General features: G+C 41.5%; 1 protein-coding gene across 6 annotated transcripts; it reads right to left on the reverse strand.

Moving 5' to 3' along the window:
- Window positions 1–10,316: 10,316 nt before the first annotated feature.
- MAP4K4 (mitogen-activated protein kinase kinase kinase kinase 4) lies at window positions 10,317–204,864 on the reverse strand. 6 transcript variants are annotated; one of them, XM_060233802.1, is made up of 33 exons: window positions 204,028–204,864; window positions 203,427–203,492; window positions 112,256–112,312; window positions 85,434–85,559; window positions 83,656–83,766; window positions 79,953–80,043; window positions 76,116–76,246; window positions 72,172–72,226; window positions 71,397–71,475; window positions 68,241–68,416; window positions 59,576–59,648; window positions 57,965–58,175; window positions 50,337–50,498; window positions 48,266–48,352; window positions 47,399–47,602; window positions 41,213–41,374; window positions 37,844–38,074; window positions 36,958–37,064; window positions 35,440–35,591; window positions 34,303–34,400; window positions 33,357–33,365; window positions 32,223–32,398; window positions 31,460–31,580; window positions 30,226–30,417; window positions 26,561–26,678; window positions 26,185–26,355; window positions 25,383–25,526; window positions 19,857–19,991; window positions 18,375–18,475; window positions 16,968–17,117; window positions 16,594–16,753; window positions 13,808–13,947; window positions 10,317–13,448 (listed from the first exon to the last, which is right to left on the reverse strand). In XM_060233802.1, exons 1-33 carry the CDS (start codon window positions 204,082–204,084, stop codon window positions 13,365–13,367), a joined length of 4,137 nt encoding a protein of 1,378 aa, XP_060089785.1. In that variant the 5' UTR covers window positions 204,085–204,864; the 3' UTR covers window positions 10,317–13,364. The 6 variants fall into 6 exon arrangements, with proteins under 6 accessions (XP_060089785.1, XP_060089786.1, XP_060089788.1 ...); XM_060233803.1 differs by lacking the exon at window positions 48,266–48,352; XM_060233805.1 differs by lacking the exon at window positions 37,844–38,074.
- Window positions 204,865–288,358: the final 83,494 nt, after the last annotated feature.

Consider the following 288,358-nt stretch of genomic DNA (forward strand, 5'->3'; position numbering starts at 1 on the left):
AGCACCACAGCAATTTGATAACGTGGACAGTCTGGAACATGCTCGCCACACAAATCTAGCATTTCCACCACACTGCAGCCTCCCATTCCCTCTTATGATGATAGAAATTTCTACAGTTATATACTTAGTTTCCTCAATGGAACAGTATTCCTTTCTGGGTAAGTTTCCTCTCACATGAGCCTCCACATATGTTTAGGGTACTTGGTGAAGCACTTTCTAGATATGTCCTTATGATATTAGGTTGAAATATAAAACTAGGCCTTTTTCTGCTGTGGAGGGAAGACAAGAGATAAAAATATTCCTGCTATCCCGGCGACCTGGTATTTGATCATTTTTTTCTCAGTGCTGTAGTTACTGATGTTGAAATTTTGATTATCTTTTGAATATTATGTTTATGGTTATCCATTATCATTATATGAGCATGCTGAGTGATGAGAAATAGGATTAAAATTTAAATATGTATTATTTTTCAAGTGCTTGCCATGTAATTATATGCCCTGGTTAGGGTCTGTGTATGTTTCAAAATAACTTCATGAAAGTGAGAGCTCAACGCTTTCATGTATCCTTTTTATATCCTGTTTGCCTGGAACTCTCTCATAATCAAGCATACTGTTTAGATTGGTTGAAACAGATTACCTGGACCAATTTCTGGTCGGATCTAGGCCAAACGTGATACAGGAAGAGCCCTCATCATATAACTTTTGCAAAGGGTTGGGAGGAGGTGTGGTTATCACTGTGTTTTCTCCTGGACCTCTCATTAGCTTTCGATTTGACAGATCCTGGTATTCTTTGGATCATCTGTAATTTTTATTGAAGTGGTCCTGTTCCTACCTGCCACCTCTGTTCCAAAAAACAGTCTTACCTGCTTGCTGACCCACCACAGACAAATTAACCCAGTCTCAGCATAATGTTAAATCTATATGACGACTCTGAAAGGCAAGGTAAGATGGTATAGTCTGACCTTGTCAGAAGCTAAGCAGGGTTGGTACTTGAAAGAGAGACCACCAAGGAAGCCTCTATAGAGGAAGGCAATGGCAAGCCACCTCGGCTTCTCACTTGCCTTGAAAGCTGCTTGCTGAAATTGCCATAAGTCTGCTGCAACTTTTCAGAACTTTAAACACACACATGAAACCACTAGAAGATCACCTGAGGTTTGGTACCATATATATGCTGGTGACACCCTTTTCTATCTTTACTTTGAGCCCTGAATATACAGTGGAGACTCTGAATAGGTGTCTGGTCTTGGTTCAAAAACTTGTTGCATGAAGACATGCCAACTGAAGCTCAATCCAGACGGTACTAGTTGCCAAATCTATCATAGTGAGAATTCTGGTGATAAGTACTTAAACTTAAAAGAAATACAGTGTGGAGGCGCTCCTTGACCTGGAATTAGGAATGTGCACTTTTAACATTTGCTTTGTTTTTAAAATACTTCTGTAATCCTCCAATTGCATTGTACATTGGTTGTTTTATATTGTTTGATTGCACTGTTTTATATCCTGTAATCTGCTTTGAATCTCAGTGAGAAAGCCAGACTATAAAAGAAGGGGGGGGGGGATGAACACAGGAATTGCCAACAGGAACTCACAGCTACAACTGCTAGTCCTGACATTAAGCACAAGTAAAGCATAATGGTCCCAAGAGGAAGTAGTTCTGGTCCCAAGAGGAAGTAGTTCTGTACAAAGGAAAGACAGCGGAGATGGAAGGGAAGCAACAAGGGAAATGAAAAGACAAAGGTGACGGCTAGAACAGCAGTGGAGACTAAGGATGAATCCAGCACAGCACAGCACAGGCTAGAGCTCATTTTAAAGTCTACTCCATGGTGGAGATGGTGGCAAAGAAACAATATTTCTCTACCACCATTAAACCTGCACAGTGTAGACCCGTAGAATTTTTCTGAATGGTTGGGGCCTACTGGGTTCCTGTGTAGAGTAGGCACACTGCTCTGGTTTGCTAAGCTCATTTAGAAATGGTTTGCCATTGCTTGCATGCACATCACAACCCTGGTAGTCCTTGGAGATCTCCCATGCAAGTACTAACGAGGGCCAACCCTGCTTAGTTTTCGAGATCTGACAAGATCAGCCTTGCCTGGGCTATCCAGGTTAGGGCTAGTTTATACATACTTTTACAAATTGTTTTAATGTTTTGTTGTTCACTGCCTTGGTAACGCCTATTCAGGTAGAAAGACAGCACAGAAATATTTTGAATAAATAAAATGACATTATAAACATTGGAATCAATGTGCATCCAGGGGCAGCAGGAATGGGTGTGCTATCTCCTGCTCTGCCAACTACCCACAACGGCTTGCTGATGCGTACTGTTTGTGCATGTAAACTCCTTCACAGTGATTGGGAATCCTTTTTAAAAAAAGAAAGACGGACTTCATGCTTATGATCTTGCAATGATAGCTGGTAGGGTCACGCTTGCTCCTCAGTGCGTGCGCCAGTCTGTAGAGGATTCATGTTTCTCTGTAATACTTCCATCTCTCAGCTTGGAAGTTTCCCAACATGATCAAATACTATAAATAACAGTGATGCACAGCACTGACTACATTTTTCTAATAGTTTTCCATTAGCTCATGATTACTAAAGTTCCAGCTGTGTGTCCTTAAATATTAACCACTGTAGCACAGGGCCAAGAAGGAAGTAGTAGGATTTCTGAGGTGCAAATACAGAGCTGTAAACCACTTCAGGAATTCTGAGCGTGTTGGGAGTTCTGTGCAAGGAAACACTGGACTACACTCAGAACACTTAGTCCTTATAGCCTTCTGTTCACAGGCCTAGCACGCTATTGAGTTATTTACAAATATGCGAAATATTGTTTTTCCCTTACCAACTTTCTCTTCTCTAAGTTAAAACCATATCTAAACTTTAGGTCACATGTAGTCAAACAGATTTCTCGTCTCAAGAAATCCCATGATCTCTAAGCTAAGCTTATGGTTTGAGAACTTTTATTTCCTATATTTCACAGTATGGGGGTTAGAGAACCAGTTTGGTGTAGTGGTTCATGGACTCTAATATGGAGAACGAGGTCTGATTCCCCACTCCTCCATGTATAGCTGCTAGTGTGACCCTGAATCAGTCAGATGTTCTCTCAGAGCTCTCAAGAGCAGTTCTTGAAATAGCTCTCTCAGCCCCACCTACCTCACAGGGTGTCTGGTGTGGGAAGGGGAAGAGAAAGGAGATTATAAACCATTCTGAGACTCTGAGTGAAGGGTGGGGGATAAATCTAAACTCCTCCTCCTCGTGATGATTTCAGACCAGTAGGTAGAAGATGGAAGACAGCATGGTATAGTCCAAATTTCATCAGATCTTGGAAGCGAAGCAGGGTCAATACTCAGAAGTGAGCCCACCAACAAAGACTCTGCAGAGGAAGTCAACAGCAAACAACTTCTGTTTCTCACTTGCCTTGAAAGCCCTTGCTGAGGTTGCTATGAGATGGCTGTGATTAGACGGCACTTAACACACACAGGCAGATGACAGCAAATGAGATTATACTATCAACAAGTAGCCATAGAACAGCTGATTTCCAGATTACCAACAACAACAACAACAAAACCCCTTTACTTTAAATGCAAACAAAGCGAAAATATTTCAGTGCTTCTAGCCACCCACTAAGAATAAAAATAAGTTCAGAATCACCGAAAAAGCCTTGTACCAATGGGAAGGTTCTGCTATTAATAGCAAACAGCAACCACATATTGCAAAATATTTGGGTGTCAGGCAACATATTTCTCTTATTCCATCAACCTCCTTTCTTTGGCAAAAGAAAAAAAAATGCAACCATGCAGGCATCCTGCTTGGGCTGGGATTTAACCAGGGATGAAATAAACTTCATTTTAATTATTCTGACTTCCATTTTCACATCCAGTGTGGCTCTCAGTAACAAGGCCTTCAGACGGACAAATATTTGTGCATTTGTTTCATGTTTTCGTGATAATGACTCAATATACAAAAAAGGACACAATGCAGCACATTCCATACTAAAAGAACAATGCAGCACATTCCATACTAAAAGAACAGATGCCACAAAAGCTGTATTCTGAACTCTTTGCCACTTGCATCCATTCCAAATGCTCCTTTAAAATGCCAATTTTATTTCTTTTCTCCACAATGCTTGTACACAGATTATGTCAGCAAAAAAGTTGTTAACTTTTAGAGATCCTCTGTAATCGGATTACATTCTATTATGCATGCTTTGCATATTGACTTGTTCGTGATCCCTTGTTATGAACAGTAAATGGGCCAGATGTTAATGAGCCAGACAGAGAAGAGACTGGATTTATACCCTGCCCTTCACTGCCCAAAGGAGTCTCAGAGCGGCTTACAATCTCCTTTCCCTTCCCCTCCTCACAAGACACACTGTGAGTTAGGTGGAGCTGAGAGAGCTCTGACAGAAACTGCTCTTGAAAGGAACAGCTCTGTGAAAACTTGTGACTGACTCAAGGTCACACCAGCAGGTGGAGGAGTGGGGAATCAAACCCAGTTTTCCCAGATAAGAGTCCACACACTTAACCACTACACCAAACTGGCTATCAAACATGGCTTATATCCACAACATTTCAACCATGCTCAAGGTTCATCTGCAAGTTACATTAGAACTGCAGTATATACATAGTGATCACAGCTATCTCTTAAGGCGAACACAATGTTTGGATCTTATACGTCTTCCTGGAACAGAGAAAGACTTCCTCTGATGTAGTCTTTTTTTTGGGGGGGGGGGTATTTTTAAAGTGTGTGTGTGTGTGCACATGCGTGCCTAGAAATCATGGCAACTTCTGGTGACTAACCCCTATTGGGGGCCTGAAAGATATTCAAGGAGGTGGCTGATAAAGCCTGCCCCTGTCCTCCTGATATTCTAAGGAGGTCTCCCATCCAAGTACTTGCCAGAGTTGACTCTGCTTAACTTATAAGATCTGATGAGATCGGGCTTGCCTGGGCTATCCAGGTCAGAGTGATGGAGAAAAGTCTTTGTTTGAGAAAGGAACAGGTTCTATGTTGGAGGAAAACTTGGGAGGAAGAAGAGATCATAAAACCAAATGTTCTAAGATTCAAGATGGATGATGATGCTTCCATAGACTTGGCAGTTGAAGTAAACAGATGAAGAATTCTTATTATTTCTTGAGATCAGCCTTGAGATTTTTTAAAGCATGCTTTTGTTCAATTCAGGGGATTGTACAGAAGAAACTGTTCAAGCTTTCTCAGCCATTCTCCTTTCCAGTTAAGGTAAAGGTAGTCCCCTGTGCAAACACCAGTCATTTCCAACTCTGGGGTGATGTCGCATCATGATGTTTTCACAGCAGGCTTTTTAACAGGGTGGTTTGCCATTGCCTTCCTGTCATCTACACTTCCCCCCCATGGCAAGCTGGATACTCATTTTACCGACCTTGGAAGGATGGAAGGCTGAGTCAACCTTGAGCCAGCTACCTGAACGCAGCTTCTGCCGGGATCGAACTCAAGTCATGAACAGAGAGCTTGGGCTGCAGTACTGCAGCTTTACCACTCTGTGCCACAGGGCTGTTCCTTTCAAGTTATATTTGTATAAATTTTCACATCGGAACTTACTGTAAGTTTTCATAGGGAAAACACTATTTTCTCATCCAGGTCACGTACTCTTGATAGAGATGCAAGTGTTGAAAATTTCACTTTAGCAACTGTTTCAAAACTTTTAATGTTTTGTAATGGAACATGTCCAACAGTATACTGCTATTACTCAGATGATTAGGAAACAGCATTTTTACACAATCCAACAACAAATTTTCCACCACAAATACCATACCATTTCAGTGAAGGATTTTTGCGTACTATAAAAACTCAAGACAGACAAATTGTCCTATAGACCATTGTTTTGTATATTTTAAAAAGGGAGGGGAAAGCACGCAGAAGGTCCAGGTTCAATACCTGGCATCTCCAGATAAAAGGGATCAGGCAGTAGATGATGTGAAAGACTTCTGCTTGAGGCCATGGCGAGAAGCTGCTGTCTGATTGCACAACATTTACCTTGATGGACCAAGGGTCTGATTCATTATATGACAGCTTCATGAATTCAGGTGTATGTGTTCAACAAGACTGACAATTGGGAGCTGTATTCCAAATCATTTTTTTAAAAAAATCCATTGTGAAAACATACAAGGATAGGGGTTGTTCATAACAATTTCATAAGAGTGTGAAGGGGAAAAGTTCAGAATTCAATAGAAGGCAGAGAATTTAGTTTGGAAAAGTTTCTATCAACCCCCCCTTAAATTTTTAGGCCTTATGTCTAATAGGAAGTGTATAAGCTATGTCTGCTGAAATCCTGTAGATTGGAAAAGGGACTGAGTAAAACAGCCAATGGCCGGGGGGGGGGTGTGGCAGTGGCAAGATTTCAGTGTCTTTGACTCCTCTAGGACTAGAAAATCTACAGTGGTGACAAATAAATAGTTATACAAGATTATTCAATCTATATACTTCATCCAGATAGCAAAACCATTTCCCTCCCTGCAAAATCGATCTTTTTTGGTTGCAAACTGGGAACAGCTTTGTTTGTTTTAAATAAATCTGTATATCAATTGAGCTATTCAAAGTCCTAAAAGATGATGCGGTTAAAGTGATGTACACATTATGTCAACAAATCTGGAAAACGCAATAGTGGCCACGGGATTGGAAAAGATCAGTATATATTCCAATCCCAAAGAAGGGTAATGCCAAGGAATGTTCAAACTATTGCATCATTGCACTCATTTCACATGCCAGCAAGGTCATGTTAAATATCCTACAAGCTAGGCTTCAGCAGCATGTCGATCGAGAACTACCAGATGTTCAAGCTGCATTTCGGAGAGGTAGAGGAACTAGAGATCAAATTGCCAACATTCACTGGATTATGGAGAAAGCACGGGAGTATCAGAAAAAACATCTATTTATGTTTCATTGACTATGCTAAAGCCTTTGATTGTGTGGATCACAACAAACTGTGGCAAGTCCTTAAAGAGATGGGAGTACCAGACCACCTCACATGTCTCCTGAGAAACCTATACAAGCATCAAGAAGCAACTGTCAGAACGGGATATGGAACAACTGATTGGTTTAGAACAGGAAAAGGAGTTCGACGAAGATGTATATTGTCACCCTGCTTATTTAATTTATTTGCAGAGTACATCATGCGGAATGCTGGCCTGGATGAAGCACAAGCTGGAACTAAGATTGCTGGGGAAAACATCAACAACCTCAGATACGCAGATGACACCACTCTAATGGCAGAAAGTGAGGAGGACCTAAAGAACCTCATGTTGAGGGTGAAAGAGAGCACAAAAGTAGGCTTGAAACTCAACATCAAAAAAACTAAGATCATGGCATCCGACCCCATCACACCTTGGAAAATAGAAGGGGAAGATATGGAAGTAGTGACAGACTTCACATTTCTGGGGTCCAAGATCACTGCAGATGGCGACTGTAGCCATCAAATTAAAAGATGTTTGCTCCTTGGGAGGACAGCTATGGAGAACTTGGCAGTATAATAAAAAGTAGAGACATCAGTCCGCCAACAAAAGTCTGTATAGTCAAAGCGATGGTATTCCCTGTAGTAATGTATGGATGTGAGAGCTGGACCATAAGGAAGGCTGAGCGAAAAGCAATAGATGCTTTTGAGATGTGGTGCTGTAGAAGAATCTTGAGAGTCCCTTGGATGGCAAGAAGATCAAATCAGTCAGTCCTAAGGGAAATCAACCCAGACTGTTCCCTGGAAAGTCAGATGCTGAAGCTGAAGCTCAAATACTTTGGCCACCAAATGAGAAGGGAGCACTCACTGATGCTGGGAAAGACACAAGGCAAAAGAAGGAGATGGCAACAGATGAGACGGCTGGACAGCATTACTGTTATCTTGCACAGATATCTTACATTGCAGGCCTATAAGATTCTTGCAGGAAAACTGTGTATCTCAGTCTGAATCCCTGAGGTAGGGGAGCCCCAAGAATAACTATAGGAAAGAACCAGTCTGAATCACCACTGAGTCAACAACTTTTAAAAAGGTATTTCTCATACTTTTAAGGAGGCTATTTTTGGAGGCGTAATCCCAAACAAAAAATTTCTGTCATCCTGAAGTATAGTATTGTTCTAAGACACGAGGTTGCTTAGAAACCTTAGACCTGTGGTCAAAATGGGAATACGGCAAATGAGCAGAAATCTTCATAATTCCTTGTTTGTGTGTGTCTGCATGTCTGTACATGAGTCTTGAGTCATATCTGACCTAACATAAGGAAACTAAGTGCACCTTACAAAAATCTTGGCAGCTTTTGCACATGGTACAAAAAGAAGGGAGAAGTAATTCCAATGTGCAAAGGAAAAACTTCTGCAAAATGTGTTGATCCCAAAATATGCAGTACTCTTTGGAGCATATCCCTTTGCACATTACACAAAGTTTCTTCTGGGCATGATCCTGAACCACAAAAATTTTAAACATTTTTATGCCTCTCCTGTGTGAAACTAAATATATTTAAAAATTAATGTCAGTGAATAGACATAAATCCTAGTCCTAAAATGTGACTACAATTGAAATTGAATGCTGGAATAGGCTTAAACTATGAGAACTGAGACTTGTGGCTTGGGTCCTGCCTAGATTTCCACATGGAAGAATTATCGACATCCCCCTTCTGTGGCAGAGTAGGGATTTGAACTTATATTTACCAAATCCTAGCCCAACACTATCACTATGCTGGCAGAAAGTTTGCTATCCTTTATATGCCTTGAAGTACAGTTTTCAGATTTAAACAAAGTTATTGGGAATCCTTTTCCATTTTTGATACTCAACACTGCCTTCTTTTATTTTAATTGTAAATAAGATTTTTCCAGAGTTAGGAGTGCAGACATCTCTTGATTCTTCCATTTCCCCTCTCTTCTTATCTATTCAATGTAATTGATGGCACTACAATAGTTGTCTCTCTTAATAATTTGCAAGTATATTGTTCTGCCTCGCCAGGTAGGTCTAAATTTCTCCAAGGTAGTTCAACGTGTGTTCAACTCAGCTTCTAAGAAAGTTATTCTGTATTTCCTTTTCCACCTCAACCTTCTGTTTTGGTCCTTCCGCTTGTTCCCATCATCCTCTTGTGCTACTTCAAGCTTTTACTTACCTTGTAGTACGTTCATTATGTTACCCCATTTTTACTCATCTCTTCCTTTTTATCATTTGACCCTCCCCACTAACCATTTCAGCTTGTGTTTTCAATAGCTGTTCTTTGTCACTAGAGTTCCATTCCTTGACATCTGCCTCTCTCTGTCAAAAAGCTTCAAGAAGCTACTAAAACTGGTTTTTTTTTAAATTCTGGCTTTCATCCACATAACTGTCTCTCTTTCCATTTCTTTCCTCAGATCCTATATTTGGTAAGTATCTTTCTTTTTTAGACAAAAAAGAATACTTTGCACAATGCATAACTTATAGAATTCATTGCCACAAGTGACATCAACTAGCATAAATAGTTTGAATGGAGGATGGGACTATCAACATCCATTAATCATGAGCACTGACTGAATCAGAGGTGGCATTACTAATGAATCCAAGTTTCTGCAGAATAACAGCAGGGGAAGTCAATTGCTCAGCTTGATGGTTTCCCAGAAGAATCTGGTTTACAAATGTGAGAATGGACCAGGCCCTTTTTAGGTGCATTAGGACATGAAATTTTCAAAATCTCTGCAGTCTCTTTTAATGAATTTCTTTGTAATGGTAAGGAACTGATTAAAAACTGCATGTGCTCTATAACTATAGTACAGGGGTATCAAACATGCAGCCCGCAGACCGGATCCAGCCTACACAGGGCTCAAATCTGGTCCCAAAGCAACTTCCTTGTTTTACTTCCTTTAGCTTGCTTTCCCCATAGGTCTCTAGTGGCTCTTTGTTTCCTGCCTCTCTCTCACTCTCTCACACACAGGCACATAGAGAGAGCTCCGTGGCTGCCTCCTGTGGGAGACTACAAAGACAAGCCTCTCTCACACACACATACACACAACTTCTGCTTCTTTCTCTGGAGCTGCTCCTCCTCTTTTGGAGAGGAAGGAGATGGGGAGGTAAGAGAAAGAGACAGAGAGAGAAAACAAAGTTTTCATCACAGCTTCAAGACCAACAACATTTTATTCCAGGTATAAGCTTTTGTGTGCAAGAACACTCCTTGACAATATAGTGACAAAGAACAGCTATTGAAAATGCACACAAGCTGAAATGATTGGGAGGGGAGGGTCAAATGATAAAAAGGAAGATGTCAAGGAATGGCACACTTCTTCTCCATCCGAAGACCACACATTTCACTCCATTATAAGAAAAAAAAGTTAGCCAAAATATTTTCCACATACACATAGGTGTCATTTTTACTTTATTTAAGGAAAAATTGGGGTGGAGGAAACAGTAATTTTATAATACACAAAAGACAAATTAGACAGCTCTGCAAAAAAGGCTAAGTGTTTTGTTGCCACCAGTCTGCTTTGCAGCTCTACAATTAGTAATTTTACTGTAATTTTGTCATTTGCATTATTGTTTAAGCATCTTTATAGTTGGCAGAGTTTGGGGTTATAAAAAAAGTCACAAAAATGTGTACTGCTACTACTATGAAAACCTAACCCCACAAAATCACTTTGAAATAAATCATAAATATGTGATGCACATTAGTATAACAAAACAATTTTTGTAAACATTTTCTTCAACATAACATGTGCATACGATAAAAATAAAGTCACTGCATACAGTTAGAATTACCTTGACTTAGAATACAGAAAATTATTACTTAAAGCTTAAAACTAAAACTAGGAGTATTTTTTATGCTTACCAAAAGCAATGCTTGTAAAATTGGGTTTCAACATTTTTATATATGTAGTGGTTTCATAATACTGATTTTACTTGTAAAATTAGCCACCTTGGCACTTATGTAGGACTTGGGGTTGCAAGGCAACAACCCCACTGAAGGAATCGTCTTCCTGTCCCCTTTTGTTGTACAAAACTTCACCAGCATATTGAACTAGGAAATTTCTCCCTTTGAGAATATTCATACATTTATGAACAGTAGTCTTTTAAAAATATATATAACAAGGTGGCATGAGAGACAATGATGAAGATTAAATCAGTTTTAACCACACCATGCCATTGTAATGTTTGCCATGGGCATCTGGCAATCTGCTTCAGTAAACTATGTTATGGTGCCAATTTAAGACACTTTTATTTGTGTGCCTAAATTAGTCTTCTGAGTCCCATTCATTTACTGCTCATCAAAGCAGAGTTTTGGCTGCTTGCTAACAGGTACAAAAAGATCATTCCCCAATTCCTAACCCTCTTGGCCCTGACCTTCAGTGCTATCCAAAAATCAAAGAGTTTAAAAAGAGAGAGAGAGAAAGATAGACTTCAAAAAGTTTTCTGCCAATAATTATAAGGCATTTTTATGCATGTGTTTTATACTAGTTTCCTTAAAAAGCAAACTGTTCCTGCTCTCCCAAAGAAAGCCGTTTACAGGAAATACAAATGTGTTGGTCAGGAACAGCAGTGGTCTGACTGATGCCAAAAGACAGACCTGTTGAGCAGCAGGCTCACTCAACTGGTGCTGTTCAATGCAAAATCATAAGACTCTCACTGGAACTATCAAAGCATCTTGACTGAAGAATTATACAGAAATCCCTGTCGTGCCATGAAAAAGGTAACTACAGCAGAAGACAAAGCCCATGAAAACACTGGAATCCAGTTCACTGACTGATCAGTGAGCTTAAGGCAGTTGTCAACTAAAGTACCCTATCCAAAGAGAGTTAAAAAAAAACTTTTTAAAAAACAGAATGATTGGAATCATGACACTGCATCATTACATCACTGACAGATAAATTACACACTCAAGATTTCTCCAGTAATGAACACATGTAGTCTTTTAAACAAATTATTAGTCTTGAGACATTTATTACAAAGGCCAAAAAGTTACTCATAAAACAAAACTGATTTTTTTTTTCCTTTAAAAAGGCAGGGCAGAAAGAGGGGGGGAAAGAGTGCCAAGAGTTCATAGTTTACATTGAAACAAAAGTCTATGCTGTTGTCTTTTTAAAGGAGTAAGCGGTATTCACTACATTCTTAAAATAGTTTTAGTGCATTGCATTCTTATAAAAAGGAAAACATCACCTCCTCAAAAAGTTTCCTACAACATTTAACCAGTTATAGAACTAGACTAGTTATTGTTACTTGGTGTTACTAAAGTCCCGAATGTTAAAAGTAAAACCTGAAATTTTAGGCTAAATTCCTCACATTTCTATCCATGATGAAACTGATTTTAAAAGTGAAAAAGTGGACTACTGAAGTATTCACTCACTGCCACAAATATTTGTTTCAACCATCTCAAATGACTGTTGGTATCTCCCGCTGAAACCTGAGAGAAAATTAACAGTCAGATCTTCCATATGTTAGTTTTGGTACAATGATCAACTGCACATTAGTACTTTGTTTACCTGTTGTTTTTTTTAAAGAAAAGAAACAAACTATAATTCTAAACCACCTCTTTAATTATATGCATTAGAAACAATGAGGTAGGCACACAAAAAAATTAAAAATAAAAACCCATGTCTGTACTTTTCTTCCCGAAATGCTGCATAAGCAGACTGGTAGTGAAAGTTGTCACATATGTTATTTTAGGTTTAAACAAAAATTAAACCTTTAACTGAGACCAGCGCTAACACTGACATCACCAAGTTCTGGCCAAATGAAAAGTCAGTATAGAAAAATGAGCAATTATATTTATTTATTTTTTTAAAAACCTATCCTCATGTGGTATTTAGGCAAAACTTGGTATGCAGAAAAAAATGACTAAACTCTTGGCCTGGCCAACATAAAGAGAGGGGGGGAAATCACCCTACCTCCCCTAAAACCACTGTGCCTTTTCACATTTTATAAATATTTTTAAACCTGCACCTTCCTTTGTCCACATATTTGTCACATTACAAAAGAAAAGAGAGAAATGTCAATTAAATACATTGTTAATATTACTATATTAAATCTGCCCTCTGTGTCAGCAACACCAGCTTCTGCCTACATCACTTCCAGCCACCTTCTCATGCCTACCCTCCTTTCAAAAACATGTTTTTATCAGTCTCTTCCATTTTTCCTTAGGAATTCTGCAGCTGGGGAAGGAGGGAGGGGGGAGGAGACCTGATTCTTTCTCTAGTGGGATCCCAAATCTGATAGCACCTGATGGCAATATCTTTACAGCACCAGCCGTATATTACGGCCTCAGTTTTAAAACAAAAGAACCCAACACCAGTGATGCTTGAACATGCATTTGCATGTGGCACTGCATCATGGCAGGTCTGAACTCCAGTTGCAAATGATTCCAAGTTATGAAGACTCCGGATGTCAGCAATCCCTTGCCAAAAATACATTAACTTCTACCAGCTCAGAAGAGAAGTCCTCCCTAAGGTCATGAAATAAACTTGACTGCTTCCCCCAGACCGTACAGAGGCAAAGAAAACCTGTGAAACAAGATAAAGAGAGAGAAATATTGATTCACCAATGAAACCGTGGTAGATCATCAACATGAAAAGCAACTGGGATCTATCAGAACTCTGTCATTTGGGATCAATGTTCAAAGTCCATATGAAAAGGTACATCCCATTATCTTGGAGATAACCAACTCTTTTCTGCTCTTCTGTCAATAAACAGCATGGGGCAGCCCATGCATGCATCAGATACTTTTCTCCAGAAAAGCAGGGCTGCCGGATTGGGCAGAATTCATTTTGGGTGACAGTAGTGTTCACCATCTCCTGCTTTCTAGCAATAACTTACAGCCAGCTGAAATAAACATAAAGAGGGTCCAAAAAACATACTCTACCTTGTCATTACGTTCACACAGAAACTTGAGTCTTTGTGCCCTTTTGTGCATAAATACACCATCAAGATGTCCTGTTTCCACTGAACGTATCTCAATAGCTTTTTCTCCCCAGCCCATAATCTGATTTGATCGAATATATGCTTTGCAACCAAACAAACACATAGCTAGTATTAGTGATCGTCATAATAACGCAATCATTTTGTATATTCCATCTTTATATGCAGCTTGTTAGAAGACAGTATTTCACACAAAGCTATAACTACAGATTTTTTTAAAAAGTATTTTAGACCTTGATGATGCTGTTAGAAGACAATATTTCACACAAAGCTATAACAACAGATACAATAAAGTATTTTAGATCCTGATGGCACTGTAAGATGGATGAGAAACTGCTTTTAATAACCAGGCTGTTTGCCTGGCTCCCTTCACTGAATGTTAAAGCTCTGGAAACAATTCCAATTATCATGGTAAATACACCAGAGATAGCACAGAGAAAAGAAACCATTAATTACACTGAGACTATTTAAAACATCTATTTGGATGAGCGCAGCCAGCTTAAAATTTATTCACTGTATACAAAATTAAAAATAGACACACACCCCCTCCAAATCAGTCACACTCTTCATGTGCATTGAATATACACATTTTGCTATTCTGAAATATTACTATAATTGTTATGGCTGCAATTCTATATCCAATTTTTCACATTTTATAACAAAAATATAAAAATTTCGTCCATTTCAAAAATCCAATTGAATTCCCTAAACAGCATAAAAACACTGCAGCCAAAAGACATATGGAAAATTATGAAGGCTCTGAGGATTGCATGCCTATGATCAAAATAGCAGATACTTTCTAAAATACATCTGTACCAAAACATATAATTCCAATTAAAGTGATTGATTCCCATGCAAATAAGGACAGTAGCACAATGGAATCAGGTAAAAGAAAGAGGGAGGCTTCCACACACCATGGGAAACCTCCAGGCATGTAGGAAAATAAGACCTTCGTCCTTTACCTCCCATGAAGGCCAATATAGGGATGGGTATGTACCTCATCTCTGTGGTTCGGTTTGTGGCTGAACCACAAACCTACACAAACCAATATGTCAGTTCACAAACTGAACTAGTTCGTAGAGGTTCATGAGCCATTTAAAGTTTAAACTCCTGCTTTCAGCTCCCCATGAAAGCAGTACAAAGCAAAGCAGAGGTTTAAATGTCTCCAGTTCTGCTGCCTCCCCCTCAAAGCTGCAGGGAGCAGATTGGGAGGGTTTAAATTACTGGGAGCCATTTAAACCTAACAGCTGAATGACAAACCCTGCTGCTTAGCTATTAGGTTTAAAAGCCTCCCAGCCATTTAACCTTCTGGTTAACCCTTCAAAGTGGGAGAGGGGAAACCGAGCTATTTAATCCCCTGTGTGGCACTTCACCCCTTCCCCTCTGGTGGCTGGGGAGAGCTGAAGCCAGCAGACAAGACAGCATGAAGTGTCATCTGAAAGGCACTTCACCCCTCATGTCTGCTGGCCATGGTTTTCCCTAGCCAGCAGAAAGGAACGGGTGAAGTGCCCCCCCCCCACCGGGAGAAAATCTGCTTGGTGCTAAAAGTTAAAATGTTTTTAAGTATTACTGTAAGCCACTTTGAACAATGAGGAAAGGTGGAATCTAAATGTTTTAATAAATAAACCTATCCTTTCTTTCAGTGGCTGCTCTTCCTGGTTGTACTACAGGACTTCAGTACATTCTGGCATATTGCCAGACCTGGATTTTGTGGACATTCATGCAACTGGACAGTTAATTGGCCTGGTCTGTAGTTGCTGAAAGGCTGCTTGACTCTGTGTCATTGATATGAGGCTTAGTAGCTGGCTTTAACATCTCAAGCATAAATGCACAGCATGGAGCAGCTTCCTATTCTCCCTCTGTTGTTGCTACCACCATTTCCTACTCCTAATTTCTACCTCATAGTAAAGAAGCTTAAGCTATTACCCTCTCCTTGCATGTTTAGTTATTAGGACTGGTGCATGGCCACTCATAAACACACTTTCAAAATATACATCCAATTGTAAAGGGAGAATAACAGCTTAGTTAGCAATGGGTGAAAACTGGGGTTGAAGAGAGATGTATATTTGGTCCCCGTTACCTACCTCAACTGTTCTCCCCCTGCTTCATTCTAATGGCAAAGCCAGTGGAATTGGGAAAGAGAAATGGGATTTTACTTACTCCATTATGTTTTGTGGGTCATATAATCCCCTTGCTTCAAGTAATATAATTCTAGTTTAGGCACGATTTACTATATGGCCTTAATCAAAGATGACCTGAAGCATTTTTGTAGACGGATGGATTTTAACCTGCAGAGATGATGTTATTACCTCCCCCTTCCCACTGTAGCCAAAACAGTGGGAGGCAAGAAAGTTTAGCTTTACAGGAGCTAATGCTTCCATCCACAAATATAACTCAGTGGACTCAAGCTAAGCTATCCTCCTCTAACCTGGGCCACTAACAATATAGCAATATTTGGATATTGGAAATAAGAACCTTTGGGATTTTAAAGTTATGTTAACATATGAAAAGCATCTGAGGACTTGGAAAACACAATATATAAGCACATTAAGTGAAGTAATGACTACAGGATTCCGGAAACAAGCAATAAAATTGTTTTTCTAAGCTTGTTTTATACTACATGGAAGTGACCAGCTATTTCACCACTGCACTGACCAGCTTAAACCCATCTGTCTATTTATGCATCACTTTACTAATAAAGCAATTTGTGAACCTTATAGCTATACATACCCACTGATGTAGGCATCTCTCCCCATTGCAGAACCACATCTTTGGTGATCCTTCCATATGTATTAACATATACTCCTTCATCTTCATAACAAACTAGCAGCTCCATTCCATCAGTGTTTGGCAGAATAATGATTGCATGGGGTTGGATACTACTCTGGATCTGTGAACACATATACATATTCATGAAATATGAGGAGATGTCTGAACTCTCTTATTTATGTTACTGTACTTTTTGCAAATGCAGAGAACTTTTATAAAACTGTCTGATCCTTAAGAAAAAGAAAAGGTGAATAATTCAACAAGCGTAAACTGATTTAAGGACAAATCTCTTTCTAACACAGCACAGCCTACAGATTAGAACTTTAGATGCTTACATGTGTTGGGAGGTAAATATCATACACGGATCCTGAGTCTACATCCACTGCATGGAATCCAGCACAGGAGCCATAGATCACCTTCAGTCTCTGGCCTTCTTCTACAGTAAGATCCACTAATAATGGCTTATGTCCCAAGTCTCCAAATGACTGTAAACACCAACAAACAGCATGAAAATACTTAGCAGCCTGGATTGTCATCCTGAAATACACTTCTGTATTCTGGATCTTCCATCGGGGTAGTTTTTATGCTAGGAACTAAAAGGAGGCTTAAACTGCATCTTGGGTTCCATCGCTGGATGGCTTCCTTTATCGCCAACAGCATATAACAAGTCTGCAAACTTTCATTTAAAAAATGTGATTATTTCTCCTTGCTATTCAAGAAATCTAACATCAGACATAAATTTCCTATAAAATTTAATAGTCACCATAATCTAAAAAGGCTGCTTACACCAGTCCACCCAACACCAGTCACCCAAGAGACACAGTTGAACAAACTGGATAAATACACTGTCTGTCTAAAAGATCCATGTGTATTTGAAGTAGAGGTGATCCCACTCTACCACAGCAGCCCTCCAATTCTCCCTTCATGCTGCTGCTGGGGATCCCCCATCCTGCAAGAACAGCTTTACAGAGGAGGGGGCATTTCAGGACAGGATGACTTTTCTGCAAGGAAGTTTTAGATAGGATTCAACCCAATGAATTCCTATCACTGTTCAGGTGTTAAACTTACTTAGCAGTCAAGGAAAGTTGTACCATTGTTAACTGATGTTTGAAAAAGTTACTGGCCTGCAATGTCACAGTCAAAAAGTGGGGAACCTGGAGCCGTAGACCATAAGGCCTGGGGAACAGTTGGTTGCCTGTATGTTACCTATGGAGGCAAATGGCCGCCATGGACATTGGAAAAAAAAGATTGGGATTGTGAAAACATTGCAGAGCTAAATGTACACACCCATATGATGCTATCTCAGTCCAGATACAGCTTTCTTCCCCTTCCCAATCTTCCATTGTCCAAGAAAGGTAGCACTCTTTATTTGGCCTTTTCCAGGCATTAGCTTTCATGTTATAATTTCATCATAGTGGGGATTTAAATATACAAAGCCAACATTTTGATCAGAAACCAGGAGATAATAAAATTTCCCGAAGCTGGGTTTTTACACAGGTTGTCTGCTCATGCTGTCTAGTTCATTTTTAAAAAACTGAGCAAGAGGCAAAACACTACAGTCAAGCTGTTCTTCTCAAGCAGGGTAAATAGTAGCCTTGGGGATGGAAGGGGCTGAGGTAACAGAATCAAGAAAAACAGCAGGAAATCTATTTAGGGATCCTCCTACTGTCACTTCCATTTTGACCCTTAAATACATTTGTGGCCAGTATCTTTGTAAAGTCTTCTCTTACAGACGTCCTTACCTTAAATGCCATGAATTTATGGTATGGCTTTGGTGCCCAAGCATAGACTTCCACAGAACACTTCAAAGCAATTACCAAGAACTTGATTCTTTCGTATTTTACTAAAATTGTAAAAAGACAATGTACATGAGATGCAGAACAGACTGTGAGATGCCGAATAAATAACAATGCAAAAAAAAGATCTTTATTGAAACTGCTCTGAAACTACAAAAATTGAAGAGATAATCACTACAAAAACACTTTAAAAACACATAAGATTCAATAACAGAATTAAACATGCATCTATTCTAACAGATTATAAACTAGTATTCTCAGAAAAATGGACTTCACAGATAATTCCATCTTTCAATAAGAGATTTCATTTATTTCACACAAAGTCTATATTTTATTTAATCAAGTTTTAATTCACTGAGGCAGATATTTTCCACATTTCTATCAGTTCTTACCCAGCAACAGCTACCCAAAAGATTTCTAGATATCTGGAATTCATCTTTAACTTTATGGAAACTATACAGTGAAATAAATGATAAAAGCTAATATCTAGAGCACTGTTAAAAGCTAATATTTAGGGTTGACTAATTCAAAATATATTCATTAATCATATTAATTAAAAAGTTATTTTCAATATGAATTTATAAAATATGTAGATGCCGTTTTAGAACAAACATATTCCCTTTTTCTCAGTAACTCATAAAACAAACCTGTAGGGTACATCAATAACATTACCCTCATATTACAGACAAGACAGGGGGTCAGCAAGTATGCCTAAGGTAGCAGCCAAGATGCTTAATTTAAGAGACCTAACCGATTCCCAATATATGTATTTTAATGTTTTCTACAAATGGCTCTTGAAAATTTCATAATTTCACGAAAGCAGAGTCTTAGCACAAGATTACCTTTCCTATCATCAAATTCTAAAGCAAATCTCTTACATTACTACATTGACTTTTGAAATAGATGTTACTAAATTGTTTTAAAAATTGCTCTATCAGTCCAGTTGGGAATGATACTGAAAAATATACACCTATCTTTAAGTGACTATTTGGTAATGATAAGAAATAGATGAGAGGATGCAAAAGAAATAACGTGGTGAAAGGATTAAAAACAAATAAGTCAAAATTACAGTTTTAAGTTAAATCTAACATTAGTTTGAAGTTAGAGGAGATTTCTTTCCTTGAAAAGGAGCCAGCGTCAGACACAACAATGGACTGGACTTTCTGACGATGTTTATATGTCCTTCTACAGGACAGAGGCTTGTAGACATTTTATAAAAAAAACCCCTACTTATCAGAATTTAGTTCAGATAGTTCATCTGATCCAATTAATATATGATATGTTCAGAACTGTTGAAAAACAATCCACATAGCAGCAACATACTTTGTGCATGTAACTTTGCACTTTGAACTAGATCTAGGAGCGTGCCTGGAACACTATTTTTTCATCACATACTGTCTTTCACAGTTAGCATGATGCATTACTTACCAACTTTATAGTGCACACAGCCTTCCAAATCACCCACAGTTGTCCAACCTTGTTTCTTTTCTACTTCAGGGTCATTGTGAAGGATTTTGTTTCTTAACCAGGACAAGTAATAAACTCTCAATTTGTTTTTCTTGCCTAGAATTAAAGTTGGCCAATTATAAAAAAAACCTGAACACAATCAGGACAAAACTTTTATTTTGCAAATTAGTGATGGTCACTCATCCATCATTAGTGATAGATTTTATACTTGCATTAAGTTTTCATCAGTTTCCCCTGTCCTCAACAGCTTTCCTTTACCTGTGAAACGTCACTATAGATGATGCAGCTCTCCAGAAATGGAAGAAATGACTTGGTAGGAACAGCCTTCCTTCCTTCTTGTATAAGCAGCATGAGGACTTATGTTTGTGCAAGAAGAGGCAACTTTTGCTGAGACCTTGTTAAAAGATTCCCTCTGACACATGGCATTTTGTTTTGGAAGGTCTCTTGACCCTCAGAAGCTACTGGCAAAAGAGGAAGCTGATGAAAATTGCCTCTGTGATTCAGCCACAGAATATATTCCCTCCACTTTCAATACATATAGATTAGTCCTTGGTAAATTTAGCAGAACTGGTATGATTGTCACCTGGTTGTATGAAGATTCCAGCCTACAAGGAAAGTTCTAAAAATACTCAATAATCTGTGTAAAAATAGTATGTATGCTAGTCAGGGCCGGCCCTGGAAAGTCAGGGCCGGCCCTGGACTATCTAGTTCCCTAGGCAAAGCTAATCCCACCCCCCCCACCCCCAATTTTTCTCTTTTCAGGAGCATGGGCACAGCCTGGGCTGTCCAGATTAGGGCAGAGAGAAACAGGGGTGGTTTGCAATTTGAGTACCTCTGTGTAGTAGCGACCCTGGACTTCCTGACTCCATGCCACTCTTCCCTGCGCCCCTTCCAACCTCAACCTATTATCTATAGTCTTACGAGTGCAGTGTTAATACCTGTCTACGCTCAGTCCAGCAAGAGACAAGAGTCTCCGCTTCTGTCAGGCGCACAGGAAGCAGGGCTCAGAAGCAGCACTGCCCCCTTCCCTGCAAACTGAAAGAGGAAAAGGAGAGAGAGAGGGGGACATTTTTGCCACCTGCAGCTATTCACAAGGCCTCCAATTCACAACTGAAAACAGAAGCCCAGGAAATGAGTCAAGAGCTAGACGACTTCAAAGCATCCGCTGTCTTGAGGCTTCCCTTTACTGCTTTAGGGATAACATATCTCAGGCCATGTTTACAAACTCCCATTGACTTTGGCAGGGCTTGCTAGTACCTTGCAAATGTGCATAATATCGTGCCCTCAGTTGCAACATATTTCACAGACTTTCTTTCCTGCACTGATCTTTCCGGTCACACACACGCACATACAACCCTGCCTGGGGGAGGGGGAATCAAAGTTGTCTTTCCTACTCTCTTTCCCACTCGCATTTTCTCTCCTGCTTCTTTCCCAGTTCTCCTTTGCCCAAACTAGTTTACAGTTATCATTCTGATCTGAATGGATTTTACCAAATGGGAATGAGAGTAATAATTGAGGATGTTTTAGTTCCCCAGTACTCAGTGGCAGCAATCCTGCTTCTTTTGACCGCGTGCTGAGCCGAGTATTTCCCCTGTGTTGTGGCAGTCCGTCCTGTACCTTAAAACTACTGGCCCTTGCAAGCCGTAAACACCTCTGCGGCAAGCTCCTTGCAAATCTCCTCCAGAAATTGGTTGAGGTAGAGGGATAAGTGTTGAGCTCTGGGAAGGAAGGGAGGCTGTGAGAGCTAGCTATCTGTACAGAGCTGTGATTGCTTTCAGTGTGGGATGGGGGATGGGGGGAGGGAAAGAGACAGAATGGTCTGCTCTGCTGCAAAGGATCACTGCACCCAGAGTGAGGCCGATGGGGGAGAAACAGCAGCAGCGTTCCTGATTGAGCTGTGTGAGGCTTGTGGCCCCTGGTGAGCCTTCAGTCACTTGCTGTCTTTTGTGCGCCCCAAGCTGCTTGAAGCCGGAGCCAGCTGGCCACAGCAGAGCAAGGAACAAGCGACAGCACCAACCAGCAGGCAGGCTGCTGTGGCCCCTTTCCTCCAAGGTGAGCTCTCTCTGCCTCCACTGCTGGTCTGTGCTGCGGCGGCTGCTGCCTGATGCTGAGGCACTGCACAACTTGAGCCAGAGCCCCAGCCACACACACACCAAGCCACTTGGGGCCACCCAGGCACACAGCAGCACACCCAGGGCAAGAAGAGAAGCAAGCTGCAGCAGCCACACACAATCGGAGAGGGCAGGGAGAGAGCAAGTAGGGGAGGGCAGGAAGGCTAGAGCCGAAATGAAAGGAGAGGCCGCAGCTGAGGAGGGAAAAGCAGCAAATTGGAGAGGGCGGGAAGTGTTGCGGTTCAGGCAAGAGCTAGCTACGAGTCCCTACTCAAGATGGTGCTGACAGGAAGCCTCTGCACCATTTTGAGTAGGGACTTCTAGTTAGTGCTCAACAGCAAACTGTTTTTCCAACAAAAGAGTTACATGCGATGGGGGCGTCAAATTTGCCCCCCCTCCCAGGGCCTGTGCCCTAGGAAAATACCTAGTTTGCCTAGTGGAAGGGCCGGCCCTGATGCTAGTGTATGGAAGTTACTAATTTTGTAGTAATAGTAATATTGGTTAGAAAGCATGGGAATGCCAGAGTGTCTAGAATGCAACATTATCTGAGAAATATTAATCACTCTATCTTTTGCAACTCAGTGGCTAACTCTTCAAGAAATTACCATGAAGCTGAAAATGGTGCCAGGGTACAGTTGGAAGATACACAATCTAACAACCTTACTGAAACAAAGTAAATCTGGGTTTGGGTAGTATGTAGAGCTCCTAACAACCCTGCATTCCATGATGGAAGCATGGTCCAACGTAAATAAATAAAACAAGCTTCTAAAACAAGCACATTGTTCAGAATCCTAGCAGAAGTAAACTGGGTACTGTAACAACTACTCAAAATGATCTATGTGCTCCATGGCCATTCCTTGATACTATTATTGCTACTATTGTTTTCACATTCGTCACAGGGAAGATGATGTCAAATCAGCTGTGAATTCTATTTTTGAACCAACTCCTGTGGGTGGTTGTTTGTAGGCTTTTGCAACTTATGTAGTATTTCCTCAGTTGCAGTTGAGATAGTAAAACAGAACCTACTGAACTGGGCTTTTCTTCAAAATCCAAGAAAAATATCCTAACTTTTCTTTTTGTGATCAAAAAATGTAGGACGTAACCAAGATTACCTACACAGAGCATTATATGAACTTGCATTTTGATTTAGAAGTTGTGCATTTGGCCTCACTCAATGACTGCAACTGTCTTTTGTTTGTATTAAAAACACGTTCCTTGTGGCATTAAACAGGCTTACTTCTGAGTAGAACTGCTCTCCTAATAGGTCAAACCCATACAAATGGCAGGAACAAACCCTCACTGGAGGCACCAGTTTACAGAAATGGGCCTTCCATGAAATTCCTGCCCATACTTCAAGAACCACAGCAGTCCTGCCACTCCCACACATTAACACATGACAATTTTAACTGTATGACTCAAGGCCATGTCTTTTGTCACAGAAGCACTTATTCACCATACCTCAAAAGAAAAAATTTATTTACCAACTAGTGATAGTTTCCCACCATGTGATTCACTTTTCAAACACATGATATATCAAGGGAAGCCCCCTATCAGTGGTATTTTTAATAAGGAAAATGTTCCTCCTGTATGAAGGATACTAATTATGTCCCTGTGATCTTTATGCGTAAAAATAAATCACATGTTTTTGCCTGTACTAATATGGGTGTTCATTAGTATAGTTGTAATGCAATATTATACAGATACATTCAAACCAATATGCAATTGGTCAGGACTTTTTTAAAACTAGAAATTGGATTTTCCCTTTAAAAGAAATGAGACACAACATAGGGAAGAAACAATTCAAAAGTTTATTCAGCTAAAGCAGAGGTGGGGAACCTCTGTCCCAAGGGCCGTATGCGGCCCTTGAGGTCACTTGGTGTGGCCCTCGGGGATTGTTGGGCCAAACCGAGCTAAGTGGCAGCCTCCCTGGGGCTTGGCTGGCCAGCAAGGATCATGGGGCCCAGGCGCACTGTGCAACAGCCTCCCCAGGACCAGGCAGGAATCACAGGGCCCAGATGTACTGTGCAGTAGTCTTCCTGGGGCCTGGCTGGCCGGCCAGAATTGCTGCAGGGCCTGAAAAAAGTTACTGTCACAGTTCAGTTTGCACTTGATTATCCCAGATGGTGCGGCCTAATATGCTAATGAGTGTGTGACCTAATATACTAATATTAGGGGATGTAGTCTAATATGCTACTGAGTTCCTGCTGGGCTTTTTCTACAAAAAAGTCCTGGACCTATGTATTTGCCTAGGGTGGTGGGCCAGGTGTGTCTGTGTGCCAGATTAGGCTCTCCCCACAGGACTTCAAATAGAAAAACAATTATTTGCATTAATTTTGCTGGCCTGAATCATTCTCCCTTGGCGGCGCACTGTTTTTTGATAATTTTTTATGGCCCACAAATGATGTTATAAATATCCATATGGCCCTTGGCAGAAAAAAAGGTTCCCCACCCCTGAGCTAAAAAAATACCACCCTCTGGAATATTACTAAATGTTACATAACAAAAAAAAATACTAGACCTAAAGTTAAATACTTTTATGCTCAATTGAGTTCAGTGGAATAGTTAAACATATGCTTAAATCTTGCCTTTTGAAGTGACTTTAACATAAATTTGGCTGGATTATACATCATAGCAATTTCACTACTCCTGCTAACCTTCAACATTCTTCTAAATAAAATCATACATTAATTATTTTCTAGGTTAAATTGGCTGTTTAATATACAAATAATAATGCTTTATGTTCACAAAAGAAGGTATTACTTTTGGCATGCAAAGGTTAGCTTCCAAGGGAGCACTAAGAAATTAGAAGAACTACAAGGAGATTTGTTAAAAAGAAATGAAGCCTATCGAAATTATTGTGTCTCTGGATAAGCTATTTAAGGTATCCTTTACTAACAGCAACTAAAGAGGAAACAACACACACAGAGGAAACAACTGAACCGAACAAGAAGTCCAGGACTTCCACTGACGCAATGCACAAATAAAAAGATAAAAAGTTTTAACCACAGATTTTCACCATCTGACTTGCATAGCATTTTTTTAAATGTACAGATCTTTTGTTACAACAATGTCAGTGTCGTAACTTGAACTCTCACACACACACACACAACGTTCCTCATCATATGCTCACATGCTGGCCTATCTCCACATGCAGGGAAAGAACTGAAATCATAACCCGCAGGCTATTAATTCCAACATTTAAGAATCAAACACAGCATCTTTTTCCCATTACCTTATTTCAGTTTTTAAAGCACTGTTTTAATGGTACCATTTTGTATTTCTATATTGTGTTTAAAACATACCCCCAAAATGAGATGACTCAGAAGAATATATACATCAATATCTTTACTAGCCTCTGCCCCCTAAGTATATTTACCTGATATTGTCACCAAGACATTCAGACCTTCAAGTACATCCATTTGCTGGAACCGTCTTCGATTTATTAATGGATACACCTTCCCTTGGCCACTTCTGTCCAGCAGCATTAGGCCACTCTCTGTTCCCACTAACAAATTCACCCCTACAGTAAATAAAATCAAACCAGTATATAAATGTACTTGATTAGGCAGAAGAGTTCTTGACTTGCCATTTCTGGAGACAGCTCCAGTTCTCTGGCAAAGGCCTTTCAAAAACCTACATGCTGCTCCCAAAGAAAACCATCAATGTGAAATTTATTATGCAAATATATTATAGAAATATACCAGGATCATCATATTCTGAACATTCTGAACCTGGCCCCAGTGTGGATTGAAAACCTCAGATTATGGGTCCAGATACAGACAGAAGACATTTTTCTATAGACCTGGGGAGTCCCCAAGGTTGCAGAAAAATTCCCAAGCAAAGGATGAGAATCCCTCCAGTGAGTCTCCCACTAGGGAGGTTCCCGTTAGGGGTGTGCATTTTGTTTGGCCAAACTGAATACAACCCTGAAAAACAGCTGATTCGGCTCTATTTGGGCTGTATACAGCCATATCAGATTCTCTGATCTGATTCAGCTTCCAAATGTAGCCTTTCATCCAGAGTCCCCCCAAGTTTCGAAAAGATTGGACCCAGGTGCATAGTTTATATTCATTTGTATATATACACACGTTACATAATAACTTCTGTTATCCTGAAAGATTTTTCAAAATGTTAGGCATCATCTGTAACTCAAATATGGCAAGGAAGAACAAACATACCCCATAAGGCAGCACATAGGATCTCAGAATTGAATCTCTTTTTATATTTGCGAATCTCTGGGGTGTCACTCTGTGGTCGTGTATTAGTAGGGTTCACATTAACAACAGATCCTTTTCTGGTTGGATCTTGCCTTATTGCCTCTGCTCTCATTGCTTCACTAGAGAATCCTACTGTAAAGGAGGGGAGAGAACACAGTAAACTAAAATATTGACAAATACAGGATAGATTACAGAAAACTGCAAGACTTTCCCCCTCATTTTCATAAGAAACAAAAGGAAAGACTAAATAAACACCATAAACTTTTCTTGACCTTTTTAGCAGACGGTTTAAATTACTATTCTTCTTATTCAGCTAACCTACAGCCACACTACTTACCAACAGAAGTCACAGTTGTTCCACTAGATGGAGAAATCTGTAGTAATCTGGGGTCTATAAAAGGTGTAAAGGAGGAGGAAGATTTGTGTTTCTGCAGTGTGTTACTAGCGGACTGAGTCTGCAATGTAAATATCAGATTAATTAATCATCATCATGAGCAGCAATTATGATTAAAAGCCAACAAAAGTCAGTCAAGTTGTTATTTGTCAGCACCATTTTTAGAAGTCTTTGCATCCCTTTTTGTCAAATGCAGCTTTCACATAAGTAAACATGCACATCATCTTAAAATAAGCACAATTGCAACAAACTACTGTGAAAGCTTAGTTCAACATCTACTTTTTCTATTTAGAGGTTTACAACCGTTTTCATTAAAGCAGGCATAAGTAAGGATGTATCTATTCTGTTTTTGTAAATGAACACTTCCTGCTGCTTCTGGATATTCTCGCTCAGCCTACTGAGTTCAATGAACTTAGAAACATGTAAACTCTTCTTAGGATGGAACTGTAAATTTGTTGCACGGTTTTTGTTTCTGTTATTGTTAAGCATCTTTTCAACTAAACTGGAACAGTCAAATGGGAAATAGGATCACCACAGCAAGCCTTATTTGAGCAATTAGGGATCAGGCACAAGTCCTACAACTGATGCAAGTTTTAGGTCCGGTTAACGTTAGAACAACTGTGAATCTTGATCTTAAAAATAAATAAATAAATGAGTCTCTTGCCAGAAAGCTGCAGTAAGTTCTTCCATCATCATTTGTCATAGCAATATATTAAACCTGTATCAAATAGGGAGGACCATTAGGGGAAACAGGTGTAAATAGTGACATGAGGTGATATTAAAAAACTGATGCATCCAATGATTTATTTTTAAAAGCTAAACATGAAAAATATGTAAAGAAGAAAAACAAAACAATTATTAAAAGTGGAATGAAAAAACCTTGCCAGACTAAGCGAGTTAAGTGTCTGCACATCAAAGTGGAATGACACAGCTTAAAAATTCAGCATGAAGTTTAAGTTGCTATAGACAAAAGAATAAAAACAATTTGCATTCAATTTGCTTTAGGCATTTTTCAAGCATTTTAAATGCTTCCTCAGTTTCCCCCCTCCTAAAGAACTTCTTTGCCCTTCTCAAAAATAAAAACTACCCCTTCCTCATAAAACTTCTTAAAGCTGGACTTGATTCACATAGCTTGCATATTAAAAGTTTTTCTATCAACAAATACTATTATTTTATGCAGGAGTGGAATTCTAGCAGGAGCTCCTTTGCATATTAGGCCACACACGCCTGATGTAGCCAATCCTCCAAGAGCTCTTGGAAGATTGGCTACATCAGGGGTGTGTGGCCTAATATGCAAAGGAACTCCTGCTAGAATTCCACCCCTGATTTTATGTAGATCCTTCCTTTGTTCCCCCTCTAACTCCAAGTACGTAGGACTACACTGAGGAAGGGGGCAGGACAACTTCTCCTGCTTCTGTCAGTAGAGCTGTGCTTATGGAAGAATGATTTTGCCTTCTTCCTTTCCAACTTGCATGGTTATTGGTCCATCTATGCCCTCTGAGCACAATTTTCCTGGGATTGGAAAAAACTGCTGAAGGAGGGGTACAAGGGAAAAAACAATTTGTAACGTTGCAGCACATATGATATTTAGAATAAAGGAATAAACAGGAGGCCTGGCATTCTTTGAATGATTCACATTAATCTACAGCAATTCACTACCGTTTTTGAAAGTCTGCATGCCACATGCTTGCTATTTATGTACTCAATTCCATGCCTGCTATTTATGTAGTCCATATAGCTGTTTATGTAGTCCATTTCATTTTATACACAGTTTAAATGAGTCCACATGAAGGGATCTTTAACTCATTTGTTAAGGCAGTCAGATCGAACCTAAGTGTAAGTCAGACAGGCCATGCATAGCATAAATTATTTCTATAGAATATTTCTGTGTCACCTCTCCAGAGAACCTGCTCAAGGTGGCTCACAAAGCAAAAATATGAAGCAGCATAAAATCATTCTAAATTAACTATTTAAAAACCCTCTTTTAAAATGATCAAAATGGAAAAAGAACTGATTTTATTACTAATTAAATTAATATTAATTAGCACTGATTAATTAGTAACCTATTTCAATCTTCCTTTTCTAACGTGATCAATAATTGCCTTCATGAACGTGAAATACTTTGTAACTGTACTCAAACCACCACAAAGACAATGATGGAGAAAAAGCTACCACTCAGCATGAACCAAGTCCTGTGATGAAAAATATGGCACTACAATTTTGTTTCGCCTCCCCCACCCCCCACCCCACCCTGGCTAATGGAAGAAACTTCTATCAGTGGGACATTCCTTTCCTTGCTTTCCTCATCCCACTGCAACCCATTAATCTCCTTGAAATGCTTCTACTGGGACAGAGGCCCACAGGAATGGCATAAGGGATGAATCAGGGGTCTCCAGCTCTAAGGAGAGAATTATCGAGGGGGGATTCAAACTGCACCTACAATATGCTATCCTTTAAACCACATTTCTCTGTCTTCTCATGATGGAATTCAAGCATGAAGACAGACATAATATGAAAGCCAAGTTCACAGCAAATGCAAATTCAAGCTGTGGGGAGATTGCAGCTTCTTTTCAGGTTTTCAAGTGAAAGTCTATGCATAGCACCACGTTCAGCACCTGTGCAAGTGGGCAATCCATTTTTTCAAACTGCTTTTAAAGCATCTCATGAACATTCATACATTAATCCATACATGTTAAAGAAGTTTTACAGCGACACCATGCACCTGACCAAATAACTCTGTGCACTGCTGTCTTCTGCTCGAAAATTGAATAAGCAAATGTTTTAGGAACTTAACTCTGGAGAGCAATATGTATTTTTGTACTAAATGTGGCAAAGATCCAGAGTGACCTCATTATTCTAAGTCTTATGAACATTTTTATATGAGAGACAGTAAGAGATTCTGCAGAAGAAACAATGCCATGTTGAAACCAGTGCAACCTTTTTTATAGAATTGGAAACTGTTCCATATTAGGAATTAACTGATTAACTTATAGAAATTCACACAGCATTCTTTCAAGGCTGCTGAATAGCTTCCAAAACAGTAGTGATGTTATGAGAAAAAAACTTCACTGCCACCCAAAGCTTCAACCTAGTAATCAAAAAATCAAAGCTCTCTTAACAGATGTATTCCCTACACCCACTGAGAAATATCAAAAACAGTCTCTTGCTATAAGGCCATAAAAAGCTTTCTAGCAGTGCACCATTTCCCAAAGTGTTACATCCATTTGGTCAGTTTTATGCTAACCCAGAAGTACCATCGTTTTGAAAAAAACCTTATGACCCTATGACCTCTTATAACATATACTGTCCCCAAAATAGAGCTTAAACACATATTGGTATAGCAAGTTTATAAAAGCCATGCAATTAATGACTCACTGTAAAAGCAAGAATAATCAACCAGCAAGTCTTGGGGGTGGGTGGGGGTAGAACTGCTCTAGAGTTAAGGGGTTTGGTACATAAGAGCTGAAATGTGTTATTTTGGGGAGTGAGGGGTAGGTGACAGGAAGAAGAGCAGAAGGGACACTTGCTGAAGCTCCTCTGGAAAACTAGCTATTAGGCAATACTGCTACAAACCCTATGAAAGCAGCCAGCTGTGGTGCAAGACATACCTCATTAGTAGTTAGCTTGTCCTGGGGTGTCTGTGGGGACATGGTGGGTGTCGGCTGGCTGGAGGATGGGGAGGAGGAGGTGGAGGAAGTGGAGGAGGAATGGCTTTGCTGTAAGAGATCTGGCAAGAGGTGAATGCGACCGGCAAAGCCATTGCTCTCATGATGGCTGGCACGCTTTGTGTCAACTGTACTCTGCAGAAAAAACAGGCACACTTGTCTTGCTCAAGTGCTGCGTAAAAGTCTATGTCCCTAACAAGCTGGTCTACTTTTTAAATGTTTCAATCAATGCATTAATCATCCAAGCCTTGATGCCTGACTTAGAAAAAATACACAATGTTGGAAGAGAATTCAGCCACGTACTCTATTGTAAGAGTTCAGTTTACAATATTGGGTTCTCTTGTATGACACAACTCCTTTTATGCAGGCAGTTAAACTGTCATAAGCCACATCTACTCCATCAACTTGCAAGCTCCCTATGGCTCCTACCTTTTATGTTCCTATTTCTAGCTTTCAGACATGATCAGATAAAGGGCTTGAAATATCTGGTGAATGCCCTAATCGCAGCTATTTGAACAATAAGCACGATATTTTGATAAAACCTAGGTGCTCAATTAGGATGGTAATGTTCAGCTACAAAATTGGGATGTTATTAGTGAAGTTCATACCCTATGCATGAAGAGCTCAACTGGTGTAAGAAAAGGGAAACATTACCTTCTCAGTTTGTTGCACAATATTTCAACACTGAAAGGCTGGATGAACCAACAGGATTAATGCTAATGAAGTTTTACCCTCCTAAACTCCCTGGATAATAGACCTTTTTGGAAACTTATGTAAGCCTCTCTCTACCCATAAGAGTAAGGTATAACTGATTAAAATAAACTAGATATGTTTATCTTCCATTGGCTCAGAACTCCCAAAATTAGTTATTTTACCTCCAGTGATTATCACAGAACACATAGGAAATTATAACTCAAGATCGTAACAGAGCCATCTTCTAAGTGCCTGCTGTAACTATTTGTCCTTTAACCTTAGTTTAGAGTCAGATAAGATAAACCCTGCACAGCATTGTAATGTGAGCCCATCCAAACAGAGCAGGAAGAATGTGTGAAGACTGTTAACTTCTTTATATGCTCCAAAATGTCTACTCAATCACAAGAAGCTACCATCTGTGTCTATGCAGAAAAAGAGGAATAAATGAGGAAAGAGCACATTATGGACTGAAAAAATGTGTTACCTGCCGGACGATTAAAGTGCCCTCCTTGGAAGGAGTCATGGCAGGTTCACTCTCCACATCATCATGCACAATCATGGTCTTCACTGATTCAGTTTCTCCATTGCTGAGGTTTAGAGTGGATCTGTTAGGAGACAAGGTTTTTTTTAATGCACCTGTCTGCCATTTCTGTTTCCATTTTGATTCTTCAGTATCCACAAAAATATTAAAACGAAGGTCATTTCAGTCCATCATAATCAAATACAGAATATTTAAGAGAAGGTGAAATCATTGTACCCACCACCACCACCACCCTTTAGTTTTTTTCTAAATAGCCAGTCACATGAAAAATTGTTACAACCAACCATAAAAGTGTTGGGAATCAGGAACAGAATTGGTTGTATTTTCCATTCAGGCTAGTAGCTTCTTATGAGGCAAGGGTAAACCATATTGTTTTTTAAAAAATGATGACACTTTTTAGCTGCTTTGATGTGCACTTTTTAGCTGCTATGCACTCCAAATTCTACCCCTGAATTCTGAAATACTTTTAAAATACATCCTGTTTTAATCTCTTTTCTAAATATGCTAGATATATTCAGATGCTTTTCACATCCACAATTTTACCTCACCTTTAAAACTTTTCCAATTTGTTCAATATCAAGAGCTGTAGCTTTCAGAATACAATATGCCATGTGAGACCTATTCATACGCGAACAAAACTATAATTTTTCAGAAACCAAAATCTTTTTAACATATAATACAGCAGGGGGGGGGGAACTCAACTAACACTGCTCTGGCATCTTCTGGCCCAGAAGTAGATTCATCAACTCCTTCTTGCTCTATGTCATCATCATCTTCATCTGTTGTCCCTGATTCCTCACTGGATGAAGAATAATCTGTCACTTTATGGGGTGGTCGCACATCTTCCACTGCCCGTAATTCCTTTGCCAAAGCAGTTAAATCCTAGAAAAAAAAGAAGGAAAAGAAAGAGGGATTACTACAGAAACACCAGTGCAAATCTTTCCAAATAAACTGATTACCTGTTTAAAAATACCAGAGAAGGAGCACCAATAGACTACAACATGACTAGAAGATCTATAACTGACCTTGTGCAAGGGGATATACAATACCTCAAGAGGACCAGAGAGAAGACTGAAAAGCAGCTTGAATCAGCCATCTACAAGCATCATACGGAAGCTGCAAGGCCAATCTGAATGTCACTTTATCAGTAAATGCAGGAAGTACTGGCTGGGGTGCAGTAGCCCTGCTCAATACCAGTGAGCTTTAAGAACTCTCCAGAGGCAACCAACTGGGGCCCCTGTCTGAAATGATCTTTTCAGGGATGCATCACATGTTGCAAAAACATGTTTTCAGATGCACCACATGTTGCAAAAACAGCCTAGCCAGTTTCTTAGCAGTTGGCACATGGGTGCAGGAGATAAAATGCACCTGCTTTGTAAATGTGTTCACAATAACTAATATTACCATTTTCCCCTGCTTGGGGGGGGGGGCAGGTTCATAATGAAGTCCATGGTGATTATCACCCACAGCCTCGAGGTGTATCAAGCCAAGGGGTTTGAATCTGCCTTTTAGTAGCAATTGTGACTGTTAGAACTTCATTTCAGGTAACACAACTGAGGAAAACATGGGTGAAAATGGTGTTCTGGGAAGGAGAATCTTAAGAACATTTCTGGCATTTGCATATTATCTGGGCTGAGGAGGCCCAGTGAATTCAGCTGTTGGGGTTGTTCCTTTTTTGTTTTGTTTAAATTATATTTATATTATACAGGGTTTCTGCGTAACATGCCTCAAGTATCCAGGAGGGGAAAATGGGGTAGAAATAAATAACTGTCAGAGTAAAGCAATGTAAACGTGGCAATACTTTAAAAATCAGGGTAAATTGCAAAGTTTGGCTACTTACCACTTCGCCCTGCAGACCATCCACGTGAACACATTCATCAAGTCAACATCAGCCCAATAGAATGGAATGGAACATGGTCAGGAAAGAAATAATTTTAAGGTACAAAATTAATACAGTAAAAAAGAAAATAAACTTAAACTGTGAATCTGCAGTACAACATATAACAACACTAGGCGTCTTAAAAACTGAAGTGGAAGAATGAGAGAACAGACTAGAAGCTGCCACAGTATTACAAACAGAAACCGGGGTACTAAGAAACAATCAAACTTTTGTTTTTCCCCAGGCTTATAATAGAAACAGAAACATTTAAGGGGGGGGGGGGACTTATGGGGGGGAGCCATTAGAAATCAAGGGGCAGGGCTTTTTTTGAGCAGGAATGCCCAGGAATGCAGTTCCGGCTGGCTTGGTGCCAAGGGGTGTTGTTTAATATGCAAATTAGTTCCTTCTGGGCTTTTTCTACAAAAAAGACCTGTGCAAAACAATGGTGACACCAGGGGTGTGTGGCCTAATATGCAAATGAGTTCCTGCTAGGCTTTTTCTACCAAAAAAGCCCTGAAGAGGAGGATGAATCCAAAGGTTGCTTTCTGCTAACAGATGTCCACTGGCATCACTGAATTTTCCCATCTCCCCTTTCCCATTGAGGTCACCAAAATGCTGTTCATGGGGTACAGAAACAGTGAGAAAATAAAAAGTGGTTAAACTATCCCCCACCCCATTTCTACAATCTTTGGATTCAAAACATTACCTGAAGCCCACATACTCACATACTTCTACAATTTAAAAAGGTTTTATTGTAAACTTTAGTTTCCAACATTTCCAAATCTTTTTTTTTAAAAAACTTTATAAATATTTTTGCAAATTTTACTGCATAGCTATCATGTATCAATCTTTTACATAAAATATCATGACATAAATTCAGAGCTAACACTAAATAGGCTGGGCTTACCACAGGTTTGCTAGGTCTGAAGGCTTCCTTCTTCTCTTCGGACTTTTTAGTTGCATTTTCACTACGTTGTGATGGTGACCCTTCAGATTTTGATGATGCTACATAAGATCCACACAAAGTAAGGGAGAAAATGAAGCATAAGAAGTAAAATAAGGGGATTTTCAATCCATGCAAGGATATTGTGCCTACTGCAATGCCAGAGTTCTACTGCTAAACATGTACAATTTCACTCAAAATAAAATTAAAAGGAAGGGTTTGTGATTTCTTCTCCAGAATACAAAAAGTTCAAAGTGGGGCTATGGTTTCCAAGCTGAATAATAAGTTGAAGCTTGGATCCTAAGCAGCACAGGTAGAGTTGAGCTAGAAGAAGGTAACTTCCCTGTCTCTGGTCTCTAACTGCAGATTTCTCTGCCTTTCCAGAATTATGCTACCATGGGACTTGAAGAATCAGCAGGAGTGGCAAACTGTGAATCTTCAGCAGGAGTGGAAAACTGGAAAAAATATCTCTTCTCCTCTTCATGAAGAAAGGCTGTTCTATGAGCGAAACTATTGTTGCACCTTCACATATAAGATTATGTTATATCATCTTCCCCTATAATCTATTTGGTATGCTACATTTACAGTGAGGTTTTCTATCAAGGCTACAGAAAACAACCTGGATACTTGGCCACAGAAGTACATAGCTTCTTGCAGTTTAAGTTGAGTATTTTCCCATGAAAACATTTAAAAGACATAATCAGTCATTAATTAGATTTACTGTCATTAATAGTTTGATGACTGAAGGTCACATTCATTTTGAATAGCTGAAACAGTGCAAAAATGAGTGTCATTAAAGATGCCCAGCTCTCTTCTCTCTCCTGATCACAAAGGTCAACAGATGGTTTAGCAAGATTTCTGGATACTTTATAAGCAACAAATATGGTTTCAAACTTTTTTACATATTTGCTCTTACTCCAAATCAAGTCAAAACCTTTAATGGCATAAAATAATGACATAATGAAACAAAAACATAGACAGGGTCCAACATGGGTGAAACTAAGTAAAAAAAATTACACTGGCCCCCATCAATTTACAGATCTAAAGTTTACAAATCAAAATATTAGATTAATAATGCAGGAAAGAGACAAAAATTCTTACATCTCATCCGGAATCTTTCTCCAGATCCACTCTGAGACCCAGGATGTGACCCAGGCTGTGAGCCTGAATTGCTAGAACCAGAGGAGCTGCCACTTCCTGGTCTTGGGACCAGCTTCTCTACTCTCTCCCAGAGCAGACGAGGCTCTATATTGCTGTGAGGGTGGAAGGAGTTTTTAAAATATATGATTAATTTAATATTTTATATCTTAATTTAACCTTGATATTTTAATATAACTTAACCTTGGTATTTAACAGTAACAATGCTTTATTTTTTTTCCCAAAGGATGTTCCTAGCCTTATGTTGTGTATTAGTAATTCATACTTTTAGTAAATATCCAGAATTGAACAGTTGAAATAGAAGTATGTACAACTGGTTTTGAAATAATTTAAATTGAAGAAGTAATCCTACGCAGGTCTACTCTGAATTCTACTAAGGTCTTTTCAGTGGGGCTTACTCCCAGGAAAGTGCACTGTCAATGACCTAACTAAAGCCCTGTTCGTATACTACGGTGAACATGTACAACTGGCATGTACAGGTACATACTGGCTTGTAAGAAAGAGCCAATACATCTTCACTTTACAAATGAAAACAGGGTTCAGTACTTGAATAAATATGGGATTTAAATCACATCTTTAGCTGTACGTGCATTGACCATAACATTAGAATGTATCAATGTGTGCATTAAGAACAATCAAGTGTACATGGATCGTATGCACATTCACCATAACTTGTAAACAAGACTTAAGATTGGAATATCTGGAAGACTGTATTCGTACAATCTTCCAGGAATGCAAGTGTAATTGTGAGATGTATCTCAGACAGGGCAGGAAACAAAAAACATAGCATAAAAAACAAAAACAAGGTATCAGGAAATTTCATTAGCTATAATTCATTTTCTGAATGAAAGCTGTCTCTAACCACTGCCTTGTGAGATTCATTAAGAGTAAATGTTTCCAAGATTCATCATAAAATGTTTTCCAGAAGCTGCTTATACTATTGATAGTTTTTACCAACCATCTCTCCTGCACGCTTGAATTTAACTGCTTACTGAGGTGACAAGATAAATAAAGTGAACAAACATATTTGATAATCAATTCAATGCCTTCTTTCAATGCAAGTAACTTAACCATTCGAGCAATATATATAATTTAACAGGAAAAAATCAGTTAATATGGAAATTTGTTTTAAGTTACTTTAGACAAACTTATACAAAAATATGTGATATACCAAACTCATACTTCCTTCTGTTATTCTCTGTCATTAGCGTTCGTGAGTTTAAAAACATATTTAGTGTTTATGGATGTTGTTTAATATAAATCTGATCATGGAGGATGCATGCAAAAAATATTCCACATGAATGGCAATAAATTATCCTCTGGAATATTAGCAGTAAAACACTGTATAACTCTTTCCTGGAAGTTACCTAGGCTTAAGTGAATATATCCCAAATTTCATGTTCTACAGGAACAACTGGCTGAACAAGCTCCTTCCCCCAACCACTAAAAGAACTTTCAAACCTTGTAGAGTTTCTTTGACCTGCTTGGTTATTCTGCTGCCCACTGCCCTGCAGTGGAGAATCTCGGCGAGATAACACAGGTGATCTTGACGTTGTTCTCACAGGTACCTTACATGAAAAAAAAGAAAAGAAATACTTTAAGATAACATAGCAAAAATTAAACTTTGGTTGATACAGGATGAAGGTTTATTTATATTGCCGAAACAGTACTATTGAATAAAAATGTTAAAACTGCAGGCCAATAAGTTCAGTTGGACTGCATCTAAGATGTTGAAAAGACAAAGTTTAGTAGGTAGCTAGCACATGAACACATATACCCACTCACAGACTACCATGACAGTTTAAAAGAACACAGAACTTTGAAGCAAGGGAGGCACAAAGCAATTTGCTGTAATAGCATGAGAATTTAGAAAATTAAGCTCTAAGGAGCCAATAAATGCCTAGAAATGGATCAGTAGAAGGCAGAGACTGGGGAAAGCAAGATTACATCCAACAGAAGTAAATCAAGAAAAAAAATAAGTTTTGGTCTGTTGTATCTTAATACAGCTAATGATGCAAAGCTGTATCTGCCAATCAGGGGCAGAAAAATAACTACAATCCATGAACTTTTTTTTTTGGATAGTAAACATTTTATTGTGTGCAACAGTCACAACCCATAATTATTTTAGAATTGCAAATAAAGGCTGTAACTCTTGCAACACATTTCCATATGCAACATGATTTTTAAAAGGTCATGGGCAAATTCCTTGCCCAAAGTACTGTTTCCAATACCAATATCATTCTATGGGCATGCATTGACTAGATAAAAACCTAGCACATGCCTTTTGTTGTTCTTTTGTTTTTCTTTTGTTAAAAAAAACTAAAATTTCTGTCTTTCTACTTCTTACCCTTGGAGGCACCTCGTCACTGTCTGATCTAGCCCAAGCCTTTTGGGTGGGGTCAGGTACCTCAGACTTAGAGTCAGAACTCTGACTTAGCACTTCACTGCGTGAAGGTGGATATGGGTCCTGAGAGCGAAGATGGTGATGTGCAAATTTGGGAGAAGGGTCACTGAAGGAATGGGACCGCGAGACAGGGGAAACATTGTTCTTGAGAGATGCCAGATGGGACCACTGTACCTTACGAAAGAAACAAAACATAGAACATTCAATGCGTTCTGTACAACTGGCTCCCCCCATCCCAGTTAAACACAGAATAAAGGTAACAGAGGGGGTTTGGTGGTGGGAGAAGCACAATTTGGATATGATGCAAGGCAAGCTTGTGGTGAAATTAATGGGCTTAAAGCAAGGAAGGAATCCAGAGAACATAAAAGGAATGCAACTACAGAATATAGGCATTTGTGAGCATTCAAAACACACAATGATGCGGAACAAGAGCAACCCCCATCCTGCAGAGTTGCTTCGGTGTCCAGTCAAGGCCATGGCTTCAAGAACCCTCAATGGTACCCATGCCAGATGATAAATTGCAATGGAAGTATCAAACTCATAATACTGCTGAATACAATCAGTTCAAAACAATGCAATGATATCCTAGGATTATGCAGGAAATTGCTTTTAAGGCATTATGAGAGACAATTATAGGGAATACCTTAATTTTCCCTAGAGTCAGTATAGAAATGCATGCTGGCATATACACACACATATGCTACACTTTATAAGAATATGTTTCATGTATCACAGGCTAATTACTATAAAGTATACATTAGACTGAGCACATAAAATATGAAAGTAAAACAATAATAAAAGTTGCACAAAGGACTTCTCGTGTATACTATTGGAGGTTATATTGAATTATGCTATTGAATCACTACAAATAGTAGTCTGTATATTCAATGAAGAAGGGTTTGGGAAAATGTATCTACAGAAAACATATCTACAAAAATATTCATATTTTTCAATATTTTAGAAATAGGGAGTTTAGAACTAGGAAATTTGCTTAGCTGTTTATTTCAACCTTTTCTTCATAAGCTCTGAAGTAGCTCACACCTCAGCATCAGTTCACAAGCAAGTGATCACTACTGATCTCTGAGCACAATGTAACAACATACAGTACAGCTTACTATCTACCCCACTTCAGTATGCCAAGCTAACAGCAGCATGTGTGAACACTGGTAGTAATATACCTAATTGCATTGTACTTAGTGGACAATGGTAAATTTGGCTAAGCTGATGCGCTAGTAAATAATGTTTAGTTACTTAGGGAACCAAACAATTTGCAGTCCAGCTCCTGTAAGGCAGAGAAAGTAGTCTAGTTTGGATTAAATTCATAAAGGGACAAAGTTATAGGGAGATGGTAAAACTCAGGGGCAAGGTGACCAAAAACTCAAGGAAAAGGCAGGGAGGGGAACAGATTGACAAAAATTACTCTGAAAGAAGTGTAGGTAATTTAAGGAAACAACAAGGCAGAGTATTGAAATGAGAAGCAATTAACAGAAAGGGGGATTCTGAACAAATCTCAGAGTATTTAGGTTAAGAATGGAAAGCCAGAGTGAGTTTAAAAAAAGGCAGCTACAAATTTTAGTATTGTAGACCCTGGGAGGTAACCAGTGCCAGTTATTTAAGTATTGTAAGCTAGAAATCTAAGGCGTCAACAAGGGCTGAAAGCCTTTAATGTCACATATTGGGTTTGAGCAGGATGTTCTTTAATCACCAAGAAATTATGCTGATAATGTTTGTCCAAAAGCCATGTGGGGATTTTTCTCTGTGCTACTTAGCTGATAACTTCACTGGCACTCTTCCTAGTCCATGTTTTGCTTCCAGGACAAAATTTGGTGACATATAGGAGGGAGGCTGGGATACATTTCATAATTTATAAAAGGTTGGTGACCACTGCTCTACACAAATGGCCAACTATGATTAAATATTGCACATTCATAGGATGGTTTTAGAATTATTCCTCTTGCTATATACACACAGAAGAAAAAAATTCAGTAGAATGTGTCAAGCAGTTTTGCTAAGAGCTTCCTACAAATTGGGTCTACTCACAGATATTTCCATATTATCTATAAGCACACAGGTGAAAGTGTCATATGGTTGTATCTAAAGGAATCATATCAAAAGCAATCCCCTAAATAAAAATTGCTAGGGAGAAGTGACCTCTATAAATCACCCCTCCAATTTCAAAACATACATTTTTCCACTGAACAACAGTGATCCTTTCTTCATAACTCACACAGTCTTGCTGTGCTTTAAACATAAAAGTGAGTTTTTGCAGTGTTTCTTCCCTTACTTTGTCAATCACTGCCAAATAGAAAAGTTCTTCATCCTCTTATCTGGTCAGTATTTGATGGTGATAAAAGATGCAAAGTTGGTGTTGCTTACACCTGAGCCATTGGCTGTTTTGTGAGCAAAAGTTAATGAATCAAAGGGTCCATCATGGTTTTGGAATGACAGATAAGGCTGTTAAATGTAATGGCTTTTTTAAAAGTTCCTTGTCTCTCATAAAGGGGCCTTTGGTTTGTTTGAGGTTGTTAATGTACACTAATGCAGATTAAGACCTGCTTAAGCAGCTGTTGGATACAAATACAGGAGGACAAAAATGCAAGTGGCCATGGTAGTCTGTAGCAAAATCCAAAATCCCAAAAACCTTAACATGTGCTTTCCCTTTATATTAGCGAACAACATTTGTAATCAACAGGGAAGGAACAGAATGCCAAAAGGCTGTGTTAGAAGTCTAATGTTCAAGTGTGTTAAAACCTCCTGGAAACTTTTTCATATGCTCCTCTTCTGCTTCACAAAATTTCCCCATATGTTAAAAGATGCCATACCGCAATTTCAAGAACTATCACCAGAAGTGGCCACAGCACCATACATATTGTCACAGGCAGATATGGTAAAATAATGCCAATAAAAGCTTCAGCTTTCATTTAAAAATTATAAAGAAAATTTGCATTGAAAAGCAACAAGATATTGGCCTATTATTGTATGGCAAAATTTGGTTTGGGTATCCATCTCAAATAAAGAAGAAATCTTTACTGATTTCCGTATGATGCATGCCTTTTTAAAAGCATATTTTGCATATTTAGAGAAAACTGTATCCTAGTTAGGTTTTATCAGGAGTACTGACAGAGGTATGTGTGAATGTACTGTCAGCTAGCCTGGCTTAACGTAGGAGGAACAGAGTAACTCACTCATTTGTAAACTGACCATTATGCACTGTTTTCTAAGCTGCAAACATCTTCATATTTTAAAACTGTATCTCTTGATTTCTATACGTCTCCATCATATCCCCCACCCCTTTAAAGTGTGCATATTTACCTGTGGTTCCATTGGCTTTTGCAGAGAAGGCTGGACAGGCTCAGAATTTCCATTTGAAAAAGACTCTGATCTTGAAGGCACTGGTGGCTCCAATGCTTTGCTTGTCTGTTTAGACTGTGCTTCAGGGGAGCCCTGATTATTCTTTCTATATCGATCATCAACCTGAAAGAAATGCCAAAATGCATGAACTGATCCCAGCTCACAATCATATCAGATAGTAAACTCTTTTTAAGTAAGCATGAAACACAAGTACATACATCAAACCAGTGGTGCATCTAATCCAGTATCCAATTTCACAGAGAGCCAAACAGTTGCCTGGCAGAGTCAACTGATTTGGCTCCTAGTACAGTTATTACTGCCTCTGATTGTGGACATTCTCTTTGTCACCATGACCAGCAGCCATTGATGGACCTAAACTCCAGAATCTGAATGTTCCCCTTTTAAAGCCATTAATGCTCACTGCCATCATATGCCTACTAGCAATTAAATTACTTGGAAGGTGGCATGGTAGCAACTGATCTTATTAGATCTCAGAAGTTCAGCAGTGGTATACTTGGGTGGGAGACCACCAAGAAAGACTCTGCAGAGGAAGGCAAAGGCTTCTCACTTGCCTTGAAAGCCCCTTGTTAGGGTCACCATAACTCAGTTGTAACTTAATGGCACTTGTAATTCCTTTTGTATGATGGCACAGTAATTCCTTTCATATAGCTTGAATCTAGTACCAATCAACTTCACTGCATGACTGTGAGTTCTAGTATAATGTGAGAGGTAGAAACTGTTCTTTCCACTTTTTTATGCCATGCATAGTGTTATAAACTTCTATCGAAAGTCCCACACTCTTAAACCTTTCTTTATAGAAGTACTCCAACCTAACCAAGAATGAAGTTAAACAATGCTTATTAACTGAAGAACAAAGTTTGAGTCCAGTAGCACTTTTAAGACCAACAAAGTTTTATTTAATATATGAGCTCTTGTGTGCATGCACGCTTCCTTAGATACAATGAAATGGAATTTACCAGTCCATACATATATGTATAGCGTGGGCAGTGAATTAGCATGCAATATAATGAATATTTTTATCAGAATCAGGAATCACAAGCTTGAAGAGTCCACCAGACAAGGCAGCACAGAACTGTCAGCACTTGCTGTTTTGCAAACCTCCAAGCCAAGTCTGTGTGTGGTGGTGAAAGACCTCCCCCCGACCACACACATTCAGATCCTGGGGCAGTTTAAACTGCCAGGAAGGAGAAAGGAGCCTCCAAGCCAGATCTGCATGACCTCCCAACTCACACAGATCCCGGAGCCAGCTTCTATTGCCTGGCAGTTTAAACCACTGGGCAGGAGAAGGAAGTCTCCAACCCAGGTCTGCGTGTGGCAGGGAGAAAGATTTCCCCTGCACACAAATCCAGGGGTCAGATTTAAATTCCTTCTCAGTTGACTTGCTGAGTTGTGCCACTGCAGTGGCATGACTCAGTGAATCAACTTAGAAGGCATTTAAATCCCTTCTCAGTTCACTTGTGCTTGCAAAAACAATTTAAAGGGATCCTTTTAAATTGTTTTTGCAAGCTGCGCCACTTGGAGAAGGCATTTAAACTTATTTTATTTATTTCATGGATTTCCATCCCACCCTCCCCTACAAACGGTCTCTTTAAATGCCTTCTCCAAGCCCCGCTGCTGGCACCACTGTATCTGCTCACATGAACTACACAAACCCTCCTGGGAGGTTCATGGAGCTTATGAGGTGGGATGGGCACGAACCATGCACTGGACTTGATTTGTGATGAACTTTAATTTGTAATTCAGTTTGTGTCCATCCCTGTTTGAGATAGCTTAATGATTTCTTGACTAGAAGTCAGCACTTAGGATATAAGATACTTAGCTTTAGCTGTGTATCTTGTTTCATGGTCTAGCTAAGTTTTATTGTGTGTGTGCGTTTGAGATCCAATGGATGGAAGCTTAGCTTGTTAGTTCTGTAAGCTTGATCGCTGCTAAAATCTCCTTATAAGCAAACCTGGATCTTGCATATCGTCTTCTTGGGATTTCTGTGAACCTGGAACTCCTGGCCAGAGTCCCAAACAGTGGCATATTTGACAGGATCCTACAAGAACCAATATGCTGACATTCCAATGGAAGGAGGATAGTGAGACTGTGTTGGAGAGTCAGCTCCCCATCTGGCCCCAGCAGGTCATGCAGGGTTCCTAAAGCTAGAAAAGTTATCAGCTAAGACGAAGCAGAGTGCTGGTCAGCTGGCATTCTGCTCACAGCTCTGAGAAGCCGTGCAGAAGGAATTAGACTGGAAGAAGAAAGCACAAAAATTAGATGTAGAACTTGGAAATGAAAAAGATTTGTGAGTGCTGATGGAAAGAAAATGGTAGGGAGAAATGTGCCCAGGGTGGATACGTTACATGAAAGATTATACCAACCAGGTATAGCAACAGTAATTTCAGCAGAAGAAGGGAGAGAGTCTATTCTCACCTGGCTGGTTCAATGCTGGGACATGAACATAAGAGAAGCCATGTTGGATATGGCCAATGGCCCACCCTGTGGCCAAAACCCAGGTGCGGAGGTATAGTTCCTGCTGAAGTTGAGTGTTGCTACCATTCAACCTGCTCTGAGGCGGGTTCTACAAATGGCTCCTTCCACTGAGGGCATACAGATGCTAATACAGGGTTGCCAAACATGCAGCCCAGGGGCTGAATCAGGCCCCCGGAAAGCTCCTATACGGCCCCTGAGCAACTGGCTGTCATCTGCTTCCTTCTGCATCACAACTTGTTTTGCAAGGCTTGCTCAATCACACAGGAGCTACAGAGTAAAGCCTCTATTCTCTCCATTGGCTGAGGCTCCTCCTTTGGGGAGGAAGCGGGGAGTTTGCTTTGCCAGGCTCTACCAATTGCACAGCAGAACTACTGAGCCAAGCCTCTCTTCCTGGGGAAGGAAGGAAAGAGCCAGAGCTTCCTTTGCCCAGTTCCCTGGATCCCATGGGAGAAATACAAAGAAAGCATCTTTAAGACCAATGAGTGCTAACATTTTAAGCATGTTTTAAGTTTAAAAAAAATATATATTTGTGTTTGTCTGTGTTCTTTATAAAATGTATATCCCTGTTACCTAATCTTAAATAGGTACACACATGGTCTGGCCCAACAAGGTCTCATTTGTGTCAGATTCGGCCTTCATAACAAATGAGTTTGACACCCCAGTGCTAATATATTGGGTCATGAACAGAATGCATTAAGCATGACCTGATTCCACAGAAGGGAATGCTGCCTGTGGATCCCTACTTCAAAGGAGGAAGAAACCGGGTAGGAAAAAAGAAGACTTCCAAACCAACTCTGAAAACAATCAGGTGAAGCTGTTTGCATCCTGTTTTTTTCTCTCCCTCCTGGATGGATAGAGTGGATTCCCCCTGAACCCCTCTGATGAAAAAGCCAGTTCCCCACTACAGCCCTAATGCAAAAAGCTGTGGGGGTGAGGGATTGGTGATATAGATGTTGCAGGAGCACACAGCAGAGACTGAGCTGAGAAGTTTTTCATTTCGGTGAGCCTTGCATGGATCACCCTATTGGATCACCCTATTGCCTGAAGAAATTGCAGCTATTCCAGCACAGGGAATCCCAGACCAAAAAAATCCAGACTTTCCCCTGGAGGGGGTGGGGGTGGCAAGGAGATCAATCTTCCAAATTCCTCTCTGACTACATGGGTTTGATCATGAGATAGAAGCACCCTCGCTCTGCAGAAGGGGGCAAGGGAACCCAGCCTACTTGAATTCTTCAAAGGACTGCATGGCATATCATTTGGCAAGAGGGCCCCCTAGTGGACCATTGCCTTAACACAATATCTGAAAATAAAGCTAATTTATGAATAAGCTTCAGAGATGCCTATATTTTCAGCCTTGTAGAACTGCTTTTTGTAGTTATTGTGCTTTATGGAGTGTCTTTGGTTATTAAAAATGCTTTAATAATAATGAGTAAGAAAGCAGTTAATACACAAATAAAAACAATCCTTGTTGGATATGTATTTTGATGCCTACCACTGAAGTATAACAGCAGCTGTTCTGCAAAATAGATTAGCATTAGACATAATCACCACAGCCTAGGTTTCGGTGTGTGTCATACCCCAACAAAAATGCAGGACTACTGTGTTTATACTCCTGATGCGCAAAACTTAGTTAATCATAGTGTAGAGGCCTTATATACTCAGAGAGCCAAAATTAATCATTTAGAGGACCAATCTCTCTTTATTTCCATTGTGCAATGGTTTGCTCAAATAGGGCGTGGGGGTGGAAACAAGTTTTAGCTGTTGGTATTATAATATGCACCCTGTGTTTATGTATGTGCCTGTAATGCTGGTGTGCTTTCTATTTGCACTATTTGTATTAATTTGTACTAATGCTATATGTAAGAAATCCCAAAAAGTTTTGTTAGAATTCCATCATCCAGAGGCCAAATAGCAGGGCAATGAATATCTGGCCCACAAGGGCAAGAAGAGTTTGTAACACACAGTCTTGTGAGTGTCCTTTGGCTGTCTTGGGGAGGACTGTATAGACTTTGTAACTCCATCTTTGTTATAGGCTGGTACTTGACCCTTAGTTGCCTTGAGTTCTTTGAGGGAACTGCCATCCAGGCACACCCAAGAGAATATATGCCTCTTCTGTTATGCTTGTTAGCAGCTCTTATATAGAAAGCCTAATTTGTTTTCTCTCACCACTGGATGCCAGGCACGAGATGGCCTGGCTAATCACAATGTTTGGAATGATTAATGATTTTTGACTGGTAGCCAGCACTTACAATATAAGATGCTTAGTTTTAGTTTTAGCTGTGTTATCTTGTCTTCTGATCTGGATAAGTTTTGCTGTGCATCTGTGCAACTGGGATGGGAACTTACCCTGCTGTTTCTGTAAGATTGATTATTGCTTATTAAAATCTCCTTGTAAGCAAACCTGGATCCTGCACATTATTTCCTTGGGATTTCTGCGAACCTGGCCAGAACCCCAAACAACTACACAGGTCTCTCCAAAATTTCAAGTTAGGAGTGGTACAGTTCTAAAATTTCTATTTAAATTTCAACTGGGTATTCCAGAAAGGAGATTGTTACAATTTTCATCAAATTTTGGAAAATTAGATACTTTTTCTTAAATTTACAGTGGCAGCTAACCCAGCTCATTTTCTCCCTCACATGCCGCAGAAGCAGCAGGAATAGTGAAGGACTGGTGTCCATTATCATTATATATAATTGTAGAAGAAGAAGACGACGACATTGGATTTACATTCCGCCCTCCACTCAAGAGTCTCAGAGCGGCTCACAATTTCCTTTATCTTCTTCCCCCACAACAGACACCCTGTGAGGTGGGTGGGGCTGAGAGGACTCTCACAGCAGCTGCCCTTTCAAGGACAACCTCTGCCAGAGCTATGGCTGACCCAAGGTCATTCCAGCAGGTGCAAGTGGAAGAGTGGGGAATCAAACCTGATTCTCCCAGATAAGAGTCCGCACACTTAACCACTACACCGAACTGGCTCTTCAAGACACAAACACCTGGGCTAATGGCATATACTTGTCTCCTTTGTAAAAAGGACTGGCCCACACAACACCCATGAGAAGGGAACAGTAGCGTGTTCACTCACTCTCCAATCACCACTGGACTGAAAACACGTTAATTTAAAACCATGGGTGGCCCTGCCTTAAGTCAAGCATGTTCTGTCTCTCTCCCTTCCTTCCTCTTTTGCATTTGTGGGAGAACAGGAGACTGTAGACAAGCTGGATTTCACCATAGGGCTCCAGATGACTCCCCTCCCTTTCCCCACCAGCCTATAAGTTGAACTAAGTCCTACTGAAACCAGAACAATTCTGGAATTTTAGGAGACCAATTTTGTTTTCCTGAAGTACACCTTCTTTTGTTTCTGATCCAAAACAAAATCTAGGACACTGTTTCAGCTTGGGAATTTCTGAAGGCACACCCCTATTTCAAGTGACATGCTCATTTCATATGACCTCATCAGTAACTGATATAAGACTGAGTGTAAGAATCTGATCAGCCCTCCATTCACAACAGGGGACAAATATCCATTGTCTGCCAAAAGTGAACTGCTATAAAGATTAATGTGAGAACATACTGTAAAGCACTTAAAATGTGAAAAGTACTAAATGTGAAAAGCTCTAAGGAGTTAATTTACAAACTTTCAGAGAATTTACCTCTCGTGGTCTTTCAGTAGCTTCATAATGGGATTTAGGCTCAGGGGTATGGTAGTTTGGTTTATTCCTTTCTTGCTGCTGCTGCTGCTGCTGCTGCCGTCTGTGGTCATGCTGAAGAGACAAAAGATATGCCTGCTCCTGTTGCAACTGACGTTGGAGACGCTCTGCTTGCCGATGTTCTTCCATCTCTCGCCATCTGTATTCCTTTGAGAAAAGAAGCCAGCATTCAAGACACAAACACCTGGGCTAATGGCATATACTTGTTACCTGATGAGTTATGCATTTACTGCTGCTAAAAATGCAAGCTAATGCACCCAAAATTAAAATCAAACAGCAGGAACAAGTGTTTTCTTCTTGGTGAAGTATTCTGCTAAATTTAAGAACTTTACACTTAGTGATAGTATTTACAGCTTCTTTAAAAAAATAAAAACCTTTCTTTTTTTAAAAAAAAATCTTTTTTTAAAAAAATAAATCATGTCTAGTATATTGCTTAAAAACAGTATGGGTTGGGGGGGGGGGGTTCAAGGAGAGGGAGGAAAGAGGTGACATCTTATCCATTATATCCACATTTTAATAAAAGATATTCTTATCTGCACTCTAGTTGTTCTGAGAAGCCTAAAGGGCTGTTTTAAAACTCAACTTCCAGACCAGAACTGTCACAACTTCAAGCACTGTGCACTGTGAGATAGCTGTACATATTTTTCACATGTGCCTGCCAGCCCAATACACTATAGCATGAATGGCTTTTGTTTGAGGCTCTATTATACAAATGGTAAAGTAAGGCTGTGTCCAACTGAGAAGAGCCTGGGACACCAGTCAGAGAAAGGAATCCTATAGCTACTGAACAAAACAGATGCAGTGCGTTACCAGTAACATGGCCTGCTCCTGGAGCAGCTGCTGCTGAAGAATTTCCAAGTGCCGCTGCTCCTCTTCTAGCTGTCGCCTGATATACTCCTGTCACATAGAAATTACCCAGCAATAAAATTGTTTACAACAGGAATGTATCGAAACCACCTGAGGACCATCAAAAACAACTGTCCCAAGTCACCTTCAGGTGACAACGTACTTATGAATTTTGTGAATCCCTAGTGAACAAGTTAATAAAACCCTGTCCTCCAGAGAAAGGCTATATAGAAATATTCCATTGCAGACTAAAGATAATTTTTCAGGAGAAGTGTCACAACTTGGTCTGGTGGGTTTTGAAAATGGTTTAAAAAAAATAAGCAAATGCACTTTTTAAACAAGTTGAGAGTTAAAACACAGCAAGTCTCAACACAGCCAACACAAAAATCACATGCAATTTTTTATTAAAATAATTAGTTTTAGGCACTGTGTGATGAACCGTTAGCAACAGCTAGAGCCAGGCTAGTTAAGACAATCTTTTGCAAGCTTCCTCACTCTAAACCTCTACCAAATACACAGCTAACCTCAACCATAAACATAACCTAGCCTCCATCAAAAGCAGACAATGCCAAACTTGCTGAAGTACGCAGTGGTTATGACAAAAACAAACATCCACTAAAGAACAAATACACAACCAAATGCATCTTTCAGAAAGCTAAGTCTACACCTTAAAAATCAAAATCTAACACATTCCCCACTATTCCTTTTCCTGGCCCACTAAACCAAATTTAAATATGCAGCACAATATCCAAAGCTAAGAATATCTTAACCATGCAAATTAATGAACATAGGTAATACAAACACATGCACTCAAACATACACACACAGAGACACACACAGTGTATGCAAAAAGGAATGAATGATTCAATGCTATGGTAAAATTAGACCTAATGGAAGTCTTATGAAGAAAAAAAATGGATGTTTGTTTTATGTAGTCTGGTAAACCCACAATTAAGGTAAAGGAGAATGTGCAATTTCTTAAGCAGCCCCCAGGACATCCTTGTAGAATGTCCATCACAGCAGTCACTGTGTATGCGTGTGTTTTAAGAATTTGCAGGTAGTGGCAACAGTCAAGCTTTAGCTGTGTGCAACTGAGAACTACTCATCTCAGATGGGAATGCAGATCCCCAGCCACATCAAGCCAGATGAGCATTCCAATGAGGCCCAGATGAGCATTCCAATGTGGATACACATCAAGATGTGTATCACAATCTGCTGCACACAGAAACAGTGCATTTCCCTCACTGGGTCAAGTGAGTAAATACAATTTCATGGTGACATAAGGTATCCACTTATGAACAACAAGGAAAGTTTCTAATATATTGTAGAATGATAGGTTCAGTCACTATTTATACATTGTTATGACTTAAGAAATACTAAAGCAACATTTGATTGCAGAAAAACCCATTTTATATTTAAATAACCTGTAGTGCCAGACATGATAACTTTTGGATTTAAAAAATTAGTAATTTAAAACTCAAATGTGTTCATTGATCTGTTTTAACAGGAAATTCATGATAATTCTAGATGATTTCATTATCTCCCCTGATTTGTCAAATAATTTTAAGCATACAGAATTCATGCACAAGACTAGTAGATTAACATCACAATCTTGCAAAAAGTTAACTTTAAATTTATACTGGCATGAATGAAAATGATAACAGGAACATATTTGAAAATTATAGTAGCAAAAAAAATTAAAGTCCACTTGGTTGATGTGTACTCAAAATTATTACTATTCATCTATTAAGTCAAATAATTTAAATGTCATGGCTGCATATAAGATTATTCAGATATGAGACAGAAGAGAGCCATAGAGTTCAATATTACACATCAAATATGCAGTCTTATTTTAGAGAATATTTCATTTAAGGAGACTGTACATGCAGCTTGAATGTCTCACCCTTCCTTCTGGATTGTATTCATTTTGTATTTAATCTAGTGAGTCGTGTGAGAATTTATTCCTCAACTTTGTTTCTATATATTAAAGGGAAAAGGAATCATTCTTAATTCATTTTCATTATTTTAGACATACCTGTTCTCTCTCTACTCTTCTCTTTTCTTCCTCAGCTCTCCTCCTTTCTTCTTCTTCCTTACGTCTTTTTTCCATTTCCTCTAATCGCTTCTTCTCCTCTTGTTCTCTTCTCCGCTGTTCCCGCTCTTGCTGCCTTCGAGCTTCTCGTTCTCTTCTTTGTTGCTACAAAATATAAAATTGGGTTTATATATATGTTTATTGCTTTATACAATGACTTAGAACTTTTTAAGAAACCCGAGAGCTAGGTTTGCCAACCTCCAGGTGATGGCTGGAGATCTCTTGATCTCCAGAGGAGAGAAGTCAGTTCCCCTGGAAAACCTGTCTGCTTTGGAGAGTGTACTATATGGCATAGTATCCTGTTGAAATCCCTCCCCTTCCCAAACCTCACCCTCTTCAAGCTTCACCCCCAAAATCTCCAGATATTTCCCAACCCAGAGCTGGCAATCCTACTGAGAAACAGATGATTTTTAGAAAGAAGCTCCCATGTAAATCCTGAATTACTTAACATCCACTTTTACTCTTAAACAAACAGAATGAATGCTTCCTTTTATTACTAATTTACCTCTATCATCAGTGGGAAGTGAAACGCATGCTGCATTTTATAAATAAACTTTATTCAAAAAGTAAAATATAGATAAAATGAGTCAATAATTCAAGGAACAGTTTACAGTTATGGAAATGTAAGTGATGAGATGACAGCTGGGAAAATCAAGACCAAGGCACACTCCTATTTCCATATTCAGTCTATTTGAGAAGACAGGGGTCAAGTAGAGTCAACAGCCTCAATCTGACAAGGAAGATATATTTTAAAGATGCTGTTCCATATTATAATTTTCATCTGTCTGGAAATGTAGAAGCCCAGCCTTAAACATTGGGTTGAACCATTTCTTCATCAGCAGGGGACAGAGTGGAAATATTATATACTGGAGGATGGCATCTAATCTCTCTGTATTAGCACATGCATGATTAGCATAATTAACTTTTTTCATCTTCTAGCCTCTCTTGTTTTGTCATGTTTCTTTCTGCCTACTTTACTAAACAGTTTTGAAATGGCATAAAACTAAAATCTTTGTAGTTGTTTTTAAATCAACAAATAGGAAATGGGATTGTAATGTTTCTACAAATCTATACCATAAAGAAATTTTACCTTAAAAGAAATGTAAAGCTATGTTTTTGTCCTTTCCAACTAACTGCCCAGAGTTATCAAGAACACCTACACCAAAAATTATCTGCAGCAATTAAGTTATAGCTTTCACATCAGATGGAGATCATTCAAACACTCACTGTGGTTTTATGGTTTCTATGAAACCACTATAACTCTTTAGCTAGTACAAAATGAGACACTGCCTCTATTCTGACAGCAGATGAGTTTATAACACATACTGCAAAGGTGCCACAGGATCTATGGCAGCTCTCTGTGGACTCTAGGAACAACCTCAACACCCTGCATGCATATTCAGAACTATAGGCCTGATACCATTCCAACTTTCCAACTCCTTACTACCGTAAGTACTTCTAAGAGAATAATTTCTGCACCTATTCCCTATACAACTCTGCAAACATATATCACATCCATCTATGTATGTGATAGCATCACAAAAAGAGGCATGTGCTTTTAAGGCAGCAACAGAGACTAGTTACTGTATAAAACATTCCAATAATTCCTACCACTGATTGTCAGATGGAAAATACTTAATGTATACAGCCTTAAACCCACTAACCAAAACAGATATGCCCAAATGTTGTCTGTTCAGAGCTCAGTTAAGAAAGTAACAGTGAATATTTTAAATTCAGTTTTTCATGTTTTATTTTCTTAGTTTTCTTTGTAATGCATAAGGTGAAATAAGGACACAGTTCTCTGTACGTTGGCTTCTGTCTGTTTGTGATCTGTTTTTCTCCCCAAGCAGTTTGTTTTGGTCAATATTTTTCTAAGAATCTCTCTCCATTAAATGTCTGATCAATAGAAGCCAAAATAGTTTAAAGCTTTAGTTTGATATCATACAATAATTCCAACTCAGAATGGTTTCCAAACCAAAATTACACAAGTAATTTCAAAGTGTTCACAATACATTTAGAGTTGCCATATTTTGCTTTCAAAGTATTCTGGCATTTCTGGACTAAGAATAGTAACCTCTCCCTGAATGGAATAATTTTATTTAAAAATATATAAAGGTATGTGCTTTGAGTACTTGCAATAAGCATTTCTTCTGAAAAATGTTTTTCAAAATTACTGTAGGCCTGTGAGAAGTACAATAACTTTTAAAATGAGAACATGTTCTATGGGTCAAGAAATAATGAAATTACTAAACTTTTTTTTGTTTTAGTTCTATTACCATTAGCCAATAGGATACAATTCTGGCTGAGTAAATCCTCAGAGGTGCTGAGGCTGTGGGCTATGCTATGCAGGGCCACCCAAGATGGACAGGCCACAGCTGAGAACCCAGACAAAATGCGATCCACTGGAGAAGGAAATGGCAACCCACTCCAGTATCCTTGCCAAGAAAATCTCATGGACAGTAACAAAAGGCTAAAAGATATGGCGCTGGAAGATGAGTCCCTCAGGTTAGAAGGTGCCCAATATTCTACTAGGGAAGAGCGGAGGGCAAGTCCAAGTAACCTCAGAAAGAGTGAAGCGGCTGGGCCAAAGCCGAAAGGACACTCAGCTGTGGATGTGTCTGATGGTGAAAGAACAGTCCGATGCTGCAAAGAAAAATACTGCATTGAAATGTGGAATGTAAGATCTATGAATCAAGGCAAGCTGGATGTAGTCAAACAAGAAATGGCAAGACTGAACATTGACATCTTGGGAATCAGCGAACTAAAGTGGCCGGGAATGGGTGAATTTAACTCAGAGAATCACCACATCTATTATTGTGGGCAAGAGTCCCGTAGAAGAAATGGTGTGGCCTTTATAGTTAACAAGAAAGTGAAGAAGGCAGTAATGGGATACAATCTCAAAAATGACAGAATGATATCGGTCCGTATCCAAGGCAAACCATTCAATATCACAGTGATCCAAGTCTATGCCCCAACCGTGGATGCAGAAGAGGCTGAAGTGGACCAGTTCTATGAAGATCTACAACACCTTCTAGAATTAACACACACAAAGAAATGTTCTCCTCATCACAGGGGACTGGAATGCTAAAGTGAAAAGTCAAAAGGTAACCGGAACAATTGACAAGTTTGGCCTTGGAGAACAAAATGAAGCCAGGCAAAGGCTAATTGAGTTTTGTCAAGAGAACAAGCTGGTCACAGCGAACACCCTCTTCCAACAACCTAAAAGACGACTCTGCACGTGGACATCACCTGATGGGCAACACAGAAATCAGATTGATTATATACTCTGCAGTCAAAGATGGAGAAGCTCCTTACAATCAGCAAAAACAAGACCTGGAGCTGACTGCGCCTCAGTTCATGAGCTACTCATGCAAAATTCAGGCTTAAACTGAAGAAAACTGGGGAAGCCATTAGGCCATTCAGGTTTGACCTTGATCACATCCCTTATGAATATACATAAGTGGAGGTGAAGAATAGATTTAAGGGACTAGAGTTGATAGACAGAGTGCCTGAAGAACCATGGATGGAGGTTCATGACATTGTACAGAAGGCAGCAACCAGCACCATCCCAAAGAAAAAGAAATGCAAGAAAGCAAAGTGGCTGTCTGATGAGGCTTTACAAATAGCTAAGGAAAGAAGGACAGTGAAAAGAAAAGATGAAAAGAAAAGATTCACCCAAAAACGGTAGGGACCTAACAAAAGAAGAAGAGATCAGGAAGAGGTGGCAAGAATACACAGAAGAATTATACAAGAAGGATCTCAATGTACTTGACAACCATGACAGTGAAATCGCTGACCTTGAGCCAGACATTCTGGAGTGTGACATCAAATGGGCCTTAGAAAGCTTTACCAACAACAAAGCAAGCGGAGATGACGGTATCCCAATTGAGCTTTCAAAGTCCTAAAAGATGATGCTGTTAAAGTGATGTCAACATTATGTCAACAAATCTGGAAAACGCAACAGTGGCCACGGGATTGGAAAAGATCAGTATATATTCCAGTCCCAAGGAAGGGTAATGCCAAGGAATGTTCAAACTATCGCACCATTGCACTCATTTCACATGCCAGCAAGGTCATGTTAAAGATCCTACAAGCTAGGCTTCAGCAGTATGTAGATCGGGAACTACCATAAGTTCAAGCTGGGTTTCGGAGAGGTCAAGAAACTAGAGATTATGGAGAAAGCAAGGGAGTATCAGAAAAACGTCTATTTCTGTTTTATTGACTACGCTAAAGCCTTTGATTGTGTGGATCACAACAAACTGTGGCAAGTCCTTAAAGAGATGGGAGTACTAGACCACCTCACATGTCTCCTGAGAAACCTGTATAAGGGTCAAGAAGCAACTGTGAGAACTGGATATGGAACAACTGATTGGTTTAGAATTGGAAAAGGAGTTCGACAAGGATGTATATTGTCACCCTGTTTATTTAATTTATATGCAGAGTACATCATGAGGAATGCTGGCCTGGATGAAGCACGAGCCGGAATTAAGATTGCTTGGAAAAACATCAACAACCTCAGATATGCAGATGACACCACTCTAATGGCAGAAAGTGAGGAGGACCTAAAGAATCTCTTGTTGAGGGTGAAAGAGGAAAGCACAAAAGAAGGCTTGAAACTCAACATCAAAAAAACGAAGATCATGGCATCCGGCCCTATCACACCTTGGAAAATAGAAGGGGAAGATATGGAAGTAGTGACAGACTTCACATTTCTGGGGTTCAAGATCACTGCAGATGGTGACTGTAGCCATGAAATTAAAAGGTGTTTGCTCCTTGGGAGGACAGCTATGGAGAACGTGGGCAGTATAATAAAAAGAAGAGACATCAGCCTGCCAACAAAAGTCCGTATAGTCAAAGCAATGGTATTCCCAGTAGTAATGCATGGCTGTGAGAGCTGGACCATAAGGAAAGCCGAGCGCAGAAGAATAGATGCTTTTGAGCTCTGGTGCTGGAGAAGAATCTTGAGAGTCCCTTGGACGGCGAGAAGATCAAATCAGTCAGTCCTAAGAGAAATCAACCCAGACTGTTCCCTGGAAAGTTAGATGCTGAAGCTGAAGTTCAAATACTTTGGCCACCAAATGAGAAGGGAGCACTCACTGGAGAAGATCCTGTTGCTGGGAAAGACAGAAGGCAAAAGAAGAAGGGAACGGCAAAGAGATGAGATGGCTGGACAGTGTTACTGATGTAACAAACATGAATTTGAGCAGACTTCAGAGGATGGTGGAAGACAGGAGGGCCTGGCATGACTTTGTCCATGGGGTCGCAAAGAGTCGGACTTGACTGTGCGACTGAACAACAAAAAATCCAATACTGGCCAACTGCCAATCCTAAATGTAATCTGTATGCGACTACCTCAGGCAACACAACGTGGCATTGGAATTACTGCATGTCACTTATATCCCACCCTTCCTTCAAAGAGCTCAGGGTGGCATAACTGGTGGGAGTGATCCTATTTTCCTCTGTCAACAAACCTGAGAGATAGATTAATTCAAAAGAGAGCATCTGGGCCAAGTCACCCAATGAGCTTCAAAACTAAAGCAAGAATCTGAACCGCAATCTCCCTAGTACATGTTTTCTCTAACCACTTTACCGTACTTGGATCCAAGCTGAGCTGACAAATTCTGCTGATTCTCCCTTCATGTCATTCCTTAGGTTCTCCTCTCCCCCTCAGGAGCAGCCCTTTCCACTGATTTTATTTTGCAGAGGTCAGTGGGCTTCAGTAGTGTGGGTCATTGGAAAATTTAGTCTGCATCATCCCCACTGGCTTTCACAATGCCAGCATTACAGTGGCAATAAATATATGACACAAGGGTGTCAAACATGCAGTTCAGGGGCTGAATTAGGCCCCTGGAGGTCTCCTATCAGGCCCCCAAGCAACTGGCTGTCAACTGCTTCCTGCTCCCTGTATCTTGCTTCCTTCTGCGTAACAGCTTGCTTTGCAAGGTTTGCTAAATTGCACAGCAGCTACAGAGCAAAACCTTTATTTTCTCCATTGGCTGAGGCTCCACCCTTGGGGAGGAAGGTGGGGGAGGAATAGCTCGCATTGCCAGGCTCTCTCAAGTCAGTTTGGTATAGTGGTTAACTGCATGGACTCTTATCCAGGAGAACCAGGTTTGATTCCCCGCTCCTCCACTTCCACCTGCTGGAATGGCCTTGGGTTAGCCATAGGTCTGGCAGAGGTTGTCCTTGAAAGGGCAGCTGCTGTGAGAGCCCTCTCAGCCTCATCCACCTCACAGGGTGTCTGTTGCGGGGGAGAAGATACAGGAGATTGTAAGCTGCTCTGAGTCTCTGATTCGGAGAGAAGAGCAGGGTATAAATCTGCAATTCTTCTTCTTCTTCAATCGCACAGCAGAGCTACTGAGCCAAGCCTGTCTTCCTTATTGGCTGAGGCTCCCCCACCAGTCCCCTGGGGAAGGAAGGAAAGAGCCAGAGCTTCCTTTGCCCAGTTCCCTGGATCCCATGGGAGAAATAAAAAGAAAGCATCTTAAAGACCAACGAGTGCTAACGTTTTAAGCATGTTTTAAGTTTTTACAAAAATATATATTTGTGTTTGTCTGTGTTCTTTATAAAATTTATATCTCTGCTACCTAATCTTAAATAGGTACACACATGGCCCAGCCTGACATGGCTCAGCCCAACCCAACTTGGCCTGGCCCAACAAGGTCTCATTTATGTCAGATCTGGCCTCATAACAAATGAGTTCGACACCCCTGTCCTAGAGCTTTTCCAAAATAATTTAAAGGCGCATGCATGTGTGTGTGAGGGGGAAATAGCTAATAAAAACCAAACATTAAAAACCACCCAAAGGAGCCTAAACTTAGGCTCCACCCCTCACACTCTTGCGCTGGAGGTAACTGAAGCACAAGGTCCTCTACCTTAAGTATATAAAAATCATGACAGCAAATTTTGATTTAGACCACCACTTTGTGTTAAAATTGTAGGAATGAAAGAAAAGAAAATCAAACCATTGTCCCACCCAAGCAAACATTTTTGAGGACTATTTTAGTAGTGTAAATGCTATATATTTGATTTACTGCCTTATGTAAAGTAGGAAAACAACTGATTTTTTAAATAGTGAATTCATGTCACTCTATGATCACAGCAATAATCCAGCAAAAATGTTTTCTGCTCTGAGCATTTTTAGTTCAAATTAGTTTTTGTGAGCTCTGAATCAGTTCTTATTATGCTTCTGGCCAAGAGCTTATACTACTATAAATAAATAAATAAAGATAAAACAAGAACAAACAACTTGACCACATCAAGACTTACAGCCAAATTCCAATACTTGTATGGAAGAGGATTTTCAGAAACAACAAACCCCATTATTTATTTTCAATTTAGTTACCCTAGATCGACAACCTTACTGAGTCATTGCTTAAGTATACTGTCATAATGAATGTTGGCTACCACATCCTGAATTTGGAAAGATAACCTAACATTACAGACATGCAAACACACACTATAGATTTTGTAATTCTCAATGTTAAAAATCTCAGACAAGAATCCACACTCCCTGGCCCTTTGACAAAATTTTAAAAAGAGGTGCCTTGTCAATCTTGGCCTGTTTCTACCTCTTCTAATCGCCTCCTTTGCTCTTTTTGTTGCTCAATGCGCTTTTGTCTCTCTGCCAGCAGCTGCCTCTTGTACTCTTCTTGCTCTCGGAGCTGCTGTTCTTGTAGCAGCTGTTGTCTCCGAAGAGCCTCAGAACGCTCCTTGTTTTCCTGCTGCAATCTCAGGAAATCACGTCTCAGAGTAGATTCTCCAGGCACATTAACAATAGAGCTATGAGACGAAGGCAAAGTTATTAAGAACACCCAAGAAAAGGTGGCAAATAACATAATTTTTCATTTTCATATTATATCTTTCTTTGATTTCATCAGGAAAAATGAAATTATGCAATTTCATGATGATAGACAATAAAGTCTGCACAAATTTGAATCTATAATCTTGTCTATAGTAATAAACAGTTAAAGACTTTTTAAAAGTCTTCAAAATGATACAGATAACTGGGAAGGAAAGACCCCCCGATCTATTGCTTCACTGAGCAAAAGTCTATTTATTAAAATATTTATCCCCCACCTTTCCTTTCGACTCAAGTTTAAAGCCTTCCTCCAACTTAAGTGGCTCTTTTGTTGGAAGAACAGAATTGACTCTCACAGATATTTGACAGGTATGCCTATTACAATGTCACAGCTACTGTAATGCTTTAAGCTACTTTAACGCTTTAATAAACTAAGATGCAACCAGCATTTTTCCATTTGGTAGAACATGGTGCTCTTCCCAACCTAACAATACTTTAAGTCTTCTCACAATGGGGAATGAAGCCATTTGTTCTGTCATGTGACACAGAACCCTTCATGTACTCTTTCATTTTATGCTGTTCTTTGTTACAAACATTTAGATCATCACTCTTGCCTAGTAGGGCTTCCGAGTGGCCACTGGAGATAACAAAACAAAATACTGCATTACTATCAGCTGCCACCACAGCACATGGATCTTTACCATGTGGCTGAATGTCAGCTGTGTTTATGCAAGAAAATACTTTAAAACAATATGTTCTTTTTAAAAGATACCCTGTTAAACAGACCATCTACCTGAAACAATAAAAGAGTTACTATTAGAGTTATGAATGACTTTACTTCCTGACATTTTGTGGTTGGGTCTGCCTCTTTGGGCAGCCATTTTGTAGTTGGTTCCACCTCTTTCGACAGTCATTCTGTTGTTGTGCCCAGTTTCCTGTGTCAGAATTCCAAAGGTGCCCCAAAAGGCTGATCCTGCTGTTCAACAACAAGACCTTATTTTGTATGCTCATCAAATTTAAACTGACTTGCTTAAATTACAAGATTTGGGATTCTATATAAACATTTAAATGGACACCAGGTCACATTAGTTGGACACACAAACAATACCAGCGTGTTTGTGACATCAGAACATATGTATTTATTAAAGTACCTATGTGAGAGAAAACAAGGGTTGTTTGGAGACTTTTGACTTGATGAAGATATTACTGTGATCTATTGAATTTCATTATTTTTATACTGTATTTCACTGTTAATATCCACATGATATATTTGATATTTATTATTAAATATCCAAAGTATTAATTTTGTTTAATTTAGGTTATTTTGTATATTTCATACCCAGTGGTATTTCTTTAATTTAAATTACCAGAATGATATTACCTTGGCTCTCCTTCTTGTTCAGGCACTTCCTCCTCTTCCTCTTCACTTCCACTATACTCATATTCTGTTTCATCTAGGCAAGGGAGCCAACAAAAATTCTCTTAAAACACAAGTTGATTATAACAGCACAGATTAATTCCATGCATTAATTATTTTATCAATAGAACAGTCTTTGGAAAGCTCTGGATAACAACGAAGAATTCTATGAGCATTATTTAGAATTTACCACTGTAAAGTGAAAGAACCAGAGATCCTTTCTGCCCAGGGATTTTAATGGGAGTATACCGCACTTAGCAAGCAGGATCAATGCTAGAAACTCACTCCAACTGTTCTTACTGGAAAGTGGGCCACCCATAAATGTCAACTGGGTTTTCAACCCCCACCCCCCCAAGACTGTCCAGTTTTCAAGATCCTCTTCTCAAGCCCTCTGTGCCCTAGCCTGCAGAGATGAGGCCAGTAGTGACTACAGACAAGACTATTTCAGTGATGGCACCTTGTTTGTGGACTCGCTAGTGCCTACCTTACTCTCTTTTACATGGTAAGCCAGAACATCTTCTTTTAACCCAGGCTTCTAACTCGGGGTTTTCTGGCCTGCTTCAAGATTATATTCTTTTCACACTTGTTTTATGCTGTTTTATAGTCTGCCAAATTTTTAACCGTTAGTATTGTTACTGCATGGTTGTATGGCTTGGCTCCATGTCTGATAATGCTAATATTGTTTTGTTTCATTTCAGCATTTTATTTTTCAGCAACAGAGCCCTCACTCCAACCCAAGATTGATCAAGAAGCTTGAAATTGGTAGGTTGACAATACATTAGTATTCCAATTCCAAAGAAGAGGTACAAGGACTCCTTGAAGAAATCCCTTAGCACCTGTCACATCAACCATCACCAGTGGTCTGACCTAGCCTCAGATCGCAAAGCATGGAGGCACACCATCCACCAGGCTGTCTCTTCCTTTGAGAACGCACGCATAGCTGGTCTTGAGGACAAAAGGAGATTGAGGAAGAATCGCACTGCTACAGCACCAACCCCAAATCAGACTTTTCCCTGCAGCTACTGTGGCCGGACCTGCCTGTCCCGCATTGGTCTTGTCAGCCACCAGCGAGCCTGCAGCAAACGTGGACTATTGCACCCTTCTTAAATCTTCGTTCGCGAAGCCAAGCCGAGAGTATTCCAATTTGTTTAAGCAACTGCATTCCACTCAAATTATCATTTTAACTCTTGGAAGAAGTAAAAAATGAATATTGGGATCAAAACTAAAGTCAGATGCATTCTGAATCAGGACTGCCGAGAGCCAGCTAGGGGCTCATTTACCAGATGACAATCCGGTTCTTGAGGTAGAGAAGCTTCTCTATGCAGCTAGGAAATGGGACAGAGAAAAGAGCAAATGGTGGGTTTTTGCAGGGCCAATCAAGGAAGATGACAACAGGGCTTTTTTTTGAGCTGGAGTGCCGCTGCAGCTGGCTTGGCCAGGGTTCTGGCTCAAAAAATAGAAGGCAGAGGGAAGGCACTGGAGCAGCTTCCTGGGGCCCAGCTCACCAGCCAGGCTAACAGGACTACGCCACATTGCAGAAGCAGCCTCCTGGGGCCCAGCTTGCAAGGCCTAGCCATACTGCAGTGGCTTCCTGGAGACTAGCTTGCTGTCCAGGCTCATGGTGCCAAGCCATGATGCAATGCAGCTTCTTGGAATTTCTTCTAGAAAAAAGGCCCTGATGACAAAAGATGAGGGACTGGCTACTGCTATACAGATCATTGTACAAGACAGAGGGAACACCATGTGCTGCATTCCCAGCGCACAGAGTGTGAAGCTGGCTAGCTACACAAGCGCAAGGAGGGGGCAGGAAGAGGAAACTGAGCCAGCCCCCACCATCCATCTCCCACTCTAGACAGAAAGGGCACAGAAGAGACATTTCAGGGAAAGCTAAACTCTACCAGTGTTGGCTGACAGAGAGCCCCAGCTGGGCTTGCATTTCCCTCTCAGTGCCCTCTCTCGACCAGAACTATTGACAAAATTTTATCTAAATAGAAACTGCCATGGTATATAATAAACAGCACTTGAAACATCTTTGACGTTCCACAGTGGTTTGCCATGTGGTATTGGTGGGAAAAACAGGTTGCTTACCTGTAACTGATGATCTTCGAGTGGTCATCTGTGCAGTCACACACATGGGTCTTGCCGCAGGCAACGGATCCATACCTCGGAGCTCCAATAGCTCGTTTATAACGTCTTTTGGCGCGCTTTCCTCCCGCCCTGGGGAGCAGGCAGCGACTGCGCATGCCTGGAGCGGGGGGAGAGCGCCCATTCCACTCAGTTTCTTCCAGCCGCCACTGGCAAGACTAGAAAGGTTAAGCAAGAAGTACCAGAGGCCAGCAGCGGGGAAGGCTGGGTGGGCGTGTGTGACTGCACAGATGACCACTCGAAGATCATCAGTTACAGGTAAGCAACCTGTTTATCTTCTTCGTGGTCTCTGTGCAGTCCCACACATGGGTGACTAGCCAGCTAAGAGTCCTGGAGGAGGGTGCTGGAAAATAAAAAGTTAGTCATCTGACCCATACCAAAGACTGTGTGGTATAGGAGTATAAGCGGATGCACTCACCTCCATTTCAGTGAAAGATGGATCTGAGGACCGCTTGTCCGAAGGAGGCGTCACGTCTCGCACGAACGTCCAACGCGTAATGGGAGACGAACGTGGAGGGAGAGGACCAGGATGCGGCTGCACAGATGTCCTCCATGGAGACGCCGTGCAAGAAGGCCGAAGACGTCGAGACCGCTCTAGTGGAGTGCGCCTTAAGGCCTTCGGGCAGAGGCTGCTTAGCCAGTTCGTAGCACAGCCTAATAGCACTCACTACCCATTTTGAAAGTCTCTGGGTAGAGATCTTGTGTCCCCTGCAAGGGTTTCCGTATGCCACAAATAAATTAGGGTCCTTACGGAAAGGCCGTGTACGATGGAGGTAGAAGGATAATGCTCTTCTTGCGTCCAAAGAATGCAAGGCCCGTTGTCCCTGGTCAGTTGGGTTGGGAAAAAAAGTCGGCAGAGAGGTTGCAGTCGACAAGTGGAACTGGGAGACAACTTTAGGAAGGAACGCAGGGTCCGGTCTCAGGACAACCTTTTCCTTGTGGAAAATGGTGTAAGGAGGATCGTGGCGGAAAGCGCATAGGTCACTTGCCCGCTTACCAGAGGTGAGGGCAATGAGCAACGCTGTCTTCCAGGAAAGAAGGTTGAGGTCTATGGTGGCCATGGGTTCGAATGGTGCCTTCATAAGCGAGGAAAGAACTAGGGATAAACTCCAAGTTGGAACAAGAGGTTTAACAGGGGGATTGAGGTGCAACATGCCCCTGAGGAAGGACTTGGACAAGGGATGAGAAAAAACTGTCTTGCCGTCTACCGGATTGTGGAACGCGGAGATGGCGGACAGGTGAACCTTGAGGGATGAGTAACAGAGTCCTGATTTCTTCAGTGAAAGCAAATAGTCCAGGATCATATTGAGAGGTACCGATTCAGGAAGTAGATGGTTAGTAGCCGCGAACGAGGAGAAGCGTTTCCACTTCCTTCGGTACGAAAGCCTTGTGGAGGGCTTCCTGGCATTAAGAATAACGTGAGCTACCTCTGCGGAGAGGTGGGAGGTCGAATTCTCCATGCCGTAAGGGCCAGAACCTGAGGGTTGTGGTGCAATATCTGACCGTTGGCTTGGGAGAGGAGGTCGATCGCGAACGGGAGACGACGGTAAGTGTGATGAGATAACTGGAGAAGTCTCGTGAACCATGGTTGCCGTGGCCACCAGGGGGCTACCAGGATGCAGTCCGTGCCGTCTCGTGTTATCTTCATCAACACCCGAGTTAGTAGAGGGGTTGGTGGGAAGATATAGTGGAGAGGACCTGTCCATCTGTGTAGGAAGGCGTCGTTCCGCCTCCTGGAAAAGTAGCGTGGACACTTGGCATTGTCCTTGGAAGCAAAAACATCCACCTTGGGTGTTCCGAAGCACCTGAAAATGGCTCGAAGGTAGGTCGGATTGAGGGACCATTCGTGGTCGTCCAGACGAAACCTGCTCAGCGAGTCGGCCAGAACATTGTCGACACCTGGGAGGTGAATCGCGGTCAGGTAAATGTTGTGCTCCAGGCACCATTCCCAGAGTGAGACGGCTATACGGCAGAGCCGGAGCGACCTGGTTCCTCCCTGCTTGTTGATATAGTACACCGTTGCCATGTTGTCCGTTGAAATTTGGACATGGCTCTTGTTGATCAGTGGGAGAAAGGATAAGAGGGCCCTGTGCACGGCAATCAGTTCTAAGCAGTTTATGTGCATGGCGCTCTCGGAAGGGGTCCAAAGGCCTCTGACGGTTTTGTCCTCTAAGTGGGCTCCCCATCCCCACTTTGAGGCGTCCGTTGTCACAACAGCCACTGGGGGTGCCGGTAAAAATGGCATGCCCGCGAGGAGGTTGCTGGGTATCGTCCACCACGTTAGGGATGAAAGTACTCTCTGGGGGACCATAAGTAGGACATTCTGCGGTTGCAACTGAGGATGGTAAGCTCTTACAAACCAAAGCTGTAGTTGTCGCATCCGTAGCTTGGCAAAGTGGATGACGGAAGTCGTGGCAGCCATGAGGCCCAGCAAGCGTTGTATGACGAATGCCGACTGGTAAGGTTGATGCTGAATCGACTTGGCTAAGGTGATGATAGTAAGTGCTCGATCCCCTGGGAGGAAGGCACGGTGGAGAGAAGTGCGGAGGAGAGCCCCTATAAACTTGATGTCTTGGGTGGGCTCGAGATGGGATTTGGATGCATTCACCCGAAGCCCTAAGGAATCGAGAAGAGAGAGTGTTGTGCTGATGTTGGCCTGCAACCGACGCTGGCTTGGTGCTATGAGGAGCCAGTCGTCGATATACGGGAAAACTGTGATGTTTCGAAGTCTGAGAGCCGCTGCCACCACCGCCATGCACTTGGTGAATACCCTTGGCGCAGTGGAGAGGCCGAAGGGCAGGGAGACGTACTGGAAGTGGTCCCTCCCCACAGCGAATCGCAGGTACTTCCGGTGCTGAGGTCGAATTGTCACATGGAAGTAAGCGTCCTGAAGATCTAGGGAAGCCATCCAGGAATCCCTGGGGATAAGAGGCAGGATGCCGTGTAGGGAGATCATTCTGAACTTCCTGTATTCTATGAATTTGTTCAGCTTCCGAAGATCGAGGATAGGGCGCTTCCCTCCATCCCGTTTGGGGACCAGGAAGTATCTTGAGTAGAATCCCGTCCCTCGGTGTTGAGGAGGAACGGGTTCTATGGCATTCTTCTGGAGCAAGTCCAGGATTTCCTGCTGGAGGGGTGCAGATGGAGGGGTGGCTATGAAGTGGTGGTGGTGTGGTGGCGAAACGAACTCTATTGCGTAACCTAAACGCACGATGGTAAGGACCCAAGAGTCGGTGGTGATGGAACTCCAACGAGGGTAAAAGGGGAATAGTCTGGTCTGCCCCTTGGGAGAGTCAAAGAGACTGTTTGCCTGTCTGGGACTGCTTCTTAGAGGGCTGAGTCCGTGGCCTCTGATGAAAGGGCTGTTTAGGCAGGGGTTTCCTTTTCCAGAACTCCTGAGATTTAGGCGATCGTTGACGACGCTGAAAGGATGGCTTCCAGGGTCTCTGCCTGTTAGAGGGCAGGGAGGTAGGTTGTGTGACGCCGAGGCGTTTGGCTCTCTTACGGCCGTCATCGACCGAAGCTAGGACCTCGTCCGTTGACGCATGGAATAGACCCAGGCCATCGAAAGGAAGGTCCTCTATACGCTGCTTGATATCTGGTTGAAGGTTGGTAGAGCGGAGCCAGGCATGGCGACGTAAGGCTACAGATGTCGCAAACACTCGGGAGGAACAGGAGACCGCATGGCGAATGGAGTTGATCTGTTGTTTGGAGACACGGGAAAGCTCAGAGACGAGAGACGAGACCGCTTTCTGAGAGGAGTCAGGCATGGATGTGATATGCGGGGTGATCTGGTTCGCCAGGTTGAAGGTGTAGGCAGCAAAATAGGCCAAGTAATTGTTCAGCTTGGAATTAGTCGAGGAGAAGCTATAGATCTTTTTAGCCAGAGTGTCCAGTTTACGGCCCTCGCGGTCAGGAGGAACAGGGTGGCGAGATTGTTTGTTCTTGGTGGCCGAATGAACAACGATGGAGTTGGGCGCCGGGTGGGAGGCGAGGAATTTGCAGTCAGCTGCTTGAACCCTGTAAAGGGAATCCAGGCGTCGGGAAAGCGTAGGGATCGAGGCCGGCTTATCCCAGGCTTCTTGGAGGCCCTCCAAGTGTACAGGGAGCATAGGAAGCGAAGAGCTGTCAGGGAAGTCTGAACGGACTAGGTCATGTACCACATCCGAGATCTTGGGTGAGTCAGAGGACATAGGAATGTTTAGTGCGGAAGCCATAGTTGTTATGAGATTAAGGTAGGCCTTGGAGCTGTCAGATGGTGAGAGCCTAGGAGGTTGGTCCGATGCGGGGGAGGCTGGGGCCTCCTCGGAGTCGGAGTGATCAGAAGTGTCTCTGTCAGAAGTCGAGAGTGGATGCTGTGGAGACTTGGGCTCGACAGGTGAAGGGTCCCGAGGGCGTTTGAGAGGCGAAGCAGTCGGTTTAGAAGCCGATGCGGATGCGGTTCTAGGAGAAACCCGGTCCCGAGGACGGACAGGAGGCTGCAGAACATCGTGTGGATCGGGTGCAGTCTGGGAGTCGAAAGTGTCTCGGTTCCGAAGGGCTGCCGCATCATCTCGGGTGCGAGGAGTAGGCTCCCGTCGGGGGGAATAGTAATGTTGGTAATCCCCATAGCGATCCGGAGACAGGTGACGGTGCAAAGGAGATCGCTGATCGCGTGCACGATAGTAGTCGCGGGGTCCGGGAGAATAATAGTCCCTGAGTCGAGGCATATAGACATCTCTGTGAAAGGAGTCCGGATCGAAGTCAGAGAGGTGCCTGTAGCTGTGGCGCGAAGGCGAACTCTGGTACCGATGGTAACGTGAGTAAAGGCGAGGTGACGGAGACCGGGATGGAGAGCGGTCTTGTCGATAGTCGCGATAGTAGTCGCCGTACCGGGACCGAGAGCGGTCGCGTCGAAAGTCATGGTAGTCCTCCCGATGTGGAGAATTGGGAGGATGTCGGATCGGAGACCTGGGACGGAGCGGAGGATCTCGGATCGGAGACCTAGGACGAAGCGGAGGATCCCGGAGCGGAGACCTTGGGCGAAGTGGAGACCGCGAGCGAGAGCGGGGCCGCGGAGATCGAGATCGAAGCCGATGCGAAGAGACCTGAGTAGAAGATTCGACAAGCAGCGGGGTAGTATTGTCTTTAAGCAATGGCGCTGTGGAATCCTTGAGTACCGGAGTTGTAACGTCCTTCAGGACTGGCGTAGTGATGTCGAGGAAGGATTCCGGTCTGAGAGGTGGAGCCTCGGAGTCGAGGATATCGCTGGGAGGAAGGCTGTGCACCGAGGGCGATCTAGAGCCAATCGGGATAACTTCAAGAGAAGTTTGAGTGAGGCTAGGCATTTCCGAGATGACGTCAGAAGGAGCCGAAAGTTCGATAGGTAGAATCGGAGTCGACTGCGCAGAAGCCGCTTGTGCCGCCGAAGCAACTGATTGCGATTGCGCAGCCGCCGAGGCCGATTGCGCAGCCGTAGCAAAAGCAGAAGTACTAGGGCGCGCGGAGGTAGAAGCTGACGGGTCGTGCTTCTTAGGCGCCAAGGTGCTCGGACTGGAGGTTTTCGGAGCCGAGTATTCGCCCTGACGGGCTTGTTTAGGCGCCTTATGCCCCTCAGAGTGTTTAGAGGCCTTTTTGTCGGACTTATGTTTCCTAGGAGCGGTAGGAAGGGCCGACGCTGCCGAATCTCCCGCTCTAAGTGGGGGAGGCGGCGGATCTGAAGTAGACATCCCGCGGAGAGAAGACTCAATGAGGAAGCTACGAAGACGAGCCGCTCTGTTCTTACGCGCCTGCTTACCGAAGCAAGCGCAGTGGTGACAGTTATCGGTTCTATGGGATTCCCCCAAGCAAAAAAGGCAGAGCGAGTGACCGTCGGATGACGGGATTTTAGCAGCACACTGCCTGCACCTTTTGAAGGTGATTTTCCCTTCCATCCGTTCCGGACAGGGGAAGGAGGGAAGGGAGAGACGGGGTTGGGGGGGGGGGGGTAGAAAGGAAAAAAGGCAAAAGCGCAGAAGTCGGATCTACCTTTTTTTTTTTTTTTTTTTTTTTTTTATATTAAAGGGACGAAGAAAATAGAAAAGGAGAAGTAAGAGAGATAGTACGATACCAAGAGACGAGCCAGAGGAGGAACGCAACGAGGTAGGTGTTGTCCGGGCGGCGGAAGGGAAGAAACTGAGTGGAATGGGCGCTCTCCCCCCGCTCCAGGCATGCGCAGTCGCTGCCTGCTCCCCAGGGCGGGAGGAAAGCGCGCCAAAAGACGTTATAAACGAGCTATTGGAGCTCCGAGGTATGGATCCGTTGCCTGCGGCAAGACCCATGTGTGGGACTGCACAGAGACCACGAAGAAGATGGGTATACTACTGTTCAAGAAACACCAGTTCAAAGCCCTTGAGGCATGCAGCAGTTCTCTGGCTCCTTATCAAAATACTGAACCTAAATTTTCCAGATCACAAAAGTAAGTAGTACACATAAGTGCACTCCTAATCTCAAAAGGAGTACATACCTTTCTCTCCTCTCTTCTTCCTTGTTCTGTCTATATGATCTTTAAGCTGGATTCGGACTTGCCTTTCATTTGGCTGATCACGTATAAATGGATGTTTTAAAAGCTGCTCTGTAGAAGGTCGTTGCATATAATTTTTCACTAAACAGCCCTCTATAAAACTAAAGAACTTTTTTGACCTAAGAGAGTGAAAACAGAGGACATTTAAAACAAAACACAGTTAAGTAACTTGGTCAGATAAGAATCTCATCGGTAAGAATCCTTCTTAAAGCTGATAAAGCTGATTTTTAAAAAGTTTGGCAAAGCCACAAGAATGCAATTCAGTTATGAGGGTCATTAAATCATAAGCAACAGCAAGTATCAGGTAAGAAAAGACGCATATTTTTAATAGGAATAACTTGCCAACATTGTTTAATTTTTCTGATGCATTATTACACATTATGTCCGCTGCTACACAGATTTAGAGTAATCCTACTAGAAAAAGTAGGAATAAGTGTCCAGTTCAAACACAGAACTTCATTATGAAGAAATAAAATGAGCCGTCATTCTAGCTGACAGATTAAATACAGAGATTTTCTTGTCCTTTGGGAAGAAACAATGGAATAATATTTCATTTTTAACTGAACCCTAAATCAAATACTTTTACTGCTGCTTTATATTTAACAATAATTTAAACAATAAATCCATGCTCCACAATGTAGCCAATTGTCCTAGAGTTCTCTGCCACTATCAAATAACTTACAAAAGATATTTACAAAAGATATATGGGAAATAAGAGCAAAGTCAGTAATCCAAAATACACAGACGTAGTTGGACCTTTTTGCACTGCAAGCACTGTATACTCCAAACAAGTTTCAAAAACAAAGCAAGTATGTGTTAATCTTCTTCTCTTACTTTTGCATATAAAAAACTTAACAAAGTTTATTTAAAGCAAAGGTTGCTTAATGAGCATACTGTGCCAATGTGCTATGCATCAATTTAAAATGCTGTGTTTCCTTTGATGATATTTACTATTGTTCCAAACCCAAATGCTATGATTATATGCAAGTGACTTTTCTTTTCACTTCCCCTTGCACATTTGGACTTAGTGACTTTTTATTGACTACAAGCCATTGTTTACTAGTACATCTGAACAGGTTTAGCTATTCTGAGCAAACTATGGTTTGTTAAAGTCATGTGAGGTAGAACAAACAGGAGAGTGCATGAGCATAAGACCCACATTGTAACAAACCATGTGAGACGCCCTTTGCACTCACACAGTGTACCTACCACCCTCTACAACCTCTCTCATTCAGGTTATGTCCTGGGTTATACTTGCCACCCTTCCTGCCTCTTTTAAAACCAACAGAGAGAGCCATAACCGTCTCACACCTCAGTCCTCTCTCTCACTCCCAGGGACATCCACAGACAGGGTACCCCAGTCCCCATTAATAACAAGCCCTCACTAACATGGAGCTATTGAGGTTGAGGCTAAAACACTGTTCCAATCAGTCACTGCCACCATTCATTTACATCCTATACTATAAGTTTGTAGACCAATGTATAAGTATGTATTAATTTGCGTGTGTGTGGTTCTTTCCCTTAGACATGAGGGCCACAGGATTAATCAAACAAAAAAGCTTTTATTTATTATATGAACAAAACACTGACTAAAGTATAAGAAACAACCTTTCACCTCCATTGAACTTTTGAACTGAGTTCCTATTCCTATAACTGGGATCCTTTAGTTATAAATTTGCTATTTTCAGCCTGTGTTATACAATTCCACTCAGAAAACCTTTCCCCCCTTCTCCTCAGCACCTAAGCTACCTACTTCTCTGCTGCAACCTCTAACTGACAGTTTTTTAAGCACTGTTTTCCAAGTCTTTTTTTATCAACATTCTGTCAGTTCTCATTGGCTGCCCTTAGGGTCAGGATGAACCTAGCCTGTTCATCACACCATGGTCAGCATTAAGATACCGATAGGAAATGGATAAATGCCACTTTTAACCACATATAGGGATCTACTACATATTCAACACCTGAAACTAACAATTCCCCCAAACAACACAAGAATCCATCTTCTTCAGAAGGAATTTGGTGTATAAAATGGATTAGTTTCTTTTCATGCCAGTTTTTATATAGTATTGCATCTGAAAGCAATCTCTACTGCCTTGTGTATTTACTGTAAAAACATGGCATACCAAGGCAGAAACATATGAAACTATTATGATGACACTAAAGTTTTGACTAAAGCAAAGCGATGGAGGCATCTGTTTTGTGGAGTAGTGTTACTGATTTAATGGTAGTACTGACAAAGCTACAAGATCTGAGACCCGAGTGTAGCACTGTGTGAAATATGAGCCTGGCAAGTTAAAATTCATGTTCACACAAACAGCAAATTGTTGAGGCTATAATGAGTACTGTATATTGCTCTGAGCTGCATGAAGCTTTGTTTAGTCCTTAAAGACACATACTTTGTTTTCAGCAAAAGATCCAGAAATAACAAGTTTATTCATCAACAGGATGAAGACTTTTCACCAATAATTCTGTTTTGCTGCTGTCAGCATATGCAAACTTGAATGAAATGAATGAAAGTTTACCATTTGCTGTTTATACCAAGCAGCCATGCATAAAGCATTTACTGAATATCTCAACTGAAGAGGAGCAATGCCCATTTTTAATTGATTTAGCAGTTTTATTGATATGGGGAGGGCACAAAGCATAAATATTTAAATAAATGCACTAGTATTTATAAATGTTATCACCATTAACTTGGAAACTAAAAATCAACAGTGTTGTCTTGTTTCCCTTATTAAATTATGTGTCTGGAATTAAACGGTGAGAAGAATAAAACCAACATTTTTACCTTCAGCGTCTGCACAGTTTGTCAGCTTAATGAGATGCTGCTCTGTCAACAACAATGACTCTTATTTTGTGCAATGTCTCCAAGAGAAAATCTTTTTCTAGAACAAGGAGAGCTAAAAAAATAACCTATACGCATCTCATTTCGGGCTATGAATCAGCAGAGCAGAAGACCAATTTTACCCAGCTAAAAGGATTTTTCATGTCTATGGAAATACCTCTAAATTACCTCTAAAATTACCTCTAAAAAGGAACGTGCTAGATTATAATCAAAATCTACTTCCTATTACGGAATAACTTGTAACATTCACCTACCATTTCTTTGATTTTAGCCGTGGAGGAGGGTTTCTTGGAATAAGAAACAGGGCTCTCATTGGATGCATGTCACAGAGGGCTGTAAACAAGTACTGATGGTTAATTTTCTGTTTTATCCCTGATTTGATTCAGTATTTCTATATTTTACAGTATCAAATGGACAATGGTAGGACTATCAGTCACTACAATGAATACAAAATACAAGAACATCCATGAAAACTCTTGATTTGAGAGAGCTTATATATGCACGAAGGGGCTATAACCTGATCCTCTAGAGGCCATCTGTTTTATAAAATGTCTCAAAGGCCAAGGATGCAAGCTGCCATTTCACAGATGTATAGAAACTATATGTGAAAAAAATATTTAAGACCTTTTTCTGGCAAAATTATCCATTATTATATACTATTTAACAATTGTAATGAGCTAAACACTGGGACTGTTACAATTTGCACATTCCAAGTTCTACTGCACCTCTCATTGGGATGTTTACATGGATTCAATAGTCTTCAACTTTTCCCTATTTTTTTTATTAACATAGCCCAGCCAAAATCACTTGAAAAACACTTTGGCACACAGTGTTAATTGCCAACAGCATTTCAGAATATGGGATTTAGTATTTATGGTGCCTGGTGGAGTGAGAATTAAAGAAAACAGAAACTCATCATTCATTTTGCTTTCAGAAATCTCAAGTGAAAGATTGGATTACAAAGCAGAACTCAATAGTATTGGTTTCAAACTAAACCAGCCCAATGGAAAATGGATATATATCACTTACGGGGAGCTCCTTCTGCCATCTCTATGGCTGTAATGCCACATGACCAAAGGTCACTCTGCAAAAGAGACCATATGTTAGCAAATACATTACACACTCTTCCTTCTCAGTTACAGCTAATTATGCACTACGTGAAGGAAGACCAGAACTGCATAAACCCTGGACTCTAAAAAAAATGGTTTCATTTTCTTTTTAACATGCCATGAAGGTATAACCCATATCCCGCATATCTAAAAACATACATATGGAAATTTAAACTGACTTAGCCTTTAGAATTTATATTGCTAATCTTCTGTAGTCAAATACAAATACGTTTTTATTGAATTAGTGTACGTATACTTGATTTTGAATGTTTTAATGCTTGATACTCACTGCTCTGGGGACCCTCTTTTTGGATGAAAAGATGGCACAGAAATGTTTTAAATTAATAATTAAATCCACATTTGAAAAGTTAAAAAGAACTGTTAGAAGCATTTTATATATCAAAACATAGCAGTTTCCCCCCCTTCTTTATGGAACTCTCAGTATCTGATGATTTAGAAAGGGCTATGATGGCTGTTGACAAAGTGAAGACTGAGCAAAGCTTTAAATGCTGGGAGGGGAAATAGTAAAAAAAAAATCTCAAAAAGTTACTCCCTAGAGAGTTTAAAACCTTCTGCTAATACCTTACCTATCATATTTTAAACGTAGTAACAATTTTCTAATTGCAGGAGCACTGAGGTACTTGTCAAGAGATAATTTGCTCTCAGTTCTGATTTTAACACTTGTATGAATGCTCTGCTTCCAGGCACAATTATATCCCCAATGGCAACGAAACAGGAGATTACAACAGGCTGGATCCAGACCATTTCTGCTAAAGGAAGGCTTTTCAGTTAGCACAGTGGAACATCGATGCCTCCCTGCTCCAGCTGCAGCCCACTACAATACCCAAGTCATCGTTCAGTGCTGCCAGAGCAAACTCTAATGCCTGCAAACATTCTCTACCCCACAGTCTCTCATTCAGCACGAGACATCACAGTTTATCTCTTTCAGTCCTATTTCAGTTAGTACCTTGAGTCCCTCAAAGAGTGAAAAGAGACTAATCCTTCAAAGTAGTTCATTCATTTCTTAAATTTTTATCCTATCCTTCCTCCCAAGTTCACACAGCATGTACACAGATTCCTCCTGCTAGATATTTATTCTCATAGCATCCCTGTAAAATCTGTTATTGCTGAGAGGGAATTCAACTAAGCCAAGTTTATCCAGTGAGCTTACAGGCTGATTGGCCATTTCAGTTTCAGCCTCTCCCATTCTAAAACCACTACTATCAGCACTATTCTGGATCAAGTTGGAGAAGATACCTCATGGCAATTGTGTCGAAGAGGCCAAGATAAAAACTTCTAAATTCTAAATCAACTGCATGAATCTTTGGAAATGATACAACAAGAAATAATATAATGTAGGATTCTCTGTCTTCAAGGAGGTAATAATGTTGAGAAAACAGCACATCAAAAGAGCATTTGTTTCCAAGCCAATTCAAGGTTATCAGCTCCACTGTATATCCTTTCACACATACTGGGCCCACAAATTTACATTCGTGTTTGCCAGAGTAAGCCATCTATCTCCCCAGGAAGCATAGTGAGCTTCTGAGCTATTAATGAGTATGGACTACCCCACCAAGTTGCGGGGAGGTACATTGGGGGAACTGGTATACTAATCTTTCCTGAGCCCTAACACCTGGAACACTCACTACATGCTGGAAAAAAGTGTTAGCTGGTTGCCTCCAATAATCTCAAATACCATCCCAATTGCTCTGCCTTTCAATCTTATCTTGATATTTACCTAAATAATGAACCAATAACCACCTAGCCAAGTTAGACAAAATTTCAGTTAATATTTCTACAAAGTGAATTTTCAGATATACATTATATTTAGAACTGATTTGGATTTAAAGAGCAAGAATGTCAGATACCATTGAGATTCCTAGATATCCAAAGAAATGGGAGAATGAGACAAGCATCATCTGAACTGCTTGCCTGAGAAAACTGCTCCATTAGGAAAAGCAATCACCTGTTCTCTACAAGATAGTTTTCTCCAGACAATTTTTTTTACATAATTGAATATTCAGAAATTGATATTGGGTGTTGCCCAGGAAGGACTGCAAGTTTGAACTATCCCACAGTAGTCCAAGCCCCAGTGTAAGACAGGTAAAAGCATGTGGCCATCTTCTGCTCTTCAAGCCTGTGCTGACACTAGCCTGATCCTGGAAGCTAAGAAGGATCAACCCTGGCTAGTATTTAGATCCTCCAAGGAATACCATACTCTTTGAGACACAAAGGCAGGCAATGGCAAGTCACCTCTGAACGCCTCTTGCCTTGAAAACCCCACAGCAAGGGTGTCAAACATCCAGTTTGTGGGCCAAACCAGCCCACCCAGGGCTTCCATCAGGCCCACAGGGCTCTCTTCTCCCCCCTTTCCCCCTCCCATGCTCACACTGAAGCTCCAAGGCTGCCAATGTTTTAAGATCCTTCTTCCTTCTCTTTGCAGAGGCTAAAGCAGAAAGCAAGGCTGTGCAGAAAATGTGGAATGGATTTTCCAATTCAGGTCTCTGGGCACAGCCGACTTGAATGGAAAATCCACTCCATGTTTTCCTTGCAATTTTGCCTGTGTTTCAATGGAGTGGAGCTCATTTTGACTTCTCAGCGTTCCTATGGCCAAATGAAACTTCCTGGAGTTGTGTCCTTGCAAATCAAGCATTGAAGCTTTGAGCCAGCTTTGTCTCAGCTGAACGGACGTGCAAACTAGTGCCTAGTGAGTACTCTAACTTGGGAACCCACAGCCAAAGTGGGATATTACACTGGAGAGCCATTGGTAAGCTAAGTAGACCCGGGGGGGGGGGGGGAGAGAAGCTTGCAATGCCCTGCCATTTCATGTTTTCCCAGGCTGAGAGCACTTTGTTTCTTTAGTTTCTGCTGTAATCCTTGTGTTTTTCTTGATGTTTTATTTTTAAATTGCATTGCAAAATCCCACTATTACCCCATCTTTCCATTTTAAACAAAATATTGCAAGGGTTTTAAGTATGTTTGTATTTTAATTTAAAAATGATGTTTAATCGTGTTGGCCTGTCTCATCTATAAAGTCTATATCTCTGATATCTGTTTTAGAACAGGCACAGTTTGGCCCCACAAAGTCCCATGTATGCCAGATATGGCCCTCCTAACAAATGAATTCGACATCCCTGTCCTACAGGGTACCCAAAAATCAGCTGTGACTTGATGGTAAAACAAACAAACAAGAACAATTTTTAAAAAGTGATTGGAGATTTCCAGAAAGTTGATGAGCTTTAAAGCAGGAAGAGGAGGCCTATTCTAAGATCATTTAACCTTGCTGTTATTAAGGTTTGATACTGACTTCAAAACAAAACAGAACCAAAGATATCTTCACAATAAGCCTATGCTTTTTGGGGGGGGGGAGGGGGTAATCAGGAGTGAGTTGCTTTTACAGCAACTCCACTGAAGAGCTACTTCATATTTCCTTTATAGAAAACATTTCCAAATGTGAAACCAGCATATGGAAAACTTACCAATGCTAAACATACATAAATATTCTTTACTTTTTATACATGTTCTGGAAAGCTGGATACTGTTATGTGTTTAATAATGACACTATGGGTTGGATCCAGACTACATTTTCTGCTAATGAATAATTATTTCTATACAGAAGTATTCCATTCAGAAAATGCTCAGCATTTGAAATAGCTAAGTTGAAACTGATATGATATGCACTGATTTTTAAGGTTATTGTACGCTTGCTTTCTACTTCTCCTAATCAGCTGAAGGACTGAAATGGAGAAAAATCCATGACACGATCTCAGAACAGTAGCATCACCCAGAAAAACCGCACACGAATTGTGTATACAGAGAAAGACACACACACCTTAGCTACTATGTTAATATGAGTTCTCTTACTCTGTAATCATATGTAGCATCTGGGTTTTCATCACAGGCAATAACTTCTGGAGCCATCCAGTAAGGCGTTCCAATAAATGTGTTTCTTCTACCAACTGTCCTGTCCAGTTGAGCACTCACACCAAAATCCACTAAATAAAAAAAAAAACAGGAAATAGTAAACATATAGAAGACTCCAAGACACCACAAAGCAAAACAGGTAGAAGCTGAATGTTGCACAAACAACAACAAACTCTAAAATTTGAGCACTCTATTAATATGAACATTCAACATTCACTAAGGGATGGGATTCTGTGTGTACCACTGATTTATCTTTTTTATCTTTCACTTGTTGATCAGCAGAACATTCCTGTCCTGGGATTCATTACATTATCTCTAAATTGCAATGAACATGTATTTCAAAACATGAATGCTGTAATACAAATGTTCTTTCTGACAATGGGTATAGTAGCTGAAGAACCAAAACACACATATTTAATAACCAGGCAATATCCATTACAGCTGTAAAACAACAGTGCACCTATGTCCTTTGCATCCCTAAACCTGAATTATTCAGTCTTGATATTTTTTGCGTATGGCAAACCTCTTGCTTTTGTCAAGGTGTTATCTCCTTAAGCCAAATATTCAGATCCTCTTATAAATGCTCAGTTGCAATAAACAGGGAATGCTTTTTCCTGGAGATTGTGTGACCTGGTACTGCTTTGAATGTGTACCATGGTCATGAGCAAGTAACTGTGTATGTGCACTACTACTTGCTGCATTTGAAGCATGTAAGGATATCCACAGATTTTATTGGCATGCTTCTAAAATGCCTCTCTGCCATACGGTCCAGGGCTGCTTCCAGGTTTTTGTGAGCCCTGACAATACAATTGGGCTACCTTCCCCTTTGGTACAGCCTCTTTTTCCTCTAACCATACCCCCTTTTGCTTGGTTCCACGCTGCTGGCTCTAACCTTTCCCATTAACCACACCCTTATTCTGGTAAAAGGAAGGATTCATCATGTTGCTTTCTTGGTTGTATAAAATCAATATAGAAAATCACCACCCTGTGGATGCAGGCATAGTGCAAGTCCTTCATTTTCAGTGAGAAAGTGATTAAGCATATTACTACGCTGCACAGAATTCAGGGAAAAAACCAGCTCATGCTGTTTCTTGTCAGGTGGGTCCCACAGTTTCGTCCAATGCAGTGTATTTAAGACTTCACAGGAACAATCCAATACATGTTTATTAAAAAGCCTCTTGTTCCTTCATCACTTCCATTCTGATTAATAACTTAGATTCATCAGATAGTTAAACTGAGAAATAATTCCTATTGCTCTTTATGATAAAGTTGACTATTACCTTTCAATGTAAACGCTTCTGCCATTCTAACTCATCAGTCTTTATATTACTGTTCTCAGTTGTACTCTTATGCCCTTAGCTATGGAACTGACACAGAGCCTTGCATTCCTACAGAGACAGCATGGTTTTCTGCCCTGCTTGCAAGGAACTCATAAATCCTATTCTGTTCCCCTGATCCATACGAGGCACAGCTGGCACACATTAGTAAGAGCTACTAGAACACCAACCAACCAGACAACAGTGCACACTGAATTTTGCACAGGTGGGGCACACAAGACATTGTCTCCTTCCCACCCCCATTACTGTTGTTTCATTCAGCAACACTGGATTGTTCCAGGAAAGTCTGAGCACTCCTGATTTGGCTGCCTTGTGAAAAATGAGCATACTTCTGTCTAGCTGTCACATCTAAAGCATGCTCAAGTTCCACCTTCCCACCAAGAGATTTCTCCAAATAATTTTTAAAGAATCTGTCTTTTAGGACCAATTCACATTACAATTGTTTGCATATGTTAAATCTACGTAAACTAGAATTTTCAGTGGTGCATAAGGGAATTGGTTACTACAGTCTGCTGGTTAAAAATCAGGAAGTCCCTAGTTTCAAAAACTTATCAGATCACTTAGCTAAACATGTATGGGTGTGATCCTCAATTCCCCACCAAACTTATGGACACTGTAGTACTGATACTGAAATCATGGGAAATGAGAGCCATCAATGGATATTAGCCATGGTGATTTCCATATTCAGAGAGGGAGTAAACTTCTGAGTTATTATAGTAATGGCTTGTCTTGTTCCTAATTTTCTACAGTTGATTTTGCTACCAACTGTTATTTTATTGTGATTTTTAACTAAAGTTTGTAAATCCACCTGAAGACTTCTTTTCGAGTAGAAAAGTAGGACACATTTTTTTTAAAAAAACCCAGTCATTTAGCTAAAACCCAGACTTTGTTGTGAAAGCACTATTTGCAGATTCCAGAGTGTGCATGACTTGCCAACCAAATAAGTTACAAATGACACTCAATTCTAGAGTAGCTAATTTGGTCCAACACTGCATGCTTGATGATATCTGGTTTGCATCAAAAGCAAGCCTCCACTTGGTCTTATACCCCAACCACAAAACAAGTAATATAATCAATGCAAGAATATTCTGCAAATAGGTGTCTTTGCATATGCCTTGCTGGCACAGTTAATTTCGGAGGGGTAGCTGTATTAGTCTGTTGCAGAAAAATAAAACAGGAGTCCAGTGGCCCCGTAGATACTAACAAAATATAGCCTTTCCTGAGGCAGAGTTCACTTCATTAGATTCTTTCATTCCAACATAAATGCCCAGTGGTCAGATGAAGTATGGTCAAAATCTTTTGCACCTCTACACTGTCTGAATTTAGGATGAAAATGACTTTTAACAGAAACTTGAAAAATATTTCTGTCCTAAGAAGGCAAGTGTCTACTAAGTAGTCTCTCTTCCAGCAAATCTGATCAAGCAGATGACAAAGTCCATGCTGGCTTTTCTTTGCTGAACTCTAAATTGACACTTGGCAGCTGTGTCATTTCTCAGATCCATACTTCTCTGACATTCCTGCATCATGCCTGGGTAGCTCTCTATTGTGATTAAGACTATGGACAAAATAAACACTAAGCTGATTCCCAGCATTGTTTGTAGCATGTGGCCTTGCCTCTACCAGCTATTCCTTCACTTTAGGGAATGGAGATAGAAGACAAAGGGATGAACTCCTCAGTCACTGTTAGTGGTAAGAAGAAAAACCACAGGAAATAAAGAAACTTAGGGTCTAGCAAAGACTGTTTTAACTCACTTCAGCACAATTCCATTCTCTCTTTTCATAAGGCAGAATCTAACACTGAAAAGGATGTGAAATCCTCACCAGTAGGGATATTAAAGAGAGCAGTTTTTAAAGATGTAAGTTTTAATCAAGTTTCCAAGTTTTTTTAAAGTTGTTTGTCATTACTTTTAATGCTGCATATCATGTTTTACATTTTAATTTTGTCTATAAGTCACCAAATAGACATATTGTATAAATGTATGAGAGAATAAAAAGAGCAAGAACAATTTGGTATTTAACACATTTTTAAATTTTGCTGTTCCTTACAAGAGCTCAGGGAGGCATACACGGTACTCCCCAATCTCAGTTTTATCCTTACAATAACCTTGTGAGGTAGGTGTGGCTGAGAGGAAGCAACTGACCAAAGTTCACCCTGAGTTTCATGGCACACAGCAATCTGAACCGGGATCATCCAAGGTGTAACCCAACCATCTAATCACTACACCATTCTTTCCTGAATACCACTGGAGTATTGCAGCAATTAATTCACAAAAGTATAATTCAAATTTATTTGAAATTCTCACTGCTGATGGTTTTTAGGTTCTGCTTCTTTTCTCCAGCTAGTGAAACACTATCGCAAGCTAGGTGTCGCTGAACAACAGTGACAGGAGTTATGGAATATATAAAAAGACAAGTGAGCGGAAAAGGCTTGTTCACTTACCCAACTTCACCTCTGCATTTTCTGTTAACAATACATTCTGTCCTTTAATATCCCGATGAATCACATGATGAGCATGGAGATGTGCCAATCCCTGTGTTTTGTTTTTGAAAAAAGTAGAATGTAGGGTTCTTTTCTTCAAAAAAAAGTTTGCAACTAATGGGAGTCTTAAACTACATTTTTAAAATCCAAATTTGCAGTCCAATTGTTTTGGAGATCTTTTTTTGCGCAACATGATCAAATCTAGGTATTTTCATAGCATGCTACCCATACAGACTTTGTAAGCACATGAAGTATCACACTGGTGAAACTCAACAGCTGCTCTTTATGAGGGAATTTTATGTATAGATAGCATTTCTTTTACGTGCCTGGCTAGATCCAATCATATAAAAAGGACTATAAAAGTAGTGTGGAATGAAATCAACCCACTTGGAGAAATACTGCAAACCTAAGAAAAGCAAAACAGTGTACTTTGCCAGAAATACGGGATGCCTTCCTATATAAGGACCAACTAAAGCATCACAAATAATGAGCAAGTTTTTGAGTTCATTAGAACTCGTCTTCAGGCTGAATGTTAAGCAAAATAAAACAAAAATGTTGGGAATAAAGGAAAGTTCCAGTCTGCATATTCCAATGATCTTACATGAAGCAGAGTGCATGCCTTGCAAACAATTAGGTTAGGCTGATGATATTTTTATATTTGCAGGCTGTAGCAAAGGTTACTAGGGCTAGCTTCTATTGACTCTTTACTTAGTAAATCTGGACATCCATTTGAGATGAAGTTCTGACAAAAAGACCGTCACATTAGGTTTTACTTCTGTTCTCCACCCTATAATTACACTCATGTGTTCCAATTAATGCTGAAGACAGATTTGAATGAAATCTAGCTTTTATATTACCAGAAGGAGAATTGCCATTGCTTTTTTGTCCCAATAGCCTTTGGTGTGACTTAAGATCATTTTATATTCAGAACAGCCCGTCCTAATTAAGTCTGAATCATACAGTCCTCTCTGTCTTAACTGTTAGAATCTGTAGTCTTGGATTTTTCACCATGCCCAACAATATTCCTTTTTCAAAATTCAGTCTGAAGAAAAAACTCTCACCACATTACAGCATTTGAGTTGGTTGTAAGAAAATAATGTTCATACTATTAACTAAAAGCAGTGCTTTTTTTGTAGAAAAAGTCCAGCAGAAGCTCATTTGCATATCAGGCCACACCGCCTGGCCTGGGAGCACATGGCTGCTGCATAGTGGCTTGGGCCAGCCAGAGCCCTGGCTAGCCCAGGTGGAGCTCCACTCCTGAGAGCTCCTGCAGAAAAAAAAAAAAGCTCTCACTAAAAGTTTGAGTTGACAGACAGGCTAGCAACAATTTTTGTGGAGTGATGACTTCTGTGGACTTGTTTATAAGGCAGGAATAATCTAATGCAAAATGTCTCACTGTCAGACCAGTCATCAACAGACGTTTGGTGCCATTTTTGTTTTTGTTTTCTTTTCTTTCTCTCTCTTTTACATGAAACTATAACAGGACTTTACACAAACTGCCAAAGTATTTCACAAAGGAACACATCCAAATAATTAGTATAGTTTTTGCTATAATAGAAATTACTTGATTCAGAGCTTTTGAGATGAATGATTAATATTAACTGCAGGAAGTATATTTGGCTGAGTTTTGCTATAAACAAAATGTTGAGCCAGGCACGCTGCTGCCTTGCTGTTATTGATTGCTTCACATTTTTAAAAACTAAATGAAGGGTCCTAGGGTAATTAATGTATCACAGGATCAGAATAACATATGCATTTTCTCCCATTCTGAACACATTTGACCAGAAGCACCTAATAAATACAAGCTAATAAATAAAAGACCTGGTTGGGAATCTATCCAATCTTGGAGAGATGAAGCTGCCTGTTTAAGGAAATGATGATCTCATCTAGGAAACTTGCAGCTCTTAGTCTTGCTTTAGTCCTGTATGGATGCTCTGATGACAACCTTGACCAAAAGTGTTTTTATCAGCTTATTTGTACACTGCTTTGAACCATGAGGGTTTTTTTAAAAAATGAAAACAAGTAAATAAATGTATTTAGTACATTTTTCTCTCACCCTTCCTCCCAGGAGTCCAGGGTAGTTTGCATGGTTCTTCCCAGCTCCATTTCATTTTATTATTCTGACAGAGAATAACTGATCCAAGGTCAAAAAGGGAGGGAATTTGAACCTATCTTTAGGAATACAAGTCAAGAGGCCAATTTTGAAAAGCCACATGTTCCATATCCTGTCCCTCATGCAAAAGATGGGTAAAGCTTTGTTTCAGGAGTTTCCACTACTGAAAGTCAGCTTGTTGACTGCCTTCAATAGTGACAACTAATAGATCCCTTTCCCCTTTTAAGGACTTCCAGGCACTCTTCAGTTTCAAGAAATTAGTGTAAACATTTTTATTGTTTGTATGGAACGGCTTAGTGCATTTACAATATTTGCTCACTTGCTTTTATTATAGTATCATGAAATGTACTCTTGATTTTGTTGCGTATTTTGAAGGACTGTGAACTTTAAGAGTGGTTTTGAGTGGAAATGGCATTCTTAAGACAAAATTATCAACAACTTTTTAAGCAACATCCTCTGGCATCTGTGTAAGATTCAAATGATGCTCTTACTTGCTCAAGGGAACCCAAACACACAGGCACACAAACACTCCCCATACAATATTCCATGTTCTTGTACATTCCCAGGGATGTAAACCTGACCACCCAGGTTTAGGGTGCTGCTCCTATGTTCTTATACAAATTTTATCCTCAGATGTTTATTTAGGGTCAAGTAATTACCCAAAGAACAGAAGATACTTGGGCCAGGATAAATGGATACTAGTAAAGCATAAGAGTGGCCCATACCGAAATTAATTCTATTTTGCTCTTTAAAATTTAAACTCTTAATACTGGAAAAAGGGAGCACTGTCAGTGCCAAAGTAAATAAGAGACACCACCATCAGTGTGTAGAGTTTTCTGTTAATCCAGCACCTGGCTTTATGCATCAAACCATTGAATGTTACTAGCCTGTAGAACGGATGAACAAAACATATGTTGTATTTCATTATCCATCTCTGTTTCCAGTGTTGCCAATAAAGATGTGAGCAACCCAGGCTCTATATTTTGACTGGAAAGTTTTCCACTGGTGGTTTTTATGCTGCTGCTGACTATTCACACAGGTATTACTTTTCGCCATGTTCACTGGTGAAGCAACCAAACAGCCCCCATTAAAACAGGTCCAAAACACACTGCCTTTGATAAATGATAATCCACCAGTTGTTTTAAGTTTGATTTTTTTAAAAACACGAAGCAATATTTGAGAATTGCAATTTATTCCTTTTTCACATCACAAGGTTATTTGTTTGTTTCCATTTTTATTCTGCCCTCCCCGCTAACAGGCTCAGGGTGGATCACAATAGCAGCATACAACAATAAAACAGTGCTCCAATAATTTAAAACAGTTAAGAACAAATAAATTAAAAACAGGTAGCACTGTCAGTTGAAGTGCAGTAACCTCAGAAGCTAGAGCCACTGGGACTATCAGTCTGAGCCACCTGAAGATGGAAAGCTTCAGCAAGGGAGGCCAACTTAATGGGACACCCGATGCCTCATCTAAAGCCTATCAGATGTTTATGCTGCTTTTTAATCTTGCCTGTTTAACTGAAAACATGGGGTGTTTTAATTGGCTTACCCTGAGAATTTCTCTAGAGATGTATGCTATCCAGTCTTCCTTCAGAGTACTTCCTTTTGTGTTTTTCACAAGATCTGTAATAGAGCCTGCACCACAAAACTCCATAACAAGCTGTAAAAATCAGAATACAAAGAAATAATTCAAGATAAATTAAGTCCATACAATACAGAAATATCTGTGCTTCAACAGCAGAATGGACATGTTGGCTAGATCTTCAAGAGGAAGTTCATATGAGGACACTAGGCAAGCTCAACAACTCATCACGTAGATCGTAACACAAATCCTGTTAATATCTATAAAAGTTTATTTCACATTAGTTCATTAGGTTTTCTGAGAATGAGATTTCACAACAATGGTATGCATGATACACATATACAGAACGAGTAGTAACAGATCTTAACATGCTGGACTAAGGACTTCTGGTATGTCCTGCCTCAGCAAATGCGTTTATACTAAGCAAGCTTTGTAACATTTCTGTTTCGTCTTTCTACAATTTCTGTTTCTTCCTTTCTGCATGACGTCTCTACAATGACAAAAGGCTAGATCCATGTTTCCAGGGCTTTTTTTGTAGCAGGAACTCCTTTGCATATTTGGCTACATCCCCCTGATGTAGCCAATTCTCCAAGAGCTTACAGGGCTCTTCTTACAGGGCCTACTTTAAGCTCTTGGAGGACTGGCTACATCAGGGGTGTATGCCTAATATGCAAACAAGCTCCTGCTACAAAAAAGCCCTGCAGGTTTCCAAACTTCTGGCAAGTTTTTTCCCCTCCTGGATTAGAACTGAATACACACTTGTACTGCAAAAGATTTACTTTATGAGTACAAATTATAAGAAAGTTGCCTTCAGAGATGCCTGCCTCCTGTTGTTCTACATATCAGGGCAGGCCTCTTTACAGGAAAGAGTAAAGGCCAGGACGTGATTTATACAGAGAGTCAATAGGCAGACTATCGGAAAGTGGTCAATTCTGTTCTATCAAGAGCAACCAAAAGACTGTCTGGATGTGGAGATCTGCTGGATTCAGAAACACAGAAGAATTACTGATTTGAAGGAGACAAGGAAGATAAGTTAATTTTGCAGAAACATAACAGACAGCCTCCTCTTGGGTGAGAGGTCCTTTGGGTTCACAGGAACCTTATTCCATTCTATCATGGCATATTAGTAGTAGTTATCTTCCAACACGTAGTTTGGACATCACCAAACAAGATATTCCAGTTGTACAAGCTGTACCTGAGCATTCCTACACGTACATTCTAAATACCTACTCCAACACAGCCTATTGTAAGTGATAAAATAAATGTCAACAAATGATGTTTCAAACACTGTAAAACTGAGACTGGCAAGTGTTTCTTCTATAGATGGATTATAAGAAGCTTTATACTTTAACATTTATTTGAGCTTTAAAGTTATTGAGCGTCAAAAAAATCATATTTTTATTTTTTATTATCTTATTGCCACAAACTGCTTCAGAAGCATAAATATTTTAAATAAACGACCAAATAAGTCTTTAAATGCACTAAGCCCTGTGCTTTTTCCATAGCTATTACTAGGAAATGGGAAATCAAGCAATGAAAACAAGTTATTTTTGCTGGGAACTGAACACTTAATAGCAATAGTCGTTTCAATTTTCTTCTTAAGGTTATTCACATGAATGCATAATTATGGGACATTATTTTGTTCCTAAAATAGGACATTATTTTCTTCTTGTTGTTCATTATCAGGCTGCCCTCAGATAACTACCAAAGGAGAAGCAAAACAAGCCTGTGAAGAATCGGCTTACCCACAGTTGATCATCATGTCCTGGGGGACTTTTCTTAATGAAAGCACCATAGTAAGTTGCAATATTTCTATGATGGGAGTATTTCTTCAACATATTTATCTCCAGTTTGATTTCTTCTTCTTCATCCTTTGGAAAATAAAAATTAAAAAATTAACTTGTAACCATCTACTGGAGCTTTGGTGATGAACGCAAGGATACAGCCCCCTCCCCAATTAACCCTAAAACAGCAGTACAATCTTTTGTCATATTCATAAGCTGCAAAAGCTGCATAGAACTATCATTCCTTTACTAAAATTTAAGTTTCAATCTAGGTTTGGCACAGTTTGCTTTAACTATTGAGTTAGAGCTGTTTAAGGGCTAAATATAATTGGATATATACTCCATCCTTCACAACCAGAAGGTGTCTCACAGCAGCTTACAATCTCCTTTCCTTCCCCCTTCCCACAACAGACACTCTATGAGGTAAGTGGGGCTGAAAGAGCTCTCCCATAACTGCTCTTGAGCAAAACAGCTCTGAAAGAACTTGTTGCTGACCAAAGGTCAAATCAGCAGGTGGGAAATTAAACCTGGTTCTCCCAGATAAGAGTCTGCACACTTAACCACTAAACCAAACTGGCTCTAAATCCCAGACAAAAGAAGCCATCTTAGTGAAAGAGGATAAAGATACAATAACTATACAGTAGAAAAGAGAAGACAGAGTTAAGTGCACCCCTACCATGGGAATGTTTTCCCAATCAAATCAGGAGTATAAAGCAGCTTTAAATGTAAAGAAAAACAAAAGATTTCTACAAAATACTTATCATTAATCTCCCATGCCAAACCCAGTTTAACCTCACAAACTGAAAGGAATGGTCTTACAATGTCCATTCAACAAAAGGCACCTGTTAGAAGTGAAAGGATTTCTGTACTCTCGAGTGGATAATTATTGTTGTGATGATGGAAAGCTTTTCTCCACACTGTAGCAAGAATACTACAATAAAATGTATATTTGCAACTAAACAATATGTTTAAAAATATGTAAACCTTTAAAAGACAAGAAAGAAACAATTTGTTGTGAAAGGCTAGTAAACCCTCTTGGGAATTTATTAAATAGAGCTGGCATCCACTACCACTTTAAGCCATTGTGCCCAAAATACTGTACATACATTCTTTTTTTCTGCCCATGATGCATCAGCTTTCTTAAAAACAAAAGTCATGTCATGACAGCCTTCCTTAATGCTAAAGATATATATAGCCAACTACAACTTCCATGATGTAAGAGCCCACTGTGCCTAATATATCAACCACTTCACAGTATTCCGTCTACAAAAGGATTTTGCTCAAAAACATACAAAATCTAGGCATCGGCTTCTGTGAGGACAATGGTATAAGAGAGATGCTATATTTACAGAGCAGATCTTGCCAGGACTTTTTTTGTAGCAGGAACTCCTTAGCAACACCCCTGATATAACCAAATGTCCAAGAGCTTACAGGGTTCTCATATTTGTGCCCTCTTTTGTACTTTTTCCAGCCCTGCGATATCATTTTTGTCACTGGAGGCTAGCTCAATCATGTCAGATCTCAAAAGCTAAGCAGGGTCGGCCTTGGTCAGTATTTGGTAGAGAGACAGGGGGACCACCAAGGAATAGCAGGGTCATGACAAGGAGGCAGGCAATACCAAAACACCTCTTAATGTCTCTTGTTTGAAAACCCCAAAATAAATCAGCTGTGATGGCAAAAATAAAAAAAAAGTTATCATTGCTTTCAGATTGCCTTGAAAGCCCCAAAGGTCACTCCCCAAGCTTTTTAGTTTATCAGCAGGGTGAGGATACCCCTGATACTCAAAAGCTTCAGAAGCAACTGAAGATAGCAGCATTTGTTCACTGCATTCAAAGTTCTGTGGAGTCAAGTGCAAGGTCCAAAGTCTTAGCCTAACTCACACCAGAGTACAAGTGGCCTATGTCACAGTCACAATAGTTGCTATAGCATGACATAGGAATTAAAATAATTTCTGAGAGGACCATTTTCCTTGTGCCGATATTAGATGACTGGGGACATATAGGGTTTTGTTTTTTTTTAACAGGATACTGAATTACAATACAAGCCTTCAGTTGAGATCTACTGCTGTTCTGTGTGCCTCTGCCGGTAAATGTAAGGTCAATGAGAGACTCGTCGGTTTTGATTGTAGAATTCTCAGTGCACAGCAATTCACCTATCATGCAGATTCTTAAACTAAGTACATTTTCAGATGAATAATCCATCTAGTTCAGCATCCTGCCTCACACAGTGGCCAATCAGTTTCTCTGGACATCCAACAACAGTGCATAGTGGCTGAGGCTTTCCCCTGATGTTGCCTCCTGACTCTGGGATTCTGAGGCTTAGTGCCACTGAATGTGGAGGTTCCCCTCACTCACCATGACTAGTAACCATTGATAAACTTATCCTCTGTGAATCTATCTAAGCCCTCTTTAAAGTTGCTTATTCCCGTGGCCATCCTCTGGCAGCAAATTCCACATTTGAATAACTCTGTGTAAAGTAGTATTTCCTTTTGTCCATCAGCTTCATTGGATGCCCTCAAGTTCTAGCATTTTAAGAAATGGATAAAAATTGTCATTCATTCATAATTTTATAAACCTCTATCATGCCCCCGCTTAGTTCTCTTTTCTAAACTGAAAAGTCCTAGACTCTACAGCTTTTTTTCATAAGGAAGGTGCTCCAACCCGTAATCATCTTGATTGCCCTCTTGTGTACTTTTTCCAGCTCTGCAATGTCCTTTTTGAGAAAGGGTAACCAGAATTGTACACAGTATTCCAAATGAGGCCACACCATAGATATAGACAGGGCCTTACAAAACTAACTGTTTTATTCTCAATCTCTTTTCTAATAATCCCTAACAGTTTGCCTTTTTAACCACTGCAACACACTGGGTTGACACTTCCATTGAGCTATCCACTACAACCTTAAGATCTTTTCCCCTCTCATTCTTAACAAGTTCAGATCCCATTAAGCTTGAAGTTGGGATTTTTTTTTTGTCCCAGTGTGCATCTCCTTACATTTAAGAACACTGAACTTCATGTGGCACACTGTCGACCACTCACCCAGTTTGTGAAGATCCTCTTTGAGATCTTCACAGTCAACCTTGGTTTTCACCATCTTGAATAATTTTGTCTCATCTTTAAACTTGACCACTACACTACTCACCCCTAGTTCCAGATGAATAAATTAATTTCAGATCACCCCTTGTTCCAGATGAATAAATTTAACTAAATTGTACTGGCCCCAATACTGATCCGTGTGGGACCCCACTGCTTACTCCCATCCATCCGTCCTGCCTATAGAACTTATACCCAAGAATGAATGTATTCCATAGATATTCCCCATACTACTATGTTTCTGAGATACCTACTATATCTAAATTGTCATTGATCACCAATCACTTCAGTTCCCCATCTTGGCTCGAAGACTTTTGCCACTGGCATATACACGTATAATATGTTTCCCTCTCCAGATATCTTGGCTCGAAGACTTTTGCCACTGGCATATACACGTATAATATGTTTCCCTCTCCAGATATCCTCACCTTCCTTAGCCTTTTAGTCACCACAAATGACCCTCACTAGCCATTATGCCCTCACTCCAAAGTTCTAAAACACTTCTACCAATATTACCCTGGGTGTTCGTGCAGTTATAGCTTTGGACTGACTTGTCCTGAGCCGGAGACTCCCCAGCTCCTGTCACTTTTCCCCATGCTGAATTAGTTAAAAGCTGTTCTGCTACCCTTTTGAAATTAATCACCAGCAGCCTGTTACCCTTTTGGTTCAAGTGAAGCCCATCTCCCTTGTACAATTTCCCAGAAAGTTCCCCAGTGTCTAACAAATCTAAACCCTTCTTCCCAGCACCATTTTCTCATCAACACATTGAGACCCCTGATCTGTTGCCTGTCTAACTGGCCCTGCATGTGGAACCGGCCATAGTTCTGAGAATGCTACCTGGAGCATGAGAAAAAATTTCAGAAAAAAAGCTTGTGCTTCACAGATAGCAACAGAAGTGTGTGGATTATGACAAACTGTTGTTTGGTTTTAAAATAAATGGGTATACCACAGCATTATTCTGATGTACTCTGTACTCTTGGAAAGAGGCTACTGTTAGGACAGAAGAGAAACAAAATGGTTTCCAATCAGCAAAGGTGTCAGACATAGATTCATTTTACCTCCCTGTCTATTCAATCTATATACAGAACGTATCAGGAAAACGAGATTAGATTTAGATGGATAGAGTGAAAATTGGTGGAAGAAATTATAACAGTTTGAGATGATCACACATTACTGGCAGAAAACAATGAAGACTTGAAACAATTTCTGATGAAGGTTAAATCTGAAAGTGCCGAAGCAGGATTACAGCTGAACATCAAGAAGACAACACTAATAACTGAAGATCTGCATAACTTTAAGGCTGACAATGAAGAAGCTGAAATTGTTCCAAGATTTTCTGTTCCTTGCCTCCACCATCAACCAAAATGGAGACTGCAACCAAGAAATCATAGAAGATTGTGTCTAGGAATGGCACCCATGAAGGAGCTAGAAAGATTCTTGAGTGTAAGGTTGCATACTGGTGACTAAGATCAAGATAATTCATACCACAGTATTCCACATTACTATGTATAGGTGTGAAAGTTCGACAATGAAGAAAGGAACAAGTTCCTGAGATGAACAACTTGATTCATCTGAAATGGGCTGTTGAAAAAGAGATTTATGAATACTGTGGGCCACCAAAAATATAAATAAACGGGTTGTAGACTAAATTAAGCCTGAACTCTCCCTAGAAGCTAAAATGACAAAACTGAGGCTATCATAATTTGGTCACATTATTAGAAGACAATAGTCTCTGCAAAAGACAATAATGCTAGGAAAAGATAAAGATCCAACATGAGATGGATTGACTCCATCAAGGAATCCAGGGCCATCAGTTTGCAAGACCTGAGCAAGGCTGTTAACAGTAGGACATTTGGGAGATTGTTAATTCATAGTGTTGCCATAAATCAGAAGCAACTTGACAGCACTTACACATACACAAGCTGAACAAACAGTTTCCTCATACTTATAAATTATCTTCCCGTGTATGCATGTAGTAATATCTCTGTAAATAGCTTGGGAAGAAGATTGTTTATGATGCATAGATGAGGCACAATTTTTATACTTTAACCATGAATTGTTCTGAAATGTTCATCTGAAGTTTGAAGTTATGATGTAAACACTTGGAGAAGGATCTAGAGATGACTAGAAACTGTTCCACGGACAAAAAAAGTGTTAGTTTTATTTCTGAGTAGAAGACTTTCAATGAAGCATGTCCTAATACTTAATTTAATACTGTAAATGCTGTGCTTCACTCGCCATAGAGGAAATGGAAAGCTATTTTTTAAATTTTATTTCTAGAACAATGTCATTTCTTAAAATCCAGGCAGTCTGGGAAGCATCCATAGAAAGTTTTTTGTTCCAACAAGAGAGCTGAGCTATAAATGACCATGTTTTGGCACTAGCTGTGACATTATCTTTCTCTCCAGGAGCAGTTCAGAATCATGTAGCGACTAGCATGGTCATATTTTACCCTGAAACTATAGTATCTACTGAAAGAAGACAAAATAATTTGTAACAGGTGACTTTCCTGTCTGAAGTAACAGTAATGCACAAATAACACCTTCAGGTTTTTTTTTGGGGGGGGGGCAGAGGAAGAAAACATAGTTCTGGATAAATTGTTTTGGTCATAGCTTAGTTCTTGAGTCTCTTTAGACCAGTTCTGATGCCATGGCCAGATTAGAGCGTATTCCTGCCTGAACCTCCTGGCTTGAGTGACCATAGTTTAGAGCGATGGTTGAAATATAATGTTGGATAGCCATTTACAATAATTTTCCTGCAAAATAAACCTGGAAACCAAGCAGCCTGAAAAGTGTTTTTAATTCTGCAATAGTTGCCCAATTCAAATATCACTGCAACCAATACCTACAGTGATCAACAAGAGAAAATTGGTAGTGTATTAGTAATGGCTACATGAAGGAACTCATTCATGATGTTTCTGAGACTTTACCTGTTGATAAAGCAAGATAATTTAATTCATGTTTAAGTAAAACTCTCTTTCCTTGTCCCCTCTGGATAGGTTTTTGACATTACTATTGCCTGACTGTATCTTATTAAGTTATTTGTATTTAATTGATTGGTCTTTGACCGTATTAAACTTTCATTCATTCATTGTGATGCTAAATAGCGAGTATAGCTATGTTGTATATTCTGCTGGAGGGGGGTGAGGGAATTCTTCTGAGGTCAGAGAGAGGCTAAAAATTAAAAAGTGTAGAGGAAAGATCAAGAACTTCATAAATCAGAAGATGAAGGTCACGGGATATGCACAAGGGACAGGACGTGTAGCTGTTACGTAGGGAATCACATACCACTTTTCACTTGGTCTTAAAGGTGCTATTGGACTCTAACTTCATAACACTTTTCATTTTGTTCTCCTACAGTAAAGTTTAAGATCAGAGTTTTAAAAACCATGCACTTCAAAACTGACAATGCAGCCCTTGTTACAAGAACTATGCACACAATCCAGTTAAATTTGTGCTGCTATAAGCTTCTCCTCTCTTTGATCAAAAGATTTGGGCACATTCTTATCTTAGAAATCAATGAGACCCGAGTGCTTAGCTTGTATATTCCTAAAAAATGTGAGTATGCTTCTGATAAGCCTGCCAGAGGTGTGAGTTTTCTTCTGTCTGTTTAATCAAAGTTCCCTTTGTCTGCTATTGTTCTCAACCATGTACAGTAATTGTCGAGGACTGCTGACTGTCAGCAACTCTTCTGTCTATAATTGCTCTCTATGAAGTCATGTCTGTGATGGACACTAACACCTTGTGACTTTGTTCATTGTTCACTTACCATCCCATCTCAGCTAAGAGGTTTCTGTGTACACTTGGCAGCTACAGTGCCACAAACACCTGGCCCAAGACTATAACCCCCTTTTCTTTTCTGGCAGCTGTATGAAAGTGGTTTTGTACACAGTGAAGTTATGCCAAGAACGTTTTCCTGGACCGGCAGGGGAACACCTTTCTACTAATTCAGGGAAATCAGGGCACAAGAAGTCTTTCATATAGTGAAAAGTGATGTTCGAAAATGAATGGAGTTAGTTGGACCTGAAGAACTGTGCCCTCATTTTTTTGGAACAGTTTAGAAACATTTGATGATAAAACAAAGCTGTAAATAAATTTCTTCTTAGTACTACCCTATCCTTTGTCCAAGATGCTCAAAGCAGAGTTATTGGTTCTCCCTTTCCGCTTTTTATACTCTCACAGTAACCTTGCACAATAGACTGGGCTGGAAAAGTGAGGTTGCCAAATTTACCCAATAAGCTTTACAGCAGTGTGGGAATTTGAAGCCAGGTGTCCAAATCCGGGTCAGATAATCTAAACTAGTGATTCCACATGTGGTTCTTTGACAGGCTACCTGTTGCTTTTCCCCAATGTGTCATCCTTCCCATGTTTCTGGAAGTGAGCAAAGTATTGCCCGGTGTAGGGCTTGAGGTGGCCTCCCTGAACTGTGGCCCTAATTCCAGGAATTGAAGTAAAGGGCCTGTCTCCCACAACAGCGCCCACCCATCCCCAATACTCTCATCTCAACACTGAGGCAACAGCTGGAAGGAAGGAAGCTAACTGCAGAAAAGAGAGTAATTTAAGAAGTTACGAATATTAATAATATTAATAACAATAATATTAATAATTATATTGTACTGTTGTATGTGTATGCTTCGTGGGGCAGTGGACAGGGTATACCTATGGTTCTTTTAGTTGCTGATAATTGCAAATATGGATATCTAAGCCACAGACTGAATATCACTGCTCTGTTGTTCTGTAACTGTGCCTCCCTAGCTGCTGATCAGAAGCATTCCCAAGCTAATGTTGTACATTAATGCAAGATGAAGTTGTGGTCTTTATTTTATAGAACCAAGTGCATCAGCTTTGAGAAGGGCTTTAAACAGGAGGAGAGAGGAGTTGCCAGCCAATGGCAAATGGCAAAGCCTGTGGCCAAAAACAATACCAAGGAACCAGTGCAATATTTTTGAACTGAACCAGTAGCTGATGAGCACCCAATGGAATGACTGCAGAATGAGAGTACTATTCAGGCTACGGCTAGCTCCTAATAGTGATAGGCAAGTCACATGGTTTTGCTCACATAATTGAGCCAAAGTTGAACTCTTTAAGTTCAGTGGAAATTAAATCATAGAAACCTCTACCATTTAAATCTGTAGAACAAAAACAACCTTAGTTTGGCAGTGTTGCACCTTCTTGAAGTTGGTTTTAATAGAAATATTCAAAAGTCTATACCTGATGTTAAGAATAGAAAGCTAAATGCATATTAGGAAGATTAAGAGCGCAACCAGACGAGTCGGTACGTGGGCGCAGAAAGGGTTTGTGCTGACATATGACCAGTGCCGCCAGAGCGGAGGGGAGGTACATGGGTGGGGGGCCACCCAAGCCTGAGGACTGTGCCCAAGCTAGGGCAGAAGTGAAGTGGAGCGTGGCATTCAGGCAGAGGAAGGAGTGGAGTTGGGGGCGCAGCCAGGCTTAGGTGGCTTCCTGAGCAGTTTGCCCCCCCCCGAGAGGCGCAACTTTACACCCGCAAAAACAGCGGCGTGCCCCATACTGCTTTGACAGTATCTTTGCCTTCCGAGGGGGAGAGAGAGGTCTGTCCCCTGGGGCTAGCTGCTCTTGTTTCCAGGTCTCCACAGGTTCCGGGCTCCCGGAGGCTATGCATGCGTGGACTGTCACCCATGGCTGGGTAAGTTCCACTGCCCCCCTCCCCCTCCTCTCGCTTTTGACTGCTCGGTGTGGGAGCATCTCTGGCACGTGAACCAGGCAGTGGACTCTGGCAGGGGGCATCTGCTGACCCTGCTCCCCTGCGCTGCCACCTGCTCCCCTCCCACAGTCTGCCCTCTGCCACGTTCCCAACCTCTGGCGGGACACAGGGCGTATGTGTGTGGCAGCTGCCCCATTGGGGGAAGGTGGGTCAGAGACTGTTCCTTTAAGAGCGCGCCCAGCTGAAATGCAGCCCACTCTTCCAGCTGCTGCCCCCACAGTGCTCTTGATCTCTGTCTCCATTTTGCAGGTGGAACTCCAACACAGAGGCTTCCGCGTGTGCTGCTCCACCGCCCCCCCCCCCCACTCCCGGAGCTGCTTCTGCCTGCCACTTGGAGCGGAACCAGTGCACACCAGGGAACCTGTCTCACTCTGTTCCAGAAAAATAAAGTCTGAGCTGTCTCTCCTGCTTGGCATATGCTACACATTCCCAGGGCGACCCCCCACCCCCGTCAGTGGCCTCTCCAAGGGAGTGCCTGGGAGGGTGGGCAGACTTGGTTCTTGGGGGGGGATTGTGCTATGTGCCACCACGCTGCCTCCCGCGTGGCTGGACACGGGAGGGGGGTGCCGCCCCTCAGCCTGCCCGGGCTGACGGCCTACCCGACCTCACAGGGCTGCTGTGCGCTGGGCACTTGGGGGGGGGTTGCTGAGGTGGATGCATGCCCAGCAGCTCACACTCTGAGTTCTGCGGCCCCCCAGGGAAGGTGTTCCTTGCACATAGCAGGGGGCGACAGAATGTCAACACTGAGGAGGGGCTCCAGGTGGTGGGAGTGGTGTCTTTTGGACTTGGTCTGGCCGCTCCCAGACCCACATTCCAGCCGCTGTCTAGGATAGGGAACTCCTGCACTTGGCACTTCCTGCTTCTCTGCACATGCCCCTGGCCACCAGCCTGCCATTGGTAGAGTCTCTGACAGAGGGAGGGAGTGGGGGGATTGACGGCCTCTCAGCCGCAGGCTTTCCACCCCTTCGCTCGGTCACGTGCAACGGGCTGGCCAATCCCGCGCGAGCATGTGCCTCCCCCGCCTCGGCAGCAGGCCAATGGTGTGAGCCTGGGCGGAATCACCATGGTGATGGGTTCTCTCACATTTGTTGGGCCCCTCTCCCCTCTCCCAGCGTGGCATACCGACTCCCCTTTGGAATACAACGAGCGGCACTGTAGATCCGCCCACGCCCGAGTGCCCGCCCGCCACGTATGTCTGGATTGGGCTGCCCAACTCCTTACCCATAGCTTATAAGAAATCCTGGGTTTACGCAACAGGTCCTCATATGCATTTTATATAAGAAATGAAAATAAACACCAACTAAGAGAAGTACAGATTGCAAACACACACACATACACAATATATGTTATGTGTGGAATCTCATTCATCTTAAAGAGTTTTGATTTTGCTGTCCTAGTCAAGTAAACCAATTGGAAGAGGAGGAGGAAATCAGATTTATACCTTGGGGTCTCAGAGTACCTTACAATCTCCTTCCCTTCCTCTCTCTGCAACATATGCCCTGTGAGGTAGGTGGGGCTGAGAGAGCTCTGAGAGAACTGCTATTGAGAAAACAGCTGAGAGAACTGTGACTAACCCAAGGTCACACAGAGCTGCATGTGGAGGAGTGGGGAATCAAACCCAGTTCTCCAAATTAGAGTCCGCCACTCTTACACTCTTACCCACTATACCAAACTGGCTCTTGATCAAGGGCATCCTTCATGTTATTCTTAACTATAAAGTGAATGTTTCTTTGAAAGGCAGAAAACTGATTAAGGGCATACTTTGTGCTGTTCTTAACTATGAAGTGAATCTTTCTAATAATGTTGAGACCTAGATAGATAATGAATTCTGTATTAAAGAGTGTGTTGACTCTGTGGTCTGGAGAAAATTAGCCTTCCTCCGTGAGTTGTCCAGGTAATGTCATCCAGTTAAAGTTCCCAGAAATCATTGTTAAGGTTCCACAGCTAAAGCTCAATGTGTAAGTTGTACAACTAACACCAATGCATCTTCAGTGTATAAAGTGAGATTATAGTCATCCAACCTGCCATTACTAGCCATAGTTTACCTGATAGTTCCTGTAAGGGCACCTAAAGTCGGATGAAACAGAATAGATGAAAGAAGGAATTTCTGGCAGCTATCAGATTACAGGCCATTAAGAACTGCATCACAGCCAAGCTTTCTGTAAAAAGCTTTTGTCTAAATATTAATTCAACTATCTTACAAAAATACTGGACTGCATTGTGCTATACAGCAAGTGAGCCTTTGCTTACCACATGATCAATATGAGAATAAGGCCCATATTCTGTGTAGCAGCAAACAGTGTTAACAGTATGCAAATCAATCCCTTCTAACTTTGGAACAAATCTTGTTTCCTCTGAATGAAATAAAGTGCTGAAGGCATGCTTACAGAAAAGATTTTTTAATCAACCTTTATTAAGGCCTGTAGTTAGAATGGAAAAGTGGATCTTGACCTGATTCTGTAAGAAGTGGATGCCTAATAATTGTAATACAGTACCAGTTTTCTTGAGCAATCAGGGTGAAGAAAAAACAGTGTATTATCACAGCCTTTATGCTAGTCAACGCGATACTTACTCAGGATGGAAGTCTTCTCACTTTTTATAACTCTGCTTTCTGATTCAGTTTCAGATGTATTAAACTGAACTGCCATTTTTGCTGATTGTCTAACAATGGGAATCCCAAGTAGGTTGAGATTGTCTTGTTAGATAGAGCATAGTATGATAAATAGAATGGCTTTAATTGACCACTCAACCTTTTCTGAGTAACTTTAACCTCTCCCAGAATATATCTAATCACAATGTACCCATATTTTTTTATTTCTGTTCAGTATGAAGTTTAGAATTTAACCAGTCTTTTACCTGCTTCCCAATAATTCTGTGTAATATAGGTCAAGGAAGCGTCTACCTGATAGGGGTTCGGATTTTTTAATATTAACTTTTTTTCTGGGAAGTTTTAGAATAAGAAAACTTTAAGCCTTTTCCATATAGTATGCCATGAGGCACTTGGTGATAATTAAGTAACAATTTTAAAGCTTTAGCCTATGCAAACAGAAGCAATGTGTTTGTTTTCACTGGTAGTGGAAGGTTTTATCCTTTCTTCTCAATTATAAGTATCAGAAACAAGGAAATGGACAGAAGTAATCCACATGCTAACAGAATGAGAGACCACAATGTGGAAAAATGGGCCACTCTCCCTACCTGCCAATACATCTGATAGCTTTATGAGAGGAAGAAGTGTTAGTGCAATCTATAGAGTAGAATAAATAGTATACGTTTTGCAATCCTGTGAAATGTGTATAAGCCTCTATCTGGAATGGGTGGAAACAGATAATTTGTTCACCCGTTTATATTAACACCTCCTTAAAGTCTCTTCCTATAAACACAGAATAATCACAACATTCACTAAAACATTCTCATAAATACTTGTATTTCTTTTTGAAGAAAAATATATTGGCCCTCACTGTGTATTTTGTAACCCATACTGGGAACTACATCATTAAATCCTGCTTAAGCCAAAGGCAGCAAAGGCAGGCAATGAGGCACAGTGACAAATGAAAAGGTGGAAAACGACTGGTGGGAGGGGCTGGACAATACCCCATGGTGATTAAAATTGCAGCAGGTGGTTGCTTTGTCAGGGACAACAAACAACTGTTCTACAAGTGTTTTGGGCTTCTTAATACATGGGAACAATTCCAGCATGTGTTTGCACAATGCTTCTGGCTTCAGGCATTGCTGTTCATGGGAGCGGGGGGGGGGGGGGGGGACCCTGCCTATTATCCTTACTTGCCCTTTTAAAAATCTTTATTTCTCATTTTATTGCATGTCACAAGTAGCTGTGAACAGTTCTATCAAGCTATGTCTTGCCTTTAAACTCAAGAGAGGGTGCTTTTTGAAGAAAAAACAGCACCATGGCCACTCCAGCAGCTGCAAGTGAGGGAGTGGGGAATCAAACCAGGTTCTCCCAGATAAGAGTCCGTGCACTTAACCACTACACCAAACTGGCTCCTAGGACAGAGACACAATAGCATAATAAGCACAGTAGAAATCCAAAGAAGGTTTTAGCAGTGATGCCCAGTCTTTGACGTTTTTGCTGATTTCTACAGAACATCACCATTCTGCCAAGAAAAGGCAGCACAACTCATATCCTTTGATGAGACAAATGCATCTGTACTATTCTGAAGCTATAAAAAGATGCTACAGAAAAATGTATCTTACCTTCCCAATTCCAGTCTACAAAATCCCTGACATGTAGGTCACCTTATATGAAATGCAACCTCAAACATTACTACATCTTGTAATATGGTTACAGTGTGTTGTCAGAAAAGATTAGAGCAAAAACTATCTGCTACCACTGTTTGCTGATGAACAGACTGAGGTTGAGAGATCAGGACTTACAACTGGAGACAGCATGAGGACCTGCAACAAAACCACACCCTTTCAGTGTGGAAAGGTGTCAAACACTGATGAACAGAAGAGATGGCTTTGGAATATATGAATCAGAAACCTTTCCAGCTCCCTAAATATAGTATGATTGACTTAGTATGTTTATTTTGATTTCTGCTTTGTAAAAATAACCCATTTAAATTTTATGTCCCAACCAGTGTTCCCTCTAAGCTGAATTAGTGTGAGCTAGCTCACAAATTTTTAGCCTCCAGCTCACACATTTTTGTCTTAGCTCAGGAAGGATGACCCCAGAGCACACTAATTTATGCAGTAGCTCACAACTTTAATGCCATTAGCTCACAAAGTAGAATTTTTGCTCACAAGACTCTGCAGCTTAGAGGGAACACTGGTCCTATCAGCAATAAATATATGAACTCAAATATATATATATATTTTTGGGGGGAGGAAATAAATCAAATGTGGTCTAAATGTTCAAGTCAAACAAATCCAAAACTTGATGTGGACATTGTTTTTATTAAAATACCACCTGTAAAAATTTAAAGATAACATAACATGCATTTTCTTTCCATTGCTTAAATTTTAGGGGGGAAATAAAGGAACTGAAATCTGTTGCCTCTCTAAGTTTAGCACACTCAGCTCAAAGAATTGTGCATATGGGCACACATATGCTGTCTACTCATTTATTTCAACAAAACTCATCTCCCTTCTGCTGAAGTCACTAGAGCATGTCAGCTTCAGTATTACCCTCAGTACCATCATTTGCATTATTTGATAGCTCATACTAGATTGCTGATAAACCCGTAAAATATTTTTGCTTAGGTTTTGACTTGACCTGCAAAGCCAATCAGGTGCATTAACAACCTGGTTTTTATTTGATTGAGTAAATATATTTCTCTTTTAATAAAACACTTTGCACTCTCTTCTTCACACAGTTTCTAGTATAATTAAACTATGTTAACTTTTTATTGAGCCCATTAGGAGAGGGCAGGATATAAATCTGATAAAATAAAATATTAACAGGGCTTTTTTGATCAGGAATGCAGTTTTGGCTAACTTGGTGTCAGAGGGTGTGGCCTAATATGCAAATGAGTTCCCGCAGGGCTTTTTCTGAAAAAAAAAGATCTGTGCAGAACAATGATCTCAGGGGTGTGGCTTAATATGCAAATGAGTTACTGCTGGGCTCCCCCCCTTTTCAAAAAAGGCCCTGGTATAGGGTCCAATTAGTCAAAAGGAATGATTTCACTGTTACAAGTGATCATGTGATGACACTGGACTTTGCAATTGGCTATCTGAAAAGAAAAGCTGGCTACCAAGCCAAGCCACAACCTGTGCATGTCTGATCATACATTTTCCTTCATGGGAATGTATCTCATTCTTGCTAAATAGATTTTGTAGAATTTTTTTGTATGTTTCACCTCTTGTTGAGCTGGTCATGTTATGCAGATGGTTACAGAGAAGACCTTCAGGAGGAAGGAAGTCTAGTAACTAGTTTGCTTTTTGTGTTTTCTTTTGGGTAAGAGGAAATGAAGCTAAGGGAAGAATGATTTCCTGTGAGATGAGAAAAAGCTGACTGGGGATATGATGTATTCCCACTAACTCATAACCTTTCATCATAAATGAAATGGGCTATTTGTAATAGCTTTTTGACAAACAACACATTTGGAACATCTTAAACTCTTCTCTTCAGCCCTTCATTACTATAACACCCCCCCCCCCAAAAAAAAAAATCAGAGCCAAAACAATGACTTGATAAACAGGACCAAGCACATGCAAGTACGAAAGATAATTCATGGGATGATCTACAATTCAAAACACTAATTCTAAGACTACAGACAAATGAAAGAGCTCACAGGGGGAGGCAGTGGTTTAAATGATTAAAAGTAGCCTGTTTGTGCTTCTGTGCATGGGTTCCCATAGTTACAGTTTCTACATAAAAGAAAAGTATCAGGCTTGTCTCTTTAAGAAAAAAAAATCTACCTCTTGGCATTTTAGCCACAATGCTCCAAGACAACTTGGCTCAAAATGAATGCTACTGTGGGGAGTACAGGGACAAACAGTTTAAATCAAAGAGCAACTCATGGGAATTTCTTTCTTTTTACAAAACATATGAATATACCAAATAACAAATACATTTTCCATTAATGAAATGGAAGGAAAGAGAATCACACCTTTGACAAGGAAATACCACTTTTGCCAGATGTTTTTTAATGATTTTCACCCTTCCTCCTTAATCAGCAAAAGAAACACAGTTTTGAAAACATAAACAGGTGAATGTAACATTACACATCTTATCAAAACACCCAGGCTACAATCAATGCCTAAACTAGTTAGTGCTTGCAGAGTTTTTTAAAAAATAAAATAAAATAAATATGCTGAGTTGCAAGAAAACAAAGTTCTTGCTCATTCAAGAGTTACAAATCTCTCACTCTCTTTAAAAAACAAAATCTCTTAAATTTAAGCATTATCAACTTGGAATTCGTTGATGGCTTAGTCTTACCTAATGGAACAAAAGACTCTTACAACCAAGCCAAAACGGGTAAACCCCCCCCCCCCCAAAACTGTGCAAATACGTTTTCAGACCTGGCTCACAAAGAGTAACTGTACCACTACAGCCATGCTCCACAGTCATGCATTAAAAGGCTAGATGCTGCCCTGATTCAACTTCCTTTGGAACTTGACAGAAAACTATCAAAGACTTCCTTTCATCCATAAGGAACTTCAGAACAGACTGCAACAGCTGAGAGAGATTAATGGATTTTAGCTCAGTTTAGAGCTCCAGTAATGTACGGTGAGAGAGTTCCTCATACCCTCTTCATTTTCTAAGTCTATGAAGCTCACCATTCAACAGCTTACAGAACATTAAACTTTTCTAGGGAGAAACTGTGTTAAGTCTACACTAGCAAAACTATGCCATGAATTGTGGCACCTTAGAGATGAAAAGTTTTATTATGCTGTGGGCATCCTATTCACTTCCTGCTGTTGCCTGTAAAAGCTTTACAGCACGATAGACTAATTTTAAGATGCCACAGCATTTTTAAAAACACTACACACAGTCAGAGGAAGCCCTGTTTAAAATCTGACTTGCAGAACCAAAGTTAATATATTTATCCGAAAAGCCAGAAAACAATCAACACATGATAATCCAACTAATAGTCAGACAATAGAGCCCCTTCTCTCACACACACATGCAACATTTAAGAATAAGGACTGTCCTTCCAATGTCTCAGAAAAATGTGGGACCATTTGCAGCTCCGACAGTTATAATTAAAGGTTCAATGAAAGTTAAGCTGCAACATCAGTGAGAATGAAGTAAATAATTAAACACTTAAAGGCCAGTTCATTTTCCATGTACCGCACAAAGTGAATGAAAAGATGGCATAAACACATGGTATGCAGGGGGTGGGGGGACTGGACTCATATACGTGAGGAAAAGTTCTATTCTTGCCTTCCCTCAAAGGCTAATGTGCACAGTAATGTGTCTGGTCTTCTCTGCAGGTGTTTGATAACTGGATTCTCAGGCTGCCTGGAGCCTTATCTCTTTCAAGGCCAGGATGGAATGGGGCAATTAGTTTCCCATAAGAATGTGTGTTTAGTGATGAGAGGGGATGATCAGGAGCAGTGATGTCATCTTCCAGAGGCATAGGGAAGGATTGGATGTCATCATCATGTGACTTGAGGGGTCATAAAACCATATTTATACCATGGATCAAGGGAGGAGGGGCTAGCTGAGATCTTTGACCTTAGGCCTGAGACATATTGCAAAAAAAAAATAAAAACCAACAATAAAAATTTCTTCAAATATGTTAGAAGCAGGAAACCAGCCAGGGAGGCAGTGGGGCCCTTGGATGACCAAGGGGTCAAAGGATTACTAAAGGAGGATAGGGAAATGGCTGAGAAGTTGAATACATTTTTTGCCTCCGTCTTCACTGTAGAAGATGAGAAGTGTTTGCCTGCTCCAGAACAACTTATATTGGAAGGGCTGTTGAAAGACCTGAGTCAGATTGAGGTGATGAGAGAGGAGGTCCTACAACTGATAGACAAATTAAAAACTAATAAGTCACCAGGTCCGGATGGCATACATCCAAGAGTTCTGAAAAACTCAAAGTTGAACTTGTGGATCTATTGACAAAAATACATAATCTTTCATTGAAATTTGCCTCCGTTTCTGAGGACTGGAAGGTAGCAAATGTCACCCCCATCTTTAAAAAGGGTTCCAGAGGAGATCTGGGTAACTACAGGCCAGACAGTCTGACTTCAATACCGGGAAAGTTGGTAGAAACTATTATCAAGGACAGAATGAATAGCCACATTGATGAACACGGGTTATTGAGGAAGTCTCAGCATGGGTTCTGTAAGGGAAGATCTTGCCTCACTAACCTGCTACATTTCTTTGAGGGGGTGAACAAACATGTGGACAAAGGAGACCTGATAGATATTGTTTACCTTGACTTCCAGAAAGCTTTTGATAAAGTTCCTCATCAAAGGCTCCTTAGTAAGCTCGAGAGTCATGGAGTAAAAGGACAGGTCCTCTTGTGGATCAAAAACTGGCTAATTAATAGGAAGCAGAGAGTGAGTATAAATGGGCAGTCTTCGCAGTGGAGGACGGTAAGCAATGGAGTGCTGCAGGGCTCAGTACTGGGTCCCATGCTCTTTAACTTGTTCATAAATGATTTAGAATTGAGAGTAGGCAGTGAAGTGGCCAAGTTTGCAGATGACACTAAATTGTTCAGGGTGGTAAGAACCAGAGAGGATTGTGAGGAACTCCAAAGGGATCTGTTGAGGCTGGGTGAGTGGGCATCAACGTGGCAGATGATGTTCAATGTTGCCAAGTGCAAAGTAATGCACATTGGGGCCAAAAATCCCAGCTACAAATACAAGTTGATGGGGTGTGAACTGGCAGAGAGATATCGGGGTCGTGGTAGATAACTCACTGAAAATGTCAAGACAGTGTGCGATTGCAATAAAAAAGGCCAACGCCATGCTGGGAATTATTAAGAAGGGAATTGAAAACAAATCAGCCAGTATCATAATGCCCCTGTATAAATCAATGGTGCGGTCTCATTTGGAATACTGTGTGCAATTCTGGTCACCGCATCTCAAAAAAGATATTATAGCATTGGAAAAAGTGCAGAAAAGGGCAACTAGAATGATTAAAGGTTTGGAATACTTTTCCTATGAAGAAAGGTTCAAACGCTTGAGGCTCTTTAGCTTGGGGATACGTCGACTGCGGGGTGACATGATAGAGGTTTACAAGATTATGCATGGGATGGAGAAGGTAGAGAAAGAAGTACTTTTCTCCCTTTCTCACAGTACAAGAACTCGTGGGCATTCAATGAAATTGCTGAGCAGTCAGGTTAAAATGGATAAAAGGAGGTACTTCTTCACCCAAAGGGTGATTAACATGTGGAATTCATTGCCACGGGAGGTGGCGGTGGCTACAAGCATAGCCAGCTTCAAGAGGGGGTTAGATAAAAATATGGAGCAGAGGTCCATCAGTGGCTATTAGCCACAGTGTGTGTGTGTGTGTAAATAAAAATTTTGGCCACTGTGTGATACAGAGTGTTGGACTGGATGGGCCATTAGCCTGATCCAACATGGCTTCTCTTATGTTCTTAGTATGTTTCACAATTGCTGGATACGTAGACAACACTGACTAGAGGCCTTTATTTTGGATTTATGATCTGTGATGCCTAACAAAGTTTTTGAGAGTGTTAGGTAGCAAAAGCTAGCTTTCTAATTTTATATAATGTATGGTTTAGAAAATATTGGTTGGCTATATTCTTTCGTTAACTTTTGAAAAAACTTCATAAATATTTTTAATAAGATCAGTCTGGTTACTTGTGTGCAATTGCCCTGGGAACCCAAGGGATCAGTCTGTTGACTCCTTGACAATATACCATATCCATGTGACCGCATGAGTCCTATAGTTTATTCTACCTGGAAGGAGCCCAAACGAGCCTAAGATTCGCTCCCATATCCCACTGAGTACTGAGATCCAGGCATGTTGATGGTGAGCAGGGCCGGCTCCCCCACTAGCCAAACTAGATGGTTGCCTAGGGTGCTGGCAGGGCAGGGACGGCAAATTCGGCCTCCCCCTAGGCAACCGCCTAATTTGCCCCTCCCGTGCCTCCTCTTCCTCCCTCCCATCCCCACCACATGTTAATTTCAAAGCCTGCCCCCCCCCCCCCCCCCGTGATCAGAAAAACCATGCCGCGGGGCCATGCTCCCAGTCTGTCAGGAGCAGCATCCTGAAAGGGCAGTCCCGCTGCTGCTGACTCCCCCCCCCACTTCCTGGATGATCAAGAGGAATTAGCTGAGCAGCAGCAGGACCGCCCTTTCAGGATGCTGCTCCTGACAGACTGGGAGCGTGGCCCCGCAGCGCAGTTTTTCTGATCACGGGGAGAGGGGGTGAAATTAACATGCAGTGGCCTGCTGGTGGGGAAGGGAGGAGGGGGCAGGGAGGCTTTAGATAGCCAGAACGTGGAACTAGAGCCCGTTCCGGCTTTGAAATTAGCATGCTGTGGGGAAGGGAGAGAGGAGGAGGCACGGGGGAGGAGGGGTGTGGAGTGGGGAGGGTGCCAGGCAGCGAGTCGGCCTAGGGTGCCATGGGGTATCGGGCCGCCCCTGAAGGAGAGTGGGTCATATGTAGCAGAAATCAGCTTCCAACAGTTAAATAGGATGTTCAGTGCTGTATCTGGGGATGCCCAGATTCCTAGGAATCCAAGATGTCCAGGATCCTAGCTGAACAAAATTAGGACTAAGTACCTGCTTGTGGCACTAAAATTTTTACCTGCTCTAGTTCTGAATACAGTTTGGCTTTGATCAATCAAATTTGTTGGGAGAGATTCAAACACACTTTGTACAATGTTCATAATTTGGCATATTTGCCATTATGGAGTTTGACTTTTTGTTGGGTGAAAAGCAGCTTTCAACTTGAAGACCCTAAAAGAAAAAAGGGGTGCAAGGCAGAATTCTTGAAACGATTTTAGAGATGTTCTTCATTCAGCAGTGGACACATGATGACCAACTATAAACAGGGATACAAACAAGTCTGAGGGTGTGAGAAAAAACAGCCTCCATCTAAACAGAATGCAACTAACATGATTATAGGTTTGAACAGCTCAAATAAATGTTATATTGCACACACCATCATTGTCACATGAAAGAATTAGATGAACATTGTTGTTAAATACTGCAGAGAAGCCTAATCAAGATGAATGAGGGGACAATAATACAACTCTGACTTTGGCTAAACAAGCTTCACTGTAAGCTGGCAGGGGAAGCAGGAGGAGGACAATGAAAAGTAATCCAATTCTTCCTTTACAACCCGGCAGGTTATTGTACTCAACTGTTTACTTCTACATGGACCAGACTAGAAATAAAAAGCAAAGCCAAGAAACAGAACCTAAACAGCAACGTTAGAGTGCTCCAGAATCAGAAAACAAAACCATTAACTCTACAACTATTCAAAATTTTAAGGACTGACTGTTGAAGAGGCTCTGGCTTTCCAAAAGCCATATACAAATGCCATGCATGACAAAGTCACCGTCCAGTGTCACATAAGCCCTGTTCAGACTTTCAAACATGAGTGGGCTGAAAGAACATATATTACCTCCTTATGTGCTTCTACTGGCTCCATTTCAGACCACCCCATGTTTACAGGGAGATCTTAGCAAAGTCAAACCATTCAAAGGCTCTTTCAAATACTTGTAAACACTGATCCCTTCAGAAATGTTAGGCAAGTTGTACACACTCCATGAGGGGTGTACTATCCTCTAGTGTTCTCATAACAATATAATCAGAACGATTATCAGCTTCACATATTTTTAAGGTTTAAATGTACAAGTCATGTTTCTGAAGGTTGTTGAATCTACAAGGCTTAAAGTCAAAATGCCCTGACCAAAGCCTCAGCTGTTGATTGGAAAAGTGGTTTGCTCTGGAAATAAGAAACTTCCTTACTGGTTTAACCCACCAATGCAAAATCAGATAAAATAGTGGGCTGGAAAGAATTATGGAGTTAAGTGGAACACGCCAATTTTATCACCTGCCTTTACTATGCCCCACAAAACCATTTAAGAACTCATTAGGGTTTGTAGAATCTTTCGGGATCAAGTGCCGTGTTCTACTGGAGAAAGTTTTCCTACCAGACTCAATGCACAGCAGCCAAGAAGGTCTGAGCGCCTGCTCCGGCTGCAACGCCACTGAGGATGTTCTCCGCAGCTGAGAACGAAACGTCTGGTAGGAAAACTTTCTCCAGTAGAACACGGCACTTGATCCCAAAAGATTCTACAAACCCTAATGATGTTACCAGCCGTGAAAACCTGAAATCTTTGATAACATTTAAGAACTTCTCCACATTGATCTTCTCACCCGCCTGAGATAAGAAATTTGTCTGCTGTGCCCACAGGCAGGGCCGGCACATGGGAGTCGGCAAACTAGGCAATGGCCTAGGACGCCGGCTCCCACAGGGGCGCCTACCACCCTCTGGCACAATCTCCCCCCCACCGCTGCCCTCCTCCCTCCCTCCCTTAGCGGTGCTGGAAGCCAGTGCCATGCTCCACCCCCCCCAAGCCTAGGCTGGTCCTTACCAGCTTCAATGTGGCTGCACACGGCTTCTAAGGGCCCACAATAGGAGAGTTCGCTCTCCCTCACTTCCAATTCCAGGAAGGAGGGAGAGCAAACTCTCCTCCCGCGGGCCCTTCAAAGGCTTAGAAGCCATGTGCAGCCACACTGAAGCTGGTAAGGACCAGCCTCGGAAGCAGCAACTGCAGAGGGGGGAGTGCGGCCTGGCTTTCAGCGCCATGACAGAGGGAGGGCAGGGGTTAAGGATCAGCCTGGGGGGTGGGCAACGGGGGGGGTGACGAAGGAAAGGGGGGAGGGCGGCCGCTCTCTGCCCACTGTCTTCCCACTCTTGCAAGCCTCTGCAAGATCGGGGGGGGAGCAAGCGCGCTCAGAGCCAGTAGCTCTGAGCACGCCCGCTGTCTTCCCACTCTTGCCCAGGCTTTGCAAGCCTCAGCAAGGTGTCAGGGAGGGTGTGCCTGGGTCTGTCCTGCTTCAAAGCGGGAGAGGGATGAGAATAGGAGGGCTTGCACGTGCACAGCCTGATGATGTAATCATGCGTTTGTAAAAAAGAAAAGAGGGGGCGGGGGCAAATTTCAGCCTGGGGTGCTGGAAACCTCAGCGCCGGACCGGCCACAGGTTTGAGTTTCAACCAAAAGAGTGAAGTGTGAGATCCCTTCTTTCCCAAGGAAACAGTTCAATGGATTTGCTGTTAGAGAGCCACCATGGTGTAGTGGTTAAGAGCGGAAGACTCTAATCTGGAGAACCAAATTGATTCCCCATCCCCCACATGAAGCCTCCTGGGTGACCTTGGGCCAGTCACAGTTCTCTCAGAACTCTCTCAGATCCACCTACCTCACAAGGTGCATGTTACGGGAAGAGGAAGAGAAGGAAATTATAAGCTGCTTTGAGACTCCTTATGGTAAAGAAAAGCAGGGTATAAAAACAACTCTTTTTCTTCTTCAATGGATTTGCTGCTGGGATCTAGCAAGAAGCCTATAGGGGTGGGAAGATCAGAAAGATGACTCCCAGTAGGGAGTTAGCATTGTGATCACTCTCTTGCCCAACCTCTTCTCCAGAGGCAGAAAGTTCCTGTCCCTCATTCCTAAAAAACAGAGTCAGATGAGTTTTTAACATTAGCACCCGGGGCCAGCATGTTCATTAGGATACCTTAGGCAGTCACCTAGTGTGGCGACGGCCCTAGGGGGGGTGCTGAATTTGTGCCCCCGGGAGGGTGCAGTCCCCTCCCAGTGACTTAAATCATGCAGGAGGGCCCCAGGAGCAGCCGCTGCCCTCCCTGCCAGTGAAAGGCCCCGATGGTCAGCTGATCAGTAGGACCTTTCACTGGGGTGGGGAGTGTCAGCAGAAGCAGTCAGGCCGGTGTCCCCCTCCATTTAAAGAGCCTGTCGACCAGATGGTTGGGTGAGGTGTGTGGCTGCTTCTGTCACTTCTCCCACTCCATTTGGATTGCTGGTGGGGCAGGGGCTTGAGAGCCTCCCCCACCAGCAATTCAAATAATGCAGGAGAGCTAGCTGGTCAGTAGGGGTCTTTAAATCAGGCCATGGCTGCCCCCGCCAGCGATACAAGTTGCACAGGAAGAGCGGCAGAAGCAGCCACACATCTCCCCACGCAATTTAAAAATCCCACCGGCCAGCTTAGTGGGCTCTTTAAATGAATGGGAAGGCCTGCCTGGCTGCTTCTGCCAGTGCTCCCCACCCCAGTGAAAGGTCCCACCAATCAGCTTTCACTGGTGGGGGCTTTCACTCATGGTGAGAGCAGCGGATGCTCCTGGGACCCTCTCATGCAATTTAAATTGCCAGCTTGGGCACCAGGAAGTCTGACACCGGCCTTGTTAGCAATCCGTCCTAGAATTCTTTTTTCCCCTTTCAAATCTGAGGTGGCAAGGTGACCACCTCTTATAACCTCTTACACGAAGGAATGGTCTATCGTTCACATATTGCTTATTAAATCATACAGTCGTTAAATAAAAAGGAAAGCTTTGATCCATTTTTTTAATTGTAGCTTTATAAAAGTACAAAGCAAAGTGAGCACGGTTTAGAAGACAAACGTGAATAGTTCCTAACCAAATAACAGAACCAAAAAGAATTTAACAATGCTATCTTCAATGGCACTCTAAAATGTATTTAATCCATATTATGAACATGCTATGGAAAAGATTTGTATACAGTCCAAATTATCCTCCTTGCATTTAAACCTGGCCTTACCTAACTGCAGTTGAACAGAACTGAAATATTTTTACACATAGAAAAAGCAAAACTCTGGCTGACTTGAACAAATGTGATTATATTCATTAAAATTCACAAATTATACATACCAGTGCTATTTCATGCAAATAAGAATTATTCTTTCAGGAAAAAGACAGCAGCAGCAAACCAACTATCAAGATCAAAATTATATTTAGACCCACTTAAAAAAATTTATTTCATTTTTATATGATACATCATATGTTATATGCCACATGAACATCTTGTAAGGAAAAAACAAAACCCTGAGTTTATAATAAGCTGACCAGCAGCAGGTAGTTTTGCCAAAGGAACAATCATTTCACTAATATATTCCCCTACGTCTGCTATGGAAAGATAAGAGACTTTAGGTGTTTAAATCTATTTTGCAAATGCAGTTCAAGTTCATAGTATCGGAACATATAACAAACAAATTTGTTTTAATTTTGTTACCATCATTATTTTTTAAATTCTGCATTCTCATCTTTTTTCTCCCCTTAATAATTCCTTATTTTTCCTATTGTGTTTTTAATATTTAAATGAAAGAGTACTTTCCACTAGTTTGACTTATCCTCAAATTGCACAAAACCTTTAAAAGCCTTTAAATATATCAGCTGTATAAAAAGTTGTTTTTTAAAATAAATACTTTATAAAAACAAGAAATGAATGGCTCAGACATAACAGCAGTGAATGTAACAAGCTCATGAAATGGATTTCCTCCCATTCTCTCTGCACAAGCTGCTTCTGAGGACTGAAGGGCCCTCGGGAACAAAGAAGAAAGCAACTTGCTCTGCTCATGAAAGAACTCATGCAAAAGGGGTGATTTTAGTCAATTTTCTACTGAACTGCAGCCCTCCCCCCCACACACACACACACTGTATGCACATCAATAATTAGCTTTAAGAAACCCATTGAGTTTTGGTGAACTGTCTTACTCCTACAATTAGTTACAGAGAGATCAATAGTGTCATTCATTAGGAATATGTTATAGTAGTTTTATGGTTATCATGTGGCATGCTCAGAACATACAAGTCCTTAAAACATGGATGAGGATGAGGGGTCACTGCCGACCTATGGTGACCCCTCTGGGAATTTTCAAGAGAAGAGATGTTTAAAGGTCATTTGCCATTGCCTGCCTCTGCATAGCAAGCCTAGATTTTCTTGGGGTTTTTCCATCCAAACTAGGCTTCCCAATCCCCAGGTCCCAGCGGGGGATCCTCCGGTTCTACAGGCTTTCCCCCTCCCCCAGCCAGCTGGCCGGCGGGGGAAGCCCCTCCCCCACAGCCATCATGCATCTCCATGAACAATTCCCATAGGGAATTATGGGGAATTGATCTGCGGGTATCGGGAGCTCTAGGGGGGCCGTTTTTTGAGGTAGAAGCGCCAAATTTTCAGTATAGCATCTAGTGCCTCTCCCCAAAATACCCCCCAAGTTTCTAAAGGATTGGACGAGGGGGTCCAATTCTACAAGCCCCAAAAGAAGGTGCCCCTATCTTTCATTATTTTCTATGGAAGGAAGGCATTTTAAAAGGTGTGCTGTCCCTTTAAATGTGATGGCCAGAACTCCGTTGGAGTTCAATTCTGCTTATCGCACCCTTGCTCCTGGCTCCGCCCCCAATGTCTCCTGGCTCCACCCCCAAAGTCTCCTGGTTCCACCCCCAAAGTCCCCAGATATTTCTTGAATTGGACTTGGCAACCCTAATCCAAACACTAACCAAGGCCGAACCTGCTTAGCTTCCAATCTAATAAGATTGAGCTAGCCTGGGCCATCCATGTCAACACATACCTTAAAATATACAACATATCATATCGAGCAAACAACTCTTTCACTGCAGCAACACAGATTTAAGTACTTGAACTATTGTTGTTTTGGGGGTTTGGTTCTCTTTAATTCTTAAAATTAAAAAGGTAAAGGCAAGCACTGAGTTGTTACCAATCCATTACTTCTCCACAAACCCTCAGACCTGCTTCAGACTTGAGCTGCATAGCCAAATATACAAAAAGGTAAGTAATTCAAGCAGGCAAAAAATAGAAATGAAATGAAATTTTGAGGTAAATTTCTGAAACAAGCAAACCTCAGTCATTATTCCAATTCAAAATCCTTCCGTTCTTCACAAAGCAGAATAAGCCTTGGTTTTCAAACAGCAGGCTCACTTGGTTCAAAATGTTTCAGACATTGTTGAGCTAATAAAATGCAGCTGATGAATAAATCTTGCCTGATTATAAAATACAAAGTCTATGTGATAACAGTGGATATTATTCTCTCAGAACTAGCCTTTCCTTTTTAGATGTTTAAAATGCTTCTTGGCAGGGAAAAAACGAATGCCTTCAAGTAAAGCTATTAAAACATAACGATTTAAGTACATTTATATTTTTTAACTACATATATATGTTTATTTCTCTCTGTTCTCATATGAAGCTCCACAGTAAATTCCCCTGAGTCTATTACAACTGCTGCTTTACACTGTTGAATTCTGCCAACAAATCTGCTCAACATTTCAGCAGATGTTTCTGCATTTAGCCCTTTGGGATCTTTACTGGGTACATTTCCTTTCTAACCTAAAAAGGGTATACATTTATTACATCTAAGACCAAAATACAATTCTTTCTATTTTGGCACCCAGACAAGGAATCAGTATGCATACTACTGCACAGAGATCCCTCTCCTAAACAATGTAGAGTTCAGGGATGACCAAATCCTTTTTTAAAAAGTATTTTTAGGATAACAGTACCTTTCAGAACTTACCTCCGTAACATCCATGACTTTGATGGCTGCCAGTTGACCAGTCTTGACATGCCGACCCTACAGGGGGAAAAAAAGAAATGACAGTTAGCGATCCAATTTTCTCTTTAAAAGGAAAGATGAGGGAGTTATTGCATTATTGTTTTAAATGTATATTACTTTTTGAAAGTTGAAAGAGATTTTTAAATATTTAGTGTTTATATCTCTGTGTATAAAGTGCCCTCAAGTTGCAGCCAACTTATAGCAACCCTGAAGAGTTTTCATTGCATGAACCAAACAGACATAGTTTGCCATTGCCTCCACAGCACGGGACAGTGACAGATGGAGGGCAAGTTAAAAATATATTCATACAACCCCAAAATAAGACTTTGTTTTACTTACCTACTAGCCTACAATGTAGTTACTTAGCTATAATTAACTGTTCAGTTTAATTGAAGAGTGCAATTTAGCCCTTTGTATTTAGCACAAGGAGGGTCTTGTGTGACTTGTAGGGGCACTCCCATTCCACCCCTTGCCCAGAAGGCCAGAAATTTGCTGGGCAGCCTATCTGCTCTCAATACTTTTGCTGTTGCTTCGATTCCTAGCTACCTAACCAGCAAATCTACCTACTCACTGTGCCTTGACAGGGAGACAGCATTGGTGACTCCATCTGCCCAGCTGTCTGCATTGCTGCCCATTCATGGGCTGTCTCAAGGAATAAGGGCTTATCATCTCTGCCTCTGATCACATGAGGTGGTTAAAACCCCCTCTATTAAAAAAAATGGTCAGATTTTTCTGCAAACCCTGACCACCGCCCCCCCACACACACACAATTTGTTGACACGGTCCCAGCCCATCAATTTTGAGTGTCCACTGATGGGGTCATGTTCAACATGGCAGTACATCTACAGTAAACTAGTCTGAGAACAGGACCAATCTAAGCAGAGTTCCACCCTTCTAAATCCACTGAAATTAATAGGCTTAAGCAGGGTGGAACTCTGCTTAGGATGACATTGTAAGGCTCTTAAAAACGAGTGCAACTAGGTCAATAAACCTATTTGATTGAGAAAACACATTACTGCAATTCACATAAAATTTAACTGTGCAAAATAATTTCTAGTGATTTTTAATAGTGCGGGAATGCACTCAATGATTCAGCTACTGTCAATGGGAATTTCCTTCTTTTTACAAAATATATGAATATACCAAATATCAAATACATTTTCCATTAAAGAAATGGAAGGAAAGAGAATACACCTTTGAAAAGGAAATACCACTTTTGCCAGATTTTTTGAAAAATTTCCCTTCACTCTACACAGTCCCAACCCATCAATTTTGAGTGTCCACTGATGGGGGTCATGTTCAACATGGCAGTACATCTACAGTAAACTAGTCTGAGAACAGGATCATTCTAAGCAGAGTTCCACCCTTCTAAATCCACTGAAATTAATGTGCTTAAGCAGGGTGGAACTCTGCTTAGGATGACATTGTAAGGCTCTTAAAAACCAGTGCAACTAGGTCAATAAACCTATTTGATTGAAAAAACACATTACTGCAATTCACATAAAATTTAACTGTGCAGCATAATTTCTAGTGATTTTTAACAGTGCAGGAATGTACTCAATGAATTCAGCTACTGTCAAAGGGGTCTCTGTTGCTTTTCCAGTTCAACAGCACTGCCCTGCCCTCATTCCAAGCCAGCAGAAAACCACAAACCTTAGTAGATTTTAATGTGAAGTGTGACAGGGGTACAGACAAATTAAAAAGAAGCAAAAACAGAAATCTCCAAGAGGCCTGGCAATCCTAACTCTCATATCACAACCACTGTGCTTCTTAGTACAAATGATTCATACTTGAGTTTTAAATTAGCAAGTGATATCTACTATGGAGACAAAGTGTGGCATAGCGGTTAGAGGCACTAGCACAAGGTGAGAAAAGTACACTAAACTACGAAGTTCACAAAGTGACCCTCAACCAATCATTCTCCCTCTCAGCCTAATCCACCTCAGATAGTGTAAGGATTGTATGGATCACAAGACAGAACGATGTATGTTACCCTTTACTGGCTACATCAGGGGCATGTGGACTGGGTGTGTGGCCTAATACGCAAAGGAGCTCCTGCTAGCATTCCACCCCTGCCACATAGGTATGAGTCCTAAAACTTGGTAAGGAAAGGCACAAATCCCACACTGCTGCCTTATAACCTCCACTAATTCAGTAATTTAGTTCTCACAGTCACTCCAAAGCTCCTCACTTTGTTAAAGGAAATCAAAAACCAGTTCATTGGACTCAGAGTGATTCATTATCCCTTATCTTACTTCTACTCATCATGGGAAAAGGAGGGAGGTAGAGGAAAAGAAACACAGAATTAAGAAATGATTAAATGAAGGGCAAACAAAGCACACACTCAAGTTGAAAAGGGCCTGCTTAAAAGGAAACAACTAACTCCTTTCATTCACTTTTGCTGCTAACATTCCCATTTAATTAAAAACTACATTTTATACTTTAAAAAACAGAACAAATGAAAAACTGAAGAGAAAGAACACTTTTAGAATATAGAGATAAGTAATAAAAGTATTTCATAAAAAGAATCCAACAGCCTTGCCTAAGATGACAGACTTCTTTCTATTCAGGCTCCTCTGAATAATTAGAGTCTACATTTATTCTACATTTTAGAGAAATTGACTTCACCCAGTGCTTCAAAGGTTCCTGATGCATCAACTCCATGAACCTGAAAACTAATATTGCATTTTGTTTTTCCTAGAGAAAGGCTATGAAACAATTTGCAGAGTTCGCCCCCTCCAGTCCCTTAGGGAGAATCTTGACAAGCTGCAGGGTGGGAAAGAACTGTGGGAAGTGAAAATTCCTACTATCCCAAGCCAAATTATTTTAAAGGCCATCAAAAATACTTGCACCATATTTGAACACTCTGTGAGTGGGACAAAAGCTGACCACTTTTTAAAGTTTTGTACTGTACAACCAATAAGGAGAGTCAGCATAGCACAGTGGTTTGAGAACAGGGCTGGAAAAACTGTATTCTAATCTCTGCTCTGCCACAGAAGCTCACTGGGTGACCCTGTGCCTCTCACACTCTAATCCACCTCAAAAGTTTAGCTGTTTTTAGGGTTGCCAGCTCCAAGTTGGGAAATATCTGGAGATTTTGGGGGGTGGACCCTGAGGGTCAGGTTTGGGGAACAGAGGGACTTCAATGGGGTATAATGCCATAGAGTCCCTTCCAAAGCTGCCACTTTCTCCAGGTGAACTGATCTCTGTCACCTGGAGATCAGCTGTAACAGCTGGAGATCTCAAGCCACTACCTCGAGGCCGACAACCCTAGCTGCTTTGAGAATGAAGTAGAGCAGTGTTTCCCAAAGTACTGACCCCTGAGGGGCGCTGGAACGATCCAGGGGGCGGTAGTAGCCTTGGGTGCAATTGGGGGGCGATGAATAAAAATCAGGGGGTGGTGGAAGCATAAAGGGAGAAGAAGAGAAGAGAAGAGAAGAGAAGAGAAGAGAAGAGAAGAGAAGAGAAGAGAAGAGAAGAGAAGAGAAGAGAAGAGAAGAGAAGAGAAGAGAAGAGAAGAGAAGAGAAGAGAAGAGAAGAGAAGAGAAGAGAAGGTGGTCGGTGTCAAAACATCATGTTTCTGGGTGGTATCCAGAATTTCTAATTTAGAGAAAAATTCCCATTAACAAAAATAGAGGGTTCCTTTTTGTCTGCTACTTAGTGCAAATTCACCCAATTAGACTAGTAATGAGGACCAGAACTCTATCCACTTAAAATATAAGGATGCAGTTTATTTGCAAGGCAGAATAAAAAAAAATAGAGGTGTACAGATAAACAAGAAACACAGAAACAAAAAACCTTATTCGATATCCTAGCTAATACTTGCTACAGCTAGCAGCTTCTCAAGGTTGGTTGCAGTTTCTCTCTCAGCAATACAGTTCAAGTCAGGACAGTGGAAGCACTGAGGCAATTGCACAAACTTCTCTGAAGAGTTCCAACCTGCAGCTTTCTCCTCACAAGGTTTTCTGCAGAGCATCAGCCTTCTTGCAGTTCTCTGGTCACCAGGTGGTTGCTTCTGTTGATTTTAGCCAACTGCAATGCCCCAGACACAAGAATGTCTTCTGCAGGGGCAGCATGTGGGATTAGGCAAGGTAGGCGACTGCCTGGAGCACCATCCTGCCAGGGGGCACTGCTGGGTGCCCCCTTACTCCCCCTTCCCATGTGGCATAATCTTGCCATCCAGCAGGCAAGCCAAGAGCCGCTTTTCTTTGAAGGGAAAATGTTGCCTGTGCTTGTCAGAGGCTTCCAATGAAACCTCCAAAGAAAGTCCCATTTTACCACTGCCTGCTGCTTTCAGGTTGAAAGCGGCTGGGTGACGGTATCTTCTCATTGCACTAGTCAGAGCTGATGAGTGCAATGGGAAGGTGCCGCCTGCCCAGCCGCTTTCAACTAGAAAGCAGTGGGCAGCAGTAAAACGGGACACTCATTGCAGGCTTCCTTTGAAGCCTCTGACAAGCACAGACAACGTTTGCCCTGTGAAGAAAAGTGGCGATGAGGCAGCACTTGTGTGTGCCACACAGGGCTCTCGGCTTGCCTGCTGGCTGGAGCAATGATGTCCTCAGGAGCGCATGGGGGGCATGCCTAGGGCAGAGGAACCCCTAGCTCCAGCAATGATCTTCTGCTCCTCTTCTTGAGTTTTGATATTTTACTAATCCACTTATATCCCTGACTGGCTGTCAAAGTGCTAGAATTGTGCAACCAATCATTGGTACAAAACAACCAATTTAGCTGGGCCCATCTAGATCTTCTCCTGTCAAATACCTGTCAAATTAGATGGCCTCCTGTCAGTTGGAATTGACAGTTCACAGGTGTTTACTATTTTACAAGTGTTTACCATTAAGAACATGGTCTCTAGGCTTACTTAAGCTGATAGTAACCCACACAAACACTTAGAACTTGGGTATTGTCATTTTCCAGGTAATGATGCAGACAAACGCACACATGGTTGATGAAATGTTAAGTTTCTTTACAGAAGGCTTCTGCGACTTGTGGATGGGGCACCATGGCAGTCTAGTCGCCCTCCCAACCCAATCCTGTAGCGATGACACAGTCATAAAAAACCAAGCAATGACCAACTGGCATTATATCAAAGAAGCCTCTCTAGCTCCATAGTAGTAAAGCCTCTTCAAAGAAACTTCCTTATCCTTTCATGTCATTCTGGAAGCAGTTAAGTGTTTCCTGAATTGCCTGAAGCCAGGAGCCCACTGCTGGCTGCCTGTTTCATTCATTACTTCATGTTTCCCACGCTCTGACCTTACTTCCCACGGAGCTGAATGAGATAAACAGAGATAAACAGCTGCTGCTTCAGATACTACTCTAATCTCTGCACTGCTGATGGTAAGTAATGATTTCAAAATTAAAGAAATTGCAAAGGTGGCTTTTCCCCAACTATTCATGTGCAGTTAGGGTTCCCAAGTTTGACTCAAGAAATATCTGCAGATTTTGGGGGTAGAGCCAGGAGACGTTGGGGTGGAGCCCAGAGCAAGGTTGTGACAAGCACAACTGAACTCTGAAGGAAGTTCTGGCAATCACATTTAAAGGGACTGCACATTGTTTAAATGCCTTCCTTCCATTTGAAACAATGAAGGATAGGGGCTCCTTCTTTGGGGCCTCATAGAAATGGACCCCCTGGTCCAACTGTTTTGAAACTTGGTGTTTTGAGTAGTGGCACTGGATGCTATGGTGAACATTTGGTGCATCTACCTCAAAAAACAGCTGTCCCAGAGCCCCAGATACCCATGGATCAATTCTCCCCTATTCTTATTTTAATATTATCCTTTGTTATCTTAATTTTCTGTGGGTATATCTTTTCAAGTTGGAGACTGCAGGGCTGCCAGTTTGTTGGAACTGAATCTATTTGAAAGAGAAGTGGATGAGCAAGACTGAGAAGTAGGACTTAACTGACCACAACATTTTGCAATCCAGAACTAATTGATCAACTGAACTCAGACTGCCTGTTGCTTTTCATTTTTACTGCTACCTGCATACTTTATCTTCATTGGTTTTGTTGCATTGTTCTGTATGATGGAAGTGTTGCATTGTATACTATATTTCAACTGCTGTTACCTGCCCTGAGCCCACTTGCAGGGAGGGTGGGATAATAATTATAAAGAAATGTCAAAAATTCTCTGTGTATGCAAATGTTACTATGGTTGATTTTATAGAATAATTTTAGAATTTCAAGCTTCCAAGTGTCTTCTTTCCAACATCTTTTTTTATCCTGTATGCAAATATGTCACTGCATCTTTTAGTCCACTTCTTGAAGGCAGATTTCCAGGGGGGTGCTGAGTAATTTTTTTTTTCTGAAAAGGGGGCATTAGGTTAAATAAGTTTGGGAACCTCTGAAGTAGAGCAACAAAGAGTAATATGGTAAGATGCTTTGGGTTTCCATGGAGAGAAAGTGGACTTTCTTTGGGGGGGGGTTTAAATACCCATGTCAAATAAATGATCAGCAAAAGTTTTTTTAAACTCAATAGGTGAGTGCCTCAATTTGCTGAGAGGCTTCTAAAATATACTTTTAAACACAAGTTCCTAGAGCCTATAATGCTACAGATCCCCCTAAAATAGTCAGTTACATATATGCATGTATCCACATACACCATTCCTGTCCACCATACACTGTTACTTGCCACTCCTATTTTCTTGCCGCTATTACTTCCCATCATAAAATCTCAAATTCTTTAAAAACTCAAATATCTGACTCAGATAAAGTATGCAAATTTATTTATGGGAAATGGGGTTTATTCCAACTGCCAAATCTCCTACTCAAACTATGTTGTTAAGAAAGACTACAGCATTTGTTTTCTCAAGTGCAGAGCTTTGTATGTTGCTTTGTTATTCCCTTGTAGAAAGAGCCATTTAAATAAAAACTAAGTCACATACAAGGAGCCAAAAAGCTCAACATAAATGGATGCTTAGAAGCAACCACTTACAGAGATTATGACTTAATTGTACTGCACAATAGCACACTCGATTAGCTCACCAGAATTTTTTTTAAACTTAGAAAAAGTTGGCATCAAGACTAAGGAATAAAAAAGCCAAATATTACTTACAGATGCTAGATCAAGCATCTAGACTGAAGAACATTTATTTCAAGTATATCTTACAGACAGATCTCACTATATTGCTTCTATACAACTGTACTGTATTAATTAACTTAACAATACTATTTCCATAAGGAGAATCTGATATGTGGTTTTCTGCTGGCCACAGGCAATATATAACTAAGATACTGTACTAAGACAGAAGCTTGCTTTCAGGCAAATTACTGAATTATTTTCACACTACAGAGCTCCACTGCGATGTTTTTCCACAACCCGCTTAGAGTATAGTAAAAGGTAAAGGTAGTCCCCTGTGCAAGCACCAGTCGTTTTCAACTCTGGGGTGCCGTTGCTTTCACGTTTCACGGCAGATTTTTTTGGGGGGGTGTTTTGCCATTGCCTTCCCCAGTCATCTACACTTTCCCCCCAGCAAGCTGGGTACTCATTTTACCGACCTCATAAGGATGGAGGCTAAGTCATCCTGGAGCCAGCTACCTGAACCAGCTTCCGCTGGGATCGAACTCAGGTCATGAGCAGAGGGCTCTGACTGCAGTACTGCAGCTTTGCCACTCTGCACCACAGGGCTCTTTTAGAGTATAGTATGTGCCTCTAAATTCACACAAATAAAAAAGGCCTTCAAGACTTGGAAGCTGAAGAGGGGAACTACTTCCAAGACTTGCAGTTCTACTGGTGGTGATTCTCACCCTCATCCAAGCAAGCATATTAAGAGCAAAGCAAAGAGCTCAAAAGGTATTTCTACAGTAGATCAGGCAAGTTGTTCTTGTAAGCCAAACAAACTATTTCACACATGAGATGAAATCAGAAGGCCTACAAAGTATGGCACTGAGACAAGGGTTTTCCCTGTTGCTAACCCCAAGAACTGATATTAAAGAGTTACTGCCTTGAAATATGACTTTTTTATTTATTCATTGCAGCTAATAACCACTCTTTCTCCATGAATTTGTCCAATCAACCTCCGCATTGCAAGAGTAGCATATCTGAATATCATTTAACCTTCTAATACTGAATACACTGAACTCTTATTCATGTACATTATACCATGCTGTGTACAGTATTGGACAATGTATCTGAGGAAGTGTGCGTGCAAATGAAAGCTCATACCTTGAATAAAACTTTGTTGGTCTTAAAGGTGGCACTGAGCTCAAACTTTGTTCTTAGCTTAAAGCATTTTACTCATTCCAAAAAGAAAATATATTTTAATTTTTTTTTAAGTTTCATTAGAATTTTAAATGTTTTGGCTATAAAAAATGGGGAAATTCTTTTTCCTTCTGACAGAAGGAAAACCACCCTGAATTCTTCTATTTTTCATGCATGGACATGAAATACCCCGCAGACATTTCATTAAGAATGGTAGCTTTTAAACTAAAATTCTTGCTATAGTTTATCCACACCTTCACCAGAGAAAGGAGGAGGACTGGCAGTGTGTTCTAATCATTGGAACAGTCAGCTTGGGAACCAGCTGTGGCTCTTTAACATCCCACCTGTGGCTCTTCAGGGTTCAGTCCCCAAACATGCACTCATTCCAAGTTACAGGAAAGTGGGCAAAGCCATTGACTAGAAGCACTTGTGGGTTTTGATAGATAGATAGATGAATTTATTGTCATTGTTCTCAACAAAAAGAGAGCAACGAAATGAGGTGCTCTTCCACAAACATACCAACACATCAAACACACATATTCATAAACCATTTAAATACATCTGAAACCATTAAACCATTTAAACCATTAAAACCATTTAAATACATCTAAAACGGATAAACATTCATAAAACCATTAAAACCATTTAAACCCTTAAATAAACATTCATAAAACCATTAAACATTCATAAAACCATTAAAACCATTTAAACCATTAAATACATCTAAAACAGATAATCCTTCATAACCCTGCATTTAACCTAACCACAGCACTTGGATAGAAACTGTCCTTAAATCTGTTTGTCCTAGCCTTCAACACTCTATATCGTCTACCTGACGGTAAGATCTCAAAAAGCAAATGGCCCAGATGTGTATGGTCCCTTAGGATCATTTGTATCTTCCTTTTACATGCCATATTATACAGATCCACCAATGAGGGGAGAGAACATCCACAAATCTTTTGTGCTCTTCTCGTCACTCTTTGGAGCACCCTTCTCTCTGCTTCCGTGCAGCTCCCAAACCACGCGCAGAGGCAATAAGATAAAATGCAGGTGGTATGCAGCTTTAAACAGCTGCAACTAGAGAGACCAGAGAACAAGTAAGCTGAGAACCTTCCTGAGCTACAGGCCTAACATCAACGGTGGAAGTAAATGACTCATCCCCTCCAAGAACTTTCCAGTATCCCAAAATCTGGGCAGCTGCTGGGAGAAGAGCAAGCTGGTCACAGAGAGATAAGATAAAATCACCACACCATGGCATCAAGCAAGCCACAGAGGGATCATTTTATTCTACTTTCTCAATGCCAAGCTTGTTTCCTCATGTGTGCCTTCATAATCTCTCTCTAATGTGCCTCATGCTGAGGACAACATGGGAAGGCAAAGGGGGAAGCCCCTTTCCTTCATTCCAGATACACAATGACTGGCTGAGGTTCAACAGTGGCAGGGAGAGTAACCTGGTTATTTTTAATATTTATAGTTGTAGACGATAGCAAAATATCTAATTCTCAGTGTAGCTAGATCTGTGGATATTTTAACCCAGTGACTGGAGTCATGAATAGACAAGACAGATCTTTCTATCAACTTGAAAAACACCCCAGATTTACAGAAATATCTGACCTTCAAAAAGGGGTGGTAGTGATAAAACCATACCTCCCCTCCAAGTTAAAAGGAATGTCTGTAGCTTTAAGAAACAGATGCCTTAATTGACCATTGCTAGGCAACCACAAAAGTATTGCCAGCATTCAAGTAGTTTATATCAGTTAAAGGCAGTTAAAGGCAGGATAGGGCCCTTTACAGAGCTGTTTTGGCTTTTGAGGGAAGCTTCATTGGGGTCGGGCCTAGCAGCAGCCACTGGCTAACTTGTTACCGTGTGAACTGCATGACTTACACAGGTCTGGCTGCTTGCTACTGTTCAACAGCAGTCACCCGATAAAAGCCAGCATGGTATAGGGGTTAGAGCTTCAGACTAGGAACTGGGAGATCCTAGTTCAAAATCCCCACTCTTCCATATAAGCTTAATAGGTGTCCTTAGGCCAGTCACACATTCTCAACCTAACCTTCCTCACAAGGTTATTGTGAGGATAAAATGAAGATGAAAATTATGAAAGCTACTTTGGATCCCATTGTGGAGAAAGGTGGGGTATAACTGAAGTAAATAAGTAATAAACACTGCTTAGATAAAAAAGCAGGTTGGTGTAAAGGAGAGGAGACAAGGAAAGAATAGGATATGAGGGCTGCCAAGAAAAGGAAAAGAGAAAGATGCAGGGAAAAGTGAGGTGGCCCCTGCAAATTCTTGTGGGTTCACTGCCGTGCAACTGGGCCCAGCATAGGGGTCAGCATCACAGGAGAAGAGATTGCCAGGATGAGTAAAGGAGGAAAAGTTGAACACAGGGAACAGATAAGGGTGGTCAGCTGGTGGAAAGGAAAGATGGAAGCAGGAAAAAAGGAAGGGATGTGGGGGCTTTTAGAGAAAGGAAAGATGAAATAGTGAGGAAGGGAAAATGAAAATACCCCTTCCTGCTAGTCTTTGCAGGTCCCTTTCTTGTTTGATATTAATAATTTAATTATTGTATGTATGTTTGTGATTGGTGGGGAACACATGGCACAAAGTAAGCAGAAAGCATGTGGCTTCCTTGGGTTGATGGTAATTGTGAACATGGCTCCTTCTCAATACCACTGGATTAGAATGTAAAACTAGGACCTGAGTTTAAATACCCATTCTGGGTAACTCTGGGCCAGCCATTTTTTGTTTCACTAGGTTGTTGAAAGGATTAAATAAGGAAGGGTGAACATGCGCATTTTGAGTTCCCTGCAGGAAGGACAGGGTAAAATTGTACTGCTCAGATAGGTGAGCAGTGACAAAATCTTGTTTTTCTGAAGAAGCTCTATAGCTTTTGGCTTGAGTTACGCTATACAAGTGCTATACTACTTCAGAACCTATCTCACAAGGTCCCGGTTGTGAGAAGAGGAAGGGGATGTGTTTATAAGCTGCTTTGAGACTGATGGAGGTAGAGGAAAGTGGGGTACAAAAACCTGATCTTTTAAATATACAATATATATTTATTATTTATTTATTACTTTCAATTTCTAACCCGCCCTCTCCACAAGCGGACTCAGGGCGGCTAACAATCAATTCAATTAAGACAGTTATAATTACAATTTAAAATCAATAAAATACAATTACAATTTAAATTCCTACACTGTCAACTGCTAACTTCAGAAGAGTTAGCTATTCAAGAGAAATTCAACTGGCTGCTCCTTTCCCTTTGCTGTATGCAGAGAGAAAGCCTGAAAGATATTAAACTGACTTGGTTAGTGTATGAACTGTTTCTGTCAAAATAATACATTTCTTTCTTTAGTACAAAAATTTATCCTATAAACTTTATTTTTTCCCCTACATCTCAGATGGCAAAAAAAACATTATGCACACACTAAAGTATATATGGTGCTGCAGTTTTGAGCTCTCATCCTCTACTACTCAGGATTTTTAAAATATTATTATTTTGCATGTTGTAGGAACCAACATGCAAAATAAATTCCATAAAAATGCCACTTAGTATAATATTATTTGCTACACTTTGTTTTTAAACCAGTAATTTTTTTTAAAAAAAATTATTTAGTAGGCTTATATTCCACCCTATCCTGTAAACGGACTCAGGTCAGATCACAACATACAGTAATAATCAAAATCTACAATTCAGAGTTAAAACAATACATTAAAATTAAGTAAGTAAGAACAATAAAACAATAAATAAAGTGCATCACAGGCGGGAAGGGCACATCATACAGGATAAGCAATTATAGGCCCAAAATAAAATGATGGTAGTAATAGCAAGATAGCACTATAGTAAGACATGATGTCGCTACAAGAGAGGCCAACTGATTGAATAACAGCAGGAATAGGACGCCCGCTGCCTCAACCAAAAGGCCGGCGAAATAGCTCCGTTTTGCAGGCCCTATGGAATGGCAGTAGCTCAGGTAGGGCCTGGATCTCCATAGGGAGCTGATTCCACTAGGCAGGGGCCAGGGCTGAAAAAGTCCTGATCGAGGCAAGTCGGACATCCTTCGGGCCAGGAGTGGTCAGGAGATGTGTAGCAGATCACAAAGACCTCTGGGATGTATATGGGAAAAGGCACTAAGTAACCGGTAAGAAAATAAGAAAACACTAAATATATTTCAACATTGTCTAAAATGTATTTTTATTTATTGATTTTTGCTGATTTCTAGTCTGCTCTTTCCCAGGTCAGGCTAAAGGTGGTTTATAACAGAATAATTAAAATTACATCATAAATTTAAACATCATAAATTTAAATTTAAACAGTTAGACCATTAAAATAAATTAAAATAAGGCAGCATCAGTGTACATATATGTACATCCTTCACAGATTGAACACAGGATGCGGTCAGTGCAGGTCAGCCAATTAGCTGGTGTGAGGACGCCCACCTGCCTCAGCCAAAAACCTGGCGGAACATCTCCGTTTTACAGGCCCTCTAGAATAGCAATAAATCTGGAAGGGCCCATATCTCCTTGGAGAGCCGATTCCACCAGGTTGGGGCCAGGGCTGAAAAGGCCCTGGCCCTGGTCGAGGCAAGTCGGATGTCCTTTGGGCCAGGGATAGTCAGAAGATGTTTTGGGTTAAAACAATTTTATTGGTAACATATGGTAATAAATCTATATCTTACATCTTTAAAAACTTCTTTTATCTACCCCATATATTACTTTCTAGCCACCCCTCCCCCCGTTACTTGACCCCCGCCAGTGTTATTTACTTAAAATGCAAATATGTAAAGGTACCCTTAACTATTAAAACAAAAAATTATATTCTTCTTTTTAAAACTTAATCAAAAATTGTCCAATGTCCTTTTATTTTCCACTCTTTTTCTACATATCTTCTAAACTTTTTCCACTCTGTCTTAAAAACTTCTAAATCATAGTCTCTTAATATTCTTGTTAATTTGTCCATTTCACTCCATGTCATAACTTTTATAATCCAATCCCATTTCTCTGGTATTTTTTCTTGCTTCCACAACTGCGCATACAATGTCCTAGCAGCTAAGAGCAAGTACCAGATTAAAGTTCTATCTTCTTTTGGAAATTTTTCCATTTTTAATCCCAACAGAAAAGTCTCTGCAGCTTTGTTAAACTCATATCCCAAGATCTTAGAAATCTCTTGCTGAATCATCTGCTAAAACATTTTAGCTCTTTCACAAGTCCACCACATATGGTAGAAAGAACCTTCATGCTTTTTACATTTCCAACAGCTGTCTGGCATCTTGTTATTCATCTTTGCCAATTTTTTAGGAGTCATATACCATCTATATATCATCTTAAAACAGTTTTCTTTAATACTTTGGCATGTTGAAAGTTTCATAGAGTTCTTCCACAAATAGTCCCAAGTTTCCATCTGTATTTCTTTGTTTACATTAATTGCCCATTTAATCATTTGCAATTTCACTACTTCATCTTCTGTAGACCATTGTAGAAGTAATTTATATCCTTTTGAAATTAATTTATCATTGTCTCCAAGCAGAACTTTTTCCATTTCTGTTTGCTCTTTCCTTATTCCTTCAGTTTTAATATCATTCTCCACCAAGCTCTTTATTTGTTGCATTTGAAACCAATCATATTTATGATTCAACTCTTCAGCAGTTTTCAGTTCTATTTTGCCACTTTGTATTTTTAATAATTGATTATATGACAACCACTTTTCCTTGCCTATCTCAGCCGTTATTTTTATTACTTCAGCTAGCACTATCCATAACGGTCTTCTCTCACCTCCATATTTCTTGTATTTCATCCATGTATTTAGCAAATTATTCCTTATATAATGGTGAGAGAAAAGACTGCCCATCTTCTTTTTTCCATAATACAAATACGCATGCCAGCCAAATTTATTTCCGTGACCTTCCAACACTAAAAGTTTTTTGTTTAACCACGTTATCCATTCTTTCATCCACACTAAACAAACTGCTTCCTGATATAATTTTAAATTCGTAATCAACCGTGTCAAACACTGCTGTAAGATCTAAGAGCAACAGCAGCACTGACCCACCTTGATCCAGATGCCTTTGAAGATTATCCGTGAGGGCTACCAAAGCAGTCTCTATCCCATGACCAGTATGGAAATGTATGTTTTTTTCCCCGGGGGCGGAGGGAGCACTTGTTTTCCCAGTGGTTTCCAAATTCATAGAAATTTTATCTTTCAACTCAAGGGATAATTCAGCAAAACTTAATTTGAACCAGTGTTTATTCTGAATGGTCTGGAACCCGTAAAACACATCTCTTCCAACATTAAAAGTATCCTACCAGGATTACGAAACCAGACTTACATAGTCATTCCTAAACACTGGGGGACACTGTTCTGGCATATTTTTCCTTTGCATTCCACTGTATTTTCTTTCACTAAGCTCACCATTAGTAGGGGCCACTTTAAAAAAATGTTTTTCAGTTCGCTGCCGCTCCATGGTGCACTGCAACCCAAAATGCTAGGAGAGAAAATATTGTTCAAAACCGGCACAAGTATTTTGGACAGATTCTTAAATTTTAGCTACCATGTGAGCTGCCACCAGAAAGATTCTTTCTTGCATGATAACTGATTCATTATACATGTTACCTTCTTCAGTGACACAGGCAGCTGTAGTGGAAATCTTAAATCATCTTTACATTTTTCAAAGTATTATTGTACTTTTGTTCAGACTCTTTGGAACATAAAAGCAACACCTCAGACCCCTGGGAGCCCAGAGATCACACTTTAAGAATCACTGTTTTGGAAGCTAAAACTACCCTTGAGATACTTGAGCTATGCACCCTTCATTTTAAGAAAACACGGCAGTCTGTGTTGAATTATCTTAAAAGATGTTAACAAAATAAATAAGATCAATAGGAGATTATATATCTCATATAGAACAAAACCTACTCAAAGTGCAAACAAAAGAAGAGCTAAATAGAAAAAGGGCTAGCTTTCATCACAAACACATCTGGATTCAAGGCAAGAAGTTTTTTAAAAGGCCAAAACAAAGTACCTACAATATGGATTAGGTTTTTCAATGCCTTGTTCCATCTGGGACCAACTCTCTGAACTTTCAGTAGCAAAATGCAGAAGACAAAAATCATTGCAATATTTCAGAAATACAAAAGTATCACCAATTAAAACATAGAAACATTTAACCATAACTTTATGTACTTCTGATAGGTTAATTTAAAGACAGGCATAGTTTCCTACCAACCATCAGTTTGTTAAACAGCAGAAGCATATGAACTCTCACCTTAAACTACTAGAAACTTACAATGAGTACACATAGTCTCATAATTTCTCTGTGGTTTTCCATATCAAGTTGTTCCACCTTAAATTCTCAGAGTAAAAACAGCTACCTACAGCACAGCAAACTACATCCAACCATAGAAAGAAGCTACAAAAAGCAAGTCAAGAATATGAACACCACGATTTAGTATTGCACTAGCTAGTATTTACATTTACCTTCTCTATGACTAAGGCTATAAGAACATAAGAGAAGCCATGTTAGATCAGGCCAATGGCCCATCCAGTCCAACATTCTGTGTCACACAGCGGCCATACATACACACACACACATACACACTGTGGCTAATAGCCACTGATGGACCTCTGCTCCATATTTTTATCTAACCCCCTCTTGAAGGTGGCCATGCTTGTGGCCGCCACCACCTCCTGTGGCAGTGAATTCCACATGTTAATCACACTTTGGGTGAAGAAGTACTTCCTTTTATCCGTTTTATCCGTATATAATCACACATGCTACATAATGCAGTTTAAATCCACTTTCAACGCACTTTTAAACTGGATTTTGCCAGTTCACACAGTAAACTCCAGTGGAGAAGAACATCAAAAATGGACTGAAACTGCATTATTTAGCATGTGTGATTGCAGCAAAACATCCAACACTGGGCACTACTAGCAGAGAAACTGCTAATTTCACTATAGCTCATAGCGATTTGCCAGTCATCAACAATGTGTATGTGTATTCAGGGGGATTATAACATGCAGACCCTGAGATAAACACAATGGTTCTGTGTGTGTGCTTGTGTGTGTATGTAAAGTGCTGTCAAGTCACAACTGACTTATGGTGACCCTGTAGTGTTTTCAAGGCAAGAGGTGGCTTGCCATTGCCTCCCCCTGCACAGTGACCCTGCCACTCCATGATGGTCACCCATCAAATTACGAACCAGGCCCAGCCCTGCTTAGCTTCTGAGATCTGACAAGATCAGGCTAGCCTGGGCTATCCAGGTTAGAGCAAACAATAGCTACCTACCATTTTAAAAAATGAAGCAGAAGCAAGCTTCAGCTTTAGACCTGAAGCAACTAATTCTATACCTTACTTGAGGTCATGTGCTCTAAAAATTAACATACTATGTTAACAAAAGCCATAATGCTTACAAACATGGCAGCACTGTGCTTCAGAAACCAAGTCAGCTGTAAGCCTCATAAAAGCTTTGATGTCAAAGCCCACCTATGTCTCTTAATGTGGTATATTGAATGAAGCCTCAGTAGCAAAAAGTACCATACAGATCATCCAGTTTTTAATCTAGAACGCAGTACACTGAATTAGAAGCATACATAATCACTGAGTCCCTCCATCCCCTACCCCAGAAACCCAAATGAGATTAACATTCAATCCTTCACTCCCATCCACAAGCAGCCATCTCAAATCCAGATCCCTGTGCCACAAACAGCACACAACAAAATGCCACAAGGGTGCCTGAACAGCAGATGAATAAGAACATAAGAGAAACCATGTTGGATCAGGCCAGTGACCCATCCAGTCCAACACTCTGTGTCACACAGTGGCCAAAAATTTATACACACACACACATATATATATATACACACTGCAGCTAATAGCCACTGATGGACCTCTGCTCCATATTTTATCTAACCCCCTCTTGAAGCTGGCTATGCTTGTAGCCGCCACCACCTGCTGTGGCAGTTAATTCCACATGTTAATCACCCTTTGGGTGAAGAAGTACCTCCTTTTGCCCGTTCTAACCCGACTGCTCAGCAATTTCATTGATGCCCATGAGTTCTTGTATTGTGAGAAAGGGAGAAAAGTACTTCTTTCTCTACCTTCTTCATCCCATGCATAATCTTGTAAACCTCTATCATGTCACCCCGCAGTCGACGTTTCTCCAAGCTAAAGAGCCTCAAGCGTAGGGAAAGTGTTCCAAACCTTTAATCATTCTAGTTGCCCTTTTCTGCACTTTTTCCAATGCTATAATATCCTTTTTGAGGTGCGGTGACCAGAATTGCACACAGTATTCCAAATAAGACCGCACCATCGATTTATACAAGGGCATTATGATACTGGCTGATTTGTTTTCAATTCCCTTCTTAATAATTCCCAGCATGGTGTTGGCCTTTTTTATTGCAATCGCACACTGTCTTGACATTTTCAGTGAGTTATCTACCACGACCCCAAGATCTCTCTGTTGGTCAGTCTCTGCCAGTTCAAGCAGAGTCTGATCCCAGTCTGATCTCTAAAATGCATTTACCTAGTTCAATGGGATAAAACAAAGGGGGCGGGGGGGAGGTTGCTGATCTTGACATTGCTGGAGTGAAGGTAAAACAGCTCTTGATTTCTATATGGCTTGATTTTTACATATAGCAACATAATGAGGGGAAGGGAGAGAAGAGAAGGAGAAATTACTTCTCTAAACCATGACAAGGACCACTTCTCCTAAAAATCATACTGTCATACAATGACAGGCAAGGCCTTTAATAAGGTACTTCAATGACACCTTTAATTTTGTCTAAGAGAAGGAGGCAAGACTTCTAGGATTTATATCTGAATATCCCTGTTTACAAGCAAAATGATACATCAATCTGTTCAGATACCTATGAGAGACCCAGCCTGAGGCCAAGAGCAAATGATATTATAGTTGTTCTGTTATGCTGCCATCTGAAGGGTGTTGAATACATAAACAATTCTGGCATTAAGAAAAATAAATAAATATGGGAACAACATTAAACAGAAGTGGGGGTGTATATGATAAGTTCCTAGTGGCAGCACTGTGTTCTTTTTATAGCTTCTTTGTGTTGCATTAAAGTGATGACATGACTCACTTAAATTAAAAGGTTAAAATATTCATTAATTTCAGTTCTTAAGCGCAACCCATTGGCAAGTATAGCTTGTCAGATCCACCATATGAAGAAAGAAAGGATCAAATCAAAACACAAAAAAACCCCTAAAGCTAAGTAAATTAGGCCTTTCACAGTAAAATATAAGCACTAGATTATTGTGCTTGTGTTGTGTGCATGTGTTTTAATCAGATAACACACACACACAGGTTCTTGATGGCTGCATAATCTTTATGTAACATAGGCATTTGTTAGAACCAAAACTCACACAAAGGAACCTGAAACACTCAAGATGGCAAAGTATTTCATAACTTTGTTTGTTGTAGATTTTCTGAGCTGTGTGGCCGTGGTCTCGGTATTGTGAGATCTGACATTTCACCAGCAACTGTGACTGGCATCCTCAGAGGTGTAACCCAAAAAACTGGAGTACTCTCTGGGTCAAAGTGAGAAGAAGTTGGTAGGCAGGTAATACCAACTTATCAACTTCTTTTCAATTTGACCCAGAGAGAACTCCAGTTTTGACCCAGAGAGAACACTCTGAGGATGCCAGTCACAGTTGCTGGCAAAACGTCAGGTCTCACAATGCCAAGATCATGGCCACACAGCCCGGAAAATCTACAACAACCAATGGACTCCGGCCATGAAAGCCTTCAACAACATATTTCATAACTAGTGAAGAACAGCAACAGGATGATGACAACTTTTTGTTATTGTTGTTTTTCTAAATTTATAAGAATTTCAGTTTTTTCTCATATTAGCAATGAAGAGTCTCAGGAACTTTGAAGGTTCTAACATTGCTCCAATTCAAGTGGAAATGTTTGTAAAAATTACAGTAAATCTAATCAAAGACAACATTAATAGACAAAGAGCAAAGATCTATAAGGCACTTGTTAATTCTTACAAGAGCCTTATCAGAGGTTAAAAATTGAATAACTAGGATATACATACACCAGAGCAAGAACATCTAAACACTCAAGAGATTATCTCAATGTATGTGCACATCCATTCACAGATAGAAATGGAATTACATACACAAAAATTCCTTTGGATTGCAAAGACAGACACTTATAAATGCAAGTTTTGCTTAAATATTCATACTCCACTTCTCCTGTTGAGACAGTTTTGTGAACTGCAAGACAAATGTAAGGGAAAGCTCACTTGAAGCATGTTATTTTCTCTCTATACTGCAGAAGTTCTCTTTGACAGAAGTTCTGAGCCCTAAGGAAGACAAGTTTCAAGGACCTCTACCTCATGCTCCAATCTCGACCTTTGTTTTCCTACCAACCCACATCAATACTGAACAGCAAGCTGAGGACAGATCGACAGCTGTGGTGGTCTGCACAGGTCACTTCTGAGTAGGACTGCCCTCCCCCACCTTCCCTTAGCTTTCTCGCAGACTCTGCCTTAAGAAAAATCAAGAGTGCCAAGTTCCCTTGCTAAGATCATCATCTTAAAAATGCTGTGAATTTATGCACACTGAGCTTTTTGTAGAAAAGCTGTATTCCCTGGATAAAGGCCTTTGCCCAAGTTCTACAGCATCAAAAAAGGTCTTTTTTCTCACAGAGTGCTATGTGCATACACATTTAACAGACCTCAAATATCCTACTGTTATAAGACAAGAATCATCACTGCTGCCAGACAGAGACTGGAGAACGCAACAGCATTCAAATGAGACAGCACTGCCATGCTTACTGGTCAGAAAAAGGAAAGAAATCAGGCTCATGTGATTATTGTGCTGTGACTGAACCCCTTGAATGCACAATGAAAACAGGACATTACCGAGTGGCAAGGATCAAGCAATGAAAGAACACATCTGGGGATCTGAAAGATAACAACTAGATACTATTGACCAAATCTGCTCAATGCCCTCAAATTGCTGCTTCTCACACAACACTTGTATAGGGAACCCATGGACATTACCCTGTACATAAGAATCTCCCTGAGAAAAAAATATAAAACAAAAGGATAACCAAAATGTTAGAAACTATGGAAGCCTGTCATTTAGAAAACAGAGAGACACAGGGTGGGGGAAGAGATGAGACATTACCACTGTCTGTGCATTCTTCTTCTGAATCATTTTTTCCCTTGCATACAGTTTTATCATTCAGGATTGGTGACACATGACAGTTGTCTACTGGACTTTTCCCAAAGCAAGCAAGATCCACTTGTCTGCCCACAGTGTTAGAAGGAATACCTAGAAGAACTAAAACACTGGTTCCCCTGTCCCACCAGCTCTGGTATGAACTGCAGTTTAGAAAACCTTAAGAAACACCAGAAACCTCTAACACTTTGTTATTGTCTCCATATCTTTGCATCAATGATAGAAATTTCTTCCTCATCCCCAAGCCCTCTGGGTCTGCCAAAAGACTTAAGAGAGGGGGTGCATATTAGGCCACACACCCCTGATGTAGCCAATCGTCCAAGAGTTTACAGGGCTCTTAGTACACAGCTTCTGTAAGCTCCAGGAGGATTGGCTACATCAGGGGTGTGTGGCTTAATATGCAAAGGAGTTCCTGAAACAAAAAAGGCCTGTTGTTAGTTGGCTAGTAAGCCAACATAATATTTTCAGGCCCATAAGTTCAACCCACACTGAGTCAGGGGCACTGCTGCTGTGATAGGTATTTCACAACTTGCCAGATGATAGTCAGAGGTCTCTCATACCTCACACATCCTCTCTATACTTTGATGGACATGCTGCAAGTGTAGCAGAGCACCCACCAAAAGGCCTAATTCCTGCGCTGCATGCTCAGACACCCAAGGGGACTCCCGCAATACATACAAAGATGTGTCTGCTACTCAAAATGCAGAAAAAAGATGCTGGGGTAGTCACATGCCCTTTTCATAATTTTTTCAGACTAAACATATATAACTTAAATGAAAACATTCTTATGCTGCTTGTCACTCTCTTCTTTCTCCCTGTCCTTCATTATCTTTCCTTATTTTTAAAATTTTTTAAACTTGTCTTTCCTTATATTAAATTTTTGGTTATGAGCTCCACTTACCTCCTTGTAACTGGTAAATCTAACAAGGTGGGATCCTAAAGATTTGTTAACTAATGGTACCATCTTTTATTTGTGCAAGGTGTCTTCCACTAACACAGGAGGCTCTTTCACTAGTTGAAAAGCCTCTTGCACTGGAACCGAGCCTTGTGTAGTAGATCCAAGAAATGCCAATTCTTCTCTTTTGGCCAGGAGGGTTTTGGGTAGGAGGGGAGGCAGGTTTGCTGAGATCCTTGGAAGCTGAGTTTCCTTTTGCTATGGAAGTGGGATCAATTTGTAAGTTCTCCTTTATCGTTATCAAATGTATATATGCTAGATATAATAAGACAATGTCACAGGAAGAGAACTCTAAAAAACCTGAGGCTTCTTGTAGATGATTAAATGGCAACTTCTGATGCCTGAAGGTTCCAGAGTGGCCTGCACAAAGAAGTCACCATATACAAGGTATATGACAAGCTGCTTTTAAGGAATGCTTTAAAAGGAGCTAAAACAAGCCACTTGCTTATACAGAGTACTGGGACAGAGGCTACGAGATAATACATCTTGAAACAAGAGCACAATCCGTGGCAGATTCATGCCTGTGGCTTGACATCTTTTTCTTTTTATATCACCTGCCTCACAGCTATATTTGCATAGTACCTTCAAGAATAAAACCTCATTTAAACAGTGCTAATCAAAAACATCCCAAGTCCAGTTGAGTGATCAAACCTGTGTTAACATGTTTGAAATTAATGGAATTTACCATGGTGGCTGAATTCATAATTCCATTAGACTTCAAAACCAAAGCCTCCTTGGCCAATAGGAGGCAATGTATATCAGACCCATTTCCTCCTACTTGTGTTTATCATCTTGGATAATGTGCATATGTAAGGCAAAAACAGAGACCTTCCAGTAGCTATCAGAGTGTCCATTTGTTCTGAACCTGAGTGTGTGTATACAGAGAAAGAGAGAGAGCGCTGTTGTCTCACAATTCACATGAGCTTTGGCTGTGGTGTAGAGCATCTTGATAACATATCCAAATGACTGAATGCAGCTCGGGGAATGGATAAGAACTAGTTGGACTGGTCCCCAGGAACTTAAGTAGACTCCTTGCTCCACATTCCTTGAATGTGCCCTAGGGATCCAGAAAGTCTGACCTTCACTGTTATCTGAAGCATCTCTAGAACTTAAAAGAGTTTCTCTTTGGTTAGGCGACACTGCATTTCATGCTCTGATGTAACTCAAGGGTCATGCTGATCTTGATATGGTGATATATGGAAACGAGCTTCTAAAAAGGGATCAAAGTCCACTGGAGGGTTTGTGAATGAACTCTCACTCAAGATACCAACCGCTATTGCAACTATCACTGATCCTTAAAACTGCATCTAAAAACAGCAGGACTACTGAGCATGTTTAATTTGCTGCTTTGATCAGTTTGGTCTGTGGAAGGAATAATTTGTCCTTGCCAAGTATATGTTTGCAACTAGAAGCAAAACTATGCACAGTTACAGGAAACTTGCTACTGACCGATAGTGTGCAGTCTCACCGATGTCGTGAAAAGCCTAGTGTCTGAGAAGATGACCTGATGAGGAATCCTGATGATATAAGGATGTAGGTGGATGTCTCTATCTATAATTCTTTGTATCTGATCCGATTTGAACATCACACCATGGATGTAGTGCAAATCAAGACACAGGTTATTCTACTTATTTTGTCATATGTATTAGCCTGTAATTGTTGGCATAAAAATTGCTGTCCTTTGCCACTGGGTTTGTTTGGCATACCCCAGTAATTGTTACTGGTCCTTCTCTCTAGTTTTGGTATTATGTATTTCCGTATGTTTTTATTTTATATATGCTTTGTTTTAAATGCTGTTTTATTGTTGAATTTATGTTTTGATTTTTCACCACTTTGGGGACCACATGAATAACCACAGTGGAATGCACTACACATGAAGTGGTGACAGCTGCCAGCACAGACAGCTTCAAGAGGGGATTGGATAAACATATGGAGCAGAGGTCCATCAGTGGCTATTAGCCACAGCATATTGTTGGAACTCTGTCTGGGGCAAGTTATGCTCTGTATTCTTGGTGCTTGGGGGGGGGGGGCAAAATGGGAGGGCTTCTAGTGTCCTGGCCCCACTGATAGACCTCTCGATGGCACCTGGTTTTTTGGCCACTGTGTGACACAGAGTGTTGGCCTGGATGAGCCATTGGCATGATCCAACATGGCTTCTCTTATGTTCTTATGACCCTGCGTGGGTGGAAAGACTGCATAGGCATCTTTTAAATAAAATAGGAGCAAAAGCTAGTTTTTGTGCTTATGATAATATTGTTTGTGGGAAACAATTATTTTATCATAAATACATTGACCTTGGGCTACTTTTTGCCGGAATATAGCTATGTCTTGCATACAAAGAAAAATGAAGAATTCGCAGGGGGCAGCAAGCTCTAGCAAGTCAGGGCTGTGGGAAGAGTACATTCTTTCTAAAGGGGCTTTAAAAGGATGTACTCTATAGAATGTTACTTGTAGGCATTTCGTCTACAACAGTCAATGATACTCTCTCATCTAGTAAGACAAGTAGGTTTATCTCTTCTCTTTCCTTTCCAGTGTATTTGTTTCTAAATAAAGTTTTTGTTATTAATCAGTTCAGTGTCCTGTCTGAAACACAGGCACTCTTGCCAACACTTTCAATGCAATCACTTATTCCTGAACCTTTACCATGGACTACCATAAAGTTTTACATTTATGTCTATACCTATTAAGGCTAGAGACTTTTAAACTGAAAGCTGATTAAAGTGGCTATATTTTAATGAGCTTTTGCAGGTCATGAATAGCACTCTTTGAGGTCAGCTGTGGTTCATGAGCCATATGTTATCCACCAATTAACTATACCATATTTCAAAAGCCCTATTCTGTTGGAACACAAAATTGCCAGACTGTGTTTAATTACTTAGTGTGTGTAATTATTAACATATAGTCATAGTTTAGCCACATCAAATGCCTTTATGCCTTTTCTTTATACTTAAATGTAATAAGTTTTGACCCATTTTTTTTTAAAAAATTTAATTTAAGCTTGTAAATAGTTATGTTCAAGGTAGGTCTCCAAATCTTTACAGTAACAGGAGGGAAAATTTGCCCCTTCCTTCTGCTCACAAAGTTTAAGGACAGAATTCCAACTCTTCAGTCTCTTACTACTCCAAACCCAACTGACTTTTGGGGAGATCAAAAGGTGCTGCTACTAGAAGAGAAATGTGCAGATGATTCATATGTGGATGATTGGTAAGATATAGCCAATTAATTGGAAATTCACTGTAAGCAAGAACCCAAAAGGCCGCTCCTATGACCTGTATGGCTGGAAGTCCCATGACCTCCAGTATTACCTCTTTGGGCATCAAATGAGGTTGTCACATAAAGAGAGGTTGCAACAAAGAAGGTCTATGCTAGTAGAATATAATCCAGTGTTTTAAAGAAAGTGTTATCTGTTTTATTTAAAACTTTTTATGTTGCCTTTTCACCCAATTTAGGGTCTCAACAGCAGCAACAACCAAACACACACACCACTGCTCTTCTTACAAACATATTCGGTGCACCTAATATAGAAAAATAATATATGCTTGGATCCAACTGAGTATTTTCAGGGACAAAAAGATTCCTATCTGTACAGTGTGAGTTTCTTACCTCCCTCTTCCTCATGCAGCCCAAACATCCCTCTCCTAGCTCAATTAAGAACATGTATATATGAACAGCCTAATTTTGAAGGATAGTTCATTGTCACTCTTGCAAGTTTTCCTAAATCTCAAATTTCACGTGTAATTGGCAGAGATAGCATGAAGACATGAAATACGTTCTTCAGATATGTTTTATCTCAGTAAATAGACACAGACTTGCCAGGCAAAGCCCAGAAACAACCAAATGCTTCAAAATCCTTCAGGGAATAAAATGTACAGCTTCCACTGAGCACATAAAAAGACAGCAATCCTAAATCCTATCATCATTCAACAGAGGTTATTCAGAGCATTTGCAAGAAAGCTTCCACTATCTAACACATGTACAAAATATTCAGGCCAAAATTCTAAACTGAATAAATGAAGAAAATTCCAACGGACTGAGGTCCACTCTGATTAAGCAGACTTGCAGAGAAATATATGTCAATTTACTGGAATTTTTACACTTTTGCACCCTGTTGATCAGTATCATAACTGAGTCACAGCTCATGTGTAATCATGATTCCACTTCTCTCGTGCTATAGTCTAAATGTTATGACGGCTGTGGTTTTTTTATCCTCTAAAATAAAGAGGTCTATATATTAGTTATTACTGAAAGCTATGCATATAAATGGTTTAGCTTCCACAGCTTTTAAATTGTAATTTCAAAGTTAATCTAAATTTCCCAGTAGTCTTCTAGTGGATTGCCATCCACATCCTGCTTTGCTCAGTTTAAGGCACGAATTAGAGCTAGTAACCCCTTCTGCACTGCACACAGGAGCAAAAAGAGATGAAGCAGCAACCCTGAACCTTATGAGCCTTAGAGCTAGAAAGCAAAAATGGATCCAGGATGCCTGTCATACACAACACTGGACTTACATAAAACAATGCCAGTGGTAGCTGTTCCCATGACTCTTAGCACCTTCTGGTGTGCCCTAGTACAGGCTGTTTTACTTTTTGATGAAGAAAGGGAATGGACATGCACTACAGCCAGATCATACCACTGCAGTAGAAAGGTTATAGCTGGTCTTCTGGAAGAAATTTTTCACACAACTGGCCCGTGGTGAAGGTTCTGAATTAGGAGATAACAGTTACTCAGCCCCTGAGATATACTGTTTCTATTCCAATACCTGGGTAATCACACAAATGGTAGTCTTAAACCTCATAGTTCAGTTCAGGCTACTAAAAATTGCACCCAAACCTGGATAATTATGACTCTTGCAATGGTAGGTAACTAAAAGAATGACATTGTCTCTAAGGATACAATGTATTAGCCGACGAAAAGATTTGTCTGTGCTTTGTAGAAACTAAAGACATACAGTTTTATGATGCCACAGGAACAGCAGAATATGACCATCTATTTCCAGCAGATTACAACCACTGACAACGTGAAGTCTTCAAATGTACTTAATATAAATGTACACTGAAAGACAGTAATGGTCCAGAGATTGTTAAAATCATCAGTCAGCCCTGGTTCACATAGAGCAGACCCCAATGCAGTCTAACTGATTTCTTTCCCACACATGTAACTGCTTTGAGACAGCAGACATATTATTATTAATGTGACTCTTCTGCTCATAATACTACTTCCCGTTACAACTGGACCACACTGCAAAGAAGATTTTAAATGTATGAACTAAGTCCTACACAACAAATATGGTTATTTACTGCATTTCAGGAACTACGCACTCCAATTTTGAGCTTAGAGGAAAAAATATGTAAACACAGATCTTTTTCTGCTATTCTAAGAAAAAGTATATCCTCTGGGCTCAAGTATATCTTTGCTAGATTTTGATCCCACAAAATGTACTTAATGGAACGGGGGGAGGGGGCGGGAGTCAAACAAAAACAGTCTATTTACCTCCTACCCCCAAAATATTCAGCTTTAAAAACACAAGTCACAATTTATAACAAATCTCCCTTGTGTTAACCAGACCATACTGGATGATGTCACAGTTGAGGAAATGCCATGAGATATTATACAAGGCTATTTTTAACATGGAGAATGGATAAGCGTTCCCTTGAGCACCAGAATATATATACTTACAATAGCAACATATCTTACTCTGAATCACTAGAGTACTTTAAACACACACACACACACACACAAATGGCACACTAAAAAGATTGATTTTTTTAAAAAAGACCTGTTTGCTAGGCAACAGCTTCAGCTTGCCAAAGCCTGAATGTTAGAAAGCCTGATGCTCTCAGTTGACATATCATGGTTTCATAATCCAAAGAAAGGACATCCATTTCCCTAGCTCTATATTGTTAATGTTGTCTATTTGAGAAGCATCTGCACTCTGCCTTTTCACACTGATACTTTTTCCTACCAAGAATTAAAACCAAAAGTCAATTCCAAGTTATTTTAACAAATGTATATATAAAAAATTAAAGTATTTTTAAAAGATTTACAACCTTTATAAGCATGATCACATAAAAACATCTTAATAAAAGTAACAAGGACTACAAATATCATAAAACAATATAATTCAAGCACTCAAGAGTGAAGAAAGTCCATTTCTGTTCAAAACCCTGGGAAGAAAGACATCTTCACATGATCTTAGAATGAAATTTGCAAGGATGCATGTTGTTGGAGCAAGAGAGAGTATTCTACAGTGTTGGAACTATTCGTGAAAAAGTCCTGTTCTTGGCAAATTACAAATTTATACAAGGACTCATTAATGGATTTTAAACTCAAAATAAAAATTTTACTGAGACTAATCACCCTCTGCTAAGTAAAAATTATTAGGCCATTATTGCAGCTTGGCACAATACAGTTTGCACAGGTAGATGGGAAAAGCTTATTTCTAAAAATGCTGTAGTTAAACAATTCTTATGACCAGAATTATCTATAAAATGACCTGTCTCTATCCCAGATTTGCTGCTTCTAAACCGTCAGTATGAAACGAGTACCATAAGCGACCCAGTAAGTTTGTTACAGCATCACCTGAAACAAGACAGCACAGGCCCTAATTAAAGTTTACAACATCCCCTTCCACTTCTCTCCTGCTTCTAAATTACAGAAGGATGCTGCTGCACTAGAGGACACTATCTGGGAAAGGAAACACACTAGGAGATGGCACAAAATGAGGAACACATGCAGAGACCTCCTGTCCTAAAAAAAACCAAAGCAAAATTCTATGCATTCTCTCCCACCCACCTGAGCCATCCATACCCAAACACCAAAAACACAAGGAGAAAATACTGGAAGAATGACTAGAAGTGAGAGGTCTGGGATTGGGAATAAGTAGTGCCAGGAAAGTTAGTGAGAGAGAAATCTCTAGCTTGTTTTCATAATTGTTATATATGGTTATATACAGGGCACTTTTTTGTAGAAAAAGCTCAGCAGGAACTCATTTGCATATTAGGCCACACCGCCTGATGCCAAGCCAGCCAGAACTGTGTTCCTGTGCGTTCTTGCTCAATAAAAGTCCTGGTTTTATTTATATGTGTGTGCGTATGTATATGTATACATGTGTGTGTGTATATATGCTGCCATATAATACAATTTACTTTATGGTATCTTTATTCTATCAACCATATTGGTATCAGCTTATCAGTCGCAGCAGAGAAGTGTGGTTTCTGCTTTAACAGACAGCGCTGCTGCTGGGAGCCAGTGGAAGACTGGTGCCCCAGGCCAGGTGCCCTCCACCACCCCTTGCTTCCTCAGTGAGGGCAAGCTTGGCAGTGGCCGCAGTGGAGCTTCTACCATCAGTGTGCATGCACAGACACCATCGCTCCACTTGGAAGCACAGACATGAGGGATGGAGCGACAGCGAGTGAGTGGCGTGTGTGCACGCTGAGGATGGAAGCCCCGCAGCAGCCGCCAAACTCGCTATTTCCTTCACTTTCTCAGGTGGGAGCACCTAAATTGGAGCCCTCCCCCCAGAGCAACACTCCAAGCATCCGCCTCATGCTACCTAATGGATGTGCCAGCTCTGTTAACAGAAGATAATTTAAACTCACAACCTTAGGTCCACAAGTATTGAAAGAGAACACAACCCATAATACTAGGCTTGCAACACCAGAGCATAAAATTGTCCCAGCTCTAAAACATGTTATAAGTATTGGGTAGCTTACAGAGGCATATTATAAACAGTTCAAAATTCTACTTTGATCAGCCACTTCAAAAGAGGCTACAAAGTTCTAAACTTTAACCAAGTAGCTAGCTCTGTGCAAACAAACAACCAAACAAAAACTGTGATTCTGAATGGAGGGGGGAATTGTTATTACTGTATTTTATTCAGCTGTGGCATTCAACTTAAGCAAATTTATTTATTTACTTTAAATTTCTATCCCGCACTCTCCGCAAGCAGACTCAGGCTGGCTAACAACATTCATATTTACAAGTTAAAACTAATAAGCAAAGGGGTTTCAGGAAAACTTATTTTCAACTGATACCTCTGTATACTATCACATAGCAACAGACACCTATTTTCAGGATCCCTGATTCCCACCCTACCCTTCCCAAGGTTTTCTATCCTAACTTTGGCCACTCTAAGTGGGGAAATGTGAGGTGCAATTTAATTACTCTTGGTGTTTAAAAAAGATATAGAATGTATAGTACCAGAAACAGTTGTGAGGCAAAAAATTTTATGGAAAGTTTTCCAGAACTTTATTTTTCTCATGGAAATTTCCTGTTTAATTGCTTCATATAATTCACAATAATACATGTACATCATTGCCAATACAATATTAAGAGAGGCTAATTAACTGAAGTTGCAATTAATTCTTTTCATGTGATTACTCCTACAAATTGTGTGTGAAAATGTGCATGTTGTAATGATTTTTAAAGCGGGGAAGAGGCAGGCCTCGGATTCAGCAGGAGCTCATAGGAGCACAGCTCCTGAACCTTTCCTAGAGTTCCACCTCCTCCTTCCCACCTTGTCCATTGGGTGCAGCTGCATAACAATCCCTGGATGAGCTCCACCACCTATTTTCCTACAAAACAATCCCTGGAGGAACAAAATTGCAAATAACCCAACTTAAAAAAAAATCCTTTTAAGAATTCACCTGATCGGCTGAGTAGTCAAACCAAAAACAAAAATAGATGACCTGGAATTTAAGATGAACCCCCCCACCACAAATGGCAAGCCAGAAGTGCCATCCTCCAACCAGCCTCTATCTTCCCATTCCCCCACCACAAATTGCAAGCTTCAGAGGCTCCACTTTTACAGCAGTTATGGCCCCTGGGATGGCCCTCTGTGACCCTCTACCAGCAAAGTCAATCCAGACCCATAAAGCACTAAGTAAGAGATTACACCAATACCACTTCACAAAGTGATAGCACATGTAGCTTCCAGCCCCCATGACAGCTGACAGAGTGTGTGGTCCTTCCTCACCATCGCACTTTGTGGCCAAGCAAAAGTGTACCCTACAACTCAGTCACACAACAAACACATTCTAGCTCCTTTCCACAGCAGACCTGGAAGCTGGCCTTTGTTTTCCTCCACACTTTCTAGCTAAACCAGAAAGCTACACTTTCCTCCACACTTTCTAGCTAAACCAGTACACTGACAGCACTTCCATCCTGTGCAACTGGTCTGCAGGGCCTTTTGCCTCTCTCTGCAGGAGCACAGTGTTGTGTATAAATTATATCCGAAGTTAAAACCATCCCTCCCTTCTTAAAAAGCCACTGAAAAGTAAAAATACTGCCTGGTATTAAAGTAAATACAGTACTTCAGTGGTCATTTTCCTTTGAAGTGATTTTAAGCATAACGTCAACGGTAATGAAGAAGAGACTCAATCATAAAAAAGAAGAAAAGAAGTAATGGGCCCCAATGGGAAGGGGAAGACAGAGTGGGAGATAAATAACTCATTTGCTCTGCCTAAATGCAGTGAATATTTATTCCCAGGTTTTGACCGCATGAACCAAGAAATGGTCTCAAGGCAGAACAAAAGGTTTTTGCTAGGAAGTCTACAAAGAGGCCTTTAAGAATTCAAGAACAGCACATAAAGCTTTCCTTCCATTTAGTCTTTAAACGGTGACATCAAATTTTAAAATATTTGTCACATGCTGTTACCTCTTCAATTGCTGGTATAAGAAATATCCACAATATTCCCCATACAACTCCAAATAATCCCATGTAATCAGTATGCAAAGGCAGTTACATGTAAATGATGTAACTATCTTCCATCTTCTTGCTGAACAAATTGCCTACTGTACATAGCACAAAAGGTACTGACTGCTCTGTTCTGTCTGGGGGAGGAAGAGCTCAGTGCTACTCCAAGATGTATATTTAAAAATTCAACAGAAGTTAGTACCATCTATACAGTTCAACACTTTTCTCACTGAAGCAAACTTTACTGAATTTTGCTTTATCTAAACAATTGCTATATATGATGCAAGTATGTGGTTCTGCTTTACTGATCACCTACAGGTGGTGATCAATAAAAGAATTTTTAAAAAAAAAATTAATACTAGAGCATCTTATTACATATTGTTAATAACAAATCAGTCCTAAAGGTAGCATGATGTAATCAAAAACTAACTAGTAACAAATACAAATGCTATATTCAGCAGCTTCAGAATCTGTGACTGAGAGTCTGTGAATTCCACAGATTCATTATTATTTTTCTCTCCCACCCCTTTTGCTGAGTTTCCTCACTTTCCATACTATTTTATTCATAATTAGCAAACTGCCCAGATGTTTATGGCATCCTGCGTGGCTTTTTTTTGATACAACAGCCAAGGGGCTAATGGAAGTTTTTCTCTCTCTTCAGAAGAAGTATTAATCTTTTTCTCCCTGTCCTCAACATCTCAGACAAATCAAAGCTCCAGGACTCCCCCCACCCCTTAATCAGAAAAGATCATATGTCATTGCCCAGGGTATCTCAATCCGCACCAGGCATGGACACTTTCCAAACCAAGAGGGCTCAGGTGTACATTTTCCTGGATTGATGTGGCAGGAAAGGAATGTGCCCTTGCACAGGGAACTAAGTGAGCTGTACTAGCTGGATTCAAGAAAAGATCAAGTACCATGGACATCTATGTTAGGAAAATAAGAAAAATGACTGTGTGAGGGTATTATTTTGCAAGATTTTGTTACCTAAGCTTCTAAGTTTTTATGTTTGCTAAGGGTGCATAGCACCTCTACTCTGGAAAACAGTAAACCATTTTGTACCTCTGCTTTTGAGCAGATCTACCAACTGGTCCTGCACTGAGTTTTATACATGCTTCGCAATCGCTTCTTGTATTGCTTCTTGTTCAAGCTTTGAATCACTTTGTACAACAGTTCACTTTTAGGCTAGTTACCAGCCAGTTATCTGGGTTTTACAATTCTGTGCTAAACAAAATCAATCCAATAAAGCTGAAGACCATTCACAGATCTCAGGATTAAATAACATCCTTGCGATAAAAGAGGTGTTGGCCTAGGAGACCAGGGGAGGGGAGTGCTCACGGCTCTTCCAGGTACTGTAGAGGTAGCAGTGTTAACAGGACCAGCCAGCAGCAAGTAAGGACAGATAAAGGAGAGCAAGTCTAAATGCCATCCTAGAGATGAATTCTCAGCCACCACCTCCTACTCCAACCAGTTTTTGAAGCACCTAATCATGGCCAAAGTGCAGATCCAGATGGTGGATATGACAGGCAATGAGATACCAAGTGTCTGTATACCTTATTTCCAAGGGGGATGAAATATACAGCTCAAGTAACCAAAAACTGATAAAAATAGATAATAAATCAGTGCAGAAGAATATAGATTTAATAGACGTCACTACATATAGAATAAAATATATAAAATTCAATACATTAACAAAACTTCCCTAATCAGTTAACCACACTATATCATTCAGTCAATCAATTTTATTGCATTAGCAACAAAATGCCATAGCAACAAACAACCAGATTCAACAATAGAAAAAAACTCAATAAAACATTCAAAACAACAATAGAATTATATGAATCATGATAAAATTTAGGCTGAATTATCAATAAAATTTATCTAATGACATCCTAAGAAAACAACCCATAGTGGTAGAAAGGAGAATAGTTAATATATCTCATTACTCATTTTTTAAAAAATCTGTAATGGCAGCTGAGATGGCAAGACTGAACATCGACATATTGGAAATCAGCTAACTAAAATGGATGGGAATGGGTGAATTTAACTCAGAGGATCACTACATCTATTATTGTGGGCAAGAGTCCCGTAGAAGAAATGGTGTGGCCTTTATAGTTAACAAGAAAGTGAAGGCGGCAGAAATGGGATACAATCTCAAAAACGACAGAATGATATCGGTCCATATCCAAGGCAAACCATTCAGTATCACAGTGATCCAAGTCTATGCCCCAACCACTGATGCAGAAGAAGTGAACCAGTTCTATGAAAATCTACAACACCTTCTAGAATTAACACACATAAAAAGATGTCCTCCTCATCATAGGGAACTGGAATGCCAAAGTGGGAAGTCAAAAGGTAACCGGAACAACTGACAAGTTTGGCCTTGGAGAACAAAATGAAGCCAGGCAAAGGCTAATCGAGTTTTGTCAAGAGAACAAGCTGGTCATAGAGAACACCCTCTTCCAACAACCTAAAAGGTGACTCTAAACATGGACATCACCTGATGGGCAACACAGAAATCAGACTGATTATACTCTGCAGTCAAAGATGGAGAAGCTCCTTACAGTCAGCAAAACAAGACCTGGAGTTGACTGCAGCTCAGATCATGAGATACTCATTGCAAAATTCAGGCTTAAACTGAAGAAAACTGAGGAAGCCATTAGGCCATTCAGGTTTGACCTTGATCACATCCCTTATAAATATACAGTGGAGGTGAAGAATAGATTTAAGGGATTAGAGTTGACAGACAGAGTGCCTGAAGTACTATGGACGGAGGTTCATGACATTGTACAGAAGGCAACAACCAGAACCATCCCCCCAAAAAAGAAATGCAAGAAAGCAAAGTGATGAGGCTTTACAAATAGCTGAGGAAAGAAGGAAAGCGAAAGGCAAAGGTGAAAAGATTCACGCAACTGAATCCAGATTTCCAGAGAATAGCAAGGAGAGATAAGAAGACCTTCCTGAAGGAACAATGCAAAGCAATAGAGGAAAATAATATGCAGAGTACATCATGCGGGATGCTGGCCTGGATAAAGCACAAGCCGGAATTAAGATTGCCGGGAAAAACATCAACAACCTCAGATATGCAGATGACACCACTCTAATGGCAGAAAGTGAGGAGGACCTAAAGAACCTCTTGTTGAGGGTGCAAGAGGAGAGCACAAAAGTATGCTTGAAACTCAATATCAAAGAAACTAAGATCATGGCATTCGGCCCCATCACACCTTGGCAAATAGAAGGGGAAGATATGGACAGACTTCACATTTCTGGGGTCCGAGATCACTGCAGATGGTGACTATAGCCATGAAATTAAAAGATGTTTGCTCCTTAGATGTTTACAGCTATGGCAAACCTGGGCAGTATAATAAAAAGAAGATACATCAGCCTGACAACAAAAGTTCATATAGTCAAAGCAATGGTATTCCCAGTAGTAATGTATGGCTGTGAGAGCTGGACCATAAGGAAGGCCGAGCGCAGAAGAATAGATGCTTTTGAGCTCTGGTGCTGGAGAAGAATCTTGAGAGTCCCTTGGACTGCAAGAAGATCAAATCAGTCAGTCCTAAGGGAAATCAACCCAGACTGTTCCCTGGAAAGTCAGATGCTGAAGCTCAAATACTCTGACCACCAAATGAGAAGGGAGCACTCCCTGGAGAGGATCCTGATGCTGGGAAAAACAGAAGGCAAAAGAAGAAGGGGATGGCAAAAGATGAGATGGCTGGACAGCGTTACTGATGTAACAAACACGAATTTGAGCAGACTTTGGAGGATGGTGGAAGACAGGAGGGCCTGGCATGACTTTGTCCATGAGGTCGCAAAGAGTCGGACTCGACTGTGAGACTGAACAACAACAATGGCAGCTACAAATCTTACCACTTGGAAACCATCAATAGGACAACAGGAATACTACTTTCTCAACACACTATATCAACACTCAACACACCGTATCACACTATATCAACTGACTAAAGGCATTCTGACAAGAAATTGCCTTCATCAGTGAAAAAAAATTCTCATGAGAACTAGGTGCACAATCATATGAAATGACCAGAAAAATACACAAAATCTGCTTATCAGGTAAAGCATTTCAGTCTACCATTGAACTGGTATGTTTCTATAAATCAGGGACTGCATAACAATTCTACTCAGTCTGTACTAAATTCCCTGAAATCTGATCAACTTCATAACTCGATAAACACATACATAGTTACCTGTTCACAAACAGGGCTTCAATTGATTAGTTAATCAAATCAAAATCTACCGTATTTTACAGGTTCTTGTACAGATATGCTTAAAGTTGCCAAAATTGCATGAGGAACTACTGGACCCAATATGCTAGTCATGTACAAATGCCTCCACATGAAAATTTGTCCTATATCACACTATGCTACAAACCATCAGTATGAATCGGGCATCCATCTATCAAGTAACTACTATTTATATTTTCAGCAAAAAAAAAAAGTGTTAAGGAGTGCTAAGGTCAGTTACTTCCTCTTAAATACCAATACTGTGATTAATGTTGAAAATTTTTTACAACAAATGGGATTATCTTTTTTTATAAACTCATGTAAAAGACACATTCATACAAAGTGATGTAACACAAGAGTTATAAGCAACAGTTTCATCCTGGGTAATGGGCTGCTGCCATCTGGACTAGCCTGCCTGCTAAAACTCCCTCTCAGTGGGGTGTTGTGAGTGTGCATGGAGTAATTATCCCACCTCTTTCCAGGCATGATAACCTTATAGCTTGGACAGATTTTGATCTCTGTATGGAAAAACATCTTGGCCTGTGGGTGTGCAGTTTATTTAATTATTTATAAATTAAATTTATGGATCACCTAATCCCTGAGTTCACAGGGCTCTGGGCAATGTACAAAAATAAATAAAATATAATAGAAACATTATTAAAGTACATTATTAAAGACAAAGAAGAGACTGCATTTATTGCTCTTCACTTGGAGTCTCAGGCCAGCTTATGGTCTCCTTCCCTTCTTCTCCCCAGAACAACACCCTATGAGGTAGGTGAAGCTGAGAGACCTCTTGAGAGAACTGCTCCTGACAGAACTTGTGACTGACCCAATGTCACATCAGCAGCTGCATGTGAAGGAGTGGACAATCTGTGCTCTGTACACCAAACTGGCTCTCTAAAAACAGTTCCGACATGGCATCCATTATTCAATTTTTTAAAACCAGTTACACCTCACAGGTAAGTAAGGCGACCAAAAGAAGAGAAAAGATGGGGGGGGGAACATGGGGTGCCAGTCATGTAAGTGCTCATCACTATCCTCAACCAAAAGCCTGTTGGAACATCTCTGGCTTGCAGGCATTGCAGAACTGAATTAAATCCTTCAGGGCCCTGATGTTGTTTGGCAGAGAGTTCTACCAGGTTGGAGCCAAGGCCAAAAAAGCCCTGGCTTTGGTATAGGACTGCTGGATGTCTTTGGGGCCAGGGATCACCAACAGATTGTTCTCACTAGAGTGTAACACTCTTTGGGGGACATACCAGAAGAGGCAATCCCAAAGATATGTAGGTTCCTGACTGCTCAAGGCCTTAAAGGTCAATACCAGAACCTTGGAACCTGACTCAATACAACACTGGAAACCATTGTAGCCAACAAGCACGGGTTGAATACGAATACATGCTATCTAAGATGTTCCTGTCAGGATTCGTGCTGCTACATTCTAGATCAGTTGGAACTTCTCAAGAGCAAGTTACAGTAGTATAGCCTGGAGGTGACCACTGCATGGATTACTATGTCTAGGTCAGGGAATGACAGGTAAGGGGCTAGTCGCTGTGCTTGGCATAGATGGAAGAATGCCAGCCTGGCAACATTTGTAAGCTGGGCCTCCAGCGTTCTGTCACAGTCAGATCTTTTAAAGGGGGAAAAAATGATCTTCAACTAGAAAACACCACTAACAATGAAAGAATGCAAAGGCAATAGGAATACAAAGCAGAACAAGGATACATGTTTACAGAATCTAAAAAAAAACAAACCCCAAAACTAAGTACTAACTAGATTTCTCTGGTCACTGAGAAATGGACACAAGAAAGCTAGAACTTCTAAAAACAGAGGATTTCACAGCTGTCCTGTTGTTCCTTTCTCCTCTGCTTGCATAACATTCAGTGAATAAGCTGAATCTTTTAACCCTTTGCTCTCCAGATGGGAAAGGTTGTGTTGAGCTTATCCAGTCTTGTCCTACATCCCATTTCCTGCTAGTTGGCAGCTGAGGTTCACTACAACACTGCCCTGGTGGTCAAGATATCAAAAATAACGTATCTTGTTTCTTCTTAGCAGGATGGCAAATGGGGGGCACTTTCCTCATTGTGGTAACAAGTGTTTTTACTGCTTAGTTCCCGTATGATTGGAGACTGCAAGGGTTTTTCGTGTCTTATTTCAGAGCATCCCAAGTTTTGTTATCATAACAACCCTCACCTAACTATTGTAGGTCCATCATAAGTACCAACCTGTAGGCATGAAGTCCTGTGCACAGGTGACATAGCACTGTTTATTTATTTTTATTTATTTATTTAAAGCATTTACTAACCATCCTTCTCCTTTGCAGAACTCAAGGATTACGATATCAATAAATTATTAAAAACACTATAAAAGCAATGTACATAAAACAACAAATATAAAAACCTATTGAAAGCCATAATTCCAATAAGACTAGCCAATAAATAAAAATGAGAACAGTCAAATGCAGTCCTAAATAAAACTGTCTTGTTTAATATGCTGAACAGACAGTAGGGAGTCTCAGAACTACAGATTTTAAGCATGAAAAGATCAAGCCAACAAAAACAGAACTACAAAGATACATGTGGCTAAATCATTGGTTCTTCTTGCTCACCAGTCTAATGTTTAAGATATAAAAAAATGCAGAACAGGCTCTACTGGCACAAGCCTGTGGTAATATAGTAGAAAGTCAGACAATGAACACTGCACTTAGTCTCTCATAGCAATCCACAGGGTATTGGATGCCAGCTATATGAATGCCATGATCTCTAATTTAGGCAGGGATAATACACCACTGGTTTCCTGTAGACAATCAGGAAAGTACCAGTCTGAGCCCCATAAATAAATATTCTTTACATTTCTAACTGGAAACAATTTGGAAATTCTGAATATTACACACTCAGAACCTCCTTCCATTTCCAATCTAACAGCTTTGGCAAGTCTGATGTCAACAGAAACCATCAGGGACACAGTAGTATATAATAAAACCAGTGCTTTTAAAATAAATATTCAATTCCAAGTACATCTACAAGTTAAAAGGAGATATTCAATGAGCAATTATGACGTCTTTATTTCTGCATGCCAACATACATATTTACAGAAGTAAGCATTAAAGTGAAGTGAAGGTGTGCCCATTTATATCATATGTAATTGTGGCTCCAACCATCTGTTTATTCAGTTACCTTTCAAAATGCAACCATTTATACCCTACAATCTGTCATCCAGAAATTCTTTATGAAACAGCTTACAAATAAAGGAAGATTCACAGGAAAAAAGTTTAAGATTAATAACATACAAAAATATAGTAACTTATGGCAAACAAAAAACAACTTAAAACAGTAACAAAGATACATTAAAGGATAGAGCACATGAAAAACATGCACATAACAGTATGCAACTATTTAAGGAGAAAATGTCACTGGGGAATGCAATATAAAAACTAAATCAGCAGAAAATCTGGGCATGCACATTTTCCTCCACAGATAAAGCTAAAGTTTAGTGCCAGGCAAACAAATTGGAAAAATCACCCAAAGACAGAAACTATAGTAAAAACAGCTCTGTCTCTGGCACTGACTCCTTGCGGATATGCAAAAACAACAACCACCACCACCACCCAGTATTTTTCAGGTTCCAGTATACTGAACCCCCCCAAAAATTGTATTTCTTGAATCGCAGTACTGATGGTCTCCATGGGATATAATGGAGAATCAATCTGGGGGTATCTGGGATTGGGGCAGGGAGAGGTTTTGAGGTAGAGGCACCAAATATGTAGCATAGCTGTTTGTGCCTCTCCACGAAAACTCTCCTTGTTTAAAAAACACTGGACCAGGGAGTCCAATTCTATGGGCCCCCAAATAATGTGACCCCCATCCTCCATTGATTTCAATGCTGGGGGAAAGTCACTTAAATTTTAAAGAAATCACAGTCCTTTAAATGCCTTCTCCAAGCCACATAACTTCATGGCCTGGAGGACTCCAAAGGCATGTGGAGGGCTCACAGTTCCTATAAATGCCTTCAGGGTTCCCCAAGCTGTATGAGTTATTTAAAGGACCACAATCCCTTTAAATGCTTTTTAAGTTCATCTGTTTAGTGGTCCCAAAAATCCCAGATATTTTTGGCCATTTCAGATAGACAAATAATATCTGCAATTTACATCCAACTGAATCAGCACCCGAAAATATCCTGTATTTTTTTCACTCAAATTTGCCAAACACACACCCTTACCTCACATCAGAAGAAAAGAGAGATGAAGAAAAGCCTCTGAAGATTTTGATTTTACACAGGTACATGTGATACTAAATAGTCCTTTGGGCACCCAAGTCCCAAATTATTCAGGAATTTAAAGACATTTTGAATGGAGCCTCAAAACATACAGGCAGCCAATGCTGTTGATTCAAAACTGGGGAAATGCCATCTCTCTAATTAGCAACAGTTAGTAATCTGGATACTGCATTTTGTAGTAACCAAAGTTTCTAAACCATCCTGAAAAGCAGCCTTGGTAATGTGCATTACTAGCCTAATTTGGCATGGATAACCATGATTAAAGCATTATACTACAGGCAGAAACACAGGAAACTTAAATGGAGAATAGGCAAGCAGTGTGTGTGTTTCTGGGAGTCACTACCTTCCCCCCCCCCCCACCTATCAGAATATATCTCTACCAAAATTTTAAAGCAAAATCTATCTTGGATCCAAGATTTCTCTAGAACACATCAGGAAGGTGGTCCAATTGCCCTCCACTATGCAGCTCCCCAGATTCTCTTAATAACATGAAGATTGCTACAGATTCTCTTAATACCATGAAGCAGGAATGCATGAGATGCTACACAAGAGGGACAAACCTGACCCATTTTGTGCATGAGATATGCACTTCTGCTCATGTGCATGGGGGGCTTAGAATAGCACTTAAGAATTTTTCTTGCATGTCTAGCAAAGAATTACTTTTCCATTATTAAAAAGAACAAGAATATCATATCAATCCTATATGTGTTTACCTTAAGGTTCTCTTGGAGGTATAAGAAGCAGTATTCAGAACAGGAGTCCCCAACATGGGGCCCATGGGTACCACAGCATCCATAGTTTTTTAGAAAATGAGAGGGCCAGGTAAGGTTCTTGCCCAGCAAGACTTCTGATTGGCCAATGGAGACTGTACTGGATCTGCAAATTAAAAAAAAATTCTTCGGCAGCAGCTCCCACTGCAGTACAAAGATCTTCACTATGTACTGGTATCCAATGCAGATTTGTTCATACTAATGCAAATATGATGGAATCTGGATGTTCCAGATTGTAATTCTTTTTAGGTATTTTAAGGGAAGCTGCTTGAAACAAATTTAAATGTAGCCTGGATATGAGCCTGGCTAGGCTAATTCTTTCTAAAAGGGGCCTGCTATTGCCCATGGCTCCTATTACAGTTTTTAACGTTTTTAATAATAATAATAATAATAATAACTTTTATTTCTATCCCGCCCTCCCCGCCTAGGCGGCTCAGGGCGGCTAACAACAACTTACACATTAACATAAATAAAACTTTAAATTTAACAATTAAAATTAAACATAAAAACCAGTCAGTTAAATTAAAATACATGATTTTCATTAGGCTAAATATATGAGTATATCTGGCAGCGATAGAGCTGTTATGGCGCTGGTTCTGCCAGTTTAGGTAGTCTTATGGATGGCGGTTCTTTAATGAAGACTTCCTATGGTATTCTTTGTTTCACACAATTTATGGAAGCAACTACTAGCCAGATTTACACTGTTTGATAACTAGCTATCTTCTGGGACAGGTTTCTCTACACTCAAGTAAGGGAAAAGGCTCACAAGAGAACTCTGACAAGTCCAATCATTTGCAAAAATTTGTTTTTATCTTTATTCACTTCAGACTTTTTTTAAAAAACAAATCCTTTGATAGTTCCATATACAAAAAGAGCTAAACAAACTATACACAAACATACTCGACCCACCACCCATCCACCCATCCCTCCATACCAAGGAGCTTAAGGGGCTTGACCATAACACAATTCTGACTTTCTCATAGTAAATCCCATGCTTTTTATCCATACATATAAATAGTCCCAAGTCTTCCTACAATCTTGTAGATTACCTCCTCTTAATCTTACAGTTAATGTGTCCATCTCAGCTGCTTCAAATAGCTTTTGTAAAAATTCATCTCTGTCCGGTAATTTAGAGACTTTCCAGTATTTCGCGTACAGAATTCTCGCGACAGTTATTATGTACAACAACAGGTTTTTTTTTCTTGTCTGGATAAACTCCCTTTACACACATTCAACAAATATAATTCCGAAGTATGTTGAAGCCTTATTCTTAATATTTTTTGTGCCCAGAAATTAATTTGGGCCCAATTTTTTTTGCATATTCACACTGCCACCAAATGTGGTAGAGGGACCCCTTTACTTTCCTGCATTTCCAGCATTTGTTTGAGTACTTAGGATATATTTTACTCAATCTTTCAGGTGTTAAGTACCATCGAACCATCATCTTATATATATTTTCTTTGAACACTGCTGATTTGGTTAATTTTAAGTTTTGATTCCAAATTTTTTCCCATTCCTCCATCTCAATACTATATCCAAAATCCTTCAACCATTTTATCCAGCTTTCTTTAACAACTTCATTTTGCATTTTAATTTGTAAGAGCCAATTATAGATTTTAGAAATAAGCTTCTGATTGTCACAAATTATCATGTCAAATTCATTTGGTTTTTTAACAAATCCTATTTCCTTGTCTAATTGATACTTAGATTTAACTTGGTTCTTCAGCCACCAATCCAATTTCACATTGTCGTCCAGTTTTAGATTATTCTCTTTGTCTAGTAGGTGTCCGTAATTGTAATTATTTTCCCAACAATATAAATTGGGTTGGCTAGAAGTTTCTACTGGTGATAGCCAGTACTACTGGTGATAGCCTTCTACTGGTGATAGCCAAGAGGGTACATTTGAATAAATCATATTTTTCACTTCATTCCATACTTTATATAGCGATTTTCTTACCTCATGTCTGAGGAAGATATTATTCCTTGTTGGAGGCTGATACCACAGATAAGAGTGCCAGCCTCCTATAGTATTCTTTGTTTCACACAAATTATGGAAGCAACTACTAGCCAGATTTACACTGTTTGATAACTAGCTATCTTCTGGGACAGGTTTCTCTACACTCAAGTAAGGGAAAAGGCTCACAAGAGAACTCTGACAAGTCCAATCATTTGCAAAAATTTGTAAAAGCTCCATTGTTTTTATCTTTATTCACTTCAGACTTATTGTACAGAAAATATACTTGTCTCTTAAACAGGGAGCAGCTACACATTAACCATTTATATTACATACAAAGTTGTCTCCTTTATGAAACACCGTAAGAAGAGCAGCTTTTACTGTTTTCATTAATTAGTCATTTGTGGCTGATTATTTCAGAGGATATACTGAGCAAGAAGAGAAAGCAACAACTACATTTCGTATCCAAGATCTTCTATAACGACTTCTCCTGTGATATGACCTACATAAAAACAGCACTTTCTGCTTCATTAATATCAGAGGCACAACAATATTAACCACTCACCATACATCTTGTCACTTGGAATAGCACTTTTGTGTTCTGGACCAGAAGTTTTTCAAGTTTTTAAAATTATCTTTTTTCAAAATGAAACATCCCATAGTTGGCAGCAGTAGAATAAGCTAGAATGCATTCCCCACAGTGTAGATTGGACACAACTGAAATTATATCTTGTCTTCTACAAAGCATCAAACACAAAAAAGGAATGGTGACAGTTTTATACTATATAGTTTTTGCTTCGATCTTAGTTACTTAGAACAACTCAATAACTGTCTCTTTTTTAATTACATAGCAGGAACATAAGCACTCTCAACAGCCCTTTCATTAAGTCTTAGGTATATGTACCCCTCCCTTTACTCCATTGACCAATTCTGTTTTTCCCAAAACCACAGATGTCAAAACTCTAACATACACATGTACACAAACTACAAGATTTCTTGAACTATAAATGCTTTGTTATCAATTCAGTTCTATCATCATCTTATGACGGAGAACACACTCCACTGCAGAACTGTCCTCCCGATGCAACTGCCAAAGTATTTTATATATTTTATATCAATTGACAGTCCCAAATCTAAGAAGAGCTTTTACTTTGGCAAGAATGAATGCTCTTCCCTAGGTGGTTTTGGAGGGCAGAAATAACAAGAGTATCATACTCTTATAGAACACACAGATGCTCATAGGATAAAATCAAAACTATCAAATATATGATTATGGAGTGCCCTATATTTGACGAGGCATAATTTAGTCACTCCTTTACTTAAAAATACAGAATTGCTAAATGTGTGAGTCAGGTGTGATGGCTACTATTGGATACTAATTATTGTGTCACCCTCTCGGTGGCAAAATTCATATATAAGAGAAATAATACTGAGTAAGGTCTTTTAAAATAATTTATGCTTCTAACTTCTGCTTAATGCAATAGCTATATGAGCACTACTAGATGACAGACTGATAGACAGATAGATGGAAGACAGATGATAAACAGACAGAAAGACAGAGAACACCCTTTTTGCATACATTTTGATACCCAAAGCTACATAGAGAACAGAGCACCAAGTTGCCATGAAAGTATGCTATTTTAAGGAAACAGCTAATATCAGTACTCATGAGTGATGAATTTCAGATCAACCCATTAGATTCAGACGCATCAGATAAAGATGTAGAAGCAAAAGAACAAAATTTGAGTCCAGTGACATCTTTAAGACCAACAAAATTTTATTCAAGGTATTTCATGTGCATATACATTTCTTCATATACATTGAAATGGAAGTTATCAGTCCATACATATAGGTAGAGGGTGAGCAGCAAATCAGCATACAACATCATGAAGATGTTTAACCAGGGCATTTTTTGCAGCAGGAACTCCTTTGCATATTGGGCCACACACCCCTGATGCAGCCAATTCTCCAAGAGCTTACAGGGCTCTTTTTACAGGGCTCTTTGTAAGCCCAAGGAGAATTGGCTACATCAGGGGTGTGTGGCCCAATATGCAAAGGAGTTCCTGCTACAAAAAAGCCCTGTGTTTAACAGATGCAAGGACCAAATAGAAATAATAAGTTTAGTTTGTATGGTCACATTTAGATTTAATTCATGGGCAGAGCCTCAAGAGCTGGCTCCTGGGGGGGTGGCGCATGGTTTCTGGGTGCTGAGGGGTCTTCCAATCCTTCAGGCCCCTGGCAGCTGTTAGCCCCCTCCCTGCTCAGCTCCCCCCACCCACCCGCAGCTTCCTCAGTCTCAGTTGAGGCCGCCCCGCAGTAGTTCGACGGCGGCGACCAGAGGCAGAAGCACATCAGGGTCCTGAAAGACAGCCAGCGCAGGGAAGCCTTTGAGAGGGTAGATAGAGGCCTGGTGCTCAGAGTAGGGGTTGCGGGGTGTGTGTGTGTGTGCCAGCTGCCAGAACTCCAGTCTGGGAGGAGGAGAGGGAGGAGGGAAAAGAAACTTGAGTGTGGGGGGAGAGTGACGGCTACAGAGGAAGGCTGGGAGCAGATCCCTATGTTGGGACCGGTTGGCTCTGCCGAGGGGACTTTCTTCCCGCCAGCACCCAGAAACAATGGCACTTTCAGCCCAGGACTGAAAGTGCCATGTTGTTCCTTCGGCTTTGAGGGGCTGGAAGATTTCCCCCCCACGCCAGAGCCGAAGGAGCCACGTTTCCCTCCCCACGAGTCCTCTGAGGGCGCAGGGGAAGGGAAAGGATGAGTGTTCCTTCAGCTTTGAGGGATCAGGATTCCTCCCTCCAGGCCTCAGAGCCAAAGGAGTGGCGCTGTGCCCAGCGCGATGACCTAACGATGTCATCATCATGGGGCGTGCGCTTGGCGCGCTTGGAAGTTTTTACTTCAGGGGCACAGGTTGGGCTTCTGCCTTGGGTGGCAGAACCTCACGCGCCAGGCCTGTTCCTGGGGGAGGGACATAGTGAAGCAAATAAATACATCAAAATTGGAGATTGATGTGTAAATGTGCCCTTCTTAATTGTAGGATGCTGAGAGTAATTAACTGAGACTCAGTTGTTATACTCCATACATCTCCTCTCAAACATGGAGGCAATGAACAGCATACTTTTCTTTAAGGTGGGGTCAAACATGGAGGCAATGAACAGCATACTTTTCTTTAAGGTGGGGTGACTGTTTGTGCAATGTTATGTCTCCTTTGTCACCAGACCAGAGTAATACATTCCAATCTACCATTCCAAATTACATTACATTCTGCTATTCACTGCATTGCAATCACTATTCCAATCTACTATTCTAAATAAGAAATACACTAAAATAAAGTGGATGTATAGCCCTTCTTGGTGAAAAAAAACAGATGGGAGGACTGGATGAGACTGGGAGAGGGCATTAAAGGAGTGTAAAAGGAAAGGAGTAAGGGAAAGAACAGGATGAGTCCAAGATTAAGAAATCAAGCAGTATTGCATTTGCACTGCACTTAGGCATCAGTGGACAAGTCAATAACGGGCTGACAATAAAAAAAAAATTGAAATTACAGTAGCCTCTTCACTGCCAGTGCTGCAATATTTCTCTTTGAAGAACTAAGTATGTTGTCATTCTCTTTGACTCAGTTTAGAACCATGCACCTCTTCAAGGTCTCAAATCTGTTTTGACCATTTAGTTCAGTAAAGACCAAATGTTTTACATTTGCTAGAGAAAAACACTAGGACCAAACTAAGGCCAAACTAGATGACACTTTGGAGACCCTGTCTTCCCTCATGTGGTCATTTTAGGTCTTGAAAATGGGAGTAGGGGAACAGGAACCCATCATTCCCCTGTAGTGAGGTAGCCAGCAGGATACTGTCCATGCGGCGTGTTCAAAAGATAAAAGATAAACTCTGAAATGGCACTATGCCCCTGTGGCAGACTTGTCTAGTTTGCCCCTATTTCTGAAATTCTAGAACTGCAAGGAGTCTCATGGGTCACCTAGTCAGGACCCCTAAAGTACACAGGAAATGTAAAGCTATAGCATCTTCGACAGATGGCTATTCAAACTCTGAATATCTCCATCAAGGAAGAGCCCCACAAACACTTCTATTGTCAAACTGCTCTTACTCAAATTAAGGAGCAGCTCATGAGCTAAAGAAGAACAGAATGGTTTGGGCCCTTTCCCATCAAATACCATTACTAGTTACACTTCAGGGCAAGATCAATGGGAACAGACTGCTATAGTTTAGTAGTTGCTTTGCAGTACAATCCTAAGCATATATAGTTGGAAGTAAACCCCATTAAGTTCAATGGGGCTTACTACAGAGATAGTATGTTAAGGGTTGCAGGCTTAGAAACTCAAGGAAGGAAATGTGGACTGATTTAAGGTGCAGACTAATGAAAACCAAACTCCTATACCTTGTGGCACTAATATGACACTATTCATTCACTCTCATACACCCACCCACCACCAAGCCGTTTACAAAAAATAACTCCTGGTTTCAGAGTAGCAGTCAGTGGGAGTTGTTTAATCTTTATACCATACAGCATAGAGAACAAAGCATTAGGACTACATTATTGCATCTTGAAAGACATTTGGATTTAAAAACACACTTCCTATGTTTCCAACCTAACAGAAAACAAAGATGGAAAACTATTTATGTACACTGCTCTTCCACCCATAAATATACAAGAATGTAGAGTTTTTTCACCATCAAGCAGACAGAGGGTACAGTCCATATACAATACTTCTATCCTATAGTTTTCTTCTTTTTGTGAGTGGTTGTGGAGGAAATTGTTATGCCAAAACATCAAGTTACTGGAAATCAGTCTGTGTTTATTTTACTGAGTTGTCTACACAAGAGCCAATTAGGCTTTCAAAACATTAGAACCTAACATTACCCTCCTACCACATCATAAAAAGGACAGCATCACCAAAACATGATCCAGTTACTGTTGTGATTACTATATCCTTTTGAAGCCAAGCAGAAGTATGAAACAAACCCAATCTCTTTAATATTCACTGATAACATTCTAAGGTTAAAAAAAAGAAAGAAACTCAAAACAGAGTTGAAAGCCAAGAGAAAAGACAACTGACAGGACAGTGAACTACATTACCTAAGGAAAACATTACAGATTTATTAATTAGCCTAAAAAGCATGCACAGTACAATATCCTGGTTCAACACTACTAATAGAGAAATGGAAATGCAAAACGTGTCTCTGTACTTCTCCCATGGATTACACACACGAATTCAGTTATGCACACAGCTCATGCTGGTCCCATGTAAACGGATGGAAGAACCAATACAGAAAAATATGCTTATGTTCTTGAAGATGCTCTGGAACTGGATGACTACAACCTCCAAAATGTGACCAAAAAGACAAATCCAAGTAAAGTTGGTTCAGGTCTATTAATATTCATACAGTCATGACTTGGATCTTGCCAAAATGTCAAAGTTACTTAAAGCTGCATTGGTAACTACTTTAATTACCAAAACAGCCAACCACCAAAACAAATATTTATATATTTCGAATATTTATTAATATTTATGGTTTTATCTGTTTACCTGTTTTAAATGTTTATTCCCTTATGTTTAAATATTTCGTAATTTTATGCTGCATCTATTGTTGGAAGCCGCCCTGAGCCACTCGTGGGAAGGGCGGGATATAAATTCTAAATAAATAAAAATAAAAAAAGACTGGTATGAATGCTACACGTGGTCATGTCTATGATCAAGGCACCTGTAAATATAACTTAAGATGTTCCAGCGCACAAAAATAAAATGACGTTCTACAGGTTATTTGAAAAAGAAAATGTCACTAGTGAAAGCCCAGAACACTGCTGTAGATAACAAGGAAAAAGTCCATGGTTTGCAATTAATCACCATAGGAAAGAAGGTGGTACCTTAGTTTTTGTAGATAATTTGCTTTGACATCATTGCATTGGGAACACCCCCCAAAGTCCCCTGCCAACAACGAGGCAGGACCTTGGAACCCTAGAACATGCATTCATTTTCCCTAAAGTCTATTTGATATTACTTTGATTATTCAGAAAAGGCCATATAGATTGGTTATACAATTAACACCACCGTAAAATACATCCATAATCAATAAAGATGTTTCCTTTCCAATCTAACCTTGTTCTCAGAATGATTGTTAAATTCAATTTAGTATCACCTCCAAATGTCCCATTTCAAGACTCCTAGCCTTTGATAAGATGCTCTTTTTCACCAAAAATCCTTGCCTGTGTTACAGATTAACTAGTTTATTGCAGTAAGAAAACAAAGCAATCAGCTTAGCAAACACTTAACTCAGCAGTCCTGGAGTCTGCCATTGCTTCTTGCCATGGATGTCCTACAAAGATCAGGCTCCAGACCTCTCAAGTATTCACATTCCTGTTTTCCCAGACGATTAACACAACAGTTAATACTGAGCATACAAGAACAGGTAAGGTTTTCTCTGTCTCTCATTCCACAGAATTCCCATTAAATGCTGCATGGTTTTACAGTTTTCCTTTTTTTTTTAATCTTTAGGAAGGCAAATGCTTTGGGGGAAAAGTTGAATTTCAACAGTTTGCTAATACATTCTGTATTTTTTCTCCACTGATACATACTCCGCAGGTCATTTTACAAATATCTATTCCACAGATAATTCTTTTACATTTCATTTTATCTTCACAACAGCCTTGTGAATCAGTTTATGCTGAGATAAAGCAAGTGGTGCAAGATAGGTAGTGAACTTTATGTTAAAAAAATTGAACCCAGGTCCCTACTCTCCTGACACTCTCCAACTGCTCCACTGCGCTGGCTTTGCTTCACATTTAAAATGTCCTTGGGTACATGTTAACCAGTTAAAGAGTTGTGTATTCTATCAAATCTGCAGTGGCAACTGAAACACTTATAATGATCAGGAGGCATGGTCATAAGGATCTACAGCGTTTAAACAAGGCAAAAGTGTGACACAATTATGCAATGACATTGCACTTTTAAAACACCAGATTTTAAAACAACCTCCATTTAAATTCAGTCTATGACTGGAGTGGTATTGAACACAATGCTATTAATAGCCAGTAAAAAGGACATATAATTTTCATCTGTGCCTTGAATTTCTCTTTTTAAGTTACCCTTCAGTTTTGCTCAAGTTCCAAAGCTGTATAATTGTTTTTACTGAGAACTGCCCTTAATTCATATATGGAAATTTAAGAGTAGTTATTCACAACTCAGGTATATTCTGCCTCTGGGATTTCAATAAAATAGTCCTATGTCATGATTTCCCTGTTCCAGAAGTTTGTTGACAAAAACGAATTATTTTCCCAATCTGCACATTAGTTTGCAGTAGCAAATAAAGATGCATATGAAAGTCATAAAGGTAAAGATAGTCACCTGTGCAAGCACCAGTCGTTTCCAACTCTAGGGTGACGTTGCTTTCACAACGTTTTCACGGCAGACTTTTTACGGGGTGGTTTGCCATTGCCTTCCCTAGTCATCTACACTTTCCCCTCAGCAAGCTGCGTACTCACATTACCGACCTCAGAAAGATAGAAGGCTGAGTCAATGAGCCGGCTACCTGAAACCAGCTTCCGCTGGGATCGAACTCAAGTCATGAGCAGAGTTCAGACTACAGTACTACAGCTCTATCACTCTGTGCCATGGGGTAAAGCTGCAGTACTGCAGTCAGAGCCCTCTGCTCATGACCGGAGTGCGATCCCAGCAGAAGCTGGTTCAAGTAGCCAGCTCCAGGTTGACTCAGCCTTCCATCCTTCCAAGGTAAACTAAACCATCAAACCCAACAGATATTCTATGTAACTGAAGCTAAAGATTATCATCTTGAAATTCCCTAGAATTCTTGAAGACAAACACTGGATAAAAGCACAGTAACATGTGCAGGCTTTGTTCCATCATTAGACTAATAGGACTGCTTAAAGTTTTAGTATCATAACTCAAATCACCGTGTACAAATCAAGATTACAATACAAGGCCCTGACCTGGGTAGCCCAGACAAGTCTGATGTGACAGAATTCCAAGCGAGACTGGGCCAATTCCTGTCTGGTAGTGATTTCTGTTTGGTTCTTTTCTCTCTCACTATGGAGTTCTTGCAGGCATCTCCCCCTCCCTCAGCGAATTCAGTGGGAATGGGAATCCCAAGAAAGGTTTCCATACTTCATAATTCCCTAACACCTGATCTCTCGTCAGATATCAGAAGCTAAGCAGGGTAATACTTAGATGGGAGACTGTCCTTGAAATACCCAGTCAGGAGGCAGGGCAGGCATATTCAGCCACCTCCTTGAACATCCTCCAGGCCCTCAGTAGGGGGCAATCACCAGAGGTGATCACCAGAGGTGTGTCCAGGTGCAGACACCAGAGGTGTGTCCAGGTGCAGACACACAAAAATTTTAAAAACAGGAAGTTGTTGAAAAGAGTGGAGTTGGGCAGAAGACAGAGAAATGGATATTACATCTAATATATATTAAATAGAACTATTAACTTCCTGTTTGGTTACTTCCAGAATATGATCCGTTTCTTGGGCTTTCAAAGCGACTACACAAGAGAGTTGGAAATAGCTGCTTTTTGACCTTTCAAACACCATTTAAAGGTACTAAAGTCCCTTTCAATAGGATGTGTGGGGCCATAAACCAGTTCAGTTCATAAACGAAACTCCCAGTTCAGCTTGTGTTTTGGCCACAAAGCAACATGAACCGCATTTTTCCAGCTCATGCCTATCCTTAGTTGGAACATTTTAGTATTCTCTTTAAATTCCTTGACTTTCCTTTTACGGCTTTCTTTTTTTGAAGTGTAGCTTTTTTGGTCTTTTGATATGATGTGCTTTAATTTTAATTACTTATCGTATGCCCATTCAAATTGTGCCCATTCATAGGCACAATATTTCTTAAATATGACAAAGAAGAAGATGATGATATTGGATTTATTTCCCGCCCTCCACTCCGAATCTCAGAGCGGCTCAGAATCTCCTTTATTCTCCTCCCCCACAACAGTCACCCTGTGAGGTGGGTGGGGCTGAGAGGACTTTCACAGCAGCTGCCCTTTCAAGGACAACCTCTGCCAGAGCTATGGCTAACCCAAGGCCATTCCAGCAGGTGTATGTGGGGGAGTGGGGAATCAAACTCAGTTCTCCCAGATAAGATCTGCACACTTAACCACTACACCAAACTGGCTCTCAAATAGCAACTTAGAGGAAACAGTTTAAAACCTCATTTTTACTTTGTCAAAAATATATGGGTTAATTTATACAGACATTATAAGGCTTGGAAACCAGCAAATAATATCCTTTGTATCAGACAGGTTTATCTAAATTATTAAAAACCAAATACTGTCTCTTGCAATGCCCCAGATTTATTATTTGGCAAATTTTTATCCCATCCTTCCTCCTCAAGGCAGCATAGACTGTTCTCCCTGCTGCCATTTTATCCTCACAACAACTTTGTGAGATGGGTTATTCCAACAGTGACTGTTCCAAGGTCACCTGGTGGAGTGAGGATTTGAACATGATTCTCTCAAACCTGAGTCCAACACTCTGATCATTATATACCACGCTAGCTCAGCTGCAACAGCACTTTTACTCTTTTTCTGCACAATGTGATATTATCACAAACATATACATGACATCTGCATCTCAATGCAAGCTATTTAAATTGCTTCAAAGTAAGGCTGTCTGTGATTTCTATTGCACACCTGGGTGCTTGTTCAATTACTCATTCCTATGGCCTTCCCCATATGAAATAATCAATGGTTGCTACATTCCTTTATGTCTGTAACAATAGATGTAGTAATTATGCTTTTCACACTAGCATTTGTTATTCTTCCCTAACATATGGCATCATTCAGAAGCAGTTTGTTCCTATTTGTCCAAATTACTATGGCCAACCTGACACTTTTCAAGTCTTTCATTCTACTTCCTTTTTCCAAGGTTTTCTCACATCATTCCTTGACCTCAGAGGTTCTCTTCTTCAACAATTCCATATTTTTCATCAAATTCTTGCAAGTGTTCACTTTTTCCTTTTACTCATCCATTCCACTCCCCTCCCCAAAAGCAGAAATGTGCTTTCACCAGGATTAATAAGGCCTCAAGATACTGGGACAGTACTTGATTTTTTTGTAACTAACTGCATCCTATCAATGCCTGGATGAGAGCCTATATAAGTTGTCCTGAGGTCCATAGTGAAAGTCCTGTTAGAACAAACCAATAAAACAAGAGGACTGTTCATGTTAGATTGGATGAGAGTGAATGCATGGTGGTGGCATGAAGCAATGGGATTGTGTTTGTTGGCTTGACCCCCAAATACACGCAGCATGACTACTGATGTAAAAAACATGAATTTGAGCAGACTTCGGAGGATGGTGGAAGACAGGAGGGCCTGGCATGACTTTGTCCATGGAGTCGCAAAGAGTTGGACTCGACAGTGCGACTGAAAACAACAAATTACTAGGAAACAGTACACACAAATAAGATGTGTGTGTGTAATTAAGGACCCTGACAAATGCACTTAACATACTTTTTGAACACATGAAGTCTCTGTTCACAGGTTATGCCTGTAGTGATCCCCCACTCGCCTTCCCATTCTCCTTGCCTGCAAGTATTCAAGAGGCAGTAAGGATCAACATATATGCAACGGGGCTGGCACCCACTTGCCCTCTTCGCCTACAAGGTAGATTCCTGCAACCACTCAGACTCACCTGCCCTTCCCCCATCAGCAGTTTGAGGCACTGACAGAGGTGCATGTGCTAGTTGCTACAACACTCCTCTCTCTCCTACCTGCTAACTCTCTAGTCTAGTCAGGTATTTAGCCTAACTACAGATAAATGGCCAGGCTAAGAACTTCTGATCACAGTCCGAGACCTTAAAAGGGGGAGGGGGGCAGAAAGATCTTTAATCACTAACAATTCTCTCCATTTTCTAGGACCACAGAATATTTGCAAAAGTGTTACAGAAGAAACAAAACTATGAGCCTGGCTAAGTTGTACAATCTTACTTGTCATTTCTTTTAAAGCAACAGACAAGAGCAAAGATAGAACTCTGAAACAGAGGCTGGTTGATGAAGACTTCATTTCTGCAGATTCTTGGTTTGTCCATCTCTCACAGAGTGTGTTAATTTTTTTTTTTAACTTTATCTCCCAGCTGGGAAAGTTTCTCCTGAAATAGGGGGTGAATCCCTTATACTTCCCACCAGGGCTTTCTTTAAACAGAAAAAGCCTGGCAAGAACTCATTTGCATATTGGGCCACACACCCCTGGCAAGACAGCCGGAACTGTGTTCCTGTGCATTCCTGCTCAAAAAAAGTCCTGCTTCCTATCATTCTTTCTTCCCAATCAAAACCAGGAGCGTGTCCACAATTTTTATGGCTCTCGCTCAGGATATACAAAAAACAATCTTTGTGGTTTAAATTTTTAAATATTCTATTATGAATACTGTTTTTACCTGCTCTGAGCCCTGTTGTATAGTGGAGGGAGAGCTATAAATCTGCTATATAAATAATAAAACAAATCTGTCATGTCTCTTCCTCACAGATGGGCAAATGGTTATCGTTGTTCTGCTTGTCTCTATAAACATTGTCCCATCCTCTGTGCATGAAACCCAAGGACTGTATTGCTTGGTTGCCAGAACTGAGTGCGACTTCTCTGAGGCCAGGGATCTCCTGCATTTCCTCATTATAACAATGCCAAACTCATATGTATGACCAGCACTCACAATCCTACTCACTACCAACTCCATTTCTTCACTCTTCTATGATGTAACCTGATTAGTCCTAGAAAAACCAGTAGCTGCTTGGGAAGCAGTCAACCTTACAGATAGCTTTAAACACATGGAAGGTGGCAGTTTACCCTCAAGTAGTTCTTTAAGCCCAGTTTTACTTCGCACATCTTTTAATAATAATAATAATATAATAAATTTTTATTTGTATTCCGCCCTCCCCGCCGAAGCAGGCTCAGGGCAGCTAACAAGACATGGTATACACCATGATTTTGCATAAAACAATTTTAAAATACAGTTAATACATACATTTAAAACAGTTACATAAAAAGTTAAAACTACAATAAATTAAGGTGCTATGTTCAATAGATGTATTCCGATGGCTATATATCGCTTTCAGGGCTCCTTATAAGCTTGCAGAAAGAGGGTGGTTTTGCAAGCCCTGCGAAACTGATTAAAATCCCGCAGGGCTCGCACTTCCTCCGGTAGTTGATTCCACCAGTGGGGGGCCATTATGGAGAAGGCCTGCTCCCTTGTTACTTTCTGTTTGGCCTCCTTTGGTCCAGGGATCCTTAAAAGGCTTTGGGAGCTAGATCTTAGTGCTCTCTGGGGAACATGTGGGGAGAGGCGGTCCCTAAGGTAGGCAAGTCCTCGGCCATATAGGACTTTAACGGTAATAACCAGCACCTTGTAGCGAACTCGGAATATAATTGGAAGCCAGTGCAGTTCCTTCAGCCCAGGCCGCACGTGTTCCCACCGAGGTAGTCCCAGTAGCAGCCTGGCCGCCGCATTCTGCACTAGCTGCAACTTCCGAGTTCGGCACAAGGGCAGCCCCATGTAGAGGGCATTACAGTAGTCTAGTCTTGAGGTGACCGTTGCATGGATCACTGTTGCTAGGTCGCTACGTTCTAGGAAGGGGGTCAACTGTCTCGCCCTTCTAAGATGGAAGAAGGCGGATTTAGCAGTGGCTGCTATCTGTGCCTCCATTGTCAGGGAGGACTCCAGTAACACTCCCAGGCTTTTGACCCTGCGCACTGGTATCAGTGACACACCGTCAAAGGCCGGTAGGGAGATCTACCCTCCCAGCCCGCAGCGATCCACGCAAAGGACCTCTGTCTTCGCTGGGTTCAGCTTCAGCCCACTCAGCCTGATCCAGTCTGCCACGGCCTGCAACGCCCAATCCAAATTTATAGGGGTGTCAGCGGTCCGGCCACCCATCAATAGATAGAGCTGGGTGTCATCAGCGTACTGATGGCAACCCAGCCCATGTCTCCGGACAATCTGGGCAAGGGGGCGCATAAAGATATTAAACAACATTGGGGAGAGAACTGCCCCCTGAGGCACCCCACAATTAAGTAGGTGTCTCCGGGACATCTCTCCTCCAACCGCCACCCTTTGTCCCCGACCTTCAAGGAAGGAGGAAAGCCACTGTAAGACTAGCCCCCGAATTCCTGCGTCAGCGAGGCGGCGGGTCAGCAGCCGATGATCGACCATATCGAACGCAGCCGATAGGTCTAGCAACAGCAATACCGCCGAGCCGCCTCGATCCAGATGTCGCCGGAGGTCATCCATTTTAACCAGCAGCAGTACTACAGGAGTATTTTCTCTGGAAACTACAAATGGTAATTTGTATCAACATGGCCAGAGCTTCATGCTAAGTAAGCAACATGTGATAACTGGTCATCAGATTCTATAAAATGGAACAGACCTAAAAAGCAAAATGCAGATATTTTAACCATCAAAGCCAATTTAAACAATATTTCAGGGATAGTTCCAGAAGCTGAGAATAATGAAACCAACATTGATCAAAATAGGCAGAGAACACATTATGCTTTGTGTATCAATATCTGAGTTTGTTCATGGTGTTTGCTAATGTTTATATAACTCTAAGCAGCCTAGACCAGCATTTCCCATTTGCAGGGTCGTGACCCAGTACTGGGCCACAGAAGCCTCACTACCAGGTCACAAGAAAAGCCAAACCTAGCCCTGCCCCCAGCAAAGCATGAGCTCTGCTCTGCTTCCTTCTTTTCCCATCTCTCTGTTGTGCAGAGAAAAGCTAGGCTTGAAGACTTACACAGGCTGCAAAGCCTGAGCTCTGTTTTCCTTCCTTCCATCCCCCAGCACCTCTGTGTTGTGCAGATAAAAGTTAGGCTTAAAGACTGACACAGGATGCAAAGCCTGAGCTCCATTTTCCTTACTTCCATCCGCCAACATCACTGTGTCGTGCAGATAAAAGCTAGGCTTGAAGACTGACACAGGCTGCAAAGCCTGAGCTCCATTTTCCTTCCCCCAACATCTCTGTGTTGTGCAGAGAAAAGCTAGGCTTGAAGACTGACACAGGCTGCAAAGCCTAAGCTCTGTTTCCCTTCCTTCCATCCCCCAACTTGTCTTTATTGTGCAAAGAGGAGCTAGGCTGCTTTTAAAGGCATGGGAAACACAGCCAGTAAAAAGCTGCAAGTCCCTCATAAATATCATTTTTAGAATAACTGCAGAAAAGCTTGTATGAACTTCATATAACTTGGAATTAATTCATTAACTGCAGTACAATTCTCTGCTACCTTTCACTGCAATTTCCCAGTGTTTCAGCCAAGGAAAAGTATGAAAAATAGCTGTCGAAAGATTTTCTTGAAACCAAGCAAACTTGGTTGTAGTTTGGGGCAGGCTTCTAGTAGTAGCAGCTGAAGGAAGGGTCTACTAAATGTTTCAGTATATTTTGAGGTAGAGCAGCTGCCAGGGGTCTGTGTGGGTGGTACACAGTGCTGGCATTCCTGATGGCAATGGCAACAGCATTCCCAACTGCATACAGTGGCCAGTGCTATTGAGGAAGGGGTGTGTAGGTGGTACAGGCAATTGAACATGGGCATTAGGAGTGCTTGCAAGCTGGAGAAGAACACACAAGCAGATAGGTGCATGCAGGTGTGGGGGTGGAAAGAGCAGACCCTGGGAATATATGAAAAAGTTGCAGACTGCCCACTTTCCACCCCATTTTGGCTCAGCATGAGTTTCAGTGAGATTTTTCTGAAAACCAAGTTACTTCAGAAGAAGAGGCAGGTTTGGGGGAGTGTCCCAGAAGTGACATCACTTGGCCCTTGACCTGGAAGTGACACCACAGGAAATTCCTGTCTCCCGCTCTTCCTCCAAAATCTCCTGGCTCCACCCTCAAATTTTAGTGGGCCATGAGGGAGAAGTGTAAAAATAACCGGGCCATGGGGAAAAAAGGTTTGGGAAACCCTGGCCTAGACCCTACAAGGCTTAGGACCTTTTCCCATATACACTTTTTTATTATCAGAAATCAGCTAAGAAAGCATTGAACAGTGTGCTATGTCTTACACCCACGGTAGGGCCTTCTTCATAGTCGTACAAAAATTATGGGATGATCTTCTAGAGAACCTCAGTGGTTATTTTGTTATGGTCATCAGCTTTCTACTATTTTTGTCATTATTTTAGTTCTTTTTAAAAGCTGCTCACCATCTTAGCACTTTTAATGGAAAACCCAATTATCCATTGTAATAAGTAAAAAATAAAGCTGATCGCTGCCAATCCAGTACACAGATTTACATAACTAAGGCATATGAATATTCATGGCATTCAGATTCAACTGAATATCTGCACTCCAATTAACTTAAAACACTACCTTTGAAAAGTCTGTATCTCTTAAAAAGCCATTCCTTGGCTGACAATTAATGGCTGGCCAGGAACAAAAATAGTTACCCTCTTCCCACTTTCCTCTATAGAAGGAAACAAGAAAAACAAGTGAGAAAACCAAAGTGGAATCTGGCAGTCTTCAAAACGGTTCAGTCACACTTGAACAAAAAAGACAAGTGTGGAAGAATAAGCTTTTAAAATGAATTAAAATGCTCTCAATAAAATTGAACCTCAGTATTTGTTATTGTTTCACCTTCCTTAAAATGCTAATCACAAGCAATTTGGTAAATGGTCTGGAAAGTTGCCAAATTTCTCTGAACACTGGACCTCTTCTGACACTATTCATATAGCTCAAACTAAAAGTACTGCAGTATAAGCAGTCAAGGTTAAGCAACAATACACTACACTGGGAAGACTTCATGGCCAATGACTTATCTCTCAAAGCAAATCCAAATCCAAACTTATTTTATTCTTATTCAAAACACCAAGAAAGTTTGTTCACTCATTTGTTCAAGGTGGACAGAAATGATTTTCCATTGAAGTCAAAGCTAATTAGAATTTTAAAATTACTGTTCTTACCTCTAGTTAACTACAAATGGCCCACTATCATGAACAAAAATGTTCACCAAAGATTACCAGGGCATCATTCAATAGCAAATAATAATAATAATAAAGATCAATTCTTCATTCCAACATGAATTGTAACACACTCTGGTCTCACCCAAGAGTTTTCCAAAGCAAATAATCAATCATGTGTGCCAGTCAAAGAACAAAACCAACACAAGACATTACAAAGATTTTAACTGGACTGTAGGGAAAGAAGCACAAAGAAATTTGATTACTGCTCTTTACCTCTAGTTAACTACAAATGGCCCACTATCAGGAACAAAAATGTTCACCAAAGATTACCAGGGCATCATTCAATAGCAAAAAAATATATACAGATCAATCCTTCATTCCCACATGAATTGTAACACACTCTGGTCTTACCCAAGAGTTTTTCAAAGCAAATAATCGATCATGTGTGCCAGACAAAGAACAAAACCAACACAAGACATCACAAAGATTTTAAATGGACTGTAGGGAAAGCAGCACAGAGAAAATTGAGAGTGCTTCCCACTTTAGGACCCCATTATATGAAAACCAAGTTATAAATTCGTAACCACTGCAGAAGTGTTTCCAAGCAAGAGGTGGAAACACACTGAAGTTCCATTCCCATGCATTCCAAGTGGTAATCAAAACCATTTATGCATTTTACACAGCCCAGATGATTATATATGACGTTCTGATAAGGGATGTGGAAAATGTTATCTTCCAGACACAGTGAAGCAATGCGGCTGTCACTGCCAACTTCAGAATCTACAACATGTAACAGTTGGCAGAAAAGTGGCACTCTCTTCCTCTGCCAGGTTAAAAATAATCTAAGAACTACTTTGCCACATCAGAATAAGACCCATCTAGGACAGGATTCTACCTCCAAGGGGGCCTGTCTGATGCGCCAGAGAAGTTGCTATGGCACAGCCACCCCGTGATTGTTTGTCGGCAGGGGGTTTTTTTAGTAGAAACGCACAGGAACGCAGTTCTGGCTGGCATAGTGTCAAAGGATGTGGCCTAATATCCAAATGAATTCCTGCTGGGCTTTTTCTACAAAAAAGCCCTGGTTGAACAATGATGATGTCAAGCAGTGTGGCTTAATATGGAACTGAGTTCCTCCTGGGCCTTTTCTACATAAAAAGCCTTGTTTGTCGGTATCCAGAACCAAACTGTGTCTGATCATTTAGTTAGCAAAAGTAAAAAATGCTCATAAAATATCAGAATAAAAGTAATGTTTTGAATGTTACAGAATTCTAAGTAGTTGCAAGTTATTGGACATCTGATATTCAAAAACAGAACCATCCGTGTAGTTTCTTAAACCAATACAGTAATTGTTACCAAGTCTCTCACACTATTTTTAAAGGTGACCTTTTCTGACACTTCTGAAGCTGTAATACAGTAATTATTTTTAAATGAAGTCCAGATGCCTTGCATATAACAAATGGAAATATTAATGACACTATACAATCAGCACATAATGGCAGCATTTCATTCTCTTCCCCTTCTACATTTAAGAGTCAGTTTGGTGTAGTGGTTAAGTGCACCGGCTCTTATCTGAGAGAACCAGGTTTGATTCTTCACTCCTTCACTTGCAGCTATGGAATGGCCTTGGGTCAGCCATAGCTCACAGAGCTATCCTTGAAAGGGCAGCTTCTGTGAGAGCTCTGTCAGCCCCACCTCCCTCACAGGATGTTTGTTGTGGGGGAGGAAGGTAAAGGAGATTGTAAGCAGCTTTGAGACTCTGAGATTCAGGGTGAAGGGTGGGGTATAAATCCAATATCACCATCATCTTTAAAAAAATGCTTCACAACATCTCAGAAAAGCTTTCTCTTCCATACCATAATGCAAAAGAAATCTGTATATCTGCTATATGTTGTCACCCACACATTACGTCCATAGGCACACTAAGATCTGCTTCTGTCCAGAATACATCAAAGCAGTTGTTTTGCAGCTCATCAGCCATGCTACCATGAACTAGAATCCCAGGATACAATAACTCAGAAATTTATTTCGAGTAAACGTGACTACTGCAGAACCAAGGGCTAGTCTTGCAAACCCCATCATAGAGTATAATGGCTCTGCAACATGGTGAGCAAGAAACAGAAAGTAAAACAAAATAGGAGTCGATTGCACCTTTAAGACCAACTTAGTTTTATTCAGAACATAAGCTTTCGTGTGCATGCACATTTCTTCAGACGAGGAATGAGGTACCGTAAGCAGAGCCACATATAGCTGGTGGGGTTTGGAATGCCAAGTGGTACGAAGTTAAAATCCAATGGCAGAATAGTAATATTAACAAATTCAGAAAACCTTTGATCTGGGTTGCATTAGCGTGGGAGACCATAAAACAGTAACATGTCAGAATGTGAGAATGCCTGTTAATTATTCTAGCTAATAAACCTGGGTCAAAATGAAGGTATTTCTTTCCCAGAAGTTTGTTCGAGAGACAGAAAGGTTACATTTGCACTTCTGATCCAGTATATCTACTGATGTTCAGATCAATGGTCCACCTAGTCCAGCATCCTGCTTCTAACAGTGGTCAGTCAGATGCCACAGGAAAGTCCACAAGCAGTATCCAATCAATAATCCCTACCTTCAAACTACTCACCAGAATCTGATAACCAGCAACACTCTGGAACCAGAAGTCCCACTTGGCTTTTATGGCAACCAGCAATCACATACCTTCCTGTGAAACCCCCAAGATAAATGGCTAAATGCCCCTGGGAAGGGGCTCTATTATCAGCATTGTCAGAGATGAGTCAACATGCCAGAACTGTGAAGTTCACAGTTTAATTAATTAGTTTCCTTACAATGGCAACCCCAGAAGTTGAGTACCACTCTGTAGCCCAACACTCTTAAAGCGACACAGCATCTGAACAGGATACAAACCTAATACAAAAACCACCATGTAAAAATATCTATTTGTACAGTTGTATTACAAAAAAATCTGTATATTTCCAAAACAAAGTTTCTGTGAAGCTTGTACTCTTAGCCAACAGCAATAAATATACAAAACTTCAAAGCGACTTTCATAAAGTCTAAGAGAATGCTGAAAGTCCAGTGTAGCAATGTGGCTGGAATGGAGGGTTAGTTTTCCAAGCCATTTCCAAAACTCTTCATCAGCAAAACATATGCTAACAACTCTTATAATCCACAGGGTTAGTTCGCTGAAGTCACAAACAGCAACTGGGAACTTCTTAAGTAATCAGTGGCACACAGATAAATCAATTGCGTTGCCAACTGTAAACTGTGGTAGCCCTAAAAGTGATATTTAGGACTACCACAGCCTACTGTGTACCACTGGTAACTTTAAAAGTTCCCGGTCACTTTAGCATACTAACCTGACTGGTTTATTAGGAATAATTCCAACAGAACAGTTGTGATTGTGAAATATGACTCCTGTGGATTATAAGAGTGTTAGCATACGGTTTGCTGACAAAGAGTTCTGGAAACAGTGCAGAGAACTAGCTCGCCATCCCAGCCGCATAGCTACACTGGACTTTCAGCATTTTCTTAGACTGTATGAGAGCCGCCCTGAAGTTTTGTATATTTATTACTGTTGGTTAAGAGTACAAGATTCACAGAAGCATTGTTTTGGAAACATACAGAATTTTTTGTAATACAGCTGTACAACTAGATTTTTTTCAGTGTTTTTTGTACTTGGTTTGTACCCTGTAGCCCAGCCAGTTCACAATTTCTCACCTCCACTTATATGCCAAGATAGTTTTCCTAGCCCGAGTCCTTTTCCAAGTTCCTTAAGCTCACATCCTAGTTAATGCACCCTTCCTCCAGAGTAAAGCCAGAGCAGCTCGTGTGACTGAGTCAGCTGGGAAATGTTTCTTCTGGCTTTCCTTGGTGCCAGGAATGCTACCTTCTGAGGATTCAGGAGACTTAGTACTCACCTACAAAGGCTCCAAGCCTGTTTGCTCACTGCCCCCTCCCAGCCTCAAGCCAAGGCAACAGACTTCAGAGGTGGCTGCCTCCACATTATGACTTTGGTATTCCTTGGTGGTCTTCCTTCCAAATACTAGCCAGGCCTGACTCTGCATAGTCTTCTTCTCCACTTCCTTCCGCTGGGGGCTTTTATCCCTCTTACCTTGGCCGCTGCTTCCCTGTTCCTACCCATGAGCAGAGACTTTGTCTTGAAAAGGGCTCTGCTCCATAGGGATCTAGTACTCTTTGGCCTTTCCTTTCTTTGTTCCTGTCTTGTTCTTGCAGGCCTACCTTTAGCTCTGCTATTAGGTTGCTGCCTTTCTCAGGGCACTGCCTTAGCTTTATCCCTTTTCCCAAGGAGGAGGAGGAGAGATTCAATTTATATCCCGCCCTTCACTACCCAAAGAAGTCTTAGAGGGGCTTCTTTCGCTTCCCCTGCCCACAACCTAACCCTGTGAGGTAGGCGGAGTTGAGAGAGCTCTCACAGAAACTACTCTTGAGAGGAACAGCCCTGTGAGAACTTGTGGCTGACTCAAGGTCTCATCAGCAGGTGTATGTGAAGGAGTGGGGAATCAATCCCGGTTCTCCCAGATAAAAGTCTGCACACTTAAACACTACACCAAACAGGTGTAGGGTGCCAAAGACCGTGACACTCCCCAATTCTTTTAAATTCATCTCTCTGTCAGTCTAGCCTGATCTCTTCAGATCCTGGAAGCTAAGCAGAGTTGGCACTGACTATTAACATAGAATGCATTTTATAATTTAGTCTGCACATAAAATAATAATGTTTGGCACAATTTCGAAATCTAGAAGGGTGAGTGCCTTACAACACAGAGTTATACCACTCAAAATCAACCGAAGCCAGTGAGTTTAGGATTTTATAACTCTGCTTCAGGTTAAGCAGTTTGTTTTGCACAAGATGTTTTCTTCTTTGTTTAACCTCAAGGGTTAACAGAAGTGGCTTATTGCACCTTCCTGAAACTTTGTGGTGAAATAAGCTGCATCTGACTACAATGATTAACTTTACACTAATCTGAAAACAGTTGATTCAGCTGCAACCAGATGGATATAAAAGTGCTCAGAGAGAGTCCTGCCAAACCAGGGAAAGGAAAGTTAAAATTACCATGATTTAAGGTCTTTTTTAAAAAAGAAAGAAAAGCTTTGCTTGCTTAATCAGTTTACAAGTAATGCTGCTGTTGTTTTGCTGTACCATGGGTGAGTTTACAAGTGTATTTACCCTTTTGCAACTTCTGTAAAGTTTTGAGATAAAATGTGCCTCTCTTTTGTTCCTTTGAAAACTGTTTACATTCCTGATTAGATCAGGACAGTTGCCCTGTCTGCCCTGTTTGTGTTTCCTAAGCAAGCACCTGTGAGAAATGACACAGGGGATGGAGCTGCCCATTAATGGCTGTTGAGCTGTTGCTAAAAGACTTTTAACAATCCTGGACCTGTTTGTATAAACTTGTCTTTTGTGAGAGTTGTGGGCTATGTCTTGTTCTATTTAACAGATGCCTGTTTTGGCCTCACTACTTGTCTGGGTGAGCAGAACTAGGTTATCAAAACAATGAAGGTCATGGGGAAGATACAAGCAATGCCTAGTAACTGCTTTCCCCAAAGCAGCACTGACTGCAGGTCTTCCTTGCCCCTACTCCAATTCAAAAAATCCTCTTTGAGTAAATTTAGCTTTGGGAAAAAACAAAAATTTCCAGTAGCATTAGAAACATTTAGAATGATAAATCTGTGTGGTTTCAGAGAATAAAAAGAAAAGAAATCCTGAAACCATAAAAAAATACACTTGGTTTTTAAAGAGAAAATGAGGAAATAATGAAATATAAATATGATTGCTGAATCGCACTGAATTCCATTTCCCAGTATTTTGTATAATTCTGCAAACAAAATTATATTTGTTGCATTTATGATACTTAAAAGTTAGAAATAATTTAGTTTTTTGTCACAATAAATAATACCCATCCACTAGAAATCCACAAGCTATCCACAAGCTGCTACAACAACAATAATATGGTAGTCCCCCGTGCAAGCATCAGTTTCATTGTTTGAGACTATAAGGAAGAACCCGGTTCAAATATCACACACACCAATTATCCATCTGGGGATCTGGATTACTCCTTTTCTTTCCCTCTCCATGTTAGTAATAAGAACTAGATTAAGAAAGCAACAGGTCTACTGAGATTCCTACTCAAGTCCATTGTGGGGCTTATTCCCATTAAAGCGTTTTCAGGATGGCATCCTAAATCATACTGATCCTTGGATGCAGATGTTGCTGGTATTCTTTGTTTATATATAAAAATGTTTAAAGATGGCACCAACTTCAACTCTCCCAACTCACTCCTTTTGGCCATGGTGCAATACATTTAAGGTATTTCTAATAGGATGGGCAATAGATCTACCCTCAATAAAACCGTATTGGTCCCCTTTTATGATTGATGGGATAACTCTCTTAAGTCTATTTGCTAAAACCTTAGCAAAAATCTTATAATCTTGATTTAGTAAACTAATGGGCCTATATGAACCTACTTCTTCCGGATCTTTCTGGGGCTTTAATATCAAAATTATTTCTGTTTCCTTCCATGAGTCCGGGGCTTTCTTTCCTTCCAAGACTTCGTTAAAAACTACCTGCAATTCAGGTGCTATAATTTCTACCGTTTCTTTATAAAAGTCAGACGTAAAGCCATCCAGCCCTGGTGATTTACCCTTTTTGAGCGCTTTTATTACTTCCTTTATCTCTTGGAGTGTAATCTCAGCACCCAGTGAGGCTTTTGCTTCCTCCTCTATGATTAGCTTAGGTGCGTCCCACACCTCCGTTATATTCTTTTTCATATATAAATTTTTATAGAAGTCTTCAAATGCCTTAGTAATTTCCTTAGAGTTTTGAGTTGTACTATTATTAATTTTAATAGTTCTAATTGATTGTTTTGCCTTTTTGACTTTCAAATAATTAGCTAATCTTTTTGCTGTATTAATGCTATTCCTCTGGAAGTCGTTCTTAACCATTATTTCCTTTTTCCACATTGTTGCCATATCTAGGGCCTCCAACTGTTTTTGAATCTCTTTAATTCTAATCTGTAAACTAGGATTATTTATTTTTGCTATCTGGGGTTTTATTGCTCTTTTGTAGCATATCGAAACTAAACTGAACGTAAGACTAGGTGAATAAGCAACAAATGGCAAATGAAATACAAAGAAATGCAGATTGGGTCAAACAAAACAATCCTAATCTCACATACGCTCTGCAATCCAAGAACAATTTGCGGTTGTGGTGGACAATTCACCGAAAACACTATGTGGAACAGCATTTTAAAAAGTGAATTCCATGCTGAGGATCAGCAGGAAAGGAACTGAGAAGAGGAGGACTGCAGATTTATACCCCACCCTTCTCTCTGAATCAGAGACTCAGAGCCGCTTACAATCTCCTATATCTTCTGCCCCCACAACAGATACCCTATGAGGTGGGTAAGGCTTAGAGGGCTCTCACAGCAGATGCCCTTTCAAGGACAACTCCTGAGATAGTTATGGCTAATCCAAAGACATTCCAGCAGCTGCAAGTGGAGGAATGGGAAATCAAACTGAGAATAATATAGTAATGGCCTTATTAGCATCCCTGGTTTGGATCCAATGCAAACCTTCCACTTGCACTAGCGCTTTTACACAAGTGCTAGAACAGGGGTGGGGAACCATTCCCGAGGTCACTTGGTGTGGCCCTCAGGGATTGCTGGGTCGAACTGAGCCACGCGGCAGCCTCTCTGGAGCCTGGCTGGCCAGCGAGGATTGTGGGGCCCAGCTGCACTGTGCAGCAGCCTCCCCAGGGCCAGGCAGGGATCACAGGGCCCAGATGTACTGCGTGGCAGTCTCCCTGGGGCCTGCCTGGCCAGCCAGAATTGCTGCAGGGCCTGGAAAAGTTACTGTCGCAGTTCATTTTGCACTTGATTATCCCAGATGGTGTGGCCTAATATGCTAATGAGTGTGTGACTTAATATGCTAATATTAGGGGATGTGGTCTAATATGCTACTGAGTTCCTGCTGGGCTTTTTCCCTGGACCTATGCATTTGCCTAGGGCGGTGGGCCGTGTGTGTGTGTGTGTGTGTGTGTGTGTGTGTGTGTGTGCGCACCAGATTAGGCTTTCCCCACATGACTTCAAATAGAAAAACAATTATTTGCATTAATTTTGCTGGCCTGAATCATTCTCCCTTGGCGGAGCACTGTTTTTTAAGTTGATAATTTTTTTATGGCCCGCAAATGATGTTATAAATATCCATATGGCCCTTGGCAGAAAAAGGTTCCCCACCCCTGTGCTAGAAAAACACTGCTGCAACTCCACTTGGGCATCGCTGAGCCAAGCTCCTATGTGGTTAGATTTGGAATACTATGTACACTTCTAGTTGCTACACCTCAAAAAAAGATACTGAAGAGATGGGGAAAGTACAGGAGAGGACAACAAAAATTATCACAAGGCTAAAATCATCTGTCTTTTTAGTATAGAAGAAGACAACTGAGGAACTGATGTGATAAGAAGTCTACAAAATTATGTTTGGGGGCAGAAAAATTGAGAGAAACTTTCTCTTTCATCCTTATAAACCAGAACTTGGATCACACTGTGAAACTGAATGGCAGAAGATTCAGGTAGAGATGTGAAGGCCCAAAAGAATTCAGGGGAGGCTGCTGCTCCAATTATAAAAAATCAAAACTTTTTTTAATGAGTGCAATGCTTTCTAAAACAAAGCTTTACTCATTTGAAAAATGCAGGATGAATGATTTTCCATAGGACAGTCTATATAGCATTAGATAACTGTAATTCCTGTGTACACTGTAAACATAAACAATATATCTTGAAGCATGTATTTATTGGTTACATGTGACTAATTCTGTATACAAAATGATATAAAGTATATAATACATAATTGAAAAAACCCATGTTTGCAATGTTTGCAATATCCAATATTCCACTAGTTATGTAATGCCTAAATGAAACAGTCTCTATACAAAAAATTACTTTATTGCAAATGTCTTACTTCCTATTTTCAACATTAATTCCTACATGTCATATGGCAAAACGCAAACTACATGTTGTATGGCAGCACAGGTTTTCAGCTTTCTTTCTTTAATATTGGCTGGTTTTGCAATTTTGATTTCTATAAATCAAGAAAGGGTACCAAAAAAAGTAAATATTTGTATGTCAAATGCATTTTATGCTGAAATAAGCAAGGAAGTTTGTGACAAGAAAGTATTACATATAGTTCTTTTTTTCCCTCTGATTATTTTTTCATCTCTGCTCTACAATTCAGAAAAGCTAACTGGGTTTGACAGGGTTGTCCTCCACTCAGGATCAAGCAAAAAACAGAATTTCACAGAAACAATTATGATCTAACTGAACATCATATCTCCTGCTGCCAACAAATATACAGCCTATGTCAGGTGAAAAAATCTTGGCCAAATGACTAAATTACATTCACCTTATTAACCAATGAAAGTAGCCCTGAATACCTGCCAAACCTCCAGTTCTACATACCCACTTGTTTCCTGTCAAAAAGAAAGAACCACCATTGGATACTTACCGTGAGGGGTCCTTCTCCTCTGAGGTCAAGAGGCCATCTTGTGGGTGATTCCCAACCCACTTGAAGGGAGGCAGGACTAACTTCAAACTTCCTCACCCCAAGTCAATTCGGTATTCCTAATAGCAGTAGAACCATAACTAAAACAAGTTATAAGAACATGAAAACCTTCAACATGAAAAAACAGGAAGGGAAGAACAACAATAGTTCCAACTGGACAAAGAATAAGATACACAGAGAAAAGGTAAGAATCCTTCTGTGCTTGTTTGTTCACTTGTTTGTTTGTTTTGTACAGCGCATTTTGGAGAAAACGATGATGACGACTGGGCGGAATCAAGATGGCCTCTTGACCTCAGAGGAGAAGGACCCCTCGCGGTAAGTATCCAATGGCCGTTCTCCCTCTGAGGCAGAGGCCATCTTGTGCGACATATAAGAGCAGTGTCCCTAGATTGTGGGAGGGTGTCTATCATCACCTTCCTCCAAAATGTGTTGAAGCACCTTACGACCAAAAGCCACATCTGCTGAATCATACATGTTGATTTTGTAATACCTAATGAACGTGGAAATTGACGACCATGTGGCCACTTTACAGACTTCTTCAACCGAACCTCTGTGCATGAAAGCCGCATTGGTGGCTGCACTGCACACTGAATGCGCCATCAGGCCAGAAAGAACCGGAATCTTTTGAACTTAGTAAACTTCTGTGATGCATTGTTTGAGAACCTTGCTGATAGCTGCATTTGACATTCTTTTACCCATATGAGGGGGCAAAAGGTTGACGAACAAGGAATCTGTTCTACGAATGCTCTGTGTCCTCTGAATATAGCATTTCAAGGCCTGTCATACATCTAGGGTGTGCCAGATTCTCTCCTTAGGATAAACAGGCTTCCGACAAAATGAGGGCAAATTGATCTCCTAGGATCTGTGGAAGGCCGTGTTGATCTTAGGGCAAAAGGTTGGATCGGTCCTCAAGACAACTTTCTCTTTGTGAAAGATACAAAATTGCTTCTGTACTGACAAGGCCCCCAATTCCAAAACTCGTCTCGCCGAAGTTACTGCAACTAGAAAAACTATTTTCATGTGAAGGAAGGCCATGGAGATAGACTGAATGGGTTCAAACAGATTTTGGTCAGGACTGTGAGAATAGTGTTCAACCTCCATGTTGGAAAATGATGGATCTGAGGGGGAAGCGATAGGGCCGCTCCTCTGATAAAACAGGAAATGTGAGGATGAGATGACAAACTGGAAAGGCGATCTCGGGAAAGGACCGAAGAAAGGGCTGCCACCTGATGCCTTAGAGTCGCTGCCTTAAGGCCTGAATCATTCTGGAGGAACTGTAACATGGACCTAATCTCTGAACAAAGAGGATCCACTTGCTTTCTCCTACACCAGCAGAGGAAGGCTTTCCAGGTTGTGTTGTAAATTCTCACTGTGAAAGGTCTCCTTGAGGCAAGAATGGTATTGACTACCTGAGGAGAGTATCCTGACCGAAGCAATTTTGACCTTTCAATTGCCAAGTGGTCAAGTTGAGCCACTCTGGACGCGGATGGAAGAACAGACCCTGTTGCAAGAGATCCGCCGAAACGAGTAGAATCATGGGCTGTTAAGTTGACATCTCCTGCAGTTCTGCAAACCATGGGCAGCGAGGCCAGTGCAGCGCTACTACAATCACCTCTGCTTCCAGGTCTCGGATTTTCCTGAGTAGGCGAGGTAGGAGTGGAGTCGGCGGAAAGGCGAAGAGACATTACCGTGGCCATGGGTCTGTCAGCGCATCTGTATCCTCCGCTTGAGGATGGTAAAATTGAGTGAAGAAGCGGGGAAGTTTGTGATTGTATGGAGAAGCGAATAGGTCGACTAGGGGTAGACCGAATCGATCCACTATCAGCTGAAAAACCCTGCCGTTGATCGACCATTCGCCCTGCCAAATTTGTTGATGACTGAGCCAGTCCACCTCGATATGGAGGATTCCCCTGACATGTTCTGCCTGGATGGACTGAAGGTGAATTTGTGCACATGACAGAAGCTGACAAGCTTCTCTGTGTAGGTTGTTCAACCTGGAACCTCCTTGGCGATTGATGTAAGCCTTGGGTGAAATGTTGTCTGTTCTGACTAAAACATGGTAATTACTGACCTGACATTGAATGTGACGCAAGCCCCAACCTACAGCTCTCAACTCCAACAAGTTGATGGGTAACTTGGACTCCTTCATGGCCAAGAGACCCTGGGCGAACTGGTTCCAACATGTGGCCCCCCCAGCCCGTAAGACTGGCATCTGTGAAGATTTGGATCCGATCTTTGATCCAGAAGTGTTTCCCTTTGGTAAGATTTTTCAACCTTGCCCACCAACGCAGGCTGGTCATTATTTTCAGAGGCACCCGTATTTGCAAATCTGACTTCCTGGAAATCTGAAGCTGGTAAGGAAGTAGAAAGTTTTGAAACGGTCGAGCATGAAACCTGGCCCAATATATCACATCTAACGTGGCTATCATCGACCCCTGTAGAGAAGCGAGAGACATCAAGGACGACTGTCAACTTCTGATTATCAAAGATGCAGCTTCCTTGATCTTCTGCGCCTTGTCTGTCGGGAGGAACAGACGTTGCAATCTGGTATCTATAACCACCCCCAGATGTTGCAACATACATGGGTACTAAGGAGCTCTTCTGGACATTGACCATGAACCCAAATTCTTGTATATGTCGAATAGTTTGTTCTGTGACCTGAACAGACTTCTCTCCCAAGGGAGTCCTGATAAGAATATTGTCCAGGTAGGGATGGATCAGAATGCCCTGCTCCCAAAGGGGAACAATAACATTGATTAGGACCTTGGTGAAGATGCAAGGAGCAGAAGCCAGGTCGAATGGAAGGGCTCTGTACTGGTAGTGGTGGTCACCACAGTTGAATCAAAGAAACTTCCGATGTCTGGAAAGATTGGAATGTGGAGGTAGGCCTCCGTTAAGTCTATTGACGCTAATAACTCCTGAGCGTAGTGTCTCCGTCCAAAAAGCCTTGTAACTCACAAACTTGTTGAGGAACTGAATAAACACCTTGACCGTATTCTGATGGGGGAACTGGCTCAATGGCTGCTATGTCTAGTAAATGCTGAATGACTTGTAAAGTCCTGAGGTGCTTTTCTGCAGACTCGTGATCTGGTGACGGAACAAAACGAGATAGTGGTATAGTCTGAAAGTCTATCTTGTATCCGTCGGTGACAACTTCCTTGCACCAAGCCTCTGCTGTTGAGGATTACCATTGGTGTCAAAAGTGAAGCAGACGTGCCCCGACGGGAAGAAGGGCGTAGTCATAGTTTGGTGCCCTTCTGGTCTCTTTTTGGTCTATCGGGCTGTTTAGCTCCGGCTCTGTTGAATTTGGAGAAACCGGGGAGACAAAAGGACTGCCTGGAGTTTTTCCATGATGGTCTTTTGGAACCCTGTCAAAAACGCGGAAAGGTATGCTGTGAACGAAAAGAAGACATAGAAGGCTGATATGAAGATCGTCAGTCTTGACGCTGCATAAACTTGGGCATCACCTTCTTCTTATGCTTGGTCTCCACTAAGAGCTGGACCAAAAGTCTCCCCCCATGGAAGGGATATGCCATCACAATGTTCTTAGAGGAGGTGTCTGCTGACCAAGCTCTTAGCCAAATAGAACGCCTAGCCGCTGCTGATGAAGAAATGGCTCTGGAAGTAAACCCTATAGTGTCTAGCGTAGAGTCAGCCAGAAAAGAAATGGCCCTTAAGATGTGATTTGCACCTTCCATGGAATGATGATCCTCCTGCCGTAGCCTCCCAATTAGCTTGTGGATCCAAACTATAGCTGTGTGAAGGGAAGGGGATCTCGAGGAGGATGTGGAGGACCTATGGGATCTGGTCCGCTTTCTATGGAAGGAACCCATCTCATCTCGCATACCACATAGCATAGTGAGGAATTCTTGAGGGAAAAGCATGGGAATGAGCTAAATTAGAATCAATTAATGGGTCGCAATCCTCAGGTGAGTCCTCTACTTACACAGCTGCAATTATGAAACCATTTTAAAGGGTCTGTAAGTTTGTGTGCATGAATAGAACAAAAGGACCCATCTTCCACCTATCTCTTTACATACACCTTGAAAGGAACTGCAGGATGTCAAGGCCACTGAACCATGGAGAAGATTTCTCCCTGGCTCTGACCTTTGGCTTGTTCACTGTTCATCACTAGGGTAAATCACTAGGGTGGTTGGCTTCTGTACCCACCCCTCAGTCTGCTGCTCATGGTCCTCTCTTTAGTACAAGTGACATAATTCTTACTGTCATGTGCTGGCACGTTTGATGCTGCCACCATGTTTTTAAAGGGCAGAATATCATATTCAAATAAGTGCTTCAGTAATTCCTTCTGAGGGACCAAACATAGTACCTGCCTAAACAATCAGCACACTACCATTTTATAGCACTAAGTGAATGTTACAGGGGCATCACTGCCAGAGTATTCTTTAATATGTGCATAAGGCTGTGTTCAATTAGCTTTTAAATCATGACAACTACATTAGAAGCAAAAAGGCTAAAGCAAGAGCATATATTTTTACTGGACTAAGCTTACTGTTCATCAGACTGACAGTGCAGCATACTGTGTTAACCAAACAAGGGCCAACTACTGACTGTGAGCCTGTGCCAAGAGACTGTATTCCCTAAGTGATTATTCATTTCTTCTCACAAACTACCTCCTTACTGCTTTAGGTTCATGTATTAATCACAACTGGCCATAACACTGTAACACTACTTCACAGCCAAGTAGGTTGCCCTCTTATCACTGCACATCCCTTACAATGAACAAAGAAACACTGAACATTCTTTGCCCTAATACTCAGCAACCCAGAGAAATTGTGTGACACATGTGCCAGAGTACCTTGGAAAACAAATATGACCAGGGAACCCCTAAAAGGTACAAAATCCACTGCTAAAAGGCAAAAGGGAAGCAAAAGATTATTTAGGTTGTCACTGAATCAACACTTAATATTTAACTTTTCTTTTAAGCACACTTGCCTGCCAACTTCTTATTCTAAACAGGCAATTAAACCAGATTCAAGAATGAAAAACACCCAGTGGTATTTCCTCTGAAATGTAAACCAAGGATTACTTTTGTCTGAGCAAGACATTTTTAAATGCGATGTACTAGGTAAGAACAGAAAAAGAATATACTTTGAAACTCCATTTTAATAATGCATCACTGCGCTTTCTCAAGAAATGTGTTTTCAAGTTAGGGACAAGTAGTATCTTTACCCTTAAGCAGAAATTTACTACCCCTTCCAGCGACCTCTGTCCTCTGTTCAAACATCCCACAATGTCTTGCGGAGAGGTAATATGAAGATAACACATGATCCCTAGTTTACAAAAGCAGATATGGAAAGTTTTTACAGAAGCAGAGAAGATAAACTCCTGGAATAGTTATCTACAGAGTTAAGATATGCTCTTTGCATACCGTGTATGTGCATCTCCTTACCCTCCTTGTCTATGTCAGTGTCAACAATGGCATCAACACTGGCCTTGGATGAAGCGGTAATAAAGGAATGATAAACTTGATGCAATGGCTATTTGCTGCTCAGAACAGGAACGATGCTTTCCAACACCATTCCTAACTGAACAACAGAGTCACTTCAGCCTTGAAAAGAGTCCAATACACAGAGGCAAAGGATTCAACTACTACATATATTTTATTTAGTATATATATTTGGTAACTGAAAACTGTGTGCGTGTATCCTGTGCATACACAATCTCACATACAGCATTTGTTCTATGGCTATCATATCATTAACTTATGAGAAAAATATGAGTTTAAACACAAGTTACTTATTGGTACATCTCAATTTTAAATGTTCAATCAAAAACAAACATGGCTTTAGAAAACAAATGCACAGCCTGACACACAAATACAGAAAAACAAGGTGGCATAATCCTAAAGTGCAGAACTGACTGCTGTATTTTAGACTATATGAAGGGGAGTCATTTCCCTTAAATGCTTTTACATAACTTAAAAAGCAAACACATAAAGAGAAGTTCTACTGCAGCCCATTTTCTTCTATGCAAGTATTCTACGAAGTCTAGTTTTTTTAAGCCACACGGGAACGTCCAACATTATCCTGACTATAATCCATACTGGAGCAATTCATGTATGAAACTGAGTTCCTTGGCTGGACAGGCTAACAAACTAATAAATGCTTTCTACAGCTCTGATATTGCATGACAAAAATAGGAGGGTCTGGAGGCCTTAGAGTATAGATTCTACAGAGAGTTTGGTTTGACTAAGGATTATAAAGGACAGGACATATTAACACACAGAGGGCTTTTTTTGAGCAGAAACACAGTATGCAAATAGAATTCCTGCAGGGCTTTTTCTACAAAAAGGCCCTTTGCAAAACAATGGTGCTGTCAGGGGTGTGGCCTAACATGCAAATGAGTACCTTCAGGGCTTTTTTCTACAAAAAAAGCCCTGTTAACACAGTATGATCAGATGGGGTCTTTTCTGTCATGGCACCAAAATCGTGGAAGTTCCTCCCAGGGAAATTCATCGGTCCTCCTTTGCTACTGTCTTCCACTATCAGATGAAGACTTGTGTTTTGTGTGGCATGCCTTCGCTGATCTCCTTCCAGTTTGTGTGGTGTGAGATAAAGAGACAAGAAGAAGTTGGTGATCTTGGAAAGTAAGTAGGGTCGACCGTGGCTAATATTTGGAAGGGAGACATCCAAGAAAGACCAGGATCATGATATGGATCCAGGCAATGGCAAACTACCTTTGGATGTCTCTTGCCTTGAACACTCTATGGGGTCAGCTATGACTTTACGGCAAATGAACACACACAGTATTGATGTATAAAAGAAAACTATAGAACCTAAAGCAATAGCATAAAATTCCTCTAAACTGCCCCTTCAAGCAATGAAACAGCATACAGAGACTAAAGCCAAACGTGTCTTTGGTTTAAAAGCATGAACAAGTAATACAGAACAATAGTTTCAGGTAATTGTGAAGCCTGACTGATCCAGGATTTCTCAGCCTTTCCACAATTATTTTAGTTGAGCTCTATGAGAACTTTCAGCACATTATTGCAGATAAGAGGTTGCCTCCTAGTGAGATTTTCGGGACCCAGTGACCCTAAAGACAGAGGATTTTCAGCTGTGTTTTCTTGGCTGAGTTTAATGAGGTTACAGGTGAGAAGGTCACAAGCGGGATCACAGTGATCTACCACCAGCTGCTTCTATCCCTGTGTGGCTTGCTGTTCTTTAACCCCATCCTTCCATTTAGCTTTAATTGAACCAAAGTTACAAGCTCTTCATGTTAGACAAAGCACATTTTGGTTACAAAACTACTGTATACCTTATATAAACTTTGCAATAAAATGTACTAGTCAATCATTTGGGACCTCTGACTGGCATGAAAAAAGAATAAAACATATTCCAATTAACTCTGAATCCTTGAGGTTATTTCAATATGTTATGGTTATTTCAGTACAATACAAGAATAAAGTAAATCAAAGATTTCTAGGGCTATCTATTATTACACATAAAAATATGTTAGACATTATCCTATGCAATCTGCTACGCTTATTAAAAGGTTTAACTTAATTATATAGGTTTATAACTACTGATGTCTCACATATATTTTTTGTTAACAAAAAAGACTGAAATTAGGTGTTCCCCACCTCAAATGACATCCACATTTATAAATCATGCATTAATGCAGCATACTTTATCTGTTAAAGATGCAATTCCCACAGGTATAAAGAGCAAAAAACAACTCCATTCAAACATTCCACTAATGAAACTAGTTGTTTGCCAAAGGCAGGCAGTTCAGATTGTCTCATGGGATTCCTGTTGACCTAATGCAAAATTCCGAATAAAACTAGCTGGTTTTAGCCAACTGCAATTTAGATGCAATTTTATGGGGAGAGGCCATGGCTCAGTGGCAGAGCATCTGTTGGCACACAGAAGATCCCAATCCCCAGCATCTCCAGTTAAAAACCAGGCAGTGGGTGAAGTGAAAGGCCTCTGCCTTAGACACTGCAGAGCTGCTGCCGGTCTGAGTAGACAATACTGACTTTGATGGACCACAGGTCCGATTCAGTATAAGGCAGCTTCATGTGTTCAGATGATTTATCCCCTGCATCTTCCATAGTAGCTCTGAGTTCCCTATAGCGGGAACTCATAGAATACCTTCTAGCATTTTTTTAAAAACAGAACCAGGGATTACTGGTGCAGATGCAGACTCCAAATGAAAAGGAAATAAAGATCCCTTATGATTATGTTATAAGCATAAAGAATTTTGAAACTATACACAGTAACTGACAGTGACTTGCAATGCCACGGTTCACAGAGAAAAAAATATTGAGCTAGCAAAGGTTGCTTATTTTTTAAAAAAATATATTTACTGGAACACTGCATGAAACAGCATGTAAACCTGAATCATATTAAGCTTGAACATAATACAATGTACCATTTTTTTTAAAAAGTGCAATAAGGCATGGAAAATACCTTATACTTTACTCAGTATTTAAATAATATTAATAAAGAGTCCTCACAAGTCTGCTTAGGGAGGGCTGTTCCAAAAAATGGGACATCTTACTGGTGACTACCTGCTTGATCTAAGATGACAAGAGGACCCACAGAAGGACAGATCTTAAGGTAGGTTCATATGGGAAAAGGTGACGGTCTTTCAAGTACCATGGCTGCAAACCATATATACTTCCTTCTGTTTGAAAGAGTTTAGCACTTGCACTTTTCCTCATTGACTTAAGTTTTTAACCAGCACTATCAACAGTTTAATTGTTAACGTTGACTCTAAACAACTGCTTGTGAATAATTAAAAACCAAGATAAACATTTCTATTTTTCTTAACAACCTAAGTCAGCTATAATTTGCCTGGTAAATCAGGTAAATGTTACTTAACACTGGCTTGGGAATGGGCAACCCCTGGGCAAATATCAGTATCCAGAGAGCATCTAACCAGGATTTTTATTGGTAGGGTGGCACTTCAGTGCCATGCATAGTTCTTTGACCATTACCTAATAACTGTACAAAATAATCACACAAAATATAAAAACATGAAAGTTAGCATATACAGGTTAAAGAGTATCATTTCTACATCATGGATTATCAGATACAAATAAGTACAGAACATGTATATTCCTACAAAGATGAATTATCAAATCTCCACTTAGAAAGCACTATAGATGTTATGCAGGTAGCCCTTAGGAGTATACATACTTCCTACAAAATGGGTAAATATACAAGACCAACATTCTGCAAGGAATTACTGGTATATTTTTGAGCAGTTTCAACATATGGTCTAATTTGGTGTATGGTTACCATGTACGTTCCCAGCACAAACATCAAAACAGTGGCACCCTCATACTGAGACTGTTACATAGCTAATCTCTATGCATATGTGACAAAGCAAACTCAATGCAGTATGGCTTGCTTGCCACGGTGCTGGGAGACTATTCTACTGAACCACTTTTTGATTCCTGGGAAATATGCTTAAGCAATATTTTAATAACTGAACTTTAATAACCATAATCAGAGTTCACTCAATTAACTAACAGTTACCAACCCCAAAGCATCTCATGAACTATAGGCTACAGCATCACCTAAAATTAAGAACAAGTGCAACTTAAGCCAAGAGCCACGGAACTAGTATCCAGCATGTCTATGCAAGTTAAGCAAAATATTAATTATGCATGATTAAAATATCAATATTAGCAACAAACCCTCAGGCTCAATATATGTTTTACAAGATTGTAAAACTTCTCATCTTAGAAGAGCTGAACAAATTGCTTCTGTCTTGATAAACTGGGTTGCAAGAATACTGGATTGCTTGCTTGCTGGGAAACAAAGTTCAAATATTCTGAACAGCCGGGATTTTTTTTAAATGACAACACAAATTCTTCTAGAATATGGTAACTATTGTCAGAATCCTTTTCCACAGCCTCAAGAATATTTGTTTTAATTTTGTACCTGCTGGCTAGACCTACATCTCATAACATGTATTGGAAGGTAACATACCATGATTTTGGAAGGCACTTAAGAATATTCACAACACTAGCCACTACGTAAGAAAAAAATTAAAAACTGTTGCATGTTCTCCAGTGCATCGAAACAACTATATAATTGCTGTCATATATTTCACATGAAATAAGTTATACCCCCCAGTACTTTAGTGACAAATCACAATCACTATTCACTGGCAATGATTTAGTGATAAGCTATCATAAATTAATGTTTAAATTAAAAAGACAGACAGTGACTCATAGAATAAACATTCTTTATAAGCTTCCTTAGGCCAGAAGTTAAACTTTTGTTAGCACATTAAACTATTTTACTCCTTAACCTTCTAAGAGCTTCAAATTAAAACACACACACACCAGCCATGGTATTTGTATAGGATTCAGCCCACAGAACAAATTTGATTTGTTTAAAAGCTTAAAATATTTTCCCTATATTAATGTGCTCCCAGAAGAGAGCTTTAAGTAGTTTAGGTTTAAGTTAAGTACACACAACATTCTCCATAGTGTCTAATAAGCTTGCTTTAAATGTCTTTAGAGCACCATACGCCTTTTCCACTAGCAATTGTTAAACAAGGTTTTCATTAATTTGTTATTTAAAGCATTCCAAAGAGGTCTGCAATAGATTGGGGTGGGGTGCTGTGCTTTACAATAACTATTCATAAGTTTCTATTATTTTCCGTACTAGAGTGTAATAGAAACACATGGGCTAACGGTTTAAATTATGAAAAGATATCAGCTTGGCTAGCTGTAAATTAATAATTTGTACATTACAAGCCTTCCTCTATACATATTTAAATTGTTATACAGGTATTAACAAAATTTAAAGTTTACATAAGCAAAATACAGAACTCTACACTGAAAGGCTTCAAATTCTTATTCTAAAGTTTATCTTTAGTTCCATATAGTCTGAGATAGAAAATTAAAGACTCAAGAAAACTAAAACTTTAGCTTCTTGCATAAGTTTGAAACACACACTGAACATTAACTGTATACTAAGAACACCAGTAATATCAATAATTTCTAAACCAATATATTTCAAAGTGTTTTAACATGTCAAGTGATGAATTAAGTGATGCTGGTGGAAAGCAGCCCCCAGTCACTTATAGCAACCCTGTGATATTTTCAAGGCAAAAGATGTTCAGAGACAATTTTTCCAAGAACCAGTGCGGGGTATTGCTAGGGTTTTGGCTGCCCCAGGCTGCCCCCCAGGGGTCTTTAAATGAGGGGTGGTTGAAGGTAGTTGCTGCAATGCCCCTTCTGCCTGCCTGAGGCCCAGGCAGATGAAAGAGGTGGTGCTTCTGAGCAAGGCCGCTCTGCCTCTTTTGTCTGCCCAGGTTCCAGGTGGGCAAAAGGGGCGGTGAGGCCGTGTTGCCTCTTTTTAGTGAAAGGGGTGGCAGAGCTGCTCTGTCTCACTCTGTGGCCCGATTGCTAACAGGCCACAGACCAGGGGACCCCTGCCTTAGAGATCCCCCATCCAAATACTAATCAAGGCTAACCCTGCTCAGTTTGCAAGATTTTATGAAAATAGCCTAGTTAGTTTGGGGCAATATATTAAGTAGTATCCATTATAAATGCCACAGTGGAAAGCCATACAGTTTTGAGTTAGAAGAAAACTAATAAGAAGTTTGAGCTGAGTATCAGAAGAGTTGTGGGCCATGTTCCAATGACAGCAGATGGAATGCAGTAGCATTTGAAGACTGCTAGCTGACTGTAGGCGCCCACAGGCCAAAATAACCACTGAAAGAAAAAAGCCCATGAGATCCATATCGGCACTGAACACAAATCAGGGAGACAAAATCAGAGGATTCTCCACAGAGTTATAAAATTCAATGGGGTGAATCCAGCCAATCTGCTCACCAAGAATAACTCCTGTAGTATCATGAGCTTTCCTCCCACTTAATGGGCTCTTCCTCCAATGGAAGAACTACTTAAGTTGAAATATTCAGGTAGGCAGCTATATTGGTCTGAAGCAGCAGAACAAAGTTTGAATCCAATGGCATGTTTAAGACCAAAGTTTTATTCAAGGTATAAGTTTTCATGTGCATACAGAAGTGTGCATGCACACAAAAGCTTAAACTTTGAATAAAACTTTGGTCTTAAACGTGCCACTGGACTCAAACTTTGTTCTACTTAAGTTGAAGGAAGGCTCTCAAACATGAAAGAAGCCCCCAGACCTCTCTAAGTGAAGTTGGCTGAATTTACCCCACTAATGACCACTATCTCTCCATCTAAATAAGCTCTCAAGGTTGATAATTCAAGCGAGCCCACAAAAGACTCTACCTCACAAATTTCACTTGCCCACAGACAGCTATGTTACCAATTTATTAAATGGTAGTTCTAGGTGGCAGCTGTGTTGGTTTGAAGCATACTGTGACCTATAAACTTAGCTTGTTATTGCTATTTAGTCTTTGTATATGTCAAAACATCTTCATTAAATTGTATGCTAATTTGCTGTTCACCTAGGTAGAGGCACTCATATATATATGAACTGTTAACTTCCATTTCTATGTATCTGAGGAAGTGTGCCTGCGCACAAAATCTCATACCTTGAATAAACTTTTGTTGGTCTTAAAGGTACCACTGGACTCAATATTTGTAATTATGAAATGTTAGAATTGTAAAAGTTTAATCTTTGTAAATTTGCTCTCTAGAGTCACAGGTGCTTGGCAACCAATCAAGTGCTATCTACAATCCTAGCTGAAAGCTTAAAGAGTAAGAACCCTCTATATACCATTTTAATAACCACAAGAAAAAGGACACCATACAAGTGCAACTGACATGTAAACAACCCAAGAGATCGTAAGTTATGCTTTCACCAAGGAGGCAAGGAGTTCATGAGCTGGGTGTAAGCAGCAGAGATGTGCCTGGCAAAGCAGACAGGCTGTACCTGAACAAGAGATCACGCAACACAGCATACCTGTGTCATCAAGATATGCCATCACGTGAGCCTCCAACCCATCCCTGCTCCCTTTCCCACACATTCCACAAATGACTTACACAGGATGATATTATCTATTGTATACAGGTAGGAGCCATTTACTGTTTACAAAATATAACAAATCAAGTACATTCTAGTACTACACGTATAGGTCTGTTTTCAAGTATATGGTGCAATAAGCAACAAAGGTTAGTTGGAGACTTAAAAACACAACTGAAATCTACCATGTTGTCTGTTTGCCTGTAAACCTCATATGCACCTTGCAACATCCTGGTTTTCACCACACTTCCCAAGCCCATCCTTAAACATGAACTAAGAGTAGTCACTTAAATGTTTTCATTTCTATAAGAAGCCAATATAACAAGGACACACAAAGAAGTATTTGACGATTGCTACTCAATGTCACTGAAGGGTCTTCCCTGGAAGACTGTCCTCAGATGTTCTTCAAGAAATTCTAAAACCTCTGTCTTTGGACTGGCTCTTGGGGTATTTATACTACTATTAGGATTTTATTATATTTATGAATCTCTCTGCTATTGAACAGTTATTTGGTTAAAAATATGGCAAAGATGCTATGGTGTCACATTAATGTCAGGAATAAGCACCTAAAATCTCATCACATTCTAAACACCAATTAGGAAAATGTGAAATTTTGCACATAAAATTTTGCACATTTATTAAATATTGATGAAAAACTTTTTCCTTTGGGCATTTTTAAAAAGTTAACCTCGAGCCATGCTTGCATATTAATTGTTAGCAAGTATTATGTACATAAGTACTAAGTGAAGATTTAAAGCTCAAGAAGGAAACACAAACATATTCCTGGGATGATGCAAGAAAGCTTTTCACTGCCTACATGTACTCAAGGATACTATTCTATTAAAGTGATGATTTGTTCATTTATTAATTTTCATTGTCTGCTTTCCTTACTGTACAAGTGTATAAAGGAGAAACCCTAAAAGCTTAATGTTCAAATACAGTCCTTCAAACTTACTTGTCTGTACACTCCTTCAAACTTATCCGATGTAATCCAAAAGACTGCAAAATTAAGATGCAGACAACTCAGTGAAGTTGCTCTATCACCAACCTTAAGATCATTAAGCCATTGCATAGTAAATAACACATGGCACCACAACCATCTTTAGAGGATTCTCAAAGAGTTGCAATTAAGCTTTGTATTCTTGAAGATAGGCTGAGATGCATTGCATCACCAAACCTCTCAGGGGATCTATACCTCTGCAACCAAGAGCCAGTGTCTCCATTATTTTGTGGTATCCCTGTACATAAATTACACACAAAAATATTCCTAAATGACTGAAACACAGGCAAGTTGACAAACAAATAACTTTATGCACATAAAGATTTCAAAGAAAAATAAAGCCATGGCTGGGAAGACTTTTTTTTAAGCTATGCAGATTTTTGTTAATGATCTGCACAGTTATTTGCTAAGCAATCTGACAGACTGCAATGTTCGCTTTTATATTTTTCAAAACAGTGGCAGTTTGAAAGACTGGAAGAGCTGAAACAATATGATCTACTCAAATATTTCTCATAAATTAAAATTTGCCCTTTGGTCAGTTAATAGGTTTGATAGCAGCCAATAACACCAATTTATCTGCTTGTATCCCTCCTTTCTAGCTCACCTTCCTCATTGGGGTGGGTAATTATGAACCTATGAAGCAGGGGTTCCCAATCTTTTTGAGCACAACCACCAAATGGCCACTGTAGGACACAAAACCAACCATAAAACGGTCACTGCAGGAGGAGGAGACACAAACACAGAGAAAATCTCAAATGCAGAGGACAAGAGAAGTAATTTCTAAAAATGCACTAGGAAAGAGGAGAGAGAGAATGAGGTAGCAGCTTGTGGTAAAACAATGTTATTTCAATCTGCACAGTCCATCTCCAATGGCCAATTAGAAGCCCTGCTGGGCCGTAGTCTCACCTGGCCATACCTAGTTTCTAAAAATTCTTGGTGGGCATCATGTTGGGGAAAGACCAATCACTGTGCAGGCCATGTTAACTGACTGTCTCTACACTCCTTGTGACATACTTGCCTGAAAAATAAGACTTTTCCTTCCAGCTGGTGTCCAAAGCCAGCAGAGAGTTTGAAATTTTAAACTGTTTTAGCCTTTTCTACACAGGAATTTGGTCCCCCAGACAAGTCACACACCCATGAATCTTCATGCACAGGTTTCCAACCCTGTTTGCTTTTAAAACACAGGTCCTGAATCTTCTGCAAAGAAGCACTGGTGGGCTAACACTATATGTCTTTGCTATAGCACTTACTTTGGGCCCAAGACTTCAGCCACATCATGATGAAGCTAAAGCCACACACGAGCAGATCTACATAGCATAACTTGGGTATGCAACAACAAAAGTTTGATACATGCATACTTATCACCTGCGACTGCACAGATGCAGCATTTGTACTTTATCCTAAATTGAAATAGCATCTATGTAAGAAAAGCACTGTATTTGTCATTTGACCTTAGTCATTGCCACATCGCAGTGTCTTCCTGCTGCTTGGAAAAGATTGTCCAAGGGGGCAGCCATGTTGGTCTAAACAAAGCAGCTGAACAAAGCAGGAGTAAAGTTGCACTTTTAAATCTAAGTTTTATTCAGAACGTAAGCTTTTGTGCGCTAAAAACATACTTCTTCAGATGATCCCCTCGTCTGAAGAAGTATGTTTTTAGCACACGAATGCTTATGTTCTGAATAAAACTTAGTTGGTCCTAAAGGTGCAACTTGACTCCTGCTTTGGAAAAGATTGTGTAATATTGTAAAAGAAGAGCATTCATATCCACTCAAACTTGAGATACAAGAACCAATGTCCATCAACATCATGAAGAGCTGGGCCCAGATTTAAGTTGGCCTACAGTAAGTCTTACAATAGGCCACAATCTCTTGTCCAAGCAAGACACCTGTTCTCCCCCTAGTGACTGCAACTCATTCACCCCAATCCTTAACTTATCCTCCATGTTAGTCCTATAAGTAACAAAATGGATCAGGATGGACTATTTAGGGATTGCAGTCCCCCTACTTTTGGCTTGGTGGTCTTTTCATGCATGACTCATACAAAGTCAGACCATTGGTCTAACAAGGTCAGTATGGTCTAATCAGACTGGCAGCAGTTCTCCAGAGCCTTGGGCAGAGATCTTTTGCATCACCTACTACCTAGTCCTTCAATTGACGATTGAACCTGAAACCTTCTGCAAGCAAAGCAGATACTCTACCACTGAGCCATGGCTCTTGGCCAATGCTACCCAAGTTTGCCCAATTACTGCAACCTTTTCCTCTAGTTTTTCCTTGCTTAATTATTGGCCAGATAACATGAGTACATATTCAATTTTATATACCACATTTTAAACACTTAAAAATAGACTAAGCTGTGACAGAATATACGTCTGTCCATAACTATCTGTGATTCTCATGAGTGATTGACTGCCTCCACAATACAGCTGTATGATGTTAAGTAAGATAATTGAATAGTGTCTATATACAAGCTGACAGCTCTAAATTCTATGAAAGTAGATGTGAAAGACTGGAATGCTTATTCCATAAAGCTGGCAGTTTCCTCACACCAAGCATCCTGAATATTAATGTTTAGAATTTTGACATCCAAGCTTTAAGCCACTGCTACAATCTCTCATTTGAAAGGCCAAACTATGTTACAATTAAAAGGACTCCTGATCAGAAACCACCTTTCTTATAGTAAAGAGGAGACAAAAATCCATCAGGAATTCTATTTTACTCAGCACACTTACACTTGATAGAAGGAAAATGTCTCTATGCAAAAGGTACAAAGTGTATTAACATGAGTAGGCCCAATTTAATAAAAAGTAACATCTGTGCTCCAGGACCACTAAGACCCATTCGGGTCTCTCATGCTATTTTCCCCCTTCCAGCATCTTAGGCCAAACAACTGAAGTTACATTTTACAATCCACTTAAAATAGAAGAGGAAAGTCAAAATACTGTGCCTTTTCTACAAAATGCATTTGGATAAACCACTGGATCAGGTTCATCAGTATTAGAGCTTTCAAAGTCCTATTTAACTATTCCTATCTACCCGTCTGATAACATCACACATACTTTATCACAGGGCATCTTTCCCATTCCTCAGCAGATCCCATGGCCCACAGTCTGAAGTAAAGCACAAGACTTTGAAGTAGATCTGACACAAATCAATTCTTGAAGGGGTTTTTTTTTGCCATCAAGTCACAACTGACTTATGGTAACCCTGCTTCTCATGAGTGATCGATTTAAGGCAAGAGACGTTTTAAGGTAATTTGGCATTGCCTGCCTCTGCATCACAACTCTAGACTTCACTGGTGGGTCTTATAACCAAATCCTAACCAAGGCCTTCGTTTCTGAGATCTGACTAGATCAGATTAGCTTGGGTTGTCCAGGACAAGGCACAGATAAATCAGGACAACTTAATGCAGAACAGCGAAACAACCATGTGCTTATCAACTACAGGGTTATATTTATAAATAATAATCAACAGATATCACCATAACACCCGCAGGCCACCTGCCCTAGCTTTTCCATTTCATTCAAATTATTTGAGATATATAGATAGCAGTGTTAAAAACAGAAGTGGAATTTCTTTTCGTCATACCAAGCTGCTGCATGCAAAATTTGCAGAGAGAGTCAATCATCAATAGAAAGTCAAGTATAGCACTGTAGAATACCAAAAGAAAGCATAAAAGCAATTCATATTTTGAGAAAGTGGCCTGGCCTAGTTCTAGAGAGCCAGTGATCTCACCGATACTGATAGTGTTAGTCTTTAAACTGATAAGAACAGAATTGCTCCTTCATGTTTAACAAAATAATGTGAAGTCATAATTATCTCTGTTTGCTAGAATGGCCTAAAGGATAATGTAGTGACCATCCAAAGACTTTGGTACTGATAAACTATCTACATTAAAGGGAACAAGACTGTATAGGAGCATTAGATTATTTTCACATTATCATGTAAATCATATCTCATTTGCATCACTCTTTAATGGGCCAGAACTTAGACAATGTACATAATTTACATGTAGCTCTGAAAGGTTGCCATATGAATCAAACAAAAGAAGTCTTCACTATGAATTAATTCTCACAAGGCTTGTAGAAAGCAGCAGAAGCTTGAATTATGAGTACTAGGAGAGTCCCACTCAATTCTAATGGCATAGTTCCCACCAAGGGAAAGCCTAACATGCCAATTACTTCCTAATCACTAGCGTGTGCTGAGGTCTCCAAATATGCATGAGAAATATTTACAGCAGCTGTTTTTGGAATTTGCTTATCTTTGTATGGCTCGATTTTTATTTCTGTGCTTAAAAGGGGGAGAGAATCAATCAACTCCCATCTTCAATTATCTTTTACAGAGGATGGATGCCTTGATACCATTGTTAAACCAGTCCTTTCCAGCCACATTCACCAAACCCAAACAATTTAGTACATAATACTTGGTTAGAGCCTATCTTCAAATATAAAAGTTAGGAAATTTTCTTCTTTGTAAACTGACTACACAGTGGAATTGTAATCTGCCACTTAGCTATGGAAAACAGTCAGAAAGTAATTGCAAGCTTCATTTCGTATGTCCTTTCTAGTGATAAACTGCTGAGTGCCACATAGCCACCACACCACTACAGTTTCTGATCTTGCTGTGCTACATCTACACAGAGAACCACATCAGCAGTAATTAAGGCCAAGTAGGTTTTGCAAACTATGTTCAAGGCTAGTATAGAATAGGGCAAGGTAGTCAAACTGCAGCTCAGGAACCACATGTGGCTCCTTCACACATACAGTAGGGCTCTCGAAGCCCCCACCATCCTGCCAGCCAGCTCAGAAAAAGCATTTCTCTCTTTAAATCATTCCTCCAAGCCAAGCTAGTCAGCAGCTTGGAGAATACATTTCAAGTTAAATTTGCTTTCTTTCCATGTCTCCCTGTCTCCTCCCCGCACCCCCATCTATTTGTCTACCTGCTTGCTCTCAAACATCTGACGTTTATTCTATGTGACTCTTATGTTAAGCAAGTTTGGCCATCCCTGGAATAGGAGCTACTTCTGAGGCAAGTTGTCCTGACCTGGGTGGCCCAGGCTAGCCCAATCATCAGATCTCAAAAGCTAAACAGGATCAGCCTTGGTTAGTATCCGGATGGGAGAGCACTAAGGAATACCAGGGTCATTATGCAGAGGCAGACAATGGCAAACCACCTCTGAACATCTCTTGCCTTGAGAACCCTACAGAGTTGCTGTAAATCAGCTGTAACTTGATGGCACTTTACACACACACAAGCCATGTTCAACTTGGCTTCTGAAACAACTCAGAAGACAACAAAAAGAAGGGCTTTATGCTATCGCAGTTTCTCTGAAACCCAGGGAGTCAAAAATATGCACAGACAGCAGCACTCAAAGTCAACCATGCTAATTCATTCCTGCTCCCCTTAGGTTTGTCAGTTACATGAAATCTGAACACTACAGTGCAGCCCTCAACAATGGTTTCAATTACAACTCCTTCTACTTAAAGGGGTAACTCTGCTTAAGACTGTACTTTACACAGTACAAGATAGCTAATACTCTTTTATACAATTAACAAGAGTCAATCATACATCTTTAAGAAGCTTTAGAGTAATACAGTAGAAGGAAAGCCTCAAAGCATCCAAGCCCAACTCTCTGCTCCAAACCATTGCACAGGTTACATGCAAAAGTGTAAATCATTCAATACTAAAATGTGCCAGATGAGATGGTTTTCTCAGCACACTTAAAAGCCCAGGGCCTTATCTGAGGTACACAAAAAACTGCTGAACTGGCATTATGTTTGTTTACTAACACAGAAGTACAAATTAAGCTTTATTTAAACAATCTGAGAGAGAGAGAAACAGACAGAGTATAAAAGAAATCTGGAGACAAAGTAAAACCATAGGCCATTTTCTAATATGCCCAAAAGCATGTTATTCAAATCTAACTTCTATTATTCTAGAAAAGAAAGAAGACTGCACCAAATAAACACAGGAAAACACGTGCAACAGAATGCTTCATCTCCTTATTCTGCAATAAGAGAATGCTTTGGGGCAAGTCTAAACATGCCACTTATCTGTGTATTTAACTGACCACATTGAAGAGAAGTTTCCCTTTTCACATGCAAGCAATACTCTGCTTTCTTGATACAAATTTTCTTATTTGCCATGAGGAACTTTACTCTCCATACTTCAGCAAGATTTGCACAAAATGAACAACAAAACTCTACAGAAGCCTTATTTTAACTGGTAATTTAACATTCATATACCAAACAAATAATGTTCAAACTGTAGCATAACCAGCATTAATTCAATTAATGGGCAGCTTATTTGAACAAATGGATAAGCAATCTGTTGTTTCATTCTTATGCTGCCCCCACTCTGGTCGTTGTGGTGCTCTTAACAACTAGGTGGCATTGTTGTTTTTCTTAAATAAAACCTTCCATTGTTTGTAAGAAAGCACCATATTTTTCCAAACTCAACAAATCCAAGATTAGAAAGTCTTTGTGATGAACAACATTTATGCCAATAGTAATAATAATCATACTCATCTATATGCAAATATGTGGTCATAAGTTTATACACACACACACCCTTAAAGATATTGTGCATAACTCTGTGAAAATATTGGCAGGAAACCTCTCAGAAAATAAACTAGACCACAACATACTGACTATATAGATATGATTGCTCTACTTTTCCTATTCTAAAATGAAGACAATTTGCCATTACCACTTCCATATACTGACAATATATTCAATCAACATTCCAGCAGAATTCTGTACAGAGATTATGTAACTGTCCCACAATATCACTTGTGGGACAGAGAGAAGGGTGCTCCAAAGAGTGACGAGAAGAGCACAAAAGATTTGCGGATGTTCTCTCCCCTCATTGGTGGATCTGTATAATATGAGATGTAAAAGGAAGATACAAATGATCCTAAGGGACCCTTCACATCTGGGCCATTTGCTATTTGAGATCTTACCGTCAGGTAGACGATATAGAGTGTTGAAGGCTAGGACAAACAGATTTAAGGACAGTTTCTATCCAAGTGCTGTGGTTAGGTTAAATGCAGGGTTATGAAGGATTATCTGTTTTAGATGTTTGTAAATGGTTTTAATGGTTTTATGAATGTTTATCTGTTTTAGATGTATTTAAATGGTTTTAATGGTTTAAATGGTTTTAGATGTATTTAAATGGTATGAATATGAATATGTGTGTTTGATGTGTTGGTATGTTTGTGGAAGAGCACCTCATTTCGTTGCTCTCTTTTTGTGGAGAACAATGACAATAAATTTATCTATCTATCTATCTTGTGTACAATTCAACTCTGACTGATCAAGCCACCACAAAGGCCTAACCACTAACATTAGCAACAGCAAAACACATGGCTTCAGTTGGAAGACCAGACACAGAAGCAGTTATGGACTCAGTTTGCTATGTACCAAAATCTGTATGGATCCCATTCAATCCATATTCCTCACATGCCATTTAGCCCGAGACTATTTTCATGATATATTATGAAGCATCTACTTTCAAAACGGAGGAAAGGAAATCTGCGTAAGTTGCTTTGGGTCCCCCCATTGAGAAGAAAGGTGGGATATAAACGAAATAAACGTATAGGATTTGTTTTCATAGGCTAATCGTTGCTGCACCACTGCCATATATAACCCCAGATAAGAGCATATGAAAGTTGATATTGCATTTTCCCTAACCCTGAATATCAGCTGTGCAAAGATTCTTCTTTAACCTATCTAAATTCTGCCACATAATAAAAACAAGCAAAGTGGAACATCACACAATTCGGAAATAGCACAAGTTTAGTAAGGTCCACGATTCTTTGGTCCCATGTACGTAACTAAAATAAAAATACTTGTATCACACATATTCTACTGGTGTTTTCAGCTCCCTTCTTTATTAAGTGTATTCACTGGCAAAACATTACTGACAATACCCAAGACCTGTCTTGACATTACCCAGACGCTATTGGTGTCTATGAGGCTAAACGTAAACGTCTGTACGTAGTAATCTGTAGTACTGAAACTCACATGACGCAACCGGTATCCATAAAGTTAATTAAGAAATTGTGTGAATCAGTCAGCTGACAAATTGATTTACATTTTACTGATTTTAAGTTTACAAGAAGTCATGAAGTACACAATCCAGTTCCTATTGAGGGTAAAAGGAGTCACACCCACAGTGATGCAAGCTTCACAGATAAAGGAAATTATGAGAAATTAGTTCACTTGAGAACAGTTCCAGAAAGGTCAGTCAATCTCAAAATCAGACATACTGGATTATTTTAACATTGCGTACAACTAGGTCCTTTTGTTTACACTAAGGCCCAAACCACCTTATGCCACTGCTGCACACACAATTCCCTTCCAAATCTTATATATCTCCACAACAGACAAGATAGTTAAATCAATTTCACTACATGTTACCACTTTCATACAGAAGACATCATGTGTACTATCATGGGTGAAGCATATGTACATGTGAAGAAAACACACACCTGGCCAGGTACTAAAGACTTTGTGTGTGAAGGAGCCATTAAATATATATATATAAATAAAATATGAAACTTTTGAATGTAATAGGTTCCCTTGAATCAAATGCACCTCTTTTTAGCCCTTCTTCTGTACAACACTTCCTTGGGTTTGTCATCCTTCTCTCGTATAATATGTATGATGGAACAGGTAGTCATATGGATGACTAAACATTACACAGTCATGAAATTCCAATATTTGTTCCGTTTATGTAACAGATTTGAAGGTGGGTAATGCTTAATTGCACAACCAAGCCTTCAAAAGACAAAAGATCTTTCAGCATCCTAGCTTCTCCTCCTGTGATCCCCCCCCAAAAAAAATCATCATGTACTTGTCAAACAGGTTATTCTAGGAATTTTGTTTTTATGCTCTCCAGACAGACAATATTGTTCCCTGATCTTTTCCCCCCACCCCTTTGTATATACACCTTTCCTGCACAATTAGCAACAACTGAAGACAAGGAACAGCCAGTTTATGCATCTTCATACACCTTGACAGATTCACAACAAAGAAGGCAAGTGATGTTTTGGTTAAAAAAGAAACTATGGATACTTTTAATGAAGGCAGAGCATGTCTGGCATTGAAATAGACACAATTTCACTTTCCTCGTGATCACACCAGTGAGGTTGATAGCCACTTTTGCTGTTTGAAAGGGGGGGGGGGGGGACACAACAGTTCTAACACAAGAGGTGACTTCACCAATTCCACCCCTTGAGAAACCCAAGAGATTCCCTGGAAAAGGGCAAAGCGTTGTCACAGACCCACAGGAAATTTATTTTCCTTAACTTTTGTTTACAAAACAGAGATGGTGGCCTACAACCATCAACTTATGCAGAATGATGAGTATTTGGTGTAAAAAATTTTAAAGAGGCAAAATATTCTCAACACAAACCTTGTAAACTTGCCCATATGTGCCATTGCCTACTACTTCCACCAGCTCAAAAATCCCAGCAGGATCCTACACAACAAAGGTAGGGGGGGGGGGAGGAAGAAAAGAGAAAGAGAGAAGACATGGGGATTATATATATATATTTTTAACAAGTCATTACAATGTCTCCCAAAAACACAGTCCAGAGAGGATGTTTGCCTGTGCAGCTGTTGCGCCCTGTTTTTCAATGCACATGCCAATACATGCAAACAAAGGAAAGCTGCCTAAGACTCAAACCCCCCCCCCCTTTCCCATGGCTCATACTCTAAGGGAACAAAATGGGGTGGGGGGGAAGCCGAGGTGCTCAGGGGCCTTTCTCAGCAACAGCTACCCCTGTCGAGGGCATGCTTGCAGCTTCTTTTCCCCAGCAACACAGCCCCAACCTCTCTCCCTTTCTCCTACACCACCCTTTTCTTTCCTCTCCACCCCAACCCTTCTCTGAACAACAAAAGCCACGCCAGGAGAAGACGTCGCCCGCTTTTGTGCGGCTAAGAGGAGGGAGAAGGAGAGCGGGGCGAGGGGGTCTCGGTTGGCAAGCAGCCCCCTTCCCCTCAGTCACACTCACCCGCAAAGAGGACAGGTCTATGTCTCCCAGACTTTTTGCAGGAGAGTCGTTCGCCATTTTTCCCCTCCTCTTGTATTTAATATTTTGTTTTCTCTGGAAAGAAAGAAAAAGCAAAGGTCCAGCGCTGCCACTCCAGCTTGAAAATGTAAAGTTGTTTTCCAAAAGAAAAAAAAAGAAAACACCCTCTCCCCTTAAAACGTCCTCCTTTCTCCTCTTGCTTTCTTCACTCCAGGGGAAAACTCTTCTTCATTGGAAGGATGGAGGGGGGGAGGGGAAGAGGAGCTTCAGGCTGCTTCGCTTCCCGGTGAGGAGGGGGGGAAAGACTGAGGTCGAGAGGAGTTTATTATTAATATTTGTGTACGTGTGTGTCCCCTTCCAGCTCCTCCGGCAGGCACGAGAGTCGCTCTGAGGCGCGTTTACACCATAGTGAAGCAGGAACGGCTCTTCCCAGGTTGCATCTCTCTCGCTCGCTCCCTGGAAGCGGCTACATCCAACATAGCAGAACCCGAAGCCGGCGGTGGGAGAACGGCAGGCAGAGGCGCCCCGCTTCCTTGCGCGCGCGCAGAATGACTCGCACCCACCCACCCAAAGCAGCACGCGAACAATAAAAACGCACCCGGACGCAATCGCTCGCTCCCTCGCCTTTTCCCCCGCTCCTCCTCCTCCTCCTGCTGCGCCCTGGGCGCAAGAGGCTAGCCGCCCAAGGGGAGCTTCTTCAGCTGGCAGTGTCGGGCGAGGGAGACAAAGCTCGGCCGAGGAGGAGATGGGAAGAGATACACAATATACTCCGGGAGTCAAAGCAACCAAACAGCTCCCCCTTGCCTTCTCAGACAGGAAAACCCAGCGGAAACACAGGCGCACCAAAGCACTTCTGGGTAAATGGGAGGAAGGAGGCAGGGAATCGTCTGTTGCACTCAGTCACCGGCGGTCTGGGCAAATCTGTGTGAGCGAATATATATCAATATGCAACCAGGGCGTGGCAGAGAACAATAGATAACTCTTCCTTGAGTCTGGCTCAACACTGGGCTCTCGCTAGAAGACAGGGGAAGGAGCCGGGGGGAAAGATGACGTTTCATTCAAAAAATTAAAAAAAACAAAAACAATGCAAGCCTTGTGTGAACGCCACATGTGGAGGGGGTGGGTTGAAAGGCAGAAAGAGCCTCAAATAGCAAAGCCAAATGAATGGATGGGTACTAAAATTAGATTTTAAGAGTTTAGGGGTGAAAAGCTTCCTCAGCCACACTTAAGGGCATAAGGCCAATGTTAACAAGCAGTATTTGCATGTAAAGGATGAGTGCGCTGTGCTTCTCTGTTCAAGTTGCTGGTTGATCCAGCACAGCATTTGGGTCATGTTTTACTTTTTAAAATTAACCAAAGAGGGCCCTGGGAGTACATTTATGAAAATGAATCAGTGTTAACCAGACAATGCCAAAAAGTTGGGATTCTTTTGTTTTATCTTATTCCTGCATCCCAGATCTATGGGCCAAAGATTGCTGTTGGCTGTGGGGCCTCGCAATACTTGAAAAAGCTGCTGCAATACATGAGTATCTGAAAAGGTTAACAAAAGATTACTTGTAAACACTTCAGTTTACATAAATGTTGGACGTTGCATAATCATACAGGCTCAGAATTTTGTGCCCAGCCACAATCAATACTTAATTGAGTGATGATGGCTGTCATTATTCTGTTTTCCAGTCCACAGTAGAGCTGTACTGTGGGCAGCTGCTGATACTGATTTTTTTTAATCATGTAAGGATGGCATATACTTCTCGTGATATTTAATAAATTCCAGATAAAGGGTATGCTTTAACCAGAATGTTTTTGGTATTTCTAGTGTTATGACAGCCCAGGGAAGGTTTGCATGTTCTAAGGGAGGGGTGTCAAACTCATTTGTTATGAGGGCCAGATCTCACATAAATTAGACTTTCTTGGGCTGGGCCATGTGTGTCATAAAATGTAATGCCAGATAGCAGAGATATAAACTTTATAAAAGACACAGACAAACACAAAGGTTTTTTTAAAAAACTTTGAATAAAACATGCTTAAAACATTAGCGCTTGTGCCATTTTTTTTATTTAACAGTCTCTGATAACTGACCCTTCTTGCTCTGATTTATTGCATCAAAATCTGGAGACAGTGCCTGTGCTATAGCAATCTGGAGTATGCTGTTCAGGTGTGTATCTGTAAATTGCAAACCTACTTTTTATTCCTTTCGGAAATCTCATGATCAATGCTTCAGGCCTGAGATGCAGACCTTCTGTACACAAGCTGCTTCATGTGCTGGTCAGCCAATGGAGAAAATAGAGGCTTTGCTATGTGGCAAATGAGGTTCAATGTGGCCAAGTGCAAAGTAATGCACATTGGAGCCAGAAATCCTAACTATAAATACAAGTTGATGGAGTGTGAACTGGCAGAGACTGACCAAGAGAGAGATCTTGGGATATCGTGGTAGATAACTCACAGAAAATGTCGAGACAGTGTGCAACTGCAATAAAAAAGGCCGACGCCATGTGGGAATTATTAGGAAGGGAATTGAAAACAAATCAGTCAGTATCATAATGCCCCTATATAAATCAATGGTGCAGCCTCATTTGGAATACTGTGTACAATTCTGGTCACTGCACCTCAAAAAAGATATTATAGCATTGGGAAAAGTGCAGAAAAGGGCAACTAGAATGATTAAAGGATTGGAACACTTTCCCTATGAAGAAATGTTAAAATGCTTGGGGTTCTTTAGCTTGGAGAAATGTCGACTTGGGTGATGTGATAGATGTTTACAAGATTATGCATGGGATAGAGAAGGTAGAGAAAGAAGTACTTTTCTCCCTTTCTCACAATACGAGAACTCAAGGACATTCAATGAAATTGCTGAGCAGTTGGGTTAGAACTGATAAAACGAAGTACTTCTTCACCCAAAGGATGATTAACACATGGAATTCACTGCCACAGGAGGTGGTGGTGGCTACAAGCATAGACAGCTTCAAGAGGGGATTGGATAAACATATGGAGCAGAGATCCATCAGTGGCTATTAGCCACAGTGTATTGTTGGAACTCTCTGTCTGGGGCAGTGATGCTCTGTATTCTTGGTGCTTGGGAGGTACAGTGGGAGGGCTTCTAGTATCCTTGCCCCACTGGTGGACCTCCTGATGGCACTTGATTTCTTTGGCCACTGTGTGACACAGAGTGTTGGACTGGATGGGCTATTGGCCTAATCCAACATGGCTTCTCTTATGTAGCTTGATTGAGCAAACCTGGCAAGTAAGCTGTGATGAAGAAGGAAGCAAGAGAGGGAGAAGGAAGCCGTCAACAGTGAGTTGCTCATGGACCTGATAGGAGCCTTCCAGGGGCCTGATCTGGCCCCTGGGCTGCATATTTGACAGCCCTGCTTAAGAACATAAGAGAAGCCATGTTGGATCAGGCCAATGGCCCATCCAGTCCAACATTCTGTGTCACATAGCGGCCAAATACACACACACACACACACTGTGGCTAATAGTCACTGATGGACCTCTGCTCCATATTTTTATCTAACCCCCTCTTGAAGATGGCCATGCTTGTGGCCGCCACCACCTCCTGTGGCAGTGAATTCCACATGTTAATCACCCTTTGGGTGAAGAAGTACTTCCTTTTATCCGTTTTATCCGTTTCCGAGATCAGATTCCGAGATCTGATGAGATCAGTCTTGGCTGGGCTATCCAGGTCAGGGCAGCCCTTTGGAATATTGATAGATGATGGTGAGTGCCACCGCAAAAAGGCCACCATGGGCAGTGGAGCCAAGCACAATACCTTTCTCCGCACTTTGCAAAAGAATTGCAGAAGGAGAATAAGAAGAAATGAAGGGAAGCCCAGGGAAAGGAAGGGAATAAAGAGAAGGAAAGCCTAAAGGGAGAATGGAACCACAAGTCTGGACACTTACTAGTCCTCCCAATTCTCTATTTCAGTGTTTCCCATTTGCAGGGTCATGACCCGGTACCGGGCCATGGAAGCCTCACTACTGGGTCACAAGAAAAGCCAAAGCAAAGCATAACCTCTGCTCTGCTTCCTTCCTTCCCCCATCTCTTTGTTGTGCAGAGAAAAGCTAGCCTTGAAGACTGACACAGGCTACAAAGCCTGAGCTCTGTTTGGCTTCCTTCCTTCCCCCCTCTCTGTGTTGTGCAGAGAGGAGCTGGGCTGCCTCTCCTTCCTTCTCCCCCTTCCCAATGTTTAAGAGAAAAGCTGGAGTCCACTGGCACTTTAGACCCATGAAGTGTTCTTCAAGGTATGAGCTTTCATGTGCCTTGCAGTATGCTCTTTTGGGGAGATTTCCGTGGGAGGCCTGGGTGGCAAAGAAGGGTGTGTGTGGTTTTTTCAGCCAGGAGGAGCGGGGAGTGGGCATTCCAGTAACTATTTTTTTTTTTACCAAACGACCCCTGGGCAGAATTGTTGCTGGCTGGGGTCATCTGATAGTGAGAAAGGCTTTTTTCCCTCCCCCCCCCTCTTTCTTTCCCTGCAAGTGATGCTCTGTCTGTATTCTTGGTGCTGGGAGGGGAGGAAGCAACAGTGGGAAGGCTTCTAGTGTCTTGGCTCCACTGGTGGACATTCTGGTGCTTTTTGAGCATTTCATGAGAGAATTTTGGACTGGATAGTCCACTGGCCTGATCCAGCATAGCTCCTCTTATGTTCTTTCTTTCCATATCTTTCTTTTCCTCTCCTTCCATTTTATTCTTTCCCTTTCTCTTTCTTTCCTTCCATTTTTGCTGGATGAAACTTTTCTGTTCATCATACTGCTGTTGCAGATATAGGAGCTCTGACAATGAAAAGTTTGCAGCCCCAGTTGTAGCCAGCTGGCCTTTCTATAAGATTTTTGTGTGAGTGAGTGAGAGTGAGAGGTGTGGGGCAGAAAGAGATTATTGGAGATTACTACAGTATATCTCAACAGCACTGGAAGTGATGGTACTATGAACTTGGCACCATTTTAACAGCTGCTTTTAACAGCTGTGTGACACCAAAATTAAACTCCTCCTGTTGATATTAACAAGGATGAAAGAAGTTCACTGGCTAAATATCTGCAAAACAGGCTGCTTTTAAAGGCATGGGAAACACAGTCAGTAAAAAGCTGCAAGCCCTTCATAAATATCCTTTTTGGGATAACTGCAGAAAAGCTTGTATGAACTTCATATAACTTGAAATTAATTCATTAATTGCAGTACAATTCTCTGCTACCTTTCACAGCAATTTCCCAGTGTTTTAGTCAAAGAAAAGTATGAAAAATAGCTGTTGAAAGATTTTCTTGAAACCAAGCAAGCTTGGTTATAGTTTGAGCCAGGGTTCCAGTAGTAGCAGCTGAAGGAAGGGCCTACTAAGTGGGAACTACTTCTTAGGAGATTGTTTCCCAATAACTGGAGATTTCTTTTGTGTTTTAAAGAATACTCCTGTCAAAGGCTGGGAACAATTATAGACTCTCAAGAAAGTAACATGAGGTGTGAATGGTGTAATGATTATTGTGTCAAATTAGGGTCCAGGAGAATCAGGTTTGAATGCCCACTCTGCTAGCTGGGTGACCTTGGGGCTGTCATGTGTTCTCAGCTTAATATACTGCACAGTGTTATTGAGGTTGCAGTAGAAATGAGAATAATGTATGCCCTTTTGAGGCATCGGGGGGGGGGGGAGGTGGGGTATAAATGAAATAAATGAATGAATGTGAATCCATAGTTGACAGTTTTAGAAAAGGCACCGGGAGAGGGGTAAGGCACATCAGACTTCACAACACCTCTTAGGAGACCTGAGATGGATCTACTGTGTAGAGGTACATGTCAGCTCAACATCTATTCCTGGAAAGTTGTTGGGACCTTCCGACCTGTCAGCTTGATGTCTATTCCTGGAAAAGTTTTAGAAGAAATCTGTCAGTCAGTCCTTTTGTGTTTAGAAAGGATGGCTGTGATTATTAAGAGCCAAGATGGATTTCTCAAGAACAAGTCATGTCAGATTAACTTAATCTCCTTTTTGAGAATGCTACTACCTTGCTGGATCAGGGGAATGCTATAGACATAGTTTATCTTTTTATCTTGATCTCATTAGGGCTTTTGATAAGGTTCCACATAATATTCTTGTTGACAAAATGGTAAAATGTGGTTTGGATCCTATTACTGTTAGGCGAATCTGTAACTGGTTGACCATTTGCACCCAAAGAATGCTTGTAAATTGTTCCTCATCCTCCTGGAGAGGAGTGACAAGTGGAGTGCCTCAAGGTTCTGTCCTGGAACCTGTTTTGATTTCAGTAAAAAAAATAGAGAGAATGCTTATTAAATGTGCAGATGATACTAAATTGGGAGGGGTTGCAAATACAGTAAAAGACAGAGGCAGGGTACAGGATGATTGTGACAGGCTGGAAAACTGGGCTAAAATAATATGAATTTTAACAGGGATCGATATAAAGTTCTGCATTTAGGTAGGAAAAATCCAATGCATGATTATAGGATTGGGAAGACTTCTCTTGGCAGTATCTAAGGTTCTGCCAAGGATCCTTAGATACTGGGAAGGGAAGACTTCTCTTGGCAGTATCTAAGGATCTGCCAAAAAGGATCTAGGGGTTTTAGTGGACCATACACTGAACATGAGTCAGCAGTGTGGTACAGTAGCTAAAAAGGCCAATGTGATTTTAGGCTGTATCAACACAGAAGTATAGTGTGAAGTGATGGTATTGCTTTACTCTGCTTTGGTTAAACCTCACCTAGAGTATTGTGTTCCATTTTGGGCACCACATTTTAAGAAGGATATAGACAAGCTGGAATGTGTCTAGAGGAGGGCAAAGAAGATGGTGAGGGGTCTGGAGACTAAGTCCTACAAGGAAAGGTTGAAGGAGCTGGGTATGTTTAGCCTGGTGATATGATCACCATCGTCAAGTACTTGAAGGGTTGTCATATAGAGGATGGCACGGAATTGTTTTCTGTTGCCTCAGAAGGTCAGACCAAAACCAACAAGTTGAAATTAAAAGAGTTTTCAGCTAAACATTAGGAAGAATTTCCTGACAGAGCGGCTCCTCAGCGGAACAGGCTTCTAGAGAGGTGGTGGGCTCTCCTTCCTTGGAGGTTTTTAAACAGAGGCCAGATGGCCATCTGACAGCAATGCTGATTCTTTGAACTTAGGCAGATCATGAGAAGGATGGCAGGAAGGGTTGCATCAGTGCTTAGTTCTCGTGCTCCCTTCTTACACACCCAGGGAAATACTGTTCACCACTTTGGGGTCAGTCAACAATTTTTCTCCAGGCCAGTTTTGCCAGGGATCCTGAAGTTTTTTCTTTGTCTTTTTTTGCCATCTTCTGGTCTTGGAGCAAAGATCACTGTGGATGGGGAAGGGAGTATTTGTGAATTTCCTGCTTTGTTCAGGGAGTTGGACTATATGACCCTGGAGATCCCTTCCATGATTCTATGACTCTATGACTTTTATACCCAAATATATATGTATATTCATATATTAGAAAACCACCCCCTCATCCCAAAAGACCCTGAACGTGGAATTTCTGCAATTCTGCGAACTGCAGCATGAGAAAGAGAGGTTTGTATGTGTATGTGTATACGTATATACAACGTATTTAACACATAATATAGTTTCAGTGCCATCACATTAAGAACTGAACTTCTGGGAAACCAAGTAGATATCCATTTAGAGGGAACAGTAGATATGAAAAGTTGATTGAGCCTGAAAATAGGGATACTTTCTAAATCATGATCAGCTACCAGTTGAAGCGATAGCTATAAAAAATAGCACTTATGGTTCCAAATAGAATAAGAACTTTGAAATATATCTTTACAGGTCTGAGACTATTCTATGAAAAACAATAGTCTTCTTTGATTACAGTAAAATAAAATTACTATGAAATACTGTCATGCAAGTATTTGACACTATGGAGGCTAAAAGTAATTATCCTACTTTGGTTAAACTGGTAGTGCTAGAGTCATGTAAAGTCAGCCTAATGCATATATGTGGTGGCAATGTCCTTAGGTTCAGAAAATTTGACAAATAGTATTAAGTTAAAAAAATCATGAATATTGAAATATTGGTGCCATCAGTTCCAGAATTTGTAATTTAGGGATATTTTAAAAAAATCAAAAAGAGAGAAGTGATTTTTCCTTTAATAATGGCAGCAAGCATTTTAATTCTCTCTGTTGGGGTGGGGAGGGGGGAAGCTGAATTATGGAAAGTTAAAAGTTGGATTTTCCTGTTATGCTGGAAGTTAGTATGCTTTTTTTCCAGAAAAGGTATAGAGGCTACAGGAAATAATACCTTTCTTATTTGAAATACAGAAGTGATGAAAGAATGCAACTACCCAATAGGAGATGCATTTTACAAATATATTTTGATAACTTGGAAAGTAGTTTAGGGAATAGGAGGTATTATGGGAATAATGTCTGTCGATTCTACTAATAAATGCATTAAATTTGTGAATGTAACTATTATAACTGTTAAAATATTTCCATATTGCTAATTCTGTGTAAACTGTTATTCTGTATATATTATATGTCTTAAACTAATGTTTTCTTCTGTTTTGGTTTATGAACAACAAGGTTTTTTTTAAAGTTGGGGAAATACCAGGAAGCTGTACAAAAGCATCTTTCTTTATTCCCAATAAAATGAAGCACAAGGCTTAATAGACTTTTTCATTTACTCACCCAGTGCAGAAATTAAATTACACCCCAATAAGACAGTAGAATATAAATCAGAGAACTTCAAAGATACACCTAATAGTAAAATAATGCAATTATATTTTTAAATATGCACATGTAATAAAATCATCATATTCATCAAATGCTAAAATTTAAAATCATGACTGCAAGAAGGGCCAGTCTACTAGGATGACTTCAAGGCTTTCTCACAGTTGAAATTAATTTTACTACCATTTCTATAGTCCTTCCATCATTCCCCAAAAGAATATCCAAAAGATGACAGTAAGCAGAGTGCTCTGAAAGGTGGCCATGAGAGGAGCTGTCATGTTAATTTGTAATTTAGCATATGGCTTACAATAAAACAAAAAGTGTTTCATAGATTATATTTTTCAGAAGCAGAGGTCTCATGGATTTATATAGCTACAGTCTTAAACTAACATGCAGCCCAGTTCTACACAGAAGACTGCAGTCTTCCTTGAAAGAAAGCTCTGCTGAAATAAAATTGAATATACAGAATAAACAAAGTGAGAATCAGACTTCTGAGGGCTTTTACTGTTATGACAAGCTTTGCTGAGTTATTTTGAAACATTTTCATGCCACTATACATAAATATTCTAAATAGGTTGCTAGAAGGGGTAGAGGATCTGTTCTTATAAAAAATGTAACATTTAGAATACGGGATATTCTTTCAGCTGCAAGAATCACAGTTCTCTGAGTCCTGGGCTTATTCAAGCCAAGCAAAAAAAGATAACTAGAATACATTGGACAATAATCTAAGAACAATTTATTCCAACTCTTATATTGTTAAATAGAGAACACATTTCAGGCTTTAATGGTCTTAACTTACAACTTTTGTTCCATTACACCTGTTATACAGGAGATTTTCAGCCTGATTCAGTGCAAGGATAAACTTTCATAAACCTATTGATTTCAGATTCAGATGCGTAGCTGTGTTAATCTGAAGCAGCAGCAATTGCCCAGTTATTTATGCATTTTAACTCTAACTAGTTCAGGGCTGTAAAACATGTGGCCCGGGAGTCGAATCAGGCCCCCGGAGGGTTCCTATCAGGCCCCCAAGCAACTGGCTGTCATCTGCTTCCTTCTCCCTCTCTCTTGCTTCCTTCTGCATAACAGCTTGCTTTGCAAGGCTTGCTCAATTGCACAGGAGCTACAGAGCAAAACCTCTGTTTTTCCATTGGCTGAGGCTCATCCCTTGGGGAGGAAGAGTGGGGAGGGAAAGCTTGCTTTTCCACGCTCTCTCAATCACACAGCAGAATTACTGAGCCAAGCTTCTCTTCCTTCTATTGGCCGAGGCTCCTACCCCTCCTTGTCTCCTAGGGAAGGAAGGAAAGAGCCAGAGTTTCCTTTGCCCAGTTCCCTGGATCCCATGGGAGAATACAAAGAAAGCACCTTCAAGACCAACAAGTTATAATGTTCTAATAATGTTTAAAGGTATTTTTTCTAAAATATTTAATTGCATTTGTTTGTGTCCTATATAAAGTTTACATCTCTGCTTCCTAATGTTAAATAGGGACACATGATATGTCCCACCATGGCCCGGCCCAACAAGGTCTCATTTATGCCAGATCTGGCCTTCATAACAAATGAGTTTGATACCCCTGAATTTGCTCTTCCAGGCAACTAACCATGCCCCCCCATATGTAATGGTTGAAAAAGTTTTGTTTCACTGTATCTGAAGACGCATGTATGCATACAAAAGCTTATACCTTGAATAAAACTTTGTTGTTCTTAAAGGTGCCACTGGACTCAAACTTTGTTCTATTAATTTCTGAAAATGCCTGTAACGGTGTAAGGACTGGACTGCACAAATTTATCAGATGAAGTTTATCCTAGCATGGAGATAAAATACAGTGTGATAGGCTACTCAGGCCTGGTGTGTGGGGTTCTGCCGCCTAAGGCAGAACCCCAACATGTGCCCCCAAAGTAAAAACTTATTCCTCAGAGCCAAAAGAGCGGTGGAGGCTCAGGGACGGCACGAGCGGGGAGGGGGTGCCCCCTCTGCCCCTGCTGGAAGCTGGCGCCCTAGGTAATCGCCTGGTTTGCCAACTCCCACACACCGGCTCTGAAGCTACTACTACCATTAAAAGCAAAAGACTATGCAAGAAAAATTTCCACAAAGTTTTATTGCCTGTGGCATTCCACTATGTACTTCATTTTATGTATTTGTGTGTACAAGGCCAATCTCTAGATTCAAAATTAGTTTACTCACGATACCTGATCCCCTCGTCTGATGAAGTGTGCTTAAGAGAGCACACGAAAGCTTACATTCTGAATAAAAATTGGTTGGTCTTAAAGGCACAACTTGATTCCTGCTCTGTTCTACCAACACGGCTGCCCACTTTGATCTTTCCTCAGGATGGATGCTGTACGGTAAAAATAAGGAGAGATGTGTGTGACATACGTGAAAGAATGGGATGGATCAGCTTTGAAGATTCTATAGAGACAGAAGGACAGAGAAAGAGAGACTTAAAAACTTTAAAGAGGATGTACAAATGATCAGAACTGGTGTTGATATGTTGGAAACATTCTCCATGGTCTTATCTTTCAAAGAAGAAATAGTGGCACCTCTACCTGATTTATCTGCTATATCTGTGAAAAACAGGCTTTTCAGTCTTGAAGTAGGTGCTAAGCAGTAGAGGCAACATCTTCAGTTTCACAGACAGCTTGAAACAAGAACTTCAAAGTGTGATCTTGTCTTTGAGTGGGAATTCACATTCAGATGCTGATGTCAGTAATATAACTCAACTGTTGTTAATTGCTGCAACTTGCAACTCTAATCAAAGCCAGGGAAGGAAGAGAGAAACGTGTGCTGTGTGATACTGAAAGGACCTCTCTGTTCTGTGCTGGAGTGTCCATTCACTGGGTTAGGTTAATTGGTCTGTTTTTAGGCGGGGTACTCTGCTTTGAAAAGTACACTGCCTCAGGGGGAAAAGCCTAGCCCTTTCTGAAGTTAGATCCAAATAGACAGCCGTGTTGGTCTGAAGTAGTAGAACAAAAACGAGGAATTGATTCCTCCTCTGAAGAAGTGTGCATGCACACGAAAGCGTACGTTCAGAATAAAACTAAGTTGGTCTTAAAGGTGCAAGCAACTCCTTTCTGAAGTTGGCAGGCTTCCTATGGTGTAATGGCACTGGGGAAATGCAGGGTATATGGAATGTTAAGAGACACTAGTTTGCCATCAGTTTAGGAAAAGCTTGAAATGTTGCCGCTGTTATGTTTTCATGACTTCTCAAAGTGCTGAACCAATAAAAAGGTTGGAGAACTGGGCTACCTGTTTTATTTGGGGTTTCTTTTATCTGTAAGATTCCTGATAGAAAACTGGGGGGGAGAGGGAGGGACTTGACAGAAACAATTGGGCCCTTCTGGAACAATCATTCTCTGTCCAAAGAGGTCAGATGTACATTATGTATGCTTCCAAATGGCATTGACCCATTGTAAATGTAGAGACTCAGTGAGTCTGTATATCTGCGAAAAGTCCATTCCCAAAGCAAACTTATAAAATGGAATTTGTTCCAGAAACCAATTGAATCTCCTAAATGAAACACTGCTGAGTAGATGCCAGTTACATAGTCCCACAGTTCCAGAAGTAGATGCATTCTGTAACTGCTTCAGTTCAAATGTTTTGTGTAAAGATGCTTACCTCCTAAGAAATTGGATATGTTGCAATTTTAGCTGCATCTTTCTCTATGATGCTGCAGTTTTACAAAAACTGTTTGTGACTGCAGAAATATGAGCAAGAACTGGGATAATCAAAACACCTGGAAGTGAGCAGAGTCATTTTCAGGCAGATTTAAGGCCATATTTTTACAATACTCTCTCCCTCCCCTTCAAATGTGTTCCAAATCTGGAAAAGATCCAGTGATCCTTTTTAACATTTTAATAGTTTTTTACAGCTGAAATGTTACTACTAATTGGGTCTCTGATGATAATTCATGGGGATCCAAGGGCTTAAGAGATGTTGATTTAGGTTGCTTGCTTACCAGGTATTTTTGTTGTTGTTGTTCAGTCACACAGTCGAGTCCGACTCTTTGCCACCCCATAGACAAAGTCACACCAGGCCCTCCTGTCTTCCACCATCCTCCGAAGTCGGCTCAAATTCATGTTTGTTACATCAGTAACGCTGTCCAGTCATCTCATCTTTTGCCATCCCCTGTCTTTCCCAGAATCAGGATCTTTTCCAGTTAGTGCGCCCTTCTCATTTGGTAGCCAGAGTATTTGAGCTTCAGCATCTGACCTTCCAGGGAACAGTCTGGATTGATTTCCCTTAGGACTGACTGATTTGATCTTCTTGCAGTCCAAGGGATTTGGGCTGGCTTAAATGCTAATTACTATAAGTATGGTGGGACTATGTGCCTGGAATCCACTCAGTGGTGTTTCACTTAGGAAACAGTGTCGTGGTGTTTTCAGGCACCTTCTGCTCCCCTTCTCTGGGTTTTTCTGTGGTCTTTCCTAAATTTTCTTTAATATAGTCTTTTTTTTTAAAGACTGCAACACAGCTGGGTTGACTAGTATGTGGACAGGAAAGTCTGGATTTTTCCTGGTACTACCTATGCTAGCACCATTCTCTACTTATCCAATTGTTTGCTTGTTTTTATGTGGATCAGAATGGCCAATTATCTTTCAAGAAACCTCCTTTACCTGTTCATCACTTTTTCATCAAAATAAATCTCTTGATTGTCCATCCCATTTTTATTACTATGCATTGGTGGGTGCAGAACTTTTTTTTGTAGAAAAAGCCCAGCAAGAACTCATTTGTATATTAGGCCACACCCCCTGATGCCAAGCCAGCTGGAACTGCATTCCTGTGCATTTCTCCTCAAAAAAATCCCTGGGTGTGTGCAAGGCCATTTAGCTCATTGTAAAATCAGCTTTCCTCTGTACTTAGATGTCATACAGTATACAAGGGAAGATATGATACCTCTGTCTTCTCATTAGCCAGACAGCTAAGCTATACCCTTCAACAACATCACTGAACTTCTGAGATAACATAGTTAGGTTGCTTCGACTTAAGCAAGATTCTTGGTGCTTATCATAGCCTAGACTGCTAACAATCCAACATCAAGATTTGTATGGATAACCAGGACAGTTTGGACAGGTGTGGGGACTGGAATAGTTTACATAGCTGAAGCGGGAGCCCTTGATAAGGCTAGTACAGTGAGGGGTATCAGCTTTCATCCTAGTAGGATGGGAAATAAAGGTTGATCACACATACTAAATAATGCACTTTCAATTCACATTCAGTGCACTTTCCAACTGGATTTTTCTATTAAAACTGGCAAAATCCAGTTGGAAAATGCACTGACAGTGGATTGGAAGTGCGTTATTTAGTGTGTGTGATCACAGCCAAAAACATCAGAGCTGATGGCACATTTGCTCTAAACTGTCTCTAAAACTGGGATCTCTTATTTGTCTTAAATCCATCATGAATTTGTTGGAAAACAAAACACAGCAAAATCATCATAACTGAAAACAACAGAAGAAAACAACAAATACTGCAGTGATGATGGTTTTGAAATGATAGGGGAGGGAACAGGAAAAATGCACATTTTTAATCAAATGATACATACATTCATCCCATCCCGTGGCATAAGTGTTGCCACAAAAAAAAAGTTCAGGACTGCTGAAGTACAGGTTAGGAGCACATTCACAAAATAATCATTGTATTAATGGGTTCCAGGTACTACAACCGAATTTTGCACAACAGAATTTTGCATTACAAGTCTTGCATTACAATTTGGTGTAGTGGTTAAATGTGCAGACTCTTATTTGGGGGAACAGGGTTTGATTCCCCACTCCTCTACTTGCAACTGCTAGAATGGCCTTGGGTCAGCCATAGCTCTCACAGGAGTTGTCCTTGAAAGGGCAGCTTCTGTGAGAGCTCTCTCAGCCCCACCCACCTCACAGGGTGTCTGTTGTGGGGAGAAGATAGTGATTGTAAGCCACTCAGAGACTCTGATTCAGAGGGAAGGGCGGGGTATAAATCTGCAGTATTCTTCTACATATTTATTTAGCAGATGTTTAGCTTTTCTCTGTGTTCATGTCATCTTACCTGTATAACATAAATAAATTAGCTGCACCAATTCTTAAGGAAGGCCTGTAATTTAAGGTCAAGAAGGGATGGGCAGATTTGAAGATGAGGAGATTTGGGACAGCATAGCTTCACAGTACTTAGGTAAGAAGACGATGCAAGAGTCAGCACATTGGTATGTTTTCAACAGTTTAGCTCAGTTCTAGTTCAGTTCGCAAGACATGCATTAGTACATAACTGTTTGTTTGGGTGGAGGCTGCGGAGAATAAGTAGCTCAGGTCTGCACAAGTTGTTGCCTACCAACCAGAATGCGGATATCCAGCCATGGATTATAGACTGCCAGATGTTTGACAAGCTTCTTGGTTTTGCAGCACAGCCCAAGCAGTGAGACATTGACCAGCTGCATTTGGTCATAGATACCATCATAGCAAGTTAGGATGTTTTCACCATGTTTTGTTTGTACAGTTGTTTTGGTTGTCCTGGAGGTTTCAAGTTGGCACTTACTTGTTCTACCATAAGAAGCCTCATATTACATCTGGTGCAATGTTGGCTAGCTTTTCTCTCTTCTAGATGTGAGAAATTAGAACATTGCTAAATGCATTGCCAATCTGCAGCAATTATCAATTTATGTGCTTGTTTTAGAAGCTCCCTTTGTTGCTGGTACCTTTTTAAAAAGTCATCTGAAATTAATTTTAACATAAATATTTATCTTCAACATATAGCTATAGAACAGAAGGACAGATCCCCTCTCTCTCTCGGCTTGGCTTCGCGAACGAAGATTTAAGAAGGGTGCAATAGTCCACGTCTGCTGCAGGCTCGCTGGTGGCTGACAAGACCAATGCGGGACAGGCAGGTCCGGCCACAGTGGCTTCAGGGAAAAGTCTGATTTAGGGTTGGTGCTGTAGCAGTGCGATTCTTCCTCAATCTCCTTTTGTCCTCAAGACCAGCTATGCGTGCGTTCTCAAAAGAAGAGACAGCCTGGTGGACGGTGTGCCTCCATGCTTTGCGATCTGAGGCTAGGTCAGACCACTGGTGATGGTTGATGCGACAGGTGCCAAGGGATTTCTTCAAGGAGTCCTTGTACCTCTTCTTTGGTGCCCCTCTATTTCGATGGCCGGTGGAGAGTTCGCCATACAGAGCAATCTTGGGAAGGCGGTGGTTTTCCATCCTAGAAATATGCCCTGCCCAGCGCAGCTGCGTCTTCAACAGCAGTGCCTCGATGCTGGTAACCTCCGCCCGCTTGAGAACTTCAGTGTTGGTCACAAAGTCACTCCAGTGGATGTTGAGGATGGTGCGAAGGCAGTGCTGATGAAAGCGCTCAAGGAGTCGCAGGTGATGACGGTATAAAACCCACGATTCGGAGCCGTAGATGAGGGTTGTCATCACAACCGCTTTGTAAACATTGATCTTTGTGCCTTTTTTCAGATGCTTGTTGCTCCACACTCTTTTGTGCAGTCGGCCAAAGGCACGGTTTGCCTTTGCCAGCCTGTTGTCAATCTCCTTGTCGATCTTAGCATCTGAGGAGATGATGCACCCCAGGTAGCTGAACTGCTGGACTGTCTTCAGAACTGATTCACCCACAGTGATGCAGGGAGGGTGATAATCTTCCTGGGGTGCAGGCTGGTGGAGAACTTCTGTCTTCTTCAGACTAACTTCTAGGCCGAATAGCTTGGCAGCCTCTGCAAAGCAGGACGTCATATGCTACAGAGCTGATACCGAGTGGGAGACGAGTGCAGCATCATCAGCAAACAGTAGCTCTCGGATGAGTTTTTCCATTGTCTTGGAGTGGGCCTTTAGTCGCCTCAGGTTGAACAGGCACGGTGCGATAGCGGATGTAGACACCATCGTCATCATCTAGATCTACTGCGGCTCTTTGAAGCATCATGCTAAAGAAAATCGTAAAGAGAGTTGGCGCGATAACGCAGCCTTGCTTTACACCTGTGCCTATTGGGAAGGTCTCCGAGAGGTCGTTGCAGTGTCTGACTTGGCCTCGCTGGTCTTCGTGTAGCTGGATGATCATGCTGAGGAACCTTGGGGGACATCCTAAACGTTCCAAGATTTGCCACAGGCCTTTCCTGCTAACGGTATCGAAAGCTTTGGTAAGGTCGATAAAAGTCACATACAGAGCCTTGTTCTGTTCCCTGCATTTCTCTTGGAGCTGCCTGAGAACAAATACCATGTCGCTGGTGCTCCTGTTAGCTCTGAAGCCGCACTGGCTCTCTGGGAGGAGTTCTTCTGCAATGGCGGGCACCAGTCTGTTCAGGAGTATTCTGGCAAGGATTTTGCCTGCGATGGAGAGCAGGGTTATCCCCCGGTAGTTGGAGCAGTCTGACTTTTCCCCTTTGTTCTTGTATAGGGTGATGATGATTGCATCGCGAAAGTCCTGTGGTAATTTGCCTTGTTCCCAGCAGGTGACAAGTACTTTGTGAAGTGAGCTATGTAGTACTGTGCCCCCATGCTTCCAGATCTCTGGTGGAATTCCATCAACTCCTGCTGCCTTGCCACTTTTCAGTTGCTTGATGGCTTTAACAGTCTCTTCTAGAGTGGGGATCTCATCCAACTCTGTTTTCACTGGTTGAAGTGGGGTGAGGTGAATTGCTGAATCTTGAACTATGCGGTTGGCACTGAAGAGAACCTGAAAATACTCCGACCACCGGTTCAATATGGATGCCTTGTCTGTGAGGAGCACCTGGCCGTCTGCACTACGCAAGGGACTCTGAGTCTGATGTGATGGACCATATACCGCCTTCAGGGCTTCATAGAACCCTCTTAAATCACCAGTGTCTGCACACAGCTGGGTTCTCTCAGCAAGCTTGGTCCACCACTCGTTCTGAATGTCTCGAAGCTTGCACTGGAGGTTGCTACATACAGCGCGAAAGGTTGCTTTTTTCCCAGGACAGGAGGGCTGAGCAAGATGTGCTTGGTAGGCAGATCTCTTTTTCGCCAGTAAATCTTGGATCTCTTGATTGTTCTCATCAAACCAGTCCTTGTTCTTCCTTGTGGAGAACCCGAGGACTTCTTCAGAGATCAACAGGACGGTAGTTTTTAGGTGTTCCCAGAGTGCTTCTGGAGAAGGGTCTGTGGGGCAACTGGGGTCCTCAATTCTTGACTGGAGTTTTGCCTGGAAGGCAGCTTTAACTTCGGCTGACTGGAGACTGCCAACCTGAAACTTCCTCCGAGGGATACCTCCTCTCCTGGGTGTGGGTTTAAAATGAAGACGGAGATTGCAGCGTACAAGACGATGATCCGTATGACATTCTGCACTGGGCATTACTCGGGTGTGTAAGACATCTCGAAGGTCTCTCTGGCGCACCAGAATGAAGTCAATAAGGTGCCAGTGCTTGGATCCACTGCTCTGCTTTCAGCTCACTTGATCCAGTTGCATTCAAGTAGTAAAGCAATATTTCCTGGATAGGAAAGACAACCTATAGATATGTTTTATGCATGTAAAACATGTTCAGCTGTGTATGGAAATGGCCTTGACACAATGGCAATAATCTGTGGATACCAGTTTGCCCTTCTTAACTAATAATCAACGTCAAATGCGCATGCGCGCACACACACAAAAGTATGGTGAATGGGATGCTCATTGTTTGCGTGTGCACATGCAAAAAGGAAAATGATCAAAACTGGGGGGAAATCTTTGAGCTCTGCCTAAGGAAGTAAGAAGTTAAAAAGCATTATATTTGACTTATATTTGATTAACCTGTTCACCTTTTATTACCTGGGTAGGAGGGAAAGGGAAGCAGATGAAAACTCTTTACAAACCTGCTCCTGGTTTTGTGGATCTGAATCTGATTCTTCTTCCTCATCATAGTAGAAATATAAGAGAAAGCTTGGAGAGGGAGGGAGACAGAAGACACCACACTCAGTCTCCTGATTTGGTTTTGGTTCAGACTTGCCCCTTCTCTTCCCTTCCTGGTGTTTGGTGTTTTCCATTTGGGAGAAGGGGGGGGGGGGGTTGGGTGGTATATTTTGTTTCTGGGAGTTTTGTTTTTTTTTTTCTGTTCTTTTCTGTCTCCATCCTCATCTCCTCATCATTTTTTAAAAATTGGAATGTTGCATTATAAGTATTATTAGCTATTATCAGGGGTTAAATTCTAGCAGGAGCTCCTTTGTATATTAGGCCACACACAGTTGATGCAGCCAGTCCTCCAAGAGCTTACAAGGCTATTTTTTGTAAGCTCTTGAAGGACTGGCTACATCAGGGGGTGTGGCCTAATATGCAAAGGAGCTCCTGCTAGAATTGCACCCAGCTGTTATTATTATTATTAGTCAGTCGGGCTTCCGCCCGGGTCATGGGACGAAGACAGTGCTGGTTGCCCTGGTAGGTGATCTCCAGCGGCATCTGGACCAAGGCGGCTCGGCGGTATTGATGCTGTTAGACCTATCGGCAGCGTTCGATACGGTCGACCATTGGTTGCTGACCTGCCGTCTCGCCGACGTGGGGATTCAGGGGTTCGCTTTACAATGGCTTGCCTCTTTCCTCAAGGGTAGGGGACAAAGAGTGGTGATTGGGAGTGAACTGTCCCGGAGGTACCCACTTGATTGCGGGGTCCCTCAGGGAGCAGTTCTTTCTGAGATGTTGTTTAACATCTACATGCGCCCTCTTGCCCAGATTGCCCGGAGATATGGGCTGGGTTGCCACCAGTACGCTGACGACACCCAGCTCTATCTGCTTATGGATGGCCAGCCTGCCTGTGTCTCAGAAAACCTGGACCTGGCATTGCAAGCTGTGTCTAGATAGCTCAGGCTGAGCGGGCTGAAACTAAATCCAGCAAAGACAGAGGTCCTTTGCTTGGGTCGCCGTGGTCCAGGGAGGGAGATTTCCTTACCGGCCCTCGATGGTGTGCCTCTGACAGCGGCACACAGGGTTAGGAGCCTGGGGGTGCTATTGGAGCCTACTCTAACTATGGAGGCTCAGATAACAGCCACTGCCAAGTCTGCATTTTTTCATCTTAGGCGGGCAAGGCAGCTGGCCCCTTTCCTGGAGAACGGCAATCTGGCAAGAGTGATCCATGCAACGGTCACCTCGAGGCTGGACTACTGCAATGCCCTCTACATGGGGCTGCCCCTGTGCCGAACCCGGAAGTTGCAGCTAGTGCAGAATGCCGCTGCCCGGCTGTTGTTAGGGCTCCCTAGACAGGAGCACATTCAGCCGGGGCTCCGGGGACTGCATTGGCTGCCGATAACATACCGAGTTCAGTACAAGGTGCTGGTTATGACCTTTAAAGCCTTTTATGGCCTGGGACCTACCTACCTTAGGGACCATCTCTCCCCACATGTTCCCCAGAGAGTGCTGAGATCGGGGTCTCAGAACCTCCTTATAATCCCTGGGCCAAAGGAGGCCCATCTGAAATCGACCAGAGACAGGGCCTTTTCGATTGCAGCCCCCTGTTGGTGGAACCAGCTCCCGGAGGAGGTGAGGGCCCTGCGGAACCTTGAACAGTTCCGCAGGGCCTGTAAAACAGCCCTCTTCCGGTTGGCATACAATTAATTGATATCGGGATGCCTGAATATTTAAACTCTGAGCATCAGAATATTGAACACTGGAATACTTGAAGAATTGATTTAAGGAAAAGGTAGCATAGTGCATATTGATGTGAGTTCTATGTATTTTTATGTATTTTATTGTATAATTATTAATGTATTTTAAACTGATCTTTGTTAGCTTTTTGTATTGTAAGCCGCCCTGAGCCCGTCTTGGTGGGGTAGGGCGGGATATAAATCGAACAAATAAATAAATAAAAATAAATTATTATTATTTGAATACTAATGTTTCTATTAAAGTGACATGCTAATCTGTTAAAATGGTGTATAATAATAATAATGAAACAAGTCTATAACAATTGGTTCATTAATTTATTTTATTTTCTTTTTCTTTTATTTAAGTTAAATCAATACATGATATTCAGTCTCTATTCTTTAGTCCCAATTTTGGATTTTGAAGGTCACATTGGTGCTTTGAAATGAAAATGATGACTGGAAGAATTTCTTTTCTATGCTAATCTGAAAGTTGCATTAATTTTTTGTCATAGCTAGGCCTAAAGTGAGGAAAGAGAGGGAAGTTATTTTAATTGCATGTGTGGGAGGGAGATGTTGAATAACATAGCAAAGGTGATTTTTAAAGAAGTAAGCATATGGACAGTTCACTACTTTAAAAAATTAGGGATGTCATGTAATAGAATAATTTGATTTTTTAAAATAGCAGATTTCTTAACACAAATAGTTGTAAGAACTGAAGATGTTAAGCACATTCATTAGGCATACCTCTTCCATCTCTTAAGCTAAGAATGCTTCATCTAAAATTGTGTACTATTTTTTCCTGTACAAACTAGTTTTAAAAATTAAATATTACTGTTGGTATAAAACATTACCAATAAATATTGAAGGAAATATACCTATCCATTTGTTACAGACTCTTACCACCCCAAAATTTGATATTAGTATGTTCACCCAACAGCTATTGATAAACATTGGAGACCAGTGATTGTTGGAAAATTCCACCCTTCAAAATCTCCTTCTGAAATGTTCTGGAGCTTGAGCAGCCTAATTTCCCATATCCTACTTTTTCCTGTAGTTGCCACTCAGCTGCTCAACTTTCTTTCTACCCCTTCTCAAGCACGTTCTGTTCTCTAGACACTTATGTTTTCTATGTTTGTTCCTTTTTCCTTTGGGTGAATTTACAAAGCCATATTCTTTTCATATCTGGGGAGTTCAATGAGTAGACAGAGATTCCTAAGTTGTTTGTGCATAGCCCTATTGTATGGCTTCTGTTACCCACACAGTGGTAGCCAGGTTTCTACTAAAGAAGAAGACTGCAGATTTATACCCTGCCCTTTTCTCTGAATCAGAGGCTCAGAGCAGCTTACAATCTCCTATATCTTCTCCCCCACAACAGACACTCTGTGAGGTGGGTGGGGCTGAGGGGGCTCTCACAACAGCTGCCAACACAAGGCCATTCCAGCAGCTGCAAGTGGAGGAGTGGAGAATCAAATCCATTTCTCCCAGATAAGAATCCGCACACTTAACCACTACACCAAACTGGCTCTCTAGATATAGGGCTAGATATGGTGATAAAGTAATAATGCATCTGTTAATAAATAACCAATAATTAAACTGATAATAATCCTTTAAAACAAAAAAAATTAAACATTAAGTGCCAATGACAAGTTATTCATTATTGATGGTATAAGGGTACAATCCTAAAGCCAGTCTGTACATTCTGTACGGTAACAACTAAGCCCTTACACTATGGTTTTTGTTTAGTTTTTTACTTTCGCATGTTTTTAAATTTTGAGTGCTTTAACTTTGGAATGTGTACATTTTAAAGTTAATTGTGCTAACTGAATTGGTATATTTTGTGTCCTTGCAAGTCGGTTGCTACATTGTTGTTGCTGCATCTTGTTGAGATAAGGCAGGACAGAAATATTCTAAATTAATAAATAAGCCCAATGTTGCCATAACTTGAAGATTTATGATTAATTTTATGAATGCAGTAGGAGGCACGGCTACATGAAAAAGTGTACACTCAATTACTGGTGTCTGAATGGCAAATCAGCATCACTGGCCCATCCCAAGGGATTGGATATGACAGTGAAAAATCTCAGTTGTGCCTGGAATTCCTCCGAGATAGACCAATGCAGGGTTTGAAACAGGGGTATCGTTGCTAAATGTTCCAGAGCACTCAGCCTTTCTCAGCTGTCTTTCTAGATCTGGTATATATATGCCTGCTTTCAATATTAGATAGGAATAGTGGAAGATTTCATATCTCCCATGAGGTCATTGTCCCTGTGAAGAAAAAGATGCCACAGAGGCCAATTTCCCTGCTAGCCTCTCCTGAGCCAGTAGAGCACAGAAGAAGACGATCGCACGGTGGCTCAGGAGAGATGACAGAGCTCCCACTTGGCTGCTCAGCATTAGTTCCTGGCACAGACTCCTTGCGGGACCAGGACTGCCAAGCTGATAGGGAAACAGTAATAGACTCACACCTATAGGAAGACTTAGTGTGGAAGCAACCTTGCTGTCACCCTACCCCACCCCAGTATGCTGACCTGTTTAGCAAGCAGAGCTCTACATTGACCCTGCTATCTTGTACCTTGATTTCCTGAAGCCTGGGACCCAAACCTTGGAACCAGACCCCTGACCCTTGACCCTCATACCTTGACTCTTGGACTGGACCTTCAGATATCTGACTCTGGAATGGCTTATAGATCTTGCTCCTGTGTATTTCTGTACTTGCTATCAGGCCTCGGATTCAGCGGGATCTCACAGGAGCACAGCTCCTGAACCTTTCTGACAGTTCCACCTCCTTGTTCCCATCTTGTCCGTTGAATAGTAGGTACAGCTGCATAACAATCCCTAGATGAGTCCCACCACCTTTTTTTTCTAGAAAATGACCCCTGCTTGTTATTATTGCATTTTGTATCCCAGAAACTCAAGGCAGAGCAATAGCACCAGGTTTAGTCCTGAATTAGACAGTAGCACTCCCAAGGGTGTGGAAGTTATAGGGTTGCCAGGTCCTTACCTGTTACTGATGGGGAGAGGGAGGGAGGCTTTGGGGGGGTCGGAAGTTCCACCCCAAACAGCAATATTGCCATGCAACATCATTAACATGTGGCATCACAGAGAAGTGATGTCGTCACATTGGGGACGTTGCACTGAGACACTTTGGTTCAAGGGCAAAACTTTATGGTAAAATTGCCCTCAAACTATAGAGTTTTTCACTCAGAGAAGAGCATCCCCATGCAATGTCCCCAGCATGATGATGTAACTTCCATGCGACGCCATCACATTGAGGATGTCATGCTGGGACATTGCTGTTTGATGGTGGGGTTTAATGATGGGGAGCCCTCAAAAGTGGGGGATTCCTCACGAAGAACTGGGAATTAGCAACCCTAGGAAGTTACAAGGCTCCTTCTGGGCATGGTCCTCTCTATAGTGGAAGAGTTCCATGTATTTGTTCCCTTGTGTCATTTAGCAGGGGACCAGAAAGGGCCTTCTACTGGCTGCCACCACTCTGATAAGGGTCTGAATGGGAGGGCCGAGAGCACCCAACCACCCCTGTACCTTCTTTTTTAGCAAAACCTTTTAACCATGACCAAACAGACATGAGGACCCAGGCAATTTAACAATGACAAGAAATTTATTATAAGTGCTCAAAACAATAAGTGGATTGTAAAAATTCTTAGTGTACAATGAATAAAGAAAAACAGTAAGGGTTGGTACGAAGAATTAAAAGCCTTGATGCATCTAACTAGACCAGGGGTGTCCAAACTGTGGCTTGGGAGCCACATGTGGCTCTTTCACACATATTGTGTGGCTCTTGAAGCCCCCACTGCTCCATCAGCCATCTTGGAGAAGGCATTTGTCTCCTTAAATCGCTTCTCCATGCTACTAATATCGAAAGTTTGCCACCCCCTTTGGTGAGGGATCTCTTCTTCCAGCTATAGCCCTTCCAAAGAAAACAAACTTCCTTTCCAGCCAGGCCTTTTATGCTTTCCTCCAAGGTTCCACCCCCTCTTGTTTAGTTTTCCCTCCAAAACTCTGCCATCCAATCAGAGGGACAGAAGGAATCCTGAGAGATGTAGGCCTATAGCAATTCCTAGGCGGGCTTCTACCTGCCCTCTTAGGCCGCACTAGGCCTTAGATCATGACACTTGTTTAGCTCTATATTCCTTATTTTAACTGTGGTATTAGATGAAGGAATAGTAGGCTTCCCAACCCTCCCGCTCTGGCGGGAGTCCCCTGGGTTTGCAGCCTCATCTCCCGGTCTTCAAGAAGTGGGAAGCGGGGGGTGGGGGGTGGGGGGGGAGAACATACCTGTAGGCTTCATTATAGAGCTCCTGAGCCGTTTGTAAAATGTCTGCCGCTTTAAGGCTGGGCAGGGAGCAGGAAGGGCTTGGGAGAACAGCCCCGCCCTTTCTTTTGCTTTCACTTTCACAGCAAGAGTTCTCTGGAAGAAGATCTGGTAAGTGTGTGTGTGTGTGTGTGTGTGTGTGTGTGTGAGGGAGGGGGCAGGGGATTCCCTGGTTTGGAGGCCCTCCCCCCTTTTAGAAAGCGTGGGGGGGAGGGAAATGTCTACTGGGCATTCTATTATTCCCTACGGAGAACGATTCCCATAGGGAATAATAGGGAATTCATCCGTTGGTATTGGGGGCTCTGGGGGGGCTATTTTTTGAGGTAGAGGCACCAAATTTTTAGTATAACATCTAGTGCCTCTCCCCAAAATACCCCCCAAGTTTCAAAACGATTGGACCAGAGGGTCCAATTCTATGAGCCCCAAAAGATGGTGCCCCTATACTTCATTATTTCCTATGGAAGAAAGGAATTTTAAAAGGTGTGCTGTCCCTTTAAATGTGATGGCCAGAACTCCCTTGGAGTTCAATTATGCTTGTCACATCCTTGTTCTTGGCTCCACCCCCAATGTCTCCTGGCTCCACCCCCAAAGTCTCCTGGCTCCACCCCCAAAGTCCCCAGATTTTTCTTTAATTGGACTTGGCAACCCTAAGGAATAGCTCATCAAGAATCCTACCTCCCTTTGTGTAGCCCTTGTAATATCACTTGATGCCAGTGTGTTATTTTCACACGTTGCTTGATATTGCACTGCTGTTGTTGTATAGCAATCATTTCCAACATGATCTGGCTTGTCCACACAGGAAGCTCCAGTTGTGAATTACTGCTATTGTGTCCTGATAGGGAATACCCAAAGATGTGTAGATGCAGCTTTTATTATTCCAGTTTTAAAAATAAGCCACTATTGGTAACTGAGCTTTCAATGAACCCAGTGTCTTCTCCCTTATCTGTGGAAGAAGAAATTTATTAACAGGAAAAACATAATCCATGTGACACTTATGAAATTAAGCTTCATTGCTGCTCTGTCACATCTGGGATCTTGGGTTTTGTTTTGCTTTTTTAAAAAATCCAATTAGTTCTAACTGAGCTCACTATAGTGGTCCTAAATCATTCCCTAGAGAGTACTGTTACATCAGATAAGGAAGTAATGCAATTACCACCACAAATGGTTTTGTAGAAAGTTTGACAGCAGTGGAGGTTTCATCCAAGAGAAAGACAGAAATAATTTCATAATTATCTATTACCCTAAGTAGGAAAAGTATTGCAGGTCTGCAGTGTTGTGCTTTGTTGTTTACCATAGAAATGATGCAGCCAAAAAACCCTAAGGATTTAAAAATCTCATGATTTCAGTGGGAACAATTTCAGCCTTAGAGATGTGTATTTGGAGCCATATTATGTCTTATGTTTTTGTTATGTTGAATTTTCTTACTTGAATTGTAAATTACCTTGAACATGTGTTTGAAGAATAATTTTTTAAAATTTATAACATGCATATGTACATTCTAATTTATTCCTCTAAAAATCTGGCATGCTGCTCTATCTTTAATAGCAGTCCTGTATGCAAGCCATCCAGCTTAGAGAAATTTGCTGGCAGGGAGACAAAGGCTGTATTCAGATATCATAGACAACTGTAATTAGGCCAAAGTGTGTCTGCATGTGTGCCTCACTGCTTTCCCCACCATGAGCAGAGAATCACAGTTAATAAGGAACTTCCTCTACCTGTGACAGAATAAATACAGGCACACGCACGTTAAACAGAGCTAGTTTTCTCCACGCTTAAAAGGATGTAAAATCCACTGTGGTTTAGCATCTTGGTTAAGTAGGGTTGCCAATCCCCAGTTGGAGGCAGGGGATCCCTTGATTTCAAGGCCCTCCCCTGCTTCAGGATTGCCTGAAAATTTGGGGTGGGGAAGTGTCTGCTAGGCAGTCCATTATACTCTATGGAAATCAGCCCTCATAGGGAAAATGGAGACTCAAACCGTGGGTATCTGGGACTTGGAATGGGAAGGGGGGTTGTTGCTTGAGGTACAGGCACCAAATTTTCAGCATAGCATGTGATGCCTCTCCTAACACCCCCCCCCCCAGTTTCAATAAGATTGGACCTGGGGGTCCAATTCTATGAGCCCCAAAAGAAGGTGCTTCCAACCTCCATTATTTCCAGTGGAGAGAAGGCATTTAAAAGGAACACAGTCCTTTAATTTGTGATGGCCAGAATCCCTTCAGAGTTCACTCGTGCTTGTCACAACTTTGCTTCTGGCTCCACCTCACCCCCCGCCCCAGTTCTCCTGGCTCCATCCTCAAAGTCCCTAGATATTTCCTGACCTGGTAACCCTGTTGGTTAGACAAAGCAAAACTAACTCCACTTAAACTGTGCACTTGCTTTTATGTATCATGGGTAGCTAGAACTGAGTTTTAACTACAATTCTCTGTGAGAGAAGGGGAGAATGAGGAGTGAGGGGTAAGCCCTGCAACAACTGTGGTCAAGTACATTATTACTTAACTATGTTTAAATGTGATGTCTGAATGCAGCCCAAGTGATAGGAAAAGCTGCATATGATTAAATTTTGCTTACCAGCCTATTGTATCAGACCAGATTAGTAAAATAAGTGGCCAGCCTAGCCTGTGCAGATAATGGAGGACAAAATGTAAATCATCCGCCTTCAATTCAGTTTAAGCTGGTGTCCAAGTTTGTGCACTCACAAGTTTTTTTTTCTTTAATTCCTTTTTCAGAAGTCTAGTTGATGTTTTTCCTTGTATGCAGGGCTTTTTTGGTAGAAAAAGCCCAGCAGGAACTCATCTGCATATTAGGCCACACATTTGCATATTAGGCCACAATGTTTCACACGGGACTTTTTGTAGAAAAAGCCCAGGAGTAACTTATTCTCATATTAGACTACATTCCCTGACACCAAACCAGCTGGAACTGTGTTCCTGTGCATTCCTGCTCAAAAAAAGCCCTGCATGCATGTATTTTTAATGAAAATACAGATTCACTGGATGCACCTTAAGATGAGCAGAGTGTTATTCTACAATTATAAGGCTGAACTTGGCATAATTCCCAATTCCACTGGTTAAGTTCACATTCATGGAAACATGTACTGGAGAGGTTAAAGCTTCCAAAGCTATGATTTTAAATTAGAAAATTAACATATTCTAAGCGTTTTCTATCCCTGAGAAAGAATTAGTTCAGCATGTTCTGAAAAAGTCTGTCAATAAAACACAGAGAGAAAGAAAGAGAGAAAAAGACTTTTAAAAAACCCCAGCCAATGATGAACACTTCCAAAAGGTCATTGGGTATATACTTTTGCAAGTGTCTGTGGTTCACCAAATGGGAAATACAAAGTAATAAGATGGCAGGTTTCTGTTATGCTGCCCCACCTTGCTACCTGATGACAAAACCCTGCATAATAAGGCTGGTCTAAGAGTGACTAACTGGACCCCACCCTGAGAAGGAAGAAGGTGAAAGTAGCCCTGGGGCAGAGAAAGTCAGAATGTGCAACAAGAATCAAGTTTCACAGTGAGACCAAGTCCCTAAAGTTTGATTCAGTCTACTAATTTAACAATTGCCTGTGATATTTTATCCCCCAAAATGCTATATAAAAATAACTCTTATTACAGTAAAGGAGAATTCTGTAAAGAAACTAGATTTCTCTTAGGTACCTAGGTTTGCTGGCTAGATCTCATTAATGCTAAATGGATTCTATGTTAACATTTGGCAACCATGTGTTTAATTTTAGGAGGTGGAGAAAATGAGAAGCGGCATTCCAAATAGGACTGATGAGCTCCAGAGTGACTATGGTCTGGCCAAATTGCACTGTGTTAATTATTTCAGATATATTGTAACAATTTCATTTTCCGTTCAGGGTTTTGGTTTTTTTGCCAGCTCTCAAGACATTTCTTCAGCTCTCAGTAGAGCCCCCTAATGGAGACTCCAAAAGCAACAGGCCTGTAATCTGTTGTATGAATACCAACCAGGATAACACAAAATAGCATAATTCCTAATGAGGAGCCCTGTTGTCTGCAACAGCAAATAAACCAGGAATTAATATTCCAGCATAATTGCACAATGGAAAATATGTTCTTAATATCTAATGTGCCACTGGATTCCTCTTTTATTTCACAACACCATATACAAGCTTTCAAATTCTCCAGAACCTGCCATCAGGCTGGCTGTTACATTTGTTTTAATAAAATATATTACATGGTTTTGTTTTGGAATTTTCCTATGGAGCAACATGGCTTCATAGACGTCATTTGTTTAGTGGAGACTACTTATCACTACAATCATGTCTACTTTGTCTCTAAGACATAGCTGTCTTGCAGCATCTCTCTCATTTTTATGGACCTTTGCTGTCCCTACAATGGTAATGGAAACAATAGCTCCCATTCAACAACAAATGTGGAGCAATCCTATGGCAAAACAAAGGGAGTCTGCAGAAATAAGTGGGGGAAATCAAGGTCTATTAATTCTAACTGCAGATCTGATTGTGTGTGCTGTTTACCAGTAAATTTAGGATTTAGCAGTGTTACCAGAAATGCTGGGGGTCTCTTCTTTTTATGGAGGAATTAGCAGGCAGACCTCTTTAGGAGTAGGATTCCCACAAGATGTGTATCAGTACTAGCTTCAGAGAGGGAGAGAGGTAAATTTTGAAAAGACCAAACCAATTTAATAAAGAAAAGGATTTTTTTAAAAATAAAATAATATTATAAAAATACATACACACTGAATTAAACTAACACATATACAAGAATCACCAGAAAAACAGGTTTTAGCAGAGAGGATAAGGGATAAGATTGGGGGGGGCATGGAAGATTCATAGCTACCTGTCCAGAGAGTTGAAGTCCAGAGGGAGAAGGACAATATGACCAGCATCTTGGGTGTGTGGTTGGATCCTATATATATATATATATATATATATATATATATATCCTGAGGCATCCTGTAGTCAGGATGTTCCTTAGAACAACGTAAAATGGGATTGTGAGACAACGTGTGCAAGAGCAAGTTGATGGATTTTGCTGAGACAAACAAAGGGTCACAGGAACCCAGGCTGAAGGGTTTGGATGTGACTACTAGGTGCTGATACCCATTTCCTAGAAAAGGTGATGTGAGAAGAATTGAAACGGGTAGGGTGATTAGATTAGTTGGGTGGAGGCAGGAAGTTTCTGGGATGGAGGTAGGGGAAATCAGACATTGAACTTTGAGATATTAACAGAAAATACTGGTAAGTTATTAATACAACCGAAGGTGGTATTGACAGAGACAAAAGGTTAGATGAGAGGACAGAAATTCAAGCGGAGAGGCTTTTCTTAGTTTCTTGGAGGCTGAGAAGATTATTATATTAGCTACGTGTCTGCTTGCCCCTGAGCCCGAGCCCGGAGACCACACCTTAGCCAGAGACAAAGGAGAGGCATATACTTAGCTGTATTGCTAAAGGCTTGTATGTGCTGAGCCCTGGGGTCACAGCATGGTTGGAGCTGAGGCAGGTTGACCTAAGAGCTGCCAGACTGCATTTTGTGTGCCAATCCTAGCACAGGGTTTCCAGACTATAACAATGTCACATGCCAAATGTTATTGAGGGTTGCTCACACTGCAGAGCAGCCCTCCACAAAGCACATGTATGATCAGGGCATATAGGTGGGATAACAGGAGGGAGGCACTTCCTTGTATCCCCTCCCCAGGCAGACATCCAAGGCCAAAGTCTCATTCAGCTAACTATAAAGAGTAGAGTTTTGGAGCAAACAGAGTGAGGAGAGGGGATGTGGGAAATATTCACTCTGCCTATTCCTTCCATAAATATTTTATTTTCACTGGATTCAAACCCAAACTGCTGTTCCTCTGGTTCTTCTACTTGTCCTTCTCTGCCCCACTTGCTGAGTAAAACTTCAGGCTGCTCCAGTGGAGGAGGGCACTTGAGATGTAATTAAAATTTAATTTGGGTAAAGTTATCACATGAAAAAAGGGAATTCTTCTGTCTTGCCATTTCAGAGAGCATGCAAAACAGTATTCTTTCAAAAGGCATTTAGTATTATGTTAGGTTTACCACTGGGGGGAGGGGTGGGCTCCCTCTTGGGTATCCTGCCCCCCCAGAGAAAGTGTATGCGCAATACATAGCCTCTCCTTTCCCGGTGTAGTGAACGCCGCGTGGTCACTGTCTGGCAGATGGTCACTGCAATGGCCTCTCCTGCATTACTGCATCCATGGCAAGACCTTCCCGCTGGTCCCCCCAGTTTCTCACAGAGTTTGCCACGTCATGGTGCGACCGAATGTCCGGCGGTATAACCGGATGGGCTCACCAACCTCGCCAGCCAAGAGAAGGAAAACTCTAACATCAAACCCGGGCAGATAGAGCTCGTTAATGTAACACCTACCACCTGGAGGACTCGCTGCCGGCGTCCCGGCTTATTGGGCCATGGCAGATGACCCCAAGGTGAAAGGGTGGAGCCAGTACTGCGCACACTGTGCTTCACCTAAAAATTCCTCTGCACAGGCCTGAAGGGCATATCCACATCCACAACCCACAACACACCAAGTCCTGCAGCGATGGGCAAGGGCCGAAACGGCAGGTGGAAGATGCCACTGGAAGTCGCAGTCCCAATCCTGCATGTAGGCGGTTCAGGGTATTGGTCGCCTGATGCTGACCCGGAGATGAAAGCATTTTTCGGCAGCACCCTGAACGACCAAGCAGCCTTATCTAGGGACAGCACTGCTTGCTCCACATGGAGAGGGGCCTAGAAAAGGTGGCCTAAACAAAGCTCATCTCCCCCACCCCAGTTGGCTAGCTGCGGTCAACGGGCATCCTTAATTGCGGTTGAAAAATAACAACAAAGAAAAGGCATGCACCTGCCTCACAAAGTGTGCAAAGACTAAAGCTTGCGTGTTGGAACATCAGAACCATGCTTGACACAGTAGACAGTGGTTGCCCTGAACGCTCTGCTCTAGTTGCCCACGAACTTCTCAGGTTGAATATTGACATAGCAGCTCTCAGTGAGGTCCGTTTCCCTGAGGAAGGTAGTCTTCAAGAACATGGTGCTAGCTATGCCCTCTACTGGTCGGGTAAGTCAAAGGCTGAGAGCCGCCTTTCTGGCGTTGGCTTCATGGTCAGGAACTCCATTGCCTCCAAACTCGAAAACCTGCCAACAGCTCACTCAGATCGCATCATGTCCATGCGCCTCCCACTTCAAAACAAGCAGCATGCAACACTCTTCAGTGTGTATGCCCCAACCCTTCCAGCAGATCCTGCAGAAAAGAACAAGTTCTATGCTGATCTACGCAACCTCGTACGGAAGACCCCTACAGAGGACAAGGTGATCATCCTTGGCGACTTCAATGCCAGAGTAGGTAAAGACTCGGAAGCCTGGAAAGGAGTACTTGGCAAACATGGCATTGGCAACTGCAATGATAACGGGCACCTCCTGCTAGAATTCTGCACGGAGCACCAGCTCACCAACACTATCTTTCAGCAGAAGAACAGCCTGAAGACAACCTGGATGCACCCACGGTCCAAGCACTGGGACCTTATCGACTACATTCTGGTGCGCCAGAAAGACCTTAGAGATGTCTTACACACCCGAGTAATGCCCAGTGCGGAATGTCATACGGATCATTGTCTTGTACGCTGCAATCTCCGTCTTCACTTTAAACCCACACCCAGGAGAGGAGGTATCCCTCAGAGGAAGCTTCAGGTTGTCAGCCTTCAGTCAGCCGAAGTTAAAGCTGCCTTGCAGGCAAAACTCCAGTCAAGAATTGAGGACCCCAGTTGCCCCATAGACCCTTCTCCAGAAGCACTCTGGGAACACCTAAAAACTACCATCCTGTTGATCTCTGAAGAAGTCCTCGGGTTCTCCACAAGGAAGAACAAGGACTGGTTTGACGAGAACAATCAAGAGATCCAAGAATTGCTAGCGAAAAAGAGATCTGCCTACCAAGCACATCTTGCTCAGCCCTCCTGTCCCGGGAAAAAAGCAATCTTTTGCGCTGCATGTAGCAACCTCCAGCGCAAGCTTCGAGACATTCAGAACGAGTGGTGGACCAAGCTTGCTGAGAGAACCCAGCTGTGTGCAGACACTGGTGATTTAAGAGGGTTCTACGAAGCCCTGAAGGCAGTATATGGCCCATCATAACAGGCTCAGAGTCCCTTGCGTAGTGCAGACGGCCAAGTGCTCCTCACAGACAAGGCATCCATACTGAACCGGTGGTCGGAGTATTTTCAGGTTCTCTTCAGTGCCAACCGCGTAGTTCAAGATTCAGCAATCCACCTCACCCCACTTCAACCAGTGAAAACAGAGTTGGATGAGATCCCCACCCTAGAAGAGACTGTTAAAGCCATCAAGCAACTGAAAAGTGGCAAGGCAGCAGGAGTTGATGGAATCCCACCAGAGATCTGGAAGCATGGGGCACAGTACTACATAGCACACTTCACAAAGTACTTGTCACCTGCTGGGAACAAGGCAAACTACCACAGGACTTTTGCGATGCAATCATCATCACTCTACACAAGAACAAAGGGGAAAAGTCAGACTGCTCCAACTACCGGGGGATAACCCTGCTCTCCATCGCAGGCAAAATCCTTGCCAGAATACTCCTGAACAGACTGGTGCCCACCATTGCAGAAGAACTCCTCCCAGAGAGCCAGTGCGGCTTCAGAGCTAACAGGAGCACCACTGACATGGTATTTGTTCTCAGGCAGCTCCAAGAGAAATGCAGGGAACAGAACAAGGGTCTATATGTGACTTTTGTCAACCTTACCAAAGCTTTCGATACCGTTAGCAGGAAAGTCCTGTGGCAAATCTTGGAACGTTTAGGGTGTCCCCCAAGGTTCCTCAGCATGATCATCCAGCTACATGAAGACCAGCGAGGCCAAGTCAGACACTGCAACGACCTCTCGGAGCCCTTCCCAATAGGCACAGGTGTAAAGCAAGGCTGCGTTCTCGCGCCAACTCTCTTTATGATCTTCTTTAGCATGATGCTTCAAAGAGCCGTAGTAGATCTAGATGATGACGATGGTGTCTACATCCGCTATCGCACCGATGGCAGCCTGTTCAACCTGAGGCGACTAAAGGCACACTCCAAGACAATGGAAAAACTCATCCGAGAGCTACTGTTTGCTGATGATGCTGCACTCGTCTCCCACTCGGTATCAGCTCTGCAGCATATGACGTCCTGCTTTGCAGAGGCTGCCAAGCTATTCGGCCTAGAAGTTAGTCTGAAGAAGACAGAAGTTCTCCACCAGCCTGCACCCCAGGAAGATTATCACCCTTCCTGCATCACTGTGGGTGAATCAGTTCTGAAGACAGTCCAGCAGTTCAGCTACCTGGGGTGCATCATCTCCTCAGATGCCAAGATCGACAAGGAGATTGACAACAGGCTGGCAAAGGCAAACCGTGCATTTGGCCGACTGCACAAAAGAGTGTGGAGCAACAAGCATCTGAAAAAAGGCACAAAGATCTATGTTTACAAAGCGGTTGTGATGACAGCCCTCATCTACGGCTCCGAATCGTGGGTTTTATACCATCATCACCTGCGACTCCTTGAGCGCTTTCATCAGCGCTGCCTTCGCACCATCCTCAACATCCACTGGAGTGACTTTGTGACCAACACTGAAGTCCTCAAGAGGGCGGAAGTTACAAGCATCGAGGCACTGCTGTTGAAGACGCAGCTGCGCTGGGCAGGGCATATTTCTAGGCTGGAAAACCACCGCCTTCCCAAGATTGCTCTGTAAGGCGAACTTCCCACCGGCCACCGAAATAGAGGGGCACCAAAGAAGAGGTACAAGGACTCCTTGAAGAAATCCCTTGGCACCTGTCGCATCAACCATCACCAGTGGTCTGACCTAGCCTCAGATCGCATGGAGGCATACCATCCACCAGGCTGTCTCTTCCTTTGAGAACGCACACATAGCTGGTCTTGAGGACAAAAGGAGATTGAGGAAGAATCGCACTGCTACAGCACCAACCCGAAATCAGACTTTTCCCTGCAGCCACTGTGGCCGGATCTGCCTGTCCTGCATTGGTCTTGTCAGCCACCAGCGAGCCTGCAGCAGACGTGGACTACTGCACCCTTCTTAAATCTTCGTTCGCGAAGTCAAGCCGAGAGAGAGAGAGAGAGAGAGGTTTACCACTGGTTTTTTTGTTGTTGTTAAATTTGAAGACTGGATTTTTTTTATTATTGTAGATTGGTTTATGCTCATTTTAATTCATTGTTATAAAGTGCTTCAAACTTGAAGAAAAGTGCTAAATACATTTTAAAATAAAAACAATTTTCGCCTTGTAGAGTTATTGTTGTCCTTGGATCACCTGGTCAAGAATGCTGACTGACCAAAGACTTCGTGTTACTCACTGGTGTCTCTTAGCTTACCTTTTTGTAATATAAAAGGCATTTCTGCAAGTCAGCCAATGCTTAATTCAGCTGCCCTCTTGTAACTGGCAAGCAGAACATGAGCTGCACTGGTGGGTATTTGAGCATCGCTAACTTGTATTCATCCTAACAATTGCCACCAGCCTGCACCTAACTAACTGAGATCCTATTGTTTACAGCTAATTCAGTCTATAACTAGATGTAGAATTGGAACTGATAAGATTTAAAGGCAAATTTCTGCTGAGATTAAATCTTCCAAGTTATCAAGGTCTCCACAACTGCCACATCTTCTCAGGTTTGCCTTTGGATATCACAGCTATAATTGTCTTACATCAGCTGAATGTCCCAATGAGTCTGCTGAATTTAGAATTATTATTGCTTAACTTTGTTCCACATTACCAGACATTGCAATGACCATGGTGTTAGGAGCTCTCTCACACTCCAGTCCAGGGGTGTCAAATATGCGGCCCGCGGGCCAGATCTGGTCAGCGTAGGGCTCCAATCAGGCCCTCCAACAACTGGCTGTTGTCTGCTTCATTCTCCCTTGCCTGCTGTGTTCGGTCGCCATTTTGTGTTTCTCCCCAGCAATCGATCAGCCTGCCAGCAAAGCAGCCTTTCTTGGCTGCTTCCCTCTCCCCCTCCCTTTTCCCAAAGGGATGAGGAAAGAGGAGGAACCTCAGCCAATGAAAGAGCCTAGCTCTATAGCTCTGCTGGGTGATTAAGTTTGCCAGACTCAATTAATCACCCTGCAGAGCTACTGAGCCCAGCCTCTCTTCCTTTCTGGCTGAGGCTCCTCCCTCTCCTTGTGCCCTGGGGGAAGGAAGGAAAGAGACAGAGCTTTCTTTGCCCAGTTCTCACCATTGGAAGAAATACAAAGAGCACTTTTAAGACTAGTGAGGTTTTATTGAAGGTATGAGCTTTTTGCCTTGTTACAGAGAGAGGGGGGGGGAGATTTGTTGGGCTTGTTATGGGTGCAACTGGGTTCCCCTCATCTTTTTCATTGTATTCATGCCCTCCAGTCTTTCTCAATAGTAAAGTCTGTGAACTATTTAGAAGAGAAATAACAAGCTAGCATTAGGCTGAGTGTATGTGTGTCTAGCCCAAGTTTACCCAGGAAATTTCCATTGATTTTTGATTCACATTTTCCTTTGATTGGGGATCTTGAATTTAGACTTCCCATATAGTAGGCTGATACTAATCATTGTACATAGCTGTCTCTGTTCTTGTACTGCCACATAGGAGTTGTAGTTATTTTTCTGGAGAAGACTATAGTTTTGCAGACAAGCACATAGCCCTCAGTCTGTGCCATGGTTCCTTCACATAATCTTGACCAGCACATGAAGCAACTTATGTATAAAAGCTCACAATGCCCTTAATGTTTTCCTCTAGGTCTGAGGCTCAAAGCATTGACTATGAGATCTTTGTAATGAATGTCAATAAATCAAAAGTAGGTTTGCAACTTATAGATGTGCACACGAACAACATATTCAAGACTGGTACAGCACAGACATTGTCTGCAGTTTTTGATGCAATAATTCATAGCAAGAGATGACAGCAAGAGAAAACAAAATATTGCAAGAGTGCTAATGTTTTAAGTAAAAAGAATTGTCTGTGCTCCCTTTATGTCCGCTACCTGGCATTACATCTTATGACACACATGGCCCGGCCTGACAAGGTCTTATTTATGTCAAATCCGGCCCTTATAACAAATGAGTCCGACACTCCTGCTCTAATCCAAAACATTTTTGACCAGGTACAAGTTCTAGTAATATAAATGGAATTTACTTCCAGACTAGGTTGCATAGGAGTGTCTTGGTGTCTTTCTGACTACACCTTGTGGGGAATCCAAAACATGCATCATCAGAATATGTTATAAGCACAGGGGACTTGTCCAGATGAATGTTTTGGCCTTTTATATGTTGTTATATTGTATTTTTTTCCAGCCTTCATTATAATATATCTAATGCTAGCAGGGCATGGTATCAATGGAAGCAATACCATACTGCGCTTTGAAATTAATAGGTTCTCACTGGATACATGAACCCACAGCTCTGTAGAGGTGAGCTCCAGTCTACAAAAAGTAAAGTTTGCAAGTTCTTGCAAGCACAGATCTATCTTTTGCTTATGCAACTTTGTAAAGCAATATGTGCTCTGATATCCATTCTCCACCTTCCTCTCTCAATATAAGACAAAATTAAACAAAACATTACATTACTACTAAATAAAGGCGAAACAATGTTTTGGATGACTCTAATCAGGCCTGATTCAGATATAGGCAGGCATTTAAGAACCCCTAGGCATCTAGTTAGTGACCCTATATCAGATCATTTAATTCGTAGCCGGAGCAATGCTTTAGGTTTGTTGTGAGTGTAGTACACAAGTGAATACTACTAGAGAATATCTGCTTCCATTCCAAGCTTTTATTAAAACATGACTATCGCATTCTTAATATTGACTACATCAACAAAATGTTATACCATCCATTATTATTACATGGATAATTAAAGGAGAACAATTACATGAGTCTGTAAAAGTTCCTTATCCCTTCTGAAAAGAAGCTCTTGATCAATTCAGTTTCCCATATTATAGAATTTTAACATTACCTCCTAAAAATAGCTAACTGTCCCACTTGATAAGGGTGAACTTTCTTGGCTAACTCATTCTCTCCTGACTTCAAACACCATAGAAGGTTATCTATTCTTGAAACATCATAAAATATATAAAACTGTTACTGCATTTTTGTTATAATTGTCTTAACAAAGTTGATTTAAACATTGTGATTACAAGTTTCTCATACTTATGAATATTTAAACCTATCTTTGAACAATATATCCACTTCTGTGAACATTTCTGCCATTCAGTACACCTGGACCTCAACAAATTGTAATTATTAATATTAGGTTAGCTTCTAATAAACATAAGGCCATATAATTATGTCACTACTTTGTCTTCTTGTCCATTCCCAAGGCTATTCTTTTCTGGGTTTCTAAACTCTTCCACTCTTCCACTCCAGAGTTCCCAAGTCCTCTGTGGCCTCCCCTCCAAAGTGACATCATCACACCAGTGACATTGCATGCTGGCTGCTTTGGGTGTTTCTGGGGAAATTCTATGGTTTTCCCAGACATGGTAATATAGAGTTTTCCTTCCAAATAGCTAGAATGTCCAGGAAAACCATAGAGTTTCCTGGGAAATGCCCAGAGTGGCCAGCATGCGGCATCACTGGCGCGATGACGTCACTTCCGAGTGACATCATCACACAGGCAACAATGGGCAGGGATTCCCCTGCCAGCCCACTGCAGGCCGGTAGGTTGGCGACCTCCAAAGCAGGAGAATGCCCCCCCCCCCAGCCTGGGAGCTTGGCAGCCCTAACTCCAGAAGACTTTACTAATGGGAATAACTGCTTGAATCTCTGTCTCTTGGTTTTGCTATTGTCTTCCTGATTATGTTTTTTGACATCTGCATGGCTTACAGGCATTCACTCCTCTTTGGAAGAAGGTTCTGAAACGAGTGATATAATTTGGAAACTCATCAAGAAAGAAGCAAGATTAAAGGACAGTTTTGAGAATACTTGGACTGTATGGACTTAACATGAAGTGTTTATTGCATATTAGTTACATTTACCTTGACTATCAGGTGGGAATTTGAACACATATGTCGATTGGATTGTATGTATTGCAAATTGGATTATTCACTTACAAGAACACACGCATAAGATATAATAATATTACATTTTATTGCATTGTCATTATTAATTGCTTGTACCTAACGACCCTTATCTGACAGTGGTTTTTTCCCCTCATAGTTGACTGTTTTACACACTGTGATTTCTCTCAACAGTTTCCCTTATATTTCTAGCCATATGTGGAACAACAATTTTGCTAGTATTTAACCTTTCCATTTTGTATAAAGAGCAAGATGATGTTTTTAGTGTTACAGTACAGAGAATGTAGCCTCCAAATAAAACAAAATATTGAAAAAGCTTTCACAAAGCTTCCTTTACCAAGTCAGACCATTGGTCTTTCATGGTCAGTATTGTTTAGTTTTAGTTTCAGTAGCCCTCCAGGGTCTCGGGCAGACATCTTTCAGATCACCTACCATGTGATCCTTTCCACCTCGAGATTAGACTACTGCAATGCCCTCTACATGGGGCTGCCCTTATACCGAACACGGAAACTCCAGGTAGTGCAGAATGCGGCGGCCAGGCTGCTGATGGGACTACCTCGGTGGGAACACGTGCGGCCTGAGCTGCGGGATCTGCACTGGCTGCCGGTTGTGTACCATGTTCGCTATAAGGTGCTGGTTATCACCTTTAAAGCCCTACATAGCCGAGGACCTGCCTACCTTAGGGACCGCCTCTCCCCATATGTTCCCCAGAGAGCACTGAGATCTAGCTCTCAAAACCTTTTAAAAATCCCTGGACCAAAAGAGTCTAGACTGAAGACAACTAGAGAGCAAGCCTTTTCAGCAATGGCCCCCCGATGGTGGAATCAACTTCCAGAGATGGTGCGAGCCCTGCGGGACCTGAATCAATTCCGCAGGGCTTGCAAAACCTCTCTGTTTCAACTTGCTTTTGAGACAGAACCTGGCTAAACGGATCTGTACCCATCCAGCCATCTTGTCCATGATTGTGATCTGTAGCACTTTATAGCACCTGTTTTATCTATTTTATCTATTTAATTAATTAATCATGTAACTGTATTTTAACTGAATTGTAATTCTAAAATTGTTCATTTATATTGTATTTCATGTATATCATGGTCTTCCATGTCTGTGAGCCGCCCTGAGCCCGCCTTTGGCGGGGGAGGGCGGGATATAAAAATAAATTTATCTTATCTTATCTTATCTGGGCATGAGACCTCCTGCTGCAAACTACATGCTCTAACAATGAGTTGTAGCCCCACCTTGCAGGTATGCACAGTGACGTGGCCATACGAGACAAAATTATGACATTACTAATATTATGAACACTAACCAATCGATGTCCATTACATTGATACAAGAACAGCTATATCATACTCCAAACAAGAAGTGCAACCAGGGAGATGAGTTTTTCCCAGCAGCACCAATTTGAGTTCATATCCTAGGCAAATGTAATTTCCAACTTATGACAATAGTAACAGCAGCATTATTCTAAAGAAAGGCATTTGGAGATCTCTCACATTCTCCCTCCCCGCCCCCTCATTTTTTGAAAGAGTTGCTGAGTCACTGGGCGACTCATCTTTTTCTGAGTGTAAGCCTCTGAGTGGTGCAATTGACTCAATTCTTATTAAATATTTTATAATAATTTATATAAATGTATAATGTCATAACCAGGCAATTGTTTACATATTCTGGGTTTCTTCCTTCCCACATTTTATCATAGTGCTGATAACAGTGTTTTTAAGCACAATCCAGTAACATCTGATGAAGTATGCTTGATCACAAAAGCTTATACCATGAATAAAAACATTGTTGGTCTTAATGGTGCCACTGGACTCAAACTTTGTTCAGCAATGCACACAGTAAATCCTCTTGGTGTCAGTGGGATTGTCACTTAACCTAAGTCTACCTTTGTTTACCTGGAAGGAAATCTCATTATTTTCAGTGGGACTTATTTCCATGTAAGTGAGCTTAGGATGCAGCATTAGTATACTAAATGCTTTAGAACATTATCATATTAATTCTAGTTTTCTTTAAAAGATGGCAGTGACTTATACTAAAAATCCTCCAGACATGTTTAAGTAAATTACTGTTGTAAATGATTTACAGACTGGAAAATATGAGGGCTCAAACAAATGAGAATCAAAGACTTCCATTAAAGGGATACCAAGCATTTTTTTTCTGTCTAAAACACAGTTATACAGGATGTATTTTGGACTGGACCTTAGCATGAAAGGACAGGAATTTAAACCTTCCCTCCAGCACTGTTTTTCTCATTTGAAAAGGCTATGTGGAGAATCAAACAGGTGAGATATTGACTCTGAAAAAATTATTATCCGTGGATTTTTATTGGCAGAGCCAACCCAAGTCTCTAAGCTCCACCACTAAACCCCAGCATCAACAAAGACATAATTTGTGACCTTAATAGGCAATCCCAAGGAAACAGAAACAACAGGGTAGTTAATCAAACTCTTTATGGACCATCATACAGCAATGGTTGCATAATATTTAGCATAATGCACACAAGTTGTGGAAACCTGCAATAGAACTTACCTGCAAAGTCTAACTTTTTGCTTGCCACAATACTACTTGTTTTATTTGACAGTTTCTAGCTGTGCCAAAAGGTTTGGGGAACTCTTTTGTAGGTGGTTTCATGACCTTCTGGGAAGAAGACGCAACAACAGACAGCATACAGACCAGCAGATGGTCAACTGTGTATCTGATGACAGATAAAATACTCAGGTTCCTTACAAGGTCAAGAGCCTTTTAAGCATCATCAACCAGAATATCTTTCTAAATTGACTAATTGTTGCTTTCCTCCCCAGATATCTTTCCTAATTTAGATGAGAAAAACAACTAATCACACAGTTCTCAGGAAGCCTATTTTTTACAACATATAGCACATTAATCAGATGTTCAACTGTTTCCTTTTCAAGAAAATTAATACAATCATGTTATCTGTCAAGTTAGGACTAAAAAATACCACCTGCATACATACATACATACATAAGGATGGAATAAAATGTATATATAAATACATGAGGCGGAAATAGTGTAAACTGTATAAACTGAAGAACCTCCAGGCTATAAATGCCTTCACCTTATCTGGCATAAAAGTTCTCATCCGTTTCCTAAAAATCAACCTGTGTGTATTCTGCAGGTTAGGGCTGTTTCAAGTCTGTGTCACAGTCAGGGCACCCTAGTCACTGCATGCTGGGAAGGGTCACTATGTTAAGAGGCTCAAACAGGCCCACATGACTTGGGACCTACCCAACCAAACGCAGTTCTAAAGTCATGTATGGTGGCTCATCAGAAGATGAGTAATAAATACATCATGGTTTTGCTACTTATCTAGGCCTGAAAAAAACAGGAGATGGTCAAGAACCTGGCAGCTGTAATCTGGCAGCTACACAGAGATGCCAGCATCCAGATGAGATCTGGGGATCCCCTGGAATTATAGCTCATCTTCAGACTATGGAGATCAGTTCACCTAGAGAGAATGGATGTTTTGGAAGGTGGACTCTTTGGCATTGTCTCTCAACTGCGGTCTATGTCCTCCCAGGTTCCATCTCCAAATCTTCAGGAGCTTCCCAGTCTGGATCTGGCAACCCTATCTCCCCTATATCCTCTGCTGTGGCCATGGGGGACCAGGCAACCCTACAACTAAAATGCATGGCTGGGAGACTAAATGCAGATTGGTGGGCCATATGGCACATGTCTAGTCTAGAAATCAACATCATATATCTATTACTGACATATGCTTTAGTGGTAGGGTTGCCAGCCTCCAGGTTAGGCCTAGAGATCTCCTGCTTTTACAATTTATCTCTAGCTAGCAGAGATCAGCTCCCCTGGAAAAAATGGCTGCTTTGAAGGATGGACTTTAAGTCATGCTGAGGCTCCTTCCCTCCCCAAACTCCACCCTCTCACAGCTCCACCCCCAAAGTCTCCAGGTATTTTCCAGCACAGACTTGGCAACCTATTTAGCAGGAATATATATATATTTTAAAAACCCTCAAGAGAGGCCACAAAGAGCTACAGTATATTTTTCTGCAAACAAAAAGCCTTTTTGTAAAAAAATACAAATTGAAAGCTACCCCCCCCCCCCCCCTAAAAACAAGTCTGCATATATACAGATGTCATTCGATTGTTGAGTTTGCTTGCAGAGAGGGCGGGATATAAATGTAAGGTAAATAAATAAATATAAATAAATAATGTGGGGAGAAAAAACTATCCACCCAAGTAAAACCACACTGACATCCTGGCTAGGGTTAAGTGGACTGCCCAACCAGCCTCGGAATGGGAAGGAGATAGGGCTACAACCCCCTGGCCCTCTTCCTTCCCTTTCTTGGCTCACTTGCCCTCTCTCGTGGGCCACTCTTGCTCTGTCTGTTTCCTCCCAGCCTAGTCTGGAAGCCTCCCTTTTATCTGACTCTGGGCTCTGCACTCCTTCCCTGGGCTCAGTCCAGCCCTGGCTCCACCTCCCTCTGGAACTGATAAAGAGAGATTGCCAACTGCCTGCTCCCTAGGCTGCCAATCTCCCATCTCCCTGCCTTCATTCTGTTTTGAATTTTGCAAGCCTCCCATCTCTTGTCTCTCAGCCCGACTTGACATGGCTGCTGGCTCTTGTTCCCCAAGGCCCACTCTGGGGGAGGGGGGTTAGCTTCCCTATCTTCCCTAGAGCCAGTTTGGTGTAGTGGTTAAGTGAGTGGACTCTTATCTGGGAGAACCGGGTTTGATTCCCCACTCCTCCACTTGCAGCTGCTGGAATGGCCTTGGGTCAGCCATAGCTCTGGCAGAGGTTGTCCTTGAAAGGGCAGCTGCTGTGAGAGCCCTCTCAGCCCCACCCACCTCACAGGGTGTCTGTTGTTGGGGAGGAAGATAAAGGAGATTGTAAGCTGCTCTGAGACTCTTTGGAGTGGAGGGCGGGATATAAATCCAATATCTTCTTCTTTTCTCCTGCTGCTGTGAGTCTAGAGTTGCCAGTCCCCAGTTGGGGGCAGGGGATCCCCTGGTTTGGAGGCCCTCCCACCACTTCAGGGTCATCAGAAAGTGCGGGGGAGGGGAGGAAATGTCTGCTGGGGACTCCTACTCTATGGAGGCCAATTCCCATAGGGTATAATGGAGAATTGATCCATTGGTATCTGGGGCTCTCAGGTGGCTTTTCTTTTATTTAGAAGCACCAAATTTTCAGCATAGCATCCAATGCCTCTCCTCAAAATACTCCTCAAGGTTCAAAAAGATTAGACCAGAGGGTCCAATTCTATGAGCCCCAAAATAAAGTGCCCCTATCCATTATTTCTGAATGGAGGGAAAACATTTAAAAGGTGTGTGGTCCCCTTAACTATTAATTATTAGTAAGTGTGGGAAGGAAGCAGGAATGGTAGGATGACTGGTAAAAAAACAAAAACAAAAAGGAGGTACTGTGCGGGTAGGAAAATGAGTGACTAGGGCAAATGCTTAGGGGAAGAGAAAGTCAGGGGCAAGAAATCAGCAGCAGGAAGGAAGAAGGTAGCACAGCCAGAGGGGATGAAGGTGAAAAAGGGAAAGTAGAGGAAGAGGAGGTGAGTCTTTGTGGACCCCCAGTTTGTGGTTAGATGACATTTATGAATTTCTCATTGTTCTTGTCCACTAGGAGCCTCAGGTAAGCTCCTAAGAAACCTCAGTGTTCTCTGGAACACAGTTTACACCACTGTTTTATGAGATTAGGAGCCCTTTAGCGCAGAGTGTTAAAGCTGCAGTACTGCAGTCTGAGCTCTCTGCTCACGACCTGAGTTCGATCCTGGCGGAAGCTGGGTTCAGGTAGCCAGCTCAAGGTTGACTCCGCCTTCCATCCTTCCGAGGTCGATAAAACGAGTACCCAGCTTGCTGGGGGGGGGGGGAAGTGTAGATGACTGGGGAAGGCAAACCACCCCATAAAAAGTCTGCTGTGAAAATGTTGTGATGTGACGTCACTCCAGAATCGGAAACGACTGGTGCTTGCACAGGGGACTACCTTTAACTTTTAAAATGAGATTTCTCTTGTTTTTATGGTAGGAGGGCAGTCTTTATTTGATTGGTTGGTTTTTACATTTGGGCTTGTGTGTTTTGGTAGGAGGGACTGCCTCACCTGAAGGATCTTTTTCCCAAGACAACAACATACCATGGACATATTTTAATCTACATAGTTCAGTTCAATTTCATTACGGTCAGTGACCAGATCCAACTAACAAAAACATTATTAGATATACAAGTATTAAGCTACATGTATGACATTTTTATTTCCTCAGAAGGAACTGACTAATCTCAATAATATGCAAGATTTCTCAAAACAAAGAAGAAAGCAACTATGTAAGAATATAAAAAAATACAAGCTAATGTAATCTGTCATGGAGCCACCTTTACCTTTTTAATACAAAAAAACAGCCACTTATATGACATCTTGAAGCAAGTCAGCAATAGAATGGAACTTGTTTCAGTTGAAGTGGTATACTTTCTCTGTAATTGATTTTAAGAAGTTATGGGAGTTTCTGAGAAACAGTCCTGATGTCATGCTCTTCTGGCCACTAGGAAGCTTTTAGAAAAAATCATAAATGTATATATTTTTTAATCACAAGGCTATTAAAGGTCATCTTAGATAATGCTTACAAGTGAGAAGGATATAAAGTGTTACACAGCACAATTCTATGCAAAGCAGTTCTCCAAAGGATTGCATTTTCAGTGTGTCCAATAAACATCTATACAAGAGACAGTTTAAACTGAATAAAATGGGACTCTGAGTAGACCAGCTTAGGCTTGCTCCCTAAATTATATAGATTTCCATGGCTTTTTTTCTGGGGGAACACAATGAAATGGAGTTCTGGAAGCTCTTAGTGGAAACAAAATTCTAAAAAAAAAAAAAAAAGTTTAAAGTTCATGACGGGCACATGTGTTTCTCCTTCATTTCCCTCCTGAGAGTTCTGGCACCTCTTTTTCCAGAAAAAATAGCCCTGTATATTTCATATTAATAAAGTAATGTTTTACATTCCAGAAGAAATCTAAATTTAGCTTCTGTTATCTGTTAATTTGTTCGTTACACCATCTAACTAGCCAAATGTAACTTTAAGAAACTTTTGGGCAACTGAATTGGCTGATATATACTAGTGAATGTTAATTGAGATCTAGCATCATCCCACAAGACAATAATATCAGCGAATATAGATCTGGCTCCAGTAAACTTTTCCGAAGGGTCTCTTTAACTACCCAAGCACTCTATTATCATGGGACCTCCTTAGATAAAAGCCAAGTGGGGTAGGGGCTGTAATGCACAATTATTAGGAAGGAACCTCCAAGAAAGGAAGCTCCAAAAGAAGGTTGGTATTCTCTGTTCTATACTGAATCGTAGGCAAGAAAATATTTTAGTCCAAGAAAAACGTCCACCTGCTCACTGAATCCGGCTACCAACTGATATATAATATCCCCCCCCCAGTAGAAACATCAAAGGCACAATATTAGCAAAGAAAAGAGAGTTCACATGGCAGGGTTAAAATGGCCACTCCCACAAAGCCCACAGTATATTACTCCTGATGATGCACTCCCCCCCAGCCATAAGAACAAAAGAGAAACTGGCATCCATCTAGTTCAGCATACTGTTTCACAAGCGGCCAGGCCTGGTGCTATGGCTTCTGGCATACCGGGCAGAACCCATGTCCCCATCCACCCAAGGACTTTATTCACGCGCGCTTTGCATGCATAGCCTAATGATATCACCAGAAGTGATGTTATTGGACCATGCGCGCTTTGTGCAAACATTCAGCACACCCCTCTCCCGGCAAAGAAAGAAGGAGGCAGCCTCTTCTTAGCTCCCTCTGAAGTGGGAGAGGGCCGGGCAAGGGGCAGGCTGAGCCACATGTTCTTTCTTTGAGAATGCATGGCTCGACCTGCCCTTTGCCCGGCCCCCTCTGGCTTCAGAATGAGCTGAGAAGAGGCTGCCTCCCTCTTTCTTCACAAGAAAGAAGGAGGCGGCCTCTTCTTGGCTCCCTTTGAAGCAGGAGAGGGCGGGGCAGGCCGAACCACATGTTCTTTCTTCGAGAACATGCGGCTCAGCTGGCCCCTTGCCGGGCCCTCTCCCGCTTCAGAGGGAGCTAGGCAGACACCATGGGGTAGGGAGGGGGCATCTGCCCCCGCCCCTGCAGCAAGGTGGTGGCCCAGACAGCTGCTTACCTCACTGACTCCCATGTGCCGGCCTGCAAGTGACCAGGGCTTGTTTTGTAGCAGAAACGCCTTTACATATTAGGTAACACACACCCTAATGTAGCCAATCCTCCAAGAGCTTACAGGGCTTTTAGTACAGAGCCTACTGTAAGCTCCAGGAGGATTAGCTACATCAAGGGGTGTAGCGTAATATGCAAAGGAGTTCCTGCTACAAAAAAGCCCTGCAAGTGACAGACCAACTACCCTGGAAGGTCAACAACAGAACATAGAGGCTGAGGTCTTTTCCTGATTCTTTCTCCTAGCATGTGAATTCAAAAGTTTTCTGCCTCTGAGGTTCCCTTAATTCACTGTGGATAGTAGCCATTGATGCAGGGCTTTTTTTTTTTACCAGGAACTCCTTTGCATATTAGGCTACACCCCCTGATGTAGCCAATCCTCCAAGAGCTTTACCATAGGTCCTGTAAGAAGAGCTGTGTAAAGGAGCTTCCGGGGTTGGAAGGATGGGGAACTGACGCATCTCCCTTTTGTGGAGTGGACCAACGCTTTTGTTCTGTTCATAAAATGTGTTTTTATCACCTGCTGCCTACCCTCCCAGTTATGGGAAGAGTCCAAGACATGCTTGCAAGATTTTGAGGAGTTTAACTTTGGCTGGTGAGGAGTCGCACTGGGGCTCTTTTTTGGCTTTGAAGAATCTCCCGTGAAAAATTGCATAACAACATCTACAAAGGCTTTCTGGAGTCATTAAGATGACATAAGTTCACCCAACCCCAACTTTCTATGGACTATAGACTACTGAAGATTGGAATGATCGGTGTAAGGAAGTTTTGGACACTTGATAAGGTACAATTCTTATCTTTCATTCCGGGACTAAAAGAACATTTTTAAACTAAAGAAACAAAGTTTTGGAACTATTTGCAAAGAAGTAAAGCTGTGTTACAGAGGCTGGGGGTGAAATCGTGGCTTTGGGACTTTAATAGGTGCTGTAAAAATTTTTTTAAAAAGATTTGTTTACCTTTGTGGCTTCTGCAAAAAAAATTCCCCGTCATAACAAAGCCTTGGCTTGCAACTGGGAAACAGGAAGTGACGATCGAACTATTGCAAGAGTGGAAACCGTTGAGAACGGGACTTCATTTCCAGAGAGTCAGGAAACAGTGCTGGGAGAAGAGGGACACATCCTAGACCTCCAGGCCTACTCTAGCCCAAAAAATCATAGAGTTGGGGCCTGAAAAAGTTACGGTCGCCATTTTGAATGTTTACAAAACTTTAAATATTAATATCCTGGCCCAGGAAGCTCTGAGGACGGCAATTTTGGGCTTGCTGAAGAGGGCATGCTCTAATCTATTGAACCCTGTTATCAGTTTGTAGTTTGGTGAGGTCAACTTGGGGCCTATTATATGCTATGGGAAGATTGACGTCTGATGTCTGATCCAAAATACGAACTAAGAACGCGTGGAAGAGCTGGCTCAGTAGAGGGCAAAATGTCTAAAATTGCCTAAGAACAGCTGGATGCTATGGAAGCCAGATTAACAAAGGCAATGAAAGATTTGATAACTACAAGTGGGAAAAAGTTGACTAAAGAGACTAAAGAAATAACAAAAGATAACTAAGGAACTAACAAAAGAAGCTGTAAAGAAAGAGATCAAGAACGAAATTGAAGATCTGAGGAAGGAGTCACAAGCAACAACACAGAAGATGCAAGAGGTGGAAAACAGAGTTACAAATCAAGATGTTACAATAAAGAAGATTCTGGAAAAAGTTCTACTACAAAACTGTAAGCTGATGGAGAACTTTGTACGTCTGAGGGGGGTGCCAGAAAACAATCAAGAGGACTTAAAAAATATATCCTGACTATTATTGCTGAATATTTGGGTGAAGATCCAGAGAAGACTGAAGATCAATGTGATTACGTGTACAGGGTCAATTCAGAGTTTGCCAGAAGGCGTAAGTTGCCAAGAGACACAGTAATTAAATTTACCACTAGAGATATAGTGGAAAGGATCTTGAGCCAACAATTTGCAAAAGAATTGGTGGTGGAGGAGAGCAGAGTCAGAATAATGAAGGAACTACCAAGGAAGGTAATCAGTGACAGAAGACAATTTAAACCTTTGACGGATAAATTAAGGGCAAAAGGTACAAGATATAGATGGATTTTACCAGCCGGACTTACTTTTGAGTATAAAGGGCTGACGTATTCCATAATAGACATTCAAGGCATGGAAGGGTTTTTGGCGGACAATAAGGATTTTGGGAACACAGCTTAATTGAAGAATCATTATGGATTACAAATTAATTTCTTGGAATGTTAATGTCCTAAATTCACCGCAGAAACGAAGAGCGACATTTCATTGGATTACAAAACAAAAATGTAATACAATTTGTTTACAAGAAGTACACATTAGACAATCGGATTACAAATTTTTAGGGGAAGAATTTGGTTCATTGGCTAAAGAAAAAAAAGGGGAGTGATTTTTTACATAAAGAAGGAGTTGGATAAAATTGAAAATTTTACAAGACAGCAAATCAAGAGGGGGTCTTGCTCTCCCAGATTGGAATCTGTACTATAAGGCTTGTTGTATTGCATGGTTAAGGGATTGGTGTAAGCTAGATAATAAGAGGCTAATGACTATTGAAGGCGTAGGTTTGGGAGAAGGCTGGCACAATTATATGTGGTATCACACTCCTGTAAAAACTGGACGCTTTTTCAGACACGAAATAAGAAGATCCTTGTATAAGATTTGGGATGAAATTAAGCTGATGTATACTTATACTCCAAAGTGGTTATCTCCGATAGAAGCTCTGACTCACCCCAACTTGTATAATTGGGATAACCCACAAGATTATGCCTATTTGTTGAATAGCCAAAATGATTTGATTGAGGAAGAACTATCTAAGTTAAATTGGTGGCTCCAGTGTCAACTCAAATCAAGATTTCAGAAAGACAAAGAAAGGGGCTTTTCGAATAAACCAATTGAATTAGATCTTATCTTAGAGTTCAAGCAGAAGATAATTTCTAAAACGTATGATTGGCTACTTCAAGTTAAGATGCAGGATGAAGTTGTAAAAGAAGCTTGGATCCGCTGGCTTAAGGATTTTGGCTATAATATTGATCTGGATGAATGGGAAAAATTATGGAAACAGAATTTAAAACTAATAAAGCCAACTGATCTCAAAGAAAATCTATATAAAATGGTATATAGATGGTATCTTACACCAAATAGACTGGCCAAAATTTACCCCACATACTCTAATAAATGTTGGAAATGCCGAGAAGTTGAAGGATCGTTGTTCCATATATGGTGGCAATGCAAAGAAGCCAGAAAATATTGGGCTCAAGTTAATATCTGGATTCAAAAAATCTTGAAAATACAAGTTAAGCATGTGCCAGAATTGTATCTTCTGAATATCTGTAGGCAAAATTTGCCTACGACCAAACTGAAAGTGTTACTGTATATAGTTACCATTGCTAGAACTTTGTATGCCAAGTATTGGAAAAATGATAGAATCCCGAACAGAGACGAATTCATTAATAAGCTGTTGGAAGTTGCTGAATCTGATCTAATGTCCACAAGATTAAGAGAGGGTAATGTGCAAAAATGTCAGGAGGAATGGGACCCCATTTATAAATGGGTCAAAAGTAGAGGCTTCGACATGGAGTAGCTAGAATTTTTTTTTTCCTTTCAAATCCTCTCCATCCCCCAGTGTGTATGATTGGGATGTAGTGGTAGACGTTAGACATAGATGTGTTTTGACTGTATGGCGCGCCCAAGCGTCTAAGGTGTTTGGAATGTATCTTTTTCGTATGATTAATGTTGATTGTATTTGTTCGTTCTTTATTCTTTCTTTTCTTTGTATGTCCATCTTTTCTTAATAAAAATTTCATATATTCAAAAAAAAAAAAAAAAAGAAGGAGTTGGAGCCAAAACTGATTTTAAAAGATAATGAAGGTAGATATTTGGCAGTAGAAGTTTTGATGTATGGCAAAAAGACTCTGTTGTTGGGACTTTATGCTCCTAATGGGGCTAAGAGTGACTTTTTCAATGATATTATGAAACAAATGGATCAAGTAACATACGATCAGATAATGCTTATGGGTGACTTTAATGGAACTATCCAGAACTCCTTATAAGGATCTGGGGGGGAAATGCAGATGGGAAACTACCTAAAGCATTTTTTGAACTAATCAAACAAGAGAGATTAGAAGATGTGTGGAGAAAATTCAACCCCCGGGGTACAAGACTATACTTTTTTTTCAGCCAGACATAATACCTTTTCTAGGATTGATATGTTATGGGCTACAAAAGAGCTGGGGTTGATCACAAAAAAAGTAGAGATTCTTCCGAAAATAGGTGCAGACCATAGCCCGTTGATGTGATGTGAAAGGGAGGGGAAAAAAGAGAGGTGGAGGATAAATGATGACTTATTACAGAAAGTGGAGGTAATGGCATCTCTAGAAAAAGAAACCAAAGCTTTTTTCCAAATAAATGACAACCAAGAGGTACAATTTCAAATGGTTTGGGATGCCTATAAGGCTGTGATGAGAGGAACATTAATTACATTGAATAATAAGGACAGAAGGGCAAATGAAAAGCAATTGTTGGACTTACAAAAGGAAATAAGTAAAAAAAGAAATTGAATTAAGAAAGAGACCGAGGAAAAAGAAAATTTTGCGAGAAATTACAATTTTACAGAGTCAATTAAGTCATTTACTGAATAAAGAGGAGAAGTGGAATTTGAAAAGACTCCAACAAAAATCTTTTGAAGGGGCAAACAAACCTGGAAAGTATTTGGCGTGGCAAATGAAGAAAAGAAGGGAATAAATACATAAACAAGATTAAAACTGGTGGCAAAGAAATTGTAGACTAGGAGGGCATCAAAAGGGAATTCTACAAGTACTATGCTAACTTATTTAAAGGCAAGCAAGTTGATAAAGAAAGAATAGAAGCTTATTTACAAAATGTGAAGGTAAATCCAACAACAGAAATGATGAAAGAAACATTGAATGATCCAATTGAAAAAAGGTGAAATAGACGCTGCAATCAGTTCAATGAAAATAGGAAAAGCACCGGGACTGGATGGCTTTTCAATAAAATTTTACAAAGTTCTTAAAAATATATTAGTTCCAATGCTCCAAAAATTGATGAATAATATCCATTTGGATGGGCAAGTGCCAAATACTTGGAAAGAAGCAGTTATTTCATTGTTACCAAAAGAAGACAGAGATTCTACAAATGTGAAAAAATATAGACCGATTTCATTGCTTAACAATGACTACAAAATCTTTGCAAAAATTTTGGCAGAAAGGCTAAAACAATACCTGCATAGGTTTATCTGTGAGGAGCAACGCCATGCTGGGAATTATTAGGAAGGGAATTGAAAACAAATCAGCCAGTATCATAATGCCCCTGTATAAATCGATGGTGCAGTCTCATTTGGAGTACTGTGTGCAGTTCTGGTCGCCGCACCTCAAAAAGGATATTATAGCATTGGAGAAAGTCCAGAAAAGGGCATCTAGAATGATTAAAGGGCTGGAGCACTTTCCCTATGAAGAAAGGTTGAAATGCTTGGGACTCTTTAGCTTGGAGAAATGTCAACTGCGGGGTGACATGATAGAGGTTTACAAGATAATGCATGGGATGGAGAAAGTAGAGAAAGAAGTACTTTTCTCCCTTTCTCACAATACAAGAACTTGTGGGCATTCGATGAAATTGCTGAGCAGACAGGTTAAAATGGATAAAAGGAAGTACTTCTTCACCCAAAGGGTGATTAACATGTGGAATTCACTGCCACAGGAGGTGGTGGCGGCCACAAGCATAGCCACCTTCAAGAGGGGTTTAGATAAAAATATGAAGCAGAGGTCCATCAGTGGCTATTAGCCACAGTGTATGTGTGTGTGTGTATGTATATATATATATATATATATATATATATATATATATATATATATATATATATATATATATATATATATATATATAATTTTTTTTGCCACTGTGTGACACAGAGTGTTGGACTGGATGGGCCATTGGCCTGATCTAACATGACTTCTCTTATGTTCTTATGTCCTTATGTTTAAGCAAGCTTTCTCCCGAAGAGGCAAATTAGAGACAATATCAGAATAGTGGTGGACATTGTAGAGTATTATGAAAAACATCCGGAAAAAGAAGTGGCATTCTTTTTTGCTGATGCAGAGAAAGCCTTAACAATCTTAATTGGGACTTTTTGTTTTCTGTGATGGAAAAAGTAGAGTTGGGAAAAGACTTTATAAGAATGGTGAAAGCGATATATACTGAACCGCGAGCTAAGCTATGTGTTAATTCAGATTTAACAAAGCAAATGGTTATCAGCAAAGGTACAAGACAAGGTTGCCCTCTATCCCCATTGCTATTTATAATGACTCTAGAGATTTTGTTGTGGCAACTAACAGAAGATAAGGAAATAGAGGGGCTAAAATTGAAAGGATGGACTTATAAATATAGAGCCTTTGTAGATGATGTGATGTTTATTACTGAAAATCCAATACAAGTATTACCATTGTTATTGGAAAAAATTAGAGAATATGGTGACCTTGCTGGGTTTTACATAAATAAATAAAAATCGCAAATTTTAAGTAAAAATTTATTATTGTGCAAACAAAAAGAACTTCAAAATGCAACTGGATGTGAAGTCACCTCAAAAGTAAGATATTTAGGTGTAGAGATCACGATGAAAAATGTAGATCTGTTTAAAAATAACTATGATAAACTTTGGCGTAAAATTGAAGCTGATATGTTGAAATGGAATAAAGTGGTTTCTTTTGGGTAGGATAGCTGCCGTGAAAATGAATGTCTTACCAACAATGTAGTTCCTCTTCCAAACAATTCCAATTGTGAAAGATGTTAAACAATTCAATAGATGGCAAAAAAAGATTTCTGAATTTGTATGGGCGGGAAAAAAACCAAGAATCAAAAGGAAAATACTAATTGATGCGAAAGAACGAGGAGGTTTTCAACTGCCGGATCTTAAATTATATCATGAAGCAGTATGTTTAGTATGGCTCAAGGACTGGATAACCTTATCCAACCAGAAGTTATTGGCGTTGGAAGGTCATGGAAATCTATTTGGTTGGCATGCATATTTGTATTATGGGAAGGAGAAGTTGGATGGTTTCTTCCGGCATCATTTTATAAGAAGAAGTTTGTTGAATACTTGGGAAAAATATTTTAAATATGGTAATGAGAGAAAACCACTGTGGATTGTACCAATGGAAGTTATAAAATGGATTTCTGACTCACAGGAAGACAAATGGCTTACATACAAACATTTGCTAAAAATTAAGGGTGGCAAAGTAAAATTAAAAGCGAAGGAAGAACTTCAAGACAAATTTAATTGGTTCCAGATGCTACAAATTAAAAGTTTAGTGGATAAAGATATCAGGACTGCAGGTATAAGGCAAGATCAGACAGAAATGGAAAAAGTGCTGTTAGGGAAAGATGAAAAGTTGATTGCAAAGATGTATAAATTGTTATTGAAATGGTCTACAGAAGACGAAGTAGTAAAATCTCAAATGATTAAATGGGCAATAAATATGAATAAAGAAATTTCAGTGGAGACATGGGAACACCTACGGAAGAACTCTATGAAAATATCGACATGTAATAATATAAAAGAAAACTGTTTGAAAATGCAATACAGGTATATGACACCTAAGAAGTTAGCAAAAATGAACAAGCAGGCATCTGATCGGTGTTGGAAATGTAAAAAGCATGAAGGCTCTTTTTACCATATGTGGTGGACATGTGAAAAAGCAAGCCAATTTTGGCAAATGATTCAACAAGAGATGTCGAAGATATTGGGATATGCAGTTAAAAGGGCACCAGATACCTTTCTGGTAGGATTCCAAATGGAAAGTTTTCCGAAGCAAGACAGGACTTTGGTGTGGTATATGTTGTCAGCTGCAAGAACATTGTTTGCACAAAGGTGGAAGCAAGCTGAAATACCAGATAAATGAGACTGGATTTTAAAAACTTTACATTGGAGTGAAATGGATAGACTTACTAGAATCTTGAAAGACAGTGATGCAGAAAAATTTAAAGATGAATGGAAGAAGTTTCAGGACTATATTGAAAAGCAATGGAGAGTTAAGAGACATTTGGTGGTTTTCGAAAGTATAACCTGAAATGGGGGGAAATGGGGGAGACAGACGATTAAAAATAATTTTTTGAATTAATATACGATAGCTCCTTTTATTAGCAGTTAGAAAATATAGTGATAATTACAACAAACAGTTATAATTGGTGTGATAATAGATTGATAAAAGATAAGTGTAATACTTAAAAAGAATTAAATAGCTATAACTGGTGTGATAATAGATGAAAGATAAGTGTAATACTATGGGTGAACTAAAAGGTTAAGGTGATATGATTTAGTATATTGAGATAAATAAGTTCAGGATGTGCTAACAATGTCCTGAAGGAAAGCTAGAAGACCGAATTATAAATAGAGATATAGAGATGTTATTAGATTTTATGTAAGTTTTATAGTGCAAGATTCTAAAACGGATGGTACCTTAATTATTTTTTCTCAATAGCTTGAAGCACCAACGGAGGTCAAAGAAAAGAGATGGGGGAAGTGAGAAAAAAAAAAGAAAATGTGTAATGTATTGATAAGGATTGAAATATTGCTTCCCCCCCCTTTTTATTATTTGAAATACATTTAAATACATTGCAAAATTTAATACATTTGGTTAACACACAAAGAGCTGTGTAAGCTCTTGGAGGATTGGCTACATCAGGAGGGTGTAGCCTAATATGCAAAAGAGTTCCTGCTACAAAAAAACCCCTGCATTGATGGACCTATAATCCATTAATCTATCTCTTAAAGCCATCAGAATCCCACAGTTTAATTACTCACCGAGTAAAGAAATATTTCCTTTTGTCTGTCCAGAACCTATTGCCAATCATTGGGCATCCCTGAGTTCTAGTATCAGGGTCTCATTTATTATTTATTAACAGGATTTGCATGCCATCTTTTTGATCAATCAGGGCCACTATCCAACCCACTATGTATAAAAATGGCTTCTGTACTCAGATATGTTTTCTTGTTATACATAATACTTTATAGAACAAAATAGGAATTGATTGCACCTTTAAGACCACCTTAGTTTTATTCAGAACGTAAGCTTTCATGTGTTCTCTAAGCACACTTCATCAGATGAGGAATCTTGCACAGTGAGCATAGCTGGTAGGCAGTGGCCCAGAATGGTACAGATTTAAGAACCAATGACAGTGAATTAAAATTATCTGGTAGGCAGTGATTTAGAATGTAAAGGTACAAATATAAGATTAAATGACAGAATAGTAAAATTAACAAATTGAGCATACCTTTGATCTGAATAGCAGGAGCATGCGAAAGCAACACAACAGTAGTATGTCAAAATGTGAGAGTGTCTGTCAATGACTCTATTGCTATGAACCTGGGCTAAAAGGAAGGAATTATTATGTTTTCCCATCCAACTAACCCACCTTTAAACATGCAACATACATATAGTTTGTCATAAGGAGGAAAAAACCTTAAAATTTAGTAGGAAATGGGTTCAATATATGTAATGGGATAAGCAATCAATGTCCCTGTTTGAGTGTGTCAATACAGCTAAAAGAGAAATACATTGAATAGTGATGTTCTAGTCCACCTAATTTACTTTTTAACATGTAAACATCATTCAAGTTTGCCATAGGAAAAAAAAAGAATAAAATAAAATATAGTGAAGATGGGTAAAGTATATGTAATGAGATAAACAACCAATATCCCTATTTTGAGTATGTCAATACCAAAAAATTATTCTGATACACAATTCTAAAAGAGAAACACATTAGAATACTGGGGATGTATAACTATACTCATTGAGAGTGGGTTTAGCATCTGTAATGAGATAAAAAAACCAATATCCCTGTTCAGTCCTGAGGAGGTGTTTGTTCCAAGTTTCATATAGTTTGTAATTCAGCAATTTCTCTCTCCATTATGTCCTTGAAGTTCCTTTGCAGTAAAACAGCTACTTGAGGTCACCCACTGAATGCCTTGGAAGGTTAAAGTGTTCCCCCACAGGCTTCTCAGTTCTGTAATTCCTGATGTCAGATTTCTGTCCATTTATCCTTTGGTGGAGGGTTTGTCCTGTTTACGTAGAGAACTGAAGGGCATTGTTGGCATTTAATGGCATATATAATGTTGGAAGATGAGCAAGTGAATGAGCCTGAGACGGTGTAGTTAATGCTGTTAGGTTCAGTGATTGTGTTGTCTGGGTGTATATGGCAGCAAAGTTGGCACTTGGGTTATTGCAAGCTCTGGTACCAGTGTTCATGCTCAGATGAGATGTTGTATTGTTGTGGGTGTGAAGTTGTTTGAGATTAGGGAGCTGTCTGTGTGCAAGAACAGGTTTACCCCCAAGTACTTTAGAAAGTGAGCTGTCACTATTCAATAGAGGTTGTAAGTTGTTGATGATGTGTTGAACCATTTTCAGTTGAGAGTTGTGTGTGACCACTAGTGTTGTTCTGTTATTGTCTTTTTTTGGTTTGTCTTGTAACAGGTTTTCTCTGGGTATCATTCTGGCTTTGTTAATCTGTTTCCTGACTTCATCAGGTGGGTACTTTAGTTCCAAAAAGATTTGTTGTAGATTCCTCAGGTGAAAATCTCTGTCAGCAGTATTGGAGCAAATGCGGCTGTAGTATAGAGCCTGGCTGTTTACAATGGATCTTTTGGTATGTTGGGATGGAAGAAGAAGAAGACGACATTGGATTTATATTCTGCCCTCCAGAGTCTCAGAGTGGCTCACAATCTCCTTTAACTTCCTCCCTCAGGACAGACACCCTGTGAGGTGGGTAGGGCTGAGAGGACTCTCACAGCAGCTGCCCTTTCAAGGACAACCTCTGTGATAGCTATGGCTGACCCAAGGCCATTCCAGCAGGTGCAAGCGGAGGAGTGAGTTCTCCCAGATAAGAGTCCGCACACTTAACCATTACACCAAACTGGTAGCTGGACTTTATCCCAATAGGTTACATTGGCCATGACAATAGAGTATCCCAATCAATAGATTTTTTGGAGGGGATAATTTCTATTCTGATAGCATTTCTATTTACAGAAGGTCTGTACTTTGGATGTTTTCTTTTTACTAATGTTCCGGCAGCAATGTCCTAAGAGGACAAAGTTATTGAGCCAGTTCCTTATGCATTCTCTTCCCACCCCTACCCCCATGCAAGAGGGTTGGGTTTTTTTACCTTGGAGTTTTTGCTTAAGCACTGACCATAATTTATGAATCTGAAGGGTTGGGAAAGAGCAGAGGTTAATGATGGTCAAAGGAAATAGCACTGTTGTTGAAAGAAAACAGCATAGACAGGGCACAGCAACCTGGAGAGGTGTGAGGAAATATAGATTAAATGCTAAATTTGAAAAGGAAATGAACTTTTAGAAAATACCAATGTTGATGTGTAGAGCTGTTCTGGAGAGTGTAATGACTAATACCCCTCTCTTTAATTACGACTAACAATCACTCACTGTAATAAAATGAATTCAGAAGAAACACTAAATGTTTAGAATGCATTGTGAGAGTTTTAGACAAAAGGCCTTCAAATCTAAACATTGATCTTTCTCCAGTTTAGAGTCTGATAAGGCAGGCCTAAATATATTCAACATAGATGTTGTAGATCTCTGTAATTAGCTGCTTTCTAACAAAGTATGTTGTTTAGTCATCACTGGTCTCTATAGTGATTCAACCTAATTACAAGTTTTTTTCTGCTTGTTTAAAGGGTGCTAAGCCTAACTATCAGGTGGATTTGTTAACAACAACAATCTATTCATCCAAGACTCAAGGCTGACATCAGCTTACTCTGTCTAAGAGCAGTGATTAACTGTGTTGCAACAGGCAAAAATTAGACAGGGCACATTCCTCAAAGGAACAGCAAAGTTGTAAAGCAAAAGATATCAGCTGAAGACCACAACTGAGGCAAGAGATCATATGATTGACTGGTGGGAAGAGGCCTTACAATAAATGAAATATTGTTTTCATGTAGTTTTGAAAGGGGTAGGATTAAGAAGATAAAGTCAACTCTGCTGAAAGAGCCCTTCTATATTGAACGTCCAGGTAATTTCTCAGAAGGCCGAGAATCCAACATTTCAAAATGTTTTATTTATTCCTGACATTTGTAAACTGCCTTTGTTCCATGGGATTCAATACAGTACCCTGGGAAAATGCTGCTGAAATGAAAACAGGAACCCTAGTTAGGGTTGCCAATCCTCAGGTGGGGACAGGGGATCCCTTGGTTTGGAGGCCCTCCCTCACTTCAAGGTCATCAGAAAGCGGAGGGGAAATGTCCTTTGGGTGCTCCGTTATTCCTTATGGAGACTAATTCCTAGGGTATAATGGTGAATTGATCTACGGGTATCTGGGGCTCTGGGGGGATGTTTTTTTTTTAGGTAGAGGCACCAAATTTTCAGCATAGCATCCAGCGCCTCTCTTCAAAATACCCTCCAAGTTTCACAAAGTTTGGATCAGGGTCCAATTCTATGAGCCTCAAAAGATGGTGCCCCTATCCTTCATTATTTCCAATGGAGGGAAGGCATTTAAAAGGTGTGCAGTCCCTTTAAACATGATGGCCAGAACTCCCTTTGGAGTTCAATTATGCTTGTCACAACCTTGCTACAGGCTCCACCCCTAAAGTCCCCAGATATTTCTTGAATTGGACCTAACTGGGGCTTTTTTTGTAGCAGGAACTTCTTTGCATATTAGGCCGCACCCCCCCCCCCCGATGTAGCCAATCCTCCCGGAGCTTACAGTAGGCCCTGCACTAAGAACCCTGTAAAGAATTTCTGCTATTAAAAAAAGCCCTGGACCTGGCAACCTTAATTCCAGTTTATTATGTTGTGCTGTCCCTTTCACTTACCCACCTACAAAGTCATTGCTGCTGGGTGGCCAAAACACCCTCTGTTCTTGTAGCATTGTCTCTCACCGGCACCTGTCACAAAATGACATGCTTTTTGTCTTAACATAGGTACAGAAACCACCTATTTGAACACAAAGAAATGTATTTTAATTTTTTACTGTGTATATGTATCTCTTAATCTTAATTTAACAATTGTAATTCAATCATTCTCAAATCATGTCAAGCAGCCATTCAACAAGAGCTATAGCCAGCTCACCCAGCTGCAAGCACAGTATGCCAACAATAATGCAGCACAAGCAGATTCATCTTCCAGGTCGGGAGTTTATAGCCACTCAATCCATTCTAAGCAAAGACAAGATTCCACTGATGGAATTTTCATTAGTAAAGAGTTTGGGAATCGATTGTATATGTCCTTAGGGATTTGCTTAAAGTATGCTAGTATCATTAATTTTCTCTTGTATATCAATTTATAGATTGAATAGTTGTCAGAGACAACTCTTTTGCCTTAGACAAGCCTTTCCAAGTCAGCCTACATTAGTAAATATAAAAATAGGGTGGATCCCCAGCTTTCCCTTCAATCTCACTCAGTTGCTCCTTACTAGAGTCCCTGTCCCAAATAGTTTTGTGCGTGCAGGTCTGATGATCCCCTGCACAGTATTTTTGATGGTCAAAGAGAGCCACTTTTGTGTAGTGGTAAAGTGCACAGATTCTTACCTGGGAGAGCCAGGTTTGATTCCCCACTCCTCCACATGCAACTGCTGGAGTGACCTTGGGTCTGTCATAACTCTGTCAGAGCTGTTCTTTTAAGAGCAGTTTCTATCAGAGCTCTCTCAACTCCACCTAACTCACAGGATGTCTGTTGTGAGGAGGGGAAAGAGATTGTAAACTCATCTGAGACTCTGAGTGAATTGTGGGGTATATATCAAATCTCTTCTTCTCCTCCTCCTCTTCCTTGCTTCCTTCCAAAAAGTTTGCTGGATCAAATGCTTGTCTCATTCTTTTTCTGCTTTAATCCTAATTTTTATTTCTTTGTCCATTTATAGTTAGCCGTTGCTCTGACCTGGATGGCCCAGGCTGGCCAAATTTCATCATAGAAGCTATAAAAGGTTGGCCTTGATTAGTACTTGGATGGAAAACCGCCAAGGAAGTCTAGGATTGCTACCTACAGCAGACAGTGGCAAACCACCTTTTTTTGCCTCTTGCACTGAAAACCCTATGAAGACACCATTAGGGATGTGCATAACAAAATGCCCAAGCTGAAGATACAAAATGAAATCACTGGTTCAGGTGATTACCATGGTTTTCTGGAATGTTAACACAAACCTGAGATTCTTAGTTATGATGAAAAACCTCTGCAGGAATCATCCATGTTGCTTTTCCTCTTTGGATACTGCTAGCCAGCTCCCAAACATGCTCATGTTTTCCTTTGATTCTACTTTTCCCCCCTGAGCAATGACATGTCTCACTTCCAATCAGATCCTTGCACAGAGCATTTCCAGCTAATCACCTTTGAAGACAAGCCACAGACAGCTGCAGTTTTCTTTCCCTCCCACCTTTGTGGGGCAGAGTCATTTTGTTCTTCTCAAGTCCTATTGCAAAATATAGAACTGGGTCACCTTGTTCAGGTGCTTATAGAATTTGTCCCCTTGGCCCCGTGTGCTTGAAATGTGGAGGTCCCTTGTAAGAGCCCTGTGGTGCAGAGTGCTAAAGCTGCAGTAGTACAGTACTGCAGTACTTAACTCTAAGTACTCTAAGAGTGCTCACGACCTAAGTTTGATCCCCAGCAGAAGCTGGATTTTCAGGTAGCTGGCTCAAGGTTGACTCAGCCTTCCATCCTTCTGAGGTCGGTAAAATGAGTACCCAGCTTGCTGGGGGGAAAGTGTAGATGACTGGGGAAGGCAATGGCAAACCACCCCGTAAAAAGTCTGTGAAAGCAACATCACCCCAGAGTCGGAAACAACTGGTGCTTGCACAGGGGACCTTTCCTTTCCTATAGGATAGTCAGCACTTACTCCCTTCAATTTTGGTGTCATTTGGTTGAAAAACAGCCACAAGAAGGAAATAAAAGGGAAATAAAAGGGCTGCACTGGTCACCAGAAGACATAAAATACGGCCAAGTCTGATGGTGTATTACTATATTTTCCTAAATTACCCTATGTGTTTCACCCATGGGCTTCATAAGAGGAATCTGTAATATATAATATACAATTATACCATTGAATTTACATGAATAATAGTATAGTTTAAATTATATAAATAAATATACCATTGTTTATATAAAATAAATAACATTTATTTTTACAATTTTAAACCCCTTGTTCCATCTGCTTTAATATTAGGGGGCTTAAGATGACAGGAAGGACTGTGTTCTGTGTGGATTTGGTGCCATTATCTTTATAAACATCTGCCATGGACCCTCATATACATTTGTCTTTGATAATAATACCAATTTCAATCCCAAACTTATAGTGTCCTATCCAGAAATAAGCAGAGACCTACCCTCCAAACCCAGATCCAAAAGCACACACCCCACTCACCATAACCTGGCTGCAACTTGATGCCCTTTTCACCACCAGCCTGCTGTCAAGAGCTTTTTCAATGGCTGGCTACAGCTACATACTCATCCATCTGATGTTGTCCAGATACTGTTAATCTCACTTTCAGATTTCTTTCATTATTTCCTGTACTGTTTGAATGTTATGCCATCTCAAGTGCCATCTCAAAAGGGTAAAACAAGAGGGTACCTTCCCCATCAAGTTCCTGGGTGGGGCTAAAAGCCAAATTGTATTCTGTGTGACAGAGTAGGACAAACAGACTATCAAAACCACAAATATTAACTCTTGACTTGGGGCTGTTCAGTCACAGCAGGGAACAAAACTTTTAGCAGAAAAATCTGCCTTGCAGTGGTGAAGTGAGAAGGTCTGCTGTTGTACCAGGCAAACCACAGTATTCCAGGCTGGGTCTCTGTGAGTAAAAGGGCAGAGGGTGAGGGCAGGTTCCTTTCCAAGCCGGTTTTGGCTTTTGAGGAAAGTCTCATTGGAGCAGATGTAGGGTTTTCTGTCCCAGGTTGAGAAATTCCTGGAGATTTTGTGGTGAAGTCTGAGGAGGGGAGGGGAGAGGCCTCAGCCAAATATAATGCCACAGAGTCTACCTTCCAAAGCAATTTTTTCCCTCTGGGGAAAAGATCTGTCATCTGGAGTTCAGTTGTAATCCTAGAAGATCTTGAGGTTTACCTAAAGGCTGGCAACCACAGGTCTAGTGGCAACTTCTGAGTGACTTGATACCATCCAATGTTCATGACTCAACTAGGTCTGGCTGCTTGCTACTGTTCAGCAGCAGTCACCCTATGAGACCCAGGGGTGAGGTCACACTCACCATTAAATCCATCTGCAACACGCCTCTATTATAATCCGCACAACCAATTTTCCGATCAGACAATAGCCAGGCTCCCGTTCTATCCCATGTGGGTCCTGTCGCTGGTCGATCAGAGTGCTCTACTGGACCTCGTTTCATGAGACATCAATCTGCATTAGCGCAGGCGCAGTGATGCCTGCTATCTGCACTATCGAGCAGATCCAGCATCTCCTCCCTTCTCCACGAGAGACCTCGCACACCCACCATGACCTCGTTCTCGAGGGCGGGGATGTGCATCGCTTTTAAATGGGTCGGATCACTAACAGTTTTGCTAGTCCGTTGGCACTACTTTTCCAGCATGAACACAACGCATGTAGAAAAAAACCCAGGAATTTAAATCAGTTCACATCTAGTTTCAAAAGTGAGTTTTGTTTCCAGACTAGGGTTGCCAATCCCCAGGTGGGGGCAGGGGATCCCCCGGTTTGGAGGCCCTCCCCCCACTTCAGGGTCATCAGAAAGCGGGGGGAGGGGAGGGAAATGTCTGCTGGGAACTCTATTATTCCCTATGGAGGTTTATTCCCATAGCAAATCATGGCGAATTGATCTGCGGCTCTGGGGCTCTGGGGGGGCTATTTTTGGGGGTAGAGGCACCAAATTTTCAGTATAGCATCTAGTGCCTCTCCCCAAAATACCCCCCAAGTTTCAAAAAGATTGGACCAGGGGGTCCAATTCTATGAGCCCCAAAAGAAGGTGCCCCTATCCATTATTTCCTATGGAAGAAAGGAATTGAAAAGGTGTGCCATCCCTTTAAATGTGATGGCCAGAACTCCCTTTGGAGTTCAATTATGCTTGTCACAGCCTTGATCTTGGCTCCACCCCAAGTCTCCTGGCTCCACCCCCCAAAGTCCCCAGATATTTCTTGAATTGGACTTGGTAACCCTATTCCGGACATAGGGGCGGGTAAACAATTTATCGAGCCAACATTCGCTCGCTCATTCACTGGTGCAGTGATATCACTTGCAGGGGGCTTTGGGAGGGAAGCGGTGGTGCGCTTCCGACGAGTTGCCAACGATGGAGCGTTCAAACAGAGAAATTCCACTCAGGAACCGTCAGAATAATTTTGTTCCGGATTTAAAGCAGTATCAAATTAGTCTGCGTCCCAGTTGTCTCAACGCGGGACTCGAACGAGCTAACCACCATTCACAGATGCTGACGTTTGGACAACAGTTTAAAATCCGACACGCTTCCAGACTCCACTCAGGCCTGTAGCGGGATTTTCTGAACGTCTGACCTCACCCCCAGTGTGGTTTAGCAGATAGAGCTTCAGAGTGGAGTCTGGGAGAGGATAGGTTGGTGAACAGCTGCTCAGCGGGGAGGGCGGGATATAAATAAAATAAAATTAAAATGAGGCAGGAAAAGGGAAGAGGTTATGAGGGTTGTCAGCAGGAAGAAAAGGGGAACTAATTTGGGGAGAGAGATATAGGGGAAAGTGAGGTATCAGCCTACATGTCCCTGAGGGTTCTCTACCATGCAAGTGGGCTTGCTCAATGGTCACACAACTGAGCCATAGTTTTCCTAAATAGAGGCTGCTCAGGGTGGAGGACAAGCTGAAGATGGGGACAGTTGGCAGATAAAGGTAGGTAGGCTGTTGGGTAACAAGGAGACAGGGTTGTCAACTCCAGGTTAGGAAATTCTTAGAGATCTAGGATGGAGCTTGGGGAGGGTGTGGTTTGAAGAGGGGAGGAACCTCAATGGGTATAATGCCATAGACTCCACCCTCCAAAGCAGCCATTTCCTCCAGGGGAACTAGGGTGTTGCTAACCTCCAGGTGGGGGGTTAGAGATCACCCGGGATTACAATTGCTTTCCAGATGACAGAATTCAGTTTCCCTGGAAAAAATGGCTACTTTGGAGGATCGACTCTATGGCACTGTACCCTGCCAAGGTCGCTTCCCTCCCCAAACCCTTGTCCACCCAAGACTCCACTTCCACATTTCCAGGAATTTCCCAACCTGGCCCTGGTAGCTGTAAGGAGGAACTGATCTCTGTAGTTGGGAAGGCTGCTGTTATCCCTGGAGATTTCCAGACCCCACCTGGAAGGTTGGCAACCCAAGAAGAAGGGAAGGAAGCAAGAGAAGTTGGGAGGTAATGGGGGCTTTCAGGAAAGGGAAGAAGGAAATAGTGGAAGAGGAGGATGCCTCCTGCAAGTCCTTGTGGATTCCTGCTTGTACAATCTAAATCCTAAACTCTTGAAAGCTCATGCTCTGAAAATCTTGTTAGGCTCTAAAGGACTGCTGGATTAAATCTAGATTAAATCAAATCTAGATTAAAACAGTTTAAAGGGAATTGACAGAAGATATGCAATCCTGTTACAACTTCAGAAAAGTTATTTCAATTGATGCATTCACTGGGTTTATAGACATTACCCAATTACAGAAAGATGTGGTAGAGAATAAATGAAGTAAATACCCATGAACAGCAGATGGCAGCAGAGTTCTATCTGATATATTATTATAATAATTATTAATAGTTTATTTATATTCCATCCATTTCCCCGTGGGGGCTCAGGGCGGAGCACAACATAATAAAACCACATTAAAATCATATATTAATAAAAGCAATTACAATTATTTCATAAACAAATAGCTCGGCAGAAGAGTTTTGATGAGATAGTGCAGTTTGACAGTGCATCGAGTCAGCGCAGTAAAATATTCAGCATATACAGTAGGGGAGGCCGACCGATCTAATGGACAGATGCCCGCCGCCTCACCCGAAAACCTGGCAGAACACTTCCGTTTTACAGGCCCTACGAAAGGCTAATAAGCCAGGTAGGGCCTGGATCTCTATACGGAGCTGATTTCACCAGGTTGGGGCCAGGACCGAAAAGGACCTGGCCCTGGTAGAGGCAAGACGGGCATCTTTTGGGCCAGGGACAGTCAGCCTATTCTGGGAGGCTGAATGAAGCAACCTCTGGGTCATATACGGGAAGAGACGGTCCCGAAAGTATGCTGGTCCCAGGCCGCGTAAGGCTTTGAAAGTCAGAACTAACACCTAGAAGCGGATCTGGTACTCTATAGGCAGCCAGTGCAGGCCACGAAGCACTGGCCGCATCTGTGCATTACATCGGTCAGCCTCCCCTACTGTATATGCTGTATATCTTACTGCGCTGACTCGATGCACTGTCAAACTGCACCATTTCATCAAAACTCTTCTGCTGAGCTATTTGTTTATGAAATAAACAGTATAGGTGATGCAGTTAGCAGGTGAGCTGCTGCATTCTGCACCTGCTGCAGTTTCCAGATCAGCTTCAAGGGCAAGCCAACATAGAGCGAGTCACAGTAATCTAATCTGGAAGTGACCATTGCATGGGTCACTGTGGCCAAGTCTTGGGAGGAAAGATATGGTGCTAGTTGCCTGATATGCCGTAGATGGTGGAAGGCAGACCTGGTAGCTGCCGCAACCTGGGCCTCCATGGAAAGTGAGGCATCCAGGATCACTCCCAAGCTCTTCACCTGTTGGGTTGGCACTAAAACCGTGCCATCCAAGGGTGGGAGCTGTGTACACAAACACCGCTCCCCTTCGACTCAGGCACAGGACCTCCATCTTTGCTGGATTTAACTTCAGTTGGCTGTGCTGTAGCCATCCCGCTATGGCTCTTGTAATGTATTGGCTGAAATACGCGCCCACGCGCAGAGGCGGCTGGGTATCCCAGGCATCTCTAGCGCGGGGCGCGGAATCCCCGCCTACTACATCCACGGCGGGAAGTTTAACAGGCCAGGATTGGCCTGACCTGTACAGGAGGCTGAACCGGGTAAATGTACATAAGCGGGGCCCGGCCCGCGTGTTCCCTCTCTTGCAACGTGCTCCTAATAAACTATGTTGCCCTACTCTCGTCTCCGCTTCGAGTACGTTACACTGGCGACAAAGGTGGGATCCTAGCCTCATCGGCTACAATCGGAGACCTTGGGCAACGAACGACCGGCCACGACCGCCGCCGCCACCATGGCCAACCAGAGCGGGAACGCCGGGTACATCGAGCCCTTCGACCCTGCAAATCCAGAGGGCTGGGAGTCCTACTCGAAACGGGTCGAGTTCTACCTCCGGGCCAACAAGATCACCGACGCCGGATCAAAGAGGGATGTTCTCCTGAGTGTCTGCGGGCCAGCCACGTTCGAGATCGCCAAGGGTCTCTCAGCTCCTGCCCGCCTCGCGGAGAAATCCTACGAGGAGATCATCAGGCTCCTCACGGGCCATTTCTTGCCGCAGCCCTCACGGGTGGCCCGCAGATTCCTGTTCCACAAAAGGGACCAGACCGCTGGAGAATCAGCCGCGGACTACTTGGCGGCCCTCCGCAAACTCGCCGGGAACTGCAACTTCCCCCAGTTGGAGGAAACCCTGGCCGACCGATTCACATGGGGCCTCCGCGACGAAAGGCTCCAGCAGAAGCTCTTCGCCAAAGAAGAGCTCACCCTCCAGGGCGCCTTCAGCGAGGCGGTCGCGTTCGAGAGGGCTGCCCGGACCTTTCCCCGGGTCAAGACCGAGACCGCCCACCACGAGGAGCTGGACCCCGAGCACCAGGACGAGGGGGAAGCCTTCCAGACGCGCCGCGCCGCAGGACCAGCTGCCCGAGCTCCACAGCGCCCCAGAGCCAGCGAACGGCCGAACCAGCGAACTAACGAAAGGGCCAAATGCGCCAGCTGCGGCGACCCCCACGATCGGAGGGACTGCCAGTACCGGACCTGGGACTGCAGGAGCTGCGGGAAGACCGGCCACATCGCGCGAGCTTGCCGAGCCAAGCACAACCGCCCGCGACCGCCCGCGCACCACGAGGCCACAGAGTCCCACTCAACAGCCTCCACCTCACTTCAGGTACTGAGTTTGCCCCTGACCACCCCCGACAAGATAAAGATGGCGGTCCTCATAGACGGGGCCCCCTGCGTCATGGAAGTGGACTCGGGCTCCTCCATCTCCATAATCGCGGAGGAGACCCTGAGAAGGCTGCGCCCCGGCCAGGGGCTGCAGCTGCGACCGGCAAATTTCATATTGCGGGACTTCCAGCAAAACCCGGTCCAAATAGCGGGGTGGGCACGGGTGCAGGTGGAACGGGGGTCCTTCAGAGGCCCCCTAGACATCCTGGTGGTCAGGCGGCCGCTTACCACCCTCTTGGGTCTTGCATGGTTTGGCCCCTTGGGAATCCGAATAGAGGTGGCGCGCACGACCACCGCGGGAGGGTTCGGGGAGGTGTGCAGAGAGTTCCCCGACGTATTCGATGGGTCGCTGGGTAGTTACAAGGGCCCGGCCATCTCCCTACCGCTCGACCCGACGGTCAGACCGATCCGGCTCAAGGCAAGTAGGGTCCCCTTCGCCTTGAAGCCCAAGATCGAGGCACAGTTGGACCGCCTAGTAGCACAAGGGGTCCTGGAGCCGGTCAATTACGCCATGTGGGAGACCCCCATAGGGACTCCGGTCAAACCCAATGGGGACGTGCGGATATGTGCAGATTACAAGTGCACAATTAACAAAGCGCTCCAAGACAACCCCTACCCAGTGCCGGTGGTCAGCCACGTCCTGGCTGCTCTAGCGGGGTCTAAGGTCTTTGGGAAGCTGGACCTGGCCCAGGCCTACCAACAGCTCCCAGTAGACGCCAAGACGGCGGAAGCCCAGACCATAGTGACACACAGGGGGACCTTCCGGGTGAAGAGGCTACAGTTCGGGGTAAGCGTCGCTCCGGGGATTTTTCAGAGTATAATGGACACTCTCCTTAAAGGGATCCCCGGAGTGCAGCCGTTTTTCGACGACGTTTTAATCGCCGCCCCCGGCCCCGAAGAGTTTGGAAATCGCTTGAGAGAGGTGCTCCGCCGGTTCCAGACAGCGGGGCTCAAGGTCAAACGGGAAAAATGCTTGCTGGGGGTCCCACGGGTGGAGTTCCTGGGTTTCGCCGTAGACTCCGCGGGAATCCACCCAACAGAAGAAAAAACTCGAGCCATCCTGCAGGCCCCGGCTCCCACCTGCAAGGCGGAGCTCCAAAGCTTCTTGGGGGTGCTAAACTTTTATCATTCGTTCCTCCCCCACAAGGCAGCCCTCGCTGAGCCCCTCCACAGGTTACTGGACAAAAAGGCCCCGTGGGTGTGGGGAAAAAGGCAAGCCGCCGCATTCCAGGCGGTCAAGGACATCCTAGTATCTAATGCGGTGCTCCACCATTTTGACGAGGGTCTCCCCGTCATCTTGGCGTGCGATGCGTCGCCCTACGGAGTGGGGGCAGTCCTGGGGCACCAACTCCCGGACGGGAGGGAGGTCCCGGTGGCATACTACTCCCGCACGCTGTCTCCAGCCGAGCGCAATTACGCGCAGATAGACAAAGAGGCACTGGCAATCGTGGCGGGGGTCCGCAAGTTCCACGAATATCTGTACGGGCGGAGGTTCACTATTGCCACCGACCACAAGCCTCTCCTAGGCCTGTTGGCCCTTGACCGGCAAACCCCCCAAATTCTCTCACAGCGCGTGTTGAGGTGGAACCAATTCCTCAACTCCTACACGTACACACTGGTGCACAGGGCAGGCAAGGCCATGGGCCACGCGGACGCGCTCAGCCGCTTGCCGCTCCCAGAAGTAGGCCCAGACCCCGCCCCCGCACACCAGGTCATGATGATAGAGAGCCTCCCGGAGCAGCCCCTCCACGTGGCGGAGGTCGCCAAGGCAACACAGAAACACAAAACACTGGCGAGGGTGCTCGACTGGGTGATGAGGGGCTGGCCGGAGGGGAACATGGGGGAAGAATTCAAACCATACACGACCAGGAGGGAGGAACTAGCCGCGCACAAGGGGTGCCTATTATGGGGAAGCAGGGTGGTGGTCCCGCCTCCGCTGCAAAAGCGAGTCCTGGAATCCCTACACGAGACCCATCCCGGCATAGTCCGAATGAAGGCGTTAGCCAGGAGCTATGTCTGGTGGCCGGGAATGGATGGGGAGATTGAGACGTGGGTGCGCAGGTGTCAAACGTGTCAGGAGTCAAGGCCTGAGCCCCCAGCGCCCCCGCCACACGGTGGGAGTCCACTCGGAAGCCCTGGTCGAGGCTCCACATCAATTTTGCGGGGCCATTCCAGGGTCAAATCTTCATGATCATTGTGGACGCCTATTCCAAATGGCTGGAGGTCATTCCCGTAGGGTCCACCTCAGCGGCCGCCGCCATCAAAGCGCTGCGCAGGGTCTTGTGCACACACGGTATTCCGGATACCATAGTCTCAGATAACGGGACAGCATTCACAGCGGCGGACTTCCAAGGGTTCCTCAATAGATACCTGATTAAACACATTCGCTCCGCCCCCTTTCACCCGGCCACCAACGGCCAGGCGGAGCGGATGGTCCGCACAACCAAGGAAGCCTTAAGCCGCATCGTTCAGGGAGACTGGGACCACAGACTAGCTGCGTTCCTTTTCGATAACCGGGTCACCCCCAACCCGGCCACCGGGGTCAGTCCGGCCGAGCTCCTCATGGGGCGCAAACTCATAACATGGCTGGACCGACTACACCCCGACAGGACCGCTGACCCCAGCGGAAGTCCCGAGGTCCGGGACGCGGCAAGGGGGTTCTTCGCAGGCGACCCAGTTTATGCCCGGAACTACGCTAGGGGACCCGAATGGGTGGCGGGCAGAGTGTTACGAGTAACGGGGTCCCGCCACTACGACATATCGACCGAGGGGGGCCAGGTCCTACGGCGGCACATCGACCAGCTACGCCGCCGGACGCTGCCCGAGGACCCGGCGGACATAGGGGAGGCGGAGCCAACCAGAGGCCGGCCAGACGACGCGCCCCCAACGACAGCAGGGCTGCCGCCCGAAGTGCAGGGGCCCACCGAGCCCGACCGGCCCGAGGAACCAAACCCGCCGCCTCTGGCGTCACCACAACCCCCAGACGTGCCCGCCAGGGAAGCAGCGCCCCCCCCCACAGGACCTTCCCAGACGGTCCACCAGGGAGAGCCGACCGCCCGCGTATCTTAAAGACTATGTTCGTTAACTGGGGGGGGAGGAGTGTAATGTATTGGCTGAAATACGCGCCCACGCGCAGAGGCGGCTGGGTATCCCAGGCATCTCTAGCGCGGGGCGCGGAATCCCCGCCTACTACATCCACGGCGGGAAGTTTAACAGGCCAGGATTGGCCTGACCTGTACAGGAGGCTGAACCGGGTAAATGTACATAAGCGGGGCCCGGCCCGCGTGTTCCCTCTCTTGCAACGTGCTCCTAATAAACTATGTTGCCCTACTCTCGTCTCCGCTTCGAGTACGTTACAGCTCTAATGCCTCGAACAGGTGTTCAGGGGCAGAAGACGGTCTGCCATCCATCAGCAGATAGAACTGGGTATCATCAGCATACTGGTGACAACCCAATCCGAAACCTTGGGCAATCTGGGCAAGGGGGTGCATATAGATGTTAAATAATATGGATGAGAGAATAGCTCCCTGCGGCACTCCACATATAAGTGGGTATTGTACAGAGCTTTGCTCACCCAGCCTCACCCTTTGTCCCCGCCCCTGGAGAAAGGAGGAAAACCATTGCAAGGCTGTCCCCCGTATTCCAGTGATGGCAAGGCAGTGGGTCAATAGGTCATCATCAACCGTGTCAAATGCTGCTGATAGGTCGAGAAGAATCAGCAGCGCTGACCCGCCTTGGTCCAAATGTCTTCTTAGGTCATTCATGAGGGCGACTAGTACCATCTCTGTCCCATGGCTTGGGTGGAAACCGGATTGGAATGGGTCCAGGGCAGATGTTTCATCCAGGAAATATACAGATTTAAACCTCCAACTGAATTGACTGAGGGTTTACCTACACGTTGCGAAGTCCTCCTGTTCATTGAAGAAGAACATAAGGACTGGATCAGATGTTCAATGGGAGTTTTCTGCCTCCTACACATGCACCAGTTCTTTTCTGCTTCTGACCAAAACAGGCTGAGAGAAGGCAGCTTTAGCCTCACCCCTCAAGTTGAGTTCTTTCAACAGCTTAGTACCTTTCTTCTTTGGTATTACCTGATGCATTATAAGATGTTTAAGAAGAAAGGGAAGCTCCTGACATATGGTATCTCTGCCTCTCTCAGGATGGTGGCAGTTACTTCATTTTGGTTCTGTAACACTGGACTGAGAAATTCTTGATAGTATATATACTCATGGTGTTTTAGCTCTATTCCTCATCCAAGTGAACTCCTGAGAGGTTTTTAGGGTTGCCAGGTCTGTGCTGGAAAATACCTGAAGACTTTTGCGGGTGGAGCCAGGAGAGGGTGGGGTTTGGGGAGGGGAAGGGAAGGGAAGGGAGAAGCCTCAGCCTGGTACAATGCCATAGAGTCCACCCCTCCAAGCGGCTATTTTCTCCAGGGGAGCTGATCTCTGCCAACTCCTTTCCTTTTATTTGTTAGCTTCTTTGACCAATGGTCTTAAACTCAAGATAAAACAAGACAGTTAATTCAAAACAAATCACAAATAATTTGAAACCAAAATAGACTAACAACAAGGAAGAAAATCAATAAGACCTCTGCCAATTGGAAATCAGTTGTAAAAGCAGAAGATTTCCAGGTCCCACTTGGAGACTGGCAACCCTATAACTCTTTCCCATCAGAGTTATGCCCCCTCAGTGGCTTTGGATGGTGCGATTCTGTTTAGAGCTGTCCTATACAGCTTGATCAGTCAGAGCCCACTGAAGCTTTCATTTTGGGGTTTGATGCAAGTGAAGATGATGTGCCCTTCCTACATCAGGCCTTGGGAAAAGAGAAGACACAAAGAGCAAGCTTAATTGTGCCTGGCTAACATTGAACAAAGTTCTCTGCCCTTCCTATTCAACCCAAACTTGGAAACTAGGTTAGCTCTACAGGTCCAATTCTCTAGGCCTGTCACTTCTACAGGGACTGTCTAGCCTTTGCTTTAAGTTTAGTCAGGGCTCTTTTTGTAGAAGAAGCCCAGCAGGAACTCATTTGCATATTAAGCCACACACCCCTGCCACCAAACCAGCCAGAACTGCACTCCTGTGTGTTCCTGCTCAGAAAAAAGCCCTGAGTTTAGTGGGGCTTGTCAGTGTAGCAACAACTGCTTCTTCAGCTCATTTTGCAGCTGAAAAATATTATCCAGTTGACCAACAAAAGATATAAAAACATAAATGTGTTAGAATAAAACAAAGCACTAAGCTTATTTTGACTATGGCTCCATAAGTAGACCTTCATCACTAAATAACAAAGCAACGAATTTACAAAGGACGTGTTTATACGCATGTTCTAGGGTTGCCAATCCCCAGGTGGGGGCAGGAGATTCCCCAGCTTGGAGGCTTTCCCCCCACTTCAGGTTCATCAGAAAGTGGGGGGGGGGAGGGAAATGTCTGTTGGGCACTCGTTCCCTATGGAGACCGATTCCCATAGGAAATAATGGAGAATTGATTGGTAGGCAACTGGGGCTCTGAGGAGGCTGTTTTTTTAGGTAGAGGTACCAAATCTGCAGCACAGCAGCCGATGTCTCTTCTCAAAGCACCCTCCAAGGTTCAAAAAGATTGGACAGCGGGGTCCAATTTTATGAGCCCCCAAAGAAGGTGCCACTATCCTTCATTATTTCCAAGGTGGGAAGACATTTAGAAGGTGTGCGGTCCCTTTAAATGTGATGGCCAGAACTCCCTTTGTCACAACCATGCTCCTGGCTCCACCCCCAATGTCTTCTGGCTCCACCCCCAAAGCCCCCAGATATTTTTTGAATTGGACTTGGCAACCCTAGTGTACACACACAATCTCATAGACACAATAAACTCATTAACAGCAATACCCACAAAATAAAATACAATTTCAGAAGTGCTGTACACTACACTTGTGCACCAATTTCGTGTTACAGACTTAGTTTAAATGAAATGGTACATGGATTTTAAAAAGCCAAGCTAAGAATTTTTTGCTAACCAAGCATAGCTACGTAATTCTCTTAATAGTACTTGGTGAGTTACCATACAGCACCATAAAGGAATAGAAAAGTGTCTTGGTTAGCTGATTAGCCAACACTTAAAAAGCATTAAAATTCAATTTATTGCAATTCATTTATATATCAGTGAAGCCCACCTAGTGAAGCCCACCTAGTTAGAATGACATATCTCCAAAATTGCCAAATATTCAAAAAGACAGTTTCTCATGGTTAATTAAAGCTATTTGAAAGCTGCATATTGTTGAAATAAACTGGATAAACTAGTTAAACATACCTCCTGTAAGATCCTCCTCCAGAATGCTGTGAAAAGATTTCTAGTCTTCATAGAAAATTAAAGGGTCAAGCTAGTTAAACTATGATTAAATTCATCTATACTAAGTATCTAAATACCAAGGAGGACCTGTATTACTTAAAGATAAAACAGATTTTTTTTAAAAATAAATGATTTTATACTCCATTCTTCACTACCCAAAGGAGTCTCTGAGCGGCTTACAATCCCCTTCCCTTCCTCTCCCCACAACAGACACCCTGCGGAAAAGGTGGGACTGAAAGAGCTCTGAGAGAACTGTGACTGACTCAAGGACACCCAGCTGGCTGCATGTGAAGGAGTGGAGAATCAAACCCGGTTCTCCAGATTAGAGTTCACCGCTCTTAACCACTACACCAAGTGGCTCACCAAGATGGATAATGAGGGATGACATGAAAAGAAGCCCTGCAAAGAGAACCACCATTTCATTTACTCTTCTGCAACCAATGGCACAAAAATGTTGCTGGTCTGGTTGCCCACACAACACACATAAACTATAGTACATTTACCTGTAAACAGCCTCTAAAATATCTTTTGGTGAATTATCAGATTTCTCATGCTGTGATCACAACCATACTCCTGGCTCCACCCCCAATGTCTCCTGGCTCCACCCCCAAGTCTCCCTGAAACAGGATTTTTCAATGAAATTAAAATGAGGCAGTTTAAGTCCAACATTACAATAAAGATTCTTCTTCTATCTGCTACGAGTTCTTGTAGAATGGTAAGAATTGGCTTGGATCTCACTGAAAATCTCAGCTGATGGAAGGGTTTATTTTTTAATGGCTTTATTTCATGGATTTTAATGCGAAACTGGAAAGAAAAAATTAACTTGAACACATACCCCTCAAAGGATTTTTCACCATTCAGACATCCTAGTAGTACTAGGCTAGTACAGCCGTCAATAATTATTAAGGCAATCCTGGATCAACAGAAAATGTAGTTCTACTCATAGAGTACCCAGATATCTTTTCCCCAGCATACCTGAAGCATAATCCATTTCTGTTTGTTTAGCTGTCAAGTCGCATCTGACCTATGGTGACCCCGTGGGGTTTTCAAGTCAAGAGATGTTCAGAGGTGGTTTGCCATTGCCTGCCCCCTCCCACATCACGGTCCTGGTATTTTTTGGAGGTCTCCTGTCCAAATACCAGCCAGGGCTGACCCTGCTTAGATTCCAAGATCTGACTAGTCATATTCTGAAAGTGATACTCCATAAGAAAACTTCCAGTTCTGAATCCACATCTAAATCTTCCTCCAAATGCAACATTTTTATATAGTCATTAAAGGATCAATAAAACTGAGTTATGAATAAGGGCTTTGGTTAGCAGCATTCATATTTCCAATTGTGCACAGAAATGTGCATAGGAGGAAAAAACTTACACCATTACCCAAATGCTATTCAAACAGGAAAATGCCAACACCCCAGTAAAGGATGCTACTAAACACAACAAAATCAGTATGGATTTTATTTTAGTGGAGAGGACAATTCTGTACAAATGCTGTCGATAACAGTGCCATAATTAATTCTATTTACTTTGAACAAAATGAAGAAACCCTGTGGGAATTCCAGTACTCATCACAGCCTTCCAAAATCATCTTTCAAGAAACCAGAGAAGCAAGGTAATATATTCTGAAAAGACCAGAATAAAAACATAGCATTTACATAGAATTGCTCTGCCAAAGAATTATACTGTTGGAGGCTTTGATACCATATTAATACAGATGATGTCTCTTCAGGAATAGGATTTTGTGCCTTTTATTTTTTGAATACAGAAAATGGACTTGAATAATGGAGAAAAGAACAGCAAAAAGAGAAATTCCACGGTTGAAAATAATAAAGGGTTATGCAACTGGGTATTCCTACCATTGTGTGATTCTTTACAGAAATAGAACAGCCTAGATATGGTCTCAAACGATTTTTTCCATTCCTCTGCCAGGAGAGTAAAATCCCATTCAGCATTTAGACTAGGGAACTGTAAATAAATTGCAGATACACAGCTTGTAGAGTGTTTTTCACAGCAAAATGTATTTGCTATACCTTAAGAACTAACATCTTTACTGCCAAACTGCACCCCCAAGGCTTTTTTTTTTTTTAGCAGGAATGCACAGGAATGCAGTTCTGGCTGGCTTGGTTCCCGGGGTGTGTGGCCTAATATGCAAATGAGTTCCTGCTAGGCTCTTTCTGCAAAAAAAAGCCCTGTACACCCTTAATATAATGCTGTATAGACATTGAGAACCACGTAATACATTTTCAAACCTTTTATGCAGGGACATGACCCTGTTGAAGGGTTTTCTGTAGGCGACAGCTGGCTCCTAAGAACAGTGTGATCCCCTAACATTTCAGCTCTCTGTGTCTTGCCTTGTGTTTATATGGATCTGGTGGGTTTGTGATATGTGAGCAGTGTTCCCACTAAGCACAGTTAGCATGAGCTGGCTCACGGATTTTTAGCCTCCAGCTCACACATTTTTGTCTTAGCTCAGGAAGGATGACTCCCAGAGCACGATAATTAATGCAGTAGCTTACAACTTTAATGCCAGTAGCTCACAAATTTTTGCTCACTGTAGCTTAGAGAGAACATTGCATGTGAGTGATGGTTTATAAACTTGTGTGTGTGTGTGTGTGCACATGTGTATGGGCCATTGAGTGCTTCTGACTTATAGTGACCCTGATGAATGAATGACCTCCAAAACGTCTTGTCATTAACAGCCTTGCTCAGGTCTTGTCCAGTGTCCCAGTTACAGACCTCCAAAAAAGATCTCCCACATTTATATGCTTCCATTCCTCCTAAGTGTGAACATCTCTGTGAGAGTGAAAGTGCCATGAGTGGGCTCAAAGGATGCACGTTAAAGGGGGAGAAAAAGTCCTCCACCCCCTGCATAACACAGGCCCCCCCTACTAGGGCACCAAACCCATCCTATCAGGCCACTGGATCCCAGCTTTAGCAGGGCATTACCAGGAGTCTTAGAGCCTCTTTCCCCATATCTCCACAGAAGCAGTTGTTAGCACTGCCCAGAGACACCAGCAGTTGCTCCTAACACTCTTTGCAGAGGAGGACTCTGTCAGCAGTTATTTCGACTCCTCCCAAGAAGGTCTGTTCACGGCCTTACAAGTCGTGGCAGGGTGGCTTAGGCTGAGTCGACTGAAATTGAATCTGACGAAGACGGAGGTCCTGTATCTAAGTCACCATGTTTCGGGACCAGAGGCCCCTTTACCAACCTTCGATGGAGCGCAACTTGTGTTGGTGCCTAAGGTTAAAAGCCTGGAAGTGCTCCTGGATCCCTCCTTAACAATGGAGGCCCAGGTAGCAGCTACTGCCAATTCAGCCTTTTATCACCACCAGCTGATAAGGCACTTGATCCCTTTTCTCAAATGTGATGACTTGGCAACAGTGATCCATGCTACAGTCACCTCGAGATTGGATTACTGAAATGCCCTCTATATGGGGCTGCCCTAGTCCCAAATCCAGAGGCTTCAACTAGTGCAGAATGCTGCAGCCAGGTTGTTCATGGGGCTTCCTTCACGGGAACACATTCAACCTGTGCTGAGAGAACTGCACTGGCTACCTATTGCTTACCAGATTCACTTCAAGGTGCTGGTTATTACCTTTAAAGCCCTATATGGCCAGGGACCTGCATGCCTTTCACCGCATGTACCCCAGAGAGCACTTCGATCAGGGTTACAAAATCTACTCTCAATCCCCAGCATCAAAGAGGCCATGCTCAAAATGACCAGAGCCAGGGCCTTTTCTGTTGCAGCTCCTGCCTGGTGGAACGAGCTTCCAGAGGATAGAGCCTTGCGAGAGCTCTCACAGTTCCACAGGGCCTGCAAAACAGTGCTATTCCGCCAGGCATTTCTGAATTAAAATCTATGGCAACAGAAAATAGATATTACACCATCCAGCCCAAAAGAAATAGACATTATTTGGCCCACCTAGAATACTCCATTGCGACCTGGGATTTTTAGCTTAATATTCAATGACCAAATTGGCAGTTTATACTCTTATGTTATGGCTTATGAATACTGGTTTTTATGACCTTTTAGTGTGAGCCGCCCTGAGCCTGCTTCAGCAGGGAGGGTGGGATACAAGTTGAATAAATAAATTCAGAGTTTGGAAACATTCGCACACCCTCCCCAGTGACTCCTGTGCGGCAGAGTGCCAGGTGTGCCACACCCATGTCTGGAAGGGCCCAAACCTTCCAGGGACATGCATATGGTGTACGTACCTAACTATATTGCTGCTGAAGGAAAGAGTGGTGGCCAACAGGAGGGAGAAGAGGCCCAATCCCTCTCGACAGAGAAGAGGTGGGGGAGCAGGAGACCCCCTCCAAGAAAGGCTCCCAGCATTCAGACTGCTGTGGGTGGGACATCAAAGTGGGCCATCCTCCAAGAGGTCAAAGGGCTATGTGGAGGGCTCAGGAAGCAGTCACTTGCCTTGTCAGCGAGATGTTTGCTGTAGATGGCCAACCCTTCTCCCTTGTGGAGGACCTAGCCTTTTGCTGGCTACAGTGGCAAGGGTCAAGGCTCAGCTCAACAGAATGCAAGGCAGAACCGTGCACTTCATGACAGATCTCTGGAGCAGCCAGCAGGACTGCTGGGGCATGGCCCAGACCCCAGGATGGGACAGCCCTGCCACTGGGCTACAAAGTGGTTCTGCTCTGGTGCATGTGCTTCAGCTGGTAGTGAAGGATGCTCTGGGGCTCGGGAGCACTGTCAAAGCCACCTGGGATGCTTCCCTCCTCAAGACACAGCCTTACTTGAGTCTGGCTAGGTCTGGCTAGCTAAAAGAAAAACAAGCAGACAGCTTTTTACTACCCTTTTGTGTAGCACAAGCCCCACAATAGCCTGAGGATTAGAACAGGACAGGTGAGCTTGTTCAACTCCTTTAGCCACAAAGCCATGTGGAGATGGGGGTGGGCCTATAGCATCTCAGCTGAAAAATACACTCCATTCATCCTCTGAGCCTCATTTCTTCCTCCCCCATCCCGCCCTCTAGGATCCTTTAATTGGTTTCCTCTTCACTTCCAAAAGGATTGTGAAAGGATGCTTTGGTTCAAGGGGTACACTTTCTTTGAGCCTGATTTCTGCCCATGCTTCCCCCATGGATTTCCAGAGGTCTCATTTGGATGCCAGGTCTTCCATTAGTTTGTTGCCTCTCAAAGCCTTGTCCTGTTAAATACTAGAATAATTCCAAGCTCAGTCAGGATTAATATTTGCTAGCATTGTATTTCCTTATATGGCAAGTTTCAAGCTGATGATTGCGTTTGTTGCACTGAGCAGATGGAAGGCACCCCCTGCTGTTTTCCTGTTTCTAGGAGCATCTACTCCCTGAAGCTTTGCATGCTGTTTGATTGGTCGTTATGACAGGGGTGGTAATAGGCAGAGTGACAGTCCTAGAGCTAACATGCTGTGCCAGCCAGCCTATTGAGGAAGAGCACTGTTGATGTGTGTTGCTATAGCAGCTGTTGCAGCAAAAGATTCAGCTGGGTTCTGAGAACCTCTTGCTAATCCTCTGTATTTTATCGCAGTTTTTAAATTCTTGTCTGTCAAATTTCTCACAAAACTGTTTGTAAAAGTTAAAAATGGATCATAAAGGAATGCCGCAGTTGTGTTCAAGCCTCTCTATTTGTGATCCACCAAGCCAAACACAGCCGATTGGTCATATAAATTAGGCTTGTGTTTTTACTGCTTCCTTAAAACTTCAAAAACAGGGGTTATCAAGAATGTATCTAGCAATAATATATAGATGATAAGCTTTGTTTACTGTGTTATGTCACTAGTTGCAAAGGCCTCTTTAGACAGTTGGGACCTTTTTCAGATGTTGTAAAAAAAAACAGCCTTAGTTAACAACTTTTAAAAAATTCTTGCTGCTTCAAGAAGTAATTATTAGAATCTCTGGTATTTGCAGCCTTCTAGAATTGCTTGTTCAAGTTCTTAGGATATTTCTACAGATGACACAGATGTGGTTTTGTTTCCTACCAAAAGCGCTGAAGTCTTTAAAATACCCTTATGTAAGTGTCTTTTATTCGACAGTTATCTTTTCCAATCATGAAAAACATACCCTATGAATAGATTATGAAATGCTGCAAAGAAAGAGTAGGAGATTCAGTCAAGCCCTAAGGCAGCCTGAATGGGTGCCCTGACTTCTGGAACTGCACTGCAGTTTGGGAACAGCAGCAGGTCCAGTGTGTTTCACAGGTAGGGTTGCCAAGTCCAATTCAAGAAATATCTGGGGACTTTGAGGGTGGAGCCAGGAGACTTTGGGGGTGGAGCCAGGAGACATTAGGGGCGGAGCCAGGAGCAAGGGTGTGACAAGCATAAATGAATTCCAAGGGAGTTCTGGCCATCACATTTAAAGGGACAGCATACCTTTTCAATGCCTTCCTTCCATAGGAAATAATAAAGGATAGGGGCACCTTCTTTTGGGACTCATAGAATTGGACCCGCTGGTCCAATCTTTTTGAAACTTGGAGGGTATTTTGGGGAGAGGTACTAGATGCTATACTGAAAATTTGGTGCCTCTATCCCAAAAAACAGCCCCCCCAGAGCCCCAGATACCCACAGATCAATTCTCCATTATTTTCTATGGGAATAAATCTCCATAGAGTTTCCAGCAGACATTTCCCTCCCCTCCCCCCGCTTTCTGACGACCCTGAAGCAGGAGGAGGGTCTCCAAACCAGGGGATCCCCTGCCCCCACCTGGGGATTGGCAGCCCTATTCAAAGGGTAGCTATGGTGGTCTGCAGAAGAACAGTGTGTGTAGCCAAGGAAAATGTCACTGTTTCCAGGACAACCCTGGATACACCCGCCAGCAATCAAAATATTCTGTCAGTCATCATGAAGAAGTTGTTGAGGCAACTCTGACTCCAAAGATAGGTTTTGGAGGATGGTTTTTAACCCTGTCACACTTTCTAAAGTTGACACAGGCCCAAACAGCAGGTGGTTTAGGCTCCCAGAGGTTTGCTCTCTGAAGGGCGGAGGACTGGGTGAACTCTTCCTTGTCCACAGACTCAGCAAACAAAGTGGGAAGTAGCTGGCCTTGGCCTCCCTGAACTCTGATATTTTTTGATTTCCAGAGCAGCAAGGTTCCACACAAAAACAGCAAAGCCTGGAAATAAAACTGTTAATTCTGTAGAGAGTTTGCTTCTGCATGATTGTGGACTTTTCCGTTCATTTTCAGCATTTTAACCATAACCCCAATACATTTTAGAAGAGTAGACAACATGTATGAATAGGGCTGTCAGATCTGGAAGGCAGCCATTTGCAACGGCATGATGTCATGCCTCTCTAGGAGTTCCGGCAGTTCCTGGATAAGGTTGATATCATGACCTGGTTTTTCCCAGAAGTGACATCATACTGTCAGCCTGATGGCTTTTATATAGTCTTCTCCTGCCAGCAAGGTGGTGTTGGAGGATCCTCCTCTCTTGCTGGGTGACTGGCTACCTTATGTATGCACCCTAGGTAACTGTTTGTTTTAACATTAAGAGGTAATAGTTAGCCCGTTGAGAAATATTTACTGAAATACAACTGTTTAAAAGTCACCTTTGTTGTTCTGCTACAGTAGACAGGTCTGCAGTTCTGAGAATACCAGAAATTATCAGAGCAATGGCTATGGAAGGAAATAGCAGTTGGATAAAGCAATTTTATGGCATGAATCCATATTTTAACTGTTGAATCCATAATGTGATGGGTCAGTGAAATGCAACCTACTGGAAATGGGTTTTTAAATGCATTTTTCTCCTGGTTGTGATCGTCCTATAAGGAAATCAGCAGTACCCTTGCCAGAAATTCTCTAAGTATAAATTTAAATCCTGAATGCCCAAGTCTGAATGACGACATATGTCTTTGCTTATTTATCGGCAGGATCAATATTATACTTCAGTCCTTCTGGTCAGTCACATTTGTGGGACCCAGAGTGGATTCTTCATGCAACCTTTTGCAGGGATATACATTCTGAAGTTCGAATTCATGCACACTGCATCAGTTGTAGAGGTTCCTTTCCCTTTGAAAGCAATAGCAATATTTTGAGAGAATTGGGGCTGATCTGGAAATGCATTCAAACCAAAAGTACCATTTCTCTCTAGGCTGAATGAAATAGGACTCGGAAATAAAAACTGCTGCAGCTATGGTGACAATTCACAATACATTAGATTTCTTTCTGTTCAGTGGACAGTAGGACCTATTCAATGGAACTTACTCCCTGGAAAGTGTTATTAGGATTGTACTGTACAACCATCAATGTTACCATGGAAAGTCAGCTTCTAGGACTCCTAAGGATATAAGTCGCTATTTATTTGCTAGCATGGTACTTTCTGATGTGATCATCCCTGTGAAAGCATGGGATATCCTCCAAGCAACCCAAAGGCTCAAAGCTTTCTTTCACTATTTTCTCTGTAGAACAAGAAGGATGCAAACAATAAGAGAAGAAAATGTGGGAAGAATGATAGTTGTATGAAAGGAGACTGAAAGATAACTTGATTGTTCATTTCAAAGTAAACAGTTGGTAAAGATAAAGTCAAATAAAACAGAAGTCCAGTGGCACCTTAAACTCTAACAACCAGGGCTTCATCTGCATATTAGGCCACACTCCTGACATCACCATTGTTTCACACAGGGCTTTTCTGTAGAAAAAGGCCAGCAAGAACTCATTTGCCTATTAGGCCATACCCCCTGATGCCAAGCCAGTCAGAACTGCGTTCCTGTGTGTTTCTGCTAAAAAAAAAAAAAAGCCCTGTTAACAACATTTATTCCAGCATGAGCTTTCATAAGCCAGACCTCATTTCTTCAGATGCTTATTGGAAGGAAATCATTTCAGAGATATTTATGAGAAAATCACAGAAGGGAGGAGGTGGAGCTGGAGCTGACAGGCTCGGTATCTATCTTGTCATAAATTTATCAGCAGTGATTCTCTGTTCAAGGGACCAAAGCAGATTTGTTATTCATAAAAGAATTTGGAAGTTCCAACCTTTCATGTTGTATAGATAAACAAAAGTATAACGAAGCAAGATATATACAGCTGATAAAGGAAGAAGCAGTCTAAAGCATAATAAAAATTAAATAACATCAGGTTACAGTATGATATAACATAAGAAGAGCCAATCAAAGTGCCTAAAAAGCTGATTCTGTTGAACTATTAGAAATTATAGTGAGTAGGGAAACGTAAGTCGCTGCTTAGGCCAGGGTGACTGTATGTTTAATTTTCTGATCAGTTCTTATTCAGCACTTTTGCATCATATACTTCTTGAAAGTCACAGTTCTACAAAAGCAAACTTCAAACAGAGAAAACATAGTAAAAGTTTTGAATTCTTGGGAGCACAGATAATTCCCTAAATTTAACGGAATGCAAATCCATATAATGGATTCTATACATCAAATCTGATTGCTCAAAGAGAACACAAAGACCACTTGGGGAAAACCAATATGTGCTTTAATTTAAACTGCTTTATGATTTTTTGGGTCACTCTTTCATAGCAAATTAAATATATATAATCTGATGGCTCCAATTTTCTCTTTACAGGCAGTGTGTGGTATACGGATTTAGAGGGGGAGACCCAGGTTCAAATCAGTACTTAATATATTGCTCACCAGGTGAACTTTATTGACATTGCTTCTCACATGGTGACATTATCCTTTTCTACTGTGCTGAGCCTTCTAGTAATAAGCTTTCTAGTAATTAGGGTTTGTAGAATCTTTCGGGCACAAGTGCCGTGTTCTACTGGAGAAAGTTTTTCTTCCAAACGTTTCGTTCTCGGTTGCGGAGAACATCCTCAGTGGCGTTGCAGCTGGAGCAGGCGCTCTGACCTTCTTGGCTGCTGTGCATTGAGTGAGGCCAGGGCTGCTGGAGAGCTGCTATTTCTAGGCTGGAGGGGGTGTGGTGAAAGGGCAATAGGTTTGTGGATGTGCCCATTGTTTGGTGGGGCTTCCTGGAAGGGTAGTGATAAGGAAACTGGCTGTTGAATGTGACCATTGTTCTGTGTTAATTGCTGGGAGGGAAGGAAGGGGTGTGAAGATAAGGAAGATGGTTGTTGACTGTGCTGATTGTTCTGTGGAATGTGCTGGTTGTTCTGTGAATTTCTGCAATTTATAGTCTGTAGGGTGCTTTGCAGAGCTGGATACCAAGATT

The sequence above is a fragment of the Heteronotia binoei genome, chromosome 3 (genome assembly GCF_032191835.1).
Source record: "Heteronotia binoei isolate CCM8104 ecotype False Entrance Well chromosome 3, APGP_CSIRO_Hbin_v1, whole genome shotgun sequence".
Lineage (NCBI taxonomy): Eukaryota > Metazoa > Chordata > Lepidosauria > Squamata > Gekkonidae > Heteronotia > Heteronotia binoei.

What these genes read in the sequence shown, in the direction of transcription:
- MAP4K4 (XM_060233802.1), bottom strand. Translation starts at nt 204,084, where the DNA reads ATGGCGAACGACTCTCCTGCAAAAAGTCTGGGAGACATAGACCTGTCC. An exon ending in GAACAAGAAGGAGAGCCAAG is followed by an intron (nt 58,176 to 59,575) that starts GTAATATCATTC and finishes TTCGTCTCATAG; the next exon opens with CTCTATTGTTAATGTGCCTG. An exon ending in GTGACGAGGTGCCTCCAAGG is followed by an intron (nt 37,065 to 37,843) that starts GTAAGAAGTAGA and finishes TTTTCATGTAAG; the next exon opens with GTACCTGTGAGAACAACGTC.